Here is a 288,358-nt window from a genome sequence, read left to right as displayed (position 1 = left end):
TCTCTGGAAAACAGTGGAGGTTTCTCAAAAAATTAAGAATAGCATTTCCTTACGACCCAGCAATAGCACTACTAGGAATCTCTCCAAAGGCTGATTCGAAGGGGCACATGAACCACAATGTTCATAGTAGTGATATTGACAATAGCCAAATTATAGAAAGAGCCCAAATGTCCATCAACTGATGAATTGATAAAGATGTGGGGGGTGTGTGTGTGTGTGTGTGTGTGTGTGTGTGTGTCTACACATACACATACATACACAATGGAATACTACTTGGCGATGAAATAGAATGAAATCTCACCAGTTGCAACAACATGGATGGAACTGGAGGGTATTATGCTGAGTGAAATAAGTCAGAGAAAGACAGATATCATACGTTTTCACCCCTATGCGGAATTTGAGAAACTTAACAGAAGGGAAGGGGAAAAAATAGTTTCAAAGAGAGAGAGAGGGAGGCAAACCATAAGAGACTCTTAAATACAAAGAACAAACCGAGGGTTGATGGGGGTAGGGAGTCAGGAAGGGCGGGGAAAATGGGTAACAGGCATTGAGGAGGGCACTTGTTGGGATGAGCACTGGGTGTTGTATGGAAGCAATGAATCACTTTGGGAATCTACTCCCAAAGCCAAAAGTGCACTGCATACACATATGTTAGCTAACTTGACAATAAATTATATATATATATATATATATAGGGACAGTCCTGAAAGCCCAAGGTGAATGAATGAATGAATGAATGTGAAAACACATTAAAAAAAATGAGCTATCAAGGTCACTGGATATGTTTGATGACCACTTTGCTGACTTCTTGGCATCCTTCTTTGTGCCTGTCCCCCTACCATAATGGACATAAAGAGAAATTTTGAAGCCCATGCTTTTTTTTACTCCACCCTGGAGACTATTCAATGTGGGCAAATCTTGCCTCTGCGGTTCTATGCCAGGAGTCTATTGCAGGTGAAGTGGTGCTTATAAGGGGCCCTAGGGCTGATCTGAGAACCTGAGCTCTGGCTTTGCCTCCTGGTGTATCCTGAGGAAGTTATACACCCCTCCAATGGCACAGTTGTCTCATTGTTAAAGAGACACATTGAGATGACCCAGTGGCTCCCAGCTGGGAGCAGTATACTGCCCCTAGGTAGTGTTTTATGAAGCTGTAGCAGTGGGGTTTTTTTTTCATCCTGAAGTGCAGTTATTCCCAAGCAGTTATATATCGGAAGATATACTATTACATGTTAATTTTGAATTATACCTACTTCAAAGTATAGTTAGGGCATTGTATAGCTGTTTAGAATTAGGTTGGTTATGCAATCTATTATTTTAATTCAGGAGAGTAAAAGAATGTTCTCAAAATATGTGGGGTTTTTTCGTGTTTATTTGTTTTGGCAGAGAGAGAGAGAGAGAGCAAGCAGGGGAGGAGCAGGTAGAGGGGGAGAGAGAGAATTCCAAGCAGGCTCCACGTTGTCAGCACGGAGCCCTATGCAGGGCTCGATCTCATGAACGATGAGATCATGACCTGAGCTGAAATCAAGAGTTGGATGCTAACCCAAGTGAGCCACCCAGGCGTCCCTCAAAATATGTGTGCTAAAATCGGGAGTTTTGGGGACTTAGCGACTGGTGACTTTGCAGGGAAAACACGAACTGCACAGCTTACTACTCCCTTTGTTGCAAGGTCTCCTCAGGGTGGCCCCGTGGTCCCATCTACTGCAAATTCTCAGACCAGACACACCAATGTGTGAAAGCAAATGAGCACTTGCCTCCCAAACGGAGGACAGATGCACCTCCCAAACTGAGGAAAGACACTGAGAATAAACGCCAATGCTGCCCCAGGGAAGCTGTGACTCTGGCGGTGGCCCTAGTCTTTGTGTTGCCTCTGGTAACAGATTTGCCAGGACTCAAAAGCCACGACACAGGAGAAGGAGGGAGAGGGTGACAGCAGGACAGCTTGGCCAGCTGATGGTGAAATCCCACCTGATATCACGACAGCCCCTTCTCCGGTCTAGATCTCCATCCACATTCTCCTTAGCTCTGAACTTCAATTACCATGGGAACATTCATCACTTCTTCATATTTTCTACATTCAGACCCCTGGCTTGTTCTCTGGATACAGTAAAAGTTCTTGCCTTCCTCTGATCTATTCTTCATTCACGGTCAGAGTGTTCTTTCTTGATGGCAAATCTCATTTCATCACTTTCTCAAAGCCTTTTCAATGCGCGCCATAGCTGGAGTGAAGTCGGGTTTTACTAAGATAGCAGACCCTGCCTAACTCCAGAATTGATCTCCTGGTGTCGGATGTGAAGCCAAGCAGAGCTCAAAGTCTGTAGTTACTTGTGGCCTGGAATACACTCAACATGGTTTTCTGTAAGAAAAGGAGGATGTGTTCATCTAGCTGGCTATGATTCCTCTGGCCGTGACATATCCTATGAACCCATCCTATGGGTTCATATCCTATGAACCCTGTGGTTTCACACCCCTCTCTGACAAGCCAGACAAATCGGAGATTTGTATTCCTTTTTGGCTCCCAGAGGGTGCTAATAAACCGTGAAATCACCCGAGGGAAGGACGCTGAGAACAAACACCAAAACAAAAACAAAGCATCTTACGGATCTGCCCCACATAGATTACCTGCCATACACAAAGATGATCCGTACTCTTAGACTTCTCTGAAGCAGTGGTATTGAAAATCGCTCGAAAATGTGGGCTTGCAGCTGGGGCTGGGGCTTTGCTTGTCAGGAGACACCCCCATTATCACGGTACTGAATCCCTATGATTTGTTTTGTGCTGTGTGTCAGCAGGATTCTTAGGCTATGGGGATTGCTTCATAAAGTCTTGTTGGCTATTGACTGATCATGAAGTAAATACAGTGTCCCATATAAGAAGAGGTTCTTCCTCAAAACGACCCCCCAATTGGTGATATGTCGGAAACCGCTTAATATATGCCATTTATCACATATCCAATACTCAGTTGTAAAAAATAGACCAGGTGGTATAAAGCTCTTATCCTTCAGAAATCCCAAATATAGAGTCAAATGTGTTATCTTGTCTTTGTCTGCCTGGAATCTTTTCATCTGGGGACCTTCTTTTCCCCATTCTCGTGGTAGAGCTGTCTAACAAATGACCCCATGAGCAGTCTCTTTCCACACAGGGTTAGTCAGTTCCAAGACCCAGTTAGTTCTTTCCTAGAACTAGATCCATTGCTCCTTTTAATTTAGCAGCGTATGTAAGAAGTCTGCCTGAGAATAAAGTCAACCTGGAGGAAACCAAAGGAGAGTAGGAGAAAGAGAAAGAGAAAGGGTGCCAGTATTTGACCTTCAGATTCTGGCCTTACCTGAAGCCCATGGCCTTTTTTTTATTTTACTTAAGCTGGTTTTATTTGAGCTTCTATCAGGTGCAGTCAAAAGTAAATATTAACTGATGACTATGGATGAAATACTAGCAATTATGGAGAAATAACATTTGCTTTAAACCACTCTTGTTTCCACTCTCTATTCCGCTGTGATATGAAAAGTTCTTACCAAAGAATAGGCATGGACTGAAGCATTCAAATGTATTGATTAATCCTTACTATGTATTATCTGATACTATTTCCTGATACAGAGGTTTACTGAACTGCACAATTGTACACAACTAGGCATTTTTCAGAACTGCAATTCCTTCTTGCTCTTCACCATTGTGCAAATGTGCCTTCCTGAGTGCCATCCACACACCGACCTCGTTCTAGAAGGTCAACAGTTAGCGCTCGGTGGCAAGAATTTTCCAACTATTCTAAACCCGCGCTCCACAAATGCATTCCTATAGGGGAGTGTGCTCCCCAGAGTTCATTGTATCTGGGTTAAAGTTCTGACTTTGTCTTTTAGTCATCATGGAACCCATGTCTCATTTTCTTTTTCTCAAAACACATGCCATGAGACTAAGCCATAGGACTAGCACCTTCCTCAGAGTGTTTTTGTAAGGTCCAAATGAGCTAATATACATAAAGCATAGTGCACACAGTGGGGGACACCTCACAAGTGCTCAGCAAATGCCACTATCAAGACTAAGGCCACCCATTTTGGTGGCAGAGCCCATCTCTTTGGTGCTGTCTACACCATCGCTCATGTTTTGGATAGTGTTAGTAGTTACTCTGTACCAGCATAAACTTACTCCTTCCTGAAGCCTCCTAGGCCATCTTTTCTCATCTCAGGCAGACATCACAAAAACTTCAGTCATGGTACTTGCTAGAATAATGCCCCAGAAGCCTGCCTGCACATCCCTCATGCCCATCCGTCTCTCCTCAGAGCTGCTAAAACAAGGGGTTCGCCCCTGGAGAACTCCTCTCAGTGTGTATTATCTGAGATTCTGTTTCCCTTTTGCCCATCACCTCGCACAGTCTCACTTAAATTCCAACCATCTGATTAGAAACACGCCAGGAGAGGTCACAGAAACCAGATTCTTTCAGGGAACTAGATCTTAATAGGGTTTCCCAATCCTCAGTTAGTTGCTCACAACCACTGTTAAGGTAGGTCAGACCCAACCTGATCAGTCCCTTCAAGTGTAGACCTTGGAAACGGGACAGGGCCATTTTTCTAAGGTCACATAAGGCTCTAAAGTGCCCTCGCCTGTGTTTTAAGTGCAGGACACGAAAACAGGAGCAAAACCAGAAAAATTTAGCCGGAATACACTGACACGACTTTGGCTGGATCCGTCACAGCCTGGCAGGTGCACAAGGAAGGGACATCAGGCACCAGCCTTCGTCTTCTAGAGCTATAGCCAACCCTGCTATGTTCATAGATCTCTCTCCCACTGCTTCCTACGTGGGTTATTTATGGTTCAGAGATTCTTCGCTCACTTAATTATCCTGTTTAATGCATCTTTGCAAAGACATTAAAAGAGTGCTTCTGACAACTGAGGGTCTGCCTGCTTCCACAGTTGTAACACCTCTGCAGGGGCGCTGTGCACACCTGTCCCACACACCCCAGTGGCTTTCGGGATGATGGCCTGCTTCTGCTGGGGTCAACCAGTCTCCAATTCCCAGGACCATGCTCTGCGCTGGGGTTCAGCCCACTAGGTCCCATCATGAACGTTATTTATTCTTTTTCCAATTCATGTTAATGCCTCTAGAGTTTGAACACTAACTTGTGTTAAATCTGTGAAGAACTCAAACTAGGACCGCCTCGCTGGCTTAGTGGGTGGAGCAGACAACTAGATCGGGGGGGGGGGGGGGGCAGAGGTGGGGGGAATGAGTTTGAGCCCCACATTTGCCTTAGAGCTTACTTATAATAAATAAATAAAATTTAAAAAACAGCCTCAGACTAAAAACAAAGAATCCGTGCTTCAAAAACCCACTAATTTTATTGCATGAAATATTATATTATTAAACTCATATAATTATATTTATGTAATAAAAGTACAAATGATGTGACGTATAAGAATTAAAATATAAAATAATCATTCTACTATTAAATATTTTATTATGTTACAGACGGTACTTTTTCAAAAAATAATTTTCCAAAACGTAGTGTCACTAAGTAGAAATATTTAGTGATATTTCTAAAAATGTTCTAAAATTCTTACATCCTCCCCTTTCTATTAACTTGTGTAATGAATAGCAATATCATTGACATATTTAAGACCTTTTTAAAGAATTTCCTCTGTACATCCAAATGCTTTTAGTGTAATCCGCCTATGGACCTGGATGCCATTGACATTGGTAACGAATTGTGTTAGATTATCATGCTGACTTAAGGTATTTACATATAAAGTAGACATTAAAAGATTTATGGAAGTGGGTTAATGAGTAAACAGGTGAACTAATGGCCAGCTAAATGGATAAACAAATCAATGAATATGGCGACATCTCAACAGCAGCCTACACTATGTGTTAGTCGCTGTGTTAATGACTTATAGGGATATTATCTCAATCGCTCCTCTCATGAACCTTATGCAGTAAGAAAATTTAATTGTGTCTCATTTTACAAATAAAAGAACAGAGCCCAGTTCATTTAAGTTACTTGTGAAATGTCACTTAGCTGGAAAGTGGACATTGCCCACAATATTTAGCTGACTTCAGAATTCTCGTTTTTTCCTGCCACTGTAGTGTTTTTCCCAATGTTTAATGGAGACATATGTCCCCCCTTTCCCCACTTCTGCACCAACAGAGAGTGACTGCACGTCCCTGGAGGCACCAAGAGAATGGTGCGAAGCAGCCAGTGTCAAGGTCAGTTCCCTTCAAAGCCTTATATTTTACTTGAAAATCCACATAAATTTGCTTTGTATTCCAAAATGTAGATGTAGTTGATTACTATCAACAGAATAGGGTCTTGCTCTTGCTGTTGTTATTTTCCTCCAGATGATCTAATGGAACTCATTTTATTAAATGAGGGCCACATTTATATGGTGGCCACATTTACTTGGTGGTTTTAGATCTCCCACTCACACCAGCCAGATGCAACTCCAGGTTGAGAAGCGTGTGGTGCACTTGATGGGTATTTTTGATAGGGGTCAAGGAACATGGGAGCATTTCCTGGGGATGACTGGCCCCGATGGAGCTCCACACTCAGGGACTCTGTATATTTGAGACAATAGCCCAAGAGTGCTGAGATCCCTAAAAAGATGAAAACATCACAAGAATGGAAGATGAAAATGAAATAGGAGATGAGTGTGAAGTGTGGGGTAAAAAAGGTTTTTTGTGTGCATGTACTTGTTTTTCTGGTGGTGAGGGGTGAGTTTGGGGTGAGTGTGGGTGTCACTCTCCTCCTCCCAATGCCTGATGGGTCCTTCCATGTGGACGAGCTCCATTAGTGTGACCTTCCCACCTCTCTCCTTCACCAGGGGAGGAAAACTCTTACTGATGAGTTCAAGAGAGGAAATGGACATACATAGGTCTGGCACTGCCTTTCCCTTTGCTTTCCAGAGCTGCTATGCCCACGAAACATGGGTTACGGTCTGTCCTATCTACCGTTAAGTGCTACAGTGACAGTCTGCCTGCATGGGGATACCTATGATGGTCCAGTCCTGCTGTAAGTGGTGGGTATATTTGTGTAATTCTGGGGTTCAATTCAACAAAGCTTATTTGCCTCCAGACATACACTACATTCTCCATTGTCAGCGTTATTGGAAATTATGATAGCATGTTGGGGGTGCCTGGATGGCTCAGTCGATTGGGCCTCCAACTTCAGCTCAGGTCAGGGTCTCAGGGTCCATGAGTTTGAGCCCCTCATTGGGCTCTGTGCTAACAGCTCAGAGCCTGAAGCCTGCTTCTGATTCTGTGTCTCCCTCTCTCTGCCCCTTGCCTGTTCTCCCACCCCACCCCCTTCTCTCTCTCTCAAAAATAAATAAACATTAAAATTTTTTTTTTAGAAAAAGATACCTTTGGTCTTCCATCAACTTGATTTCCCAGCTGGTTCAGAACTCAGATAAGAGGGAGAGGTACTATTCATTGGGCACCTCTCAAGCTCCGGCATTTTTACGCAGGGCCAGAAACGTTGAGAATGAAAAAAAAAATGGAATCTTTGGATCAAAAGAGCTCAGAGAGATGTGAGTGAACTCAAGGCACATGGCTTTGGTCCCTGAACTTCAGTAGGTATTATATGAGCAGGATATTTAGACTTTGCAGCTTGAGAGACTCATAGTGGCCATATGAGGTTGGGTGCAGGCTGAGTTTGCAAGTGACCTTTTGTTCTTCAGATCTGGTGGGTGGGTTTAAGTTAGGTTGTGTGTCACTTGAAATTCTCACTATGGCAGGTCGCTACAGCTGGGTGTTGGCTCTGTTCGCAGATAAGTGGATGTCACTATGCAGTTAGCACTATGCACATTAGGCCTAAAACAAGTACCTTGCAGGTCTTACCTGGTTTGAGAAAATTCAAACACTTTAGCAGAGGCTCAGGTGACAGGGATCAAGCCAGACCCTGACTAGGAAAATGTCCTTTGCAGGGAATAGGCTACTGCTTGATTTATAAATATAGGCAAGCCTTTTCTTACAGTCTTCTTAAGACAGTACAGCTGGGGCAAAGATCCTTATAGGAAAGAGTACCTTTCCATATACGGGCCTTTCAGGCATCAGTGAATAGAAAAATACATGCCTTTTTCAAACGGCAAGCCCACCAAAGTTTCCATGATCTCTGAAGCATTAGTGAAAATCAAGCTCAAACTTTTAGTTCTGGAGCTAGGAATCCAGTGCAGGATCATTTGCCCCAAATTCTATTATGCTGTTAGAGCCAAGGGGGCCGGGGGGAAACATGGCAAGACCGATCTTGGATTTGTGTGCCTTCTCCACAAGTTTGGGAGTTGGGAAACACTCTATATCAAAGGCAGAATCTAAGTAAAAAAATAAGGTGTCAATTCCAGCAAAGAGCATCTATGTTAGAGATTGGAGATCCCCCCCCCCCCCACCGCAACCAGCAGATTAAACCATTACCATTTCATCTGGATTATTCTGAAGGAAGTAGGGAAAGAACAGAAAGAAATCAAATCTCAAAAGCACATCCCTCTACCACACAAGAGGTATAGAGATGGAACAGCAGCAGGACGGGGGGAGCATGTGACCACTTGGCTTTGAGTTTCAGAAGCAGTGAGGAGCAATTTGAGTTCAGAAATCAGGAAACAGTGCTTCCCAGGTGAAACACGTGTGAAGTTGAGGGAGCCCTAATCTGGGAGGGAGGTTTCACAGGCCTATTCTACATCATAGCGAGAGGACTGAGGAGGCCCACCATATGCATTGAATCGCATCTCTTCTAAAACTCCAAATTTGAAATTCTAACCCACAGTATCTCAGAATGGGACAGAACTTGGAGACAGGGCTGTTACAGAGGTAATCAAAGTAAAATGAGGTCATTAGGATGGGCCCTAATCCAATGTGACCTTATAGAAAGGGGAAATTCGGAGACAGGCATCAGGGAGAACACCCATGTGAACATGAAGACAGACATCTACAAGCCAAGAAGAGAGGCCTGGAACAGATCTACTGTGCAAGCACCCGGTTTGTGGTACTTTGTAAATAACAACCCTGGCAAATAACACATCACTCACAAGCATATGTGGCCATTAGGCTGCTGCATCGAGCCACATTCCAGACGGCGTCTGAGAGCTGAGAAATAAAAATCAAGAGATTTTGGATAAAGAAAAAAAATTCAATTCAACCTTGAGATTAGAGCTTCCGCCATTACAAGTTTGTGAGCTTTGCAAGAAGGTAGCAGTTTCCAGTGCAGCCCTGGGAATACGTTTGTGTAAAGAGATTTACTACTAGATACAGTACGTGCAGAGAATACCTCAGTTTACTTCCTGCCAAGAAAGTTCTCTCAAGTCAGCCCAAGTTCGCAGGTCACGAAGCCTGGATGGTCACTGGCGTAGATGATCGACCACTGTGGAAAAGCTAAAAAACCAAGGTTTTCTCCTTCTGCCCTCATTTTGGACTTCAGTTATGATTATGATTATGATTCTTTACTTTATCTGCAAGGTAATTTAAGGTTTCCATAGCAAATTAACAACAGAAAAGGATTTATATAACAGTTTGAAGCATCTAATACTGCCGTTTTAATATTGAAATACACTTATAATACAAGCTTTTGGACAATCATTGATAGGGTAATTTGCAGGTGTCCCAACATAGTTTGGCATCGGAAATATAATAGGCAATGAAATTTTAGCCTCGGCTAACAAATAGCCATGGGATTTGGTTTGCATAATGCACTATTCTGACCCATTGTTCACAATGGGTTTGGGGGGCAGGGGGAAGCTACCACTCTCGCCACAGGACCTGGAAGAGTAGCCAGGGGCAGGGATTGCCATTGGGAAGTAGATTCACCCATCAGTCTTACTTTTCAGGCCACACAACACCCGAGTTAGCCAATCTCTCTCCATTACTCAGAAGACCCTATTTAAGAAACCCAAAACGAATTCCATCAAGAAGAGGCTGTCTTAAAGTGACTCTATTACTGAGAGACAATTAGATTAGACATGCTTCTCTGATCCTTTCCATAAAGCAATGGTAACGCTCTTCCCAGGGAGCAAAATTGCCTCTGTCACCCTCCTACATGTGCAGCAGCTGCTTAAATTTGAAGCCGGTTTTTAAAGAAGAGTTATAGGAAAGTGCGAATTGCCTGCGATCGATAAAAGGGGAGCTGAGCCACATCTCTGGAATTGCTGGGCCCAAATTGAAGCACACCTCAAGAAACGTACGAAAGCATCTTTTAATGCCAAGTCGAGTGTCCTCACTACTCATTGAACCTATTTTCTTCCGGCTACAAGCGTTCATCTCAAGCAGATAGGCTGAGGTCAGCTGGAGCTCTGCCTCCTGAATCTGAAAAGTTCTGTTTGCACCACTGGCTGACAAAGGAGGGTGACAATCCACCTGAAGTGAGAAATGACTTAGAACTGTCCCTGGATCCCTATTTGGACAGTATTGCTCAGCTGAGCCGTCAGGGGACCCATATAAAATGCTCATGGAAAGCTGTCCCTCCCTGCGTTGGCCTGTCCTCCATGGAAGTGGCCAAAGCTTAATAGATGAGCATTTCCACGTGTCACACCCAGTGCAGGTCGGAACAGGACCTGCAACTCAGAAACACATCAAGTTTGGGTGCTTTAGTGTCTGAGCTTTGGGCGAGGGGGAACACGTACATCAAGAAACATGAAATAACACCAAGAGGCCATCCACGTCCAGAATGGCCAATCTCAACCCCATCCTTAGCAGTGAAAGCACATATTTGGGAACAAACATGGGGAGGAAAAATGACGTTTCAAAAATGAGTCGGCGAAAAGGTGCAAGTGTGAATAATTCAATTAGGGCGATATAACAGAAAATAAATGAGGCAAGTAAATACACATTTGCCAGAAATTGGGAGGGTCATGCCAAGCTGATTCTGCAGCTGTGGTTCCAGCACCAGCTAATCACCTGCGAAGAAACAAAATAGTGATTTCACGAACTCTGAATCCTGATCTGAATTCTCTTCCAAGCCTTTTTACCATCTCGTCGAGAGAAAGGTACTTAGGAAATGAAAGGTCGAACAAATTGCCCTTTTCAACTTGATTTATTTATTTTTTATTTTTGAGAGAGTGAGAGAGAGAGAGAGAGAGAGCCCACACGCACAAGTTGGGGAGGGGCAGAGGGAGAGAGGAAGAGAATCTTAAGCGAGGCCCACGCTCAACCCGGAGTCCGACACAGGGCTCAATCCCACAACTGTGAGACCATGACCTGAGTCAAGATCCAGAGTCAGATGCTCGACTGACTGAGCCACCCAGGTGCCGCCTTTTCTGTTATTGCCCTTTTTTCAACTTTAAATGAGAAAAATCGTGAAACAAAATCTAGTGTAGATGATGGTAGTGGGGAAACATACATCGTCATCTATAGGTTTCTTTTTTACTTACCGTTATATCATTAGTATTTTTTAGCATCGTCTTCCTAGCCATTAGCTTTCAATGCCAGCAAAGCATTCCCTTAATAGACATTCCTTAGCCACCCCCCCCCCCATCATATGGAATAGTCACCTTTTCTTTCCTTATTGCCTTCCCAGAAATATTAATACTGATAAAATTAATAACGGCAAACACGTATATACAGATTGGTATGTAAGATGTACTGTTCTAAGCCCTTTACATAGATCAACTCATTTAACTGATGGGAAGGGATCTTGTGAAATGGGGCTTTTTATCTCCACTTTACAGATGGAGAAAGTGGGACACAAAGAATTCACTTAGCTCCTGGCACAAAACAGGGTTTCTAACCCAGACACTCTGGCCTCTGAGTCTATGTTTTGGATCATTACTCTGTACTGACCATATGTGGACATAAACTTTTGTCTCCCTTCCCTAGGATTGCTTTTATTGAGATATATTTTCTGAGAAGCACAACAAGTAGACCAGAAAATATGAAAATTTCAAAAACATGCCCAGCATATAATTTCTGAATTGGTTCCTCAACTGTTACAAATACTGTGCCGATCATTTGCTCCTAAATCTGCATGTCGTGAAGCCATGTATTTAGTTTATAAAGACTCAGGACTATCCTTTGTTTGTTTGTTTGTTTGTTTGTTTGTTTGTTTTTGAGAGAGACAGAGACTAAGACAGAGACAGAGACAGAGTGTGAACAGGGGAGGGGCAGAGAGAGAGGGAGACACAGAATCCGAAGCAGGCTCCAGTCTCTGAGCTGTCAGCACAGAGCCTGCTGCGGGGCTCAAACTCACCGACCCTGAGACCCTGACCTGAGCTGAAGTTGGAGCCCCAACCGACTGAGTCACCCAGGTGCCCCAAGATTCAAGACTGTCCTATCTTTACCACATTCTACTTTGATCAATAGAACACGACTCCCCACGTTTTCTATTAAATATTTTTCTAATAGTTAACTCTATTTTGTTCAGCTTTAATGCTATTAGCTTAAATTCGTTTTGAGGGGTTTTTTTTTTTTTTTTTGGTTGTTATTTTGTGTGTGGGGCTTATCTTTTCTTATTTTATATTTTGCATTCTTTTACTTTAAGCTGCCAGTGTCTTTTTGTTTTTGATGTATCTCAAGCAGATAATTGTTGAATTGATTTTAAAAGTCCAATGAATTCACATTTTTTCTCCGCCACTGTACCTCTGATATCATTCAGGATAGTCTATACGTATTATAATTAAAATAGATCTACAAATTGATTAATTTTCTTCTAATCATCACTTTGGGTACCTGACTCTTATTTCCTTCTTAAAATTAATTTGAAACTTTTTCAGATTTTCTAGGTTGTGGAATAGTTTAATAGCATAAGATGAATCAACTCCCTGAATATCTTAAAGAACTCAAAGTAAAACCTTCTGGGCCTGGAATAACTGGAGGGGAGAAAACAGAATTTTGCAAATTCTTCTTGAGGGGCACCTGGGTGGCTCAGTCGGTTTAAGCGTCTGACTTTGGCTCAGGTCAAGATCTTGCGGTCCATGAGTTCGAGCCCCATGTCGGGCTCTGGGCTGACAGCTGGGAGCCTGCTTCAAATTCTGTGTCTCCCTCTCTCTCTACGCCTCCCCTGCTCAGGCTCTCTCCCTCTCTCACAAATAAACATTTAAAAAAATTCTTCTTTAGGTGATTTTACAAATTTGTATTTGCAATGAATTGCCTATTTAGATGCAATTTAAACACATATTAACATAAATTTTAGATAGTTTTCTTTTACAATGAAATAAAGCCCTATATTTGTGGTTCTGTCACCTTCCAAATTTGTAATGCAAAGTGTCTATGGTTATTCATTCTCTCTCTCAGATGTAAGTCCATTTCATTGGATTTTTCAGAACACCAGGACTAAAAATATTTCGTACATTTCAATATTTCTTGTCTTTTACTTATTTACGTACTTCATTAATTTTGGCATTGAACTTAGTGCATGGGGATGTTTCTGCTGTTTTCCTTGGCATCTTGAAGTGAAAATTTTCTTTCTCTACCTTCATTCATCTTCATTCTTTTTGGTTAAATAATAAAAATTTTAATCACATTCCACGAACTTTGATATGTAACACAGTTTATTTATTGATGTTTTAAAACAGTTTAATGTGGTGCTTTAAAATATGCTTGCAAACATTGGGGCACTCCCTTCAAAAGGTAGAACCCAAGTTACCTTCTCTTAGGTGTAGGCTGTTCTCAGTGAGCCACTCAGAATGAATAGAATAAGGTGGAAGGGACAGGGAGGAGCTTCTGAGACAGGTCTGAAAGGTGTTAAGATAGGTCCTTTCTCTCTGGGATCACTCCCTCTAGGAGAAACCAGCTGCCCTGCCCCCTGTGAAGGGGTCCATGAGGCAAGGAACTGAGGCCCTCTGCCAACAGCCACATGAGCGCGCCATCTTAGAAGTGGATCTTCCAGTCCCGGTCAAGCCTCAGATGACAAGTCAGCAACCTTGACTCCCGTCTTGCCTGCAGCCTCATGAGAAACCCTGAAGCAGGACCACCGTGCTAAGCTGCTTTTGAATTCTGACCCATAGAAACCATAAAGTAATAAATGTTTATTGTTTTAAGTCTCCCACGTTTTGTATTCTACACTAGTAGATACATCAAAACTCACAGTTTTTAAAAATTCCTTCTTTGACCCTAGATTTGAGTTTCTTTGATCTGACAGCATTGGAATGTTTCTCATTGTAATTCATTTCTCAGGCCTTTTGATCAGAAAGTGGACCTTATACAATTTCACACACTTAGGATATATTAAGGTTTTTTATGCCTTAATACATGAGCAAACTTTGTGAGTATTCTATGGATGCTGAAAAAGTGGTACGGCATAATGTTTATTGTTTTTAATCTGATAGAGCGTATTATTCAGATCTTGCATAAACTCACTTGTGTTGTATTTGCCTCGTTTTCAACAACAGAGTATCATGATAAAATCTCTCATGCTTGTGATGCATTAGTCCATTCCATCTTGATTTTGAACAAATTTTTATATAAATATGCCAACGGGCACTTTTGTGGAAAAGTTTCTAGGAGTCATATACTTATTGTACATTGAATTATTTAATATTATCAGGGGATCTTTTGTACAAGTAGAGAAATGTTCCCATTGATCTTTATTATATTTATTGAGTTCCTAATATCACTACTGTAGTACTCTACTTTCTGCATTTTCCCAAAACAACTTTCTTCATTTTTCACATCTAACCTTTCAGTCTTCTAGAAATGTCTTTTTTGTAGGCAGCATTTAATTACTACACTTTGATCTGACAGCTTTTGATTTTAAATTGGGGGGATTTAATCAATTCGTTTCTGGTTTAATCATTTGGTTCTAAGCTTTCTTCTTTTCCTTTAATTGTTCACTGATATCTTTTTTTTCCTAGCTTTTAACATGTGAATTTTTTGTTTCTGTTTTTGTTGTTGGTTTTTTGGCCGAAATTAATAAGTGCTTTTGAAGGTCTACATGCTATAATAATTCGAATAGCTCCCTTTAAGTTTTTCAGAAGCACTGTTTAACCTACATTTATCTAAATATCAAAGACCAAAATGAAATGCTTATTTTTGGTCCTCTTGATATGAGATGAATAGTTTAGTACACTTTTACTCTCCTTCATCTATTAATCTATTTGAAGTTTTAGATCAAGAATATTAAATTTGTTTCATGACATGGAACCAGACTTTGCCAGGAGATAAAGTTTTAAAAGTTGTTCTTAACCTACATTTTTCTTCCTTAAAATGAGTATTGTGTGTTCCTATAGTCTAACTTTCAGTCTCATTTTTTTGAGAGTTGCTCCTTTGTTGCTCCCATATCATCAGGGATATGCTAAGAGAAGTTAGGAAAATCTGCTCTGGAGATCGCTAGTGAGACTGTGTGTCCCATTTCAAACTAGATATCTACATAAGACTACTTTTGACCTCCTCTACTTTCCTAAAACTCCTTTTCCCATCACATCCCACTCATTCTTAGCACAGAAATTCATCTCTTTTTTTCCTCAGAGAAAAGAGAAATCATCAGGCAGGAACGCCAGCTATTTTCAGTGACCACATTGAGCTTTTGGTTTGCTTATGGTTCCTTCTTATTCTACCCTTGTAACAAAGTTAAGGTTTGTTTACATTTACCTTCTGTAACACAAATTAAAAAGGGAATTCCTACTAACATATGCTACATAACAAAATAAATTTTAGTATCTATTCCCAAACAAAATAACTTCAGTACATTTGGTGCTTCTGACTTAGGTCTATATGATCCTATCATCTTTAAAATGAAAAATAAATATTTGCTTACATATTAGATAACGTTAAAAAATCGCTTTTCGGGGGGAGGGTGTGATTATGCTATTACAGTTATGTTTGCCTTAAAAGTCCTTACCTTTTTAGATATGCATGGTAAAATAATGAAGAAAAGTATATGGTCTTGGATTTGCATCTATACAATCTGGTGTTGGAGAATGGATGTGGGAAAAGTGGGTTGGAACACAGAAGAAACACAAGTGGACAAGAATTGATAATTATTGAAGATGAGTGACGGCTATATAAGAGTCCGTTATGCCATTTTCTCTTCTTTGAATATTCAAAATATTCTCCATAATAATAGGTTAAAATAATCATTTGCCAACATTTTAAACTATCAAATGCTTCTACAATTACATGAACACGAACACGAAACCGACTTTAACAATCACTGCTTGTCTCTTCCTGCTACAATTTCTCTTTCTCTAAGTATCCCGTAATTTGGTGAACAAGTTTACCTTTTTCAAAATTCCTTTCCAAGAATTACTGTGGGTAGTATGTTTTCAGAGAAGCTGAATATGAGCTATTTACAAAAGCCAAGGTGCAAAAGTGTTGTTCTTTTCCTCATTTGGCCTGGAGAGTTTGGAACCCAGCAAAATTTTATGCTGGCATCTGGCTTCCTGCGACAAAGCACTTGTGACATGATATACATCTCCTTTGATTTAGAAGTTATAGGAACCAGCTCTGATAATGGTTGACATTGTTTTCCTGTGATGTCGCTAAGACTTTCTTCTGCTGATCCACAAATCCTGACACTTGAGTTGATGGGACCGACACAGAGTGAGACAGATTTGTAAGAAGCAGGACCACCAGGGGCGCCTGGGTGGCGCAGTCGGTTAAGCGTCCGACTTCAGCCAGGTCACGATCTCCCGGTCCGTGAGTTCGAGCCCCGCGTCAGGCTCTGGGCTGATGGCTCGGAGCCTGGAGCCTGCTTCCGATTCTGTGTCTCCCTCTCCATCTGCCCCTCCCCCGTTCATGCTCTGTCTCTCTCTGTCCCAAAAATAAATTAAAAACGTTGAAAATAAATAAATAAATAAATAAATAGATAAATAAATAAATAAAAAGAAGCAGGACCACCAAACTACAGTTCTTCACCTCATTCTATAAAAATCCTAGAAATTGTAGGATTTTCTTTTTTTTTTCTCACTGTCTTACATTAGTGTTGATTGTCTAAAAAAAAGTTACGGAAGTTACAGGTGTATGTGTGTGTGTGTGTGTGTATTGCTGTTGCTGCCATTGTGAATTTAATAAGAAAACTAGTGTTGGGCCCAATGCATCCTTACATCCATTAATCCATTCATTTATTCAAACAAGTTTATTGTAGCTCACTCTAAGCAATGTGTTCAGCTTAGGGATACCCTCCATTTCTGCCTTTATGGAATTTCTGTCTCAGTACTGGTGGTTCCTTTGGGGGAGGACAAAAGAATAAACACCTGGACTGAGGTCAAGAAGAAATTAGGGTCTATCCCTCACATATCCAGAGAAGGAAATCCAGTCCCTTTCCTCCCCAGGGCTCCCCGCTTGGAGTGACAAAATGGCTTAGACCAATCACTTTTGAAACAAATTCAGGGGCCACATATGGATCTTAGGAGGCTGCATGATCCAGTTAGTGCTTTGAGTATCCTTCCTGGGAGACAATCTATCCATAGATTTCTTTGGAGTCTCAAAATTACCTGTGATATTAAAAGGATTAAGACTGCCTGACCAGCCTGTTTGTAGTGCATAGCTAAAGACGAATGGTGATTTATCAACTCCTCTTATCCACACTCCATGGGGAAATTCTGGGAGATTGCTGATGCATTTGGGCAGCAGAATACAAGGAGATCCATTTAGAATGATGGATGGTTTGGTAAGACGAGGATTTACAATCAGTCCTTCTTTTACATGGCTCATTTTCTTCTGAGGTTTACAGTTAATTATTAGAATGATTGATACTCATAGAATGAGATTATGCTTATTTTTAAAAAGCAAGCGAGTTATTTTGTTTAAAAATCTCAATAGTTTGGGTTTGGTGCAATTTCCTGGAGGATAATGGTTTAGGGTTTTTTCTCTTCTTCTGTTAAATACGGAACATTTATTTGGGTATTTATTGATCTTAGTGTCTTCAGCTATAATGCTTTGACATTATACAAAGTATTCTTAATAACGTAGTAGAGATAAAAAAAAATCTTTAAAAATTAAAATGTAATGTCCTGTGTCCAAAACTTTTAATGTCCACAAATGTGTTTTTAAAGTAAACATTAAATGCAAGTTTGGCACCATAAATTTTGTGAAATCTCAATACCACAAAATATGTAAACTATATTATGCAGATATGAAAAAAAAGCATATACATAATATTTTGCACCATTCACAGCTTTATTATATGAAATATCACATATAGAATATGCACATATTGACTTAGAAATCCTAGTTTTGAGCCCCCAAAGTACCTTTGAAATACCATTATATTATTGCAAATAAAAGTCACAGTATATAATTGAAAATTTTTTTTGAAACTACCATCTGCCTTGTGTTGGGCAGTAACTTAAAGCATAAAATAAATATTCAGAAGTCCATACAATATAAATAAATTGCATAAATAAATAAATGAAGGAGAAGAGATAACTATCCCCTGCAGAAGAATTTCAAATAAATTATTTAGATATTCTTCCATCAAGGAAGGGACCATAACTACTTACTCAAGTGTGGGATCTGCATAGTATCTTCCTTCCAAAGAAGACTGAGAAAAGAGGAAAAATAAAAGAATGATTTTACAATGGAGCGATCTAACCACACCCTCCCCCAACCCCTAACCAAACCCAAAACCTCAGGGCAATTATAAGGAAAAACATCAGATAAATCCCAGTGGAGACAAAATACCTGACCTGTACTCCTCAAGATGATAAAACTCATAGAAAGCAAGGAAATCTGAGCAACTGTCACAGCCAAGAGAAGCCTAAGGAGATATAATGACTAAATGCATGTAATGTGGTATCCCGATGCCATCCCAGAACCAAAAAAGGACATCAGGTAGAAACTAAGGAAATCTAAATAAACTATGGATAAGTTAATAGTAATGCATCAATATTGGTTCATTAATTGTGACAAATGTACCATACTAATTTAAGATGTTAATAATAGGGGAAACTGGGCGTAGGGTACACGGCACATTCTCAATTTTTCTACAAACCCAACACTCTCCTAAAAAATAAAACTTATTTTTAAAATGTCATCTGCCTAAATATTTTGGATGAAAGAATGTAAATTTTGGACCATGTACAAAACAAAGACATCCTATTAGCTTTTTTCTGCAGAGTCAACAGGACTTTTAATTTGTCAGTAGCATTACCTCCCTTCTAAATCTCTTCCCAAATATCAAACCATTATTCACCAAGTAATATTAACTTTTATAAGATAAAGCATTTTTATAAGTATATAAGCACTTCATCCTCCATATACATAGTTTTCTAAAGTTCTTCAAAGCAGAGTCTAGATGACAATTCCATAACTGTGCTTACCAACCCCACGGTGGCTTTCAGTCACTGCCAATCCAGCCAGCTCTGTTGCTGGACCCACTGCTGGACCCTCCATTCCCGAACCCCAACACGGCTGGAAGTTTATGCCAATGATTCAACAGGTGTGTGCACAAAGTCATGAAACTGGGATACGGCCTGAGCAACAACCAAAAACCCCACACAATGAATAATCTTGGCTTGGATTTGAATTATAGCATTTCCAAATAGGTTTCTCCAGAAAGAACAAAGCAAGTAGAGAATTCAGATTGTTAAAAGTCAAAAGAAGCCTTGGGAAAAGATAGAAATCACAGCTGAATACTATCGCTAGAATTTCCAGGTAGAAGCTTTACTGTTTTCACTTAGAGGACTATTTTTAAGAACATCATTTTATGCTTAACTGAGACATGGTTGAAGAGAAAGGGTAATGCTGTTGTTCCTGGAAGGCAGCCTCATGGTAGGATAAATCACTGCTATTTTGGGATGCTTAAAGATTTACATGAGTTCTTTCAAACCTAACTCAAAAGCCTTCATAATCGATGACCAGATCTCATGGAAAAGGATAGCTTTTGATAATCTTTCTATTCATTTTCCTGGAGATAGCAAATCATTTTAAGGAAATACAGAGGTCATTCTCATAAGAGTTTATAAGACCAGCATCCACTATTGACTATTAATAACTTACTTCCGGTCACTTGTTAATGTAGTTGTAGGGTGTTGGTGTCTAATCTGAGTTCCTCCATTCGCAAAAGTTGTGAAAGATATGCTCATAAACATGATCGATTTGGCCTCTTGACACCATATATTCTAGTCACTCAAAAGAGTCATCTCACGTGCAATTTATTTTTCAAAAGCAACCTTACATGTGCAAGTTATTTCCTATTGAAAGAAGAATCTACCTCTCTAGCACACTGATTCATGAAGCTGAAATAAAATCTTGTTTTCACACAATTAGGGAGTGAGGGTTACAGGAGTCTATCTGGATATGAACTACTCTGTTCCCCCAACTTGCTTGAGTGAGTTTCATTCCAATTTTCTTTCCATTAACCACAAAGAGAGGTGGGGAAGGGAGAGAAAGAAGGGATCAAGTGGTAAAGAGAGAACAGGAAGAAAGAGGGAGGGGGGTAAACATAAGAGAGTGAAGAGGAAAGAGGGTGGGGTATGGCAAGAAGAGGGAAGCCTAGAATATGGAAGGCAAGAAGGGTGGGAGAAATCATTGTGCAATGATTAAAGTATGAACTTTTTTGCAGAGTTATTCAAACCAAAAACAAATGTCCTTGCTCATAGGATTGATCTATTTCAGCATTAGAAATCAACATAGTATCATTTACTCACATGGCATGAATTCATTTTAAAAAATGATCTTGCAATGTTCTTGATTCAGATTTCAGACTCAAATATTTCAGATTTCAAATACTCTACCAGAGTCTAACCACGTACTTAATTTTGATTTGGAAATATATGGCCACCATATGTACAACACTTTCAGGGAGGATGTGGGAAGAGAATCCTTGCCTTAAAAAAATAGCTTTATAATTTAGACAACCTGATTAAGCAACAGATGATAAAATGTCAAATAAAGGTTCATTAGAGATTACATGAAATCTTTTAACTCCCCTTTCTCTAAAATTTCCACCCGTGAATGTGGTTATGAAACCCTGTCCTTAAACAAATTTAAAAATTCAATTAAGGTAAATGATGAGAACATCTGAGAGTTTTCAGATAAAAAGTTCTAGAGAATCAAATTCTACGGTCTTCATATTACTAAAGATCAGGGGAGGACTTTCACTTTCACAAAATCATCATTGCTTTTTTGCTTTATGCCCTTTTGGCTTTCAAAAGGTTTCATAGGAATTTTCTGTTTTCAGCAGGGAAAACCTGTATACCCCTGCCTTTTAAATTCAATGCAGGGCACTTGGGTGGCTCAGTTGGGTCTGATTCAGGTCATGATCTCAGGATTCATGAGTTTGAGCCCCACATTGGGCTCTTTGCTGACAGCACAGAGCCTACTTGGGATTCTCTCTCTCCCTCTCTCTCTTTGCCCCACCCCTGCTCACACACTCTTTCTCTCTCAAAACTAAATAAATAAACTTAAAAAATATATGCCAATGTATTTTCCTAGAAGTAACAATTTATTGGCTACTCTTGCCAAAATTTCAAAGGCCTGACTGAAAACCTTTAGTAATGGGCAATGTAGCTACTCTCCAAGGGTATTTGCATTTTACTAGTCATCCAAAGAAAGCTAAACATATTCAGCCCAATTCTGTGCCATATTAGGCAGACTTTCTTCTGAAACAAGTTTGCTCACAGAATGGCACCATCACAATAAAAAGAAAATGAAGAGATCTTGCTCCAATGGGAAACTTCTTGGAAAGAATTTCCTCGTGGGCATTATGTGTGCTATCAAAGCCCAGACTTGCTTTCCCCTTCCTGCCAAACCTTTTCACCTGTGAGTGACACCAATTACAGAGTAGAGAGGAAGGAAAGCTGAGGCTTACACCTCACTCCATATTACAATGGAGTCAATGAAACAAGAGACTTGGTTCTGAGCTGTGGTTGGAGGCATCACCTTACAAACTCTACTCCTGCGTCACAGGTGGAACAGGACCAGAAGCAGCTCATCTTTGGAACTAAATGTAAAAATGGCTTAACCATCACAAAGGATCTCAGGGATGAAAATATAGTGATTTTTCTCCTCCCCACCTCATAATTCTTCTCAAAATCTCATGACCTTGATATTCTTTCTGTTGTCAACCCATGCATCAGAGCAAGGCTGTATGTGTGCACAAACAGACCCTCACCAACCCTCCACCAGGCAACTTCTAATTCTCCAGTCTCCCTAGAAAGTCTTTAATTTTTCTGCTCGAGAATGAGCAGCTATAGCAGTGAAGAAAGGAGGTGATTTGATGGACCACAGGCCAGGTTAGAGTTATAAGTAAAAGCGTCAAATCAAAATGGAAAGCTTTTCAAATAAACACTGTAGGTAAGTTTCATCAGTGCCTTTTAATCTTTTCATTGCTGGAGTACTTTCAAGTTCCTTCATTTTTAATAATATGAGCACATTTGTAAGTGACTTTTGTAGTCTAAAACTTTCAGAAAGTGCACACACACACACACACACACACACACACTACACACACACATTTAACCATTTGGGCATTGGAGCATATCTCATTGATTAGCTGATAGAAAGCTGAGTGTGAATCTCTCTGCTCATTTGCAGTAATTATCTTTGTTCTAATTAATGATTTCCTGCCCTATCCTGTTTCTACTCTCATTCATTTTATCTCTTTTAAACTTTTTGTTGTGTTTCTAGTTTTTGCTTTAATTTTACTTGTGTTTTTTTATTTTTTTAATTTATTTTTGATGTTTGTGTTTTTTTGTTTTTTTTTTTTGAGAGAGAGAGAGAGAGACAGACAGAGAGTGAGCCGGGGAATGGCAGAAAGAGAGGGAGACACAGAATCTGAAGCAGGTTCTAGGTTCTTAACTGTCAGCACAGAGCCCAATGAGGGGCTTGAACTCACGAACTGAGAGATCATGACCTGAGCCGAAGTTGGGCATTTAACCAACTGAGCCACCCAGGGTCCCTGTAATTTTATTTGTGACTTTAGATTTCAGCCACTTCAAATCCTTTTAGAAATAGGAATGTTATTCATATGTACCTGGGTGCCTAAGCAAACTGTTGCAAACAGAAAAGAACAAGAATGTATCTTGTTTTAAATAACCCCTCATGCGGGCAGGTGTGGTCTCTCTTTTCATAATTTATTCTAGTATTTAGTAACCCACCGTGAACTAGAAATTCTCTCTTACCTTGCTGTACTGTAATAAAGTCAAACTTGTGTAAAAGGAATCATCTTTTACTTATTTTTTAATATAATTTATTGTCAAACTGGTTTCCATACAACACCCAGTGCTCATGCCAACAAGTGCTCTCCTCCATACCCATCACCCACTTTCCCCTTTCCCCCACCCCGATCAACCCTCAGTTTGTTCTCAGTATCCAAGAGTCTCATGGTTTGCCTCCCACCCTCTCTGTAACATTTTTTCCCCCTTCCCTTCCCCCATGGTCTTCTGTTAAGTTTCTCAAGATCCATCTTTTAAATGCACTGGGGACAGACTCAACAAGGTTAAAGGAGGAGCTAGAGAATGTTTAAATACTGATCATAACACCCTACAAAAACAGATTCATAGTTTCAAATATTTGCATAGAGAGTTAACGGAAAGTTAACAGCTAAAAGGTGGCTGTACTACTCAGGAGTTTTCAGTTATAAGCAACAGCAATTGATTCCATCCAAATGTGGTGCAGCATTAGATTCCCCAGGATCTATTTCTACTTTAACAATACTACTGTAACAATAGATGCTTTCACTTCCCTATATTATATTAAGGCACAAAGCAGCCCAGCTAATGACTCTATTCTCTTGTATCCTCCCGTGGAGCTAAGAGTGGTCATGTGACTAAGCTCACAAAAATCAAATGCAAGAAGAAATGATCTCTGCAACTTCTACATCCTTCCTCTAAGAGGAAATTGCTTGTCCTCCACTTCTCTCTTTCCCCTTCCACGGGGTGGAATGTAGGCACGGTGCCGGTGATCCAGCTTCAGGAAAAAACACCAGAACAACACCCTAGAGATATAAGCATCGTGATAGAAGGAATCTGATTCCCTGCAAGAAGCTGGGGAGAAAAGTTGCCTGACAGTGCTGAATTCCATTCATCTCAACTCTTACCTGACAAAAAAAATAATACTATATTTGTGAGATTCTTTGCTCTAATAGCTTAGTTTGGATTGTATTCAATACACTAATTGAATCAGCTGCTGGATTTTTTGGAATTCTATTGGGTCGCTCACAAAATGATTAGTAATGCTCAAAACCAGGCTTTGAAAATAGTCAGTGACCAGGGAATAAAGGACGACAACCACAGGCTGTTGATGTTATTTCCCTCCATGAATGCTTAAGTCTGCAACAGCCAACCACAAACCCTCTCTCTCTTATCCTCAGTTTCTAAATCATTCTTCTAGGGTTCGAAGTTTAGAAGCTGGGCAGACACAAATGGCACATGTCCTCTACAATCTATCCTTGAACATGGAAGAGTCCTAAACAACCTTTTCCTCATTCTTAGGCTTTAAAAAAAAAGGAAGAGGATTTCCCACTAAAATCAAGCTATCACTCATGCAGCTGAAAATATACTCACTTTCCTCCCAAGGAGATGATAATGAAGCTTCATGATCCCTTGCATCCTGCTTAAAGAACAGCAGTGCCTTCTTTTTCGAAGGGGGTGTCCATTCCCCTTCCACTGGAGAGGCAACTCCATGATGATATCATGCACTATGAACAAAATAGTAGCATTGTCCAAGGTAAATTCAGTATTAAATGGAAGAAAGAAGGAGTCAAAATAAAAGGGAAATTACTTAAATGTACAAATATAAACTTGACACAGTAAGGAAGGAAATACAGATTGATGCTTCAGTTCTCATACCTGCAATTACCATAAGGCCACAGTTGGCTATAAACACTTCCTTCCTCCGGTACCATATTCCATTCCATATTTCATTCCATATTCCCTTTGCCATAAAGCACATTTCTGCTGGTCAGGATGTTTACTTGGGACAAAGCTGGATGGTTACACAACCCCAAGAAAAGGTACTCATTCATAGTGTTATCTCTGGAAACTGCTCTTTATCAGGACAGAAAAAAAGAAATGAAATCAATAGCTGTCTGCCAGGTCCCAAGGGCTCTAGCGATTTGTTCTAATAAGGAGACATATGCAGCAGCAGCTTTAATTGGTGTCTCCCCTGATTAAGCTTAACAATCACTAATGAGCTCTGCAAGCCCAGTCCTCCTTCCCCACTGGTCAAGCTGGAAAGTTAAATGGACACATCACTGTATTAACCACCCATGAAGCTTTCAAGTCTTACACCAGGAGGCTTTCCTAAGCGTCTGTCCCACAAGACTATTTTTTTTCATTGAACATATTTTTTTCTTTTATTTTTTCTATAATTTTAAACTTACATAAAAACTGCAAGCATAGCATAAAAATCCTCTGATGCCTTTCGCCCGGAGTCACTTGGTCCTTTCTTCTCTCTCCTTTCCTTCTCCATTATCCCTGTCCCTTCTTCTTTCTCCTTTTTCTTGTTACCTCTCATTGTTTTTCTTAATCATTTAATAGCATATGACTCACATGAGACTCCTTTACCTCCAAATACTATAGTGTACATGTTCTTAAAACATAGAGTTCTCTTAAATATCCAGTTGTACAGTAATACCCTTGACAGTAAAAACAACGACGGCAAAAATCAGTAGAACAGATTAGTTATTTCATCAACTGTCCCTTAATTTCTGTTTGCTTGGTGGTTCCTTACAGTGAGATTCAAGTTATGCCTTGTTGGAGAGTGCAATAGAAATGAGGCTGCTTAGTGCATAATCTCAGGAGCACATGCTGTTGATTAATCCAGTTACTGGGTATGTTAATTTTGACCATGTGGTCATCATATATGATCTATCCTGGAGAATGTTCTATGTGCATTTGGGGAAAATGTGTATTCTGCTGTTTTGGGCTGGAATGTTTTACAAACATCTATTAAGTCTGTCTTGTTTAACGTACAGTTTAAGTGGTGACCACTGGTTTGGTTGGTTTCTACTGTAAGAAGAGCTTTCCCTTCTCTATCATTTGTCTATTTAACTTTTGCATATTTAAGAATCTCTGTATTTTGTGAAAGCAGTAACTTTTATATTCAGACCATCTTAATGTCCTCACTCTATACTTTCCTTTTTAAGCTTTGCTACTTTGTCAGTTCTAATGGTATCCTAAATTCCCACCTATTGCTTATAAAAGAAATTGATGATTTCATTAAAATTTCCTCTTTCTTTTACCTTTGTCCTCCCATCTTTTAGCTGCCCTATTTCAGTTTTGTTAGAACGTACAACATGGAACATACAGCACCGAGTATATAACAGTATTGTTCTTCCTTTGTTCTCTGCACTAACTTCAACAATCAGTTACTCAAAATCTACCATTTTGCTGAAGTTTTCAAAAATCACTTCTCTTTTTTAATGTGTGGTATCAGTTGTCATGTCTCCTCTTCTGTTTCTAATTTTATTTATTTGGATCTTCTCTTTTATTCTTGGTAAGTCTAGCCAAAAGCTTGTCTATTTTATTTATTTATGTTTTCAGAAAACAGCTCTTAGTTTCATTGATCTTTTCTATTGTCTTTCTATTCTCTAGTTCACTTGTTTCTGCTCTGATCTTTGTTATTTTCTTCTTTCTACTAACTTTGGGCTTCTTTTGTTCTTCTTTTTCTAGTTCTTTGAGGTGTAAAGTTAGGTTGTTTATTTGTGCTCTTTCTTTTGTCTTAATGTAGGCATCTATCCCTAATGAACTTCCTTTTCTTTTGCTACTTAGTAATGGTATATTGTATTTCCATTTGTATTTGAATAAAGATATTTTCTTTCTTTTTTGGTTTCTTCTTTGACCCATTGGTTATTCGGTAACATGTTGTTTAATCTCCATTTATTTGAGAATTTTCTGGTTCTTATAATAGATTCCTAGTTTCATATCATTGTGGTCAGAAAGATGCTTGCTATGATTTAAATCTTAAATTTATTGAGTCTTAGTTAAAGCCTAATACACGATCTATCCTGGATAGTGTTCCATGTGCTCTCGAGGAGAATGCACATTCTGTTGCTGTTGGATAGAATGTTCTGTAAATGTCTATTAGTCCATCTCTTCTAATGTGTAGCTTAAGCTCAATGTTTCTTTATTTATTTTCCATCTAGATGATCTAGATGAAAGTGTTGAAAGTGTATACTGAAGTCTTCTACTATCATTGTAATGCTATTTCTCTCTTCAGGTCTGTTAATATTTGCTTTATATATTTAAGTGCTCTTATGTTGGGTGCATAAATATTTACAAATGTTTTATCCTCTTGTTATACTGACCTCTTTATCATGTTATGACATTCTTGGTCTCTTATTTTAGTCATTGACTTGGAGTCTATTTTGTCTGATATAATTATAGCTATCCCCACTTTTTTATTTGTTTGTTTGGTTCCATTTGTATAGAATATCTTTTCCCATCCCTTCATTTTCAGCTTGTGTGTCTCTTTTAATCCATTGCAAGTGTGTGTGTTTTCCCCCCATCATTGAAGATACTTATATTAGCTTCTTTAAAATTCTTGTCTGCTAATTATAAAATTTTCATCATCTCAGGTTTGGTCTCCATTGATTTTTGGGTTTTTCTTGAGAATGGGTTCTCTTCCCCTACTTCTTCATATGTCAGAAAATTTTGGCTTGAATTCTAAACATTATTGTTATGTTGAGAAGATTCTGGATTCAGTTATTTTTGTTGTTGTTGATGAGCCTTGGATTTTAGGTTTTGTTGTTTTTGCTTGTCTCTTTTTAGCGGGTATTTAACTTGGTTGGACTTGAACTGCAAATGCATTCCTGGGAATTAGCTCCAATCTCAGATAATAGCTTTTGTTTTTGGCTAAGTTGTCTTGAGACTGCTCCAACCATTCAGGGTTCATAAATTATCCAGATATGGGACAGACATAAGTTAAACACTTTTTCTCTGGCTCTTTCTCATTGGGAAATATTGTTGCCTTGCCAGTGATTGTTTGTGTCAGTCTAAGTCCTCTGGTTTCTCTGGCCAAAAAGACTTCAGTTTTTCCACCAGTGCTCCTAAAAACTGCACCTTCCCTGGGCTAACAAACAAACATACAGAACTCATGCTCTGTAACTCTTGCTTCCAAGCACGGACTCCGTAGAATCTGTCTGCTTCTATTCTCCCTCCAATAGCTAACTTTTGTATTTTTTAAGATGTAGAGTTGTCTACAAACAAGTTTGTCTTGTTGGAGTTCCTTAGTCATTACTGAAAGTGGAAATAACAAATTATACTTTAAAATATGATTTCTATTCCATTGTTGTCATTTTAAACACTTCTTCAGAACTCCAATTATACATGTGTTATTTATTCTTTGCATGTCTATTTCAACCATTTTCTTTCTGACCCTTTTTACTGTTTTCCTTATCTAAATTTTATTATTCTCTATTTTTCTATTTTTCTTTTTTCTTTTTATTTTTTTAATGTTTATTTATTTTTGAGAGAGAGAGAGAGAGCACGAGTGGGGGAGAGGTAGAAAGAGAGGGAGACACAGAATCCAAAGCAGGCTCCAGATTCTGAGCTATCAGCACAGAGCCCGATGTAGGGCTCAAACCCACAAACTGTGAGATATGACCTGAGCCGATGTTGGACTCTTAACCGACTGAGCCAGGTGCCCCTGTTTTTCTATTTTTCTTAAATGCCTCTTATTTGTTTTCTATTTTATTTATTCTTTCTTAGGCGAATTTTAATTTAATCATCATTCTTGATATATTTTGTCTTGATTAAATTTTCTTTTTCAGTTCAATAAACTCTTGTTTCTTTGGAAGAATGTTCATTACTTCAGTTGTTTGGGGGTTGATTTTGTATTTATTTTTTAATATCTTATAGGTAGGTAGATAGGTGGGTAGGTAGGTAGACTGTTTATGCCTCTCTGAATTCTACAGATAAGGCTAGCGTTTGGGTGGTTTATGAGATTCCAGGTTCAAAAACATATCTTTAGTTATTGTAACAATGATTACTGATTTGGAGAAGGGGCATAGGTGAGAGAAAAGATATGAGAGAGGTTTTGTGTCTCTTTTTATTTTGTATTTTTTAATCTTGAAAGAGACTGAAGTTTTTCCTCTTGCTTATTTTTCCTTTTTCTGCTCAGTTTCCAAAAGGCACCCCTACATTCCCTCTAACCCTCTTTTTCCCTTGAAACATGGCTTTCTCAACACGGACTCCAGAGGTTCTGAAGGCACTTTAACATTTTCCCTGTAGACAGTGCTCTGTGTTCTTTTGCATCGTCGTGGATTTTCTTCTTGGCATTGTTTTTCACATTTTTAGGCTTGCCACAAATTCCTCTATAGTCTTTCAATGCCATTTTCCAGAAATGTCTAAATTGTGCGGCAGGAAAAGTGGGAGACATCTTGCTAGGATTTGGTGTGTATTTTTCTACTGACAAGTAATTTTAAGTTTAGATGTTCTCTGTTTTCTAGTTATGCTGTGGATATGGGCTCTGTGTAGGGTTTTTGTGTTTTGTTTTGCTTATTTGTTTCAGAAATTAAGAATGAGGGATCCATGTGACCTACATTGCTTTCACCACTCAGGATTTTTTTTAATTTTCTATATTGGTAAGAAATGAGAGACTTTGTTACAAATAGAGTACTTACTCTGTGGGTCTGCAAATTAGTGTGAGAATTCTCATTGTTGCTAAATATTTGTATGTCTACATTTAGCAAATAGGGAAATCGTTTTAGGATGAGCTCAGAGGTAGACTTACTGTGAGGCAGCTTCAGGTCAAATTTCCATTTATTCCTTGTCCCCTAAATGCCAAATATTACTAAAGTTTCTCTCTGGTTCTCTCTGAGACTGTAATAAATGACTCCCAAACCTCTGAATATTATCTTGTTAAATGGCTGCAAGTCTCTTTAAGGAATACTGAGTGAAGATTCATTTTACAGGCACATGATGCTATTGTGAAATTCTTCTTTACGGGTCCCTAGGCATCCACTTCACTGAGGCTTTGGATCTGTGAACGACTCATCTCTGGGAATTTCATAAGGAGCTGTGACGCTTGAGAAGATCTCAGATTTTTTTTTTGTATTTTGTTTAAGTTATACTAATCGAATAGCTGTTTTATGTGCTATCCTGAATATTAGCGTCTGGTACTCCATAATCAGAAGGTCATGATCCAACTCACTCTGGGTCAAGACATTTAGTTCACCACCATGTTTCTAAGGTGTGAGTGCCTTTCCACTGGGCTTCTACTCATCTGATGCTATATGTTGCTGTCTTACAGTCTAATTGCTCTCACAGCATTGAAATCAGAAAGCCCATTTCAACGGCATTGTCTTCCACCAGCATTATCAACTTCCAGAGTACCGCAAGAATATTTCCAGAAATGTAAGTGCTTCCCTCACAAATGATTTTTTAAGGCCTCAGGAAGGGGCCTTCTCTGCTTGTCTATGGACTGTAGATAGAAGGTGAATGGATTACACAAAATAATTCCACCACAGCACGTCTCCTTCTTTGTTACACAGAAGAATTTATGGTATCTCAAATTACACATAAAATGACTTCCACTGCTCTGGCATATTGAATCCAGAATCTCTTGTGCCTTCCAGATTTTAAAATAAATTAGTCTGATCTATTTTTATATTCTTCCCTATTTGTTCTAGCATCCTTGGAATCCATTCCCACACATACTGCTCAGATTTTTTTTTCTGATACGAATTAACAAAGAGCTGTGTCTGAGACTTCTTCAGACCCGTGAGGCATGCAGCAATCTGACCTTATCCTTAGGTCTGGACAAAATGAGAGGTGAGAGGAAAGGACGTGGAGAAAATTGAGGTCCTTTGCAAAATAGGCAAGGGAGACATGGAGTCTTGAAGCCAAGCTAGAATAGTCTCTTTAGATGAAAAAGAAAAAGAAAATAGCTTGTTTCTGATATCAAGGCAGGCCCAGCAGACTTGAGAAGCCCGGGGAGCTTTGCTTCTTATCCAAACACTGCCATATGAGTAACCACTGCAATTCTCAGAAGCCTATTTTGTCTCAGTCAGTGCCTTAAGATATTTGGAAACATTGCATATTTAACCAACGTTGTAATTTGACAAAGCACAGAATTCTTCCATATTTGCTTTTCAGCTCACCACCTCAGCACTGAAGGTATAAAATGTTTCAAACAGCTTCCTTTAACCGTCATACAAAGTTCTTGGTTTTCGGTTCGCGCCCCAAGAATAGAATTATTTGAGTTTATTACTCAGTTTTAAATTATTCAGATACTATTAGCTGTGAACACCCTGCCCTGTGTTCTTGGAATGACATATGTCCTTTATTCTGTTCTATTCTATAGTCGTGGTCATGAAGTGGTCTTCAATGGCTACCTCATTACAGGTCCCAACAGACAAAGATCTAACAAATCACGTTGGAGCTAAATGTCACAGGCTGCCAGATCCCTATCCTTCAATATCCTGGAAGACACTAGATTTCTATTGCCTTCAGCTCTATGCAGGCTGGACAACAGTCTGACATTCTCTCAAACTCAATGGAGAAACACAGTTCACTCCCTTAATAATCTCTGCATGATGTATCAAAGTTCTTTGTTATAAAAAAAAATGGAAATAAGTACTGATTTAAGCAGAAAAGCCTTTTGTTGGAAGGGTGTTGAGGAACCCACATGTTCTTTAATGGCCTGAGCTCTTCACCCTTCTCTGCATGCACAGCCTTGGCCTTTACAGTGTCACTTCCTGTGACTTTGCAGTGTCTTCCATGAGAGAAAGTAGAAATTTTTGCTCTCCACTGCTCCTGGGCTTGCTTTGGCCAATAAGATGTTAGAAGATACTTGATAAGATGTTAGAAGACATTTGCAGTGTGCTTGCTCAGTTGTACCTTCTTGCCTTTTACCATCAGAAAGATACGCTCATAGTTGCTGGTCCATTGAAAATGAGGAAAATGGGGAGCACACCTGGATTTGATCATAGCTCGGAGCCAAGCCCAGCTAAATTCAGCATAGAGTGGCCAATCCCCTATCAAACTGCATTCATAGGCGTTTGAAACAAATAGAAACAAATATTCACATTCGAATGCCACTGAGCTTTCCCCCAGTGAAGAGCTGTCATGCAAAATTATTGTGCAGATAGCCCATAGATACATCACAGATTCATTCAAATGACTAATGAGCCAAGAGCCAAAGGAAGATAGAAATGGCCAAGACTCTACCACAGAAATAGGATTTATTTAGGATTCTACTGTAGGTGTCATTGCCACTGGAGACTGGCTACTGTCCCATCATATTCCACACCCCTCAGACACACACTGAGAATTCCCTATAGCTTCATTCCTATCACAGCCACAGGAAGTAATCTCTAGTCACCGCTATTCTCATTCACCACTACTCCATATTCAAAACCCAGCCTGGAGCGTTTCATCAGCCAGCCAATGTCACACACGTCCACTCCAACACCAAGAAGTTGGGAGAAGGATAATCTGCCTCTCTGTGGCTTGGAACAATCTGTGATTCTGCCAAATATAAAAGGAATTTAAATCCTGGGTAGCCAAAAATAAATAAATAAAAATAAAAATAAGACAAATGTCCGCCACATGTCCTTTTGCCTGAAGGGAAATGGAAATGCCATGGATCCCATAGTCCTGCTGTCAAGCCCAACCACGTCTAAACACAAATGTAACAATAACTAAGATATATTAACTAGGTGTTCGCCAACACTATGCTAAAAACATGATCCACACTTTTATTAGCATGATCTACATTTTCATTATGGATCAAAATTCCCCTCTATAGAAATGTGAAAACAATGAGGTTTAAGAAGTTTAGCTAACTTTCTGAAATTCACACAGCTCGCCAATGTGGTAAATGCAAGAGATAAACCAGGCTGGCTGGTGAACTACATAGAATCCTTACTCTTAAATAATGGGGTGCACTATTTCTCAAGTATTAAGGAATCATTTCCAGAAAATAATGAGGTCTCCCTTTTTGTTTTTTTTTTTTTAACTAAGAGAATTGGTAACTTCATGAGTATCATCAATATCCCACCCTAGGTCTTAAGCCCATAGCTAATTACTAGTTTTTAAATTTCCTTCATGCTATATTTTAAGCCACGTTCTTTTTTCTCTGCCTGCAGAGGAAATGGGAAATAGCTGGTCTTTCCCAAGTATCTGAAAACCTATTATTAAGCTTTCTATGTGCTTCTCTCATCGAGATTCTCATAGTTGTTTTTTTTCCCCCTGTCTTTAAATGGAGTATGCTGGGTTTTTTTCTTTATTTTTATTTGCTTTAATTAATTTTGAGGGGCTAGGTCGCCAAAGATTTTCTAGAGAGAGAAATGATTCCCCATTTTCTCTAAGCCCTTACTACTCCTGGAAATTTCTTGAGATTGGCATTGTGTGTGTGTGTGTGTGTGTATACACATATGCATGTCTGTGGCATACCCCATTGTTACTATGACTGTTATTAATGGAATCTCGAAGGAGACTGAACATTAGTTCAAATGTTTTCTCTACTGGCGCCCCGACAACCTACAAACAAGGGTGTCATATAGGAAGGAGGACAGAGGAAAGAGCCTAGTGGACCAGATCCATGTGGTAAAAGTGACCGTTAACTGGCTGTGTTTCACTTGCAACGCACTCAATTTGTTAGAACAGTTCCTCCATTGTTTACGTGACGAGATAAAAAGGAAATAATATTGCATCCAGCTCAAAACCTGATGTGAAATGGGTGCTCAGTGGTAGCAACTGTCAGCAATATTGCCGTTGTTTCGATATCATTGTCGTGGTCGTTATTGTCACGACAGTGAAAATAGCTGTGGATCTTCGCATCCTATTCATTGGAATCCACTTCTCAGAATATCTTTTTCCTGAACAGTCACCAATAATAAGAGGAATCGTTTAACTAACGACCACTTTTTTCAAGTACTTAAGATTTTCCGGAAGAAGAGCAGTAGGATTTATTCCTGATTTTTAAATTTATTGTCTTGTGAAATCATCCTCAGAGATGCTGTAGGAACTAGAGAGAGAGATTTATGTAAGCATTATTTGAGTTATCTCTGCTGTAGCTCTTATGGTACCACCAGATAACCCAGTTGGTGATAATCACTAGTAACACCCCCACCATGATTAGTGAAAGCCAGGTTTGGGGCTAGAACATTTCTCCTCATGTTCTCCCTACTTGCCTCGCCCCCCCTAGTGCTCCCGGACTTTAAAGTGGGAACTCCACTTTGAAAGATCCCTTGTAATGTAACCACTGAACTATGGCCCCGATGAGCCCGAAACGAGTTCACAACACTCGGGTTAGAACATTTGAGGGGAAATCAGGGAGAAAATGGCCGGAACCATTTTCACACATATTATTTTCATTTTCTTTAGCACCTGAGGCATAAAAAATAGGGTGGCTTCAGGACTCCAAGTCAAGGTGTTTCCAACAACTCTGTAAATTATCTTTCAGACAACCCATCACATGAAATAATGGAATTACTGAGTAAATAAGGAGCCAGATGACTCAAAGTGTTTTACAGTTGAGGGAACATCATGTCATGTCATGGCAGTATGGAAAGTCATCTTTATGTAAGGTTGGGATTTCTCTCTTTAAGGCATCACCTTACACTTTGCCAAGTCTCAAAGAGGCAGGGAATTAGTGCTGTCAGTTTGAAGAACTGGGAAATGGTTTTCCTCTGGATTTCATCACCCCCTCATCAGCTGCATAAGCAGGAAATGAGATAATTTGTATTTATGGAGACAGACAGGATTCTATGTCATAGGCAGGGGGAGAAATTACTATGTCCTTGTTACAGGAATAAAGGTACTAGACAGTAATAAAGGTACTAGCTTTCCTTGAGCCTTCTTAGAGGTAAGTAGGATATAGATCTTTAATATTATAAGAAACAAGGTATATTAGGGACCATAGCTAAGTGACAAGTCACTAAGTAATACTAACATGTTTGGGTGGGACTGGGATGGGGACAAAAGGATAATTCTGTTATTGAATCAAAGAGCTAATTAGCTAAAGAGCTTCAAAAAGGGTGTCAGTGGTTCATGCTTAGGACTAACAGTAACCAAAGAGAGAATTATAAATAAAAGAAGTTCTTTTGTCCTGATACTCTTTTCACTTGCACCCAGCCTACTACTATATATCTTCTAGTTTTAGTTTTTATATAAAGTGTCGTACAGTAGAAAAGATGCTGTAATCCCATTTGTTTGTTTTCTTCTGTAATATAAGTAACAGGGCTGAATCTGTGCACCAAACAAAATAAAGTTATTTTCCTCCAACACACATTCCATTAGACATCTGGAAAACATTTGAAGCCACACTTCATGATCCGCAGATGAAAGAATCGATATGATGAGAAATGATGGTGTTCCTCCAAGGAATGAAAAGATTTGAAAATGAGTTTTTATCTTCTATCCTAGATGCATTTTCCAGTCCCCACTGAAGGCCAGCAAAATGGGCTCAGGAATCCACACGTAAATGAGCTGGGCTTGTGCCTTAGCAGTCAAACGATCACACTTTACCAGATACCTCAAGAGTGTCCTTGGTGCTCACTCACTTCACTCACAGAATTTTACCCCAGTTCTTTGTTATTACCTTTTCAGAAGGCAATTTTGATAACTTTGATCACCAGCTGTAATTACAGGCCCAGCTGTTAGTGACCTAACAGCCCATTCTACTATAACCAGGTGTATAGGTCAAGTGTTCCATTACACACACGGAGCAAGAGGGGGCTGGGGTGGGACTGTCCATGCCTGACCATCATTGGACTATTTCTTGCACACTCACCGATGGAGGGTTCTAAACTCTCAGCTATCCATGGATAGAATTACATTAATTTGGGTGGCAAAATACATACATATGTATTTTGCTAACTTCTTTTTGAAATGTAGCAGTTCCTTCAAATTTATTTTTATCCTTAAAATATTGTGATAGAAATTTCAGAAGATGAAGTACGGTATTCTACCCCATTTTATTTTTATTCTCTTCTATATTCTCTCCTCTTTTCTCTTCATTTTTAAGTCATATAGTTTCAGCCAAACCGAGGGAACCCAGCCAATTATGAATTCAGTTCTCTCTTGCATTCTCCGAGACAATTCAAATTCCAAAGTTTCAGAGTCATGTTCATTTGAAAGGACTTGCAGTGTAAGGTCTCTTGTTGATTAGCTCAAATAAGAACATTATACTCTGGAATGGTCTTTGACTAAACTCTATCCAAATATTGATCTGCACGTGGTTATACATAGGATATACTGGAATGCATTGTAGAGGCTTGCATTACCAATATGTTAACAATGTGGCTGAACTATTTGGTTCAAAAGAACTAGAAGAACAGAATACCTGTTAGTTGGATGGTTACGTTGTACAAGAATCTGTAGCAAAAACCGGGATCATGGGTTACAGAGGGGCATATTTTAAAGATACTGCACAAAACGAACTAAATGTACTAAGAATCATTCTGAGAACAGGTCAATAGGATTCACCAGGCTCCCAAAGGAGTCTGTGGAACAAAAAAGATTAAGAATTCCTGCTCTAAGTTATAGACAATGATTTGTCCTATGTTTTCTTTGGGGAGCTAATGAAAGGGCTGGGGAGGCCAAGGACGTACCTGGAGCAGGGCCAGCATCATGGGCATGTGACCGGTACATTCTCACAGGACCCATGCTCAAAGGGGATCTTTGCTTGGGATTTATACTCTGGAGGCACCATGGGAAATAACTAATAATTTTACCTTTGAATTTTTGTAAATAGAGTCCGTTGAGAGAATAGAGAATGCACCAAGGGAATGGAATTTTGGCTCAGGCTCAGCCCATTTTCTACCATCTCTTTGTGTTCCTGCCTCCCTCAGACAGCTTCTTTTCCAACCATCCTTCCAACCTTGTCCTGATTTTTGAACAAGGGGTACCACATTTTAAAATAAATGTTTTATTTTAGAATAGTTTTATATTTGAAAAAAAAATGTGAAGGTGGTACAAATAGGTTTAACATACCCAACATCTGATAAATGAGTAGTGAAATTGGGATTCGAACCCAAATATATGGGACCCCAAGGCTCACAGTTATGTAAGTTTATGGGACCATCATAGTTTTTCCTGGCCAGGGGCATTAAGGGAATATGGTGTCGACTCTCTACTTTCCATTGACGTTCCCATGACTCAGCTTCCTCTTCCACCTAATATCACTTACTACGACTCTCTTCTTTCACTCCTGCCTTTGGAGGTTTCTTTGGTTTTGCTTTCCATAGTCACCTTCATGGCAGCATAAGATTCTAAAATATTAGTGGCCAAGTCTCAAAAAATGTGATTAGCAGATATTGGATCCAAAGGTGAGGGTTGAATTCCCTAATTCCATTCTTTGGAAATTCAGAAATCTCCAGTATCCCCTCAGAGAAGAAATGTGGCAAGTACATCAAAGCAGGAACAGAGAATGTTCTAGTTCTGGGTAAACCATTACAGAGAAATGATCCAGAAGGTTCATGCCAACATCTAACTCTCTCAATCAAACTGGTTTTATCTGGCAGAAAAGTCTCCTTTTTCAGCTCTCCTAAGTGTTGACACTGTCATTTATTTTATGACCCATAGCAATAGCATTGGCCATCAGTCTAATATTTGTGCCTAATTGACATATGTTTCAATTAAAACATCAAACTGAAGGCACCTGGATGGCTCTGTCAGTTGAGCATCTATCTGACTCTTGATTTGGGCTCAGGTCATGATCTCAAGGTTTGTGGGTTTGAGCCCCACGTCAGGCTCTGTGCTGACAGTGTGGAAGCCTGCTTGGGATTCTCTCTCTTTCTCCTTCTCTCTCTGCCCCTCCCCTGCCTATTCTCTCTCTCTCTCTCTCTCTCTCTCTCTCTCTCTCTCAAAATAAATAAATTTGAGAAAAATCAATCCCAGGGGCACCTGGGTGGCTCAGTTGGTTAAGCCTCCGACTCTTGATCTCAGCTCAGGTCATGATCTCAGGGTTTGTGCGTTCAAGCCCTGTGTCGGGCTCTGTGCTGACAGTGTAGAACCTGCCTGGGGTTTCGTCTCTTCCTCTCTCTGCACCTTCCCTTCTTGTTCTCTATCTCTCAAAAACAAATAAACAAACAAACTTAAAAAAATCAAATCCGGATTCATCCTACTTGACAACCTCTCCTGAGTTCCCACCAATGATTAGGAGTGAGAAACATGAGCAAAGCTATCCATAGATGCCTACCAGCCTTGCCTGGCACCCAACTCACACTTGAAGGACCCATACCCACCCCCCCGGACACTCTGTGTCACTACCACATGTAGAGAACAGTGATTGAGACACCTGTGTGTCTCCATCGGTTGAGTGTCTGACTTCTGCTCAGGTCATGATCTTGTGGTTAGTGAGTTCAAGCTCCCAATTGGGCTCATTGCTGTCAGCCCATCAGTGCAGAGCCCTCTTCAAATCCTCTGTCCCCCTCTCTGTGCCCCTCTCCTGCTTGTGTTCTCCAAAAAAAATAAACATAAAAAAAAGAAAATAATAAACAATATGATTGAAGCTCAGCTTGCCACCCATTCTGCATCCAGTATTGAAAAATACACATTATCCATGTTCTAGCTCTAGATAGGTTGACAGGAAGGTAAAAAACAAACAAACAAACAAAAAAAAACAACCCCAAGCACGGCAGTGAAAAGTGTTCTGCTATGTTAACTATTCATTTTTCACCTGTTTCTGTGGTTGAGTAAGCCTGACCTCTTTCATGATTAGAAAAATAGCCAGGAGAGCTCAAGATGTGAATTTGAGCATTTTTTCTTGTGGGTTTGCTTTGAAGTTTTTCTAGGATTTCATTATCCACCAGGGCTCTGAGGTATCTCCTGTTTCTTGAAGTTACACTGAATCTGGAATCCATTACATGTTCTTTTTTTTGTTGTTATTTGGTGGAAAATCATTTAATAACTTAGTATCAGGTAGTATTCAAAATTAAAACCATGTTTGCTAAGTCTGATATACCATAAAAGGAGAGGTGTATAATCAAGCAAAGCCATTCCAGTTAAACACCCTTCTTAAAATCATCCTCTTTTTTCGCCTTTTAAATGTTTCCAAATAATTTCTCTTCCATCCTTTCTACATATCTTTCTGAGAGAGACGTGGCTGAGGTCAGATGAATGATGTGATTTCTGGGAAAGAAAAGGATACATACGATGTGGAACTCACACTTGGTAACCTTACAGTGAGGGCCAAGGGAAGTTTTCAAAAATGAGTTTTTTGGAAGGAACTATTTTCTTTGCTTTGTTGTTTCCATACATGCGGCTAGACCCACAGCACAAAGACGTGAGCTGCAATAATCTCAGTTCATACATTACCCTTAGTTTGGTGAGAGGACTGTATCGTGACACAGACATCATTTAGTAACAAGAGAAAATCTTTATGTTACTCTTCAACAATGGTTTCTGTCCTTTCAACAATGCAAACACGTATTCAGAACTCAGAACTATTCCATGAGTTGTGTTGACATAGAGTTTGCTTATCTTCAGACAGACGCCTAGTCTTATGTGTGGAGGAAAAGTTTATTTGTCTCAAATTTTCCTCTTGAAAATGTCCAAAACGTGGCAAGAAAAAAATGAGAGAACGAATGTCAAGGTGAAATTCAAAATCCATCGTTGGTGAAACTAGAAAAAATTGGCAATTCTGAGGGGGGCGCCTGGACGGTTGAGTCGTTTGAGTGTCTGACTTTTGATTTTGGCTCAGGTTATGATCCCAGAATTGTGAGATTGAGCCCCATGCTCAGCATAGAGCCTGCTTGAGATTCTCTCTCTCTCTCTCTCTCTCTGAAAAAAAAATAAAACATAAGAAATAAAAATTAATAATAATAAACCCATTGAACTTTCAATGAAATACAATCATATTTTCCAAATCAAAAAATAATTAAATAATTAAAATCAAATACTAAAATATTAAAATATTAATTATTAAAAATAATTAATTAGTGAGCAGAGTGTCACTGTTTTCTATTTTTAAGATCTTCCGATGTCTGGCTCAATAAGAAAAAAAACTAGATTCTAACATCTGTTTTCCCATTTTATCTGTTGAGATATGCTGTTTTAGTTGATATATATAAAGAAAATCTAGTCTTACACAATACACCGTTGGAAAAGGAGCTGTGTTTTACTATAAGCCTTTTCAAATAATTGTGGATATTCTTCTTTAATACTAAAACACTTTGAAACATTATAGTTTCTAAAAGGACAGTTGTAGTGTGGAATATGAGACCATAACAATGAACTTTTCTTATTTTATTACATTAAAATCCATTGATCTAACTTGCACTTTGAATGAATCTTCTACCCTTGCATAATTTTGCAACATCACGCATTAGTCATTTGGCTCACTGAGTAATGCAGATCTTTCAAATGTTGACACATTTTATTGTGCAATATTGAGAAATCATATTGTTAACATCACTACTCAACTCATCAGAAAAGTCATAAGGGTTGGAAGGATCTCAAACTCAGAATGGCAAATGAAGTTTTTCCAAAATTCTAATTTTTGCTCAAAAGTTTGATTTTTTTCATTGGCAACAAATATTGCCACTTATCGTCCTTGATGTGACAGGCTCGCTCGATTCATTTTTGAGACAATATCTGCCAAATGCTCAATTCTGAATAAGCTTAGGTTTTCTGTCATTTCTTCTTTCATGTAAAGACGGCATTCCATGGGGGTGCCTAGGTGGCTCAGTTAAGCGTCCAACTTCTGGTCGGATGGTGAGCTCATGGTTTGTGAGTTCTAGCCCCACGTTGGGCTCTGTGCTGATGGCTTGGAGCCTGGAGCCTGCTTCAGGTTCTGTGTCTCCCTCGCTCTCTGCCCCTCCTCCACTCTCTTTCTTTCTCTCTCTTTCTTCTCTCTCTCAAAAATAAATAAATTAATTAATTAATTTTAAAAGGGAAAACTTAAAAAAAAATTCTTGCTGAAAACCAAAACTAAGAGTTTTTTTAAACTGTTATTTCATGGATGTAAAGACTACAATGACCAAGAGTACATTCTGGTGTTACTGCCTTGATTCATGCTAAGGCACGAGCTGTTTCAGCCACCCTTGCTTTTGCCCAGTTGGCAAAAATGTCAAAACCATGAAAAAGCAAATAAGGTTTTAGCATTGTGATCAAGAAAGGTTTGACCTGGCAAACTTCCCAGAAAAGTTTTCAGAGACAACCACGATTTTGCAAACACTTTGAGAAACACGAAGACACCTTACACTCCTTATAAAGTTAAAAATGAACTGGCACAGTATACTTATGGAGACAGTGCAGGAGGAAAAAAAAGGGATATGGACTGAATGTGTGCCCCCACCCTAAATCCACATTTTGAGGCATTTATCCCCGATGTGATGGTATTTGAAGATGGGACCTTTGGGAGGGAATTAGGTGTAGATGAGGTCATGATGGTGGAGCCTTCATGGTAGGATTAGTACCTTGTAAGAAGAGACACCAGTGGGCGCACGCATGCACCCTCTCTCTCTCTCTCTCTCTCTCTCTCTCATTGTCTCTAATATGAGAAAATGGTTATCTGTAAGCCTGTAAGGGAGCTCTCACCAGAACCTCACCATGACAGCACACTGATCTCAGACTTCCAGCCTCTAGACCAATGAGAAAATAGATTTCTGCTGGATAAGCCCTCCAGTCTATCATATCTTGTTATGGCAGCTTGAGCTGACTAAAACGAAAAGGAACAGAAAAATGGCAGATGAACGTAGATTCACCAGAATCATGTTGCCAAGCAGCAGATCAAAACTGTAACTAAACACGTTGTCATAAACTTAAAAAAGAAAAACTTAAGCTATTGCCTCTATGAAACAAGATCTCAAAGCTGAGATTTAAAAGTTTAGGGAAAATGTAGGAAGACCAAAAAAAGATGAAGCAAACTCAAGAAAAAGTGCAAAATAACAAGACTAATCCTAGAAAGAAGTCCTTTCTAGAGTAACATTAAGAAGAATACAATAAACCATGGAGAACACAGAACTGAGAAAAAAACAAGCAAACAAAATTAAAATGGATACAGAGCTTTAAAAGTTTAATTGATGTCTCCAAAGAAGAAAACCATTGTGATGAAAGAGAAAAATAATTTTAAGATACATTTAAAGAAAAATTTCCCAAAATAAATGAAAATACATCTCTACAGATTGAAGGCATATGCTATGCCCCAGTGAACACTGAAACAGAAAGTCGACACTGAATCTAAGGGCAGTAAGGACAAATTATTTATCTTTGCTATAAAGAAACATTTAGGCATCCAAGAACATGTCAAGTCACCGTAAGAGAGGAAATCTGGTTGACCATGTAGCATCTTGTCATCATGCCTAGAAGATAATCGGTACACGAAGCCAGTTGAGTACTCTCTACAAAATACTCAAGGCAAGAAAGCATTCAAGTTTGATACCAAGACATACTGCCATTCAGGAGTAAAGCTAACACAAGTTCTGGACATGTAAGAACTCAAAGAGTGAAATTCTCATTAGTTCTTTAAATTATTTTTCTTGATTAAAAAAAACAGGCAAGTAATATATTGGAAGGGGGAAATGATAGGAAAGGGATTCAAGGTGAGCTTTAAATAGACTGAACAAGAGTACTTTGCCAAAGACAAATTATGGGTCTAGAACAATCTTTACAGATAATAAGCCTCAACAATACAGAATTGAAATAATTAGACAAAAGCCAAAAAAAGAAGCTGGAGAGAAGGACGTGAAGGTTATATGAATACACTGCCTTCCAATTATTTTACAGCTTGTGGCCAAAAAAGAGTATTTCAAACCAATAAATCAAGGAATAGAAATAAAAGTATATATTTAAAGATATGAAAGCAAACACAGAAAAATAATATATTCAACTAAAATTGAGTGGTGAAGGGGAGGGGAGGGAGAGGAGAAAAAACCAAATATTGACAAATTTCATCATTATTAAAACTAAGGAATAAATAAATTATGTGTAACAGAATAGAGGGTTAGATGTACTAGATAATATTGCAATTAATAAGGCAACCAATAGAATAAAAATCTCAACGCAAATAACCTCACCACAAAAAATATGCCAAAACCAAAGAAATCAAACGAGTCGATCTACTGTATATCAGACAGCATTTTAAATCGGTAGGAAAGACCTGGATTTTTTAGAGTTGCAGGTCAACTAGTAGGTCATACAGAAAAAAATTAAAATAGATCCCTACCTCGGTCTTACCCCAAAATGAAATCAAATACAAGGAAGTTTCATGTATGAAAAATAATAGTACTAAAAACAAAGAGCATGGGGAATTTTTTTCTTATTGGTTTGGCTCAGGATGACCCTTCCGGGAAAAAGCCAGGGGTATTAATATACTGGCCTCCCCCTCTCCCACCCTCCCATCTCCAGCCAGTGTTGCCTGTTAGCTGAAACCAGATGGTGCCAGAGGGCAAAGGAGCCAGAAGGCTGTAATACTTCACTACAGAGAAGGCCGGGGAGCAGATCAGGAGAGGAAGTAGTCACTAACAAATGTGCCAAGAATACACAACGAGGAAAGGGTAGTCTCTTCAATAAACAGTGGTGGTTAAACTCTATATCCATAAACAAATGGATGAAATGAAACCCAGCTCTTACACCCTACAGAAAAATCAACTCAGAGCAGATTAAAGACTTAAATGTAAGAACTGAAAATGTAAAACTCCTAGAAGAAAACAGAGGAAAAGCTTCATAATATTGGTCTTGGCAATGATTTCGTGGATACGAAACTCAAAGCACAGGCAACAAAAACAAAAATAAACAAGTAGGCGTGCATCAAGCTAACACACTTCCATGAGGCAAAGGAAACAATCGACAGTGTGAAAAGGCAACTTACGGGATGGGAAAAAAATTTGCACACTCCCTATCCAAAAAGGGGTTAGTCTCCAAAATGCATGAGAAACTCCCACCACTTAATGGAGGTCTTAAAAATAGTTTCCCTAAATCTTATCTCAGATGAATGGAGGTTTCCAAGTGATCCTTTTTTTTTTTTTAATTTACCAATAACACACTTGATCCAAATCTTAAACCCACATTTAGTACAATGTTCAAAAGATTTTTGGTATTGACTCATCCATCAATTTTCCTTTCTGTTATTCACGTATTTTGTATGTGGTATAGGGTGTATATCTGTGAAACACTTCAAAGCTTTCTGGAAAAGGAGTAATACATAAACAAATTTCAAAAATGAATTTCACTTTGTACAGACAGTTGTCTCTACATCAAGTCAGCCAGGAACTCTGGGTTCAAATTGTAGCCCTGCCACGTGGGGTCAGTGATACCTTGGATCTGACATGTTACTTTTATGAGTTCTCCATCTGTAAACAGAAGTAAATAAATGATAGTGTTTCCCATAAAAACACAGTGAAAATTAAATTAGTTGCTATATGTAACATGTAACACAGGGCTGTATCTAGCATATTGTAAGTGCTATACAAATGCTACTCAGTATTAACGTTGAACTTCCATATCATGCTGTGCAGTAACATGGCTTACGTTTAGAAATGAGGCCCAAGGAGTCACACAGTCTGGGAAGAGCAGAGGGTTGGTGTAGAACAACAAACGATCTGCAATTCAAGGTACATTAGACATTCTCGAGTGTGGCCCATTATTTTACATGTGTGATCAAAGCCCGAGATCTCCAAGGCTTAAGTGACTTGCCCAGGTCACCTTTACTCTAGGTGGCAGGGCACATGAGTGGGGGGCCCCAGGCGTATAAGTAACAGACTTGCCATCATAAGAAACAGGAGTCTAGCCTAATGGAAAGAAAGCTGGATTCCAGACCTAACCCTGTTACGTGCCTAGGAGTCATGGGCAAGTCCCTGAACTTGTCTAGGTCCCCATCTGGGAATCAGAAAGTGTCAAATCATCTTCCAAGGCCTTTTATGGTTCTCACAACTTGTGATTCTAGTCATTACAGTTCTCTTTGGGCTCCTGCCTATAACTAAACTGGAAACATTTGCAATGTGGTGGAAACAGAGCTTCAAAAGTCAGAACAGAAGATTTAACGTTTCCTACATCCAGGCTCTGACCCTTCTCTGTACTCCGGCCCAATTCTTCCCATGAAGAAATCTCTTTGAAGTCATTCTGACTCTGTTGATTAAGGAATCAGTTCTTCTAATCTGCCAGACTTTGATCCCCACAGAACCCAGATAGCTTCAAACAGATGCAACCTCTGATCCACAGTCAACAGACCATGCTCGAAAGCGGCCAGCAAAGCATGCTGCCCCCCAGCCAAGCCACTGCTGTGTAGTGAAATAAACAGTGGACCTCAGGAAAGTGACCCAAGGCCACGGTCCTCACTACTCTAAAGCCAAGTCATTAATTCATTCAGAAACTATGGGTCCCTTTTAAGTGGCAGGCATTGTGGTGGGTACTTAGGGAACTTACGATCTAGTGGAGAATAGCCATTATTCACAGAGTCACAACAAGGAAAGCACAATTACAACTAGGAGAAGTGCTAGGAAGAAAACACTCATGGTGCTATGGAGTAGAGTGCAGTGCCAGACTTCTAGTCATTCCTTTAAAGGTAAAGAAGTATTGCCTGAACCACAGGGGATGGGTTTAGGACTAGAGGACCCAGGTCTGGAAGTTGGCATTGCTCTAGGCAGAGGGAACAGCATATGCAAAGGCCGCTGGTATGAGTACATGAGGAGCTAGAAAGTGTCCAGCACGTTGAGGCATAGAACACAACAGGACTCTGAGTTTAGCTCATCATGGGTTTATTTAAGAAATCATTTTCTCGGTTATGTTGACACTCATGCTTCCTTCTACCCCTCTTTCTGCATGTTTCACAGCACATGGAAATAGCTTCCTGGTCTTGGTTCAGTCTCTCTTTCTTTGAAATGAATGAAAGAGTTACCAGAAAATTTAACTAAAGGCCATCCATAATGGTCTTTTCCAAATGTTCTTGCATTTCCTTCTAAAAAACGACTTTGAGGATGCAGTCACCAACACCATTAACCCAGAATAACACAATCATACTGACATGCATTTCCACAAATTGTTGTTTTTTTTTTTGGTCCAGATGGCATATTTTCCAGTAGAAATGACTTTGTGCATTACCTGCTGTTCATGAGTATCTCATACCATATTGTGTCTTCTGGGAAGAATTTTCACCAGGGAAACCAATATTGTGTTTATATTTCTCTTTCCAAAAATTAAAGAACTAAAGAGCAACAGAAGTAATTCTTAAGTGAATCATATATATATATATATATATATATATATATATGGAAGACATTACATGTTCATTAGCAAACATGAGGAAAATCTTGGAAGGAACAATCACTTTAATCACATCAGCATGAGAAAGTTGCTCTTGACATGATGATATATCGAGATGACTACTTCCTTTCTTCTCTATTATAAACATGTTTTCTTACATTATGAAATGAAGTTACAGGAGGAACGCCACTAAATAAAGCTAGCGCTGTGATATCTCTCCTGGAAATAAAAATCTGCTTGTGAATAACAACATCCTCTTTTGAAATTAGGAAATCGAAGATAAAATAATGAAGAGGAGATAACACTAAAGAACAGGAATGTGTGCTCAGGCTTATTTGTACAAAAATGCTGATGGCGGATAGACATGATAGTTCTTGAAAATTATAGGGTCTTAAACACTGAACAATAATTACGATACAATGGCCTCCGTTTTTAGTAAAGTTATGAAAATTAGTGTTAGAACATTCAAGGTTCATTGGAATAAATGGTATGTTTGATTAAATGAAGTGCATGAAATAACACATTTATAATCATAAGAGAGTTGAGAAACAAAGACCCAATTGTTACGATCCAACTATGCTCAGGACAATTTCAGTAATTTTTTTTTTCTTTCTGTATATTCTACTCATTTGGGTCGTCGCCCTAGATGCTTGAGTCCTTGGTTCACAATGGATTCTGTATTTCCACTGTCGAACTTCCTGGGTAAGAAATGAAACATTTTAAGGAAGAATAAAAAGAATGGTGTATAGGAGACACTTAGAACGTTAATAATTTAGACATCATCTCTGCCATGTTCTAGAAGGTACTCTTTATGCTAAGAAAAAGAGGAGCATCTCAAGACTCAGCATCACTTAGTGTAAAGTGGGAGAAATCATTTCATCTAAGTCTCAATATTTTCATCTGAAAAAAATTTTAATGTGGTATTAAAATAGGTAAAAGATGCCCAAGACATTGGTAAATCTTTTTTCTCAATCTTCTGACCCTGCAAAACAAAAGCTTTGACGTGGGCTCCAAGGTATGATTTATTTTATCAAAAAGTGAGGTTCTGGCCTCATAAGGGTGGTTTGAGAGAGTGCCAGGCTGCGGGGAAACATCTCTGTCACTTATCTGAAGGAAGCATGCCCTGGGCCAAGGCCTTTGAATCACCTGTAAGGCTGGATAAGACATGCAGACTTAGGAGTCAGACTGCCTCCCCAGGGTGGTGACATTTAGCAAATACCTCTCTGAACTTCACTTTCCTCCTCCTTATTCTAGGCAGATTAAGAGTTCCCTCTGCATATGCATTTCATGAAGCACACAATTAGAAAATGACAGTAAAAATCTTAAATCCTGCTACATGGTAAGCACTTAATAAATGTTCATTTCCATTTTTATCTCATTTAAATCTCACATGATGCGAGCTCAAGGTTTGGATTCCTGATGTGCATGGAAGGAAAGGAGGACTGAAATTTATTTTCCATTGGATGCCAGAGAAGGGATCCAAAAGAACCGCCTAAATCATCCAGGGGAAGTTAAGCATTTTAGTTTTGTGAAAACCAGCCCCTCTGGGGACAAACCGTCCCCAGAGCTCACTGGCAGCTAGCTCAAGCGTTGAAAGCAAGGCCATGAAAAGTCACTAAAGGTTGGCGTATCCACAGCTGCACAGACAGACGCACTAGGTTCTCAAGACCGAGCTGGACCTAAGAATGAGGTACTCTGATCTGTTGGACAATCTGGGGGCCCAACCTGGGAGACCCAAAAGCCAGGTGGTTGGGGTGTTACAAGGGCAGAGTGACTTGGGAACATCCCTGGAGCATGTAGGTAAATCACAGGCTTTGGGATTAGAGGGTCCTGAGGTTAAGTCCTAGCTTTGCTTTTTAAGCAAAGCTTCAGCCAACTTCCTTAAGCTTTTCCAAAATCAACTCTTCATCTGTAATGAGGGGATAATAATTCTGACCACATAGGGTTCTGTGAAGATTAAATGAGATTATGTATTTAAAAGTGTCTTGTACCTCATATATGCTCAAAAGAATTAGTTCCTATTATTTTGGTCCTTTCAACGCTTTCTTCTCTCTTTACTATCCTTAGCTCATGTCTTTGGTGGAGTCCATGGAGTAGCCAATAGGCAGTGTTAAGCAGAAACGAAATAACTTGTTAAAAAGGCAACTCTAATCATAACGTAACAAAGTCTGACCTTTAAAAGGAAGAACTGAACAATCAGTGTGGACAACAAGTTTGGGTAATAAATTATCCCAGCTAGAGAGTTCTTTGGTTGCTGGCCAAATTCTGGTGTGGGCTTATCTTAACAAAGCAACACTGAAGCTGCTTTTTAAATTCTGGGGGAAAGATGTGCTTCCACAACGAGGTGGAGGGATCTGCTTCTTCTGTGCGCCATGGTGCACACACTTACAACACAAAGCGAGACACAACCGCAGGACCTGGAACTGTAGATGCAGAAAAACACCACGGCCCCTGTGTTCCAGGCAAATCTCAAATTCTGGCCTTCAAAGCTTCTTCTTTTTTGATGTGGGGACTTTAGTTGGATCATGTTGAGATGCCTGGAAAACACCAATTCCCAGTGAAAAGCACAAGGGGCTCCATGGGGGAATTGCGGGCGTTGGCTTAGACCAAGGTTGGCCCAGCCGGGAAAACTTGGCCTAAGGCTCGCCTAATGTTGTCACATACAGGAAGAGCCATCCTGCCTGCTTCCAACTTCCTCATTTTTTTTAGTTCTCAAGCTGTTTTCCCTCACAACCTCATTTCCCTCGGCAGACAACCCAAGCCAGTGATTACCAGACACCGACATAATAATGGAAGATGGGAAAGGGCTGAGTTCAGAGGTTTCCCTCTCCTTGAAAGGCATATGTATTTAAGAACCACGTTAACTTTATTTCACAAAGAAATTCAAAGCATTGAAATGAAAATATACTTCCAAGAACCGTCTGCTTTGTCCTTGATAATCCTACCACAATCCCGGCTGGCCAAGAGAAACCAAACTCAAGTCCGGACAAGAAGGGCTCCCCACAGGGACGAGAGCAGAAAAAGTGCTGAATTTCAGTGACGCTGTGCTCTGCACCTCCGAGCCATGAGCTCTGAAGTGCCACTCAGTATTCCTACGTGCCTTGTTGTTATGGGTTGAATTGTGTCCTCCACCCAAATTCATAGGTTGAAGCCTCAATCCCTAGTATCTGAGAATGTGACCTTATTTGGAAATAGAGTCATTGCAGGTATAATTAGTTAAAATGAAATCCGAATCCAGTATAACCGGTGTCCTTCTAAAAGGGGGAAACTTGGAGACAGACAGACAGATGCACACACACACACACACACACACACACACACACAGGATCATGTGAACATAAAGACAGACAGCAAGGTGGTGGTACGGAAGCCAAGGAAAGCCAAGGAGGCTCAGAAAACCACCAGAAGGCATGGACCAGATCTCTGCCCAAAGCCTCAGAAAGAACCAGCCCGGCCAACACCCTGAACTTGGCCTTCTAGCTTCCAAAACTGTGAGGTTACAGTTGTTTAATCCAGCCAGTATGTGACAGCAACCCTAGAAAACTAACACACCTACACACCTGATGAAGTTGTAATCAGGTTCACTATTTTATTCATTAAACAATGTGTCCGAGCCCCTCCGATGTCTCTGTCACCGAGATGGACTCTATGGGTGCACAGAGGATGGGGCCACGGTGCCCACGCTCTGGCACTGGGCAGTCACCTACAACAGCACTAGTTAGACGTAGCTATTGAGCACTCCGTGGGCTGTAGCCTGTAAAATATATGCCAGACATCGAAGACGTTGCAAGCATGCGAAATATCTCATTAATGCATAGTAGCTATGTGTTGAAATGATAATAGTTTAGATATTTGGCTTAAAGTGCATTATTAAAATTAATTTCTCCTCCTTCTTTTACATTTTTTTTAATTTGGCCACTAGAAATTCTTAAATGACACATGCGGCCGGCAGTATAGATCTAGGGGACGGCATTGCTCTGGGAGCCCTTAGGTCAGCGGTGAGGAAGACATAGAAGAAAAGGGTGTCAAGGCCACCGTGGTTTTCACAAGTCTGCGGGAGCCTGGAAGAAGGAGCCCCAGCAACAGAGAGGAGAAAATCTGACCTAGGAGCAGACATGCCAAAGCCCAGAGTCTGGCCTTTGAGGGGAATTGCAAAGAATGCTGTAGGCTCTCCAACAGGTCCCTGTGGAGGAGTGAGAACAACCCTCCCCCCCGCCTCCCAAATACTGGCATTGACTGAACACTTGCCAGATGCCAGATCCAGGCTAAGTGCCTCATGCATATTCACTCACTTACTTTTCATTGCAGCTCTAGGAGTCATACACCTGTTACTCTTTACAGGTGAGGAAACTGAGGCCTGAGATGTTAAGTTCTTTGCCCAGGGCAACGTGGAGAAGGGTTCAGACCAGAGCCTGAAACAGCAGGTGAAAGCTTGAGAAGGAGCTGGTCTCTCACACCAACATATAAAATAAAGTTAAGGAAGGAGGGCAGGTGGGGAGGGAAGACACTGACCCGTTTCTCTTACAGACAATGAGGAGGCCATGGAAAGTTTGTAAGTAAAAGTCTGGCACAATCAGATCTGAACTTTAGACAATAGGAGTTGTGGGCATGAAGAACAGTGGAGCTGGCGGTTCTGTGTTCCATTAAGGAGCTGTTCTCGGGGCACCTGGGTGGCTCAGTCGGTTAAGCTGCCGACTTCGGCTCAGGTCATGATCTCACGGTTCGTGGGTTCAAGCCCCGTGTCGGGCTCTGTGCTGACAGCTCAGAGCCTGGAGCCCGCTTCGGATTCTGTGTCTCCCTCTCTCTCTGCCCTCCCCCATTCACACTCTGTCTCTGTCTTTCTCTCTCTCTCTCTCTCAAAAATAAATGAACATAAAAAAATTTTTTTTGAAAAAAAAGCTACTCTCTTTCCTTGATGGCTTTTGAGTGCCCCCAGGAGGCACTTTGCAGACAAAGGACGAATGTCACATGTCCAAAAGTGACCAGAGGGCACAGAGCTGGTCTGACTGAAACGAAATCCTGGCAGAGGCAGGACTCCTTTCCCTCCTCTCCAGGATCCACTCTTCTCCGACATCTGCTCACTCCTGCCACACACCTGTGGTCACGGCAAAGGCCTGGGTCAGGGGCTGGATGGAAATAGAAAAATTAATAAGACCTCCGCCTCAGAGGTCCGTCTCAGGGAACGAGAGAGGTGCCAAGTTTTATCTCTGGGTTCTGAGGCTTTCTGGCATCCCTAGAGTCACCCAGAATGAATTTTCTCTTCCATTTTCTGAGGTTAATGTGTAGGCTGGATGCTTCACTCCTTTCCTTCAAGAGTAATAGAGAAGAAATGACCCTAATGGAACAATGATTTTGATTCTTTAAAATACATGTACAATAGCACTGCGTGAGGACTCAAAGCTCACAACTGTTGCAATTCTGAGCCCAAAAGTTAGGCAACCATAAATAAGATGGCCCTTCTGTACAATGCGATCTCAAGAGCTATCGATGGTTCCTAGAGCGTCACTGGTGCTCCCCGCGTACCCTCTTTTGGTTTGTGAAACACGGGGTATAGTGAAGAGAGTCCAGAGTTTGGTATTTCGTGTGTCTGCAAAAAATACATGGAGAACAAAGATACGGGTGTCCCTCAGGACAGCCATGTTAAGATGGTATTTATTTGTGAAACAAGTGTCTATCTACCCTGGTAGAAAAATTATCTACCTTCTGGGAGGATGATGGATTGCAAAATGATGCCTCTTTCTCTGGACTGATCCCCACTCCCCACCCCGCCCCCCCAGGCCAAAGTACACACTCTGCAAGAATAGCACGGGCGGGGTCCAGTAGGGCCCGCTTGGTCTCTCTATCACGTCCCCTTGGGCAGGGCACAGTCTCCAGTCTGTGCGCGGAGACCCTCCGAACCTCATACTCCATTCATATGGAGCCAACCTATGGATGGAGCTATCAGATTGCTTGGTAGTGGGACCCTGCAAATCATAACCACACTCAGGGATCTGAAAAGCAAAACGTTAAACTTTAAATACAAACCAGACCATGAGACATAATTGATCATAACTGACTGACTCCACGATCTTGCGTTACTGAGCTTTTTACGGCGATCCACGATAATTTAGTGTCTTAATAACGCAAGGGGGGAGACAAACGAATAGCGAAGAGAAAAATGATGAAAGCCAAGACCATCAGAAAATAATTTCTATTTCCATTATTTTAATAGCAACGTTTCTGCGAGAAACAGGAAGAGTTTAGTTTTTTGAGAGAGTTACGGTTAAGAAGACCAAAGAGTTATACTAACTGAAAGCAAAGATGTATAAAAATGATGGGTAGAAGAGGGATTTTATTACTTCCAAGGGCTCTGAATCCTAGAATTGCATTAACCATTTGTTGCTCAGTGGAGAAACCCACTTTAGTAAATAAAGAATAATGGCTTGAAAGAGGCGCATCGAAACCTCAATTTCAGTGGTACCAGTTTCTACTTATGCTGAAATTACACTATGTCTGGTAAATTGTTACTGTGATATGTGGAAGCAGTTTTTCCCAGGCGGCCGAACACTTCCAATAATGGCGTTCTTCATCCTATTTATTTTGCTTATTAAAAATAAGCATAAAACTTGAGCATTTCAGGGCCCAAACCACCAACTCCTAATTAGTTTTATCTAAATTAATGAGGTTTTACTGTACTAATTTCTAAAAGTGCAGTCCTAGATTCTAGGAAAAGCTGTTGCTATTGAAATGGAGAAAGGCAAGAAAATAATTGGGCAAAAGACTGAATTAAAGGTCTAATTCCATCCTCAGCCCTCCAATTAAAATCTTCTTCTGCCCATAATAGCATCAGCATGAAGATGATCCAATTATGAACATAACAACATTTATCATCAGATTTTGTTGCCTGTGTAGAATAGGATTCAGTATCTGTGATGAATTTTGGTCTTGGTTGATCCCAAATTTACATTAAAAAGGGACCATGGAATGGAGTCAGTTCTTGGCTCTTTCTTGCAAGTGGGTGTTTCCTTAAATGGTGCTCTGAAGCTTTGTCCCCAGAGGACAAAGAACGTTCTGGAATGGCAACCACCACCCCATGATGACGGGATTGAAATCAGCAGGTCTCATGTAGCATCATGATTTTACAAATCTCATAATATTTTTAAATGGCCCAACCTTGGTCCAGTATGTATTTTTCGATAAAAGAATGAGACATTTTTTATTAATAGTTGTTAAGTGACTTTATGGACATGAAAATATTGATGATTATCGGTAATTTTATGAAGGGCTTAAAAATGTGTCATACTTCAGTAATTCCATTTTCAGATCACCTTAGTAGCTTCTTAGAGTAGCCTCTAAGCTACTGAAAACTTAGTAGGAACTTAAAAAACGTTTTTAAATGGAAGCCATGGATTTCCTAAGCAAAAACTATTCAGGTTATTTTTGAATAACCAATTCTGGGTACCTAAGCAAAACCCAAAATAATCTTACTAAGTCATTCCAAAAGAAACATTCTCCCCAAATCTCTTTGCAAATGTCAGCCTCGCTCAAGTGTACAAGACTATGTCTTAGATTCACTAAAAAAATATATCGCAGTTTATTTGTAAATGTCCAAAATAAGATGGTTTAGATTTTTCTTCCTCTTAGCAATTTGCTCTTACCCATTCAGTTGTTTTTCTTTCTAAGCTTGAACTTATGCACCATACTCGGTTCTCTTCTGGTAACTATTATCAGCTGGTACCTCCTCAAAAGAAGCAAGAGTTCTCAAGCTGAACAATTGCATCCCATAAAATTACTCTAAAAGCCAAATCTTGGCGTCTAAAAGGAAAGTTTCTCGAAGATACATAAGAATTGGGCAATTAAGGGAACCTTCTCCTTCACCACAGTTCAGTCTAGGAGATGAGAAGCTATATCACACTTTTTTAGAATGCCTAAGAAATAGTAAACTATGGAGAATTAAATTGTCATCATGTCCCTTCTGACTGAAAAATAATAGTAAATAAGAACAATCTAGGATAATCTGAAGTGTTTGACAATATGGTCAAATTCTACATCAGCGCATCGTGAACTAAACCATGATCTCAGATTCAGAGCTTGTATTCTCTTTCTGCTAAAATCAGAGGATGTCTGGAGTGGTGTTGTGTAAATAATTAAATATCAAAGTTGAAAAGGATGGAGGGGAAGAGGGGGGAAAAAAGTGGAAAAAGGCAAGAGAGAAGGCAAAGAAAAAATGTTTCCTGAAGTATAAATTTGGGGAAAACTCAGTTACACTCATATGCTTCCTACTGTTGGAAAAATAAAAATGCCCTCCCCTAACACCCGCCCTCTTTGTTTTCAGCAACGGAAGTAAACAGACACAAATGCATGACAAGAATTCTGTAACCTGCGGCTGGAGATAAAAGGTGAACAAAACGGACAAAATCCCCATCTTAATGACACTTACACCCCAGAGGCTTGAACGGATACTTTATATAATCATACAAATAAATATAGAATTGAAAACGCATTGAACGAACAGCAAATACGTGTTGTTTTAGAATCCTGCCGCAGAAGGATTTGACTCAGAGTTTTAATGTGTCCGGAGAAAAACAAAATAAACCAGGCATCTTGGTTCTGTAGGGGTGGAGAGGGTATTTTGTCCATTGACCACAGCCAATAAAATACTTAAGTAAAATCTCACATTATGCTATTTGTGCTCAGATAAAACTTCCTGGGCCTTTGTTTGCTTTTAAAACTTTTTCTATTGCTATCAAAAGTACTTGGAAATGAATAGCAAAGGATGTTTATTTATAGTGGCTTAGAATACCAGTTTAAAACAGGCTAGAGGATTTAAGGAGAATGGAAATAAAAAATTCAAAAGCGATGGACCTTGCCTAAACAGAGCAACAGCCCTGGCCTAGAAGTCAGAGAGTTCGAAGTCTCCATCAAATCCACCCTAGCTGTGTCGCCTTGGCTGACTTATGCAACCTCTCTGAACCTCAGTTTCCTCATCTCTAAAGTTAAAGAGATAAGGAACCCCCTACTGGATCCTTCTGAGGGGCATAGGACTTACCATACGTGAAAGTGCTTTGTGACCACTAGTATAGAAAGTATAGTATAGAAAGGGAGAAACCAAAGCCATAAAGAAAAAAAAAAAACGCACGTCTGAATCACCCCTCTGGGGCGAATGAATCCTGGCTGTCCCCAAAGACCTCATTAGCTATTTGAAAGATGTCGTTGTGTATTTATCTTGAAATTGCTTACTCATCATCTCAAGCAAAAGCTCATGGCAACATTATCAGAGCCAATTACTTAGCCTGTCACACTCAGTACCCTGGAAAAAGATCAGCAAACGCCTTCTGCAATAAATACCCATATGTGCACTTGGGATTTAACTTCCGTGAGACGGAAATGGCACTGTTCTGAAATATATGCTGGCTGCGTTCTTTCTTCCTTCCTTTCTTCCCCCCGCCCCCCCCCCCCATCTTAGAAGCACCTTCAAGGACAAGGTAGCGAAACTGAAATTCAGAAAAGGTCAATGAGGGAAAATGCCATTTGAGTCAGAGATGGGTGGTGATTCTTACTCGAGTGCACCTCTTCAGCAGGCTCTCATATTTTCACTTCGGAAGGCTTTATGTTGGTTCCTGATCCCATGAAGGGCATTGTTCAACACACACAGTGGCTCCACGGGCCACCTGCCTTGCGAGATTAATGGGGTCGTTCTGAGAAATCATGGCCTGCAGGAAGCATTTGTAACCAGTGCCGTGCGAGGGAATCGCTCCGTATTTACCTTCCAGGATTCCGGCACGGAGTCCCCAAAGCTATACACGAGGTTTTATAAATAGCAATCACTTGCAGGACGTTCTAGAAGCCTCTCCTCTGAAATAAGTCCACCACGCTGAATAACTACTTGCCATGATACCGTCTCAGCGAAGGGGCAGTAATTCAATATAAGTTGAGCATTAGACAATCAAACAAGATTTGTTCAACACCATCAAGGAATGGGTTCTTTAGGACCAAGGCTGCATGTTTCTTAGAGAGGATTCCTGATTTACTCGACGTGGCCTATTTCGTCCTTGGGGTTTTCATTACTTAAAAAAGGAAAGACGTACAGAGTATGAAAGTCCTCAGCTTTATTAATGCAAACATATTTTTTATTAAAGAATGAACGCATTTATGCTAAAGAATAGTTTACATGTGCTGGAGAGCAGCAAGCAATATCTCCAAGAGGCAAGTTCTTCTCAATACGACTCCATGCTTATTCTACATGCCTTAAAACTGAACCCACACACCGGGGCACACGTACACACACACAAACGCGTACACGGACACGCAGATACACAGACCAAAACACCGACCCCATTACTCTCTGGATTCAATGAGCTCTCATTTAAGGCCTCTGTAAGGTCCCCCAGTGTCCCCTAACATTAACTACCAGGATGAAAAAACAGACTTTAATCAAGGAGCAGCATTACCTGGAACACTAGCCATCTGCTCCCGGCTTTAAATGTATGCATTTTAACCAACGCTTTTCAATTTCATTCAGTGTTGACTTTGTGTTTATGATATTTAAAGAGCCCCGGAACTGAGAAACCTCAGGCTCTCTCGGTGAGAATCTCTCATTAGAAACAGTGAACAGACTGGAAACTCTGACTCTAAGGTCTCACCAATTTGAAGATGACAAGGTCAGATTTCCTTTTAGATGAAGACGGACACAGTTTGTCTAGACAAGCCAGTTGTACACAACACATTCTCTATTCGAGTACAACATTGAGTGAAGGCGGCAAGGCTTCCTTGGCGACGCCCGATCAGATCTGAGGCTGGCCAGGAAGGATTCCTCAGGCAGGACCATTAACTAAACAAGTTACTGTAAATCAGACCTGAAAAAAGGACAGCCCGCGTGGAGTTTTTGCCCACTTGCTGATAACTCGTTCCCTTTTTCCAAAGTTTCTGTGGTCGTGGTGGTTGTTTTTAAACTCCCACTTTGCTCGACTGGTTATTTCAGATGCTTGGTTATTTTCTTCCCTTTTTGTGTCCTGCAGTGTATGCTGAGAATCCATCCCTTAGGGACGTAGGCTGGGTTGGAAGGGGAAAGAGGGTGGATGAGGAGGGATAAGGAAGGCAGCTATTAGCAGTTGTGAGTATTCCAAGAAAATAGATGAAGTGAATACAATAAGAGGGTACTACTTGATATATTTATGTAAATAAAAGCATTATCTTTAACTGAATCAACTACCAGCTACCAGGTTGTTAGTTGTAAAGCTAAATAAAGGCTGTGCTGATTCGCTTACTGAGGAGAGAATCTGAACCATGCCAGGGAGAGGGGCTCTCAGGATGAGCCTGGAGTGTTCCCTTGGCTCTGCGGCCTCTGTGCCTGCATCTGTACCCCCCACCCCACCCCCACCCACTACTAGGGATCCTCCAGGGGCACCGAACATTCTGGCTGGGGTCCATAAGGCAAACTGGAATGGCTCGTCAAATAACAGCCGCAGTGTATTTGCCTGAGAGTGGTGACAACCGGCATGGAGAGCTCCTACAGGGAGGCATTGGGAAATGAGGGGTGGGGGGAGGAAGAGAGTCTAGAACTTTCCTCCCCGTCTGCACGCCCACCCTCCCCACAGTCACAGCAGCAGCAGATTTCAATGTAACGTAATTACTTTAATAATACATTTCTTTAGATTTAGAATTGCTCTTCTGAATTTAAAAAAGCTTGGTCAGCCAATAGCGTGGCAGTCTTTACTTCCCAAATTTGAATCGTTGCTTATTCATCTATCATCTTGAATTCCTCGACCAGTGCTGCCTTGCCGAAGCATGCTAAGTCCATTCAGCCGTCGTCGGATTCCAACTCCTGGGAAACTTCTTCCGATGAGCTGTTCCTATGGATCCGACCGTCGCTCTTCATACTGTGGAAAGTCTTCTTGAAGGCCTCCATCATGGCGTGGGCCAGCTTCTTGGCCTCGAGCTTGCTCTCGCACTCGACAGCATGGCAGTCCATTTGGTAGGACAGGTCGTCATTGATCTCCCTGTAAACCCAGGCGAAGATGTTGGGGCTCACGTTGTGGTCGGCGGTGCAGTAGGCAATGCGCGCCACCTGGAAGGTATCCATGTGGACCGTGGCTTCACCTTTGTGGTCGAGGTGATGGAGCCACACTTGAAATGGTCGGATTTCCAGGAGGGCGTTGGCGGGAAAGACATCTTCTCGGGCTAGCGTGTGTTTCTTCCAGAGCTCGATGACTGGCTTTTCTGTGCAGCCTGACAGGAACTGCATGCCGGTGGTGGGGACTTTACCCAGGTAGGTAACCTGCAGAGGGAAGAGAGGAAGAGAAAGGGAAAGGTCAATATTGGGCTCTTCCTTCCAGTTGTTCACCCAGATGTTCTCAAGACAGTCACGCTGTCACTCGAAGCAGGTGGAGAGACACTTTCCCGGCTCCCTAAAATGAAAAACCAAAAACAAACCCAAAAATGAAACAAAACAAAACAAAACCAAACGCAAGATACCCTGTCACGGTAATTTTTACCTTTTCTCCCTAACAAGTTGACCATCTGGCAAAGGTACTGAAAACTCCTTAAATAGAGTTGGATTTTTAAAAACCTAATTTCTAGAGTCCCACTCTCCCTCTCCCTACCCCTTTTTAAAATTCAAATTACAATAACAGTATGATCTTTCACATAATTTGGCATTTCTTTAAAACTTGGTATTTGAAGTTTATTTTCAACCGACTTGAATGCTGGCTTATCGAAGAGCTAGACTGGCAGGACAAAAAGAAAGACAAAGAATTCCAAGTGATTCAAATGGTGTCTTAAAAAAAAACCTGTTTATCATCATACCAAGAAGGGATTTTCATGCTATTTTTTTTCCATTCATCAAAATGCATGGAACTGGTACCATCGGACCACTAGCATTATGGAAATGCATCAAACTGAAGAAATCGTTTCAAGAAATCACACAAATCATATATAATTGGGCTCAAAATTAGTGACACAGATATAAATACTATCAATTTGAGGAAGAAAAGATCAGAAAAAGGTCCATGGAAATGATGAGAAAGGAGATTGGGCTACCGTGATTCCAACCAATGTGTGTGTTTAGAGGGGAGATAAAAGCCACATTCAAAATGGCAGAAAACAGATTAAGTACTATCGCATCTTTTTTTATGCTTTACCTCTTTAAAAAGAGTCAACTGGACAGTCCCTTTAAAAAGTAACTTTGTGGAGAGGAACAGTTCTGCACATTCTAGGCTTACTTATCAGCAACCTACTATGCACACTGTCAAAGGACCTGGGGGGATGGTGTAGGGGGAGGGAGACATCGGAGAGGTCCACAATCCATAGGAAGGAGGTCACTGGAGATTTGCTCACAGCACAATCTTTGAAGCTGGCAAAGTCAAGATTTACATCCTAGTTCCGCAGCTCACAAGGTGGGTGGTTCTGGACAGACCGCTAACCCTCTACTATAATGTAAGGCAGACCGTGAAAAGGGCAGGCGGGGGATACGGCAAAGTACCCTGAGGATTTAGAGGAGGGAGTGAGGGTGCCCTGCTAATGGGAGGCCTCAGGGAAGAGTCACTGGATTTCAAGATGTGGGGTCTCAAAAGCCAGGTGGGAACAGCTCACCAAGGCAGGGAGAGAAGAAGGGGGCAGAAAGGAAAGGGCTGGAGTGGGGAAAGCCCTCCTCCCCACAACTTGGGCAAATAGGCCACTATTTGCATTAAGACAGCCCTGGGAGACAGGAAGTCCCTGAGCACTGGATGAACTTTGGAAGATGGCCCCGCATGCAGTCTAGGGAGCAGGGACATCCCTGCTCTCGTGGCATGCCATCGAAGGTCTACGGTCCCAGGAGTGCCTGGATTTGACCGAGGTTTGAACTCGGAAGACTTGCTTGATGCCAGGAAGAAGAACAGATGGGAAGGGCTGAGCAGCAGCAGAGCCAAGAGGCAAGAGCTTCTGGAAAGGAGAGAGCAGAGGGAGCGGGAAAGGACCGGGGGGAGCCCCATAGGGATGACATTGCAGAGACGGAATGACAACAGTTGGGGGCAGACAGACAAGGAAATGTCTCCACTCCCCAAGGACAGCAACTGGTTGAAAAGCTCCCGTCACTCTGGATTGGAGAGAATGTACAATAAAGGGCTCTTGATTTATATCCTTGCGGAAAATGTGCTTTCTGTATGTGGTACTTTATGATACCTTTATTCTTTTTTAACAGCTTTATTACTTTTTTATTGAGGTGAAATTCACATCACATAAAATTAACCATTTTAAAGTGTGTGATTCAGTGGCGGTTGGTAGTCAAAATAGCTGTACAACGATCAGCTCTGTCTGGTTCCAAAATATTTTCACCATCCCCGAGGGTGACGTGGTGCCCATTAAGCCGTCACTCTCTGTCGTCCCCTCTCCCCAGCCCCTGACAACCACCAATCTGCTTTCTGTCTGGATGGATTTACTATTCTGGATTTTCATAGAGCTGGAATCACATAACATGTGACCTTTTGGGTCTGGCTTCTTTCAGTTAGCACAATGTTTTCAAGGTTTATCTAAGTTGTACCCTGTATCAATACCCCCTTCCTTTCTATGACGTCTTTACTTTCCAGAGTTTCAAAGAAAATCGGGACAACTATTTCAGTGCTTGAAGTAAAAGTGCATTCTTTCTTACTATCCACTGACACTAAAAAATAACTATGTTTATATTTGATAGAAATATCCGTCAGAGGGAGAAAATCTCCTTCAATGTGCTCTAAGCTCACACACACACACACACACACACACACATTTTTTTTTAAGTTATCCAGTCCGGGGGCACCTGGGTGGCTCAGACGGTGGATGTCCAACTCTTGATTTCGGTTCAGGTTGTGATCCCAGGGTCATGGAATGGACCCCCACGTCCAGCTCCACACAGAGCGTGGAGCCTGCCTAAGATTCTCTCTTTCTTTCCCTTTATCCCTCTCCCCCACTCACTCTCGTTCTCTCCCTCTCCCAAAAAATAAATAAAAATAAATATTAAAAAAAATTATCCAGTCAGTGCCTTCATTTGTGATTTAATTAAGGGATGAGTTTAAAGAAACTTATTAGAACCTGTAGATAATTCGCTCCAATAGAAAGCAATTTCATAGTAGTAAATATGTGTAACTAAGTGCATTCCTCTCTTACAAATGCTTATTACTTGAAAACTGAAGATTTTAAGGGAAATAAAATTTTATTTTGAAAGGGCGCTTGAGAGAAGAATGGGGAGGATATTAGTAGCTCAAAGAATTTAATAATAATGAAAGCTACTTAATAATATGTAGACATTCATAGAAACAATTTTAAAACCCCAAGGTAGAACATAGGACATCGATGTAACTTCTTGGTATTAAACTTACGTGAAAGTAATCTTCATTTTGTGGTCCATTTGTGTCACCGAGGGAGCACACTAAACATCAAGCGAAAAGTTCCAAATCGCCCTTTATATATGTACATACATGTGTATGTGTATATATACATATATCACGGCCAAATCAAGCCATACACTGAATAAGTAATAGCTCATATCTGTGCCACACTTTATACAAAAGGCACTTTGTGTTTGCCAGCTTCACTGGCAACCTCTTGGATCAGGACGGAATATTATTATCACCTGCCCATTTTCAAACATAATAACCTTAGGGCAGGTGGAGGCGAACTGGGACACATACTCTAGGCTGCAAAGTGTTGGCCTTTCAGGAACATTCTGATGATTCATGAGGAAGATGGCACGGACAAGACACCCTGAAAGGATACCTGTTGAATTCCTGAACCACTCTGCTATTCGGTGAGAGCCGTTTCCGCTCAACTTCACTTTTCAGCCATTTATTCTTTTCCCCCATATTTTGACTGTAAGAGAAATTTTGGATTTCTTTATATATATTTTTGAAATGTTGGATTTATATGAGCACCCTAGGTACAGGGGGCACCCCCAAAGAATGTACAGTATTCTTTTGTGTGGTGCTTTTATAGATGACAATCTTTTCCATGCCATTATGGGCCTAGGCATTTCTTCAAAATTTTATTCTTGCTTTATAATTGCAGAAAGGCTCAGAAGACTTCTAAACTACCCAGAAAAATGGAGCACAAATAACAAAATTTTATACATATATGTATATATATATAATTTACATATCATACATTTAATATATATAATATCTGTTCATAATATCTGTTTTCTAAAACTCCTAGGCAAAATGGAGGACAAATAACATAATAATGTACATATGTATAATTTACATATCATATATTTAAGTATATATAATATCTGTTCATAATATAGATCTGTTTTTTAAAACTCCCAGGCAAAATAGAGCACAAATAACAAAATTATATATACATATATATCATATATGTAATATATATATATCATATATCATATATATGATATGGTATACATATCATATATATGATATATATAATCTCTCTCTATAAACTGTACATATGATATACATATGATATGATATATATATAGCTATATATATCATATATTATATGATATAAGCTATATAAGCTATATATATCATATATCATATGTATATCATATATCATGTACTATAAATTGGTGCTCCATTTTGCCTGGGAATTTTAGAAAACAGATCTGTTCAGAATACATATGTTTTCTAAAATACCCAGGCAGGGGCGCCTGGGTGGCGCAGTCGGTTAAGCGTCCGACTTCAGCCAGGTCACGATCTCGCGGTCCGTGAGTTCGAGCCCCGCGTCAGGCTCTGGGCTGATGGCTCGGAGCCTGGAGCCTGTTTCCGATTCTGTGTCTCCCTCTCTCTCTGCCCCTCCCCCATTCATGCTCTGTCTCTCTCTGTCCCAAAAATAAAATAAAAAAAAAAAAAAACGTTGAAAAAAATAAAATACCCAGGCAAAATGGGGCACAAATAAAATTTTATACATATATATGTGTATATATATATATATATATATATATATATATATATATAACTTATATATCATATATTTAATATATACAATACCTGTTCGCAATATATGTCTATTTTCTAAAAGTCAAGAAGATATAATCTGCTTAAAATGAAATTGAAGACAACAAAATGTTTAATCTCAAGAACTGCAGACTTTTGGCATCTTTGCAAGAGAGGCATAAATGTGTTCTACCAGTACTAATCCTGAATATTCCATTAGCTTCATCTTGCAAAGTATTAGTGAGCCTGCAGAGACAGGAGAGCTAAAAGTGACTTATGGGATGACTCCTCTCCACTGCGGTACTGACAAGGGCCTACAAGCACACCAGGTGCCCACTGGCCCTTCCACAACTCACACCCGCTCTCAGCTGGGATCTGCCGTGGAGAGTCCAGAGGCTGCAGCGGACAGACAGGCCCTTTGGACAAGCACAGAATCGGCAAACCTGCACCTGAGACGCCAGAAGATGGCCGACTGTCTAGACAAGCAGCTGTAGTCCTGCGGTACCAGGGTCGGCTCACCTCAGGCCTTGGGAGGCCTTTGGGCCGAGTCTCCTCTTCAGTTAAATGAGCTGACCCCGCCCCAACCCGCCTAAACAGCCCCAGTAATGAACTGCTCTCTGGTTCCTGCAGGATCTCGTCAGCCCAAAACATGAGCTAGAGAGTGTCACCTGGTGTCACTGGGTGAGCCTTGAGAGGTCCATGAAGCCTCTGTTTTGCTACCTTTGTGGAGGTGATAATGTCCGAAATCCCATGAGCTGACATATGTACAAAGAAATGATGTTAAGTTGACATTTCTTAAAGAGACATAGAAAAAGAAGTATCTGAACGGAGTTCCGCTAAAAATGGAATGTAAAACGGTGAAATGATGCACCAAGATAGCTTCCCCTCAGAATGACCCTTTTAAGTCAGCCCCGGTATCTTCCATAATGGCCCGTGTTCTGGAATCCTGATTTAGTGCACTTTCCCCTCAGAAGTCAACTATTTACTACCTGCCTGCACATTTGCTAATCCCCTCCTAAGTTCTCCAGAGTCTGGCATTAACGCATATTGTTGACTATAAGTCCTTGAAAAAAAATAAAAAATAAAAACCACAAACCTTTCAGGGTTTAAAAAAAAAAAAACCAAAACACCAAACAGTGAGTTTCTCTCTTTAATTTTTCATATATAGTTTAATAGAAATATACCCATGGCTCTGTTTTCAAGGGAAAACAAAGCAAAAGCTGGAATGAAATCAATTGTCTCAAAACATCAAAGCTGTGCGTTCAGCCACGTCCTCTTTGGACTTGAGGCCACAGGGTATACGTGTGTCAATAAACAGAGACTCCAAAATACAGGGTTCTATCCTTGTATCGTTCTAAGTCAACACCATTGTAGGGATTTACTCTCTTTATAGAGAAATCGCTTCTTGCCACAACCTTCCTTGTGTGGGGGACTTTCTTTCACACCCCTCTGTGGGCACTCCTTCCCTAGGAGTGAAAACACAGGACTTAATGTGCGAGGCTGCTTCAGGAGGTCCGGCCGCCGACAGCTGCACACCAATGTCAGGTTTGGTTAAGGGGAATCCTGTTATCCTGCCCATCTATGAAAGAGGTGAATGTTTTCTAGATGAATAAGTCCCTTTTGAGCCTCATCCTAGAGGGCTGCAATCTTCCAGAGCCACAGAGTAGACGAGAAACGTCGAGTCACTGAATTGCTCATTAAATGTCCAAAATAGTAGACAGACTTTTTTTTTTAAGTTGTCACCTCCCAGGGTGACAAAGGGAGTTGGAAGATGACAGGAAGAGTCGTTAGGGGGAGTATCAACCAGTTGGAAATATGCAGTAAATACCAACATCTTTTCTATGGTTGCCGAAACAGGCATTGGGCAAGAAACTCATTAAGAATGAATCATTCAGAGAGAAATAAACAAGCAGAGCAAAAAATGAAAGTTTTTCCCCATGTGTCATTCAATGGCATAAACTGGTGCCCCAGACACAGACGTTTGCAATGTGTGAATGGGCTTTGCTCAATCCCAAATGAAAAAATTATTTGAGAATACACACGGCGTGTGAAAATACATAGAGGCCACAGTGCTAAGGGACCCGCCAGAGTGTCTGCAGCATTACCAGTGTCAGTCAGCAGAGACTAGTGTCCTCAGAAGCTCTCCTTCCCACCCATGACTTTTCCAACAGCCCAGCCAGCTCTCCATTCATGAATCATCACTCTTTCCTCATCTGTGGCAAAATAAACCCTGGGTGCCTGACATGCCTCCCTGTGGCCAAGCATGCATCGTTCTAGTCCCTCCTCTTGGTGGCCAGTCAATATTTCATTCTGGTCTGAAAATCCCTTGTTTAGAACCCTGACCTGTCTCATCCTAGACTGGACGGTGGGATTGATAGGCTAATGACAGAGACCCTCAATGAAGATGTGGGCTGGAATGGATGATCATGGAAGAATCCAAGCACCTGGTTTCCTGGGGATCTTCGACCTTCCAAGCTGGACAAACCCAACTTCGGGACTACACGAGCCCAGCTTTGGTTCAGTCTGCTATGAAGTTTCTCTGGGAAGCCAAATCCAGATCAAAGCTCCTCCAGAGGCCTTTCCTGGGATATAAAAATCCTTGCTGTTCTTTCATTGTCTGTAGGGGACTTCCTGTCTCAGCTGATATAAAATAACATGATATGAACTCAAGACGGAAGATGCGGGACTGGGAATCCTAATAGCCTTTGGGTTATAAGGCAGAAGATAAGAAAAAGAAGAGGCAACCGTGAGCCGACAGCAGAGACAAACTTCTCTCTTCTGACATTAATTCCTATTTCACTTTGCAGAGAAAGGGGACAGAACACAGAGATTCACATGCCTAACTTGAATCGTCTCCTTCCTTGCTGGCCACAGAAAAGCAAACACCCAGTAGACACTCTGAAGAGTGGATCCACATGCCAATTATCTAACAATCCCCAACACAAAGACAGACATAATGCTAATTATGACCTCGAACTTGTATTACATTCTGTATGCCACGAAGAAGGTATAAAAGAATAAATGCTGTTCACAGTGTAACCTATGAAGTCATGGTGAGAAAAAATACAGTGATAAACTTTGGGCTTAAAAATTGAATTTCTTAATTGCACACTTACTTGGTAAGTATTTATTGAACACCTATGAGGAACAGGTATATTAGTGAACAGAATCAATAAAACTCCCTGCCCTCTTGATGCTCACATTCCCAATCACAAATGAAGGTTACAGGACTCAACATTATACGGGCAAGGCTGGCCTGAGTGAGCACACACGCATGCCCCTGTGAGCATTTCTGACGAATCTGGAAAACTTCTCTTGCATTCAAAAAGGTCTTCCCTCTCATAGAACACAGTGGGGATGAAAAAAAAAAAAATCCTAGAGTTAGTTCCTCAGATCAAGCTGTGGCCCATGAAAGTTTATTAGTCTTTATGCTCATTGTGGTTTGGGTTCCTGAGATGTCGCTGTGGTAGGAAAGCAGGCAGGAGAGGAGCTGTGGAGGAACATCAAGGCAGAGGGAAAGGTGTATAGGAGCTAGAAGACCAAGGCAGACTTTGCCTCCCAAACAAAATGGCCTGGCAATTAGAATGCCATTGGTGACTTTGCATTTGTCCTCGTGCATTTGTCCTGTCTCTTCACTCTCAGGATACTCCAGGCACATCACACCCATTTGCCTTCGTTGAAATCTTGGAGTAAAATGATGAGTTGTTTTAGGCTACCCGGCATCGAGTCTACTTTTGACTGCTTCTTTCTTTATTTTGGAGACTCAAATAGCAAGTGTGTCCAGTGTTTAAACTCACAGTGTTGATAATTATATTGCAATAAATTCAAGGTATATCATCAACATTCTCAGCTTTTGGTGCTAAATGGAGCTCTTCATACCTACCTAACATCACCCCTTTGTTGCAGAGACTACGATCGTGATACTTGCCCGAAATCACGCAGGTGGTCCCTGTGTGAACGAGCAAGATGTGGGACAAAAGTTCTTCTACTCTAAGGACAAGATTCTTCCCACTACCCCAGTCTTCCCTGTAGAGGATCTAAACCCTTTTATTTTCCACTCATATTGTCATCTACCTTCTCTCTGGCCATTTCTTCAAGGGTCCACATGGAGACCCGGTCAGGGACAGGGAAAGGTGACAGACACTCTGTCAGGGCTTCTTGAACATTCTAAAAGGAATTTAGAATCAGTGAAACTGTCCTTAATCTGAGATGCATTTACATAGCTCAGGGATTTAAGCCATGATGCTAGCATTAATAATTGAAAGAAGGAGACAAGAATGCATACTTGATATTCAGATATCATATTCCTAACGAATTTTGAAACGGTGCTTTACGAAGCAAACAATCCCTGTCTCAAAGAATAATTGCAAAGAGCAAATATCAAGCGTGCAATGTTGGCCCCAAACCCGCTCCGGTGGGTGGCATACCAGCAAGCCAGACAATATATGAGCCACACGCAGGGTGAGCAGGACTTTACATAGCCCTCAACAAAGGCACGAGAGCCTCAAAAGGCCAGGCTGCAAGGCCTGAGCTCAACTCCCAACAGAGCTAGGAATCCCTTCTGGTTGCCCTCCAGGGTCCTACTCCTCTGCCCTTCCGACTTCTACGGGCCATCCCTAAGAAGCCCAGATGATTCTTGATCGAGAGCAGGATTTTCTTCTCCAAAATGGGTCTTGGGTACCACTCTGGGGCCTATTTATAAGGTAGACCTCTTCAGGAGTAGACCCAGCTGTCCCTTGGCTAGACAGGAAGGAGGAAGAATTTTTACCATTTCCCTTAAGGCTATGTTTTGAAGTCTCTGCCTTGTATCTATTTAGTCAGGCTTAGTCAGCTGAGCCAGAGGCAAAATGTGAGCCAGGCTGCCTAAGGTAAGCCTGTCTCAAACAACACATTTTTGTTCACCATCCCAAAGGGGACGGTGATGACCCAGAAAGCCTCACAGACTTACTCTTTATTTTTTTCTTAATGGTAGCAGCCATGCTGGCAGTAGAAAGTAGATTTTCCAAAGCGCATACCCTCTGGTACATATTCCTTTGTTTAGTGGTATTTATTTGTCTTGGTAACTTTCCTAAGGTCATAAATATGAAGAATACTGTTTTATTGTTTAGCAATTCTTTCCAAGTATTTGCATGGGTTATGTTGACCGAATCTATAAAAATATTAAGAGAAGTTTTATGGGAGATAGGTTTTCCTTGTATTATGTAAATGGACATCGTGGGGGGAAAAAGCAATTTTACTAAGACCCAATATCAGAAAATAATTAAGTACAATTTTTGCATGCTACTCAAGAGATGAACATTGCTTCAGCTGTTAAATACAGCTTCTGTCTCACAGTTAGGTGTGTAAGTGATAGATTTGTTTTTATTATTCATATTATAACTTAGTTCCAATGGCGTAGAGTGATTTGAGATGCTGTGCCCCGTCTTGTGCTTATCAAGCAATCCCAATGTGCAATTTGTCCTGTCAATTGGCTCTTGGATGTGTGAAGTTGGAAATATTGTCATTGTCACTGTCAAAGACAGAGGCGATTTATCTGGAAGGCACTGAAGTGTGCCCCTGAAGACAAAGTCACTTAATAAAAGTGACACCACATTGAAACATACATCCCCGCCTCGGGCCCCTTCTGGTGAGCTGGCCCAAGGATGGTCAAACCAGGTGCTGTTCTACTCAGTGGCACAAGAGCAATTTATTTCATGACAAGTCTGATATCTCCCCTTCTGCTTTCTAATCAGCGGCGTATCCTGGAGAGGGACAGACATTCAGCAGAGCTCTCCAGGCCCCGCAATGTTCACAATGAGAAAATTCTCTAAATGACAAATCAATATCAAGCACACTGCTTGAGAGTTATCCTGACAAATGGATTCAAGGGACAAACACGGTGGCAGGTGAAAAATGTCACCGATTTTAGTCCTTGTAGCACTTTATCAATTCATTTTCCATACTGCACAATTCATTAGAAATGGACCAGAGAAGGCATTAAACATTCAGAAGAAAAATCATCTGGAGACAACATTTGGCTGGAAGGAATAAAATAAGCACACTGATCTACTGGCTATGAGTCTAGAGCTCTTAATCAAAGGCCAGTGAAGGTTTGAAACAAGAGGGGTATACCGAGGCTAACTAAACCTGGAATACTAGGTATTCCAGACAGACGGACACTTACGCTCAAACAAAAACCGCTACATGAATGTTCACAGCTTTATCGCTAACGGCCAAAAAATGGAATCAGTCCAGATGTCTTTCAACAGGCAAATGGTTACATAGACGGTGGCACAGCTGTACCACGGAATGACCACTGGCACCTATAACGACCCAGATGGATCCCAAGGGAGTTCTTCTGGGTGAAAATAAACAACCCCCCAAAGTAACATACTGTATGATTCCATCTGTATATCATTTTAGAGATGGGGAACAGACCGGTGGTCGCCAGGGTTTAGGGTGGGGTGAGAGTGGAAGAAAGGAGGGTGTGGTTATAAAAGGGCAACGCAGGATGAGGAACATGTTTGGTACCTTCACTGTGGGGCTGGAAACATGCCCACACACATGCAAAAGTTGTATGCAACTAAATACACACACAGGCATCATGAGTAAAGGCAAAACTTGGAAAAGCTGAATAAGATAGGTGGGTCGTATGACTACGGTATTACACTACAGTTTTGGAAAGTGTTATCATAGGAGAAAAGTGGGTAAAGTTTTGGGGACCTCTCCAGATTATTTCTTAACAACTGCATGTGAATCAATGATCCCAATAAAAATATCAATTAAAAAAGTCATCTCATCCATCTTATTAAGAGTTGTTTTTCTAACAAAGCTATCTTTATTTATCAAAATCTGTAATACACTTATGCTATTCTGATCAATGCATACGCATATGAATTTAAGGATAACTCAAGCCAGAAGGTATTTAAATTTAAAGGCATATGGTCAAAGAAAACAATTTTTGAAAGTTTCCATTATTTACATATTTTTCTGTATGGAAGAAATAGGACAGGATGGGAGATAAATGATTAAACCACAGTTCTAAAATCCATGCTCTCCCTTTATGGAGGAAAGGGAGAGTGACCCCAGAAGAGAAAGAAATGGCCCGGTTTAATGTCCTTGTCAACTTGTTAATGACAGACTTTGTGCCATGTGCAAGGCAGGCAGGTCCTTATCTATGGAAAGCCTAATGCAGGTTTACCTGTTTCCCTAGAATTGTTCCTGGGGAAACGAACATAAAATCTGTAGATATACAGCACCCGACTTCTGGGAAAACGTCTGTTAAGCTATGCAAGTAAAAATGGAAATGGTTCAAGGTTTAAAAGGATCTCCTTGCATAAATACCATAAGCACATGCAGTATTAGATATCTTCTGTGTTGTCTGGGTTACACCGTTCATGCTGCAGCAAGAAAGGACTAAAAGAGCCTCACTGACAGTCCCAGATCTCACCTCGTGTTGCTTGTGTGTTGTGTGTGCTGATCGTTTCCTTGAAATTATTAGTAAAGTTTCTGATCTGAACATGCAATTCTCTGTGTAATCTCATAGGGTGATCAACAGCCTTTCAAGCAGACACTGACACTACTTTAGGATGACATTTGGTGGGGTTGTGGGGCTGCAGGAGGGGCTAGAAGGACTATGGGAGCCCAGAAAGGAAAAGAAAGGCTGTAGAATTTATGATTGTTATGGAAAAGCTATTGTAAGTAATGGTGCTGTGAACACGGGGGGATGAAGATCTTTGTCAGGTAGTCTTTTCATTTCTTTAGGTATTTTCCCAGAGGGGCAATTGCCAGATTGCGTGGTAGTTCTATTTTTAATTTTTGGAGGATCCCCCATTTTGTTTTCCACACTGTGGCTGTACCAAGGTACACTCCTTCCAACAGCACACAAGGGTTTTCTTCACATCCAAGCCAACACTTGTCATCTCTTATCTTCTTGATGATGGCTGCTGTAGTCGGCATAAGCTGAGATCTCACTGTCGTTTTCACTGACGTTCCCCTAACGACTAGTGATGGTGGGCATCTTTTCATACGCCTGTTGGCCTTTTGTATATCTTCTTTGGGGAAATGTCTATTTGAGACCTTTGCCCATTTTTTAATTGAGTGTTCATTTTATTTTACTGTTGAGTTATATGACTCGTTCTACATTTTGGATATTAACCCTTTATATGGTTATGCAAATGATATATGCTTTGACACTTTTTTTCCCATTTTATAGATTGCCTTTTGATGGTTTCTTCTGCTGTGCAGAAGCTTTTTGGTTTGACACAGTCCCACTTGCTTATGTTTTTTTAAGTTTATTTATTTTGGGGGGGGAGGGGCAGAGAGAGAGGGGAGAGACTCTCAAGCAGGCTCCATACTCAGCACAGAGCCTGATGCGGGGCTCAATCCTGCAAACCATGAGGCAGTGACCTGAGCTAAAATCAATAGTCAGACACTTAACCGACTGAGCCGCCCAGGCACCCCACTTTCTTATTTTGTATTTTGTTGCTTGTCTTTTAGGTGTCATGTCCAACACATCATTACCAAGACCCAAGAGCCAAGACATGGAAACAACCTAAGTGCCCACTGATGGATGAATGGATAAAGAAACTGTGAGATAGATCTATCTATCTATCTATCAATCAATCGATCGATAGATAATTAAGCCATAAAAAGTTGAGGAAATCTCACCATTTGCAACATGAATGAGCCTTGAAGGCATTATGCTAAGTAAAGTCAGGCAGAGAAAGACAAATACTGCATGATCTCACTTGTATGTGGCATCTAAAAACAAAACAAAAACAAAAACAAACAAACAAAAAAACCCACACCAAACCCACAGACACAAAAATCAGACTTGTGGTTATGAGAGGTAGAGCTGGGAGGGAGGGGAATTTGAAGGATGGTGGTCAAAAAGTATGAACTTCCAGTTATAAGATAAATAAGTACCTAGCATGTAACGTACAACATGACTGTAACTAACACTGTTATAGGAAGGTTGTTAAGGGTAACTCCTAGGGGTGCCTGGGTGGCTCCATTGGTTAAGCATTTGACTCTTGACTTCAGCTCAGGTCATGATCTCAGTTTGTGAGTTCAAGCCCCACGTCAGGCTCTGTGCTGACAGCTTAGGGCCTGGAGCCTGCTTCAGATTCTGTGTCTCCCTTTGGAAAAGTGTCTATTCATGTCTCCTGCCCATTTCTTCACTGGATTATTCGTTTTTTGGGTGTGGAGTTTGGTGAGTTCTTTATAGATTTTGGATACTAGCCCTTTATACTAGGATGGGACTAGAGGGTATTATGCTGAGTGAAATAAGTCAGTCAGAGAAAGACAGATACCATATGTTTTTACTTGTAGGTGGATCTTGGGAAACTTAACAGAAGACCATGCGGGAGGGGAATGGGGGGAAAGTTACAGACAGGGAGGAAGGCAAACCATAAGAGACTCCTGGACACTGAGAACAAACTGAGGGTTGATGGAGGGTGGGGGAGAGGGGAAAGTGGGTGACGGGCAATAAGGAGGGCACCTGTTGGGATGAGCACTGGGTGTCGTATGGAAACCAATTGGACGATAAATTATATTAAAAAAAATATTATGTGTCTCCCTCTCTGTCTGCCCCTCCCCTGCTCACTCTCTGTCTCTCAAAACTAAATACACATTAGAATTAAAAAAAACAATAAATAAACAAACATTTTAGAAAAGAGTAAATCCTACAAGTTCTCATCACAAGGAGACGTTGCTTTTTTTTCTGTTGATTTTTACCGTATCTATGTGAGACAATGAGTGTTCGCTGTATTTATTGTAGTAAACACAATACATGTAAACCATCACGACACATGCCTTCAACTTATACAACGATGTGTAAGTTCTTCAATAAAACTTTAAAAACATAGTGGCTGGCATAGGAGCGCACTAGCCTAAGTCGAAAATGATATTTTTGAAAGAGATGCTAGTTTGGTACAGAGGTTACACTAACTACACTTAACGGAGCCATGTCGCAATTTTATTTAAATTTATCGTATTTTAAATGTGATAGAAACCGTGTCTCTGCAACTGTTTAAATGTACAATGGAAATATTCACTGCATACTTAAAGATGTACGGTCAAGGAAAATAGTGATATAGTTTGTAGAAAACTGAGTGAAACCCCTAGACGATGTCTTACTTGACTGATTCTTACTTAAAAGATCTCCTCATAATTAGCGATAATGCTAACTAAAACTACTCTGAGATGGCCTCCTCACTTGCCAGACTGGTAAAAATAAAAGGTATGGCACACACCATGTTGGCAAGGCTATGGAGAGACGGATACTCTCTTGCACTGCCGACTGGGGTGCAAACTGATAGAACCTTTTTGGAAGGGAATTGGTAATATGTCAACACACACACACACACACACACGATGAATGAATACATTTGCACCTGGCTCAGTGCTAATTTAAATGGAAAATAAAAAGATTTTTATGAGCATATAAAGCTGACTAAACAATCTTGAAGATTACATTTAGTTTTTAGATACATACTGCCAAGGACCTTTTCAATCAAAATCACCCCTCATGCTGATTGGATCAACCTAGTTTGGTGTGACAAATACTACTCTAATTGTCCTGGTGCACCTGTGTGTGTGTGTGTGTGTGTGTGTGTGTAACACCTTTGACAAGCATATATATATATATATATATATATATATATATATATATATATATGAAATAACACCTTTGACGATCAAAATCTGTAAGCACTCAAAAGCTTTATTGTATTTACCTTCTGTTTCTAAGTAGAACGCAATGCATGATGTGAGAGTAATTTTTAATTACTAGCGCCATTATCTGTTTCTATTGTTAGTTAAAAGTCACCTTGGAACCATAACTTTCCTGCTATTTAACTACTGAGCTCCACTCAGGAAATATTGTGACTACCTGATAATATTCCTACTATTCACCTCTATAGTAGAATTCTCCTCCTACATTTCTTCATAAGAAAGAAGGGTGATACCAAATATTTAGAAATACAGGAGCAAGGATTTTGAGAGGCTTACATTGTAGCTTCGAAGAGTGTCTGGTTAACGTCATTGTTAATGAGGGTATGCTTAAGAGAAGAAAAGAAAAAAGACATTTCTCTTTCGGTGTTGGGAAAATAAGAATAAAGAACGAAGTGGGCTGACAGGAATCTTTTAGATGAATGACCACTTTAACAAGTGCAATTATTTTGAGTAAGAGTGTGCTTGCGTGGGAGCAAAGGTTTCAAATCTTGATGGATTAAGGAAAAGCAAGAAACTCTTCTGTTATTTTTCAAGAGGCACCTGTTTAGCAGTCAGAAGAGTCTTCTTTTCGGCCACAGCAGTCATACTAGCAGTGCAAAACGGACGATCACTGCCCAGCAGACAGACTCTCAATTGCTTCCCTCTGGTTGGCTCGGCAGAAGCAAAGAGCCATGGAGACCGTCAGCCCAGGTAAGCAGAAAACTCAACAAGATAACTCAAGGAGACCTGCAAACGGCACCAGAAGAGAAGTCTGTGTGGCCAGCGAGGGAGGAACAAGAAACGCGTCTAGTCTATATCCTCGGGGATGGGTCTGAATGTCAAGGCTCCAGAAACCTGGTACACATCAAGCAACGATACAGACACCGTGACTTCCAGATCTAATCCAGGAAAACAGATGTCTTCTTTTAGAAGAAGTGTATTTTCGTTGCTTTAGGAAATGCCTCTCTATAAAGGGGAAGAGGTTCCCTGTAAAGGCACTGTACTTCCCATATGGGTCTTTGCAAATGGACTGTTTTGAGCTCTCTCAGCGTCCTTTGGAGGAGCTGCTGTCTATTTCCACGTTCTCACTTTCTTTGCATCACCAGCCTCACAGGGACGCTGAGATGCTCGGTGTGGTAAGATCCACAAGGGTCGAAAGTCAACACAGGGACCTGTAGGAGCACAGGGTCCTGTCACTGACGCAGCTGGTGTTGGTTCAGCTCATCCCTCCTCGTTCACCAGGAAGGGAGTCCGACAGTTAATTTTCTGTGTCATCACAGAAAACTCTGGGGAGTTCAGAGCAGAGAGCAACTGCCCTCAGGAGGCCTTGCTCCCTCCACGGATGGTCTCACTCTGCCCAAGTCCCAGGACTCTCTCTTTATGCTTCCTGCAAGTTCCCTCCATTTTGCCTTGTGTATAAATACCTGAGAATTTGGGGGCACCTGGGTGGCTCGATGGGTTGAGCGTCCAACTCTGGCTCAGGTCATGGTCTCCTGGTTCGTGAGTTCAAGCCCCACACTGGGCTCCACACTGTTGATGCAGAGCCTGCCTGGGATTATCTGTCTCCCTCTCTCTCTCTGTCTGTCTGCACTTTCCCCACTTGTTCTCTCTCTCCTCTAAATAAATAAATAAACAAACAAACAAACTTTAAAAAAATATCTGGGAATTCACAGTAGGAGCCCATGTAAGAATGTAGGCTCCCAGAATACAGGTATGAATGTCATATTAACAGCATATGGCACACTGCTTGAGCCCAATAGTAAATGAATTAAAAACATCAGTTAACTCTCCTTAACTTTCAACTTTTTTAACAATTTTTTAATGTTTATTTATCTTCAAGAGAGAGATACTGGGCACAAGGGGGGCAGACACAGAATCTAAAGGAGGTTCCAGGCCCTGAGCTGTCAGTGTAGAGCCCGACGCGGGGCTCGCACCCATGAACCATAAGATCATGACCTTAGCCAAAGTGGGACACTTAACTGACTGAGCCACCCAGGCGACCCCTTAACTATCAACTTTTTAATGGCATAACAACATACTCTGCGTTATCATTTTCAAACTCTAAAAATTCAGGCTAGTTTCATGTGAGGGGTTTACTTCCTTTCTGATGTTGGTCTATTTGTATTGGTGAATTAATGATAATATAATAATAACAATAATAATAATAATACCTCAATTAATAAAAGGGATGACTGGTATCCTGAGAAAATAAAGATATCAAGGAAACCTGAAATACAGCCCACCTGATATTTAAAGATGTTTTATAATTAATTTTCCTCACTGATTGGTTCAGAGGAACAGGAAGAGACTGGTGGTAGTTTTAGTTTGTTGAGGGTTCTCCCTCTTTATTCAAGGTTTCTCTACTGTCAGGCCTCTGTTACCTCAGTTGGCGGTGATGTCTTATTTTATTTTATTTTATTTTATTTTATTTTATTTTATTTTACTTTGTTTTGTTTTGTTTTATTTTGTTTGGTCAGTGCTTTTCACAAAACTTGCAGACACTCTCAGAAGGTAACAAGTGGGCACCAACATTCCCGGATGGGCTATACAAGGAAACAAACAGGTGTGGACCCGAGTTTGGGGTGGAAGTGAGATGATAAGAAAACCTTCTTTCTCTGGCCCCAGCTATGACGAGGAGTTTCCGGAACCTGGAAGGCGGCTCCCGTTAAACAGTTCATGTCTCATGCCCAAGCCCACATACCTGCCCGGCCTGCTCTCCACTCTCCTTCCATGGGTTGGCTCCTCTCGGCCATCTCCCATAGCCTTCTCTGTCTGTCACAGTCTCTGCATCTCAGGTCAAGGGCGGCAGATCTTTGCACTGTTTCTGAACGTTCCTTGAATTTGTGCAATCACAGAACTGGCAGGTCAGGCTCCTGCTATGACAGGAAGACCTCCACTGCCAGCCTCAAGCACTGATAGCCCAAATCTAACTTGACATCGCCTACCTCTGTCCACACTCATTCTGCTCTGCCGGGTGGCAATTCAATCCAGGGTTGAAGGGGAAAATGGCCCTTGGGGCTTCTCACTGATCCCACCAAAGAGCCCACCCACCCTACCAGGAGCCACGACGCAGCAGGGCCATAATTCCTCCCACCGAATAAACAGATACAGTTCAAAAAAATAAACAAGCAGGGAGGGAGGCCAGCATTTTCACAGTCAAACCTTAGTTCTACTACAGACATGCACACTCCCCCAACTTCCTAAAATCCCTTCCCGGGAAAGCCTGTCGTGTGCGAATGCTAAGAGAAGAGTCAGCATCTCTAAATTAGAAATGTGTGATGTGTGTGTGTGCACGCATGTGTGCACACCCAGGTGAGCGAGGGACACTATGAAAATGCACTCTGTGGTACAAGAAGACGTGCCCCAGGTCTTCTTTTTGTACAGGCCTGGAAAAATCTTATGGGAAACAAATCCTAATTTTTCTTCTTAATTTTCTTTCAGTAAAAATACAAAATAAAAACATAATTTAAAATTATACGATCACTAACCTAATTAAACTCACCAGTACCCCCCAGTAATCCTCCAAAAGCAGAAGACAAGTGAGATTTTTATTCTTCTAAATAAAAGCCTAGATTCAAAGAATGACTCAGGACACAGTCACCTCCCCAAAATATTTGATCCCTCGTTAGGTTTTGGTCTGGGCAAAAAAGGTTTCATTTGATGATTCCATCTTGCTTTCAAGATGGATAGGAAATTCCACCAAGCCAAGCCTTCTATATACAGTCCAGGGTCTATTCACTATTGACCTTAGATGAGACTCAAATCTCCCAATAAAAAAACAAACTCAGCTTCTATTACCCAAATTAATGTGGCAAGACCTCCTATTATCTTGACTGCTGTAAAAGAGCTCCCAATAAAAAACCGGCTAGTTATTCTTGGGTGTCCAAGAAAATTCCTCTGTGGCCCCATAAAGCTTACAATCACCATCGGCCTCTAGAACCGTGGAGGGTTTGAATCTACCTGGAGAAAGAGCTTCTTGCTCACTTGGAGGCTACATAACTACATTTTGTGCTCAGAGTGGTCCAGTTGTCTTGAGTCAATCCCACTCTTCTGGCAAAAGGAATTGAAACCCAGGCCAAAGACCTGGACTGCGAGAAGACATCACACCAGCCTTCTCCACTTCCTTCCTGGCCAACATGCCCAAAGCAAACTTCACCAAACTCCACTTCCAAATTGGAAGCCTTCAGACACCGGGGGAAGGGCAGGCAGGGAAGTGATTTTTGTGCTAATCAATTCTGAGCCCCGTTTCAGCCAGGTATGGATGACTTATGGACTCTACAATAAGATAAAAGCAAAACAAAGCGTAATCCTGTTCATTTGAAGCCAATACTGCACTCAGTAATAATCTGATTAGGAAAAAAAAAAAGAATAAAAACAAAATGCAATTTTTTAAAAATGGTAATATTCAGTTTTATGTCACCAGGACATTACATTTTAAAAATACTTAATATTTCTAATTAGTTTTTTTATGGGTCTCTTGAAACATACGAAAATAATAATCGTGCTTAACATTGATGGAGTGATAACTCTCAGGCACTGTTTTATGCATCCGATATATGAATTGACTAATTCTCACATAATCTTGGGAGATAAGTATGGTTATGATTCCCATTTTAGATGGGAAGGACTGAGGCACAGAGGGGTTAAGTCCCTTATCAGAGGTTATGCAGGCAGTTTCCATTCAAAGCCCAGTTCTTAAGTACCTCTCTTCGTATAACTCCTTTGAGTCAAAATGGAATTTGTATTCAGACACTCTCTCTTTGCTCAAGGGCTTGAACCAAAGAGTTTGAATGGCCTTAAGACTGCTTTACTTCTTGGTGCAGGATTGCAACTACCATGGAACCACCACAAGAGAAAAACAAACCACTAGATTCTGCACACTAAGCCTGGGGAGGCAACAGAATCATCATTTCCCTTTATGATATATACTGTTACTTTTTAAAAACATTTTGCTTTTTAGGGTGAGCCCTAAAGTGGCAGATGGCTTCTCGAGACATCCTGTCCGTGGTACCAGGAGCTACCATTTTAAGACAGCCTCTTCCTGAGTGTGGATAAATGACTTGAAGCCACACGCCATAGCATCCAGCAATTTTCCATCATTCCACGAACCCTCCTAACTGGCCTCACTTAAGAGCTCTTTTGGGAATAGCACCATCAACAAAATTCAGCCCTCTTTACTACCGAGGTTTGTTCTACCCACATCCTCTGGGTAGATCCTCAATGTGGGCCCGACTCTAAAAATATTTTAACAAAGTCTGTACACAAAGTGGGAGGGTCCTATGAAGGGGACGGTTCTCTCTGTTGCAAAGGAGAGTTAATACTTCTGGGCTGGGCTTTGTTTATCCTCTCAAAATACTTTTCCTGGGTAGGAAAGAGGGAACAAAGCAAAACTTGCAACTTCAAGGCGCTGGCTAGAGAAGCAGGGGCCTTCTAAAGATTTGTCCTGAAGGCTTCACTCCCGGGAGTTAGCCAGGACAAGAAGGGGCTGAAATCTCACAGCAACAAGGAAGCAGTAGCTATGATGGGGCAGACATCAAAGGGAAAATCAGAAGCAGTGGCCAGTGATGTATATTAAAATGATAATGTATGCTACGCTATTTTTTATAAATGTAAGATTTTACTTTATGCTTTATTTTTAGAATTTTATACATGAAATATATTTAATATGGACTTTCACAGATTTTATTTTGTAAATTCTTTACAATTTCTAAAGTAACAGTATCTAGGGTGTTGTGCAAAATTTATATTGCATTATAGGGTACTGTCATTTTGCTGGAGTTAGGCAATCACCACATGACCCAAGAAATTAAAGGCAAACTTGATTGTACATTAGCATTTTTCCAAGAAAGGAGTCACCATTTTAATCAGAAAAGGGATTAGCAATGCAAAAGAAGAAAAGACACATTGCCTATATTAAATTCCTAGAATTATGGCAGCGAGGAATATGAATGTTTTTTAAATTTTTGATGAATATTTTAAAATTGCCTTTCAGAAACATGTTGCCAATTTTTATTCCCGATAGCTATGTACAAGGCTCTTTCTACACAGACACTTTTCAACAAGGGTCTTTAGCATCTTTGCCAAAGACTAAATTTTTTGAAGCTAATTTATTGATGATCTTTGTCTCTTCCTTGGTAAATGACCTGTTCCGTTTCTCTGCCCCTTTTTGTTTCAACAGAGGACTGTTTATCTTCTTTCCAGTATGTGTATCTCACTTCGTTTTATATCTCACTCCTTTGGTCAGTATCCAGAACAACAGTAGACAATACTGGTGATAATGGGAATCCTAGCCCATAGCCTGAACTTATTCGGAATGCAGGACAATTCCAGAACATCAGAAACATACTCACGAGCAGACGTAAGTAGCCAAATGCATTTCAACAACTTCTCTTACTTAGTGATTATCAGTAGCTCAGATAATTGATAACCAAGAGCTAATAAGATAATACAAGACACATATTCTAATTTCTTTCCCAAGTTTAACAGCTCAGAAATCCTGACATTACTTTTAGAAACTTGCTGACTGTATTTGTGATGTTTTAAGTTCAATCAGAGGGGGGAAATTAGACAAAATTATCCACAAATAACACACATAACTGAGAAAAATTTGCTGCATTACCTAGACACATGGAACAGGTTTTTCCCAAAAGCACCTAAGTCACTATCAACTTAGTTTATCACAATCTTAGGGAAAAGTTACACAGTGAGATATACATATTCACATCTCCACGTGTACATTCACGTGTAATTAACCTTGCACAGTCAAAATTCTATGAATATTGATCACGGAAGAGGAGAACTGTGGAAGAATGCCAAAATAATAAATCACTTGGCTAGAGAACTTTCCAAAATGACAGCTCCTGTTTCTTTGGGTTATTTTTTTGTGAATCTCAAAAGAAGGGCATTCCCTGAAGCAAGGCGGGAGACTATGAGAACACACAGCCATACAAAAGGCACTGCAGTCCTATCAGTGAAATCCCCCATTAGAGCATGCGACCATCAGTTTCACATCTCCCGCACATATTACAATGCAAAATGAGGGCCATGACTGATGAAAACCTTGGAGATTGCTCTAGCTGTCAAAATGTATGGCCTCTCCAGCAGAGTTCTAAAATTGTATCCATTCGAAGCTGGGAAATCAAGGGCCCAGGCAGCAAATCCATTATTCTGAGGTGAGCCAGACTACGCCTGGAGAGTTTTTTAGGCTATGCAGAATAGACTCGTCGGTCCTTAATATTCGCGTACTGAAGAGTCCACCTTTCCAAATATTTATGTAAATATACCCTCAGTTCATAGCATGGTAACTGCCAAATAATGTGGATTTGGAAAAATCCCATGAAGCCGTGGCCACTCCACATTATGTGTGTATACACAATACTCGTATAAGACTCTTCTAGAGAAACATCAGTCTGCCTTAGCCGTGTAGCCATTCAGTGTCCCGTCTCAAACAAGCGGGGAAACTGGGCATAAATTACTGCAGGATCTCTAATGAACAGGCCATGATACCACAATTTCCAGCTTGGTGGTGTTCTCAAGGTCCTAATTTAAGGCCAAAAAAAAAAAAAAAAATCACATGCTTAATGCCAATCAATGTTCTCCACGTGATAAAACTTTGAAGCATCTCCTAACATCTTCTATGAAGAAAGTAACGAATTGTTACCCATAGATTAGACACCTTTCAGGCCTGCAATGCACACAACATGAGAGAAGCTTCAACAGAAATTTGACGGGGGGCCAACTGAAAAAAGTGGTCTGACTCTAGTGCCCCGGGTGTCTAATTTCCTTGTAGGACTCCCTACTCCCTCCCAACTATGGCCACAAATCCTGGGCTCATAGAAACTCTGCTTCCACTTAATGACTATTTCATGCACAAACCTCTAATCCTCTCCTTTGTCCTAGTGCATGGCGAAAACAACCCCAAAGTGTCCGCAGACTTAGAAAAAGGAAAGAAACAACAAATAAAACAAGAAGGAAATTTTAATCCATTTAGACAGATAAATATGCAACAACAACAACAACAACAACAAAAACACAACAGCTTTAGGATCCTGAGATTATCGAAGTCCTTATCATTAACTGAATGGTGGATTTTTTCAGATTTAATTTTAGAGAGACAGAGAGGGAGAGATGGAGAGAGAGAGAGAGAGACTGACCATGGAGGTGGGGGGGGGGGGCGGCACAGAGGGAGAAAGAGAGAGAGAATCCTAAGCAGACTCCATGCCCGGCAGAGTCAGACACGGGGCTTGATTCCACAGCCGTGAGATCACATCCTGAGCCGAAACCAAGAGTTGGACACTCAACTGACCGAGTCCCAGGAGCCCCTGAATGATGGATTTTATACCGAGTAGTTGGGCTAATTAGCTGATGCCTGGTCTTGGACAAATGACCGAATCTTGGTTTCCTCATTCACAAAATGAGGATTCATTCAACAAATATTTGAGGGTCTCCGCTCTGTCAGAGAAAACAGCAGTGGAGGGAAAAAAGGCAACTGCGGCTAACTGCCCATTATCCAATACAAGTAGCGACACCTACAGTATCAGTTTTTATGGGGGGGGGGGGAGAAAGAAGGGGATGTGAATAAGTGTCCAGCACATTGTAAAGTCTCCCAATAAAACGCAGTGGGGCGGGAGTGTTGCCTTTATGATTTGTTGCAAACTGATATGGGCTCAGCTTGCTGGTCCAGCTTGGATTCTTCGGTTTCCAAATCCTTTCTAATGTTTGTTTATTTTTGAGAGAGAGAGAGAGATTGAGAGAGACAGAGCACGAGAAGGGAAGGGGCAGAGAGAGAAGGAGACACAGAATCTGAAGCAGGCTCCGGGCTTTAAGCTGTCAGCACACAGCCCGACACGGGGCTCGAACTCACAAGAACTGTGAGATCATGACTGGTGCCACCCGCGACTGATCAGCCACCCAGGAGCGCCTCCAAATCCTTTATTCCTGCATCTGGTAGGTAACACTCTCCTCCTTTAAGATCAGACTAAATCCTTCCCATTTTGTCTACAGACAGACGGAGACTAAATACTCTCTTCAGAAAAGCTCTATCCGCCTAGGGACAGGTCAGGTGCACCCTCTTGTCTCCAGCTCACCGGAAGGACAGAGAAATATAAAAGACCTCTGAGTCCCACAGAGACCTGAAGTCTTCCCGGCTCAGACCCACTACAGGTCACGTCTGCAGGACTCCGGTTCATTCCCGCCCCCACTTCCAGGAGCAAAGAATCGTTTTGCTAAGCAGTTGAACAATATTATGATGCCAAAATATTCCAAATTGGGGACAAACATAACTTATATATATTAGTAGCCGTGGATCCAAAGATTACAACTGCCCAGAAGAGCATCCACGCAGAAAGTCATCTTCCCGAGGTTATTGGAAAAAAATCACCCAGAAAAATATATACGTGGAAGAGGGGCGCAGGTAGGAGTGCTCCTGTCAGAGAAGTATTAGACTTCTTTATCAAGCTGGCCACAGGGAGAAACTGTCCTGGTAAATTTTCTATTTTGAAGACAGTCTATCTGCACTAACGCGGTTAGTAATAAGTTTCCGTAATAAGTTTCTACGCCTCTGGAGAGCCGATTGACCATTTCTACTTGCTCCCAAGGGCCTTCTTTTTTTTAAAAAAAATTTTTTTTTAACGTTTATTTATTTTTGAGACAGAGAGAGACAGAGTATGAACGGGGGAGGGGCAGAGAGAGAGGGAGACACAGAATCGGAAGCAGGCTCCAGGCTCTGAGCCGTCAGCCCAGAGCCCGACGCGGGGCTCGAACCCACGGACCGTGAGATCGTGACCTGAGCTGAAGTCGGATGCTCAACCGACCGAGCCACCCAGGTGCCCCAAGGGCCTTCTTACCTAACTGCTGGGATCTGGCTCAGAGACCCTGTTTTTCAACAAATGGGATCGATAAAGCGCTTGCTGTTTTGAAGGCAGATTTCTGTGCGGGGTCATTCTCTCCCCCAGAAGCCCTCACACATGAAATAAATTTCCTTGGTTATCCGTTGTCTCATTTGGCCTGTGGGAAGTGCTCCTTTCAAACAAGAAGAAAAACACTGAACTGAAAACTGCCTGAAGGCTACCTGGCATCTCAGTGAGATGAGGGACAAGGCATCTGACAATAATTTCAGGTACCATTCAGTGTGAATATGGATGGTAGACTAAGAAACAAAAAATCAGCAGGATTTTACTCTGTGGTATTTGCAAGTTTTCTGTGTAAATAGGAAGTGTACTCAATAAAGGGCTCCAACATTAAAACACATCTTTGTCTCAAGAAACTATTTTATTCTTTAATGTGTGCCAAATGTAATTTTTGCGAAAGCTACATTTCAATAAGTAAATGATTTGAAGTGACGTTTTAGTTAGCTATGATTAAGAACAAAAGCCTATGCCACAAAAATCTAACAGAACACTAGTAAATGTTATAATATAACCATTTCTAGGTAGAAGACAGATTTCTATCAATTAAAACGTCTCTGGGGCATATAAATGTATATAAACATGTAATGCACACTTGTCCTATTTTGGTTCAAACTGCATTAACGTCCCTTCTTGATGACATTACTTACAAAACTGTGATTGTTTGAAATTTTTTTAATGTTTATTTATTTTTTAAAGAAAGAGACAGGGCACAACTGGGGGAGGGGCAGGGAGGGAGGGAGACACAGAATCCGAAGCAGGCTCCAGGCTCCGAGCTGTCAGCACAGAGCCTGACGTGGGGCTCAAACTCGTGAACCACGAGATCATGACCTGAGCCGAAGTCAGTAACCCTACCGACTGAGCCACCCAGGTGGGATTTTTATCTGAGTTTTTAAACTCTTAGGGGAAACAGTTTCATTGAACACCACCAAAATCAGATTTTCAAAAACTGTAAACTCTGAAGCTATAAATATGTTACAGTGATTAGAGAATGAAAAACAAGCATTTGTTCGTTCAAAACAAATATTTTTTTGAGCGTCAAAAATATGCCAGATGCTCAGGCATGCTGCAGGCATGCGGAGACACAAGTGAATAAAACAGACAACAATCTCTGCCTTCATGAACGAGGAGAAAATCGGATCTTCTTATCTGCTGTAGCCCATTCTAGAACTGGTAGCCACGGCCATTCTGCCAGGGCCACAGCAGCCTGGAAAGCAGGTCTCCCCCTGTGAACCTAGACAATAAAGCCTCAGGTACACCCTCGCATCATGCACAGAGTTCAAACTCACTTCACTGTGTACCAATCGAAGCTAACTTTTCACCTTCCAAATTGGATGACTGCTTTTGGACGTAATATAAAATGTAATTCCGTGGTTTATCGTTACCTTGAGCAATTACTCTGAAGGGGCTTAACGATGAAACATCAAGTCTGCTCCCAAGAAATCTATTCTTTCTAAGGTTCAACTAGTAGTGGCAATCCAAGCGATCAATCAAAGCAGACCCATGACCAAAGCTTTGGAATATCCTGGGGAAGGTGTTTTGTTTTGTTTTGTTTTGTTTTGTTAGGGTTAAGACTCAGAAAAAGTCTGTTGAATCTTGGAACAACTTCAAGAAATGAAAATTTTCTCCATTTCCCCCCATGTATTCAATTCTTGTTTTAGTCATACAAATGGATAATAACCAAGGACAGGATAATTAGAGATTGGTAAGTATAGAATGGGTAGTTTTATATGCTCATAGTGGTGTTAGGCAGGGTGAGATATAACCAAAACAAAGAAGAGTTTTCCATCAAGCTGGATTCAACAAACATGAAGTGTTCCCCCCAAAATAGAAAACAGCAGATAACTATGTGGTGGGTAGTTTGGCAAGATCCATATACCCAACAGGATGTCATAAGAGGCAAGGTTCAACAAAGTTGAGATGCACTTGCCTTGAACAAGGGAGTGAATACGTTAAAAAGGAGAGATTCCTCATAAGGCTTGGCTGAGGAATTAATCATGTGCACATGTGGAGGGAAGAAGGTGGTCTGACTAAAGTAGGGTTCATGTTTGGAGAGAGCTGGCATGTGATGCCAGAGATGTAAGAGATTACAAAGAACCTGATGACTGGCGAGGGTTCAGACTAGACACAATCAGTGACAGGAAAGATGAATCAGATGATAAAAGCAGTGTTTTTTTAGAGTAATCTCTACTCCCAATGTGGAACTCAAGCTCATGATCCTGAGATCAAGAGTTGACCCTGAGATCAAGAGTCGACCCTGAGATCAAGAGTTGACCCCAAGGTAAAGAGTCATATGCCCTACTGACTGAGCCAGCCAGGTGTCCAATACAACAGTATTTATGGAAGTTTAATCTGGTGGAGGTGGCCAAAGTCAACCACAATGTGACTTGCCACTCACAGAGGAAAATGTCATACCTCAATGGAAAACTATGCATTTACCGTCTACCCTAGGGGCCAGTCCTCTGAATTATCGGATTCTGGCTCTGTGGGAGTACTGTACAACTCTGTAAGTTATATGACAGCAATGCAGAATGATTCTTGTGTAAACACTGTGCAAATTCTGTCCTGTCCAGAAGCTTTCTGAGTGACGTCCCGTCCCCCAAATCAACCCCTTCAAACAGGGGATAACAATTTTCCTTCCATGTGTACATTCATTTCAATATTCCTGATATTATCAATGAGCCTACCCTTCAGATTCTCTTTTGAACTGGCTGTAACATCTGCCTGCTTTCCTCATTGATTGATGAGTAAAATAAAATCCAAACACATGTTCATTTTATGTCTGCATGGAAGTCAGGATTTTGCCTTACATGGAAATACCTTCTGAAGGATAAAGTCATAGCGCAGACCTGGGTTTTTGACAGAGAGGTCAGGGCCAATACAACTGGGGAGAAGGGAAGAAACCAGACTCCTTAAAGAAAATGTTGGGGTGCCTCAGTGGCTCAGTCGGTTAAGCATCCCACTTCAGCTCAGGTCATGATCTCACGGTTCGTGAGTTCGAGCCCCGCGTCGGGCTCTGTGCTGACAGCTCGGAGCCTGGAGCCTGCTTCGGATTCTGTGTCTCCCCTCTCTCTGCCCCTCCCCCGCTCACGTTCTGTTTCTCTCTCAAAAATAAATACACATTAAAAGAAATAATAATAATAAAATAAAATGTTGGGCAAGACATGGTGACTGAAAGAGTACCCTGAATAATTCCCAACTTATCATCATGGACTTCCACACTTCTCATTCATCATGGGTGCTCAGATTCACAAAATTGACAGACCTTCAATATACTTTGAGCAAGGTGCCTGATTCGAGGAGAGAGGCAGAACAGTTCAAGCAACTTAGCTTCCTGACAATGGTTCCTTTTGCAATTCTTCCCAGCTCCTCCCGCAGAGAACCTCCTAAGATGGAAGTCAAACACTTGTCTCTACCTGTGACGTAGCTCTCTGTGTTCCAACCTTCCCTAAGGAGGAAGAGGGTAAGTAAAACAAGGGTAATTTAACATGTTTAAAAGGCTTCCCTTGTGTTCCACTAGCCACACCTTAAAAGAGGGAATTTAAAAATGAGCAGAGGAGAGAATCTTGTCAGGAAAAAGATAATAGGGAGAGCTACCTTCGGTGTATCCCCACTGAATTAATCTATATGCAGATAATTAGAAATTGACCATAACTATGGCTTCTTCTAATCACAGAATCAAATGAAGAGAAACCCAAATATTTGTGTCTTTTTACGCTATCTGCCTACATAGGCATTTTTGGTTCCATACACAAAATACCTCATGTGAAAAATGGAAGACAACCTCATGCTCATATTTAAACAAACTTACCAATATATCAACCAATTTTGTTACATTTAGAACAAAATTTTGAACCAATTTTGTTCTAAAACCCAGGATAGGGCCTGAGAATACAGCTACAGATGTTGGATTTGAACCTTTACAGACACACAGCCTGTTTTCCACAATGGTCATTCATTTTTAACACTGAGTTTGCAAAACATTTCCACACAGAGCATTGTACTCAACTCTCATCTTATGAACCAAAGCTATTTCATACACGAACAAGTTGAGGCTGAGAGGTCAGATGGCTTGCCAAGGTGGACACTAGCTGTTAACAACTGAGACTAAAATCCTAAAAAAATCCCAAATTCCAGTGAACTCTTAATTAACCAGAAAGAACAGGTTATTCATATATTGTACACAGTCTGGTTATTTTGAGTGGTAAAGCTCATACTATTCCTTATTTTCAAATGAAATCTCTATGGCTGCTGTCAAGAATCCTTTTCAAAGCTCCTGGATCCAGAATAGCTACAGAATGTTATGGAAGTTCCAAACGCCACAGAGGAAAGCTCCCTGAGGGACGCTGACTGATTCATGGCTCCAACCAATGGCCAAACTGGTCTGCTATGTATGTCCATGGTATTGCCACAAAACCTGCCACTGAGTCTCAGGGTAATTTGTTATGCAACAATATGGTGGCCACAGAAATCATACACACTCTCCCTTTTGTTAGGCACCCACTCACCTGTCTTTGAGCTCCCATCATACCTCTCTGGGAGGAAGGAGTAATTTGGATGATTACATGGTCTCTCTAGGAAATTGGACTCTGAAATGCTAAAGGGAGCACATTAATAAGGTCTCAGCACAATATAAATAAATCCCTTTAAAAAATAATAATCTATCTCCAACAACAGCTCAGAATCAAATCAATTCTTTTCACCTGATTTGCTTTTTTTCTTCCCCTTCCCTATACAGCCAACAAGCAATCTGATAGTCAAAAAGATGTTCGCACGCTTCTTGTTAAGAATCAGTTTCTGAGGTAATAAATTGCATTGCCAGCATGATTAAAACAAATTCACATCAGTGTCCCTAGCGGTCCATCCTCGAATATACCCTAATATTAGAGACCCATATTTCCTCAATCCCCATGCCCTGAAGTAAAGAAAAGAGGGGTAGAATCACCTTCTCCTGCTCTCTGTAGCAGAAGAGGACCTTTTCCTTCCCTTATAGGAAGAAAATATAAAGTTGTCTACTCTGTCAAAAGATTGCTGACTTCACTTGACACGGTATTTTTCCAAGTATTTTTTTTCCAAATGGAAAGTAATATATACAATTGTAACATAACAGAAAGAGATTATTATTTTTGCTGACCTCAAGATGTGCTGAATGCCGCTATGGCAACACAGAAACAGACAAACAAAAACCAGAAAAACACAAAAGTTAATTAAAAAAACCACTCATTTTTCGTATTTGGTTCTGCCTAGGGCTCCTTCCTCCTACAAAACAAGCCATCGCTTTTTTTTTTTTTTTTTTTTTTTTGCTTTATATAAATAAAGGTGAATACTGGAAACAGAATAAAATCTGAGTAAGAAAATGCTCTACACCAAGATAGCTAAGACTATCTATGAAAACAATCAGAGATTCATAAGTAAAATACCTGAATTTTATATTAGAAATACCACCAATGCGTCTAGTTTGGGATGATACTGCAGATTCTGTTAGTTGAGAGAACTGGTCAACCTTAAGAACTGTCGTTGGGCCTTGGTTTCAATTTTCCAGAGACAGGTTGAGAAGACATTTGAGGATTCACACATAGAGTAGTGCTCTTCTCAAAATGGCCATCGCATAGAGAATGGGCACAGCCTTTTCTACCCACATGCATTAAGAGTTGGAAAGGAGCAGAAGGTATTTAAAATCAGTATTCAATATGCATCAGAAATGGGACAATGATATTTTGCTGACCTAAATGTTTGCAAAAGAATTAAAAAGCAATTAGATATGCAAAAGCCTTTCTTCCTCCGAGGCAGGATACAATTAGCAAGGTCAATTATGCTTACTTGAATGGTGATGTGATGTGTCCCCTTGATGAAAAGCAGCCAGAGTAAATACAAGTCCCCTGGGCTTGTAGGGGCCGCTCTCTGCATGAACGCCTGAACACTAGAAAACTATGTCCCAATCCTAGTCCTCATTATATCATCAAGGGATGAATGCACGATAGCCTATTGTTAAAAGTCTCCTTAGGAAACCAATACGAACACAGCCAGAATCCTTACCCATCACCTTTAGAGTGTTGTATTTCTTCAGCGGAAAATACCACATTCGGAAAAGGAGAAAAAAGAGATGAGTTCACGGCAGAAACTCTCCAATGGTCTTCTTTTGTTACTTTGTTTTGGTTTTTGGTGGTAGCTGTTTGTGTTTCCAGCAGAGAAGGCATCAAGTTGTCTCATCACTGATTATAATTCCGAGAGCGTTAGCGTAGAGGAAAAGGGTTCTCTTCCGGTTAAATGAATGTTCAAATTTATGACCTGATGATACTGTGAAGATGCCCATATGACAGATACTCCTCCTGACATATATCCTGGAAGTCTGTCGGTGGTTCTCTTGAGTGCACATTTTAGAATTAAACTCTGGCAGCTACCCACCTTCATTCAACCTTAGTGTCACTGAACTTTCAAAGACTTGGTAAGAATGTCAGTCAATAGATGTGCCTTTAATCACGTTCATTAAATTAATTAAATTGAGAGTAAGTTTAAAAAAAACAAGAGCTCCTTGAAGGCAGAGACTGAATCTGTTTTTCCTACCATTGATCGTATCACGTCCTTAAGACACGTTTGTCAACCATGAAATGTGCCTACAGAGAAAAAAGCTCCATTACCACTGCTTCAAAAATCCACGAAAAGCGTTGGAGCTAAAAAAACAAGAAGCGTGATGATACTTCAAAAGGAGACACGTGTGAAATTACCTGTAAGGGTGAGAACACTAATGTCTTTCTTCAGTGTCAATATACTTTTTTGAATGCAAATCTGGCATTATTTCAGGAATCGTGAGCTCAAAATAAGCAAAACAAAGCTAACTTAGAAGCAGGAGTTCCTCTCCCTGAAGCTAAATTGTGCTTTTTCTCTGGACAGGATACAAAGAGAGAAATGGGTGAGAAATGAGGAAATAGATCAGGAACAAAATGGAAGTGACGAAAATCGTGTGTGTTTGGCTTCGTCGATTAAAGCGGTATCGCTAGTTTTTAAAGTAAAATGAAGACACTAAGGCCAGATTGGTAAATTACGTGGCACACAGTGACTTGAACTCATGTAATAAATACTGGAACATCTTGACTAACATGAAATACCAGTATTTCTTAGCTCTCATCCATGACAGTATATGAAGCTAACATTGATTGAATACTCACTGTGTGCCAGGCACTAGGGCAGGCGTCTGCACCTGTGCTCCGACATGCAAATTTCAGGACCATTATTTAACAGCAGAGAAAACGGAGTCTCAGAAAAATCAGTTGATGTGTCTACTCCCGTGGATTAAGGGAGTTTTCCAGGGCCGGACTCCAAGCATGTTCTGAATCCAATTTCAGGGCGCTTGCCAACTATGCTAAAGGACTTAAGAACTGAACAACAAATCGAATTAAATGGTCCCAGCTAACAAATTTACTGTGTAAGTGCCATGATGCCTTCGCTTCACATGGGGCTTCTAGCAACTACAATTTGATAGACCAACTGCAAGATCTGTCGAGTGACATTTTCATCTCACCGGGTAACATGGCCCCAAGATGAAATTCCCTTCATCCAACAGATTTTTACTGAGCGACTATCACGTGGCATTTTCCTAGGCTCTAGGGAGGTAACACGATGCAGAGTCGCTATTTTCATGGAGCATACAGTCGAGAGGATGATAACGAGACACAAACACACACTCAAAATCAGCGTGTTGGGCAAACACTGGTGCCATGGGGCTCAGAGGAGGGCTCCAAATGCAAGGTCAGGGAAACAGGGAGGCACCTGAGGAAATGAAAGGGACAAGAGGTCGTGCTGAGGCTGAGAAAGAAGTCAGTGTGTGAGCCACATGAAGAAGTTCGCACTCTGGCCTGAACTCCATGGTGCAGCCATTCGTGAGTTTCAAGCAGGGCAACGGTATTCACAGATGCTTTTATTTGAGAAGGATCCTTCTGACTGGGTGTGTGGGTTGGGGATTCACAGCAGGCAGGCAGGCAAAGGGAGACGTAACCAGAGTAGTTAGAGCAGAAGAGAGGAGTTGTATGAACGCCAGAGGCGCAGTAGGACAAGTTAGCGGACGGAAAATCAGGGTGACTCAAGACTGACTAGATGTTGGTGGTCATGGGGGTGATGACATCGGGTGAGGTGTCCTCTAGGTCACTTACCGAGGTGGGCGGGGTGAGGGCCACTCACAGAAGAAAGAACAATTTGGAAAAGGAAATGATTTAAGGTTTGGATAAGCTGACTTTGTGTATCCATTGGGTAGTCTGGAGGACAGGGGGATGCTCTAGGCTGCATAGAAATTATCTTGGTTTTCAAGAAAACTTTTTTTTAAATATTTATTTATTTATTTATTTATTTATTTATTTATTGAATGAGGGAGAAGGCAGAGAAGGACAGAGCGAGAATCCCAAGCAGGCGTCCGATGTGGGGCTCGAACTCACAAACTATGAGGTCATAACCTGAGTCAAGGTCGACAGTCGAACACTTCACCAACTGGGCCACCCAGGCGCCCCTCAAGAAACCTTTTTGAGTGGCAGTAAGCATTGAATGTTCTTTCAACTTTCTCAAAACATGTCTAATTGTCTCGGGAATCTGTAAATTCTCCAATTTTTGACAAAGAACAGTTGCGACGTCAGAGAAAGGGGGGAAAAAAGCTTTCTGGTGTTTTTGAAGAGCCACACTCTAACGGTCCACTGCTATAATGGCTTAAAATTATTTAAACCGTGGTCATTCTATGAAGGGACACTTTGAAAAGTTACAGGCCACGATCATACTACAATCTTCTACACTCAACCTTTTACCTCTTGGACTAAAAATGTAATTAAAGAGAAATAAAACCTACTCTGCTCAGATGCTGATTCCAAAGAGAGCCCTTATAATAATGCAGACCTTATGAAGCCAGCATAATGGAAAATGTGCAGGAGTCATGGAATGGTGTGGCAACTCCATGCAGTGAGCAGACGGTGGCTTTAAACGCTGAAATGTAATGAGCCCAGGGTAGACTTTTAGGTGAGCCAGGCTCCAGAGAGCCTAACCAGATGCCAGTCACTGGCCCTAAACTGATAGTTTTCTTTTTACCTGAACAGCCTGCACAGATGAACAGCGCATTCTCAAGATGCTTGGGAAGAATGACCTTGACTGAGTAGTAAGTACCTGGTCTTTCAGAAACATTGCTTTCAATTTAAACCACTCATCTGAGTACTTTAAAGGGAACCTTCTCTCACTGCCAACAAGATTCCAGGATTCTAGAGCTGCCTTCTCCTTTGGCGGGTAGTTAAGTTCTAGCCTAGTCTTTAGGTGAGCTAGAAAAAATAATCCTTCCTCCAAAACAGGGTAGATATGACAGAACATGAGAAAGAGTGGTGGCGATCGTTTTTCCCACTTTTGTGATCGATGAGATCTTGCAAAACAGATTCTGTAAAGAGTAGAAATGGTTGGCTTTGTTGTGTTTTGGAAGTATTTGCTGTCGTAAGGAATATTAACTCCGTTTGTGTTACAATTTCTTAAATCCCTCCTCACTTTACACCGCCATCCAAGTAAAACCCGAACACACACACATGCAATGCACACACAGACACACACATGCAGAGCAATTTTTAAAATAAAAGAATTGAAACCATACGGAGTCTTTCCCAAGGTTTACTGAGGTCACAGTTTCCTCTTGAGAAAAGATGTTTTTCACTGTACGTCTTTTTATAAAGTTATAAATGGGCCTTTTGTGATTTTTAAAAAAACAGCAAAAGTTAGAAAAATCAGAGAACTGTGTAAGCTATCAACCTGGGTGATAAATTCAGAAGACTGCAGCTACCAGGTTGACCACCTCATAGTTTGTTCCAACACGTTTCCAAGGGCTCTGCTCCAATGGTCACGTGTATTCACCAGTGGCTGATGAAAGTAATTTGTATGCTTGACAGTAAGCTATTAATGTGAGCACAGACTCCAACTAAAATATTTTATGAATCCACAAACAGTGTAATTTGCGCTTTTTTATGTAATCCAAGGATGCTCAAACAGCCTTACTAACTCTAACTCCGCTGCAGCTGAAGGGATACAGGCACGTAGAACTGTTTTAAGACACACACACACACACACACACACACATGCACACACACACACACACACACACACACACGGGGGGAAAAAAAAGAAAGAAAGAAAAGAAAACCAGAACTAGATTGTCAAAATGAGCACACTGGGAACTGGTATACAGCAGAATCCAAGATTCTACGCATTCATTCATGTATCAAATGACTAACCTATGCCAGGCTCTACCTAGGTGTTGAAAACCCACAAATCAAACAGTCCCTGCCTTCAAAGACCTCGTGGTCTATCAGGAAGACAGGTAAATTTCAATTCAATTTACTAAGTGTTAGGTGACAGAGGGGAAGTGTTTCTGTGGGACCAGAGAGGTCGAAGAAACCCACTCAAAAAGGGTAACACCTGAGCCGAAATCTGAAAAACAACAGGCACTAGCCAGGGACTTAAAACAGTCATATCTTGGAAAGCATTCTTGTTTTTGTATATAAAAACACGTATCTAAACTACTGGCAAAATAACATCGGACCTCGTATCCTGGCTGACGCGAGAGGCATCGCGGCTGCTTCAGGATGCTGAGTCCTTTCTATAAGGTGCGATGCCACTTGGGCTCTGTTTGAAGTTGCTCAGAATTTTCTGTCCCTGATCCTCTGGCCCTTTAAAGACAGACATTTGAAAAAGAGCAAGTTTCTATTTTGGGGCTATATGACATGTAGCTGACGACTCCTTTTTGAATTAAACTCTAATCCCTCCTCCGTGAAGTCATCCAATGGTTCAAGTTTCATCGTAGCAAGCCAGTGGGAAAATCACTATATGAGGACAGTGCTCTGTCCTGTGCACAGTCATACTCTGTGCTGTGCCTGACCCACCCACAGTCAGCCCAGGAACACCCACACCCCACCTGTCCACAGGTTTTCTTCTAACTCCATAGCAACTGGTTATAACTGAATTCTTAAATATCTACCACAATTTCCTTTAAATAATTCTGTCTTTACTTTTTTCTCTCTAGTTAAAAGTCCTTAGAGGAATGACGGGCTTATACAAGACCTTCAAGAGCTTTAATCAGCCATGGCGGGTTGTGGATGAGGAGGGAAGGAAAATCAACCTTAGACTTGGGGGTTCTTCATTTGCGAAACTGAGCCTGCCGACTTCCTGCGGTTGGAGCATGCACAATCCCGTCTGCTCCCACCGCCATGCCCCAGGTCCTCAATGTCCCTCGTGTGGAGGACAGCAATAGTTCCTAGCTGTCACGGGTCTCCCTGCCTCCTTCCGATCCACCCCCCATCTCAAATCATTCCTCCATGAAGTCACCAGTGAGAGAGATCTGACCTGCCACCTGCCTACAGGATGAAGTCCAATCTCCCTGGCCTAGCAAACAGGACCTTCCCTACCCCATCCGTAACCCTCACCCATTTCCTCTCCACACTGTGGCTTGACTCTGGAAGTTCTGTGATGCCCCTCACCCCTGACCTCCATCTCCATGCATACACGGTACTGCACCCGAGCTTCTGGGCGTTTGCTCATACAGTCCCCACGTGACGCAACAGGCTGTCTCTATCCATCTTTTTGAAGTAACGGTCAGTCCCAAAACTTTCCCTGAAGCCCCCCATGGGACTCAGTGCCCTGGGCCCATGTAACATCCCTGGCTAAATACTCCCACTGCACGGAGCCCATTCTACGGACAGTCTCTGTCTAGACGTATTTCTCCCACATTTCACCGGGAGCTCTTGGATATCAAGGTCTGGGCCCCGACAACCGTGAAGGCTCTCGCTGCGATGACCACCATGTCACGTGTGTTTGCAGAGACAAGCCAAGGGCTTCCCGGCCTTGAGACGGGGAGCAGCACTGGGGGTGGGAGGGTGAGGGGGCTGCCAGGGAAGACCTGACGGTGACCTAGGAAGGCACAGCGTGTCAGTAAATCATGTCCACGGTGTCAGGAGCCAGATGGCTGTAGGGCTTGTCTTGTCTTTAATGCTTGGCGTGTGAAGTCGGTCTCCACCTCCCCACTCCATTCATCACGGTGGCATGCAGCAAAACCCAAAATATCTCACAAAGTTACACCGTCCAACTGTAATGATGTCAGCAACTCGTCTTTGACTCCAGACGATTTCCTCTGGAAGGCAAGCACCCTTTACAAAACTTGGTAAGTAATGAAATCAGGGTGTTGAGTTTTCTTTCCACTCTGTTACTTTTGTCAACTGTAAGTACTTAGATCAAGTTTGTTGGTCCTCTTTCCTTTACGGAGAAACTGAGTAATGGAGCTTTCTGACTCCTTTGAGGTCAAAAGCGTGTCTGGGTCTGAGCCTGGGCTGGTCCCCATGACACCGCGCCCTGGAGGGGCGACAACAGTTCTGTTTCATGGACACAGGGGATTTGCTCTAACGGAGGGATTGTGGGAAGAGGGCCAGCTGTGACCATGGGGGCTTCAGAAGCACTGTCCGTTTCTGCCTCACAACAACCCTGCAGGTGAGAATTAGTGTCTCCATTTTGTAGATGAAGAGAAAGACCCACACAGGAGGGCCTGTTGCCTTCACTAAAGTAAAGGCTGGGATTTCAACCAAGGACTGACTACCTGGCTCCAAAGTGCATCTTCTATGGCGTGGGCAGTCCTGCACCAGCACCTCCCTCTCAGAATGTCTAGAAACTCTGCCTGGAACTCCCTGCCTTCTGTCCTTTTCTTCTTCAGTGTGGCACATCTTTCCCACACTAACTGTCCAGTCTTAAAATGTCTTTTAAATTTTATTCCCTAAATAACCATAATCAAATGTTTTACCTTTTTTTAAGTTCATTTATTTTTTTGAGAGAGAGCGTGAGAGTGCACCGACAGAGGAACAACAGAGAGAGAGAGAGAGAGAGAGAGAGAGAGAGAGAGAGAGAGAGAGTATCCCAATAAGGCCCCTCTCTCAGCACAGAGCCCGATGTGGGGCTTGAACTCACACACTGGGAGATCATGACCTGAGCCAAAATCAAGAGTTGGATGCTCAACTGACTGAACCACCCAGGTGCCCCTATTTTTCCTTTCTTTGATGAGAATGGTTGAGACGAGAAGAGGTGAGAAGTAGGGTCAAGCAGGGAAACTGCATAATCTTCTCCCATGTTCCATCTTCTTGAAAACAAACGATTTTCAGGTAGGTTTATAAAAAAATGCAGCTGAATACATTTCAAAGACCTTTCTCTCCGGGGACAGTAAGCTTAGGGTTTCAAGATCTCAACCTCAGACAGAAAGGCAGAGTGGCAGCAGGCATGGTTGACATGATGTCAATGGCAGCAAATGAGTCACAGTTCTAGAACTTACTCTCATGAAACTCCAGACAATGGAGAAAGTAGACCTGCCTTACTATAAGGACCAGAGTTGATAAGCACAGAGCAGATGGGACAGCATGGTACCTGGTGGCTATTGCTCTGAGGTACAATCTATGCATTTTAGATATAGTTTGATAGTTATTTAACAACTTAGCCAACATTTATGAGAAATGCCCGTGTGTAAAGGTCTGTTAGTGCAGTGGGTGATGCAGAATTCAATAAGATGTTGGCTTCGTATTCTCAGGGCTCACCATCCAGATGGCAAATCATACGTACATACAAATAGGTGTCATCCTGGGGCACCTGAGTGGCTCAGTCAGTTAAGCATCTGACTTTGACTCAGGTCATGATGTCACGGTTCGTGAGTTCAAGCCCCGAGTCGGGCTCTGTGCTGACGGCTCAGAGTTTGGAGCCTGCTTTGGGTTCTGTGTCTTCCTCTCTCTCTACCCCTACTCTGCTCACACTCTGTCTCTCTCAAAAGTAAAATATTATTAAAAACATTGACAAAAATTTAAAAAAAAAACAAAAAAACAAATAGGTGTCATCCTAACAGCCTATAACACAAAATACCATGGAAGTTCCAAACGCTAAAACATCATTACTGCTTTATCAGGCAAATGACATATTCCTCTAAGTATGTAATTTGTTTGAGACTTCTGCTCTATTATTCCCACTGATTTTTCTGAGAGCATTTCGCCCATAGGCACAAATCAATAATTTGACAAGGGAAGTCAAGGGGAAAATAATAGCACTCATATCTAAATATTTGCATATTATTTCACTTCAAGAAACATTTGCCGGTTGCCTGCTAAGCACAGGACCAGTGTTTGCTTGGGAGGAAGGAGCCAGATAAGTCAGAGCCTGCCCCTAGTGCATGAGGATCTCCTCAAGGCTATAATATGTATAGAGCTTTGGATATGTGCTATCATCGTTTTTTTTCCTTAATATGTGAGGACTGAAAAGAGGAAATGCAAGATGATTTTCTCAACAAGATGCTTTATAAAAATTGTATGCTAGGTTTATATGAGAGAGAAGGCAACACAGCAGAGAGGTGCTAAACGCACACTGCCTCGATTAAAATCCTAGCTCGGCCACTCACGAGTTACGTGACATTGAAACTGTTATTTAATCTTTCTGTGCCTCAATTTTGTTGCTGAAAATAGGATAATATGGATCACATGGCTGTTATGGGATTAAATGAAATAATTAATCCATGTAAAGGCTTAATATGGTACCTAACAGAAAGTAAGAACTTTATTATACTAGTATTTCCTTCTGACAATATTTTTCTTAAGTTTATTTTGAGAGAGAAAGAATGTGAGCAGGGGGAGAGCAGAGAGAGAGAGAGAGAGGATCCCAAGCAGGCTCGAGCTATCAGCCTGGAGCTCCATACAAGGCACGATATACCACAAACAGTGAGATCATGACCTGAGCCAAAATTAAGAGTCAGACGCTCAACCGACTGAGCCCCCCAGGCGTCCCATCCCTCTGACAATACTTAGAACATGTAAATAACATATAAAGTGCAGGTAAGAAGCCCTGAGAGCAAACCTATCCAGTATGTCTGTGGCCACTCCACAGGGGCTCTAGCTAAAATTTGGTTTGAATACTGGTGACCTCCCCTCTCCACCACATAAGCCAAGAAGGTAGCAAAAGGCTTTCTAGGGAGGGGAGTATAGGCTTCAAAAGAGATCCAACAATGGTTTCAGAGAGCAAGGAAAGGAGACTGGCTTGAGGTTTTTATAATGGTCAGGGGCCGGGATGGGGTGAGGATCTCAAGTGTGGGTGCCTCCTGGAGCCAAAGGAGGGGGCATCTGGGTTTTTTTTATCAGCTTCCCTAGATGCAAGCTCGTGACTTAAATGCTGCCAGCAGTCAGGGGCTCAGTCGGTTAAGCATCCAACTTCAACTCGGGTCACGATCTCACGGTTCATGAGTTCCAGGCCCACGTCGGGCTCTGTGCTGACAGCTCACAGCCTGGAACCTGCTTCTGATTCTGTGTCTCCCTCTCTCCCTGCCCCTCCCCTGTTCACTCTCTCTCTCTCTCTCTCTTTCTCTCTCTCTCTTTCTCAAAAATAAATAAATATTAAAAAAATTTTTTTAAATGCTGTCAACAGTCAAATATTAAAAACTGGAGTCAGACCCCTCATTACAAGTGCATACACAACTTCCCAAACAATTTATATACGGCTCAGGGAGAGGATTTTGTCACACTGGTACACATTTCACAAGTTGCAATGTTCATAAATACACATCTCCATTTAGACATATATTCCACGAAGGGAAGAAAAGATGTGCATTAGTGTTCATTTCCTTTGGTTCATTAAAAAAAAAAAAAGAAATATTACCCAAAGTAAGGAAGAATAGAAAATTACACTCTTCAAATGCATCTTCACTGTATTTTTTTTTTTAAAGCTAAAAAGCAAACTTGGATCAAGAGGCACCTCTGAGTTGAAGAGTTTCATCGGGTGGGCTTCCAGGCGGACTGTCTCTGAACCGACCCCGAGAAAAGCTACAATTTCCACCTGCAGCGGTCCAGTGTTTCACCTTATGATCCTGGAAGCTACGAGACACGTAAGTGAATATATCACACTGGCTACGAGTGAAGCTATTTCTCACCGAGGTTTGATGGTTGCCTTTGCTTTTGTTTTGCAGTTATTGTTGAATATTTTCTGAGTTCTCGATAAGCACCAGACCCTCTGTTAAGGATTCCACATTCGCTGTGTTAGTTAATAACAACCCTATGAGGTAGATACTATTATTATCCCATTTTACAGATGGGGAAAAACTGAGAACAGATGGAGACCAGCTGGCCCTTCCTTAACAGCTTCTATATATAACCGGTGATGCTTTGTCTTGTTTTTCAAACATCTTTTTGCCATACGTGGAATCACAGACACGCCAAATTCTATTTGATGTGATTAACAACCCCCCCCCAGGAGGAAATTATAACTCTGACTTTGAAATAATATAGCTAGAAAAGAAGAGGCTATTGACATAGAGCCACAGGAAGAGAAAACTCTTCAGCATCACCTAGTTTATAACTATTGACAACTTTTTGAAACTATTGACATCTATGGGGTGAAAGATGCTATTGTGAAGAATACATAATGGCCCACTCTAAGAAGTCCCTGTTTTATTTCTAAACATCATTTTTCAATGAATGAAAACATCTTCCACCCAGTCCCTACAGAAAGTAACTTAATTTCTATAACACCCATAACATTGAAAATGTTCATTTCATATTTTCAATTTTGGCTCATTCTTTAACAGTTTTTTAAATTTATTTATTTTGAGAGAGAGCGAGAGAGAGAGAGCGCACACACGCACACACACGCACACGCACACACACACAGAGGAATGGGGGAGGGGCAGAGAGAAAAGGAGAGAGAATCCTAAGCAGGCTCCCTGCTGTCAGTGTGAAGCCGGATGTGGGACTCGATCCCATGAACAGTGAGATCACGACCTGAGCCAAAATCAAGAGCCGGACATCTAACCAACTGGACTACCCAGGTGCCCCTGTTCTATACCATTAAAAAAAAATTTTTTTTAATGTTTATTTTTGAAAGTGGGGAGGGAGAGGCAGAGAGAGAGAGAAGGAGAGAAACAATCCCAGGCAGGCTCCATGCTGTCAGGGCAGAGCCCGACTCAGGGCTCAAAGCCATGAACCGTGAGATTATGACCTGAGCTGAAATCAAGAGTGAGACACTTAACTGACTGAGCCCCCCAGGCACCCCCCAGTTTTGTACACTCATGGGATCACATACAAATCGACACAAATAATGATTATGTTCTCTTGTCACCTGAATTTACATTTGCAAAGGCATAATATGACTGAATGCATCCATCTAGCACTAAGCATGTCCAAAAATCAAATACGGCAACTCATTATTTCCTTATGAACCAGACATTTTTATATGGTTTTGAAAAGTTCACACAATAATAGGCTATCAGAAAATAATATATAATTGCAAATGGGGTTTTAAAAAAGTCTTACAAGTTTAGCTATTATAGTTTTAGTGTCTAGATGTCTACTGGCTTTACATGAAACTATAAATGCTCAAATCTAGTAATAGACTTTCAAGTTCATGAGCATTTTAGCTGCGGCATTCTTTTAAAGTTGCCACATTAAAAACTTTTATGGATTTGGCAGTTTTGTTTCTGCCATTTTCAAGCCAATGTACTCCCCAAACTTGATGTAGGTCCTGCATATACCGTGAACACCGAGACAGGACTTCAATCAGTTCCCAGGATGATAACTGGGTGCAAAAAGATCTCGGGGGGAAATAAGGAGCTTCTCTAAGGTATCAGAGTGCTTGCAAAATTGGAATCCAAGCTTCAAAGATCTTCCTATCACCCCACTGCCACAATACGGATAGCACCGCTCAGGAAGGCGCTTAAACTAAATTGCAGAGCCTGAAAAGGGGTTATCTTCACAAATTGGGTAATTGCTGCCATCTTTAAGCTGGCATTTGACCAAATAACTACAGGCAGCTTAAAAGACAATTTACTGCGAAAACTAAGCTTTATCCCAAACTGGGAGGATTAGGTTGTGGTTCCATGCATTGCCCTGCTCTGTATTGCTGGTGATTGGAGGAAACTTGTCTTCTCACAAGATCAATGCTCTCCTGTCTCTAATGGAGCCAGTGCCACCCCCTTCTGGTAGGCAGAGGACTTGCCTTGCCCTACCTTATAAATATTCAGTAGGAAGTCTAGCCATCGCCAAGTACAAGAGAACTGAAATCACCTTTTAAAGAAATCAACAAACACTGTTACGGGTCCAAACAAACCTCTACTGGGTTTCCGCAAAATTGATGTCAACATAACTTGCTCCGAGTTGGTGGGTAAATTTCTATCATTTAAGGCAATTTTGGAGGAAGCCAGCATGCTTGGGTTCTTAAACAGTTTGGCTATTAGAAATGAAGCTGAAAGAAAATAAGTTTCTATCAAACAACCTTATTTTGCTATTTTAGGGGCTGGAAAAATGACCCAGGGGAACCAGTGCATAGTAGTCCATATAAACAATACCATTTGCACAAGATTAAGAAAGTACACATTCTCTTTCATGGGGCTCTGTTATCTCCCTGCAGCATCCAAATTAAATGTGCCGTTGTTAAGATGTCTCCAAAATAGAAATCATTAAAGCATAAATCAATGGCTACAGACAGATAATCTACGATTTACGTTGAGGTCTCACAGGGCTTGTAAATGGCAAATTTGAGAGTAAAGCCTGTTTATGGAAACAGTACAAGAAGCTTCATAAATGCTACTGCCTGTTCAGTTAATGATATTGAAGATACTTGATTTCTATCAACAGCTTCTCGCTCTTCTAGACTTTCTGGGACACGGACTCATCGCCGAAAATCCAGAGCAAAGTGCAACTCAAAAGATGACTTGGAAGAAAAAGAACAAAAGAAAGTTGGAAGAGTAGCAATTGAATGAATTTAAAATGGAGACAAGTAGAAATGCAGAAAAGAGAGGAAGGAGGGAAAGGAGAGAGAATGAGAAGGAAGAAACATAAAATGAACAGATACGGAGGCTTTATACAATATATTTTTTAAAAGTTTATTTGAGAGAGAAAGAGCGCATGCTCAGGAGAGGGGGAGGGGCAGAGAGAGAGGGGAGAGAGAGAATCCCAGGCAGGTTCTGTTCCGCCAGCATGAAGCCTACACTCGGGGCTCGATGCCACAAACCATGAGATCATGACCTGAGTCGAAACCAAGAGTAGGACGCTTACTCGACTGAGCCACCCAGGTGCCCGTACAATATTTTTTAAGTACAGTATTGTTTAGTAATAAAACTGGTACACATTTGCACAAAGAACTAGTGAATTTAGGAGGTAACAATTTTCTGCTTTCAATACAACGTCATGATTCTTCATAATTCTTCAGTGAAGGGTGCCTAGACAGGTCCCAAGGATCAGAAGGCATTTAACCTATTTTTAATTAATTAGAGTAGAAGTGACTTGATTAGCCCAATCTAATACATGTACAGGATATCGAATAGCTTTTAAGAAATGCAATTGTGATGATAAACTATGTAAATGAATTATGAGGAAAAAAACAACGAACAACTGTGTTTTCTATAACCGATCAACAGTCTATAAATAGCTGGTAACATATACAGAGATTTTAAGGTGATTTGAGCTCGCTGTTGAGGACATCTAAGAAAAAACAGGCACGAAACTTCGTTGAACTACTGTTTGTTATCTTAAAACGTTTTCTGTCCGTGTACAAAAAGTGCAGAATCTGTAATTTGTAATTACATAATATACACATGCTAGGAGATTTTATCCTTAGTATTCTAGTAAAGCAGGCTCTATGATGTGTAGTTTCTTTCCTGTTTTTCACAAACATCTGTCATGGCTACCACGTGTCCATGAACATTGATGGGTTGCTTTTAAGGGAAAAGATACTCATAATTTAAAAATGAACTCTGAGGTATAAACACAATGCAACCCTAAAAGCGTGAATCACATCTGTAATCAAGACAACCGCATGTAACTAAGAAATGTACATTTGCAACTCTAGGAAAATACATTCATGAATTCCTCAAGGAGCTATTCCTGAATGCCTGCTCCACACGGGGTACCAAACCAAGTGCCCCCTGTTACCCAAAGAGCTGTAGATGTTGCCCCCTCGAAGGTCTAGGGTTAGAGCAGACCTCTAACATGGAAGTTACCATGTAACGTGGAGGGACACCTGGGTGGCTCAGTCAGTTAAGCATCCGGCTTTGGTTCAGGTCATGATCTCGTGGTTCATGGGTTCGAGCCCACATCAGGCTGTGTGCTGACAGCTCAGAGCCTGGAGACTGTTTCAGATTCTGTGTCTCCCTCTCTCTGCCCCTCCTCTACTCACACTGTGTCTCACTGTCAAAAATAAACATGAAAGAAAGAAAGAAAGAAAGAAAGATGACCTAACATGGAGACAACAGAGAGAGTGGTACATACTCAGGCCAGTACAAACACCATTTAATTAATTATTATTAATTAATAATAATATTGTTATTATTATAACAATAATATGAAATGCGCCATGATGGAGTCCAAGTTTCTCCAAGGAGGTAAAATTTGAAAAATCTATCTTATTGGCTAATTGCCAGGTTAAATGCACATTGATATCACATCAAAATGAGTTGTTATTCTCATTCCCCGATTTTTTTTAACAGAGAAAAATATGGCAGAAAATAATAAGGAGGATTAGGGGAAATGCTGAGGTAAGTAAGGGTAGTATAAATAAAAAAGCTTTCATAGCACCAGCTAAACAAAGTAAGTAATGTTAAGTTTCCAAGGCAGAATTGTTTACAGTATCGAGTGCTTGTGGGAACACCAGTTAAAAATATAAAGAGAGAAAATAAATTGAAAATTACAAAAAGGAGTTTATGTAAAGGACCTACTTCTGCTTTTTTTCTTCAACTCACTGTAAATCAGAAACCAAAGCAAATTTATAAATCAAAGCCCAGGATGAGCATGAGCCCTGAGTGAGGGGCAACGGAGGACTGGCTCTGGAATTCTTACGTTAGCTCCAGAAAAGCCTCTGGGATATTTCTTGTTTGTCATGACTGCCGTAAAGTTTGTTTTACTCAAAAGAGTTATTCATGATCTCTATTTTCCCTATTTACTTTTATTTTATTTTTTAAAGGTTTCTTTTTATTTTTGATAAAGAGCGTGAGCGGGGAAGGGGCAGAGAGGGAGGGGGACAGAGGATCCAACGCGGGCTCCATGCTGACAGCACAGAGCCCAACACGGGGTTTGAACTCATGGACCGTGAGATCATGACGTGAGCTGGAGTTGGATCCTCAACTGACTGAGCCACCCAGGCATCCCTCTATTTTCCCTATTTAGCAAGATTCTTCAAGTAGGTGAGGGTGAGTTTTAATATGTGTGTGTGTGTGTGTGTGTGTGTGTGTGTGTGTGTGTGTATACATAGAATGTTTTTTTTTCCAACCTGCCAAGAATATATCCTCTGAGGAGCAAAAGACTTGAGAACTCTAAAAAGGTCTCACGAAAGTACTTCCTTTGAAGCCCTTTCCTTCTGCTAATATAGTATCAGCCGTTTTATCTTCTCTGGTTCCATCTTGGTTTTATAACTTGTTCCCAAGTTCCTCCATGCAGGTGCAGGTACGTACTCAGTGCCTATGACACTCAGGGCATCTGAGAGAAAGTGGAGTACAGGTGTCTCCTGTCCTCCCTGTAAGTTCAAGAGATTTCCAGCATCTCGGTTTGTTCCACTTGAAGAGCTAAAGAGCAGCAATGGAAAGAAACAAGAGGAGACAAGAGGAGGCAATTTTTCTGTGTTCTCTCAAGAACCAATACAACCAGAAGTTGAAAGAACAGAGCCCTGGACCATGTGATTGCAATCCATCAAGTAATTATCATGCCCCAAGTGGACCGTGGGGGAAGAAAAGAGGATCTGTATGGGCTACTCCAGAGCAGGGCGGTGTGGCTGCAGCCACAGGAGGCAGAGAGGAAGGAGACACATGGACAAGGAGCGGTCAGCGTGGACACCGTGAGGCGGGGTCCAGAGGGAGGCCTGCCTAGGATTCTGCTGGCCGGAGGGAGTGGGGGAGCTGAGACCCGCAGCGGCGCAGCCAGCAACAGGGGAAGGCAAGGCAGGACCAGCCACCGGCGGCGCCCACTCTCGCCCCCACCCCCTCCAGTCCGCCACCCTCCGCGGGCATGTTGCTGGGCCACCGAGGTGCACAGATGCATCCGGCCGGCTGCCTGGCCAGCAAGCACAGTCAAGCAAATTGTCATCTTCCCGTGGCTCGTGTGAAAGAATAAGGCATGGTAACATACGAATTTCATCAGGTTACTTCCTGAAAAGCCTGCCATGGCCACTCGATGTCTACTGGGCAAAGCTCAAGGCACTGGAGGCTTCTTGTAATCTGGCTTCAGCCTCCTCTTGCAGCCTTATTTGTACACCTGGCTCTCCGGTTCTAACAAATTCAGCACCTTACCTTAATGGCAGCACACCCTTACACACCTCTATGCTTGCACGCACCTGTGTTCTTGTCCCAGAATGGCTTTTCCATTCTGCATTCAACCTCGATGACCCACTCTGTGAACGCCCCTCATCCTAAGACATGGGCCAAACATCTCCTCCAAGTTGCCTACCCAGCATCCCCCTCACCCACCAGGCACAATAAGGCTCTTTGACCTCTGAGCTCACGCCTGACACATGCCTCAGTTAGAGGTCTTATCCATGAACTAATCCAGAACTAATCCATGTCTTTCTCTGGGAACTCAGGATCTTCTCAAGGCCAGACATCACATCCTGTTCACCTCTCATCTTTCAGCCATTTAGCAGAGTGCGGGAACACAGTAGGGACTCAAGAAATACTTATTAAATAATCTGTTCGAATCAGTTTCGCCAATGCTTTCTGAGTACTTATCACATGGCCGACTGATACAAACTCCCAAGTTATTAAGGGAGGAAAGACACGGTTACTGTGCTTCAGAAGCTTTGATTCTCACAGGGAGGAACAAATAATTACAATGCAACATCAGAGAGCACAGTGCAAAGATATATAACAGATTCAGAAGTGGTACACGAGAGAAATTACTGAGCTATATAACCTGACGACTGTAGAGATTTTATTTTTTATTTTATTTATTTTTTGAGAGACAGAGAGAGACAGAGTGTAAGCAGGGGAGGGGCCGAGGGAGAGGGAGTCACCGAATCCGAAGCAGGTTCCAGGCTCTGAGCTGTCAGCACAGAGCCTGACGCGGGGCTCGAACTCACCAACTTCGAGATCATGGCCTGAGCGGAAGTCGGACGCTTAACCGACTGAGCCACCCAGGTGCCATCATCATAGAAGTGTTAATTTAGGCAACAGTGAGAAATAAAGTTGGCCAGGAGGTTTCGAGATGATTTAGCAGCCAACAGAGAGCCACTGAGGAGCTTGGGAGAGCACCAGCATCCTGATGCAAATGGTGTTTTAGGAAGGACCACTCGGTAGCAGCAGGAAGAAATCACTGGAGTACGGAGAAGGTGCAGTAGGAGATCCCCCAAGCTTCCTCGCCCTGAATTACAAAACACGACTTCTATGGATGAAGCCACCTCAGTTCCTGCCATTAAAGTCGTTCGCCTCATCAAGCAAAGGCAATGAGCGTCTACTGCGTAAAGTGAAATGCTGAACGGCCAAAAGATGGTGGGTGGTGCACGCGGAACATGGTGCATGTCGAAACGGACCAGGCCATGCAGCTAAAGGCAGAGGAGTCTGCAACGAGCTCGGGAAAAATACCGTGGGGTTCTCAAAGCCAGGAGAGTTCCGTGAGACCACAGTGCCCCAAGACACACTTTTAGGCTAGTGCTCATCTAGCAGTGATCTAAGAGCCTCTTGGCCAAAATGGGGACCGGGATGCTGAACGGGAGGAATGACGTCGTGCAGAGGAGTGCACAACGTTAGATGTTAAAAACGGGGAAAGCTTCCCCACAGTGAATCTGGTGTTAATCCCCCTACCCCCAGTGGTAAGCAGAATTCCAATTCCAAGACGGACCCTGACTTCACTCCCCACTGCTGTGCCAGCGATAATGCTACTTTATGGGGCAGAAGGGATTTTGCGGGCGCCATTGAGGTTACTTCCTAGTTCACCTTAAGAAAGAGAAATTATCCAGGCGGGTTTAATCACATGAGCCCTTTGACAGAGAATGTTCTCCCACCATGGCAAAGGGGCAGGTCAGAGACACCTGCAGCATGGAAAGGATTCCAGTGACTCTGCTGGCTTCAAGACAGATGCGGCTTTGTGAGAGGGCATGTAGGTGACCTCTAGGAGCAGAGAGTGAGTGACCCCTGGCTCACGGCCAGGGAGGAACAAGGACCTCAGTCCTACACCTGCAAGGAATTGAACTTTGCCAGCAACTTGAATGATCCTGAAGCGGGATCCTTTTCCAAGTCTCTCACATGAGAATATAGGTCTGCCAACATCTTGATTTCAAGTCTGTAAACCCTAAGCAGGGGGCCCGGCCAGAACTTCCGGCCTACAGAACGGTGAAATAATTAATGGGTCTTGTTTCAAGCTACAAAGTTGGCAGCCATCTATTAAAGCAGCAATAGAAAATAAGCAGACCCTCCAAAAGTTCTTATGAAATTGGTACATATAAATTGATATTCATGAAGGTCTTGAAGACTGAATATTTCATCCTAATGCGATTTCATAAAGCAAGTAAATGGTACAGGCAATAAAAACCATGAAGTAAGATAAGGAAAGAGCAGTGAGAATGGCAAATTTGGGATAGGCACGCTGGAGGAAATGTGGCCCCACAGGCACAATCTCTAATCTGCTATTCAGAAAACCCATTCCTTTCCGTAGTCCAATTTAATATCTTGTTTTCTGATAACATGGGTCCCGTCCATTCAGTCACTCACTCACCCACTATGCATCTGAGTGGTTATGGTTACTTCATACCAAGTGATGGAGTGACCACCACACCCACACCAAGAGTGCAAGGTCAGGGAAGACCACTTGGCTACCCCACGATCCATCACTGCCCATGCTAGGTGAAGAAAAAGGAGTACATTTGCTAATGTACTAGCAAATAGCACATTAAATTAGTTAAGGGAGAGGGGTCTTGGAGTCGCCTCCCAAAAGCTGAATCAATGTTGGCATAAACACTGGCATGAAAGCAGACAACTTGATGCAAAGTTAAAATGAAGGATGACATTTAAAATGTAAGCGAGAAGCATGATACCAATACTTGATTCAGAACCATCTCTTTGGTTAAGCAGTCAAAATATGTGGGAATTTTCTTACCCCTTGGTAACTGTCAGAAATGATTTTGCCATGAGAAGATCTCTGGTCCAATGGAAGTGAACTTGACCCAGGGAAGCTCCTGGGACTGAAAGGTTTTATCTGTTCAGAGCTAATGTGTTTATTTCAACTACAATCTCTGCCTATAAAGCCAAGCAAGCAGTCTAAGGTAATTCAAGTTGTTACCAACCTCCATCCTGTGCGTTAACTCAAAAAAGCCAGCACCACATGGGACCTGCCAGGGGGCAACCGTCATGACAGAAAGATGTGAAAGCTTGGCTGAATCTTGAAAAAGTAGCCAAGGCATTCCACGGCTGCCAGATTTTTACATTCTTCATGTTACTTTAGCCAGGCAGTGAAGTTCAGTAACCTACCACATGCTGCCTATATAATAGGAAACATTTACTTCAGTGAATGATTATAAACAGAAGGCTCTTGAAACAGCTCGCTGCCAATCAGACCCTTTAAATATTTACATTCTTCTGGTTGACACGGACCCAGTATTTACTACTGTGGTACCTCCATACAAGCTCCAAACTAGATCTACATCCAGTGAAGGTGTCTGGCTTCCCTGGTCACGCCATTGGCTAGTCTGGGGAGAAGAGGGCACAAGGTCAAGACCCGAATGCTTGCCTGCTACTGACCACCTCCTGGGTTATTTACCGCCATTATTATTTATTCCATGCCCACACGGCCATCATTGCAAAAGAAGTGAAAAGACTCTCTTAGCATACCCGCCTGGGACATCTTCACTTGTTCATCATGCCAATATGCCAATGAGTGGGGGTGGCGGGGGGGGGGGGGGGCGGGGGAGGAACTCTTCTCTTTCCAACTGGTAATGGTGTTGACAATTCTCCATTTTGCCTCCAGGTTAACCGAAAATGATGGAGCTGGCAATAATGATCTGATTCACCTGGTAGGTTTAGGGACAAATTCATCCTGGTCCGCCATGATAAATGATTGCTTTTCCTTGCTCCAAATATAATTATGTTCCTGATTCAGAACAAATGTGGAGACTCAGACCCTGAAGCAAGGCTAACGCAACAAGTTCTCAACCACCAGCACATCTGACTCACAGCCATTAAAAAAAAGGACTCACCGAACTCAGAGCAGAGATGGCAAACCTTTGAGGAACAAAGAGCAAGATGGGGACTTGGTGGCAAGCTCTGACCTGACACTGAATGTTAGATGACACGGGAACATTAACTCTCGCGTCGCCTGAGACAAACACACATTCTCCAGGGCGTTAAAGCTGCATAAGTCACAGCTAGTGAGCTGCTCATTTCTCTCTTCAGATACAGCCCAAGAAAAATATTGCTTTATTTTCCTTAGTAGTTCAAAGGAGATGGTTTGTGCCAGTAGGAAATTAAGTCACCTTTTTTTAAAAAAAAAAATGTTTTCTTCTTCCACTTTCCTCTTTCTTTATTGTTTCTGGGTTCTGAATCTCTCTCTATCTTTTTTTTCAACTTTTTTTTTTTTTTAATTTATTTTTGGGACAGAGAGAGACAGAGCATGAACGGGGGAGGGGCAGAGAGAGAGGGAGACACAGAATCAGAAACAGGCTCCAGGCTCCGAGCCATCAGCCCAGAGCCTGACGCGGGGCTCGAACTCACGGACCGCGAGATCGTGACCTGGCTGAAGTCGGACGCTTAACCGACTGCGCCACCCAGGCGCCCCTGAAACTCTCTCTCTTTAAACAACTTCAGACAAATCTCCCTAACGAGTAAAATCAAATTAAAAAATGTACCATGCTTTTCTGTAAATAAACCATGATAATTGCATCCACTTTAATGCTATTAGTTGAGTGGTACAGATAGCTTTAAAAAAGATCACAGTAAACCCACTGCATACACAACTCTCCCATCCTTGCACTATATATCCTTGTGAAAAACAAAGAGTGAGTCCTGTCTTCATGGAAACATGGGATTGTTTCCATCACACGATTTTGATGTGACTTCCTCGGTCCTTCAGGAAGTTCATGAAAGATCTCATGGATTGATTCTAGATTTCTCTGACCTCCGTGAGAGCATGAATCTTTAAAGTCAGTAAAGTGATCGCATTCATTCTTGCATTCCATGCCTTGTACTTTTAAGAGGTGTTTACCAAGGTGTGTGAGATTGAATTGAACAGAGCACTAACAATCACACGACACTCAGGTTCTGAAACATTTTAGAAGCTTCAGGATCATTTGATTGCCTATTGTGGAAACATCAGCCAAATGGTGGTTACAAGATACCCATGAAGAAACATTGCTTAAAAACACGTATTTGTGATACCTCAGTAACACCTGAAACCTGTGACATACAAGGAACAGCAAATTTCACCAATCGAGCGTGCTCCTTTGTCCTTCAGTTAGTCGATTAGATACATGGCTGATCCACACGATTTATTTCAATTCCAGTTGATCTGCATTATATTCAACCATATTAATCCTTATGATACTGTAAACTGGGCAAACTTGAAATTACTGAGAGCATGAGGAGGCCTTCAAAAAATAGCTTCTCAAAATTCAATTTCGGGGAAAATTGTCTTTGATTTCCAAAATGGTGACTTTCAGATCAACAACATTAAAAATAAGAGCCAATGTTTTACAGACTATAGTCCACATACTTTTTGAGCTGCTTATTTACATTCAAATTCAGAACCCATTCAAAATACAGTACACCTGGAAAAACCAATACATTTTATTTTTAAAAGATAATTTGTGGGGCACCTGGGTGGCTCAGTCAGTTAAGTATCCGACTTCAGCTCAGGTCACGATCTCACTGTTTGTGAGTTCTGGTCCCGCGTTGGGCTTTGTGCAGACAGCCCAGAGCCTGGAGCCTGCTTCGGATTCTGTGTCTCCCTCTCTCTCTACCCCTCCCCCATGCTCTCTCTCTCTCAAAAATAAACATTAAAATAATTTTTAAAAAGATAATTTGTTTGGGATGATTTCTTCTTTGCATTTTCTATAAGCTTAAGTTTCTGCCATTTTTAAAGGTTTTGTAAAAGGAAAACAAAGAGAGAGAATTTAAATGACAAAATTGCTAACGCAGCAGAAGCATAGAGTTCACCTCTGCAAAAAACTTAGCTGAGAGGCCTTACTGAGTGAGACTTCTGTCTCTGTACTCATAGGTAATAAGTACAAATGATCGACTAGCCAAAGAGGCCACTTAAAGACTCCTGGTGGGGGTAGCGAGACAAAGATAGTGATTTATACATAATATTTGTAAAGACTACTCTTTTAAACAGAAGAACTATCTTTCATTGTTGCATATTTCATATCTGCAGAGCATCTGTGTGCACATGATATTCTCTCCATCACAGCACCATTACACACGTATGCACGAGGGAGTGCACGTTCTCTCTCTCTCTCTCGATCTCTCTCTCTCTCTCTCTCTCTCTCTCTCTCTCACACACACACACACACACACACACACACATACTGAGAAGGCAGCCAATGACTACCATGCAATTTCCAGCCACAAACTGCTGTCAGAATTAATATTACATCTGAGCCTTTCAAATAAGTGGAAGTAATAGCAGATGAAGTCGAGAAGACAGCTGAGATGTTTAAGGTTTCATGATCTGAGACATACACGTCTTACTCAGGGTTGATCAAATTCAACAGATGACGGCCTATCAGATTACATTAGGTGTTCTCCCCCTTCGGGAACAGTCAAAGATCATGATATGATTATCACACCAGATATCTGTTACTAAAAAAAAAAAAAAATCTATCACGACCTAGAGGATGGATGAATTCTTCAAATCAGGTGCAGTGGAACCCTGCACAATTTTAAGTCACTGTTCAGGACATGACACTAAATAAAAGAAACCAGACATAAAAGAGTATTTGCTGTGAGATTCCATTTATATGGAGTTCAAAACTGGCATAACTGACCTGTGCTGTTAAAAAACAAAATACTGCCCACACTCCAGAGAGAGTGACTGATAATTAGAAGGGGCACAGAGTGGGTCCTGCAAAGGTTGTGAGGGTCTGTTTCTTGATTCCAGTGCTGGATGCGTGAGTGTTCATTTTGTGGAAATCTACCCGACTGTACTTTCTATGCTTTTCAGTAGGAATGTTATCCATCAATAAAAATTTGCTCAAAAGCACTGGCTGTTGAGTAACCAAGTCTGCTGTCTCTCAAGTTTCTCTTTCTCCTTAAAACACATACACACCCAAACGCACATATGCACCATCTGTATATTCTCTTTGAGCAGAAACTAAAGAAAGTGAATGCAAAAGGGTTTCGTCCTTTACACCCTGATTCTCAATTTGTCACGACCTTAAATATTTACCAAGGAGATACATTGAAAAGCCAAGTTTTCACCCCTTACTTAAATTTTTTAAATGTCATTAACAGTAACTGCAGCCACAAAAGACAAACTCAGAGAAGCCAGAAAAATTGCCATGGCCTCACAGCCCAGAAGACTATGCAGATTTGGATCTCAGATGTTTCTGACCTCAAAGGTGTCTGCTTCACAGCATTTTTCTTGACAGCTCGCTGGCAGTACAGAATGGCAGTCAATGCCTATGCCAATGTCCTGTCCTGGGCACAAATCCTGGGGAAGAAGCTGCCGGGGCCCTCTCCATCCAAGAGGCCTCTGACAAAAGCCAAGCACAGGAACTAGCCCTTCTCACTGAACTCCTCTCACTAGTAGCTTCTTGCAAACAAATCTGGGAGTTTCTAAACATCATATACTCTGCAGGTTACAAAGATTCTTTTTTTTTTTAAGTTTATTTATTTTGAGAGAGGGAGAGAACACAAGCAGGGGAGGAGCAGAGACAGAGAGAGAGAGAGAGAGAGAGAGAACCCCAATTAAGCTCTGCACTGCCAGCGCAGAGCCTGACTCGGGGCTCAAACCCACAAACTGTGAGATCATGACCTGAGCTGAAACCAAAAGTGGGATGCTTAACCGACTGAGCCACCCAGGCGCTCTAAGGTTACAAAGATTCTTAATGGGACAGGTGGGTGCCTATGATGGGAAAAGTATCTGGAGAAGGCTGGCAATTTCTTTTTTCTCCTGTACATGTCTTCATTTTGAAAGCATTTCTTGGGCAACTATCACATGCCAGGCCCTGAGGTCGCTATGATGAAGGAGGCAACACTCTAACCATAGGGCATTCCAGTAACGGGGAGACAGGAATGTAAAGAAATAAGACAGCAGAGTACTCGTGATGAAATAAAGGTGTGCACAGAATACATCCTCCTCTCAGACACAGGAGCCCCTGAACGGTAAGAAATTGTCTCTTGTTCTCAACTTCCCGTCATTACAGACGGGACCACAGAAATGAGCCCTTTAAATACATAAAGTTGTCAGTGGCTAAATACAGAGGAATTTTACTGTAGTTTTTTAAAATCATACCAAGCCCTGAACTCCAGTTGAATCCCACTGTCATAAACTACAAAAGAAACAAAAAATCAAGGGCGACAAATATGCTGGAGCCCCCTGCGTCCACCCTCCTGAGTCATTGCCAAAAGCCGGTTCGCTGTTTCCCGTGAACACTGCCTGAGACTGTTTTTGTCTTTGTAGGAATTCGTCTTCATCTGGGTCCTTGTCTGTTTATATTTATAAGCTGTGCCTAGCTTATAATATTAGAGGCACCAAAATAAATCCTTCTGCCTTTGGGATCAAAGTATTGTTGGCGATGGTGACTTCCAGACTTCTCTCCGGAGATTCTTAATCTTGACTCTCGAAAGTCTGTTTAATATCTCAACTCTAGCTTCAAACTGGCATATACTAGACAATAGTAAAAAGAGCTTCGGTTTTCATACTATCATATATTCAAAAGTAAAACAAACAAAGGGGAGTGAGAAGACATATCATGGCTGTTCATTCTTTTTTATTCCATCAAGAGCCATCGCTGGTCATCAGTGGTTTTCTCTTGCTGCTTGCCTTCAGCTATTACTTGACTGAGACCAGTACAGCTTTACAAATTTAATAATGTCTGCAAGCACTGACTTATTTATCAGCTTTGAAAGACACTGGTTAAAATACATTTTGGTATCTCCTGTTCCTCAGAATTATATTTAGTTCTCAATTATTACAGCCCTACAGGTTTAGTCTCTACTAAGATTTCACTTGTGTCAGTCTTCAATAGACTGGACTCCTTTAGAAAGAAAAGGTAATAATCAAGCCACTGGAATTACCTTCATCCTTAGACTCTGGCATTTTCCCTCGAGTGAGCAATTCTTATTGTCACACTAATTAAGTCAAAACATAAAGGCTTTCCCACTGCTTTTCACAAGGGAGTGTTTCTTGCAGATTTTATTTTATGAAATCTGTAAAATGCTACAAGGCATATTAATTAATAGCTAAACATATATGGAATAATAATTAATTACCAAATATGATACCCTTAATACTTGAAATACTAAAGAACCAATTTTCAGTAATTTATCTAGAAAAGGAGCTTTTATTTCTAAAGAAAGGCAGCAGAGATTTGAGACCGCGGTGGTGAGTTGGATTTTAGCAACTGGAAAATGTCAGTTATCAGTAACTAAAAGGTATATTTCTGTATGGACTGCAGTAAAGCATTCCATGGTGGATAAAAGGGAACAGATGGTAGAAATAAAGGGAAATAAATGAGAGAAGGGGAGACTGAAATTGAGATTGATTGTGGCCTGTGGTTCACTAAGTAAGTCAAAGACCCATTTGGCCAAAACAGTTTTGCACCCCAAATATGTAACATACGTGAGCAGTTCCCATTGCTATTTCCTGGTCAAAGGGTATTATTTAATTTATCCTAGTTAAATCTGATCTTAACTGTCATTACCGTGCAAAGTTCAAACTCATTCCAGAGCCTTCGGTTCAACCTTCTCTAAAATAAAGACAATGACTCCAAACAATTTTCTCACGTGGTCCTGAGTCAGAACACCTGAATGTTACCCTACTGGTAATGTATTCCTTGTTGTTATTTTATGTCTAATCAAATAAGTTAATCCACTTGGAAATGAAATAACAAGATCTATATGAAACATTCACGTAAGACAAACCTGGAATCTGCAGAACATCAGACTAATGTAATATATCTGAACCAACTTTTATTGAGTATTTGGGTGCATACGAGGCACTGAGACGGGCATTGATGAGAATGAGTTCCTACCACTCACTAGTCTCTCAGGACATGCGGAAGGGAAGTGGAGACCTTTGTCCTGCTGCATCGGCTGTGTGTCCTTGCCAGGCCATGAGAGGCAGGTGGTTGTCAAGGGGCAACAGTTGCAGCGTTAGTGGCTTGTAGCTTTCGGCTTCCTGATCCCAGAGAGTTCCTGAATCAATAGTACAAGTGGCCTGCTGAGTTCTACTCTTCCAGCCCTTTCAGTGGTTGGCACATACCTAATTCCCGGTATTAAATCCCCTCCTGCTTAAAATCCTTAGTGCTTTTTCTACAATTAATCCCAACTGATGCACAAGGGTCATACTGCAATCAACTAGGGATGAGACGGAAGCTAGGCAAGAAACGAGAGAAGAGTTCATGATGGGTCATCATCATTCATTCGCTCCCACATGCATGCATTCCATGATGCATCCACACAGGGACTTGATGAGTATGTACTACATGGCTGGCACTGTGTCACTGTGAAACAGCCTTGACCTTTAAGGAACCAAGGTGATGACAGGAGAAAAAGAGAACGGAGAGGGAGCAATCCCCAGTATGGGTGTTAAACCCTCCATTAAGACTCCTCTGTTGTATGCTTGATTTGAAGGCCCTGATAACTGGTTGGCATTCCTTCATCTCTATATTTTATCAATCTCTCTGGTAACTGCTACAGTTTCTCCCATGTTAGCTTAAAGCCCTGTGTAGGACTTTCCAAAGAGATATGTCTCCTCTACAATGAGTCTCCATAAATAAATCCTTATGCTACATATCTTAAAATAAAAAAACAAGCATACTCCCATTTGAACACAATTAACATGATATTATTACCCATTAGGGATAAGATATATTCTTTTACTCTAGAAAATGAGAGTTAAAGCATTAAAAAAAAACAAAAACAAAACACAGACATCAAAATCCACATAAATGATTACAGGCAAAAAGGGCACACAATTCTCTTAAACAGCAAGGTACTCGGGCTGACACAAGTAAGTGAAAGAGAATCTATTCAAAGAAAGAATCATAAAAACTCCCTCTGGTAAAAAAAAAAAAAAAAAAAAAAGATTGGATGAGTTATTACATTGTCAGGAAATATCAACAAACCCTCCAAAATTTATCAGACAGTTAACATTAATCAGACTTGAACATAAGTCTTGGTATTCACAGCGAGTGGCAATGGTAACACTTTGGCTGGAATCCATTTGGAGTTCTCATCGGAACCCTCGAGTAACAAGTGTCTGCTGCTCAGAAATTATCCTTATCCTGCTGACTTGTCCTGTCCTTCAGGAGCCTGTTACTCTTGAAACAAATACTGAAAACGCAGAACACCCCACTGCACGTGCAGCTAAACAGTATGCAGCCTTGAAAGCTCCATGCGTATCCAACCTCTTCTTGAAGCAACTGCCAACTGTCTGGGGGTACACTGATCTCTTGTCACTATCAATGCCCACTGCATTCGCAGATAGAGCCAATGAGTTTACCAACAGGTTGTTTTCTACTTGTGTAAAGGATGGGTTTATAACCCTCAAACTCACGTTTTAATGTTAACCTTTTTTTAAGCTTCTTTATTTTGAGAGAGAGAGTGAGCGGGGGTGGGGAAGAGAGAGATGGAGAGAGAGAATCCCCAGCAGGCTCCGTGCTGTCGGCAGGGAGCCTGACACGGGGCTCGAACTCACGAACCGTGAGATCGTGACCCGATCTGAAATCAAGAGTCAGACGCTTAACCGACTGAGCCACCCGGGTGCCCCAATATTTGACCTTTTATTTAGCAAGGCTGACAAAAACATTAAATTAACTGAAATATGTGACATTCAGTAAATATTAGTTCCTCGCCAGGTATGAAACCCTGGGCATATCTTTGGTCCAGTTAATGACCACGCTTGCTAACAGCAGGAGCTCTTATTCTTCAAGTCTTATCTTTACATCCCACCACATTCTGGGCATTCGCTGCTGCATGCAAGAACCACCTGTTTCACTAATCATGTAGAGACATTCTTATCTGCTCCGTAAGATTGTTATGAGTATAAACTAAAAATGGTACAAGAGCAAAGAGCCCGGTATAGAGGAAACACTGAATAAATGTGAGTCGCTATTAGGCTTTATTTATGTCATTATTTGTTGGTACTAGGGAAGAAAAGTCACCTATATAGTTACTTCTTTCTTTGTTTCTTTGTTTTTTTTGTGGTGTGGTGTGGTGTGTGTGTGTGTGTGTGTGTGTGTGTGTGTGTGTGGTTTTTTGATAGTAGGCTCTAAGCCCAACATGGGGCTTGAATTCACAACCCTGAGATCAAGAGTGATATGCTCTCTACCAACATAGTCAGCCAGGTGCCCCTAAATTTACTTCTTGCTCTAAGTAGCTTTTTCAAGAGCTAGTGTCTTTTGAAGATGATTTTAGTCAGGTCACCATTTTCAACGGATCAGGTGCTGGGTTACACACATTACGTCATATGTATCATCTGACCAAACACCCAGGACAATCTGATGATAGCTCATCCTATGGCTAAAGTCAGTAACGGTCAAGTGATTAAAGAACAACCCAAAGGCACATAGCTAGTGAGTCACAAAGTTGTGATCCCCTCCCCTTTCCCACCTCAAGCTACATTTCCTATGTCCTTCCCTAATCCCTAACCCATACAAATACAGGGAGACCTGGTTTCTTCACTTAGAGACACCTAAATAGCAAACACAAAGATTAAGGAATTAAGATTTGGTATATTACCTCTATCTTAAGTTTGTGCATCTCACAGCCAAGGTGAGAGAAAAATGCTTGACACAAAGTTTTCAATTATCTAATGGTAGAAACTGAAGCGTCGCTAAGGTTTACACGTTGTGGTAGGTAATCCCCCTTCAAATTATAGTATTTAGGGGAAATTGACCTTTTCTCTATTTGGGGACAAAGGTTATATGTCTCCGTTTTTTTAATTCTATGAATCTGGAGTGATTTCTGATTAACAAGTTACTTTTAAATCGCTTTCTGCGCATGTTCCTTCAGAAATCCAATTACGATTCCATTATTGGCGGGGAGTGAATTAGAAAGTGAAGAGATGCTGGGATAAAATTAACATATCAATGGATTTCTTTGCATTGATAAGCAAATTTCTCTTCATATCAGAAACTGTTCATACAAAGAAGCTCATTAGAAACATTAGAAGCTGTCAGTACATCACATACTGCATACCCATGCCTCACCCAACATCTGCCCAATTCCAAACAGACTCACCAATCCTTTACTGAAGGCTACAGAATGCAAAATGCTTCTTCTAGGCGTACTTATAAAAAGTGTTTGATTTATAGCCATAAAGTTACCACTCACCCTTAAATGTGCGATTATTACGGGAATTGTTTTTGTTGATCTATTAGGTTCCACTGTATTTGATTTCCAAGTTTTAAGGTTGAGAAGAATAAGGCATGTTTGTATCAGTTCAGTGTGAGAGAAAGTAAATTATAATAGCTTCCTCTTCTATGTGACTTTTAATACACAGGTACCTGTCGGCATGTCAGATGATGTTGGGGAATACTCATATAAGCAATACGGAAATGTCTAAAGGGCAAAGTCTATCATTTGGTCCATAAGCAATACTGTCTGTAAGCAAAATAACCATATTTATATTAGAGTTACTCTTACAATTTAAGAAAGTTCTTTTTTATTACTTGTTTATTTTGAGAGGGAGCATGCACAAATGGCAGAGGGGCAGAGAGGGAGGAGGAGACAGAAAATCCCAAGCAGGCTCGGCACAGTCAGCACTGACAGCCCCAACGAGGGGCTCGAACCCACAAACTGCAAGATCATGACCTGAGCCAAAGTCAGACACTTAACTGACTGAGCCACCGAGGCACCCCACTCTTACAAGTTTAAGACATACATTTAGAGGCTGGATCTAGGGAAATGTCACGCTTTTCTTTTACTTTAGAAAACCTATGATTAATTTGAATTAGGAAGAGAAATCACAATGCTGGCATTTGCTAACATATTCCTTTATATTCTCATTTTATTGAGTAAGGAGCATGGCACTTTTTGATCTGTGTCAGCATTAGTCTAAATAATTTGTTTTGGAAGCAATATCCCTGCTAAATGGAGTGAAGATAATTTGTCATCTTCACTCAAAAGGCTCTTTACTCAGCAATTTCCCCTTTATATATCATCAATAAAAACATCTCCATTTCACCCACTTAAGGTCCATGGCATGGGTAATTTCACTAAAAGTTGACCTCATGACATAAAGAAGATAGCCCTATGATAACACATCTGACTCACGACTGCATTATAGTTCTTGACTTAAGCTTGAGAATTCTTATCTTTCCCACCTAGTGGTTCAGCTGGACGATAATGATGTGAGGCCGTCTAAAGAGGATCAGACGGATGCTATCAAAAACACTGAAGTCCTAAGTGCTCAAAGCTCTCAGAAACTGAAGTCTGGGTTATATCTCCACGGGAGGAAAACATCAGGCGTATGTTTCATCAGAAAAGAAAATAACTTCAGAACTCTGTCTCTTAACCCCTCACTAAGGATCCCTGTAACGTGCCCTGATACTAATAACCCCACAATTGAGTCTCCAGAAGAGGGTCTTGCTTGCAAGAAGGCATTCAGATGTGTCATGAAAAATAAACAAGTCAAGAGTGGAGAGCAAAGTAAGAACGTATGAAACACACCATAAATCTCCAGCACTGGGAGCTCAGCTGTGAAAATAGCCTGTTAAAATCACCCTATGTTTGATTAAAATATAAAACATTTCTACAAAAACAGTCACATTTGAAGTCCACCATTGCTACAAGATAAAATGAACCTCCAAGGAACTTTCAAGAAAGAAATACAGGAAGTGTTTATGAAAACAGAGTTCTGTTGACCTTGTGTGTGAAATCTCACTTTGCATTGGTATACAAGAGCCTGACTTAAAACCTCAGTTTCAGGAAGTTTGATTTGGTGGGAGAACACCACGGAAGGAACAAAGGCCCCATCTTATACATTGTCCCGTACAATGTCCCATATAATGAACATTGTCCCGAGTTCTCCGTCACAAACGGGAACACTGAGCATTAAATGCATTGAAGAGGGTCAGACTAGATATAAATCTGGTTCTACAACATTTTGACTGAAAATCTTAACACATTAACTTGGGATATTATTGCTAACACAGTTGTCTCAGGTGGCTTTTGCAGATACGAGAGAATATATATGCCTTTAATTAGAAGTCACCAAGTTTTGGGGCGCCTGAGTGGCTCAGTTAACTAGGCGGCCAACTTTGGCTCAGGTCATGATCTCACGGTCTGTGGGTTCAAGGCCTACATCGGGTTCTGTGCTGACATCTCAGAGTCTGGAGCCTGCTTCAGGTCCTGTGTCTCTCTCTCTCTCTCTCTGCCCATCCCCCACTGGTGTGCGCGCGCTCTCTCTCTCAAATGAATAAACATTAAAAAAAAAGAAGTCACAAAGTTTCTTTCTTTCCCAGTTACCTCCAACTAAAGCATGAGACTCAGAACCTACAGTTTTTTTTAATGTGAACCCTACAGCTCTTCTGCCTAAAGAATTCATTTAGTTGACAATATCAAATACCAGTCTTCAGAAAAATGGCACAGCATCTTAAAGAGGGAAGCATAATAAGGAATGGCTTCCAACTAATCGTTATAGCAACTTAGTTAATATCAAGTCATTCTGTAGAAGCATGTTCTAACCACCATTTTCCTCATAAACATTTATAAATTCTCCTTTCTTTTCCTAACCTACAAGCCTGAGGCTTTTCTCTTTATCCTTTCTGAAGAGTGAAGGGATGGGTCTTACACTGACATTATAACGGGCTGATTCTACAGAAAAGAGAAGCAATGGGAAGTCCTCAGGAAAACTGCTTTCAATAAAGCAAAAACATTGCTGCAAGTTACGTGGAGCATAAGATTTATCTGGATCCTTCTGAAATAAGAGCCAGGAATCCTGTGAGGTCAAGCTCTTGTCAGACTGCCAGGATTTCTTGGGTTTCTTACCACAGGCATGAGCTTTGGGTCCAACAAGTCTTGCTCAGTGCAAAACCGTCCTTCAGGGGCCCGTGGAAGCATAAGCCTGTGTTGTCTGACATCCAAGGAGCACTCCTGTTGGAGGCCAAGGCTCGTACCAGTCTCAGAACCCAACAGCTAGCAATGGCTGTGTTCTGGGCAAAACGTGAGGATTCTAATCTCTGCTTAGTCCTTCCAGAGTGAGCCATCTTGGACAATTACATTTTCACCTGGCCCATCTCCTCACTTGTGAAATGAGAGACAGGTAAGCATTCCTTCTAAATTTGTTTCACCAACCACTGCCTCTGTAAAAAGCAAAAGATAAAAGGAGGGGAAAGGTATATCATGGCTAAGTAAGTTTGGAAAATGGTGTAAAGGGGAACCATTTTTTTTTTTATGACAGGACGTTCAGAGCCTTTAAACAGAGTTTAGTTGTCCAATGCACTCGTATCTAAACCATGTTAAAATATTCTTAAGTAGTTTCCACTTGCCAAAGTGGTAAGTACCCACTATGTGCCCCAATTTTCTACTTCTCTCGGGAGAAACATCTTCCTTTTGGCTAAAACATAGAGCAAATGCTCCTTCCTGAGGTTGGTGGAGAAGAAATTAGAATATGGGGTGCCTGGGTGGCTCAGTCAGTGAAGCGTCTGACTTCGGCTCAGGTCGTGATCTCACGGTCCGTGAGTTCGAGCCCCGCGTCGGACTCTGTGCTAACAGCTCAGAGCCTGGAACCTGCTTGGATTCTGTGTCTCCCTCTCTCTCTGCCCCTCCCCTGCTCATGCTCTGTCTCTCTGTCTCTCAAAAATAAATATTAAAAAAAATTAAGAAATTAGGATAATAATACATCTCAAGTAAAATTTAATATGCAAGAATGAAGTTCCTGTCTCCATTTACCCATTGTCTGGTCCCCACAGCCCACCTGCTCTTCCCCTTTCTGCGATCAGGCTCACTTGGCCTTTCCAAAGCTCTACTCCCAATTTGGTCTGAGACCAGGGCTCTGCAGCTCTGTGCACCACAGGTTTCCTATTCAAAGCAAGTTAAGAGTTAACAGACTATTTTCTCTGGCAGCCTGGGGCAATTTGCTCTCACCGTGTTCATGCTTTTTTCCAGTTTTCTTTATTCCTTTTCCTGGCTGAATCTCCATCATCGTTTTTCGGCTTTCTGCTCCACTGCATTTCTCTGATGCTAAAGCAAGGCTGAGGACTTTCTTTCGCTCTGCCAGAGCAAACAGCTAGAGGACCAGGTCCTGCCCAGTGCACCGTGGCCACACTGGGGAAGCTGGCTGATGCCTAGGAACTTTCAGGAACCAGAACGATCTCTCCATAATGTTTGCATCATTCAACCATGGACACAGTTTAATTGTGTTGAGTTAATGTTTATTTATTTTTGAGAGAGAGAGAGAGGCAGAGGGAGAGGGGAACAGAGGACCCACAACAGGCTCTGTGCTGACAGCAGAGAGCCGACGTGGGGCTCAAACTTGCGAACCGGGAGATCATGACCTGAGCCAAAGTCAGATGCTCAACCGACTGAGCCACCTAGGTGCCCCAACCACTGACACAGGTGAAGGGATCAATCTCCCTCCTACCCAACAGGCTCCCCAAATCTTGCACTACATCATCAGTAAGTTAGACACCAGTCGAAAAATTCTTAGAATATGGGTCTACAATAGAAGAAAAAAAAAATAATTTTAATTCAAAGAGACATAATGGTCTGTGGCGGGGGAGGGGGAGGGAAAACAAAGGACTGACTCCTGCTTTACTCTCCATGGCCACATCTTAGGCAGCAGATTTGGCTTTTACTAGCCACTTTACGTGGGCAGATTTGCACCCATTGGCTTCTGACAAAGACAGTTCTGAGGCAGGAAATTCAATACCAGAAGGCAGGCGCCAATAGCTTATTGCAGGATTCCACGAACGTTGAACTGAGTATGTGTAAGAAAAGATACGTAAGAAATTCAGAGAAGGGGGAGAGTTCACATGGTTAGAAATCTGGAGTAAGCACATTAACGTAAAATTTCAATCCCATTTTAGAACAGCATCCTGACTGAACGTGACTGTCCAACCGTGAGTTAAAATTCATCCCGAGAAGAGATGACGCAAAGAGGGACACCATTCCACCAGAGCTTGAAATCCGGGGTTCCTTTCTAGAAGAGCTGCCTCTTAGTCATTGCCTAAAAGGATCAAACTGAAAGTGTAAAATGATTGGGAGAAACACTTCACTGATCTCATTCACATTTGAAAGTGTATAGGGGCGCCTGGGTGGCTCAGTCGGTTGAGCGTCCGACTTCAGCTCAGGTCACGATCTGGCGGTCCGTGAGTTCGAGCCCCGCGTCGGGCTCTGGGCTGATGGCTCAGAGCCTGGAGCCTGCTTCCGACTCTGTGTCTCCCTCTCTCTCTGCCCCTCCCCCGTTCATGCTTTGTCTCTCTCTGTCTCAAAAATAAGTAAACGTTAAAAAAAATTAAAAAAAAAATTTATGAAAGTGTATAATCATCCCCTCTCGTCTTCACAGAAGTTTTTCTTCCTGTATTGCAAAACTAGAACACCACATTCGTACTTGAACGTTCATCTCCACACTCCATTTTAATAGAGTTACAACGGTTGACAAGGTCATATATGTTAACAGTTTCATGAAATGCTAGTTCACAATTTAAAATAGGTTCTTTTCATCACATCAAACAACATTTTGAGTAAAGGGAACCAGAAAACCAAAAAGGAAATGAGGACTCCCTCGTGATCCACTGCTTTTTTTTTTTCCCAGAAGATAAAAACAAGGCTTCTCGGGTAATAAATCAATCAATCAATAAATAAAGCATCCTTCTTACTTCTGGCACAGGCAACATTTTTATAGTATGTGAAAACATTCAGGCACACACTGGATTTCCTCTTCTTTCATTAACGGCTGTAGAATTCAGAGAAATCACTCTCTATGCCCGCTCATAAAGAAGAAGATCTATGATCCTGTGACTGTCCAAGATGGTTTAGTCCTCTAAAAGCCCTGGAACTCAGATGAAGTCCACTCCGGGCCTGCTGTGGGGACGGACAGCTAGTAAAATCGGGTGCAGTGTTAGGGGCCCCTGTGCAAGGGACGATCGGCAACAAAAGGTTCTAAGTCGAAACCCCTTCCCTGCACTTAGCGGCTCTTGGCAAGCCCGATGCCCAATGAAGTCTAGCATCACAGAACAAGGTCTGGCAGCTGTGCAGACATTTATTCCATCAAACAGACCCACTGCACTGTGCGTACGTCTCAGAATATACAGTTAATCTGTTTCTACTGAATAAATCCTCAAGTGGGCTGTTATCCAAGAGATAGCCCATGTTCTGCACAACCCAAGCAGTTGGTGAAACTGATTAACAAGGGCTTCCTCCCCACACAGATGGAGGGGATGGAAAGGGATCTCCAACCTGGTGTGAACACAGGACCCTGGATATGGAGTAAATATATATAATCAGGAGCACCTGAGCGGCTCAGTCAGTTGGGCATCCGCCATCGGCTCAAGTCATGATCTCACGGTTCGTGAGTTCGAGCCCCGCGTCGGGCTTTGTGCTGACAGCTCAGAGCCTGCAGCTGGCTTCAGATTTGGTGTCTCCCTCTGTCTGCCCCTGCTTGCACTGTCTCTCACATTGTCTCAAAAATAAAAATAAACATTAAAAATATATGTATATAGCTGATATATATATGGTATGTACATATGATATATATGTATATATCAATACGTATATATGATATACATATTGATACATATTGATATATACGGCATATATCTCAGTAAATGTCAGGACAGGGCAGCAAATATAAATAAAGTTTCTGAAAGGGCTTTTACGCTCCTCTGTAAGCAAAAGTGGAAAACAATTTGGCCTCCGCCCAGAGGATGCAAAAGCCAGCTTAGGTGTGTGCAGACACTAAGCCACACAGGACACAGCCATTCCCCGGGGAATCAATGACAACAGTTCAGTAAGTACTACAGCTAGGATTATTAGCTCTAACTATGGCCCAAACGCTAGGTATTACCTTATTTAGAACCACATTGACTCCATGAGGGCAGTCCTATCATCGCGTCCATTTTGTAGTTCGAGGACCAGAGGCACAGAGAAGCTAGAGCTTGCCCAAAGTCACAAAGACAGTAACTTATGAAGGCAAGAAACCCCAGGCCCTCGGATGCAAGAGGCTGTGCTCTCCATCACCAGCTTCAAATGCCTCCTCTTAGTCTCCAACTGGTGCTTTTAGACCATGAGCAGAGGGCTGTGTGGAGCCTATGGGAGGCAGAATAACGGCCCCTCAAACATGTCCACATCTCACCTTCTGGAAACTTTACTTCCATTGGCTAACTTCCCTCTACCATGAAATGTAACATTTTCACAGATTCTGGATTTGCAGGGTGCTAATCCATCAGCCTTAAAATATGAAAATGACCGGGGCGCCTGGGTGGCTCAGCCGGTTAAGCATCGACTTCAGCTCAGGTCATGATTTCACGGTTTGTGAGTTCGAGCCCGGCATCGGGCTCTGTGCTGACAGCTCAGAGTCTGGAGCCTGATTCTAATTCCGTGTCTCCCTCTCTGCCCCTCCCCCAGTTGTGCTCTGTGTGTCTCTGCCTCTTGCTCTCAAAAATAAATAAAAACGTTAAAAATATATAGGAGGATTACCCTGCATTATTCAGGTGGGCCCGACGTAATCATCAGGATCCTTGATGGTGGAAGAGGAGGACAGAGAGAGAGTGTCAGAGCGATACCCGGTGACAGACGTGGTCGGCCATCACTGGCTTTGAAGACAGGGGGAGGGGACACGTGTCAAGGGATGCAGGCGGCCTCACAAAGACGGAAGAGGCAAGGCAATGGGTTCTCCCCTAGATCTTCCAGAACGAAACACAGCCAGGCTGACACCTTGATTTCAGCTCACTGAGGACCATTCCCGACCTCGGCCTACAGGACTGTACCGTGATAAATGTGTCCTTTTAAGCCATCGAATTCGTGGCAATTTGTGACAACAGCAATAGGAAACGAGCGCAGAGCCTGGCCGGAGACTCGGTAATTAGGGTCTGGAAGCAAAAAGATGATGGAAGAATGACACGGGCCTGCAGGTGAGGAGGAGGGTGAGACTGGGCAGAGACGGCTCCTCCCCAAACTAGTTCAAAGCTTGTGCGTGTTCCTCTGGGAAGGGCAAGGAAAGGTGGATGTGAAGGGCTCCTCGGCATTACTTCGGGTGCCGACTGTAATTAGGCGGGGAGAGGTCTGTGTTCCCTTCATGGGCTGCGGGCTCAGTCATGCTCATCAAATCTCTCTGCCATCTCAATACAATCCACAGGAAAAGAACCCCCTCGGTAAGGCTGTATATAGCATCTGTCCTGGGAGGCCTCCCCCTGACAATTAGAGTCAAAACCGCTGCTCAGAGTGGGCAAGACCAGGCCCAGAGCATGCTGGGAGGAGCCAGGCCAGCAAAACGGATTTCGACTTGCCACGCAGCACGGAAGACAGGACGGCTTCCGTACAACCTTCACAAAGGATCGCAGAAAACGTCATCTCTCAGGGGCTGGAGCCCCAGAGTCCCTCTCAGTTTCGGAAAAGATTTTCACCAGTCTCTCAGGACCGAGGACCCGGATGAGGAGGGTGCTACCCCAGTGTTCACACGTCAGGGTGGACAGGCAGGTAGAATAAACCTTGTCCATCAGACGTCAAGTGTCCACAGAGCATAACCTCTTTAAGACTAAGATTCTTCCCTTTAACCACAAAATGAGGCAGGCACACATGCTCCAGAGATGATAAATTTCTATTTTTATTTTTAAACTTGTGTATTTACTTTGAGAAGGGGGAAAGGGGGGAGACAGCATGAGTTGGGGAGGGGCAGAGAGAGAGGGAGACACAGAATCCCAAGCAGGCTCCAGCCTCTGAGCTGTCAGCACAGGGACTTGAACTCACAAACCGTGAGATCTGGACCTGGGCTGACGTCAGACGCTTAAAGGACAGAGCCACCCAGGTGCCCCTGGTTCAGCCTTCTTATGGATGACCTTTCAACCAAATTGCCTCCTAATGGCCCCTGCACAAATTGCTGTGGGACAGCTACCAATTAGCCAGACAAAGCTACGTTGTAAATGTCAATGTTTTTGAGAAGTGTTTGATATGCGCGGCATATGCAACAATACAACTAAAAATAGACTAAGAATTGACTTCCTGGTAGAAAACGGAGAGGGTTGTGAAGCTGTGATTAGCCAACCGTATGTTTTATTTTATTTTTAAAAATATATGGGACTCAAATTAGTCTGGATTCATATAGCAATTATTGACCGTGTCACTCGTTAGGAATTAATTATACACTATCTTAAGGCATCTCCCCTGTTGCTCTGAACCCACAGTAAATTGTTCATTATCATAGTGAGCCTCCCAGTTACATAAACACGATAAGGGAGGTGCTTGCTCCGAAATGCCCTGCTGAGAGTCTCAGGCTCTCATCTTTCTTTATTGCTTCTAGATGGGGAACCTGGGAGAAGTGACCCACTCTCCTAGTTGACCCATCAAATGGGCATAATATTAGAGCTTAACTCACAGGGATGGGACGAAATGAAATCGCCCACGTGAAGCATTTCTTACCCACCTGACTAGGGAGGTCATTCACAAATGCTATCTGTACATATTGATGAGGTTTTTTGGGCTGACAATGGGGTTCATGGGGTCCGGAGCCGACGGCCAAGAAAAAATTCTTGAAGACGTCTTTGGGGCCAAAAGGTGATTTTCTTGTACCACGGGGACAGGACCCGTGGGCAGGAAGAGCTGCCCAGGGACCGTGAGGAGAGACTGGTAATGAACTATGGGGCTGGAGGAGGTCAAGTCCAGGGGAAGTTTCCAGTGAGATTTTCATATGCTACAGATGACTCACAGGATACTGGAGGCCTAGCTATTGTCAAGCTAAGGCTGTTTTCCCTCAAGCAAAGCATTAACATTAAGACAGTAAAGAGTTCCTGGAGAAACCTTGTACTCTGCAGGCCTCAAAGATTTGTCAGTGGGCTGCAGGTTACAAGGAAATGTAGTTCTTTCTGCCATTTCCTTCTGCCTTTGTTTCCCACATCGCTATGGAGGGGTGATGGAGACCTGGGTCCCATAGGACTAGGATCTCTATCAGTCAACCATTTGTTTACCCCTTTCCTTCGTTCTTGGGCAGTCAGGAGCGCCCAAGGAATACCACACAAATCCCCCCTGGGGCGGGGGCGGAGGTGTTGGTGGCCTGTCAGCCTGCCTTAGGCTCCCGCATCACATGTTACCGCTTCTTGGCTTTAAGCAGATCCCTACCTCTCTGGGTCTGAATTACTTCACCTAGAAAAACAGGGAGGCACAGATGAAACTGTCTGCCATCACAGAACCATGCGTACCGCTCTGACAGAGTCCCCAAACAGTCCACAGAAGTCGTGGTAAGCCTGTCAGGTGATCACCATGCCCCCATGAGACGCTTGGTACACCCATGGGTGCATTCGTAGAATAAGTCAGGTGGTTTTGCTCTTTTTTTTTTTTTTAATCGGCCAGTGGACTTTTGAGAAACCTCTTCGTGCAAGAAAGCCCACAATGTTTGTTGCAACATGTTACTGCTTAATTTACCTCGATTTGAGAATAAGAGGAAAGAATTTCCGTTAGCCAGGGAGATGGGGGCACTTCCTTTAGCCCCGAATCCTGTCTGATGGGGGCCCAGCTCCCTCAAGAAGCACCAGCTAGAAAGGCAGGGCCGCCCTCCCGAGGGCAGATTCAATCAGCAACACTGGGTGTGCTTCCAGCGGAAGGCAGTTAAAAGTTGAATAACCAATTCAGCCACGCTAAACCCAATCTCTCCCCTCAGGACAGAGGAAATAGTCCATTTGAACATGGATTAGGCCAAATCTCTTGGGATCTCGTGTGTGCAAAGGAAAAAAAGAGTTCCTCTGTAAATGCGTGGGAGAGTAGGGCCAAGGAGTGCGGGCTCTGGGGACGTGTGTGCTCACCAGCTGATGTGATCGTTCAAGTGCCACCAGTGACTTAGCCTAACTACCACGGGTACGGCCGGTTCCCGAGTCATCAGGAACCACACGTGGCACAGGGCCCAGCAGAACGCCTGTAGCGGAGTCTAGACCCAAGCTAAGTGCGTGTGTCCATTATTTCTATCAGTCCTCACAAAAGCCCAGCCTCGTACATGGCATCCAGTCACGGACCAGCAAACGAAGCCCCAGAGAATGCTAATAAGCAGATGGGCCTGGCACTTGCCTCTACTGAGTGTTACTTCCAAAATCATGCTCTGTCCGTTATCCATCCAGCTTGGCACAAAGGCAGTGCTCAGGAAAAATCAGTTTCAGAGGCAAAAAAAAAAAAAAAAAAGCACCTCCTTTCAAGAAAAGGACGGGCAGTGGTGAGAATCAGGGACAAGACCACACAGGTCCTTAGCAGACCTTCTGGGAGAAGGGTCCACTGGGAAGGACCGCATTTTGACATAAATATGAATACCCAGAAGCTCTTCCCTTCCTGCGGCATTTTATATTTCGCAATACATTTCATTATCAGGATCCGTTTCATTCTTAGCAGTAACATTGTGAAATGGTTCCAGCCAGTAGCATCATCTATTTCATGGAAAGGGGTAGTAAGGAGCTTTGCCTAGGACACTGGGCTGACTCCTGGTCTGTACACGAGAACCAGCTGGGAGTTCTGCAAATACGCCCAGACGGGGCTGGACCCCAGACCAAGTGAATCTGAATCACCACGGGTGGCAGCCAGAGATCAGGAAAGTACTGTCCCACATTCGTAATTCTGATCACATGTTGAAATGAAAATATTTGGAATATATTGGGTTCAATAAAATGTATTCCTGAAATTATTTTCACCTGTTTCTTCTCACTTTTTAATGAGGCTCTTCAAGAGTCTAAAATTGCCAGTGTGGTTCATTTTATATTTCTACAGAATGGGGCTGCCTCAGGGCAAGTCTCTGCTTACCATTTCACATGCAATTTCTTATTTAACCATTCTATCCTCCCTATAACATCGAGACGCGAAAAGTCCCATTTGATGGATGAGATAACTGAGCAATGAGGATAGAAGTACTTTGCCCAAAGCCACAGAGCCTGGATTTTCTCTAGGCAGACAGAGTCTGGTCTCCCCTCAAACACCATACTGTATACTGCATTATCTCTTTTTCCACAATGGAGTTCGTGTAGGTGGAGACATAGGGAAGTACCTAAAGAAATAAATGGCCGTCCATTATTTTACTAAAGGATCTACTACCTACACATAAATCCCTAGGTTAAGACCAAATAATTTGAAAACCCAAAGTAGCACATTTTCTTTGGTGGTGGGATATTTCCATAGCAGTGGGTCTGGCACAAGATACACCTTCTCATCTTTAAAAGCAGACATTTAAAATCATTTTTATTCTGGTTTAGCTCTCATTCTCTACCCATGAAATAATTGCATATTCCTTTCTGCGGACACAATTGCAGTCTTGGAAACCTATCTATGCACTGATATTGATTTCTGGAAAGTTTGGTTTCAGCCAATTCCAGATCCTGAGATGAAACCTAAAACAAAACAGCTAAATCGCATGGGATGGCCACAGCCAATATGTTAGGATACACTGAACCATCCTAGAAGCACTAAGCACTTTGCACTCCATGAATTTTCCGGTAGCTGCTTGTTAACTCATTTGTTACCTAGCCATCTCTTTGAAAGAGAAGACCAAATTCCCTACCTATCTAATGGCAAACAGCCATTTCTTTACATCTTCAAGAGATTTTACAGAAATGATACAATTAAGACTTAACTTTACTTGAGGCACCTGGGTGGCTCAGTTGGTGAAACGTCTGGCTCTTGATTTAGGCTCAGGTCATGATCTCATGGTTTGTAAGTCTGAGCCCTGTGTCCGGGCTCTGTGCTGACAGAGTGGAGCCTGCTTGGGATCTCTCTCCCCCCTCTCTCTGTCCCTCCCCTGCTTGGGCGCTTGCTCTCTCTCTCTCAAAATAAATAAACATTAAAAAGAAAAAAGAATTACTTTTACATCCACCATCTTGCCCTGCTGTAAAACTAGCTAGCCAAGCAGATGCTTAGTGGAACACGAAACTTATACTATACGAGGAGAATGCGTCACACTTTGTGCAACCAGCTCGAAACTGAAAAGGTGTCTATACGGAATTTTTGATCTATCGATGGATCTTTTCTGCCTTAGAAAGACCTTACCTTCTCATCAATCAGCATTGGCTTCTAAATTCTTTGTATCTGAGTAATTAATGAACTGTTGCTCAAGACTTACAGACACTAACAATCCATATTCTTGAAAAGTCCCTTAGTATTTTCTGAAATGAGAGAGAGTAAAAAAAAAAAACCTGAATAAGTCAGCTGGGTGGACAACTAGGTAGGTTGGTCAGCTGGTGGTCAGAAAGGGAGGAAAAAGAGGTATGAAGAGATTGGTACAGGGGCAGAGAAACAGAAAAAAAGAGAAAAAGAGGAAGAAACGAAGACCGATTATATATAAGAAAATGTCTTGTAAATGAAGAATCTGTAATATCAATAACAGGTATCTCATAGTTGCAAAGAGAAAACAAAAGCTTTAACACGTCTACACGCAGGTTCTGCCACATAGAAAAATCTAGTACCTGTCCACTCTTGTTTCTCCATTTATCATTAGGATAACTTGGAGGGCTGGAAAGATGATATCAACAACTTCCTAACCCCCTTCCCCCAATACACGGGTACAAAGTGCTTCTGTCTACTCTGCACAGAATAGGGGGTTTGCAACAACCTTGACGTCTTGAATTCACAGTGGACTCAAGGAACCAGGGTGCAGTGGATTGAACAGCCCCCATCCCCAAATGTGCGCAAGTCCCAACCCCGAATACCTGTGAATGTGACCTTACTTGGAAAGCGGGTCTTGGCAGATGTTACTAAGGATCTGGGACCAGTGTCCTTAGATGTGAGAGGGAAATCAGAAACACAGAGATGCAAGTCTGGGGAGGGGGGTGGGGGGGGACTCGGGGGAAGCAATGTGAGGATGAAGGCAGAGATCGGGGTGACGCAGCCACAAGCCAAGGAATTCCAGAAGCCACCAGATGCCGAAAAAAGGAAATGATTCTCTCTTGAAGTCTTCGGAGGGAGCATGGCCATGTAGCTGTACTGACGCCTTAATCTCAACTTCTGGCTTCCAGAACAGTAAGAGAATAAACGGATTGTTTAAAGCCTCCCAGTGTGTGGGAGTTGTTGGTAGCCCTGGGGAACTAAGGCACAGGGGTTTTCTGGAACCAGTGAGAAAGACTGCCTGATCTCCGGATACCAGGATATCCTACTCCTGGTAATGAATAGTGTGTAGAACGAATAATGAATAGATAATGAATCAGTGTGAGGAATGCCATGAGATGACCAACTATTCTCAATGAAATTTTATCAAAGAGAATAATGACATGTGCCCCCTTTCGCTCTAAATCTGCCCACCAGGAAAAAGAGCCGAAAGTGGACAGGATGCCACACATCTTGTTTATGCAACATGAGCGTGCCTGGACCCCAACACGTCCCACATAAGCCTAGACACACAACAGTGTGAGCTTTGCTCAAGTTTCCTATAACCAAGTCATCTGCGGTGCTCGTTCACTGGAGTATTTTGAAACAGAAGGAAACGCCTTTGCTTTAAAAGTCTCACCGGATAAAAATACAGACACAGCATCTGAATGCTACTGCCTCCCTACTCTACATGTGGTCGGTGGACGGGGAATGAAGACATCTCCTGGAGCTTCTTAGAAATGCACGATCACAGGCCTCCCACCAGATGTACTGAGCCAGAATCTGCATTCTTAACAAGGGCCCCAGGTGTTTGGTTGGCAAATTAAAATCCCAGACGGTCTCCTCCAGAGTATTTATTCCACGACTTTGTCAATGGCTATGAAATTATGTCATCTTAAAACAAGAATGAATGACCAGAAACTCATGAAACACACACACACACACACACACACACACACACAAATGCTTTACCCTTCTCAGCTCTTTTGATTTTGGCAAGAACTGTACACGGTCTTGAAATGAAAGAAAGAAAGAAAGAAAGAAAGAAAGAAAGAAAGAAAGAAAGAAAGAAAGAAAGAAAGAAAGAAAGAGATGAAAAGGAATATTTTATGTGTTTCACTATATTTATTGAATGCGGTATTTTTTAACTGGGATTACAGAAGAAAAAGACCCAGAAACCCAAGGGATCAGAAGCAACATGTTTTTAAGTGTTTAAATTATAGCTGTGGCTTTGATCTGCTATTAATTCAGTTTATTAGAAGAGCCTAATGATCCCGTCATAGCTTGATTTTGATGATCACTGTCTGCAGCACCACTGTGGGCACACTGCAATGACAGGTGACAACAAAGAATCGGTGGAACACACAGTGATCCCACCCTGCCCACGGGAAGGAGACTGGGACATGGTCTATTTCTGCATGGGGAGGCAAGTGCCCTAATAGAGAGAGGCCTGCTGTAACAGAGGTGGGGCCAGGGAACAGCTCCTGGAGGAAATGGTGTCCGTGTAGAGTCTTAAGGAATAGGTCCGAGGTGTGGCGCCTGGGTGGCTCAGTCGGTTAAGCATCCAACTTTGGCTCAGGTCATGATCTCACGGTTCACGAGTTCGAGCCCCACATCGGGCTCTGTGCTGACAGCTCTGAGCCTGGCACCTGCTTCGGATTCTGTCTCTCTTCTCTCTCTCTCTCTCTCTCAAATAAATAAACATTTAAAAAAAAAGAGTAAGTGAGAGGGGTCTTGGAAAAGAAGGTAGAGAAAGGCAGTCTAGGGGTTGGGAATAGCATAAGCAAAGGTACGGAGGCATGAAAAAATTGGGATTCTGACAACTGTGGAGCACAGAGTAAGAGTCAGAGAGTGATGGAAATAAAGCTGGGGCAGCAGGTAGAGGCCAGTCCATGGGGAAAGCCATTCTGTCCATGCCAAGGAGCCCAGACATTGTTGTCTAAGTGATGGAAATCAAAAGCCAAAAATCTCTTTCTGGAGCATCTCACAAACAGGATCAATAAGAGAGTAATGAAACTGTAAGAATTCTTAACCTAATGTTAGCAAAAATTGGGACACTTCTACAAAGGACACTTCCATAAATTAGATTTTATGATGACAAAGGATAAAACATAGGAAATGTTTAGGTCAGATCACATAGTTAATTCAGTGCAATGATAATAATAATAATAATAATAATAATAATAATGTCAGTGTTATAAAATGTTACAAGAGAAAGCTCACTAATACCAAGACTTATAGGGATTTTATAAGGATAAAAACAAACAGTGGGTTTTGGGGTCCTGGGTGGCTCAGTCAGTTAAGTGTCTGACTTAGGCTCAGGTCATGATCTCACAGTTAGTTGAGTTGGATCCCCACATCGGGCTCTGTGCTGACAGCTCAGAGCCTGGGGCCTGCTTCATATTCTGTGTCTTCCTCTCTCTCTCCCCCCCTCCCCTGCTTACACTCTGTCTCTCTTTCTCTAAAGCAAATAAACAATTTTTAAAAACTGACAGTGGATTTTAATCTTTAAACACATTTCCAGCTTTAAAAAAATCATCTTGAAAATCATCATGATAATCTGGCAGCTGAATCACCCATTTGGAGGAGATTCTTTGAACCTTTTTTTGTTTTTCAATGTTTACTCATTTTTGAGAGAGGGAGAGAAAGCACAAGCAAGGGAGGGGCAGAGAGAGAGAGGGACAGAGGATCTGAAGTGGGCTCCATGCTGACAGCCCAATATGGGGCTCGAACTCGCGAACTGCAAGATCATGACTCGAGCCAAGGAAGTCAGATGCTTAACCGACTGAGCCACCCAGGCGCCCCTGAACCTCGTTTAAGATAAGGCAATAGAGGTCTTTGGAGCCTGTGGAAACTCAGTTTCTTCAGGCTGCAGAAAACCTACAGCTCTAAAACAGTCTGCATTTGTGTGCTCATGGCAAGGAGTCAGAAAAACAACATGGAATTTTCCAGGCAATTAGGGAAGTAGAAAAGCCTGTGTGTCAGCCACACACCAGTTGGCACGTTAATATATGGAAGGCTGTGGCACTGAGTCCCGTGTGGGCCAGTCAACAGACACAAACGGCATCATTATCCCCCGACAGCTGCCGTGCGCATGCGGGCTCCCCACCACAGAAGGCGTCGGGCAAGAGACGACGGATGATTTAGGTCCTCTGTCAGTATCCCCCCGAAAATCACCGCTGGGGGTGAGTTAGTGAGGGTGGGCCAGTGGTATAATCTTTATGAGCAGAAAACTGAAGTGTGATCTATTTTTGTTATCATAGTCTGACATAATCATATTTTATATCTTTCGTTAGTGCACGGGCATCCAAAGGACACAGATGGGGCACCTGGAATCTACTACAGCACGGAGAGGCTTGGCGTCCTGGGCGGGTTCAGGGATGGGAAAAGCAGACCCAACGGATCCGTGTCTGGTGAGCAAACAGCAGGTGCACACGCTGTCCCGCCAGGGCTGGGGTGCATCAGGGAAGCAGACTCAAGTCAGTGCGGCTGTCCGATGTCATAAACCAATTGGTTCTCCTTTTGACACCCCCGCTGTGTCAGGTTTTGCACCTCATCACGCAAGACATGTTAATGAGGGCTCCCATCAGTCGCCTCGTAACTGGAGGGGTCTCTCCACCTGCTCGTGCTTCCTGGAAGGATCTGTGGGAATGCCCGCCTCATGCCTACATTGCTCCTCTGCAACACAACCTCAGGTCTGTCCCTTTCGTCCCAGCGCCTTCCTGGCCCCGGGGTGTGGGGGGGGGAGGGGGGCGGGGAGGGTGGCGGTGGGGATCAGAACTCAGCCGGGCTGGAGATCCTGGAACCAGAGCTGGGTGTGGGAGTGAGTATAGCCCACCCACTGCTGGGAAAGAGGAGCTGCCAGGAACCAGGCCCGGGAGAGGTTAGGACAAGGACGGGATCTCCATCTGACAGGAAGGGTCTGCACTGAGGGAGGAGGCAGGAGAGGTTCCCTGACGCAATGGCGGGCAAGCCAAAGAGCGGTTCTGGGAGCACCGTGGCAGGGAGGACACGGTCACAGGGCAGAGCCAGGTAGGACCAGTTCTACTCACTGGAAAAAGCCATGAAGACCTGAAATCAAAATGTCACAATATCTTTTTTTTTTAATGTTTATTTACTTATTTTGAGAGAGAGAAAGAGAGAGAGAGCAGGGGGAGGGGCAGAGAACGGGGGAGAGAGAATCTCAAGCAGGCTCCTTAATAAATAAAATCCTTAAATAAACTCTAGCCTATCACACTTTAGGAATGGTCTAGGGGAAAGAAGTAATATGATCAGGACAGTGAGGACGGGTGGTCAGTGCCATGGCCTCCTTCCCCCCCTCCCTCCCCTCTGACCTCCTCCCTGCCTGGCCCCCCTGGGACTCACCTGGACAGTCAAGAGGGACCCAAGACAGCAAGGGAAGATGGGAGAGCAGCGGACCATCCCGTCCAGATACTGACACGGAAGGGATTCAGGTGGAGAAGAAAGTTTCCAAGGAAAGTTCTGAGACATCTTCTGTGAAATCTCCATTACAAAACTGACATCGAACCAGACTGGAATTTTTATTGTCTCAGAAATTAAATCGTAAGAAGATACAGTGACAGAGTAGTATTTTTTGACCCAGAAATCGTCAAAGTTGTATGTTTATTTGAAATGTGCCTTTTAAAAAAAAACAAAAAAGGGTAGAAGAAAAGATACGGGGTTAAAGGCAAAGGAACCCAAGCAGGGCCATGTTTGACCTCCCACGTCCCAATTTAAGTAACACAAAATGAATTATTTTTCTTATCTTTTCTCTTGGACACATTGAATATCCCATGTGGACAAAACAACGGAAACAATATTCCAAAATGAGACAGAGGCTTACACATTTTAATGGCCTTTTTAAATCCTTTTAAGCCTTTTAATAAAGAACATATTGACTGAGAGGTAAAGTAGATTTAAAACTATCCTGTCCAAGGGCCGCAGTGAGCCTCAACTCCTGATTATATGATAAATTAAAGGACATCAAAATAAGAATGAAAGTAATTTGAAATAACTTGGAAATGATCTTTCAAAAATTGTCTCAAAATGTCAGAGACAAAATTCTAACGAGCGTAGCAAGAAAAGAGAAAAGCTGGCCAAAGCCTTCAAAGAGGAATATCATGTTCCAATTTCTATGATTGAGGGAAGAGATTAGTGTCTAAAGGTCCTAAAATCTTTAGAGCTCTCTGACAGTAAATTGCACATTATTTCAGCTATTGGAGGGTGTACAATAACTAATTTGAAAATGCTCAGAGCTCTTCATCTAGGATTCCAATACTAAGTCTATTTCATCCATACAAAGTCCCCAGCCTACACTGGTCCACAGATAATTTTTTAAAAAACAAATCTAAACAAAATCTCACCCTAGGAAGGTGGGAAAGAACAACAGAAAGCTTTGGGTCTATTAGAAATGTTCTTTGTATCTCTTCCGACAAGAAAATGGTTCTGACGATTTTTTTTTCTCCCATTCATGTCAGGGTTCACAACTCAAACCACTGAACCTCCCTATCAATACACTCAGCTGCATGAATGCGCTTCCCACGTAGAAATGTTTCTCTTAAATACAAGGGGTAAAAGGGTTTCTAACGTGGTTTTAAAAAGAATGAGACATCCTATCTATCTCTGAAAGTCTCATATCTGGAGGGGAGTAATGGAACCCTAAAATCACCTCACAGATGCCACTGCTTGGCAAGAGACCCCCTCCCCAAAATCAGTTGATTCTGCCTGATAACATGAACCATATTTCACTTTCTCTGTAGTGATTCCGTCTCCGTAACAAAAAAATCAACAGTGTATGCCAATACCTGAATTCCCAACAGAACCTAATTAAAGGGTCTTTTACATAGGATAGCTTCCTAGCAAGCCTCAAAGATGACTTAAGCTATAGAAATTTGATTTCGTGCACTTTGGCAGAAAAAATCTGCAACGTTGCATGGAATCCTTAAATGACAGCAATGGAGTCACCATTTGCATGAATTAAGCAGTTCTGCCTACTTCCTATCCATATATATGAAGTGTTGTAGCTGCCAAAGGTAACCTGTTGATCTAAAATTCTAGAATCTTAAAAACATAAGAGATTCTTAAATATGAAGAACAAACAGAGGGTTACTGGAGGGGCTATGGGAGGAGGAATGGGCTAAATGGGTAAGGGCATTATGGAATCTACTCCTGAAATCATTGTTGCACTATGTGCTAACTAACTTGGATGTAAATTTAAAAAATATATTAAATAAAATGGTTAAAAAAATAAAATTCCTGGGGCGCCTGGGTGGCTCAGTCGGTTGGGCGTCCGACTTCGGCTCAGGTCATGATCTCACAGTCCGTGGGTTCGAGCCCCGCGTCGGGCTCTGTGCTGATGGCTCAGAGCCTGGAGCCTGTTTCAGATTCTGTGTCTCCCTCTTTCTCTGACCCTCCCCTGTTCATGCTCTCTCTGTCTCAAAAATAAATAAATGTTTAAAAAAAAATAAAAAAATAAAAAATAAATAAAATAAAATTCCAGAATCTTAAATTAGGCAACGCCCATTCTTAACTCCATGGCAAAGAAAGAATAAACATATTTTATTCAAAGCTAGAATGGATCTTAGATGGTATCTAGTTCAATGTCATAATTCTATACAGGAGGAATCTGGGAGAGGATCCAGAAATGAAAAGTAATTTGCCTAAAACTTTTAGTTACTGTGATGGTCAATTTTACCCTCCAACTTGGCTGGGCTATGGTAGCCAGATATTTGGTCAAACGCTTTTCTGGAGGTTTCTATGAAGGTATTTTTTTTAGATGAGATCAACGTTTAAATCAGTAGACTTTGAAGAAAGCAATTACCTTCCATAATGTGGGTGGGCCCTGTCCAATCAGTTGAAGGCCTGTAGAGGAAAGGGCTGACCTCTCCTGAGCAGGAAGAAATTTTGTCAGCAGACTGTCTTTGGACTCAAACTGCAACATCACCTTTTTCCCAAGTCTTCAGTCTACCAACCCACCCTGACGATTTTGGACTTGCCGACCTCCATGAATCATGTCAGCCAACTCATTTAAATAAATTTCTCTGTCTTCTTTAGAGGATGTTAATACAGTTCCAAAATTGAAATTAGAACCCAGATCTTTTTTTCCCTCTCTAGGGATGCTTCTGAGAGGCACAGCCATCTTTTTTTACCACTCGTTTTCTTGTACCATGTCTCTGTACTGCATCTGGACCACTGCAATAGTATCTTTTTTCTTTTTTAAAAGAAATTTAATGTTTATTTTTCAGAAAGAGAGAGAAAGAGCAGGGGAGGGGCAGAGACAGACAGAGAGAGAGAGAGAGAGAGAGGGAGACACAGAATCCAAAGCAGGCTCCAGGCTCTGAGCTGTCAGCACAGAGCGCAACTCAGGACTCGAACCAACGAACTACAAGATCATGACCTGAGCCAAAGTCAGATGTTTAACCAACTGAGCCCCCCAGGTGCCCCAACAGTATCTTTTTTCAGTCCTGCCCTCTCCAAACCTGCTCTAAGCTTGCCACGGATGATCTCCCAGAATGCATAAATTACCTACCAAGCAACTGCTTGAAATTCTTCAACAGCCCCTTACCTTGGCTTGCATGTCCTTCATAATCTGGGTCCTCCTCACCTTGCCACCCCCCTCCATTCTATTAGAGGCAACTTCATGCTGCCCGTGCTGAATAACACCTTCCCCTGGGTCCTTCCTCTTCACCTTGGCTAGTCACTGTGACTCAGTTCACATAATTATATCCTCTGAATACTCTCCTATACTATTTCATCTTTCTCCTCTGAGTTGCTAAAACATCTTATAACCGAAATTTATAATTATTTGGATGCACTCATCTTCCCCTATTAAACTATAAGCTCCTTCAAATCAGGACTTGTGTCTCATGAATCTCTAGAAATGGGCCCAATGCATTTACTATAAATTTTTGATGGATGTATTAAAAGTGAGCATCCTGACCCTTAGCCATGTTACAGTTAATTTAACTGGAAAGGTAAATATTTTTATGTCCTTCTGTATTATTTTTCACATATGATTATTGAGAGATAAAAAGCTAAGAGTTTGGATTTGCAGCCATCTGAATTGTTTGGAAGAAAAACAGGGTATCTGGAATTTATTTCCAACTGAGGATCCAGTTTCTTATTTTATGCCGCTCTTTGATGTGAAGAACTCAACCAATCAACCAAATCAGGCTGCTACAATCTTTATTCAGCTGTGTGCTACTTAAGAATTAAAGGAGGTTCTATAAACTCAAGCAACGATTTGAGCATCTTCAAAAAATTTACTGGAAACTACGCATTTCAAAGCAAAATTTAAAGACAGGAAATACGTGAATCCTTCCAGTGGTACTGGTTCCTAATCTGTGTTTTAAAAACCTTTCCCCTAAATCTTGTTCTTTAGACTCTTCCCTGTTCAGAGCCAGGACTCAAACGACTATCAGGAAACCATGAGAACATCGGTTCACAATAATGACACAAGAGAATATGCCCCACATCCTCCAGTAATACTCAAAGGGCTATGGTCAAGGTGTTCCACTTAATCCAGAAGTGCATTTATAAAAAGTTACTACTACATGGATTTTCTACTGGCCCCACGTCTAGTGATGAGTCACCTGAGTGCAGTTTTTCATCACCTCCTGTTTTCATTTTGCCCTCTCAGTGGCTTCTAAGTGAAATTCAAAAAAAAAATAAATAATAAATAATAATAATAACAGATCATCTTAATCATTAGACATTTTCAGCAGGGGGAATTCTATTTATCTTTGTAATGAGCCATAAAGTTATTAGAGGAAAATCAGATCTGGAGACTTCACATTTCAGAGTTTAACCCAGAGGATAACCCAACTGGGTGATCCATTATCCCAATCCCACAGCCTCCCTGTGCCCCCAGAACTATCACACACTTATCCCTGTGCCTTCTTCCACGACATCACATTCTCCTGGCTTTTCAACCGCCACGCCGGTTACTTGTCCTCAGCTCCCTCTGTGACTTTCTTCTCCTCCTGATACATAAATATGGCCTCCAACTGGGCCGCCCTCCATTCTAACTCTTGCCAGAGATCATCTCCTATAATGTATACCTTAACAGACCAAGCAGCTATTTCTTGGTGGCATCTCCTCGGCCCTCTTCTCTCATCTGCCTTTTCTTTCTGATGACCTCATCCTCCCACGTGGTTGTATACGCCAACTGTGAGTGGACAGTTCCCAACTGCCACCCATTTCTCTATCCTGAGCCCTGGGTCAATACCGCCACCATTGACATCTCTATGTTAATGGGCCTAACTTAGTAGGTCCAAAAGATGACTTCTTGTATTACTGTCAAAAAAAAAAAATACGTTCTTTTTCTAGTCATCCATTCCTCAGTAAATGAAGGCATGCCACACCACCAGTCTCCCACGCCCCAATCCAAGGAGCTATCACCAAAATCTTCCCTTCCCTGGGGCTTCACCTCCATTCAAGCCCACCTTCTCAAAACAGTTCAGATCCCTCACGCCTCCCTCCGCGACCACCTCCTCAGTCAACACTAACATTACTGCTCACCTGGATTACTATGAACATCTAACAGATCTCTTATGCAGCCCTGGCTTTCCCCACCGTTCCTTTCTCTGCAGCCAGAGTGTTATCACTCCTGTATGCTCAGAGCTTTTAAATAATTCCCCACTGCTCTACACAGAGGTCGAAATCACCAAGGCTCTTGCAAGACCAAGGCCAAGACCAAAGATCACCAATGGCTCTTACCTGCTTATCCCCATCGTCTCTTTCCATTTGCTTTCTCACGTCAACCTGTGTCTCAGATATGCCAAGACACTCACTGCCTCAGGATCCTTGCTTGCACTCTTGTCTCTGCCTAGCCTCTTCCCGCCGTCCCTGCCACCACCTCTCACGCTGCTACTCGCGTTTCTAGCCTTAGCTAATGGACACCTCCTCAGACTTCCTGAACCCCTGTGCTCACTCAGTTCAGCTGCCCTATTTCAGGGGCTCATGGTGGCCTCTGCTTTTTTTTTTTTTTTTTTGGAAGCATTTACCCTCATCATTGCCATAATCGTTACTAAGCAGTTAATGATGTACTGCCTGCCTGTCTCTCTCAATAGATTCGAAGTTCCATGAGACTGCATCACTTCTTAGTTTCTTTCCCCCCCCGTATCTTCAGCGACTAAAACAGATCCCAGCACTCAAAAGCGCTTGATGAGTAAAATCGATACATTGACGAGTGCGCTGGAAAGGAATGCGATTTGTTCAATTCTTTTTCTGCTTCCTTCTGCATTCAGACCATCCACCTCTTCTTGTCCTCCCAATATAGTCACAGAGGAATAAAAGAAACAGGACAGTGGTGGCTTATCCGGAAGGTGTCCCGTACTCAGGACTGGTGGTAGTCGACAACATTATTTTAGAGGAGCACTAGAATAGGACTCTCCATTTCCCCAGGCTTCATAAAAGATTCTTTGTTTCTACTTATTTGCATGTCTGTGTGTCAGAAGAATGTCAACAGGATGTCGCTAGTATCATAAGAGGGCAGAAAAAAGTCTAGTTCTGTCACTAGCCAGCTCTGAGACTAGGGGTCAATCATTCAATAGCTCTACATCCCAGTCTTTCTTCTATGAAGGGAAAGGCAATCCTACTGAGCTCATATTTTGAGAAGCTATAATGGCAATGCTTTGCAGGAGCAAAAGAAAGAGGAAAGAGAAACCACTGCCCACCCCGCATAAACGAGAAAGCAATCAGAAGGCACGTATGGGTTTGTTGGGCTATTCAAACCATGTTAACATTGTCACTTCTTTGGGGGGAAAGCATGACACATAAAAAGATTTAAAGTCAAATATATCAAGAAAGTAAAATATCTTAATCCTGTGGAGAAGGCAAGATCTCTGTCGATGAAATGTTGTCTTCTTGAGTCAGTAAAGAAAAGAAAAAAAGAAAAAAGAAAAAAAGATCTTGACCAGTGTAAACAGGACAAGAAATGTGGTATATCTCAGCAGCAAAAGAGTTCTGAACACAGGTATTTGGCCCATTTTATGAAACTACACTTAACTCCAACTCCACAAAATCCAACTGGGATTTCTCAAGTTACTTTCTAACTTATCACTCACAGTTGGTTTTCTTTACCTGACCCACCCTTTTTGTTCCAGAGGGAATGTCATTTGTGGCATTTCAGCAACTAAGGTACAACTCTGAACAGAACCTTGGGGAACTCATGTAGTCACTTTCTAAAAAAAATAAAATAAAATAAAACTACCATAAATACAAACTCAGTGACAGTGGTGATATTATTTGCATGACGTCTTCCATAACAAAGCACTTTTACACATGTTACCTCATTTAATTCTCAGTATCCTATAAAGCAAGTATGATTTTCTCCATTTTACAATCAAGGAACTAGAACTTAAATCAATTACTTCACCTAAAATCATACTGTCAGTACATGTTTGGCCATGATCCCCACTAAAGTCTAGGTACTTTCTGTTGTACCATTCATCCCTACAAAGAGTAATACCCTAAAACAGCACCCTAAAGTCGTCATGGTTAGTGGGTGGAAATATTTCAAATGCTTTACTTCGTGTTTTATATTCCTTATTTAACGCCATCACCGAGGGAAGCTGTTCTTGCCTCCAAAGAGTATGATGGAACTTCTCCTTTGGTTTAGCAAAATATCTCGAGGGGCCACTTGGGAAGAAGGCGAAGTAGCAAAGGGACAGCATATAAAAGAAAAGGCAATGACCTCGAACTACTCAAAATGGGAATAATGAACCAGCCACCTCTGCCTGCACGCACAAATGCCTGAAGACAGTGCCACACGGGAGAGGGGGTCTCAGCCACCTATTTTCGAATCTCAAAGGAGCAAGGCTCCCCAGGCGACATTTGGGTTGTAATTATAACACAGTACAATGTAGGTTATAAGTTAGTAAGTATATGCAAGTTAGTAAGTAACATAAAATTACGTGTAATGTAGTTATTAATATGTACCTTAGTAAGTCATGGAAGTATAACGTAAGTTAGTAAGTTTAGAAGGGCTAAACATTCCAGTGTTTTAGTGTTTTTCTCCACCTTCTAAACTCTGAGAACTGCGAATGACAACCTCTGAGGCACAGTCTTCATTCTGTCACTCGTTTTTGTTGTGACCAAGGGAAAGTCCCTTTGCCACTTGGACACTCAGTCTCCTCTTCGGGACAGAATTGAACGAGAAGAGCCTTCCAACCTTGTACCTTCTGTCTCTTTTTGTGTGCATGATACCATGGTGTCTGGAAGCTGGATAATGGAGAGAAACGAGCTTACTCCTTTGCTGTCTGCTCTGCGGGGCTCTCTTCTCTCTTCTCTCAAACTGTATTTTGGAGAGAGGAGGGGAGGAAGTGTATCTATTTATTTGTTCAATAAATATTTACTGAGTACCTCCAAGAAGCCAGACACTGATCTACGTGCTAGGGACAGAGCAGCAAACGAGATTAACAGAGTCCTGCCTAAGAAGGATTACATTCCGTGGAGGAGATAAACAATAAAGAAATAACTACGACAGAAAACAGGAAGTGATTGTGGCTGTAGAGGAAAACAATGGAAGGCAAAGGGATGGGGAGTAAAAAGGACCCTGTGGTTTTGGACAGGCTGACCAGGGCAGGAGTCCAAAAAAGCCCCCAGCAGAGAAGATACGTCTGTGAGGGTAGAGAATGAGCTGTACAAACACCTAGGTTGTTATTTCCAATAAAATGCAATTTTCATAAACATCCTCCAGAGAATCGGTATTTACTTTCCTTATAGTTTACGGTAAATCCTCATCGAGATAAGGAAGAATTTCTGTAGCTGAAAAGTTAATGGAAAAATGTACATAATTTACAACAATCCAGGCCTCTTTTGCATAAAGTAGCAGAGAGATTGTTTCTACACAGTTATTAATTAATGCAAAAAAATCTACTGCGTGCCTACAACGTTGAAGTAAATGTAGTCCGCCCGAGATTAGGCTGAATGGCTCCAACGGACATGTCCGTGTGCGGCTGTGCTGGCAGAAAGTCCAGTGGCACCGCACAGAAGCAACAATGGCCCACAGCAATGACTGAAGGGTTTTCCATTGGGATCCCACGTAGGCAGTTACTCTTCCCTCTAAAAGGGCCTTGCAACTCCTTTCCCCAAGGCCACCATGCCTGGGCATTCTGATTCACTATGGGAGTGTGTGCGGCCCTACAGTAAATCGAAGATTACAGAAAGTTCTAGATAGTTCCAGCATCACACAGCCAGACCATTCATTGATCAAGCTGGTCCAGCAGCTTTGTAGAGCACACCGAAGGAAAGCACATCTACCATCGTCACTAATGGGTATCAGATTTGAGGGCCTACATACTATTCTGAGCAAGTTCATCAGCAAATAGTATTAACTTTTAGCCAGCCTTCTGTTCTGAAGCAAGAAACGAGACATCTCCGTATAGATGCTGTGGGCTGGAATCAGGGAGAGGTGCTGAGAAGGGGGTCACCGGAACAGTTAAAAGCTATTACTAGTTCCTTGGTAAGGTGACTCGGAACCGGAAGTTGGAACCCACTGTATAGCATCATAAACTACCGAGCCAGGAAACCTGCCAGGCAGGGTCACATTTCAGTACTGGAATGGATGAAATGTACCTCACTTTAAAAAAAGAAGACAGAAGGAGAGAGAGAAAGAAAGAAAGAAAGAAAGAAAGAAAGAAAGAAAGAAAGAAAGAAAAAGAAAGGAAGGAAGGAAGGAAGGAAGGAAGGAAGGAAGGAAGGAAGGAAGGAAGGAAGGAAAGGAGAGAAAGAGGGGAAGAGAGGAAGAAGGGAAGAGAGGAAGAAAGAGAACAGCTTTATTAGGATGCAATTCACATAACCTACAGTTCACTCATTTAAAATGTACAATTCAACGGTTTTTAGTCTATTCACAGGATTGTGCAACCATCACCACAATCTAATTTTAGAATGTTTCCATTGCTCTACAAAGAGACCCTGTACTCATTAGCAGTCACTCCCACAACCCACCCACCCTTCCCAGTCTCAGGCAAACACTAATCTCCTCTCTGTCTCTATAAATTTGTCCATTAGGGACACTTCATGTAAACAGAAGCATATCATACATGGTCTTTTGTAACTGGCTTCTTTCACTTAGCATCACGTTTTTAAGGTTCATCCGTGTTGTAGCTAGCATGTTATCACTGTTTCATTTCTTTGTCTTGCCAAATAATTTTTTCCACTTTATGGATATATTACATTGTGTTTATCCATTCAACAGCTGGTTATTTGGGTTGTCTGAATTTTTTGCTGTCATGAATAATGCTACTCTTAATATTTGTATATGAGTTTTTGTGGGGACATATGTTTTCACTTATTTGGGGGTTCTTTCTCTTGGGCATATATTCCTAGGAGAATAATAGCTGGGTTATATGATAACTCTAGCTTAACTTTGTAAGGAACTACCAAGAGCATTTTCCAAGGTGGCTGGGCCATTTTACATTCCCACCAACAGTACATGAGACCCTCACCTTCCCCAGTCCTCACCAACACCTGTTATTAATGTCTCTTTTATTCTAGAATCCTAGTGGGTGTGAACTGGTATCTTATGGTAGTTTTGATTTGCATTTCCCTAATGTTAAAAGACTCTGAGCATCTTTTCATGTACATATTGACCATGTGCACATTTTCTTGGGAGAAACGCCTATTTAAATCATTTGCCCATTTTTAAAATTGGGTATTTGTTTTATTACTGAGTTACTAGATTTCTTTATACATTCTGGATACAAATCTTTTATCAGCTTTATGGTTTGCAAATATTTTCTCCAAGATAAATGGACAAAGTAGACCAATGCCAGGTAATGAACTTCCCTTAGGGGGAGCTGCCTTGGGAGGTCAGATTTCTGTCAGGCTCTGCTACATGCTAAATAAAACACAGCAAGAATTGATGGTAACATGAGATGCTTTCTCAGTATGTGTTTGATAAATTAAAACCTGGGGCAAAGACAAAGTCAAATGAAATGTTTGCTCTTCGGTAATCATGCTGAGTTATTTATTTATTTATTTATTGTTTTCTTCTTGAACTAATGAGGAGTTTCAAAAGTCTGGAGTTTTGTTTTTGGTGGGGGCTACATTAGACATTCACCTCATCACAATCAATCCATCTGTCCTGATCTCCCACAACCTGGGATGGCTCCATTTTATTCCTGTACTGTTCCTTTTAACTTCTCCCAGGCATTTTACTTATTTAGAACAAAGGAAATTTTTAAAAAGCATTGCAATAAAAGAAGGAAAAGTTTTTTTAAAATGATATGAGATTATCTTAATGCTGTAAACAGGGGAAAATAAGAAAGCACCGAGGTTGTATCTTTGGAGAGAAATTCTGATAGCACCACCTGTAATTAATTCTCTATAATCACTATAATGTTTAAAGTATTTTTCTTGGGGCACCTGGCCAGCTCAGTTGGTAGAACATGTGACTCTTGGTGTCGGGGTTGTGGGTTTGAGCCCCACATTGGGTGTAGCGATTACTTAAAATTTTTTAAAAATCTTTAAAAAATCAAAATTAAAAAAATCTTGTTCTCAGGCTTCATATTTGCCTTGAGTCTATGCAACAGACGTTGAAAATGCAATTCAGTACGTCTCACATCTGTGACCATAATTCTCACTGATATTTGACCTGCTGTTTACCAAGAAAGGAAAATTAAGAATAAAATCAAAATTAAGTCTGAACTATACATATTTTTTTAAATGAGCTGACAAGACTAAATACTCTCAGCTCAGAGATTATGTTGTGCCCGTTTCTGACTGAGTCTAGGGTGGAACAGTAGTCCCCTGAAACAAAATGCCTTTCTACTACCTGTTGGCTAAATATTCCTGCATCGGGAGGAGATCTCTTTGGGTATCTTCTGTTCTACGTTACATTTCTGAATTTTTCTGTAATGAGACTTCATTTTCCCTTGGGGGCTACTTTTATCATTGGGCTTAGGGTTAAACGTCTATGTCCAACTGTGTCATGAGTGTATGTCTGTCGGGGTAGGACCATGACGCAAATATTTCCACCATTTACTGATACCCAGTTTCCATTTCCGGTATTCAGAAAAGTCACCCTTCCCTGTGTTTCTAAAGTTAGCTTTGGCTCTAAGTCTTGCTCTTGCCGATAGAATTAAGCAACAGTGCTGTGTGTCTCTTTTCTTCTGAAGCATTGTAGAGCCTGTCTATGGTTCTCCGCACTCTGTTCCCTGTTCCTGTGACCTGTGAAATTTCATAGGAAGGCGCCTCCATCAGCCTGGGTCTCAGAGTAAAGACGCCATAAATCAGAGCCCTCCACCAGTGGGTATATGGGGTCCGTAAGAAATAAACCTGCATTGGTTTTGGTTACTGACAGGGAATGTCTGTTACTGCGACATTCCACTCTGCTAAAGGGAGAAAAAAAAAATAATAGTTGCTTTCATTTTTGGTCCAATTCTTCCTCAACGCATCTGAAAATTCTCTATTAATTATTCAGGCAACTGACAATCCGAATCGAACTTGATCTGACCATGCAGCAGAACCCTGCCTGTTGGAACGTGAAGAAAAAAAAAAAAAAGAATGAAAAAAATGTTTAGAATAGAGGCTCTACTATACTGAAGTGTGTAAGCAGCCCTCCCCTTTCCTGGCCCCTCCCACGCCCTAAAAACATGCACTGGAGACTTTAATCCATGAAAATAAAAGAGCTGAAAACCACCCCATTTTAAATATGGGACATCGAGTGTTTACCATACTTGATATGTATACTTCATGCATATCTCTCCATTGTGGCCTGTGGGAGGCTGGTCTTCACGCAAAGAGTTGCTGTACCATTAAAGGCTTTCTCCACCGAAGTATATTGAGCATACTGAACACAATCTGAACCTTCCGCTTCTCAGCAAGAAAGCTCCTGCTAGGCTCTGAAATGGCTACGGACGGCACATTCTTTGGGTGTTATTAAGGGAGCAATAGAGGATAATCCACCTCTAATGTGTTTACCAGGTCAATTTTCTACATAGTTACCAAGCCTAATTTCTCCTTACAGCCATCCCACAAAGATCTTAAAATGTGACTACATCACGAGTTTGAAAGACTCTCAAAAAGAGCCACACCACCTGCCAGATGCAATGGCAAATGTCTCTCAAAGAAAAAAAAAAAAAAGCACAGAAAAACAAGAAGTTTTCATAAAAAGATGTTCCTGCCCAAATTTTCTATGAAATAATGATGATGCATCCCCAAAGGAGGTAGGATTTTGGAGAGAGAAAAATAAAAGAGAATCGCATTTGGAGCCAAAGCACTGAGTTTTTCCCATTGTGCTACATGAAAAAAAATGGGTCTGGAGGCAATTTAACAAGTTTAAATTACAACTTGGAAAGTAATAAGCTTTGGCTCCTGAGATGCGCAAGCAACTGGGAATGGTTTGGCAAAAAAAAAAAAAAACTCGTATTCCACATTTCTCGGTTAAATCCCAGACTCACATGCAACCCTTAGCATCGAGGGGATAATATGTGAATTTATGAATCTTCATGCAGGTTTAAGAACCTGAAATTACTAAAATGACTGCCTGAGATATAAATAAGCCTCTGCCTATCATGTAAAATACTGATAAAGGGAATTTAATGAATCCTTTGATTTTAAAACATGATTCAGAAGAGAGCATGTGTAAATATAAACACCAGCATATTCAGAAGCATCAATGTTGTACCTCTGCATATTTAGTGGAGGTGAATTTTTCTATGTAGTCCCAGATGGATGGCCACAGGCCAAGGGTCCCCCTCATGTTTGCACTTCTTTATTTCATTTTGTTATTAGTCAGAGTGGGTGAGAAAGTTCTTTAATAACCAACATTTTAGTGACCTAACAAAATAAAGGTTTATTTTTGCTGATGCAACCCTCCAAGGCTCAGCTTCGTCAACACAGCTGGTCAAGAACCAAGGCTCTCTTGGCTTGTGGATCCACCCTCTTCTCGAAACTCGGAAACTTCTCCATGTGAACGGCAGAAGGAGAAGCAGATTCAAAGATCATTTTCACATTTCATGGGCCAAGCTTAGACAAAGAATATGTCACATCTGCCCACCTTTTGGCGGTCAGAACTCAGCTACGTGGGACACCTACCTGCTGGGGAGACTGGGAACTATAATCTAGCCATGTGTCGAGAAGAGAAAGAGAAAAGATTTGGTGACTTCTTTGTTTCCTTGCTTGGTGAGACACAACCTCTCCATTTTCTCTTCTATAGAACGGGCACAGAAATTGTACCTATTTATTATAACTCCTGCTCCATTTTCTTTTTCCTGGGGACCCAAACTGATCATACTCAGAACGGACTTGAATTTTAAGAGACTTATGAATGAGCAAGATGTCTAGTTTATTACTGTCGGAGGCTAGAGCTTACCAGTAACCAACTAAGATAACCCTCTCATGTGTCCCCCAAATTTCATATGTTGAAATCCCCAATGTATCGGTATGTGGAGGTGAGACTATTGGGGAGTAATTAGATCGTGAGGTTAGAGCCCTAACAAATGGGATTAGTGCTCTCATAAGAGGCCAGGGAGCTAGCTAGCTCCTTCCACCAAGTGAGGACATAGTGAGAAGACAGCCATCTGCAACCAGAGAGCTCTCAATTGGCCAATATATCAAACTGGCCAGCACACCTTGATCTTGGATTTCTCAGCCTCCCAAACTATAAGAATAAATTTCTATTGTCGATAAGTTTATGATATTTTGTTACAGCGGTCGAAGCTAACTAAGACAACCCCTTTCTTAAGTCAAAGTGTCTAAAATGCAAACCAAGCCATCGGAAGGTGACGTTCTGAGCAGGAGGTAAGAGAAAAAGGACACGGGCTAGTCTGAAGGTGTGTCTTCTTCCAGATCAGGTGACCAGGGTTTCTCAACCTAGACATGACTGACGGCGTGCACAGCTCTTTGCTGTAGGGCTATTCCATGCACTGGGGGATGTTTAGCAACATCTCTGGCCTCCACCCACTAGACGCCATTAATACCTCCCCAGTTGTGAAGGCCAAAAATATCTCCAGACATTGTCAAATGTCCCCTGGAGGACTCACTCACACCCCTCATCTTTGAGAACCACTGTTTTAGATCACTAAAAAATGTAACGAGCTAACCCAATCCACTCTGTGACCGGAAAACTCTTAGGACAATATCTGTCTATCTGTCTTTCTGTTTCTATCTACCTCTGTTTCTGGAACAGTCTGGGAAACCGCTGCCATGTACCTGTTCTTGTGTCCTTCTTTGCGTAGCCTCCATGGGGCTCATCTACCTCTAAGGACACAGGCTTCCTTCAGATACGCTGGTGCTGGTGATGAGGTTACACATCCAGCCTGTGCAGTGAGAGCTGTCAGGGGCTCCACCTGTGTCTCCCATTCCCTAGGACGTCTATGTCACACATTTGTTAGGGGGTAAATGACTAAGCAAGTTCCCTACAAAAGGTAAACGGATTGAAACATTCACACCAGAGTCCCCGAGACTGCACATGCTCTCAATCGAACTGCTAAAGGTGTTTCCAAGAAGGCAGTAAAGACCCCTGACATTTGTGAGGTCATCACAGGGCGTTTATTCAAAGCATAATCCCGCTTAGGCAAATGCATTCCCTTTAAATTTCCTCTAAAAATTCAAGCAGAAATACATTTTAAAATCTTGGCTCAAATAGCTGCACTGAATTTTCTCCTGTAGACTAGCTGTTGCATTTCAGCAATTAGGGAAGGGGCTCTCTGATGTTGGTGTAACTGTACAAAGTTCCAAGTATTTCAAGTTTAAATGTGCAAAGAGATTTATTTATCACTTCCATGGCTGAAAGGAGAATCTTTGATAAGGGAAAAAAAAAAAACTGTTCCAAGCCAAAGAATCCTTTTATTTGAATATAGTGGACTTATTTCATGAAGACAATCCTTGGAAAAACCAAGCTATTTAATGAACAGTACATCAACACTGCGTTAAGTACTGTGGGCTTCTCTTCTTTTCAATTTACTTTTAAATCAAAAACTAAAAATCATCATCATCATCATCATCATCATCATCATCATCACCATCTTGCCTGAAGTATCTACTATTGCCCAGGTCATTTATATTCATTATCTCCAGTGCTCACAAATACCCTATAAATACATATTTACCTATTTTTGTTTTTAAATGAGGCCTAGAGAAGGTGGATGATTTACCCAGGAATGCAAACTTGGTAAGGGCAGAGATGGGACTTGAACCCAAATCCCCAGGACTCCAAAGCCCACCATGTGTGGGTTATTTCTGCCAAGCCATGAGGGCTCCAAAGGAACATAATTTATTGAAAATTCTGTATTGGCAATTTCCAGCACTTGTACATACCAAAACCTCAATGTCACTATTGTAGTAGACAGTCTCATTTTCATTTCATTGCCAGGCAGTTCTCCTCAACCGGAGAATGTATCAGGTTCTACGTAAGTATATTAAATCCAACCCAGCTATTTAGAAAGTATTTATCCATTCCTATCTTGGACTAGCAGCTTAGGCAAACAGTTCTATGAAGAAGCATATTTCTAACCACAATCTGATGTGTCTATATTCCCCAAGTGAGTCATGGCCTCTTCCCCAAGAGTCTGAGCAGAAGGAACAGAAGAAAAGGCCACGCTTCTCTTTCTCATTTCACCCTGTGTGGTGACCACACAAGCTTAATAAGGGAAGTGGCTCCTCTGAAGAGCAGCACCCACGGCTGGGCTGTGGTGTTCACTCTAATTACAATGAAAGTCTGTCCTCTGCCCAGTGGGCTCAAGTAACCATGGCAACCTACCGGCTACATCGCTCCCACAAATTACAGCACAGAAGCTACGACTGGCTCCACCCAGAAACTGAACTGGTCGCACAAATAAGGAAATATTTCTCAAGGACACTTTGCTCTTCAGTAGCCACTGGCAACTTTGCATCTTCTCAGCTGTATCACCAAAATAAATGTCAGTTCACTTTTCCCAACTGGTGTTAAAAGTTGTCAAGCGTGATACCCTTGAACTTTCATTATAACGGAACTGGGAATCGAAGTTCTGAATAACTACGTCATGAAGGGCCGGGTAGGAGTCATTTCAATGGCTCTAGAGCCCTCAGCCCATCTGGAATCCTGTACACATGCACGTGCCCTCACGTTTCTGTGGCAGGCAGAACTTTCCCCACTGAGGGTGTGAACCCCAGCAACGCCCCAATGCCCGTGTGATGTTGACAGCAAGAAAAGGAAACTGCCCTTTCGGAAAGTTCCTGTTTACTTTCCTTAAAGAAAAAAAATATACATGCAAGTCTTTAAAAATATCATCTTTGGGGCGCCTGGGTGGCTCAGTTGGTTAAGCATCCAACTTCGGCTCGGGTCATGATCTCACAGTCCATGAGTTCGAGCCCCACGTCAGGCTCTGGGCTGACCGCTCAGAGCCTGGAGCCTGCTTCGGATTCTGTGTCTCCCTCTCTCTCTCTGCCCCTCCCCTGCTCATGCTCTGTCTCTCTCTGTCTCAAAAATAAATAAAAAAAACATTAAAAAAGATTTAAAAATAAATAAAAAAATAAAAATAAAAAAATAAAAATACCATCTTTAAGAAATATCACATGAGCAGTAGTAGAAAGTCAGTGGTTGAATGGAAATGAGGGTAGTGGCGATTTTAATAGTCACTGTGGAATGAATGCGAGCAAGATAAGTAGGGAACTAGTAGCTTCCTTAGGTGAGTTCATGGGTCTATCTGAAGTTGGCGACTAGGGACACCAAACTTCCCAATCCTTTCTGTCCACCTCTCCCACTGGGTTCCTGGAAGGCTTAATCCAGTTTGTGTCACTGGCATCTAGCTCTGCTTCTGGCATGAAGTAGATACTCATAAATGTGAGTGTTACTCAAGTGGAAACAGCAACATCATCGTGCCTGATGTTCTGGTTTGCTGGGGCCACCATAATGAGGTCAGTGGCTTAGCAAACTAAGTGGCTTAAACAACAGAAGTTTATTGTCTCACGGTTCGGGAGGCCAGAAGTCCAAAGTCAAGGTGTCCACAGGGCCGTGCTAGGGAAGGATATGTTCCAGGTCTCTCTCCTAGCTTCTGGAATTTCCTTGGCTCCGAGGCAGCAAAACTCCCCCAGAGTCACAAGGCACTTTCACTGGGTGCGTGTCTATGCCCAGTTGTCCCCAGTTTATAAGGACACCAGTTATATTTGATTAAAGGCTCTCCCTACTCCAACTTCATCTTAACTAATGACTCTTACAACAACCCTATATCCAAATAAGGTCACGTTCTGAGGTACTGGGGGATAGGACTTCAACATAGTAATTTTGGTGGGATGCAGTTCAACCCATACCACATGAGCATAAGAAAACTTTAAGTAAACACTAGACTATTCTACACACACACACACACACACACACACACACAAATCATTCAGAGTAAAGAATCCCCATTCCCACACAAAAATTACCACGACAGCCAGGCTTTAGGAATGATTTATTTCCTATGAGACGATAGCTCAAGCAAACTGTCCATTCTACCAAAAGCTACCACAAAATACTCATGTGCGACTTGAATTTCACTAACTAATCCTGTTTAGCAATTAAAAGCCAACGTCTCAGGGGTGAAAAGAGTCCTGAGTAAGTCACACAGGTCAATAGAGCAAACTTCAGTTCTTAAAGAGGCTCAACGTTTTCTAAAAGAGGCAACAAGGTTCAGGAAAAGGAAGTCCTCTTAAGGTTCTGGCTCCTCTGTGCTCATGTGAGAGGCAGTCACCATACCGGAGAAATCAAGTAAACAGTCAACATTATAAAAGTCCTTTCGAACCCACAAGTCAGTATAAGTAAATAAACACGAGAAATCCAGCTTTTGCTGTCATTATTGGTGTAAGCTTTCTATCATAATGATTGTTACCATTGTTACTCGACAACTGTCACAAATCTTTATGTTATTACCGGCATAGACTGCTAAAACTTCGAACCAAAATGCTAGAAACCGTTAGTTTGTCTCTGATACGCACCGTTTTTAATTTTGCATGAATGAGTTTGAGATTCAGGTTGCAAATTAATCCAAGCTCATTATGTAATTAAATGTTTGATTAGGAGCAAGAATTAACATATCACACAGAGGCATATAATTTTGTGAGACAAACTATTTAATCCCGATGACGAGATTCACCATGGCAATTATCTGACCCATCCAATTCAATATGTAATTCGAAATGGTTTTATGTGTTATCGAAAAATGTAGTTATTAAATAGATATATCAAAATGTTATGCACTGCAACGTGCACTTTAAGAAATACGTGGGCAAAAGTTGAGCGCAATCAAAGCGGGCGTTTAAAAATATAGAAAAGCGAGAAAAGATAAGGCTGGAATCCTAAGGGAAGGATGAAATGTTGACAATTTTGTCACGGCAAACGCTAGGTACTTTAGGTTTTGTTTTGTTTTTTTAACTTGGTGACATTTGGAAATGGTGTATGGAATGCGTTTTTAATCTTTCTGGTTATCTCGGTAAAATGAAACTGGCTGGCAGCATTGAAACGGAAGATTGATTTGTTTTACCCGCCAGATGCAATCTCTGTGAATCAATCTGAGGTCTACAAGTGCAGTTCGGTTTGCTACTTCAGGAGCTGGACGGCATGCAATTGTTCACAGCTGTTTCTAATTACACCTTGATCCAATAATAACTAAAAATTGTTTAACACTGCGGCAGCAACTATTTAAGAAAATGTGCGAGATCAATAATGGAAAGTAACACTTTCAGGCATAAACCTGCATAAATTAGAACCTGGGGAAAACCCAAACACAATTCAGTAGGTGGCACTCTTCACTCAGCCAGAATTCTCTTCATTATGCATGACTGGATTACTCTCTCTATGGCAACTACCTCTATTCATTTATCCGTGGAATTCTGTGTCCTAAGTCAGTATCACCATACTAACCTCAAACATATTGCCTGGCTTCATCTCTTTGAGATACATAGCCCAGATTAAACACACACACACACACACACACACACACACACACACACACACAATCTGTTGACAACAGGTGTAAGAATAGAAAAACAGCTTGATTTCTTCTCAAGTCCTTAGATAGTCAGGTCAGGGTAGTGTTATTTGAAGGTAAATTCATTCTTTACACCCATTAAAAACAACCCAAGTGATTTGACCTCTTCCATTAGTATTCTCCAATGAGCTAATTAAAAATATTTAAATAAGCCAATGGGCAGGTTTCTCACCTCGGCACTGTTGACTCTAGGGCTGGAAAATTCATTGGTGAAGGGATGTGGCAGGGGAGGGCATCCTATATGCTGTAGGCTGCTTAGCAGCATCCCTAGCCTCTACCCTCTAGATGCCAGTAGCACCTCCCGGTTGTGACAGCCAAAAATGTCTCCAGACATTGTTAAGTGTTTCTGAGGACAAAATCATCTCATTTGAGAGCCATCAGTCAGTCCTTTACACTGAAGACAGATTCCTGGCTTCATGGCCAAGGACTGATCTATTCTACTAGCATACTTTCAATAACAATGCTCATCACCCTTTTTATCTGATTCCAAAAGTTGATGCATGGGCACTGTTGAAAATTTCGAAGCTATAAAAAGCACGAAGAGGAAAACTAAAAGCCACCAGTAATCGTCCCATCCTATCATAATGATCGTTACCATTTTAAGTGTATCATCTTATTTTTTTCTGCATAAAGATGCACATAGGATGTGGGTAATACTTATTTCATTCATTAAAACCTGAGGACCCTATAGCAATTCTATTTTTGTAAAGAGGTCTTTTATCTCTAAATATATACTCTGTCATTAAATACTCAATTAAGCATGATTTTTTTTTTTGTGGCTACAGGGTATTCTTTCCAAGAGATCTATCATCATTCTTTTTAACCAAGCTCTTCTATTGGGCTTTTTTATGTGATCCCAAAGGTTAATGTCAATTACGTTGACTATGTTCACTTGGGATGAATCCCTACAAATCGAAATTTTGAGGACTTAGCTATTTTAGTTCTGCCTGTGCTCAGAGTGAGCAAAAGAAGGAATGATGAAACGAAGAAGGAAAAAGGGCAGAGGGAGGGGAATACAGAATGGAAGGAAGGGAGAGAGAAGGTAACAAATGAGAAGGGATAAGGTGAGGGGGTGGCGTAGGCACAAGAGGGGGAACCATGGAGGGATGGAGGGGAGGTCTACGAGAGGGGAAGCGGTTGCAGTAGAAGCTGATTTGGAAATGAACTCAGCTGGCATCCTTCCCGCTTTCATTCTCATCCAGTCTTCAGGTGGTTGGTGTGGTTCACCCTCCTACAAAAATGATACCACTCCTGTGCTCCATGCAGAGAGCACACACTTGGAATTACTTTTCCTCAATCAATTCTTCCTGTGACTAGCATACGGTGGTGAAATGGCTACATGAACTACGTGAGAAACCTTGAAATTATGGTAAGTATACGAAGCCAGACACGAAAGGTCACATACTGTATGATTCCATTTGTATAAATAGCCATAAGAAGCAAATTCACAGAGACAGTAAGCAGATTAGTGGTTGCAGGGGCTGGGGGCATAGGAAACGGAGACCGAATTCTCAATTGGTGTGAGATTTCCTTTTGGAGTAATGAAAATGTTCTAGAAGTAGAGAGCGGTGATGGTTGCACAACATTATGAACGTGCTAAATGCCACTGGACGATACACTTTGAAATGGTTAAAATGGTCAATTCTAGGATGTGGTTTTAAAAAGTTATGAATGAAACCAGTTATAAAGGAATTTCTTCTAAAATGAAAAGCATTTGAGTTTAGTGCAGGGGATTTAAAAAGTAAATAAAAATAAAGAAGTGACAGCTATCTTATAGAGTACCCACTACCTATCACTGTCTTATCATGACCACCTTGACAAAGTAGCATTAGTCCCATTTTGTAGATGATGTAAAAGAGACTCAGAAGGGTAAGTTGCTCAAGGACAGGCAGCTACTGAAAGGCAGAATTAGAATTTGCTTCTGAACCCAAAAGACTGTGCTCAGGAAAGAAAACTAGGCTAACTAGATGGATAAAATCCTTGACCGTGGCCTTACACGCACATTTGCCTCGTGAGTTAACTAGACACAGATCATCCACATAGTCATTTAGGAAAGAAGAAAAGTCCCTGCACCAGCTGCCTGATTGAAATTTTCCGTCTCAAAGGAGGCACTTTTGCTCAGCAGGAAAAGAAACAGGATAAAAACACAGCACACGACTCCAAATCCCTCATCTACAACCAGCCCATGAGCACAGGAACATCTTAATCTCCCACTTTTGCCAAACAAGACATGATCAACCAAATTAACTAGCTAGGTCATTAGGGTTGGGAGCGAACATCATGAAAAAAACAGAAAGTTTTATGCATATACGACGGGCTTCAGAAATCACTTTTTTCTCTCTTTTTCCAGCTCTATAGGTATATAGTTGACATATAACATTATGTAAATTCAAGGTATACATGTGATGACTTAAGTACATCTATAAACTGTAAACGTCTATCACAATAGGTTAGTCAACACATCCTTCACCTAACATGATCACCATTTTTGTTGTTACGGTGAGAACATTTAAGATCAACTATCGTAAGAACTTTCAAGAATACAGTATTGTCCTTTTTAAATTTTTTTCATGTTTATTTTTGAGAGAAAGGGAGACAGAGGTCGGGGCAGAGAAAGAGCTCCCTCTTTCGGAGACACAGAAGCCGAAGCAGGCTCTAGGCTCCGAGCTGTCAGCACAGAGCCTGACGCGGGGCTTGAACTCACAGACCGCGAGATCATGACCTGAGCTGAAGTCAGATGCTTAGCCGACTGAGCCACCCAGGCGCCCTTGCAATACACCATTGTTAGTTATAGTCGCCGTGCTGTAAGTTAGGTCCCTGAAACTTATTTACCTTATAATTAAATTCTTTTACCCTTTGGTGATGCCTCCCCATTTCTTCCACCCTCTAGCCCCACAGAATGATCAATCTGCATTCTGTTTCTAGGAGTCCATTTTTGTTTTTAGATTCCACATATAAATGGGATCATAAAGTATTTGTCTTTTTCTGCATGACTTATTTGCCTAATGCCCTCAAGGTGCATCCACGTTGTCACAAATGGCAAGACTTCCTCCCTCTTTATGGCCGAATAATATTCCATGAATATATATACCAAATTTTCCTTGTCCATTCACCTATTAATGGACACATGTGTTGTTTCCATGTCTTAGCTATTATGAATAATGCCTCAGTGAACATGAGAGTGCTGACATCTCTTCCCAACAATAAAGAAATAATTTTCTCATGATGTTCATGGCCAGATGGCAAACAGACAGAGACGGTTAATAACACTAAAGCATCCCAAGTCAAGAAGGAAACTCGGAGTGGCAAAAAAACGACCTGAAGCCAAGATGGTCATGTTTTAAAGATGGTGAAGAACAATCACGTGAAATGCAAAACTCAGATTATCAGACTGTGAGCAACAAGTTCAACTTATGCTTGTTGATTAATGAATGAAATGAGGTCTGAAAAAGCGGTCAGCAGATGTGGTAGGTGGTTTCTCAGATGGTCCCCGGCAATGCTCGCCTCCTAATATTCATGCCCTTATATAATCCTCTGCCCTTGAGTGTGTGCGGGACCTTTCAACTGGCTTCTAAGGTGCCACTTCCGAGTTTAAGTTACAAAAAGACTCTGTCTCCCATCTTGCTTATCATGTCTTGCTCTCTCGTTTGCTTGTCCTGATAGAGTGAGCTGTTCCACGAAGAGGCTCTTCTTGCCACGAAGAGGCTCTTGTGGCAAAGAATTGAGGAGATCTTGGGGTGCCTGGGTGGCTCAGTCGGTTGGGCATCCGACTCCGGCTCAGGTCATGATTTCACAGTTCATGGGTTCGAGCCCCGCGTCGGGCTCTGTACTGACCGCTCAGAGCCTAGAGCCTGCTTCCGATTCTGTGTCTCCCTCTCTCTCTCTGGCCCTTCCCTGCTCATGTTCTGTCTCACTCTCTCTCTCAAAAATAAATAAACATTTTTTAGAAATTAAAAAAAAAAGAATTGAGGAGATCATTGGCAGACAGCAAAGCAACTCGTTCCAAGCACCTGCAAGGAACTGAATCCTGCCGCCACCACCGCCTGAGTGAGCTTGCACATGGAACTTCTCTCAGCTGAGCCTTCGGATGAGGCTGCAGCCCCAGCCAACAGCCTGACGGCAACCACAGGAGAGACCCTGAAACCGAGAGGTGGCCAGCTAAGCTGCACTTAGATTGCTACACCACAAAAACTGTGAGATAATAAATGCCGGTTGCTTTAGTTTTGAGGTAATTTTTATACAGCGACAGATAACTAGTATAAAATAGTTTTCTGATATTTCACTAGTTAATAAAGACAATCATTTCAGAAATTTAACAGTCCTTGCTCTTGGACTTGGCCATATATTAATTCTCCCAAATTTCCTATATACAAAAATAGCTTCTTCTGCCTCTTTATGTGAATGAAGGATAATGGGTTATTTACTTTCCATTAAAAAATCAATTAAGGATTGGCATTTTCTCTCCTTGATTTAAATCTATTGGCCGGCTATCCTGAACTTCATAATTGATGTAAATTGACTGCAGAAATTATAAGCACTGTTTGACCCCCTGAGAAAGTTCAGACAAATATTCCCTCAAAATTCTCTGCCCTATCTTAACCAAAAACTATCCCCTGCAGTAGTGGAGAACAGCAGTGATAGAAAACGTTAAGGAGCATGTTCATATATCCTATTTCAGAATGTATCACATACGTTTATGTTTCTCTTGTAGCAATGAGCCATACTAAAGTCTATGCCGCAGAAAAATTCAACTCCCTCAAGGCAAGGTATTTCGTCCTACTAAAGCTTTACTTTGCTCATAACAGTGAGGGGAAAAGACAAAGGGAAGATGATGGATTTTTTTTACACTTAAGAGCTTTAATATATTAAGTTCATGATCTTTTTTTCTTTAATCAGGAACTTTTGCATATGTCATCAGTTTCAAGTAAAATAAACTGCACAAGGCAATGCCCTTTCTGATTCCTCATAAATAGCTGCTCTATTTTATACATTTGCAGAAGTCCAGGAACAAAAGAGCAGACAGAACAGAAAGATTTCAGTCAAATAAACGCTATGTGTATTCATATCGGTAAGTAGCCTGTAACATATGTGCTTTAATGAAAAGAACTGGGGGCCCTGAGTACAGAAATACAAAGCATCACCATTTATTGTCTTATCATTCTATACCATAAAATACATTTAAGTTAATTTCTAACAGTAAAGATGACATTCATCTCTTACCAGAGGACTGTATTAAATCAAGGACACTAAATTCAGTCTGAGGTTTCCAAGTAGATGTTAATGGTTTAAATACAATCATTCCTGGCTGAAGGCAGAGAACTGAACAAAGGCTTGAACTCAATACACTGTAAGTTACATCAGTCTTCAAGTGTCGAAAGACAAAAATAAAGTAAGTAGCCAAGAGGACAAGCAGACATTTCTAGGCAGGAATGAAGAGAATAGGTAGACTTCTGTCAAAATGCATCTGCTTCAATTATGCAGGTAATTGAAGCTCCATAAACCAGCACTGAGTTATGCCTTCTGTAAATGAAGCACTTTGCTGAGCTAACTTATAAATAGAGGCACATCAAGGCCATTACAAGCGGCACTGACTGGATGGGCTCCCCACTTTTCTCTTTGAGAGACCGGAATAAAGCAAGGGGGAGACTTTGCCGGAACACGGGTAAATGCACCTGTTATTCTCATTCTAGAGCAGACAAAGCTTTTCCTTTGTGCAGATGTCTAGAGGGCCAAATGCAAACAAAGGGGCATGGATCTCCCTAACATGATTCTCCACAGAAAGCACTGGACCTCGGCTAGAAGTGGGAAACCATGTGCCTGGAGCAAGGCAGACAGGTTCTCAGGACCCTAGAGGAAAACCGGCAGCAAATGGTCTGTTGCCTCCATGGTCAAATCAGAGCTGAAACAAGTCTCTGCCCTCTTTTTCTGGAGCCTTGGAAGGAGGGATGTTCACATCAGCAGGTGCAAAGCCTAGCACAACTGATACGCAAGCTGTCTTCTAAAACACCACCACGCTTAAAAAACTGTTACTAAACTACTTCTAGCTTTATCGAAGTATAATTGACAAATAAAAATTGTATATATTTAAGGTGTAAAATCTGATGCTTTCATGTACCCACGCATTATAAAATGCACACCACAGCGATGCGAATTAACATAAGCATCACTTCACATATGTTGTCTCCTGTGTGTGTGGTGAGAACACTTAAGATCTACCCTCTGAGCAAATTTCAAGTATATAACATTGTTAGCTATAATCACCATGCTGCACATTAGCTCCCCAAGACTTACTCATTCTGAGCAACTGAAACTTTGTATTCTTTGACCCACATCTCCCCATTTTCACCGCCCACCCCCAGCCGCTGGCGGCCACCATTTGACTCTCTGTTTCAACGAGTTTGACTAGGTTAGATTCCACAGGTGAGTTCATACGATATTTGTCTTTTCGTGACTGGCTTGCTTCACTTAGCATAATGTCCTCCGGGTCCATCCGTGCTGTCACGAGTTTCTCGGGATTTCTCATACAGTGTTTCTCCCCTATCTGTCCATCACCAAAACTGGACTGAAATCCCCAATCTTAGAATGGGTTCCAAGGGCCTCTTGCAGGGTTCCCCTGCATGTTCTTTCCGCATTCCTTACAATACCCATTTGAGGGGCCCCTGGGTGGCTCAGTCAGTGAATCAGCCAACTCTTGATTTTGGCTCAGGTCACGATCTCACAGTTCATGGGAATGAGCCCTGTGTCGGGCTCCACATGACATGGAACCTGCTTGGGGTACTCTCTCTCTCTCTCTCCTCCTCCTCTGCTCCTCTCCCCCGCTCATGCTCTTGTGCCCTCTCTATCTCTCTCTCAAAGTAAACACAATACGATACAATACAATACAATACCCATTTGACTGTTGGATGACCACTGAACCAAAACTAGAGCGGAAACAGGACACTCTGTGGCCTACGGTGTTCTACATCATCACCTCGCTGTGGATGACCGTAGAAGTTGATGTCCTTCTTGGAAATAGATGGGTACTATTTGCGATAGATATTCTGCAGTGTCCATTTCTCCCGTCCACAGTCACAGCATGTCTGATCTCCCGGGTGGTTCTGGGCAGCTTGTCACAGGAAACACACCCAGGCTAGTGTGCTCCTGCCTGGGCCAAAGTGATCCGTGGGGCGTGTGCAGGTGACTCGATCTTATCTAAGCAGAGAACCTGTGTTTAGCGGTAGGAACAGAAGCCGAAAGTGGGGAGAAAAGGGGTAAGCAGGGATAATGGGAAAGGGGTTAGAGAGGAAAAGGATAGAAGGAAAGAGTAACACCGAGAGAAAAAAGGAGAAGGGCAAGGAAAAGAAGGGGGAAGGAAAAATACAGTTTCCCTCCCTTGGAATACATGCATTCTTTTTTTCCATGTTTGTTTATTTTGAGAGAGAGAAAAAGTGCAAGAGGTAGAGAGAGAGGGAGGGAGAGAAGCCCAAGCAGGCTCCATGTTTGTTTATTTTGAGAGAGAGAAAAGGTGCGAGGGTAGAGAGAGAGGGAGGGAGAAAAGCCCAAGCAGGCTCCATGCCATCAGGGCAGAGCCCAACGCGGGGCTCGATCTCACAAACTGTCAGATCATGACCTGAGCCGAAACCAAGAGTCAGATGCATAACCGACTGAGCCATCCAGGTGCCCCAGAATACACGCCTTCTTAATCTTGCTTCAACATCATTGCCAAGGCACTCAGCCTATCTTTAGTCACACTTAAAAGAAGGAAGAAAAGGATACAGTGTCCCAAATGCCACCTTCTTCACAGTGATGGCATAATCATCAGGTAACGAGTCAAATGCTGGAGGCTGAAGACAAATCACTAAAGATTAATGAGCTAGGTAAAGAACTATTTATCCCGCAAATAGAATGAAATAAATTTCATTCTTTTCATAGAATCTGCAATTTTCCATATTTCAGATAGTGTTGATCTGAGGGTCTTTCTCTTCCAGGCAGCTGTGCCATGAAGTACTGAACAAGAAACCAAACAAAGAAGAAGAAACTCCTAATTCTAAAAACCCTCAACACTGAGAAAGTCTCTTCTACTTGCCACAAAGAAATCTTGATCTATAGATGTGGAGTTTGCCCCAGCTAAGGAACCATCTCTGCTATGATAACTGGCTGCTGGTTGTCACCAAATCTCAGAGTCTGGCCAAAGTTAGATGAGCTGCATCTCATTTTGATGTCTTTAACATCCATGCAAGCGATTAAGAATTCTTTCCTTACCCCTCCCAGGATACAGGAAGGAAGACTGGTCCACAGATAAAGAAAGCTAAATGGTAATTCTGCTTTTCCATCCATTTGTTAAGAGCATCACTCAGTCGGACAGGTCTAGGCTTCCTTACCTACCACATGGAATCCAAGAGAGGAATGTGGTCTGGACCTAAATATCTGACACCAGCTTATCGCTTTCTCCACCTAGAACAATATCAGATGTCAGTGAACGATCTTGGCATTTTCTTCCACAAAGCCAGGAAGCAGCCTCAATGTCTGCAGCTCAGTAGACAAGGTCCTCCGTCTCCAAAGTAAGCTATGTCCGTGCCAGTAGGTACACAATAGAATGCCCCAGGCTGAAGATACAATAGCTCAGAACTTCTATTTACAGCTATTTTTGTCTTCAAAAAGAAGAAATAAATGCAGCATTAATATGTAGACTGACACCAGAACCAGCTGGTCCACATGTCGGATGTGGAGCTCAACGTCTCCTATGGATGAGAATTCTATGGTAAAAGGAGCTGATGCGGGCATCTCATGTGATTGCTCAGGTCATTATATATCACACTTGCCCATCTCGGTGGATTGATAGATCATATGATCTGGTTTTAACAAAACCCAGCTGAGATTCCCACAAATAAATGGCAGATTTAAGATAAATGAATGCACAAACAAGCAAACAAGAAAATGGCAGAGCCAGTACCCTCCCCTCCTCCCTTCCTTCCTCTTGGCAAGTGATCTTTTCTATCTTATTCTGGGGTGAAATGGATGATTTCACTTGGTCTAATAAGAGCAGCCAAAAATCCTGACATCATCAAAGTCACCCGAAATTTGGTTTTACATCCACTATTACTAAAAAAGAGCCTTGCCTAAACTAATGGTAATCATCCCAATTAAGATAGACCTATATCATGTATTTCAGATTTAACCCATTCTTCTAAAATTTCCATTCAAAATCTTTTTTAAAATATACCTAATGTGTGGAGTAACCAGTACATAGATTTAACCTATATATTCATAAATTTACAGTGATCATTAGTGAATGTTCATTTCGTTTAAATGGACGTGTTTCATTTTTAAAAGAAAAATGCGTAAAGTCCCTAGCAACGGACTTTAGTGACCGTGAATGAATAAACTAATCTTGTCTTTGTTGTTATGGTCTCAGTCTCTAAATTCCCTTCCTTTGACTCTTTTTCTCAGTGACTTGGGCATACATATGGCAGAATGAGTTATCTCCCTCCCTGCTCTCTCTTTTCGGAGACGTGACTCTCACTAAGGAGAAATGAAATCAAGATTCTGTTGGCGTAAGAAATACGAATAAACTGGATTTTTGCTATAGAAAAGAGTCGATTTTTGTCATAAAGACAGTCTTATAGAAGATTTATATGCAGGGTCCTGAAGCCCCCTACAGCTCCCTGCTCCCAAGCCAAATCCTCCTGAAGGGCCAAGAGCCTTGGGAGATGGGGCTGCAAGGAAGGGACAAGGAGTAAAAGCGCTTTAGGAAACGTCTGGAATCAGCATGAGAAGGAAGGGACAGAGGAGAGAGGTTTTTAGACACACGCAAGATGGGCTCCTCATTAACTGGTGGGCTAACCAAGCAAAAAAGTAAACACATGTTCTATACCATCCCATGACGAGACTAACAGTCACAATGTCTTTGTGATAATGGACAATGCTTTTCCTGCCCTAACAAATCTTATGGTCCAGCCAGGTAGTGACATGCAAGAATTCCAGCACTGCTCATAAGTGTCAAAAAACCAAGTTTTAAAGAGAATTCATCAATCCATCAATGTGGGGAAAAAACTAATTTCAGTAGGATCTTCAGCTCACAGGGTAGCTTTGCTGTTTCCCAGGATGATAAACTTCATTTATCCCCATTATTTCCTGAGCAAATTATTTTCTAATTCCTGGATTTGGTCTATGAAGATGCCTGGTGACTCATAAACGTCAATCTGACTAATGTCTCATTTAGAGATCTCAGTGTGCACAGGAGCCCTGACATCATTTCTCTTGCCAAGAAATGAATGTATAATATTTTCAGTAAAAACAAAGAAATGAACAGCCAGCACACCAAGGAACACATGTGCACCTGTTGTCACAGTGGTTTTTATCATTAACTTGCTAGGTAGTCAGGGGTTGAAATACTCAGAGATGTAAGAAGAAATAACTGTACGTATTTAAGAGAGCAGTTTATGATCTTTTTATGATCTGGGTTATTTCTTAGCACGTTTACATCAATACCTCCTTTGCTACAATGTTGTCTATAGTTTATTGACCCTTCCACTCAAACCAAGGGGAAGCTACATTTGAATCACAACTGTAACTTATTTCTATAGCTCTGCTCTTGTGAGAAGCTCAAAGTACTTTATAAATATTTCTTTAAACTTGAAAGTTAGTTAAGGGTCACTGTTTCCATGTTAGATAAAGATATAAAACAAGAAAAGTTCAAACAGCCAAAATTAGCAGTTTAGAGGGGGCTGAACAGTTGACAGGATAAAGGTGACGAGTTGACCTTAAACACCCATGTCTTCTCCAGGGGTGCCTGGGTGGCTCAGGGGGTTAAGTGACCAACTTCAGCTCAGGTCATGATCTCGCGGTCCAGGAGTTCGAGCCCCGTGTCAGGCTCTGTGCTGACAACTCAGAGCCTGGAGCCTGCTTCGGATTCTGTGTCTGTGTCTCCCTCTCTCTCTGACCCTCCCTTGCTCATGCTCTCTCTCTCTCTCTGTCTCTCTCAAAAGTGAATAAACATTAAAAAAATTTTAAATTATCAAAACATAAAGAGCAAGAAATGCAATAAAACCATGGTGCCTTGACCGACTCTTCGCTCATCACAGATATTAACTAAAATTTCAGAAGTAACTATGTTAGGAAAATGGAAGAAGGCAAGTGGGTAGAGCTCTTACGGATCTCAATCTGTATCTACTCAACTAGCCAAAAGGGATTACTGAAAATGGTAAAAGTATAGTGTCTGAACTATGAAGGTAAACATAAAAAGGAACTGCCAAAATCATTACAGTTGGAGCAGGACTGGGGCACGAGAGGGACAAAGGGGACAGGTAAACATCTTAGGTTTCATTTTTCATTACTATTTGATGGGTTATTTTTAGCTCTACAGGGATTGCTTTGATACAATTTTAAAGCTTCAGGCAAGAAAAAAAAATCACTTGCAAAGAAAGTCTAGGTTTATATGAGATTATATCCAGTCTATACGAACGCTTCCTTATTTAATGCACATTTTCCATTTCACAAACAATAAATTAAACCAGCCTTTTAGGAGCAGAGGGACTGACGCTGTAACATGTGAGTTCCTCTAGTGTGAAAAAGAAATAAAACACTGAAAAAAAATGACATAACAAAAAATAAGTAGAAAAAAATATATGTATACATACTTGGAAATGTCTTTTTAAGCATTAACTTCTTACGTTTAAGCATCATATTTGCATCAACCAGATTTTAGCTTAAAGCTATCTTGACCTTGTAACCATCTTGAATAAGTTGTACAGTCTCTGCTGGAAAACCATAAAGTATATTATTAATTAATAATTAATAATTATTAATTATTAATATACTTTAATAATGAAGTATATTATATATTAATAAAGTATATTGGTTTTCTGCATGGTGTTTCTATAGGTTGCCTGACAAATGAAGTCGACCACAGAGAAACTGTATTTTATCCACAGAATTAATCCAGGAAAACATGTAAAATAATTAACATCGCCTCCACATAAATAACAAATCCTCCTAAATTCAGATAATGATTAAATTTTCAGGAGTAAACCAACAAATTGTTTCAAAGACAAACTATCTAAACAGGAATTCATGAGGGGAAAATAACTTCATAACAAGATACTTCCCTCCGACACACACATTATGCTCAGGATATTTCCGCATCATTTTCAAAATTATCCTTAAAGCTTTACTGAGAAAGGTGGGGGGGGGGGTGTGAAACATTATTCACATTCCCTGTGGTAGAACTGTGGATCTTTCTTACAAATAGTCTAATATTCCCAGTACCCTGGACCTACAAACTACAAATGGTCAGGACTTTGTATAAGAAACTCATGATTCCACTCAAAATTTGAAGATCTCTCTTCCGTTTCAAAAATTTTGATAAAGGAAACAAGATAAAGAAATTTGGCTCAAAATAGGGGCAAGACACTTCTGCAGACTGATCCCCCCTCATTTTTCTATTTCTTTAAAGTAGTTTTCTGAATTCCATTGAGAGTATTTACTTGGGCACAAGAAATAAGATAACCTGAACAACTGATTAACTAGAGGCATTGCATTTCTTTTTGCTTAGAAATTTTTACATTTCTAGAATTCCTCATTTACAAAGAAACAAGCTACAGCAGGCTGAGTAAGACCACTCAAAAAATATTTGGTCCTATTCCCTGGAGCCTGACACGTTACCTTCTAAGGGAAAAAGGGTCTTTGCTGACTTGATTAAGCTAAAAGTCTTGAGCTAAGGAGATTATCCTGGACTATCAGCTGGGTACCAAATCCAACCACAAGTGTCCTTACAAAAGAAAGGCCAAGGGAGGTTGGATACAGACAGAGGAGGAGGCAGCAAGTGTGGCCACGTAGGCAGAAGATGGCGTGGTCTGGCCACAGGCCAAGAAATGCCTGCAGCCACCCAAAACTGGAAGAGGGAAGGAACCAGTTTTCTTCTCCAGCCTCCAGAGGAAGCTCCTTGACACCTCGATTTCTGCCCACTGATACCAATTTTGGACTTCTGGCCCCCAAATCTGCGAGAAAATAAATTTCTCGTTATTTTAAGCACTAAGGTCGTCGCTAAGCAGCCTCAGGAGACCAGCATATCATCCATGCGAGGGCATCTGAGTCGGCTGACAATCACTGTGCTGAACACACCAGATAAGCCTGACGCTGGACAAGTCACAGGTTAGGTGGGAAAATGTCACCCTCCCGGAAGCTACAGATATTCCGATTTGGTCAAAAAGAAGAAACAAACGTCTAAGTTGGGGTGACTTAGAAGAAGCTGTTTTCCAAAATGCTCCATTTAAAATGGAGTTTCTTCCATGCAGCTCTCGCTGCAAACTTTCACCCAAAGAAACATTTCTCCTTAAAAGTTATTTTTAACAACTAATTACAAACGTAATATTTGTTGGAAAGTTAGAAAATTGCAAAATGCAAAAAAAAAAAAAAAAAAGAAAATCGAAAGTTTTACCCATAATCCTACTATCCAGGGATCACTTCTGTTCATATTTAAGTAGAAGCCCTCTATTAGGAATGTCTGCAGATAATTATTTTACTTTTATTTTATTTTACAAAAATAAAATCCTATTAACATTTTGCAACCAGCTATTTAATTTGCTTAACACATTATGACCATTTTCCACATCAGTATAATTTCTACAACAGAATTTTTAATGACTGGGTGTTCTCCATAGCGTTGTGAAGCAAAAATATTAAAATATCTCTTTCAGACGCTTTGATTGTTTTCCCATTTTTCACTAATGAATCTTTGCTGCTCTCCCAAGAGTTTTTAAAGGCAAGAAGTAAAGTAGGCAGTGACATTTGGAGATGCAGGAAGATACAGTCTTTGACACTGGCCCAAAGGTAAAGCTTTAAAACCAAATTGGGTTCCCTGGAGTAAAATGGTCATTTTTCAGCCACAGTCCTCACCGTGTGGGGCACCAGGAAATAGTTTCAAGGTGTCAAAGATGCCCAGGGGCGAACAGCAGTACTGTACCCATCGGGGGAAAGAGTAGCCCCATAAAGAAGTCTACAATCCTACTCAACACGCAGGATGATAATCTACGCCCTAAATGCTTTTATCAGAGGAAGTGACGCTATCCCCAACATGAAAAGATTTTAATCACCAGAAAACAAAAGTGAGCTCATGAAGGGTGAAGAAATTTGCTGAAGCCACCACAGCTGTCAGTGGGAAGACCAAACACAGCCAAAAAGTTGACAACTACAAATAAAACATCCTTCCCCGCCAGGTACCACAGGTATAGCGTAAGTAGTGCGCATTTCAAATATAACACAGAGACCAATTCTAAAACAATACGCGGGAGCTTCAGCTGTCCCCAGAGTTATATCCATTTTCTCCCCTCAACACTTCTGAGACCGGAACAGGGTGGTCAACAGAGTAGGCACTTGTGTGTAGGATTAAATGGGAGGAGTAAGACTGAGGACAGTTTCCATGCCTGGTGGGCAGGAACTTCCTCTGGTTTCCATAATGTTCCTTTTCCAGTCATTCTTCTTGCTCTCTCTGGTCCTCAAATATTAGAGCGGACACATGGCTACATGTGTAAGCGTGTGAGTGGGTGTGCCTGTCTCGCTCCTTTCTCTTCCCATGGCCCCATTTTCCTTGAGGGACCAGACATCTATGAAATTCCAACTCCATGTAACGAGGTGCCCTTTGGGTGTCGCCCAGGGGTGGCCTCACAGATATTTCGAATTTCACAAGCTTGAACTCACGACTTCTGAAAACTTGCTTCTCTTTCTCTACCTTGAATAATGGATTGCCAAATTAGAAACTTAGAATGAAAGCCAGAAGGAGGGGGGCAGCCTCAAGATTTCTCCACTGAACAAGAACACCGCCACCCCCCACCCCACCCCCCGACCAGTAAGACAAAAAAGCCCCTCAGTGCAGAAGGCCAAACCACATGCTAGCTGATGGTCATTCATGACTGCCTGCACAGGGGCCCTGGGGAGTAGCCTAGTCTCAAACTGAGGCTCATCTTGTCTGGGCAAGAACATCCCCATATATATTCAAGGGGATGCTGTAATAAGGAAGGAAAGGAACTCCTTGCCCTGTAACCTGAGGACACTCTGCATTTTCTTTCACAACCATTGCTCTTCCTACGGAATGTATTTTGTCTGCCCCCGGGTCATTCAGCCTTTTTTTAAAAAAAAAGAGCCTTTTTTACCGTGGACTGTGGGATCAGCCTCTCACCAGTTGCAGTCGACCCAACCCCTAAATGCGCATTAACCAGATCCTGGGTCAGCTGTTTTCTGCTTGGCCAGAAAGCCGTGTAAGGCGTTCCCTATAATCTCCTTAACCAGGACATAGCTATTTGATTTCCCACAGCGGACACTTCTGTTGCCTCTCTAGTATCTCTTTCCCTCTTCCCTCCTGTTGGAATTTGCAGATTCCAAAGCAAATAAATTTCAATGATGTAAGTCAATTCCAGTTAGGTTTTCTGTTATTTCAACCCAAAGTACCCCGAACCACTGTTTATCTTTGTGTCCCTATTAACATCTGAAACATTCTGAGAGTGCCGCAATATATTCTTATAGGTGGAGAAAGAAATGAATGAAGAAAATTAGGAAGGAAGGGAGGGAGGGAACAAGGGAAGGAGAGAAAGAGAAGGTCAGAAGATGTAGAGGTCAACACAGTCAAAATTGCAGAAAAATAAAAGCTAGTCTCTTGAACAACAGATGTTAGCTCATATCAACGTTTACCTTTCCACATTTGGGGAGACAAGCTAGAGTAAATATGCTTTCATTTGTCTACAGGAAAGTCTGGGAAAGAATAAAGAGAAAATAGATTGGAATTAGATACCATTCACTCTGAATCTAGAGGTTCACATCTTGCCTTACACCAAGAGACTTAAATAACCAATAAAGACTACCTGCCTGAGTCTTACTTCATATGTTACTATTCTTTTACTTGTATTCCGTATTGATAGCGAAATCAGAAATGTATTTTGCAAGAACGTCTGCACAGTTTGCAGAATGGGACTCGTGCAATGCCCCAAGTCGCCTACACCAAAAAAGCCTGCAGAATGCATTCAGTGAGGCTGATGACACGGTATAATCAGTGTTTCTCCCGCCTATGGATGAATAAAATCATGGGTCTTTGGCTAACATGAAAAAAAAAATGAGAAAACGTGACTAGTTCTATTTAAATGCTTATTTTTAATTAAATACATAACTGATCAAACAAGCACAAAAATACATACGATACAGGTGAGGCTAATTTTTCAATAGATTTACATTCAAATCAGGAGCTCTTCTCATGAGTAGGATTGCTGGAAATCAGTCTTTTCTAAGACTGGCCACCTCACACATATGCAAAATGGTAGGATTTGAGGAGTGCCTGAAAAGCCTTCAGCTCAGAAACCTCTCTTCACCGTCCCATGCAACTGGAAAGCAACCACATCCTTCTTGAGGGCTAGGTGACTCTTACTGTTACTTCTTAAATGCACGAGCCTCAAAAAGGGTCACATAAAAAGCAATATGGTATGTGAATCCTGAGCTCCTTCTGGGGAATGACATTGTTGGATGGCTTCTGCCCTCACAGATGGGAACAGGACAGTGAGGGTCTTAGATGGGGCTTCACGGGATGCTTAGCCAGGTGCCTCTCTCTGGAGATGAGATTTGGGAGCTAGAGCGTTCTGTGGGAGAGCAGGCCCAGGTGAGGCGCCGGGGGGTGGGGGTGAGGCTTTAGTGACCGTGAGGGCACAGAGGCAGCTGTATGCCTACCAAGCTGCAGAATGGAGACAAGGGCACTCTTGGCATGAGCGATGAAAGAACGAGGTGGGGGAGGGGGGAGTGGGAAGAAATATCTTGAGCTCGATTAGCCCAATTCACCACCACCTCCCAAAGCCTGTCTGGTGGCCCAGAGGAACATCCCTCCTGGAGCTCCATCTCAGGACCCTGGCTCCACCCAGCTTTACCGAGCGGGTGCAGAGGAAAGACAGCCAGGCAAACCAGAACAAAGGCAGGCTGGCTCAGATCCAAACAAGAGAGCTGTCACTGCGGATTTTCCCGCCTTTCCTTCCTGCCTCTTTCCCCTCTTGTCCTCCCCAGGTGCATGTTTCCCACGCTACGTTCCTTCTCCAACTCACCGGAGTCCCTACACTCAAATCAACCACCCTTCCCAAACCTTATAGAAGGTTTTAAATAAAAGATAAATGTCATCAGATGTGCGAGAGCCCCAATTATGGCTCAGCATATTTGTTTCGGCATGGGTACTGTTTTGCTTTCAAACTATAAACACCGTAAAGCTGGGGACTATTTCTGTGGAAGGGGTTTGCAGTTCAGTGTTCACATGGGCATCCAGGAACTCGATGGGCATTTAGTGTTTTATTTCATATATGTGTTTTACAAGGGATGTGACTTTCATCATAGTCTCTCTCTCTCTCTCTCTCTCTCTCTCTCTCTCTCTCTCTCCGTCTCTCTTGGAAAACCAAATTTGAGGACGTGAAAAGAAAGCAGGGGTAAATTATATGGTACTTTCAGTACACGTTCCCCACGCTTTCTGGGTTTTGTGAGCAAAGACAAAATTCTAATCCACTTAAACACACGGTCAATTTGAGTCTTGGACCTTTAGATAAGAGAATGCCTGAAAGACACTGACCTTGGTTCTGGTCTCTCAAAGATGCGGTAAGTGAGGCTTACAGAAGCAAAATGAGCTTCTAAAATCACATGACACAACTGGCCAAAAGAGCTACCTTAGGACAGACGTGGGAGCCACTCAACGGTCATTGCGAGGGAGTGGAATCTAGAGCGGAGGTGCACAGGCTGTGGAGCCAGACGGATGAAGTTCAAACGCAGGCTTTGCCAGTTACTCCCTGGATGCTCTGGTATAGGAAAGAACTTCTCTCTGCCTCAACTAGCTCACCTGTGAAATGGGGCCACAGATGGCACTTAAACCACTGGGTCATCACGAGGACCAAATGGGTAGTTTATACCATGAAAAGTGCATAGGAGAGTGCTTAATGTGTTAATAAACTTCAGCTCTTTATTCGCATTATTTCTGTATAATTAGTATTTTCTTACTAACTATGATCATCACCGTCATTATCTCATTTCCTGAAGGCTTTGAGAACCCGGCCAAGTAGGCCCAGAAGGGAGTCAATCCAAAACAGAACAGCGCCCCCTGTAGGACGAGGCCACATACACAGGCGCTGCCCTTCACCCACACATGTGCAGCCCAGTTCTTTCTTGGACGCCGGCCTCCTGGTCAGCTGTGGCAACCCCATTCCGACCACACAGTGGCCAGCTAGCTCCGTCCTCCATATCCCACCTCACCTCCCCCTCCCCGGGTGTGACTCCACTTCTGTCACTCGCGTGGCTCCCCTCACACATCAGGTCCTCAAGCCCCACGCTTCTCCCGGGCACCACAGCCTTGTAACCTGCACGGTCTCTTTGTTTTTAATTTTTTTAAGTTTACTATTTATCTTGAGAGAGACAGCACAAGTGGAGGGAAGGGTGGAGAGAGAGGGAGACGGCGAATCCCAAGCAGGCTCCACGCCGTCAGCACGCAGCCCGACTCGGGGCTCGAACCCACAAACCCGTGAGATCGTGACCTGACTTGAAACCAAGACTCAGACGCTTAACCCACTGAGCCGCCCGGGCGCCCCTGCACAGTCACAGTCTATTTTTAAGTGCAGGTTTCTTTTTTGCCCGCTTAGCTGAGCACCTGCATCAAAATCTCTGGAAAGAAGGTCCAGACACCTGCCGTCTAGGGGTTTCTGATACACGAGTTTCAGCAGCACTGGGATTCACTGATTTCAGGCACTCGTCTCTTCCTTCTACTTGGCTACGAACTACATTACCCACCCTTGCCCACTTGGACGCCTTTCTCCACAATTCCACGTCCACAGTACGGTAGGTTTTTCAAGGACGATTAATCAAATAAACGTTTGCTAACAAGTCAGAGAGCCAGCTAGGATTCTGTTGCGCGAGGCCGGAGAAGCCAGGTATGACAGACCATTGCTGCTGCTGCGGAATCAGATACAGCAGCTGATACTCTGAAAAGCCCCAGCAAGAGTAAGGGCAGGCCAGTCCTAATGGTATGCAGGGGGGGTGTGCAGTTAAATAACTCCACTCCAAAAAAAAAAAAAAAAAGGCAGCCGTAGAGGAAAACACACAAAGACCCAGCTGCCCACAACATGAATAGCCTGGCAGGGCAATCCCATCAGGACCCACGGAGAATACAGATCAGAGGGAAAGGGGGAGTCTGAGTGGGCCAGTGCCTCGATGGTGCTAAACCATCATCCATCTTCAGCCCCTTGGCCTTTGCTTCCTCCTGGCTCTCTCCCTCCCCAAATCCACCGTTATGCAAGCACAACTTGAGAGCTGTTTAAGCAAAAAGAGCTGGCCCTGTGTGAATATGGAGGGTCCCGTCCGCCGGCCCTGCAGCTGGGCCTGAATGACATTGTGCTCATTATTCGTGGCAGGCGTGAGCCTGAGAGAGAGAGAGAGAGAGAGAGAGAGAGAGAGAGAGAGCGCTCCTTCTGCAGCTGGCATTTTGTGAGCTAAGTTACTCGTCAGAATCCAAGAGGAAACACTGCATTTTGTTCCTGTGGATGCCTGGGGGCGGGGGCGGGGGGAGGTCGGGGCATTCTAAACAGAAATTTCAAAGCTCAAAAGTGTAACTTTGTCATTGTCTTTGAACAAAAGAATATGACTCGGAACACAAACAGGATATTATCATTGCCGATTAAAGAACTGTCAACCCCAGTGTGTTCAAGTTAAGATGTAAATGTATAAAGTGCCTTGTAGAACACAATTTGAACAATGACACATGGGGGGGGGGGGTCTTCCTTCAAATAGAATCCTAAAGCTAGAGCTGGCCCAGATTATGATTATCTGCACCTGGAATCTCATCTTCAAGATTTCTAGGGATGGAGAGTTCAGAAACTTTCTACAGCCCGGTGGTCTGTGTTTTTCACCTTGAAGGCCAAGGTCTCCCCAGTGTCCAGGTGAAATCACGGATGATCTCCCTTTGTCTACCCAGCCCCACTGACTGATGCCAAGCCCACCTCATTCTCTCGGGTGTGTTCTTCTGAATTCCTTCTATTTTTTTCCAACATCCTTTTAGAAGTAAAATAAGCGAACACAGACCTAAGGCAATACACGGAAAAAAAAAAATTACTCCATGCATCTCGAACCCTATGCTCCCTTTCAGGAAAATGATAGTTTTTACTCTCCTAGCAAATATATATCTCCCTAGCAAATCTCTCTCTCTCTCTCTCCCTTTCTCTCTGTCTCTCTCTCTCTCTCTCTCTCTCTCTCTCACACACACACACACACACACACACACACCTCTTTCATATCTTGATTGGATTGCTAGGCCTTTTACTCTATAACTGCATCCCCCTCCCATTTAAACATACTCTGCAGACTTTAGCAAAGGCACCTCCCCTCCTTGTACTTGTCCTTACTGACTGCATCTTGCTTCTGAGGGACACTTTTCCCCAACAGGCACAGAATTCAAAATGACTCTGGGAACCCTCTAAAGGATGTATAACACAATTTGATCTCATATCACTTTCAAATTTAACGAGTACTTCCCTAATGCCTTTGTATCATCCATTTATCCAAAGTGCTGCATACATGGGGACCTAAGACCAGTTCCGTAGACCCACGGACTCCTGTCAAATCACGGCCTCTGGCAACTGCTCTTTGGAAGCTGAAAGTTCACCTTAGCAGAGTTACCATTTACAATCACTTTTGGGGGGCACATGGGTGGCGCAGTCGATTAAGTGGCTGACTCCTGATTTTGGCTCAGGGCACGGTCTCACGGTTCATGCGTTCAAACCCCGCATCAGGCTCTGCACTCACAGCACGAGAGCCTGCTTTGCATCCTCTGTCTCCCTCTCTCTGCCCCTCCCCGACTCACTCACACACTCTCTCTCAGATCTCTCTCTCTCTCTCTCTCTCTCTCTCTCGAAAATAAACACGTTTAAAAAATTTTTTAATAAAAAATAAATAAATAAATAATAAAATCACTTTTTTTTTTTTAACAGAGTCCTATAACCCGCTGGCCTAAATCTCTCTGACGGATCCGCACAATAATTAGAACAGAGTCTAGACCCCTTGCCTTGATGACACCACACCACACAACACAACTTTCACAACTCCCCGGTCCCGCTGCCCGTTCTTTTCCGGTACAAAGGACACCAACACCATGGCCACCTATGAGAATCCGTACTCCCCCTCCCTTCTGCCTGAAAGACTCTTCCGCAAGTTCCTTCAGACTGGCTGTCTCAACCACCAGTGCTCACCTACCTGTATTTTCTCTTCCCTCCCCCGCAACTGGCAGTTAAACCCCACAAAGATGCTGGCGGGAGTGCTCCACTGACCCCAGTGCTGGGCCGAGGGTAAAGCCCCCAATGGATATTTGTGAAATAAATGACCATGTGTGGGGTTCTGTGTACACAGCCATGACTCAAGATTTCCGTAGCCTCCAATCTGACCACAGCTATGCAAGACCTGGGGAGACGATGGAATATTCTGGCAAGAAAGCTAGATGGATCTTGACTTCCCTAACCTGGAAACGCAATGAGGAGAGGAGTATGTCTGTAAGGTTATAAAAGAAACCCACATGCGAACGCACATGCTTGTTTTATTTTCTTTTCACTACTCAAAACAAAGTTCTACCCCTTATTTAATTTTTACTCCTCCAAACATATTGCTGATGACGAAATGTGCACGAACATATTTTCTTTGTTACCTCTGAACTGATTGCTGTATTCATCAATTCATGCACAAAAGAATATCAAGTGAGAAAGAACCCAAAAACTTACCAAAATTATACATTTCATTTCTAGGGTTTTTTTTTTATACTGTCAGCAGTATCGTTTACATAAATGAAAAATGTTTTTTAATGGATTCTGAGACATGAATATTAGTATAAATTCAGAGTGCCCAAGCCAAGCAAAAATGCAACATTTTTTCTCCCAAAGGAGAACGATACTGTTGTGAAATCTCTTTTTTATTCCGCAAGATGTGGTTTATTCAGAGTGCAAATACAAGGGAAGGAAGGATCACGAAGGACAGAACTTTTCCCGTGTACATGGGTTCAGATGGTACAACAAATGTGGGCAGAATACTATTCTACTCATACATACTAAAACTTGTGTCTTTCGTGCGTACCTGAAAACAAGGAAGAGAGCCAGATCGCTAAAAATAAAGCAAGAGACGGATTCATACAACCATCGCTCAGTGAGCTTTTATTAGCTGTTCTACCTTTTCATTCCTTTAAAAAGTGACCGTGGGGGAGGGGCGCCTGGGTGGCTCAGTGGGTTAAGCTTCCGACGCTTGATTTCAGCTCAGGTCACGGGCTCATGGTTTGTGGGTTTGAGCTCTGTGTTCGGATTCTCTTTTGCTCCTTCACTCTCTGCCCTTCCCCCACTCACTCTCTCTGTCTCATGATAAATAAACATAAGTAAATAAATGAATAGTTACCACTGGTAAACAAGTGTCTTAAGGCTACACACCCTTTTGTCTCTCCCGCTGGCTGCGGGCCACATGCCACATACCTTGCAGCCACTGTGAGTCCTGGTCTTCATCAGGGGTGTAGTGGTGCACAGCTCAATGGCCTCAGGCTCGTGGAAGATGACTGCTGGGAGGGGGTCCTTCTTCAGTGTCAGGACATTCAATTTAGACTTCAGCATGGTCTGAAAGTGCTGACGAGCAAAAGGAACAAGCAAACAAATAAATAAAGAAGCCAACTCTAGTGGAATTTTTTGGAGCAGTATGTGGTGCAACGATACATCAGACCCAGTAGCAAAATCTTTTTTATTAACTCTGTTTTACTAGGGAAGGTCAAGAGACACTCAGTCACATGAAGGGGGAAAACTGTCAGGATGCCCCTAAGTTGACACCGTGGGAGACAGGCAACCCCCCACACAGAGACCACGGGAACATGGGGTAGCGGTAGAATCACCAACACCTTGCTCTGGGAAGTTCTTCCAAGGTGATATGTAGAGAGAGACTCCTAGAGATTTAAGGCATGTTGATTTCAGCCAAATAAGTGAAGATGTTCAGAAAAGAAGATGATCGGCGCTATTTGGGGGGACAGTCTAGAGCTAATGAAAAAGGAGAAGAACCAATGAAAAGAACACAATAATCCTGCTCTCTGCCTTCCCCCATTCTGCCATGCCCTGGCTGTAGAACTTTAGGAAAGCCACCACTTTTCAATAGACCATTTCTCTTCCTGAGTCTAGTAAATATCTATTCTGCATGCAGTTCCTGTCGGCACCCGTTTTGAAATATAACCAGAATGCAGCGACATTTAATAACTGCTATGTATACACCCAGTCCAGGCCCCATCTTTGTTTGGTCTACCATAGCATCTGGTCCTACCACTCCCAACCTTGACCCAGTGCAGGGTATTACCACAGCACAGCCAGGGGGGCCTTCTCAGCTCAGATCACAGCTTGTCACCCCTCTGGTAGGACTATCTCAAGCCTTCCCTTCTCACAAAAATATTCCAAGTCCTTGCCTTGGCCTTGAAACCCACGCACAATTCAGGGACCTCTGCCTCTCTAACCTTACCTCCCACTCCTCACCCTCCCTCTCACTTGGATCCAACCACAGTGGCGTCTTTATTCTTCTGAGGATAAGGCAAAGACACACGTGCCTTGGGATGTCTGAACATGATCCCCCTGCTCTAGGATCTGAATCCCTTGCTTCTGTATCTTCTTGAGGACCTTGATCAAATGTCACCTTATGAGACAGGCCTTCTTTATCAATATTATCTAAAATAGCAGGTGCGTGTGCCCCCCCCCCCACACACACAGATGGCTTCGTGGGCCTGCAACCTGCACCATCACAACAGGATCCCCATGCTTAGGAGAACACCATGCTTGGTTTAATGCTCTTGGGTGAATGTCATGGTCTTGAAATCCTTCATAAATTTATCTTTGAGCCTGTGTTTTGTAAGCTGAGTCCAATGAAACAGTAGAGTACATGCATGAGTAGAAGAGATACACACAATAGGTGCATCCCCTGATGCCTAGGAATTCAACAAGATGCCAAGCGAGTACCAGGCAAGCATATTAAGTCCATGGTTCCGTAAGCAGTGCACTGGCAGCCCCAGGAGGCCATGCTTTGGAGGGAGAACTTGATTCAAATGCAGAAGTAAGTCAGTTGTATTTTAACAAACATGAATGATCAAGGAACTCTAGCGTATCCCTTCTATTTGTAGGACTTTCCTGTAACAGACAACTGAAAATGACACTGAAAATGACCACAGAGAAGGAAAGGGACAGGGAGGACAGCCACAGCTCCTCCTCCCTTCGGTCCCTCCTCACTAATCTGCAAGCTAAAGGTAAAGTGTCAGGAGAATGTGCGTTTTTAGAAATGGAACAGGGGCACCTGGGTGGCTCAGTCGGGTAAGCAACCGACTCTCGATTTCAGCTCAGGTCGTGCTCTCGCGGTTTGTGGGCAAGAGCTCCACGTCAGGCTCTGCACTGACAGCACGGCACCTGCTTGAGATTCTTTCTCTCTCTGCTCCTCCCTCGCTCGTGTGTGCGCACTTTCTCTCTCTCTCAAAACAAACAACTAGTTAATTAATTAATAAAAAGAAATGAAACAGGGGCAGTGGGTGGCTCAGTCAGTTGAGGGTCTGACTCTTGATTTCAGCTCAGGTCACGATCCCAGGGTCGTGGGATTGAGCCCCATGCTGGGCTCTGCAATGCGCATGGAGCCTTCGTGGGATTCTCTCGCTCTCTCTCTCTCTCTCTCTCTCTGTCTCTCTCTCTCTCTCTCCCCTCTTCCCATCCCCCACTCATGGGTATGCACTCTCAATAAATAAATAAATAAATAAATAAATAAATAAATAAATACAGGTGAGTTAGTTTTGTAGCATATTTCCACTGTTCCGGTAAGAACAAAATTCAGATGCACATAGGAACCAGGAAGTGCAAACTCCGTGTCATTTCAACGCTTCTGCTCCTATCCTTGCATTTAAAGTGGGCATTGCACAATACAACGATGAGTGGTAGATTTGTGTTAATAATCTCAATGTGGAATCTCTTTTTAGTTAGAACAGCATTAAACAACAAAAGCAACCCGCCGATCAAACAGAAGAAAACACCATGACTGTGCCAGAGACAGATGCACGAAGAAAAGTAAAAAGTTTTATGTTTCAGTGCCTTTAGCGGCACTTTTCTCTACTTTTTGAATATAGGACTGCATGTTCATTTTGCCCCGGGCCTCACAGATTATGTAACCAATTCCACATGTACCTACTCATCGCCGTCCATCCCCTTCCTCCCCTTTATTATTCTCATCAATACTTGTCACCATGAAAACATTACGTATTTTGTTTCTCTTATTTTCTGTCCTCTTCCATTAGAACATAAATGCCATAGGAGCAGAAACTGTTTTAGTCAATGAAGTATCCCAAGAGCCTAAAGCAGTTCCATGGGGCCACACCGAATCTACTAGAACTCCCGACGGCCACGCTGATGGTCATTTTTATGTGTCAGCTTGCCCAGGCTACTATGCTATGATCTAACCAAGCACCGTGAAGATATTTTGTAGGTGTGATTAAAGCCCATAATCATTTGAATTGCAGACATAGCCTGGCTAATCTGGGTGGACTTCATTCAATCAATTGAAACGACAGGTGAGGTGAGGCTTCCCTGAGGGGGAAGAATTTCTACTTGTGGACGGCGGCTTCAGCCCATGCCCAAGAGCTCCGGCCTACCCTTCCTGACAGCCTGCCACAGGGGGCTCAGCCCGGCCTCGCCAGCCTCCACAACTGCATAAGCCGGTTCCTCGAATAAGTCCTGAGGCATTTCTCCTACTAGTCCTCTTTCTGATTTAACCCTGACTAACACAGCCACCTTTCAGGATACAAAGTCGCCAGCCTGATACTTGGTCAAATGGGAGGGAGATCTGCTGTCCTATTTCTCAGTGAATAGTGATTTGTATTTTTTTATTTTTTTAATGTTTATTTTTGAGAGAGAGAGAAAGAGAGAGACAGAATCCGAAGCAGGCTCCAGGCTCTGAGCTGTCAGCACAGAGCCCGACTCGGGGCTGGAACCCACAAACTGTGAGATCATGACCTGAGCTGAAGTCGGCCACTTCACCGACTGAGCCTCCCAGGCGCCCCTGATTTGTATTTTTTAAGACCGTAAGGGCAGGGGCGCCTGGGTGGCTCATTCCGATAAGCATCCGACTCTTGATTTCCTCTCAGGTCATGATCTTGCGGTTCAGGGGTTCGAGCCTCTGCACTGACAGCATGGGGCCTGCTTGGGATTCTCTCTCCCCTTGTCTCTCTCTCTCTCTGCTCCTTCCTTATCCGGGGGCATGCACACTCTCTCTTTCTCAAAATAAATAAATAAATAAATAAATAAACTTAAAAAGAAAAAAGAAACACAAGGGCAAGTTTTCAAATTAATCTGGAAGTTTCTGCCTTTGTTCTTAATTGATTCCAGCCCGACATCTGGTGTTACAAAGACGGTCTGGGAGGAGCACCACAGATACGTGACAGGGAGAGGAAAAGCTGGTCGCCTTTGTGAGACAGCAACTGGGGCCATACGACGAAGAGGGTAAAGAGAAGAGTAGCTCAGAAGAGGAGCTAATGAGCAAGGGAGGACACTGTCCTCGCCCGCCATCTTGCTGGGGGCTCCGTGAGCAGTACATGAAACCACAGCTCACCTGAGCCTGACTTTTGCCACACAACAAGTTCCTAAAGATGGCACCAGAGGTGACTCCACTCCCACGAAGTCCGGACAACCACACTGCCCAGAATCTCTGAGATTGTCTGCCCGTCCCCACTGGGGGACCAAACGCCACGGCTACTGGTTTGGCCGTTGAGCGCAGCGAGAGTCTGGAAGCTGCGGGCCGGACGCAGGCAGCCAGAGAGCCAAGGAAGAGAAAGAAACCATTTTTAAAACCCCGAATCGGGGACAGGAAGATAACGGAGTGCAAATGCCAACTTCCACACGGGCTGTGTAACCTGAACCACCTATCTCTTCAAAGCCTTGGTGGCCCTCCCCCAGCTCGCCGATCCGCCGTGCACCCTGTCCCTGAATACCTCCCCTCGAGCAGACACTGAGGCAGGCACAGCTGGAACAGAAATGAAATGTTAGTCTCTGCTTGAACGGGTTTCTCACAGAGAGCTGGACGCTGTTCAATCAAATGACAACTGCAAACCTGTGTGAGTTCATCGACTAGCTGCAGAGAGAGAGGCTAAGGCAGTATCTGAAGGTGAAATAGAGACAATTATTCCTTTTCTGGAAAAAATGCATTTTGTTTTCTTTAATGGCTTTGTCCTTTTTGCCCACAATGAAAGGATAAGGCTAAAGAGGGAAATACGATGTGAATTATCTGATGAGTCATTGGGTCTGCAAGAATACATCTTTTTATAGAAGGTTCATGTAACCGTGAGTTGCTCTTGAAAATCTAGGAACGAACGGTCCAAGTGTGACGGTAGAGCTGTTTCTGCTAAGAACACTCTTCTGCCCCCCTTTGAGGAAATGTCTCCACTGCTGTAGCTGCTTTGTGGAGCGGGGCCGTCCCTGCCCCCGACCCTGGGAAAGAATATGCGACACAGGCTGACCGCCTGAGTACCGCGTGTCCCTGGCCAAAGGCGTTGGTTCAGAGGAAACTCAAGATTGGCGGGACAGACTCTTCCAGGAGACTGACTGACTCACAGGGTTGCTAGGCCAAGGCGATGTGAGTAGGAAGCTACCGCTGACCTCCTCACCCGCCAAGGTCAGCCCGAGAATAAGACCACCCGGAGACCAAGAGGGACGAGCCATGGAGAGTCACAGACGTGACCTTGCCTAGCCCTGGCTCCCGCTGCCTCTGACTCGGCTCCATCCATGGACTTACTGAGAACGAGAACCAGGACCTTCTCTCTTACGCTTAAGCGAGCTTGCGTGAGGTGTCTGTTCGGAAAGAGTCTCACCGATACAGATTACTTTCTGATGAAAAAAAATCACCCGAGACAATAAAACGGAGCCACTAACAAAACGTTAAAAGGACTTCATAAATGTTAAAACTACAGAACAGAACAGCAACATTAGCTTTTAAGGAAACATAGAGGATCTTGCACTTTGTTATTTGAATAGGTGGGGCCTTAATGATAAAGCATCGATAATAATTTAAAGGAGGTGTTACGGTCCCCAGCTTATTCGTGTGTACAATAAAGCTCTGTGGGTTACTGCCGAAACGGGATGAATTCCAAGTCTCAAGAGAGAGCCCAAGAGTATCCCTGCAATGACACCCATTCAGGTGGCCAGCTCTCTCGCTGGGTGGTAAAGACAGCTCCATCAGAAGGGCAAGGCCTCGTACTTCCTGGGCCTCGGTGTTCTCATCTGTCACGTCTAAAGGGCTACGTTACGCCATGTCAAAAACGGCATCGCTTGTTCTCTGCACGGATAGACAAGTGCAGTAAAGACAGTGCAACTTACCACGATCCAGGAGCCTTCGAAAAAAGGCAACAGAAGAGGAATCGAAGAGAGGAGCTTGGAAAAGCCATTGCTCCCAAATGAAAGATACACAGAGTTCCATAAAGCAAATGTGTTATTCATTCTTACAGAAGGGAAGTGAGCGGGGTTGTAGAAAATTAGGGCACTGCCCCGGACAAATTAGACAAAGCTCGGCTTTCTGCACTCGGTGCTTTATGCGCAATCCTAAAATAGAGCCTCTAAATCAAGCCCCATTATGCGGAGGGGGTAATCGCCATGCCCTGTATAATTTTACAGTTGGCGCCTGCTACTCCTATTCAGGCATTAATCTCTGACAGTTTAGCTGGCAAGTATTTACATATTTTACCAATTCAAATCGGGTGTATCTCACCTTTGTATTGACTCCGTATCCAAAATATAAAGCATCTTTTGAAGGCAAATCCTGCTTCCTCTCTTTCTGGGATAACGGAACACTATCCTCACTCAAATGAAAGAAAAGGCATTAAGGTTTTAATCCCTGGTTCATCCTTGCATTGTGAAGGCTGGCAAAAATGGTCAGTTTTAACTTGCAAATGACTGATTCAGTAATGCCCTCATCAAGCTTCAGAAATATTGCAAATGTTCTCCTTAAGAGAACCACAAGGAACAAGGGGGCCAATCAAAGAAACGGAAAACTTCAGTACCCCAAACAAATGTTAATTTGTGCCAGCGTGCAAAAATCAGTGACGCTTTTACATGCTGCACATAACCACACTTCATTTTATTCCTGGGGGGTATGTAAGAATTAATCAAACTTAGTCGTAGTTTCCTTACATTTTATACCTCTTACTTTTTAAAAACGTATATTCAAGCCCCAAATACTGGAAAAGGAGCCAGTGCGATACTCCATTCTGACCTTAAATAAGATCTCACTTATCATTTTCAATGTAAACTCTTACATGTCTGCTTTTAACTATCCATTCAAAAAGACAAAACAAAACAAAACAAAAGCAAGAAAACTCTTCTCCTCTTAAACAAACAGCAAATGGTTTGTTATACGATTAAGAGGAAACAGGTGAACGAATAAAAAGAAAATTTTACTTAAATTCAATTTTCATTTAAAATACATTTCAATGCAAAAGATTTTGATTTTCATTTCTGTCCTTTTTTAAAAGTAAAACAGGGTTGGATAATCTCCCCCAAATCTAGCAAAGCATATACAGAATCGCCTTCTGTCATTCAAGGATTAATTTTTGTTTAATGCAAAGAAAGACCTATAGCACTATGGCATTCCCCTTCTTGCTGCAAAGTGTCCCTAGTAATTGCCTTATTGAAAAAAGTTCCAACTGAATTTCAAAGGCGTACCTCCAGACACTCCTAAATTTAAAAGGTTGTCTGTATCTGTTAAAAGTGATAGCTATTATTAAACTAACTGAAAATACTCATGTTCGCACACCCATATTTATTCATGCAGTTTTAATTATGGAAGCATTTCTTTTGAACATCACAGATTCTCTCAAGAGATTATGTGGGAGAGGCACCGAAATAACTCTATGCCCACAGAGCACGCAGAAAGCCCCCAAGGCTTACGAAGAGCTCACTGGGGAGGAGGAAGATTTTAGCACAAACACACAAGAACGAAGGTCAGAAAAGGTGAAGCCTAAGTATGCTACCGTAAGCATCTAACAGCGTATGTGACATGGTTTAATATCATCGGAAGGCGATAAGCTAAAGGTATACTATACGAAAGCAATGACTAAAATAACAAACCAAAGAGTTACATGCATTGACAGGAGAGATAAAACAGAATCATAAAAAAGGGGGCAGAAAGAGAGGACAAAGTTAATAACAAAAAACCCAGCTGAGACAAGGAGAAAATAAATCCTAAAATGATAGATTTAACATCTATAAAATTCATACCACTAGTAAAAAAGAAGGCAGATATAGTGAGCGTTGAGGAAGACGGCCTGATTCTATGTGGCCTACAAGAAATTCACTCAAAATATGAAGAGGCACATACAACTGGTAGGCCACAAGGCACAGACAAAAACTGCAAATACAGTCAGAGATTTCAATCCCACTCTCTCCAAAATTGATATACTACACAGACAGAAAAGCAGCAAGGATCTATAAAGTTTGAATAACGCCACCAACAACGCGACATGATTGACATTTCTAGACCACTCCACCCAAAAACAACAGGATTCAAGGATACATAAAACACTTACCAAAACAGACCAAATTCTGGGCCATAATTGTTTTTTAAAACACCCCAGTAAATTTAGGAATCATATTCTACAAAGAAAAATCAACAGAAAATTCTCTGTAAAATTTTCAAATACATGGAAACGAACACAGTTCCAAATAACCCATAGATCGAAGACTACATCAAAAGGCAATACAGAAAGTACTTTGAGCTGAATGGAAATGAAAACGTAACATATCAAAAATTCTGAGATGCCACTAAAACATACATAAGGGGAATTTTATAGCACAAAATGCCACTATTAGAAAAGAAGAAAATTCTCTATTCAATAAATTCAGCTTCAGCCTTAAAAAAAAAAAAAAATGAAAGAATAAATAGAGTAAATGAAACCCCAAGCAGAAGATACCAAATAATAGGGGCGCCTGGGTGGCTCAGTTGGTTAAGCAACGGACTTTGGCTCAGGTCACGATCGCGCGGTCCGTGAGTTCGAGCCCCACGTCAGGCTCTGTGCTGAGGGCTCAGAGCCTGGAGCCTGCTTCAGATTCTGTGTCTCCCTCTCTCTCGGCCCCTCCCCTGCTCATGCTCTGTGTCTCTCTGTCTCTCAATAATAAATACACGTTGAAAAAATTTAAAAAAAAAAAGAAGATACCAAATAATAAAGATCAGAGGAGAAATCAATGAAATATAATGCAGAAAACCTATAATCAATACAACTGAAAAAGCCTATCCACAAGTTCACTCATTCTTCCTTTGTCTTTGCTGAGTCTGCCGATGAGCTCATTAAAGGTAGTCTTCAGCTCTGTTACTGTTGTTGTTTTCCTTCCTATTCATGTTTTCCTTAGCACTTTCGTTTGCTTCTTTCTTTGCTGAAACTCCCCATATGTTCATGCTTGTTCTCCACTTTCCCCCCGCCCCCACCGGAGCCTTTAAATATTCATCAGTTATTTTAAATTCCGTATCGGAGTCATCTCTTAGCCTGGTTCTGTTCATGGCTTTGTCTCCTCACAATGGATTGTTCTCCTACTGACTTTCTGTGTGTCTCCTACTTTCCTGTTGAGTTCTGGACATCATGCGTGGTAATGTCGGAGGGCCACAGCTTTTATACCTGAACCTGACCGTATCCCTTCTGCTCGGGCACTTAGTGTGGTGTGCCAAGTCTTACTTGGAATTGGTCTGGCTTCTGGTTTTATTGCTACACCACAGATTTCAATCCTCTCGAATTACCTTGTCTTTAGGTTGGGGGTCTGCTTTGCTGGGAGGTGCCTGTCAACATTCCAGCTCCACCCTCAGCCTGCAGGCTTCTCTGTACCCCTGGGACTCATAGAGCCTCTCTGTCCTCATTCTTTCCCTGGCCCCAGAGGCTAACTGCAATCGCCTGATACCAGGTGCTTTCTAGCCTGGGAATGTGTTGAGGGAAGAGCAGGGAAGGGTTCTTCCTCCTTGTTCTACCTCAGTCTTAGGCAGGTCCTGGATCCTACGGTCTTGGGAGTCAGGCTTGCTCAGTGATCTTGTCTCTGCCCCCCGCTGTCAAGAGACCCGTACTTGTCTGGATCCAGGGCGGTTCCCTGCCTCTCCTCCAGATGCAGAAAATTCTTTTTCTTTTCCTCTCCACAAGTTACAAGGGGTCTTCACCTATGCCCTTGGAGCACGGGATGTTTCACCCTCCCCCAGCTGTGAAGTCTTGTGTTCCTTAGAAAAGTCCAGGTGCCTGGCCTTGTGCATGATAGCCACACCCCTCCCCTAGGCCTGAACCATCAAAGAGGCTTGCTCTGGCCTCAGGCCTGGCTGTCAGTCATCGTCCTGAGTCTCACTGGTAGTCTATTTAGAAAGGTCTATGAATTAATGTGAATTCTCCTTGGGTAGAGAGTAACCATGGGCTCTTCACTTTTACGCTAGCCCACAACTGACCTTTACAAATTTGCTAGTGATGTTACCTGAATTTTTCTTACCCTCTTGCCTTACAAGCCATCATCCATTCTCCATTCAAAGTGAGCCATAACTCATGTGGCCTCTTTTTCTGGAGGGCGTGTTTCCTATACATTTCAGGCCAGTTGGGTGTACTATGCCCCTGGCTCTTTGATGGGTTCAAGGGAAGGTTTGATTTTGTAAATAATCTGGATTTTTCTTGTTCATAGGATGGAAAGCGATGCTATTGCAGCTGTCTTTATGGTAGGCAGAAGCCAGAGTCAAATTTATATCTTTAATCAACCAAAGCTAAGTGCACTAAAGAATGCTCTGTATTTGGATGATCGCATAAAAGGTTATGATGTACATGTTAGCATTATCCATAATTTCCAAAGGTCCTTTCCCCCAAATCCTGTTTCTTTCCAGCTCAGATATTTATGTCTCCATGGATGCTGACTGTTATCTGGTTGTGACTGTTATCAGCTTCTTCCCTCCCTTCTCAGACTCCCTTCTCTCCCTCATCTTAAATTTTTGCCTCATGCTCCCTCACAAATAAATGTGGAAACACAAACCCTGAACTCTCTGTAGGAGAAATTACTACCCAGAAATGCAGAATATTAATAGGAGCAACCTTCATGACAACCCACACCAACTCCCTCATGTCACAGATGAAGAAACTGAAGCCCAGAAAAGTGAAGCAACTTGTCCAAAGTGCCCCTGAGCGACAGACTTCAAAGACAGCCGGGCCCAGAAGCCCAGCCACATAACGACTGGTTCAGTCCTCGCTCAGCGTGCTGTCCCTAATCGCTTCGACACCTGTCTAGAGTTAATAAGGTTGCTGCTATATCATCTTTTAAAACTGCATAATAGACTTCATTTTGGAATCAATAGCATAAGGCATGGAATGAAATGAAAGGTTTTAGAATCGGAAAATCTTAGGGTCAATCATGAGTCTAAATCGATGACTCATCATAAAATAGGACCAATAATTGATATAAATGTGTGTGTGTGAGAAAGAGAGAGAGGGAAAGAGAGAGAGCTAGACCCAACCTTGCATCAAGTGCCAAAGGCACTTGACAAGAATTATCTCATTTACCTTCCAACAACATTCTGATAAAAACAGGGCAGATTCACTCTAAAGCACTCTGATGCCAAGGCCCCGATTCTCTAACATATCCTGCAACATTTCCCCCGACAATGTACATTAAATACCGAGTACAGTAACTGGTACATGCACGCACACACACACACGCACACACACACACACACACACACACACACACACACACAAATTATCTTTATTCTTTTCCCTATTTTCTGCCATTTATGTTTAGACAGCCACTTTAAAATATCTGGAAGCACACATACAAAAATATTCACAGCAGTCACTTCCAGGTTCTTGAATTGCATGTAATTTTTTTTCTCTTCTTCCCTTTCCTCTCCTTCCTTTTGCCAATTTGTATTTTCTGCCATGCAAAATGCCAACTGCTATTAATTTTCTGGGAAGTTTAACATAAGTTATTGGCAATCAAATCGTAGATGAGGCATAGATCAAGTGGACGTCTGGCCACGTCCTTCTTTGAGGCACACACGTGCATGGGTGCAGCACAAAGCAGCCTCTAAAAACCAGACCAAAGCAAGCGCACAGCTAGAAACACCCTGAGTACTTGTCTTCCTCCAAAGCAATAAATGAGAGCATATAGCAGAGAATGAAAACAAAACAGCATCAACATATTTTGAAGAGAATGAAAAGCAACAATGTAAGATTTGGAAACCACACCACATGTTAGGAGTTTAAGATTCCAAAGATTGTTTCTCCTATTTCCCCAAGGGACTTCATTCAGTCCCTGAGTACAGCCCCAGGGACACCTTTATGTTCCAGTTTGAAATGCTTGCTTTATGGTGTCGGTGAATACCCTGCTCATCAGGACCCAGCAGATACGCGTTATGAACACACATAGATTGACATGCATGCTCATTTGTTTTTATTTTCACTAGACAAAATTCCTCTGCAGGACTAGATTTCGGCTGATGCAGGATTGAGCATTATCTTGGCAGGTTGGAAAGAAACTAAAAATAATTTTGTCCCCAGGCTTCAAGTGGTCAGGATGGGGCCATGCCAGAGACTGGGCAAGCCAGAGTTTGCTTTGATCAGGGCTCAGTGGAGAGCAACTACGCTGTAGTCATCCATAGAGGGCAGAGAATTCCTTTGCTATACATGATATCTTTAGAAGAGTTGTTTTACAAAAGAACTAAAAAGTTGCCCATATCAAGGGAGACAACAACTCTTATATTCTGTTGCTTTTCCCCACAATTATGATCACACCTATGAAGGCTTTCCTGAAACTCCCTACCTCCCAGCTCAGAACTAACCTTCCTGCCCGCTTTCTGCCTGAACTGAGCTTTGTATAATAATCAGGATTTTCATGCCACCTGGGGCACTTGAATTACTGTTTACTTGTCTCTTTATAGCCCTTGTCCCTAGCTAAGTGCTTGACACAGAGTAGCTACTAAATAAATGCTTAATGCATAAACAAATCATTAAGTGGGGAAAAACATCATTCCTTCAAACTACACACACGCCTGAGTCACACTGTTCTCATCTCAGCTCGTCGCCTTCCATTCCTTGATTCCATACCACTTCCTGCTACCATCAGCCACATGACTGCTCTCTGAAAATCGCCTTGGCAATGAGCTCTAATCCGGGTCCACAACTAGACAAACATCCAACCTCACTAGGGGGAAGCTGAGAACTCTCAGCCACAAGAACCATGACTAATGGCCTCACTTGAGTCCCCTAAAGTCATGCAAATCCATTAAATTTCCTTGGAAAGGAAGGGATCTATGCCTGCAGCCCCACAAGGAGTAACATGTAAGAGAGGTAGGCCATCTCCTAGGCCCATCTCACCACACCACAACAGCAGAAAAGGCCTCATTCTGACCCAATTCTGGCACAGATGGCAAACCATTTCAATGAGGTTAATGACTCCCTTTTGAGTAACAGCCAAAAGGGCCAAACATCTGAAGAAGAGCCTCTCTCATCTCCCAAATAACTTAAGAATAGAATGTCCTTTGTGCGGCACCTGGGTGGCTCAGTCGGTTGAGCGACCAACTTCAGCTCAGGTCATGATCTCACGGCTTGTGAGTTCGAGCCCCACGTCGGGCTCTGCTCTGACAGCTCAGAGCCTGGGGCCTGCTTCGGATTTTGTGTCTTCCTCTCTCTCTGCCCCTCCCCCACTCATGCTCTGTCTCTCTCTGTCTCAGAAATAAACATTTAAAAAATATTAAAAAAAAAAAAAAAGAATGTCCTTCGTACACCAGGGGAATCCATAGGCAAATGTGAACTATTCATCAGTGTAGCATACATAGGAAAGCAAGCAAAGAGTAGGAAGAAGAAAGAGAGGCGGGGACAACCATTTGGGAAAGCCTTTGTCCAAAAAGAGAGAAAAGAAAAAGACAAGAAAAGATACTGCTTCCCTAGAGTTGCCATAACAAAGTATGAAAACCTGGTGACTCGAAACAATGGAGACCTGTTGTCTAATAGGTCTGGAATCTAGAAGTCCAAAATCAAGGGGCCAGCAGGACCACGCTCTCTGATGGCTCTAGAGTAAAGGCCTTCCTCGCCTTTTCTACCTTTTAGTCCTGATGGGAATCTGTAGCACTCTATGGCATTCCTTGGCTGGTAGATGGATGTACCACTCCAGGGACATGGCTGCCTCCTCTCTGTACCTTCACATCGTCTTCTCCCTGTGTGTGTCTGTTTCTGAGTCCAAATTTCTAAGGACACCATATTGGATTAGGTCCCATGCTAATGACCTCATTTTAACTTGACTACCTCTGCAGAGACTATTTCTAAATAAGGTCACATCCCGAAGCACTGAGGGGTAGGACTTCATCATGTCTTTTGGGGGTGGGGGAGTGGGTGCATAATTCAGCCCATGACAAAACGGACAGGTACACACCATGTGGATTCTCCAAGATCACAAGCTTATCCGAGTACAGCCACTTCTCGGGACAGTCAATCTTTGTTTTCACAGCACCTGAACCCAAGATAATGTTAAATTTCTCAGGACAAGACCTGAGTCTTGTGGACAAGGCCTGGGCTGGGCCTGAGTTCAGTGGACCTGAATCTGACTCACAGCTGCTTGGTCACAAAAATGCCAATGGGTCAATAAGCCGCAGGCCAACACCAGGAACATGCCTATGCTGTAGTCAGTCTGTTGGTCTTCTAAGAGTTTCTGAAGTCAAATCTCACCTGACACATGTCAGCTTCCATTACCAGCTTGCATCTTACCTGCTCTGACCTCCTTTGAATTGGAACATAATAAAGAACACATCTCTTTAAATCCTAGTGCTGGTTTATTCAGCCATTGATTCATTAATTCTCTTATTTACTGAGTCAGGGACTCTGCTGAGTACACCTTATTGATTAAGACAAGCATGCTTCCTGCCTTCATGGGGCTGAACTTCAACCAAGGAAACTGACAATGAGAAAGTAAGAGTTCCCCATTTCAAACAAAAACCATCCTCCCCTTTCCTCTGACTAGCTTAGTCATTAAGTGCTAAGGAAGCTTACAGCTTATGTTATTGGTGCTCTGCCCTTAGCCCTCAGGTCCTCCCACTTTTGGCTTCCTCCATCAGTGGAAGTTACCACCTACTTCTCTCTGCTTGGGTTTTTTTTCCAAAGCCACGGAAGAAGCTTTTTGCAGTGGCTCAAGACCCCCAGAGTCTCCAATTAACAAATGATGGAGCGTTAAGAGTATAAATACCCCAGCTCCTCAGCCCCACAGGTGGTTTAATTCTGTGCTGGGATGCTTTTCTGTTTGGGTTTAATGTTGGTTCTGGCTTTCTAAACTTCTGAGAATTTCCCCACAATATTGAGTACCGGTCACCCACGGTAGCTGACATGATAATATTCCCTTCGTTGGCATCCCCTCCTTCCCTGCTCCCCACCAGCGTTTCCTTCACTTTCCAAAAGGCTACTTGGAGTTTAAATCCTTACTTCAGAGTCTGTTTGTGGAAAAACCCAAACCAAGATAAAACCTAATGCCCCTTAGGCCATTTCAATTCAATTCACTAAGTATCAGTTACAGGCATACTATAGGTACATGATAGTACGTATCTAAGAAGCTCACAGGTATGAGAAAAAGAGGCATCATACAGGCAGTTAAATACACTGCAGACATACAAATAAAATGTCTCTAAGTGTATAAAAAGGGAACGATTAACTCTGCTGGGATTGGATCGGGCTTGACTCTATGGAAGAGAAGATAACACATCTGGGCTGGAAGTAAAACAGCGTTTCTCAAAGTTTTTTACATTATCTCTCCCCATAAGGCTGCTTCTTAGACTTTTTTTTCCTAATTGCCTCCCCACCCCCATGAAATTTTAATACCACAGATATACTGTGTATCTGTTTATGTTCTGTGGTATAGATATTCCCATTGTAATATCTATGATTCCTCTCCTTCCAAGAACCAATTTTTACCTCCTTTGAAAATGTATGAGAAAAGGTGTGTGGTGGGGGGAGGGAGTGGATAAGACAGGTAAAGAAATACCTTGAGAGATGTCAAAAGCTATGAAAGTGAATGGCTTATAGAGGCAAAGGTAGGTGGTCTAATTTGGTCTGTGGTAAGTTAAAGATGGCTGCAAACTCTTTGACACCCCTCACCTCAAAAGAAGAGGTCGACACCCTTCCCATTAGCCTTTAAAAGACTGGAAGCTTCTAGATGTTGTTCTGACGACACTTAATCTTGGAATCCAGCTGCTATGCTGTGAGGAAGCTCCAACAGCCCCAAGGAGAGGTGCATGTGGAGAACAGGACACCCTCCTCAGCTCCTGGCTGAAAACCAACACCAATTTGCCAGCCATATGTATAAGCCATCTAGAAGTGGCTTCTTTAGCCTCAGTTGAGCTGCCTCACCTGACCCCACAGAGTCCTGACCAAGTTGCAGATTCGTGAGCAAAGTAGATGGCTGTTACTGTTTTCTACAGCTAACGTTTGAGGTGATTTCTTACACAGCAATAAATAACCACAACATCATGCTTACAGACATCATTTAAGGCTCCCAAATCTCATGGCAAAGTCATTACAAGTTCAACCACACCACAGTCTTAACCAGGCTTTACTCACTGCTGACTATGTTGCATACAAAGAAACTCAAGCAAACATTGCGTGAACAAAAAGTTTTTGAGTGAGTGATTCATTAATAGCATCACACGCCATACTTTCCTTGTCAAGTACATTTTTTATTACTTTAAGCTGTTCTTGTTTATCAGTCAATTAGCTTGTCAATAAAAACTATCAGAACTCTCTGAACAGCATTACTGTATTTCCAAGAAACAAGAAGACACTCAATAAACACTTCCAAATATTAAAGAAAAAAACTAGCCAGCCCTAACGAGTACTTTAGGACAGAATCAAGTGGAAAGTATTTTCAAATGCATATGGCTGGCACACTGTTCCCACTCCTGTCCTGAAGGACAACATAATGAAGAACAAGGGAGAGAGTGAAGTAAGTGATTCTAATATAATCCCACCCCCAAGCCACACCCATCCCTCTCTGAGGACCACTGGTTTCAACAAATGTTCTTTTGATTGAAAGCAAATATGACCATTTCTGACCGCTGCTTCCACTTACCACCTTCAGTCCAATTTGACCTGAACACCCAATACGATGATTCAGAGTTACTTGAAAAGATATTTTTACAGTACTAACATGAATAATAGTGATATTACAATTGCATGACACAGAAGACACACATTTCATTCATTTCCTCTCTCAGGAAACAGATCCAGATGGACTTTGCTATATTTGCAGTCACAAAGGTAAGTTTGGGAAAGCTGGGTGCAGATTCTCCCGTAAAATCGTCTACTGATGCCAAACGGGACTTTCTGCAATTGCTTAAGACAGATTTCACTATCCCCATGCCTACCACCCTCTATTATCTACCTCACGTACAACACAGGATCCCTGTGCTTATTCCAAAAAGTGACATCCGTCAAATCTACAAATTCAAAACAGATGCATATTTAGCATGTAAATTTAGAACAACTTTATATTTCCTTAGTTGCATTCAACACGCTCATAAAATCTGAATTTTTGCAGTTTCAGCCAAAGGTCCTACAACCTTTATGTTTTTTTCCCCTCAACGATAATTAGCAAATTAAATTACAAACAAGAAGGATAAAGAGACTTGACTTTCCACCAGCAAGCAGGCTTGGTAAACAAACTCAGGTCTAATCCAAGCGTACATTAATTGGTTGCATTTGGCTCAGGGCTTCCCCGCCTTGCCTCAGCTCACAGTCACATAGCCAGGAGAGTTGGCCCCGGGGGCATATGATTTTTAGTTCCTGGATTCAGCACACATTCCCAACACAGCTTGCAATATATGTTGTTTCTATTAGGTAACCAGGCCCCTAAATTCAAAAGCCTGTATCCCAGCAAGTTTCAAGAAGTCTAGTGGACACGGAGAGTGCTAATGAGACTTAATAACATGAGAGCTTTCCCTATAACATACAGATGAGCCACGCCTAACTTCAACAATGCTTGACGGGCATCTTCATCTTCAATGTCATCTCTTGCCATTAATGTTTTTTCAACTCTATCACTAAAAAGAGAAGATGCATGAATTTAGGAGTTTACTTAACCTCCCCAAGCTGGAGTTTGCTCATCTGCAGAGGAAGACAGTTATAGAACCTACACTTCATAGAGCTTCGTAAGGATTACCGGAGTAAAATAGGCAGGGCAGCCAGCACAGGTTCCGACAAGGGGCAAGAGTTGTGGATGTTAGCCATTGTTGTAATGAGAAACATGACTACACAATTAATGACACACATTACTAGGATTGTTATTTTTTTTCTTCCTTTGGTTTTGTTTTTTTGTTTTTCTCATTCTCTCAATTCTTCATCATGTGACTTTTCTTCCCTTTCTTACCACACTGATGTCAATATTTATTATTTTCATCTCTCTGAAACACCAAATGACCTGTCTCCACTAGTGACCTCTGCATTGATGGATGAATTATGAAGACTGCTGTTTTTGACTTCTGATAAGAAAAGGATTCACATGAAAAGATATCAAAATGGCCAAGTCAAAATGCCCCAAACTGGGCTACTTGTCTTCTCCAGGGTCTCTCCCCAGGAATGGTCTCCTCTCTCGAGGGTGCCCATCTCAGCCTCAGCATCAATGCAAAGGTCAAAGTCAGAGACCAGGGCTGTGTTTCTACTTTTCCCACTTTCTTTTTCCTTTCTTATTTTTTTCTTTTAACCTTTCCCTCTTTCTTAAACTGCATATCCACTGAATCAAAATATGCAGCCAATTCTTTTTATCAAATCTTTCGCTACTATGCTTCTATATTATCAGAAGCTAAGAGAAAGAAGTAGAATTTCCTCAGGGTGCCTGGGTGGCTCAGCAGGTTAAGGTCTGACTCTTGATTTCAGTTCAGGTCATGATCTCATGGCTTGTGACTTCAAGCCCAGAATTGGGCTCTGTGCTGACACCGTGGTGGAGGCTGCTTGGGAATCTCTGTCTCCCTCTTTCTCTGCCCCTCTCCTGTTCTCTCCCTCTCTCTATCTCTCAAAAGTAAGTAAATAAACATTTTTTTATAGAACTCCCTCTACTTGAGGTAATCATGATTCCCCTGCTCAGGGTTTTCTATCCTCAGGATAATACCACAGCAGAACCATAACATCAAAGAGGGGAAGCCATTCCGTGGCTGAGCACAATGGCCATCTCTTGAGTCACACTCTTCTGGCAGTCATTAGTCCTTGGTAGCCCAAACCCATGAGCTGACTATCTCAAGGTATTTCTTGTTTGTTTGTTTCAAGTTTTTATTTAAATTCAGTTAGTTAACATGTAGTGTAATATTAGTTTCAGGGGTAGAATTTAGTGATTCCTCACTTACATATAACACCCAGTCTCATCACAAGTGCCCTCCTTAATCCATCACCCATTTAACCCATCCTCCTATCCACTTCTCCTCCAGCAACCCTCAGTTTGTTCTCTATAGTGAAGAGTCTGTTTTATATAGAGCCAACCTATGTGCTTGGGACTAGGGTGCCATCCTGTCTGCTTTTGACTTTGGCCCGGTGCACATACATGGCTCCACCTCTCTTTCACATCTTTTTCCGACCCTCCAGAGCACAAGATATGGTTCATCCTCTGAATTTTTGCCACTCTTTTTCCCTGCCCTGATCATCTGTTTTGTTTCTTAAATTCCATGTATGAGCAAAACCATATGGTATTTGTCTTTCTCTGACTGATTTATTTTGCTTAGCATAATACACTCTAGCTCCATCCATGTCATTACAAATAGCAAAATTTCATTCTTTTTGATGGCTGAGTAATATTCCATTGTGTGTGTGTATGTGTGTGTGTGTGTATTTATGTATATAAACATATACATACATGTATACCACAACTTCTCTATCCATTCATCAACCTATGGACATATGGGCCCTTTCCATAATTTGGCTATTGTTGCTAATGTTACTATAAATGTCAGGTGTATGTGTCCCTTCGAATCAGTATTTTTGTATCCTGTGTGTAAATATCTAGTAGTGCAATTTCTGGATTGTAGGGTAGTTCTATTTTTAACTTTTTGAGGAACCTCCAAATTGTTTTCCAGAGTGGCTGCACCATTTTGCATTCCCACCAACAGTGTAAGAGGGTTCCCCTTTCTCCACATCCTCACCAACATCTTTTGTTTCTTGTGTTGTTAATTTTAGTCATTCTGACAGGTGTGAGGTGATATCACATTGTATTTTTGATTTATATTTCCTTGATGAGGAGTGATCCCAAAAGAAAAAACAAGAAAAGGTCATGGCCAGGAACCAATCAAAACAGATATAAATAATATCTGATCCAGAACTGAAAAACAACAATCCTAGTAAAGCTACCAGCTGGGCTTGAGAAATGCATACAAGATACCAAGGAGTCCCTTACCATAGAGATAAAAGACATAAAAACTAGTCAGGCCAAAACACAAAAAATACTATAACCAAGATGCAAAACCAAATGCATGTAATGACCACAAGGATGAAAGAAGCAAAGGAATGAATAAGTGATACAGAAGATAAAATTTGGGGAAACAATGAAACTGAAAAGAAGAGGGAAGGAAAAATACTGGATTATGAATATAGACTTAGGGAACACAGAGACTCAAGGTATCTTGATTCAACAGTGGCTTTAAAAAGCTTTAGCTCATTTTCTTCAATTAGTTTTCTTAAATAAAAAAAAAAAAATACTGGGGCGCCTGGGTGGCTCAGTCGGTTAAGCATCCGACTTTGGCTCAGGTCATGATCTCATAGTTTGTGGGTTCGAGCCCTGGGTCAGGCTCTGTGCTGACAGATCAGAGCCTGGAGGCTGCTTTTGGATTCTGTGTCTGCCTCTCTCTCTGACCCTCCCCCGCTGTGCTCTGTCTCTCTCAATAATAAATAGACATTAAAATTATTCTAAAAAATACAGGTAATAATTTTTTCATTGTTGATTGTTCTATACTCTCATCTTTAATTGTTATTGAGTACCCATCTTTCTCATTTACTCAAGCCCTCCTTGAAATCATGCCCTAAACTACATGGTTGATTTTCTATAATTGGCCAAGATAAAAGTATCCTGTTCATTTATTGTGTATATTTATTAATTATATTCAATTAAATATTTTTCATTATTAACAAAAGCATTTTGAATTACCCAAACCAAAATTAATCTTTACTATTTCCATTTCAAATATATAGAGCCAACCTATGTGCTTGGGACTAGGGTGTCTAAAAATTCAGAGGATGAACCGTATCTTGTGCTCTGGAGGGTCGGAAAAAGATGTGAAAGTGAGGTGGAGCCATGTATGTGCACCGGGCCAAAGTCAAAAGCAGACAGGATGGGCAGGACACGTGTATCGACCATGTAAAGAGTGAAGCCAGCTTGGGTTCGACTTGACTTTATAGAGACTAAAGCCCCAACACAAAGCTATACCCTTTATGTAAAGGTCAGATGTGAAAACTCTGTCCAAAGAAATTGTGTGTAAGCCCTTCAACCACTGGCTATTTATACACTCTCCCTTCTGGTTTTCATGTGTTTGGAAGGAGAGGATGAAAATCTACCCTCCTTGGTCCCGAGGCCGTTAGCAACCTTGCCACCCCTGAGCCCTATTCTGCCTCTTCTTAGCCTAAGGCAGGTTCCCTACCCTACTCACTCAAGGAAGGTTTACAAATCCTGGGTTTCCCACAAAATGAGGCAAAAGGGATGGGAACTGGCCAAAGAATGGCTGATCCTTTGAAAAGGACCCTCGAAAGGACTGGGGACCCTCTTGGCTTCTCTCAGCTACCACCAGCCCTTCAGAAATGGAACAAATTCACGTCCATCTCTTCTAAGACATTAGCAGAAGTCTGTGCTCCTCAAGCTTATGCCCCACTAAGAAAATACTTCTAATTCAAAGCTAGAAAGTGAAACTGTTAAGATGGGTGATGAATAGGAAACACCAAAGAGAGAGAAGGTGGGGTAGACAAACGACTCAAAAGGAAGTTTTAAGTAAAGAAACACCCTTAAGTTTTTGTACCATTTATACACAGGTGATGGCATCCCTTTTAAAAATAAGGAACCATTCTCATTATTAACCTATTAGAAATTGTATTTTCCCTTTAACGCAACATTATTATAAAACTCAATCATGCAAGATTCCCAGATTTTTTGTTAACCCTCCTAAAAGCAAAGGTCACTAGATACAAAGTAAATGCCAGATTTTATCTGGCTGCATGAGAACACAGTCGGCTGAGCTGATTTAAGCAAAGGCAGCTGTGTGTAGGTCATTTGTTTGTCCTGGACTTAGCCCTGGATAGAGCGGCACAAAGCCACAAAAGAGGCTGGACTCTTCTTGGCCACGCGGACCTTTGCTCAGAAACAGCCCCATCTGTCTGGACTCACCTTGTCTCTTTTCTTCTCGACAAAGCCCCAACAAGACATGCCCCCGCCCCCCACCCCCAGCACAACCCAAATCTGCACCTAACACAAGAGCCAGGTCCAAAGGACTGGATAAATCTGTGGTTCCAATAAATGCCGATAATTCCATCCATATGTACTCTGTAGTTGTGTTCCAAATCTGAAGTCTCCTTTCTTTTTTAAATCTCTGCTTTATCACCTTTTGTGAAAAGTTCAAATGACCTAATTTTATCTAGCATCCCATAAAATTGTGATTGACATTTAGAATAACACACCTTAGGCAACGCACAGAACAGAGGTGCCTCTTGACTCATCCAAGATTAAATTACGTTCAATAAAATTTCAAGTGTTGTAAATATTGTAGCTTATTGGCAATGAGTAATCCATCCAAAGTACATAATCTGTGTGCATAGAAAAGGCATTAGACAAATAATTATTGCTTAATAACTAGCACTAATACTATGTTTGCAGTGTGATAGAATTAAGTTTGGGGGGGGGGAGGATGGTCTTCAAAATGTCAATATAAGCAAAAAGATTTAAACAGCACCTGTTTTCAAAGTGTAGCCTCCAAACTTGCAGCATCCATGTCACCTGGGAACTCAATGGAATTGTAGGCGGTCGTACTACCCCATCCCCAGATCTGTTGAATCGGAAACTCTGCGATGAAACCAAACCAGGTCATCTGCCTTCTGGCAGTCCCTCCAGGTGATTCTGACTCACGCTAATATTTAAGAGTCACAGGACCAAAGGGAAGCCTCAGGTACAAGAAGTCCTCTGATCAGGGCCTTGAAGGTCAGGTAAGATAACAGGATGTTCATACACAAGACCAAGGACAAGAAGGGGTAAAATGCCGCCGAAAGAAGCAAACCTTATATTTGGGAACCAGCAGGTAATCCAGTCTGGCTGAAATACGTGGTACAAAAAGGTGAACACAGAAGACGATGCTGGAAAAAATAGATATGGGTCAGGTCAGAGAAGACTATACTGTATTCTGCAGGCCATTAGAAGTCAGTGAGAATTTGGGGGAAGGGTCTGACAAGATCAAGCTACCCATCAGCAAATATCTTTGGACATCAGATTTGCTGCCACATTATAAATAATAAAAGACGACAGTGAAGGCAGGAACTCACACTGATGCTTTATCCCCAAATACTCTTACAAGGAAAGCATCTCCACTGATAATCAAAGGATTCCAATTCATAATTATAAGATCCTCGGCAACTTACATTTATAAGTCATGAACCCCTGCACTGCAATCAAACAGCTCAGAAATGAAATTCCGCTTTATTTCTCTTTGTAAACATCACCAGAGATTGCTCACTTAAATGATGAAGACAAGAAAAGAGAGGAAGCACCACTGGTGTAGACGGATTACTTTTTTGGTGTGAAAATTAATAACCATCCGAATTTGCCTGGGGCAAGGGGATTGAATGCCACAGTTAAAAGTAATGCAGAAGGCTCTTAATAGTGAACAATAGTGGAGTGATCTTCGGACATGTATTGAAAATCTTCACTTCTCAGAGGCAACTATCCACAGCTCCATCTTAAACATCCAACTCTCTGGCTCTGATCGCTGCTTTTTCCAGCTCACTCCTACGAGTACCTGGGACTCCCACCATCTTCGAATCGGACCGGGACCTCAATCCATTCATCCACCACCTGTTCCCCGTGACCCACCCACCCCTCTCATGACCTCAGCCTTCCCGACCCAGCTCAATATCCCAGGTCAATCCTCATTAACAATTTCCTATCATTCACCTGCAATGCTCACTTCAACAGACCGTCTCGGAAAACCAACTTTCCGCTCAAGTCAGGGCTGCACGCACAGCCTGCGTGCATATGGCTAGAAAAACCCACAAGACCCAGCTGGCTGGTTTCCCATGAAGTTCATGACCATAAACCCCAAGCAGGCACTTCAGGTTGCTCAGCATTCTCTGTGCACTTCATTCATTATTTACTCTCACGCTGTCTTACATGACTATACTTTCTCTGTCTTCCCCACCCTCGTCCTCAGCTGAGGGCCTTGCTTCCTGTTATGGGCTGAACTGTGCTCTCCCCCCAAAAAGAACGTCTGGAACCTGTGGATGTAACCTCATTTGTAAACAGGGCGTTTGCAGATGTAATTAAGTGAAAGTGAGGTTACGCTGCATAGGGTGGGCCTTACCCCAATGACTGGTGTCCTTCTAAGAAGAGGGAAATTTAGACTCACATGGGAGTGTGCCCTGTGACAACAGGGGTGATGTTTGGAGTGATACCTCTGTAAGTCAAGAAATGTCATGGATATTGCCAGCAGTCACCAGAAGCTAGAGATGGGAAGAGGCATGAAATAGATTCTCCCTCAGAACCACCAAGAAAATCCAACCCCGCTGATAACCTGGATTTCGGGCGTCTGGCCTCCAAAACTGTGTGGGAACAAGTTATTATTTTAAGCCACTCGTAGTTGTTAATTTTATGTGTCAACTTGGCTGGGCTGTGAGGTGCCCAGATATTTGGTCAAACATTACTCTGTGTTTCTGTGAGGGTGTTTCTAGGTGAGGTTAACATTTAAATCAGTATACCAAGTAAAACAGATTGTTTTCTCCAATGTGCGTGAGCCTTGGCCAATCAGTTGAAGACTTTTTCTTTTTTAAGTTTATTTTTATTTATTTTGAGAGAGCTGGAGAGCAAGCAGGGGAGGGACAGAATTGTAAGCAGGCTCCGCTCTATCAGTGCAGAGCCTGATGTGGGGCTCGAACTCATGAACTGTGAGATCATGAACTGAGCCAAAATCAAGAGTCTTAACCATCCGAGCCACTCAGGTACCGGGAAGACTTTAACAGAACAAAAAACCCTCTCTCGGGTGAGAGAGAATTCCTCCTGTCTGACTCTCTCAAGCTGAACCACTGATCTTGTCTTGTCTTTGGACCCTAACCAAAATATCAGCTCTTCTTGGGTCTTGAGCCTGCCCGCTTTCAGACTAGAACTTATACCATCAGCTTTCCTGGTTCTCAGACCTTCAGACCCAGACTGGAACTGCACCATCAGCTTTTCTGGGTCTCCAGCTTGCCAACTGCATCTCTTGGGACTTCTCGGCCTCCCTTAACTGCATGAAACGATTCCTTATGACAAATAAATACATATTTACCACTTGGTTTGTGGTACCTCATTACAGCAGCACCAGGAAATGACAGACTTCCAGTTCCTCTGAGGGAGTGGATGCCCACAAAGGAGAAGTCCTCTAAGTGCACACACCCCAGGACTGTCCGGGGAGACCCTGTCTTGCCTCGTGTTTCTCCAGACGCCAGCCTGTGCCCCTAGGCATTGATGATCCATCCACTTGTACACCTATCCCATGGCCTCCTGCCTGCGCAGGGACATCGGTTTGGCGATTCTCCACCCTCATGGTTTTTATGCCCCCCCCCAACAAAGGCTCACGTCCATAAGCATGAAGACATGAAAAACCCTCTCTTGACTGAGCCCAGCCCCGTTATTTTCTCATTTCTCTCGTCTCTTCCACAGCTAAACCGAGCTTCCTAAATTTCTTGACCCCAGTTCCGCTCCGTTTGTTCTTATCCAGCGTCTGCCCCATCCCTCCACTGAAGTGGCTCAAAAAATATTTGCCGAATGGCAAACTAGTACTGTTCCTATTCCTCCTTGCTCCTACTGGCTTTTCAAACCATCATTACCTCATCAGTCCCGACGCACGTCACAAATTACAAGTCACCAAATACACACGATCACGGCCACACGAGCATGTGACTGAGCGTAGTTATTCATTCCCTACAGGCTTCTTCATCTTTGAAACAGAGACATCAAGGGGCGCCTCAGTGGTTCGGTCGGTTTCAGTGTCTGACTCTTGATCTTGGCTCAGGTCACGATCTCATGACTCGTGAGTTTGAGCCCCACATCGGGTGCTTCACTGACAGTGCGAAGCCTGCTTGGGATTCTCTCTCTCTCTCTCTCTCTCTCTCTCTCTCTCTCTGCCCCTCCCCTGTTCTCTCTCTCTCAAATAACAAATAAACTATAAATATTAAATAAATTTTTAAAAAAAAATTTTTTTTAACATTTATTTATTTTATTTTTGAGACAGAGAGAGACAGAGCATGAACGGGGGATGGGCAGAGAGAGAGGGAGACACAGAATCGGAAGCAGGCTCCAGGCTCTGGGCCGTCAGCCCAGAGCCTGATGCGGGGCTCGAACACACGGACCACAAGATCGTGACCTGAGCTGAAGTCGGACGCTCAACCGACTGAGCCACCCAATATTAAATAAATTTTTAAAAAGACACAGAGGCGTGAGGAGTTGACTCTGAACCCTTCCTGCTTTAACTTTCTGTGAACAGCTTCCATTCATTCCCTGGTGTTTGCTAAGGTCAACCAGCGCCCCCACCGAGAAAGAAGACATTTGCAAGACTGGAGAATTGGAGGGGAAGGACAAGGAAGGGGGAAGGGAGAAAAGAAGGGGAAGGATTCAGGAAGGAAAGAGGGGAGAGGACAGGAGGAAATAAAGAAAGGAAGGAGGGGCAGGGAGGCAGCACCACTCAGGACACTGTTTTGCCACAGAAATGTTGGTTTTCACATCCTCACCCTGCAACAAGAGATGATTTTATGAAACAATCGTGCCTTAAATCTCCCTGGTCTTTCGTAAGCATGCTTTTGAATATTTACATCAAGTCTCTTCCTCTTCTTCAAGAAGAGATTTCCCTCAATGACAACTACAGGTAAGTGCCCCTCAGAACAAAGAGAACACATCCGAGGTGTACCTGAACAGCAGGAAGTCCCTCCTTATCTATTAACCTGCACCTCCTTTCGCTTTATACCACGCAGCTGGTGTGGCTGTGTAGGCTGCCCTCGCACAAGGACACCCTCAGCCAATGGCAGGTGGAGCCTCCGAAGTTCTGCTCACCAAGCGCGTGCCCACGGAGGGGCCCTCGGCCCTAAGTCACGGCAATGCCACCTGTGGACCACCCGGGGCCACACGGAGTGAGGACGTACCGTCATTCCATCATGCGAGTGGCAGGTAAACACCGAGCTGCCGCTCAGGACCAGGCACGGTGCTTGGGACTACCCACCAAAGTAAGAAGCCTCAAGTACTTACGATGGGACTGTTGATGCGGCCGCACGGGAGCAGGGGTGGGGGAGCCAAGGGAGGGGCACAAAGTTAGCTGGGGGGCTGAGCTAATAAGTGTTTCCCAAAGTGGGAGTGAGACCCTTGGGGCACATGAGATGATTTTTCAGGGCACTCTGTGGTTTCCATCTCCCCATGAGAAAGTCACTCCCACTTCGATTCACTTTCAAATCGTATCAAGGAGACAGTCTCAGTTTGGTGGCAGTATTTCCTAAACAGCTTTCTTACATATACATCTTTCTTGCATATAAAAAAATGTATTTTAGGGGCGCCTGGGTGGCTCTGTTGGTTGAGTGTCTGACTTCGGCTCAGGTCATGATCTCACGGTTCGTGAGTTCGAGCCCCGTGTCGGGCTCTGTGCTGACAGCTCCTTCGGATTCTGTGTCTCCCTCTCTCTCTGCCCCTCCCCGACTCATGCACACTCTCCCTCTCTCTCTCTCTCTCTCTCTCTCTCCAAAAAATAAATATTATAAATTTTCTGTTTTAGCCCAAAGAGTACTGGCTCCAAGCGCAGAGCCTTCAGAAGATAATAATATCCCGTGAATAATTTTTTCCCACTTCGTTTTGATCATTTCCTTCTATTTATGGCAGTGATGTGGGTTTTCCAGGTAAGGCAATGACATAAACATTCCTTTTTAAATAAATGTACCTAACAAGATGTATTGACTTCATGATACTAGGAAGCAAATACTTCAGTTAGCATCCAGGTAGGAAAAAATGGCAGAGGTGGGGGCGCCTGGGTGACCCAAAAGGTTGAACATCTCTGCTCAGGTCATGATCTCACAGTTCCTAAGTTCAAGCCCCACATTGGGCTGTGCGCTGATGGCACAGAACCTTCTTGGGATTCTCTCTCTCCTTCTCTCTGCCCCTCCCCACTTGTGCGTGCTCTCCCTCTCTCTCTCTCTGTCTCTCAAAATAAATTTTAAAAAACATAAAAAAAAATGGTGTAGGCGGCACAAGGTATCAAAGTGCCGTTGGTTGTATTAGACGGATAACGAGAGCTTGGCCACACTGGCTACGCCACAGGCTGCGGCGGGGGAGGGAGGGCACGTCCACGTCTGCCGGCCTGCGGGCCACCCCAGGACTGGGCACACTGCCAGACGTTGAACAGATACCACTGAGTTCTGTTAGGACGAATTAAGGAAACAGAGATGCTCACTCATTGACCAACCACGGGGAAGATGAGCAGGTACAGACACGATATGATCCTCGAGTTCCTATCTGCAGATTGTGAGGGACAACTTGGGGGTTCGTTTGCCTACTGACGATCTGGAGGAAGAGAGCGCGAGAACCTCTTTCTTCCAGCCATCTGCAACTCAGAGCTGACTGATGATGGCACTGCATCGAACAGACACTTTGCTTCCCGACATCCTCCTTAATTTCCTAGGCATACTGGCTCTTCCCGTTTTACTGTTGTTGTTTTGGTTTCTGTTCTATCTCACTCAAGGATTAATTGTGGACTGGGTTCTTTCCAAGCCTCTCACTTCCCAAGGTGGTTCACTGGAGCGGGCAATCCCAAGGGGGGGCTGTATGGCCCCTATGGGGGCAAAAAATGGGTTTGGGTGGCTGGAAAAAAAAAAAGCCTTGCTCTTTTTATGTATAAAGGACAGAGGCAACTACGTACATAAATAATCATACAGTATACAAAAGTTCACTGAGGAAGGTGTTATTAGGGGAAAATGTCTTCAATGGCCGTTAGTGAAGCAATAATGAAAACACAGTTGGCCTCGTAATTCTTTGTTGTGGGGAGTGGCTGGATGTTGAGCAGCATCTGTTATCCCCAGTTGCATCTCAGTCTCTGCATCTCAGTTATCCCCAGTTGCATCGTTGTCAAATAACCTCCCGGGAGGAGGGCAAAACCATCCCCTTTAGCAACAACTGGGCTAGACAAGTGAAGGTAGCCAGCCACTTAGCCACATGGCCCAGTGGTCTGCAAAGAGAGTGCTTCCGAGGATGCAAACATACTCGGTCACAAGAAAGGACGGAAATCCTTATGTAACCGGATTCCTCTCCCAGGGCCCATTTGGCACAGTGCAGTGACCAGCTCCATACATAAAGGAAGTCCCACTGAGACGCACGAAATGACACATCCGTCAGTGCCTCAAAGAGATCTTCGCCATGAGTAAATGTGCGTTCCACAGCCAATCTGTACCCTGCAACTAACACCTAACAGGCTTAGGGATATTTTTCAATCCGCTCAGCAAGTTCATTCATGAGCTTATATTTAGACACTCATAATACTTCACCCAAAATTAATAAGTTCAGAGCACCAGGGAATGGCACGCAATATGTGAATCAGCGCTCTTAAATTGGATTAGGATTTTTAGAAGAATTGGTAAGTCAAATGTAAGTAAAATAAATCTTGCCAACCAAAAAGCAGGCTTATGAGAGAGAGTGAGGTGTATCATCAGAAACAGGAATTTAGATGGATTCAAAATCCAGTTCTATCGTCTACTAGCCACAGAGCTTTGGAAAACCAAATCAGTCTCAAAAATTTTAATATTAAATGCTTTAAAATTCAAACCAGAAATAACATACGTGCTGTGCTCATAGCATAGGTGCTAGCACCTAGTATAGAATGCCTGACAAGTTAGAGTCACCCAGCCTTTGTTAGTGGTTTTCCTGGTTTCTTCCTTTCCTCCCTCCCTCCCTCCCTTCCTTCCTTCCATGAGGATGAACACACACTATATAAATAAGAGTATAAAGACAAAGGAAAAATTATTAGAAGACAACAGGGGATATTTAAAAAATACAAAAGTGTAGGGGGAATTTATTGTTTACTAATAATTAACATGTCGAAATAGTTCTTTCCATATACAAGATCGTTCACTAGCTAGTCTTGGAGGGAGAACCTTTTCTACCCTCTCCGCCAGCCATTTCTATGGACAGTGGGTCAGCTGCTTTAGTCCGTTTCTGGTTTGTAAGTTGTGTCTGACACTTTCTAGTATGACTTCCTTACAACACACCCAAAGAACAAAAGGAGGACCTTTTGACATTTCTAGCTCTTCCTTGTGTCCCAACACATTAATAACATTGGAATCAAGGGCACTGAACACAATGTAGTCTCTTTACATGACTGATTTTGTATGACTTTATAACTATGAAATGTAGTTTGGTACAATAAAAAAGAAATTATTCTTGAACTATCATAAATAGGAAACTCTGATTCACAAGAAACAATTTGAAGAATCTTAGAAACAGCATAGGTAAGACTAGAGGCTAAAAGGAGTATTGCATAGAGCAACAGGCAGCTCCCTGATTTATCTAAGCCTGTTTTTCCATCTGTATGCTGGTATTAATCATAATAACACCTATAATGTACAGGGTTGGTGTAGGAATTAAATTAGATCATGCATTAAAACACTTTGTTCCGTGCCTGTCACAATTGCATCAATAAGTGTTTGACTTTATTGTATTGAGTTATATTGAGATGTATTATTCTTGTTGTTATTACTATCATTTAGGTCAATTCTCTTTTTTATATCTCTCCATTTTATATCTTAAAAAAATAAAGTTTAGAGGGATCAGGTAATTTGCTCACAGCCCCACAGATCATTAGGAAATAATACGGGAACTTAGACCCATATCTCCCAGCTCCTAATTCCATGCTGCCTCTTGGATATGCTATTGATTCATCATACTCAACCTGCATGGAAGAGATCAGTGTACATATTCTATTCTGGTTATCTCTTACTGCATAACAAATTATCCCAAAATTTAGTGGCTGAAAACAACATCTTTTTTTTTTTTTACTAAACCTCACAATTTTGTTGATTGGAAATTTGATCAAAGTTGAGCTGGGTGATTCTTTTGTTCTACTCATACTGGCTGAGATGGCTCAGTGCTATTCGGCTGGTGAACTGAACAGGCTGGTCCAAGTGGCTTCATTCATATTCCAGGTGCCCTCGCAGGGATGGGTGGAAAAGCTGGGTCCAAGTTGGCTAGAACACTTGCACGTGGTTTCCCCAGGATGGGCTCAGGGTAGTCAGACTCTCTTACCTGGTGGCTCAGCGCTCACAGAGAGCATGTTCAGAAAGGCCTGGGCAAAAGCTGTTGTTCCTGTTAACACCTCTCCTGACCCAGCCTCAGGAGTCTCAGAAAGTTACTTCCACCATATCCTGTTGGTCAAGTCATAAAGCCAAGCCAGATTCAAGGGGAGTGGAATTAGACTCTATCTACCAACAAATGTGCCGCCATTGTTAGCCTATCACACAGACCACAAATAAACCCAAATGATACTATCACTACTCTTGCAGGTCAGGTCTCTGGAGAACTACAGAAAAGGGCTGGTTTTTGTTATTTGTGATGTCGTGTGTGTGTGTGTGTGTGTGTGTGTGTGAAGAATTTAATTACCGTGCCATAAATAGAATGCACTTAATAAAATTATATTGTAGCCTTATTGGAAAATGACCTTTCAGAGTTGCTGTTCCAGAAATAAAAACAAGTAGAATTAATGTCAAGTACAATTTGCCCCCAGCCAAATTAAACACTGATTTCACAAAATGAAAGAGAAGCCATATGCTACCTTCAAAATGGCTTCCCAAGAGGGCCCAGCAATATTGTGAGGGAGTATTGAAATTGTGGAATGGAAAGATGGAAAGACACTGTCAAAGAGGACTTATTACCTCCATGCATAACAAGAATAATCTCCAGTCCCTTGCCACCGAGCTATGGTCCAGAAAACCTAATGAAAATTCTAGGAGGGAATTAAATTTAATTTGTTGTTCTGGGCTTGGAGCAGACCCACAGCCATTCCAAGGGAATACTGAGCCTTCTGAGTTTTCAAAAAATAATTTCAAAATGGCTATTTAATCTCAAGGTCAGAAGAGGAAAAAAATGACACATACACACAAAAACTAACTAATTGGTTTAAAGCAACAGAAGACCTAAGATTTATTACTACCTCAATCTTTATGAATTTCGGTATTTCTCTTATAAAAAGAAGTAACAACACAGAGCCTTTGAAAAATACCCCAGAACAAGAGAAAGAAGATACAATTCTAAAAGCTTAAATAAAGAGGCAAGTTTTCATAGATTGTTTATATAGGAATTTGAAGAAACTTTTAGAAAGCCATTTTTGCAAGTTCAATAGCATGTAAGATGACATCACCTGTAAGAAACAGAATTTAAAAGCTAAGGAGAATGTGAGAATTGAAATAACATCTGGAAAACAAGCGTATTTCCTATTCAAATTTAGGATTCAGGTTTGCATTTAATTCTTGGAATGTACACTTACTAAAATTTTGGCTCTTTAGTCACATTAGCACAATTACTAATTTGCTTTATTTTATAATGTATATGGAATATATATAATAAAATATTATATGTATCCTACTACATATCTGTTGGTATATGTGAGTGTGAGTTATAAACATACAGGATAAAGTAAAGGAGTAATGGGAAAAATGTTGTATAGTATTAGAATAAAACAATGATTAGGTGTACATGTATTATGAATACATACATATACCTATACCCTTTGCATACATACACGTATACATTATACAGGAGTACAGAGAAACATACACACTCAGCTCAGAATAAAAATGTCAATTTCATTACTATAAAAAGATCAGTAAAGCAAATTGCTACTAAAGCCATTTTAAGATATCTTTGCAGATTTTTTTCTTTGTTTTTAGGTTAAATCTCACTAATAAATGTCAGTCAGATGAATTATTTTCTATAAGATTAAATCACCAACTTGATACAGAGTTTCCTCTACTGCTCAAATATTTCTTTCAATCTTTACAGATTAAACATTTTATGTTGCTTTACTTTTATCTCTTAACTATGTAAAATATTTGCAAAATTTTTCTATATTTATAAAATTTTGGCTTCTATCTCCAGCCCCTCTACCCTGTCCCTCCTTCTTCCATAATAACCCTATATTTTTAGTTCTTTACTTTATCATGTTACACACTACTGCATGTACATACTACACATGCATACATATATATTCATATTTCTCCATTCCTTCCTTAAAAATTAAGATACGATAAACAGTCTTCCCCATTTTACTTGTTTTTTATCTTAGCAGTATGTCCTAGAGATTATTCTTAATTTCTTTTCACAGCTGCATATTCCTCAGAGCAAGTCTATTTGATACTTTATTAAACTGGTCCCTTCCTTATGGATTTTGAGATATTCTTAGGCTTTTGCTAATTCAGTGTTGCAACGAATAGCCCTGGGATTATGTCTTTTTATATTTACAGCCAGAGTATACCAAGTTTTGATTTAAAAAAATACAATAAATAATCCATCCAAGAAGCCATTTATATGGAATGCAAGTATTTAGAATATATTTCACCATATTTCCTTCTTTCCTTATAAATGTACTGAAAAACGCAAATGAAGAGAAGTATCAAAATTAAGAATCCAATAATAGGAAAGGTGTAATATAGGAGGACTGATCACTAAAACATTTAAACATCAAGGTGAATCTAAAGAATTATTAATATATAAGTATGATAAATCTACTGAAGATAAAACTCAAAACTATTTCTTGAAAGTAAAGATGTATAATGCAAAAAACAATAATAACCAGGGTATAAAACCCTTAGTTTGTATTTTCAGACTGAAAAGGAAAGAAGAAAATGCAAGTTTGCTGAATTCCATTTTACACTTAAAGGGAGTAAAAATCAAAGTAACAATTTCATGGTTAACTTTACTAAGAAAATAAATATAGGTTAAGCTTTTCAAAAACAATCTTCAAAGATAATTAAGAATCTATACTTTCAAAGATAAAAAATTATCTATACTTTCTAAATCATTGGAGAAAACAAGATTAAACATAATTAAAATGTGCAGTATAAGGAAGCATGTAAAAAACAAAGCTCAAAAGAAGATGATGAAAATGGTTACTCACAGCAGGTGTAACAGTAAATATAAATGGGTCAAATTATCTTGTTAAAGTTTCTCAGACTGGGTTACATACAACTCAATATCAAACTGCTTATAGAACTGCCTTCAGGGGGGCACCTGAGTGGCTCAGTTGGTCAAGCATCCAACTCTTGACTTCAGCTCAAGTCATTATCTCATGGTTCATGAGTTCCAGCCTTGCGTTGGGTCCTGTGATGACAGTGCGGAGCCTGTTGAGGATTCTTTCTCTCCCTCTGCCCTTTTGCACTACTCTCTTTCTCAAAATATATAAATAAACTTAAAAAACAAAACCAAAAAAACTGTCTTCAGAGACAATGCAGAACAGACTTCAAGGTCAGATAGACCTGGGTTAAAACCCCAGCCTCACTCATTATTAATTATTCAATCCTATTCAAATTATGTGTATGTTTTGCATTTCACTTCCTTTAATGATACAGTGAGATATCTACCTTCCAATGTTTTAGTAAGGATTATAAAAAATGTACATTATGTGCTTTGCTGAGAGCTGATATAGATCTCTCACTAAATTTTTACTATTAGAACATTATAGTAAGTAACATTGATATACTATTATACAAGTGAGTTAAAAACAAAAGGATGGCAAATAGACAAAAAAGTAAGACAATATCAACCTTTGGATACAGACATTTATTATAGCATATTGACAAAGAGTACACTGTTCACTTAAACTGCAATGATCATGTGTCTTTATGTGCCAAATAAGACACAATCAAAATATGTAACACAAAATACTCAAATTTCAAAAGAAAAATGACAGAAAATACTATGAGACACTAACAAACCACTTTTAGAAACTGAAGAAAGGCATGCATAGAATGTGAATTATATAAATCATAATGTTGATTTAATTGATATAAATGAAAATTGGTAACCCTCATTGGTACATGGAAAGCTGCAAAAAGAAAAAATATATAACAAAATTACTAAAGAAAAGAAAAGGCTTTTGGGACACTATTTTTGTGCGTGTTTGTTTTAAAGCACTCTGGAAATTACACCCACTATCCAGTGAAAAGTCATTAGGCATTAATATACTAATTTGGCTCCAACAAACTCAAAAATTAAGAGATACATTGCAAGAATGTGGGACCACTTAAGAACAGTAATTAGGGGTTATGCTCTAACGACCTTCTGTAATTGTATACTATAAATCATATAATTCTTTAATGGCACCAATAAAACAAAAATTACCACCATAAGTGTCAAATACAAAGTAAGTAAAATTATAGAAACAATGCACACTTAGTGTTAAACATATTGTGTTAGATGATAAACAATTACAACCCAGTACCATAGCAAGATTAAAATTTCTTACCATAACTGAGGACAACTAACACAATTCACCTTGCTTTTATTTCTGAGATTCACAGACTAGGAGATGAGGGCATCAATGCCTTACCTAAACTGTACGTTTTCTTTGCAATTCTTCAGATGATGGAAGGTTGCAATTTATTGAATCATTGTTTTTCCTTTCATGTGTTACAAGCATTTCATATGCATTTCATTCTTTTACTAAAACCAAAAGACAACCCTGAAAAACTCAATCCATTCGAAATCCAGTATTCTGGTTCCAAATCCAAGGTTATAAAGGAGTGATACCACAACAACTGAAATGAAATTTTTCTGAATTCGTGATGCAAATCCAATGAATTACAAACAAAAATCCTGATAGCTTTCAGGTTTAAAGTAACAGGAAGGAATAAAAACTGGCCTGTTAAGAAAGTGTTGTCAACTTTTCAAACAAGTATTTCTTGGAAAAAAATGCAAAAAAATCATCCACAAATTTATTATCCTTCCCGTTGTACTAGGAAGATACAAAATAAAACACATGGGGTTTTTACATGAAGCTTTCATTATTTATTAGGGACTTTTGTATGCAGCATAAATAGCTTTCAAACATTCACAAAGTGTAAAACAATAATATGTTCTCAACAGCTGTCCTCAGCAGCAGTTGATGTGGTAATAAATCATTTCAAGGTCTAGTACAGGAGTAGCCAGCAAAGGAGCTCTGTTCACAGACCACCTCTCTGCCCACATTCTCTCCAGGGTAAGGTCATTCTGCTCTGTTACTCTATTTTTCAGTAACTCTCAAACACATATGCCTAGACAAGACTTCTCACCTGTGATCTGAATTAATACACACACACACACACACACACACACACACACACACACATACACACACTTGGCTTCTCGGTATCTTTAACTTGAATCTGAACCAGTATGTCAAAATTAATATGGCCAAACAGAACACACAGATCTTTGTCTAAAAACATGCCATCTTCTTTCTTGAGTCCTTCCGATCTCAACAAATGGTACCGCCATCCATGTATTTGTTTAAACTAAAATCCTAGGAAACACTCTTGATTTCTCTGTGAAGAGTCCACTCCCGATCTATTGATAAGTCTATTGAATCTCTATTCAAAATAGGTCCCAAATCCACCCACTGCTCACCACCTCCCCTGTTATAGAACAACATCTCTCTTCTAGAGTTGGTGCAACAGTCTCATAATTGGCCTTCCTGCCTCTACTTGTGTTTGCTACAACCCGTCCTCTAAAATACCAGTCAGATAATCCTTTTTCTGAAATAACAGATCATAGGCCAACCCTCCACTAAAACCCTCCATCAGCTCCCCATCACTCATGGCATAAAATCCCAAACTCCCTACCGTTGCTGACAAGGTCTAACCCCTGACTACTTTTCCAACCTCTTCTTCCTCTTCGACCCTGTTCCCTGTCAATGTTCTAGACACTGTGACCAAGCTTGTTCCCAAACTAAAGCCCCGGTAGGTGCCGTCCCTTCTGCCTACAATGTACCTCCCCTAAATATTCATGAGACAACTGCCTTTTTTATTATTCAAGTTCAAGGAGCACCTTCTCAGAGAGGCCTTACTTCTCCTCCTGAGCTAAGTAAGTATCACATTACCTCACTGTATCTTCTACACAGTGCTAGCACTACCTGATATTAGCTTACATTATATTATTATCTCATATCATATAACATTCTCAATTGTTGATGATACATTTATTTATTATATGTCTTCCAACATGGGAAACATCAACGCTGAAGAGCAAGAACTCTCTTGTTCTCCATCAGGATTGTATTGGTGCTGTTGTTCTGGTATCTAGAACAGTACCTGGCTCATAGCAGGTTTCTAATAAATATGCATTTTTGTGGTTGGCTACAACAAAATAACAACATTAGATTTTTCAGATAAGAAGGACACAGAAAAAAAAGTAAAAACTAAGACTGATTAGAGTATGCTTCCTTAAGCAGGCAGGTTTGGGACTTATGAAATCTGCAAATGAATTCTATAACTGAATTTTTAAAAAGCTGCTTAATGTTCCAAAGAATATATCTCTTTAAAATAAATGTGAAATTTCTAATTAAAAATAAATAAATATAAAAATATAAAAATATTTCTCCATCAAAGCCAATCAATTCTAATAGTATTACAATAATATTTCAGTATTCTACAAGTCAGAACTCGTCTATGTGATCAAACACATATTATATATCAAAGGAACTTGGGTGCCTAGGTGGCTCAGCTGGTTGAGCGTCCAACTCTGGATTTCTGTTCAGGTCATGATCTCTCAGGTTGTGAGTTCAAGACCAGAACTACACTCTGCACTGACAGCACGGAGACTGCTTGGGATTCTCTCTCTCTTTCTCTCCCTCTCTCTCTCTCTCTCTTTCTCTCTCTCTGTCTCTCTGTCTCTCTGTCTCTCTGCCTCTCCCCACCTCTCAAAATAAATAAGCATTTTTTAAAAATTTTTGAGACAGACAGATAGACAGACAGAGCATGAGCAGGGGAGGGGCAGAGAGAGAGGGAGACACAGATGAGCGGAAGCAGGCTCCAGGCTCTGAGCTGTCAGCACAGAGCCCGACCCAGGGCTAAAACTCACAAACAGTGAAATCATGACCTGAGCTGAAGTCAGATGCTTAACCCACTGAGCCACCCAGGCGCCCAATAAATAAACAGTTTTTTAAAAAAGAAACAATTTCAAGATCAAATAAAATGTTCCCAATATGCCACACACACACAATACACGTAATCTTTTTAAATGTTTATTAAGAGAGAGAGAGAGAGAGAGAGAGAGAGCAGAGGAGGGGCAAAGAGAGAGGGAGAGAGAGAATCCCAAGCAGGCACTACACTGTCAGTGCAGAACCCGATGCAGGGCTCGAACCCACCAACCGTGACATTATGACCCCCTACATACACACACACACACACACACACACACACACACACGTAATTTTAAGGTAACTGTGCTGTTATTGACACTTGTAGGAGGTCAACTTGAAACTCAGTTTTGCTTCTCCTCATTCTGGCAGGAGGCACAGTGTCCACCACTAGGGAGAAGTTGGAGAAGGGAATTCGGTTCATTTGTGAAGCTATTTAGCTAAGTGGCCACTCTGTTGCTTCACTCCCCCAACTCATCCTGGGACCAGCAGGCAGGGAGGCCATGGCCATCTGTGAAGTGATTATAATTCCTTCCTAGGTAAGTGCACCTGCCTGCACCTCCCTTATTTACAGACTCAAATAATCAAATATGAATCTGTACCAAGAGTTATTTTGGAGAAGTGTATCCCAAGGTTTTATTTTTGTTTCCTTTTTACCAAAAAGACACTGAGAGAATAAGTGATGCCTGAATTAGCATCACTATGCACCCCATACCACAGAGACACTGTAAAGGAACGCTCTCCTTCCAAGGCCTTCTGAGTTCACTGTTGAGAACCTGACCCAAATCTCTATGCATTGGAACATTGGAGCATTTCTGCGAATGACTGTGTCTGCCTCCCCCACTATACCAGCAGCTCCTCTGGGGAAATTAAAAGGGCTTTTTAACCCAGTCTTACCAGTAACTAAGCACAGTGCTAGGCACATGGCAGGCACTCACGGCATGCTTGCTGGGCGAATATAAATAACTCAGAAACAGACCCTCTGACAAGGCTCAGCATCCAAGAAGGATACAAGGCCTCTGCTAGGTCTCTTGCCTCCAAACTTCCCATGTTTATCAGCTGCCACTGCCGTTGCCTCTGACAGCAGCCTGAGCGCCAGTGTCCACTCTGCTATGTGTCCGTCTCCATATTCTTGTACTAATATATAGTTTTGTTTCATAACTAAATTTTACCTCTACCATCAGAATGACATGACGTTCACCAAATCATCTAACAACCGCTTAAGCTTCTTCCCAGCCATTAGAAACCCAGAGAACTATTCATATTGTCATGGAATTATGTCAAATGACGTATATCAACCCAGATGAGCAGGTCACAAAACAGTGTACTGCCAGTTTCCTGCATGTGTGTGCCTATGTATGCACGCAGAGAAAAAAATGGAATGCAGAATACACACCAGAGCATGAAGCGGAGTCTTAATGAGTTTGGCTTTTCTTTTCCTACCTTTCTACGTCATGAAGTCTCTTACTATGAAAGTGCCACTGTTTGCAAAACAAAACAAAGCAAAAGACTCAGACTATTTCAATTATTTGGACAAAGACGCATCTTGAACGGGTAGAACTATCTGGTTCGCCAAGAAGAACACACAGATCTGATTTTGAGTTCTACTCCACACGTTAGCCAACACCCTGCACAGAGGGACACTGAACAAATATTTGGTAACTAAAGGCAGTAACCATTTCCCTATGTCGAGCACCCCCTGAGGCGTCCTCGTTGGCAGACCGCAGCCTGACCTAAGTCTCTGCACTCTGCGTTATCATTTCCAAAAGATCTCTGGCCCACAAGAGACAAGAAAGTTAAGAAAGACATTTTTCTAAACCTGTGTGAAAACACCTTTAAATCATTTTCTTTTTCTTTCTTTTTTTATTGTGATAAAATACACACAGCATAAAGCTCACCATCTTAGGCATTTTTAAGTCTTTTTTTTTTTTTGAAGTTTATTTTTACTTCTTTATGTTTTGAGAGAGAGACAGAGAGCAAGTGGGGGAGGGAGAGGGAGACAGAATCCCAAGCAGGCTCCGCACTGTCAGCCCCGAGCCCCATGCGGGGCTTGAACTCACGAACCGCGAGATCATGACCTGAGAAAAAGTCAAGAGTTGGATGCTTAGCTGACTGAGCCACCCAAGCGCTCCAACATCCCAACCATTTTTAACTATACAGGTCAGCGGCATGAGGTACGTTTGCCCTCCCACACCAGAACTCTTTCTATCCTGCAAAAATGAAACCGTCCCCATCAAACAATAGCGTCCCATTTTTCCCTCCCTCCAAGCTCTGGCAACCACCATTCTACTTTCTGTCTCTGTGATTTTGGCTTTTCTGCTCCCTTAGACGAGTGGGATCGCACGGCATTTGTCTTTTTTGTGACTCACTGACTTCACTTAGCACAATGCGTGTCCTCAAGGTCAATGCTGACTGCAGCATGTGTTGGAACTTCCTCCCTTTCAAAGGCTGACTTACGTTCCATATGTATCTGCCATATTTTCTTTAGCCACCCATCCAACAGCGGACCGGAGTCGCTTCCACGTCTCAGCTACTGTGAATGATGCTACGGCAAAAACGGGCACACGAGTATCGCTTCGAGCCCCCGTTTTCGGTTATTTTGGGTATATACCCAGAAATGGAATTGCTGGATAATACGGCGGTCCTATTTTTAACTTTCTGAGGAGCTGCCGTACCGCTCTCCGCAGAGACCGTATCATTTCACGTTCCCACCAGGACAGGCGAGCGTTCCGTTTTCTCCACATCTTCGCCAACACTTGTTGCTTTCTGGGTTTTCTTTTTGACAGGAGCCATCACACTGGGTGCACGGTGCCAGGTATCTCCTTGCATTCTGACCTGCATCTTCTTAATGACACATCACATTCATTTTTGCTTCAATGGCATTTTTTTTTCCGACGCTGGAGATGAAAAATCTTCCCTGTCTTAACCAGCCGAAGCCACATTACTGCAGCTCCCACGGTATTTTTAGGCCTGTGCTTCCTCCCTGCCACCTGCCATTATGTGAAGAGACACGGAAGTGAGGCTGGCACTTAAATTATTTGTCTCTTCGCTCACAGAGAGGACCCTGACAATTCCGGGGAACAACTGTCAAATATTTCTTAAAGAGAAAAGCACACCTAATCCCCAAAGAAAAACTACCTATTAGTTTGACTGTCTAGGAGCACAGAAAACATATCTGAAGATTTTGAGGTTCTTACCACTACTCTGCAAAAAGTCCTCATTACCAGGATGTTTTCAAGAATCGACAAGGCTATGAATCCAGGGCAGGCATCGATTCGGCTTTATTCACTTCTCTCTTTGAACCTCAAAGCGGCATTGTTCTCGGAATCTGAGTCAATTACTTTGAGGACGTGATTATTTCATCTATACTAGCACTGTGCCTGCTTTGAGTTATTAAAGCCTCCTTACCACTCTACTTCTATGAAAATGAATGGCAGGTGAGGAGTCTGGCAGAAATGCAAAACTTCCAGGGATACTGGGTTGGGATAGCTAATTGTCCGAAAGGGTTTCAGGTTGCCTGTTCTACTGTAAGAACATAAAATGTCTGCAATCCCCCCACATCTGGCTCAGGTAAGGTGTAAGTGACGTACTTCTGCGTTTATAACATAAATTCAAACCTTCTGTAAATGTCGCCTGGTCCTCAACTATTATTACCTTTAAGTGCTATTGAAAAATGACATCGAACATAGAACCGTATTCCAAAAGTAGTACATTTTTAGTCCGAAAGTAAAAATGGTTTATTCCAATTACAATAGGACTTCATCACACTGCCTGTGAATTCAATCCATTTACCTCCCGAGCTCAAAAAGTGATAGATGTATGGTTACAGTTAATGTCCGCCACTCCAGGCACAAGAACAGTGGCTCATAAACTCTTTTGGATTTCAGACCCTTTTAAGAGCTTAAACAGAACTGTGGATCCTGTCCCTAGAAAAATAAGCAGAATACAAATTTAGAAAAAATTCCAGAGGTTTGTGGTCTTTCCTCTATACAGCCCATGTACAGAACCCATTCTGCATCAGAATCACTGGGGGGGCTGGTTACAACAGGAGATTGCTGAGTAGGGGAAAGCTATCTCCATTGTTTTAAGTTTATGTATTTATTTAGAGAGAGTGAGAGCACACACGCACACAGGAAGGGCAGAAAGAGAGAGGGAGAGAGAGAGAATCCCAGGTAGTCTCCACACTGTCAACGCAGAGCCTCACACGGGGCTTGAACTCATAAACCGTGAGAAGAAAGAGAGCACCTTGGAAGAACAAGGAAGATCAGTTTCCTGACTTCAGAATCGTCTTTACTACACAACCTGACGTGATAAAAAACATAACACATCCATCCACGCCAGTATGATTAAACCTGCCCTGAGTTAATCATTTGATATGCGGACAAATGATCCTTTGGAAGATCATGAACCCCTTGAAGAATGAGACAAAACTCCAGGAGCAAGAGATCTACACAAGATTTTTACATCGTGTCAAAGAGTTCTCTGATTCCTGGAAGGCCATCTGTGCCCATCTTTTGTTTTTTCAACAGCATTCGGCAAGTTTGACCACCTACCTAGAACGTCATGACAGGAACAGAGAAAGGGGAGAGGGACACGAGAGGCGAGGTCACACGGGCTTTGATCCTGTAATACTGCACAGTGGAAAGAACATATTACCTGGACACAAACGGTTCTGATTTGAGGCTCGACTCCATGGTTTTATAGCCACAAAACTGCCAGGACTACTGTAAGAACCAAGGGAATTAATCCTTATGAATGCTCTCTGATGAATACAGATGTCACTTTTATTAAGAAACTATTATACTCCTTTTTTCTGATTATATAGGAGTCTAGATATCAATAGCCTTTAGGTCATATTTGTGGTATGAAACTAGTCAGATTATAATTAAAACTTTACAGGGGTGCCTGGATGGCTCAGGTGGCTGAACATCTGACTTTGGCTCAGGTCACGATCTCTCTCATGGGTTCAAGCCCCAGGTCGGGCTCTGTGCCGACGGCTCAGAGCCTGGAGCCTCCTTCGGATTCTGTGTCTCCCTCTCTCTCTGTCCCTCCCCTGCTCACACTCTGTCTCTCTCAAAATTAATAAACATTTTTTAAAATTTTTAAATAATTAAAACTTTATACAGAGTTACTTTGCTATTTAAGGTTTAAGACTCTTTGAATGCAAGTCAAGAAAAATTTGACTACTTCAAAGCAAAAAAAGAAAGAAAGAAAGAAAGAAAAAAAGAAAGAAAGAAAGAAAGAAAGAAATGAATCTTTTTTTACATGAATAGAATAACATTTAACTTTAAACTTCTTCTTAAGAGAAGGCCGAAACCATCATCCATAAAAGAGGGAATGTTTAAACAGTAGCTAGAATACACATCATTAAATTGCATCATAAACATTTACATGGAAAGTTACACACGCACACACACACACACACACACACACACACATTATATATGCAAACATATACACACATACATATATTTTCAACTATCTATGGGTGTGTATATGAATCATTATATAATCTTGATTTATTTTTCACTTCCTGGACCCTACACAGCAATAACTAACTTTTCCCTATCAGTTAAAATCTCCCATACATCCATGTCCTCCATAGATTAACGTGGACTTCAAGAAGGTTTGATTATGTGTTACCATAATCTGGCGGGGGCGGGATCTCTCAATGAGAGATCTAACTAAATCATTATTTTCGCACAGTCTTCACAAAACCGAATCAGAGTCAATCCTAAAAGATACTTTTCTCTACATTATACCGGGAAAATTGAGAGCTACAAGATCTGCGACGGGGAGCAGTGGATTTTGTGAGGTGAACGCCACCATTTCAAATTCCGAAGTCAATTCACAGTAGCGATTTAAGAGGTGCAAAAGGCCTGGCAAGAGTGTTTATTTCCTCCAAGGATCCTCTGCAAGCAAACTGTCCATTCAGCAATTCTGCAGGCTACTGTTTCACCATGCGACAAGCCCACTTATTCATAAACAAATCATTAACATTCTTGACATAAATCCATAGTGGACCATTAATCCCAGCTATGATAATGTTTTAGTACATTTGCTCTGCCCATCGTGAATGGGAGTGTTGTTTCTCAGAACCCATCCCCGACAAATAAGAGACAAATTATGCCCCGTGAGAAAACTTGGGAGAATGAACGGCTTACACACCAATTACTGTCTCATTATCAGGCTGATGCCGAAATAGATCCTGTGTGCTTTGGGCAAAATTTAGATTTTTCTTGCTCAGACCGAAAAAAAAAAAAAAAAAATACCAGTATACACAAAACCACTTGCCAAGGTGGTTTCTGTTACTCCGATTCATCGGCAAGCCACACTCCAGGGCTCTGCCTCATAAAAGCAAATTAAAAATCACTGCTTAAGGAAACAATTATTGCTGGTAAGTTATTGCTTGTCTAATTACAAAAAAAACACCCCAAATCCTAACAACCACGATGACTACCAATTAACGTGGCTTTTTTCTATGTTCATTGCATTCTGCCTAAGAGTTATCGGGAAAGGGGTATGAGTAACAGAGAAACTATTTTCAGGGCACGAGAAACGTATTCAAGTTTAGTTGATTCCATGACCTGACTCTTCAATTCAGTTTATAAATTCTCTCGGCAGAACTTCAACAATAAACATCTTCGTGACCAGGAAGCACTGGACACACGCTCGAACGTGACAAGTGCTCTGCTGTATGTTTTTATGATCCAAGGCAAACGGATCCGTTCTAGCTCCTTCACCCTGACATCAGAAGGTAAGCAAACGTATATGCTAATTCTACAAAAGCGACCAAATCAAACACTGTATTTTCTAGGGACCCCTAGTTCTACCTACGAACACTCTGCTGGGCGAAACCCCAAGCCTGTGCTCTGCCAGCCATCACTTCACACGTTAGCACCGGCAGGGGACAAGACCAAGAGCCTGTTTATTTCTCCAGAAGGTGCCTGGCTTCCAACATAAGGGTAATGCGGTGTTTCTCAAACTTGGTGTGTATAGTTACCACCTGGGGATGGGACAACAGGGAGGTGGTGGAACCTCATAGTCTGCATGTCTAAGAAGCTCCCGGTGACTCTGATACTCCTTGGCACCTACTTTGAGAAGCGAGGTGGGTGATGACCACATTGTGGTGATGGCTTGGTAGATCAAAACTTGCATCTCATTAGGCATGAAATGGCAACTCTGTTTCATTTCGCTTTCCCTATTACTAATATGATAATTTAAATCAACAGATATGAAATTTAAAGCCGTAGTTTTACATGACTCTTAGTGCCGAGTAGGATTTACAGTGCAGAAGTCTAGAGATTGCACAGGATCGGTATGGGGGGAGGGGGGGGCTCCCCTACCAATGATTTGGATTTGAGTCTCACTCTACTCTTCTATTTAACAAGATCATAGGGCCAAAACGGGGCGCCGGACTTGCCTTGGCAGAGCAGTTTCATACAACAGATCTGAGATGGAATCTTAGAATCTGTATTAATTAAATACTTCCCTAGTGGCCCTGATCTACAGTGAGGACTGGAAATCACTGCCGTCACCTTTAGAGCCTCAGATATCTTGAGTATGGGAGCAAAGCCCTGCCACCCGCCACTGGGGCTTTTGCGACAGGGCTTAGGACACAGCAAACTCCCCGCATACAAGCCGGTCATTGCTGCCCTCACATACAGGCTCAGAGGATTAACTCACAGTGACTCCCTCAGCCGTGGGCACCGCTTCCCCTAATGTGTCCACTTCATCACTCTGGCCACATCTGGATCTACAGCAACTGTAGGCTTCGGGCCCTCATGTTTTCTCTTTTAATCACCACCACAGCGGGCCTGTGATGGAGGCGGCTTCAGTGAGCCTACCTGTAAGATCTGCCCGGTGACCCCCGGACTCCGGCTTCCTCTAACACTTCTCTGCAAAGGAGAAGAAAAAGCGTCCCATCACCACCCAATCCCTCGGCGCACCTCCAGTGCAGGCCTCGCAAATCCCCACAAACAGGCCGATCGATCAGAAGGAAAGCGTCTCTCTCCGCTCACCGCTGTCTTGTCTCTTACCGCTACCCATCGGTCTATATAATCAATCCTCGCAACAACTGTCACAAAAAGAAGCATACATCCCTACACTCTGGCTTCAGAGAATAAAGATCCCATTTCCAATTACAAATCTTAGAACAGAAAAGGGCTTCTAGAACATGCTTCTGCAGAACGCAGCCAGGTGTTAACGCAGAGATCCAGAGGTTGGTTTCGCAAGCAAAGAATGCATTCCTTTCACACTTTCCTTTGTTTCTCTCCCTCCTTCCTTCCCCTTCTCTCTCTCTCTCTCTTTTTTCCTTCCCTCTTCCCAATGGCATTTGCAATTCTATATGCTCACTGAAGCCTTTCCTAACCAACCAGAATATGACTTCTTAGACCTACCTCCCTTATCGATGCGTGTCTCCTCTGGTATAATGAAAGGGAGAGAAAGAGAGAAGAGAGAGCGATCAGTGAATCAGTGCACTGGTCACCAATCCTAGAGCCATGCAGGAATTAGAGAAGCAGGCCTAGTAGAAGACTGTAGGTGGGAGCTGAGGCCTGGCCATCTCGAGTGTGGCCAGAACCATGGCAAACAAAAGATCCCCTGGCCTCTGTCCAGGGAGAGCCTCAGCACAACTCTCGACAAGAACGGCAAGCAAGAACATCAAATAAACACTGCCAGGAAGTCCAATTCTCCAAGAGAAGCCAGAAGGGCAGACATTTACATGGAATCTCCTGATCTCCTGGTGCTATGATTTCAAAAATTCTACAAGCACTGTGCTGGCCAAAGGAAATATGGCAGCAAGGCCAACGTGTCTTGCTGACCAACCACTTGCAAACTTGACCTGGAGAGTCTCTGTGGCAGGGATGTTGGCTGGCCCCCTGAATCTGTTTCCCCTCCTTCCCAGGCACTCAGCTGGGCTGCATTTCTCCCCCTCCCCTGGAATTAGGTATGAGCTGAGGACTGAGTTGTAGCCAACAGAATGTGAACAAAAAGGACATGTGCTTCCAGGGAGAAAAGACTTTAAAGAAGCAGCTGTTCTTACTCGTGCTATCTCTCCACTTAATACGAACAGCAATAAGCCCACAGGAGCAGTGGAACCAGACCCACCAAGAAGCCTGGGTCCCCGAATCACCACATGGAAGAAAGCTACCAACTGTTCAGAAACACAGCGTTGGATGGTGACTTGGGAAAACACACGTATAGTGTTTCACATTTTTCATATTTTAGGGTATTAGTTATTGCAACCTAGCCGGACTCGTGTTTTTTCTGTTTATTTTGAGAGAGAAAGTGTGTGCGCAAGCAGGTGAGGGGCAGAGAGAGACAGAGAGAGAAAGGATCCCAAGCAAGCTCTGCACCATCGGCTCAGAGCCTGATGCAGGGATTGAACTCCCGAACTGGGAGATCATGATCTGAGCTGAAATCCAGAGTCAGATGTTTAACTGAGCCACCCAGGCAACCCCTAGGCTGGTTCATTTAATATGGTCTCCAGGATCTCTCAGCTTTGGCTCTGAAAAATAGTAGCCCTTCACCATCATTGAGATGTCCTTACTACAAATGTGAGTGGATTGCTTTCATTTTTCTCTCCCAGACATGTTTATCTTCCACTCTGATTATACTGGGTCCTCCATTCCTATTCAGATAAGTTTAGTTTTTATTAATCAATTGTTTAAAGGCAGAAATTAGATTGTCCAGAGCCCTCAGATCAGATTCAGAACCAGGATTATCACAACATTTCTATTAAGGAAATGTCACTACAAAGGAAAATGCAAAAACATTTTGAAAATTCTTCTCACATAATCAATTAAAAAAAAAAAAAACAACTACAAAATATCTCCCAAGAATAAGGTGATTAGTTTTTATAGAGGCCCTTTCCCTAAATGTTTGTTTAATTCCTTTTCCTTCTACCCAAGATGAGCTCTCAGAAAGTTTCATATAAGCAAAGGAAAACAATGAACTTAAAAAAAAAAAAGTTAACATATGGAAAGACATGAGAAGATTGGCATTCTAGATTCGATTCTTTCCACAAAAGGGAATTTTGCCACAAAAACCCAAAGGGTGGGAGAACTCAGAAGAGTTCAAGGCACTTTTCCCAACACCTTTGGCTACATAAGTAAAAATAAAATTCAAAGAACATAGCTTGTCGTCTGACAATTTTAGTTCTTTATCTGCAGATAGTTTGATGGAAAGCAAGAAAAGGAGCTGACGGGCGCCTTGGTGGCTTAGTCAGTTAAGCGTCTGACTTCGGCTCAGGTCGTAATCTCACAGTTCGTGAGTTCGAGCCCCACGTCAGACTCTGTGCTGAGAGCTCGGAGACTGAAGCCTGCTTCGGATTCTGTGTCTCCCTCTCTCTGCCCCTTCCCTGTTCTTGATCTCTCAGACTCTCTCTCTCTCTCTCTCTCTCTCTCTCTCCCTCTCAAAAATAAATAAACATTAAAAAGAATAAAAAGGAAAAACAGAGAAGCGGCTTAACACGACGTGCCAGTATGGCACTAGAAGCCAGCAGTGACCACGGCAGATCAGAAAATAAGATCCAGCCCATCCAGACAGGCTCCTGTGCGTGCAACAGTCCCATCCAGGCAGGGCACCTAAAACCTTGGCAAAAACAGTTTAAAGAGGGTTAATAACTTTTTCCATTCACTTTCAGCCAATAGGATTTAATTAAGTATACTTTAATTAAAATTTAATCATGCTTTTTTTGTGGCCGTAGACAGCCTCCGCTAAAAATTTCATGAACGAGTATTTTCCAAAACCCTTTTCCAAATAAAGCTGCCTTACAATGAAGAAATATTTATTATGGTGATACCATATTCTTTCCTCAAAAAATGGGAAGTGATGGGGGAGGGGGGTGCAGAGAAATGATTATATAAAAGACTTTATACAACAAAATGTGAGAAGCTGGCTTGGGGGAAAATATTCTCCCTAAATCAGGGGGTTGAGCAAAGGAGCATTTGTCACATTGAAAATTACAGTAACTCTTCACTTGTGCAAGTGTCAAGAAGTAGGGTGTTTTGAGTCAGCTAGCGGCCATATTCCCAGGTCCTTCACTCATTTATTTGCTTGATACATTTATAGGCAGAAACTATTATGAGGACAGTGGTCTAAATACCAAGCTGATGACTCCAAGTGCTAAATCTTTAGTTGACTATGACAAAGGAAAAATAGTTGCGCATTTGGGATTTTCTTAGTTGTGTGAGCAAAATGTAGCTGTTTTATTGAGCACGTTTTCTATCGGTACGAACATAAATTGTATCACTGGGCTTAAATGCAGAAACGCTTTCATGGGCCACTGAGAAATGTAGGATTCCCTACGGACATGTGGCTTTCCCTAAGCCAAATAGTACCACGCTGTATCTCCGATATGCATTTGCAAGCTCTTTGCGTCCGTCCGTCCGCAGAACATGATGCCCGGGCATGATGGTAACTTTTCTTACCTGCTTCTGGACAGACCCTGGTTGTGTTCTGGATGGGCGACGTTGTCGGAGAAGTACCTTTCCAAGAAAGGAAGCTCCGTAATGCAACAATATTCATGCCATCCAACAGCAACACACAGTAAAATGTTAGGCACTATCACCAAATTTCCATGAATCAGCATTTTAAGAAAGTTAGAGCTCCATCAATTTGAGGTTGCATACAATCCTGCAAACAACCGAAGATTTCTCTAACGAATAAGAAACTTAGTGGGTCTCAAGGCCACTCTTTAAAAATCAATTTTAATTTTACAGTTTCTCAAATACAGAAAGCGTCAGACTGGCTCACGGCGTAACAACCCCAGACAACCCAGATCACACACTACATCTGTGTTTTAAAGTCAGACCCCTGGAGTGTCTGGGTGACTCAGTCGTTTGAGCGGCCGACATCAGCTCAGGTCATGATCTCACCGTTTGTGGGTTCGAGCCCCACGCTGGGCTTTGTGCTGACAGCTCAGAGCCTGGAGCCTTCTTCAGATTCTGTGTCTCCCTCTCTCTCTGCCCCTCCCCCACTTGCTGTCTGTCGGTCTCTCTCTCTCTCTCTCTCAAAAATAAGTAAACATTAAAAAAATGTTTTTAAGTCAGACCCTTATTATGGCCTCTTTTTCTTAGAATTTGCATTTTCTGTGGAAAAACAAATAGAAACGAAGAAGAAATACCTGGCTAAGAGTTCTACCTGTTTGTGTGTTTGTTTTTCCTAAAACAGTGTGCTTCCTAAGCCATGTTTAAGTAGATTTGTCCTCAGTGCCTTTGAATCAGGTGTCCAAAAGTTTCTTCTAGAGAAATTTAGAATTCCCTTTCAAAGAACAACTTTTTGAAGTTCACACAGACATGAAGCAGTAAAGTCAGCACAGGGAGATGTTCTATAGCTGTCACATGTCATGTGATTTCTTTTTCCCTCCTCTGTCAAAAGAAACACAAGCCCAGGTTCTGTTATGGCAGAGGAAACTCCTCTGGAAAGTCACTAAGAATTGGAGACAAGTCCTCAGCAGCTCTCAGGAGCTCGTGATGTTCTACCTAGAGCTGGAGAGGGGGCTAAGCTTGGAAAAATGTCTTTCTGATGTGCTATTTTAAGTCTATTTCCAGGCAAACAGATCCTTGTACAAATGTTAACGGGAATCGGCCACAAAGACAGACTGGAGGGTTTCTTTTTCAAGGGTTGGACCTCATGGTCATTGCTGCTGTCTGAAGGTTTATCAATTTTTTAATTTTTTTTCAATGTTTATTCTTTTTGGGGAGAGAGAGAGAGACAGAACGTGAGCAGGGGAGGGGCAGAGAGAGAGGGAGACAGAGAATCTGAAGCAGGCTCCAGGCTCTGAGCTGTCAGCACAGAGCCCAATGCAGGGCTCGAACCCAGGAACCATGAGATCGTGACCTGAGCCGAAGTCACCAACTGAGCCACCCAGGCGCCCCTGAAGGTTTATACAGCATGGTTGAGGGTGCATGTATTCAGGCACAAACTACAAGCGGCATTTTATCGGCTTTTGCCACCTACTTTTCACATCAACCCTACCAGACAGGTAAATATCCCCAGGTTACATATGAAAAAACCGAGGTTTAGCTATTTATTCCAAAGCACAGCAAGGCAAGTGGGAGAGACAGAATCAGAAGGCAGGATGGCTGAGCCCCAGATTACTGTCATTCCCTATTCCTCTTCCCAGCTGAGCCGCCCTCGAGTACACACTCTTACCTCACCCGTGACCCTGAGCTCCTTTTCCAAACTCACTCTCAAAACTAATCTCCTTTGTAACCAACAAGGCAAATTAATGACAGCAGGGGAAGGGATGAGCATATAGTCTGGTTCATGAAATAAAACAAAGTTAACCAGCAATAGAGGGAGAAAGAAAAAGAAACATGAGTTAAGAAGCAGGTCAGACCTGGGCTCCATCCAATCCAGCCTCTGTGACTTACCCATTTTGTAATTGGGCGAGAAAATTAACCGCTCTAAGCCTCCACCCTTCATAGTGGGAATGCCCAACTTCCAGGGTGTCTGAGAGAAGAGGGCCCTCCTCCCATCCCCAACACGTGACCCAATCACAGCCCGGGTTCAACTCTCGGGCTCTCTGGTCATTGAGCATCATGTCTCTCAAGGGACACCCTGTCCACACCATCAACAGTCTTGAAAGCTGGCTTTTTTCAACTAGAAAAATTAAACTCAGAGGATCTGAGCCAAACCCAAAGGCAAAACTTAGAATTCAGAAAGGTAGAGAAAGTGTGGATTCAGGGAGGAACGATTTCCACCCCTTACGCCCCGGGGCCCACTTGCAAGAGTAACAAACTGCTGACAATTTTCCTCCAAACGTCCTCGTTGGTCAACACCCTGTCAACTGACATCATCCATTCTGTGGGCAACCCCTCTCCTAAAATTCTACAAGTAATATGTCCGTGTGTATTTCCAGGATAGACATTATACCTTCCTCCTATTTTCAGATACTTCACACTACTAGGTATAGAATGTGTGTGATTTTTGTCAATGGGAAAAAAACCAAAAACATAAATCATGTAATACACTGCAGTCATCAAGCTGGCCAAAGACCCTTGATTAAAAAACCAGCCAGAATTAATGGACTACCAAACCCTATCAACTCTACACATTCTTAAGGCATGTACGACTTAATAAAGAGTATGCCAGAAATACAGGTAGTAAATCATTAAATTTTGAACTGGAAAAGGCGTTCCATTTTACCTTGACCAACTGTCTTAAATTAAAAGAAAACTGAAACATTGAGGTGAGGTAGGTGTGCCTATAAACGTAAAACGAAAGAATGATATCTGATGTGATTCGGCTTAAGTTCTGGACTCCCTTCTAAGTGTTTTTATACGTAGTACGACTTTTCATTCCTACAACCCAGTGCAGCTGGTATTATTAATAACCCCATTTTACAGATGCGGAACAGAAGTTGAAGGAGGCTAAAAAAATCTGCCCAAAGGCATATCTCTAGCAAGTAACAGAGCCAAGACATAAATAAATCCAAGCCATCTGACTTGGGAATCCGCTTTCTTGACCACTACTCTTGACTCAGAACCTGGAGCATGGATTCCCCCACCAGGAATAACCTTGTTGTTCTCAAATGCTGACCATTCCTCTTGTCAAGCGTCTAGTGAGCTGTCTGGGCAAGTCGATCAAAATGTAATTACTTCCTAAGAAGTATATTTGAAGGCAATTGAAGCTGTGGTTGATTAAAAACAAATCTACAAGCATTTAGGATTTTAAAAAGTAGAATTCTAGAATCAGATACGGGTAGGATGAAGACATTATCAGAGAATGGGAAAGAATGGAGGTTTTTTATTAAATAGTTTTCCTATCACTAAAGATCCACATGCTTGGGGTAAAAAAGGAAATTGAATTCACACAGAAGGGCATATGGTGAAATACAGAAGACCCTCCCCATTCTCTGAATTTCAATGTCAAGTCCCAGAGTCAATCACTATCAGCAGGGTTTCTGTTGTTGTTTGGTTTGCGTTTGTGGTTTCACTTTTGCATCTCGTTCTAGAAATTCTCAATGTGGTTAGAAGCCTGAAGAGACTTTTGTTTCCTTTTTTTCCACAAATGTGACCATACCTAATTACTATCTTACAGTTTCCTTTTTTTCTTACGATATATTGAACATTTTCCCCTAAGAGCAACCCACAGTACATCTTATCTCCCACTCCTCTCCCCTCCCCCGCTCCAAGAATATTCCAACACCAAGATGGCCAGCATCTAAATAATCACAGGACCCGAAGAAAAGGTGGGTAAACTGAGGAAGATGCTAAGAGTCGAATAATCAGCATATTAAAGCCTTAGGTTTGGATCTTTCAAAAAACATGCAAGTAAGCTATCAAATGCTTAAAAAGTACGTAACTGACACTCGCTGCTATTGACTCCTTAGTTTTTGCAAAGTATTTAGTAAATACTCTTCCACTATGGAGGGACAATAAACCAGAAACAAGATCCAGAAATAAAATCAAAAGCGTAGCAGGCCACTTTCCAAAATGAGGAAACCTATACACAAACAGAAGTAACTGACCCAAAGCCACAAATGCTGTTATTACTGTCATCATCCCTTTGATTTTCAAAGTCCTTTCCTGAAAAGGCACCTCTAAGTTGCCATTTTTTTACAAGATTTTTTTTAAATAAACAACTTTATTTTTACGTAGATTTTTTACTGAGCTACAATTTACATAGCGTGAAATGTACAGAGCTCAAGTACAAATAGATTCAAGTTTTAAATAGATAATACCACTGGACAACCAGAGTTCAGAAGTCCAGATTCCAGTCTCCCGGCCACAAGTGTCCCTTGCTTTCGTTAGCTTCTCTACTGGCACAGCCTCCTGGGGACAGAGCCCCTTCCTACCCAGGGTCTACAGGAAAACCCATCAGAGCTCTGGGATAACTCCAGAAAACTCTATGTCAGATAGTAAAGCAAAGCATGGAACACTCCATCAAAATGAACGTCTGCACGAGGTAAGCTCCAAATTTAATTTCTTTTATGCTGATGAGGTTTACGGGTCTCTGAAAATATGAAGCTCAGCTGTTTGGGATTAGCTTCTGTTTGTTTTGCTTTAATTAATGATAGTGCCTTTCTGGAGAGAAAATAGCACTGAGAAGAAATACAGTCAGAAATGAACTATTCAAAGCCTCTCCTTCGGCCCTGGCTCTGAAGTGAACAAGATTCCTTAATCTCACTCCAAGTCAGAGAATGGGGGAAGGAGGCAAGGAGTAGCCGCACCTGAAAACAGAGAGGATTTGGAGAAAAGATGAAACTCCGCCCAAGGGCCAAGACAGTCAGGGCCATATATGGTTGACAGCTGCGGAGAGGAGCCGGGATCGCTGGCTTCAAATGACACGGAGACACCCAGCATCCACTACCAAGTCGTATTTCCCAAGATCCTCGCTGCTAAATTGCATTAATTCAGACATAACTCATTCAGACTTTGCAATAACTCCCTGTCACTATCCGTCTCCTTATCCTAGTGTCCCCAGGTACTTCTAAACACAGTCCCGGCTCTGTCTTTACAGCTTCGTTCTGCAATTCCACTAATGGACCCTCCAGTCACCCCAAAATACTAAGAAGTCCTTCACTCCTCCAAGCCTTTTTGCTGTTTCCTCTACCTAGAAGGCCCTTAAGAGTGAACCCAGATGTCACTCCCTCTGGGAATATTCTCCAAACTCCACTGAAGACTATTATCGGCTGTCTCCACCCCTGTGCACCCCAAAGCATTTGTATATACCTCTACAATAGCCTTTTATTTTCGGTACCTAATTATTATTCTCTCTTCCACTAAAGTGCTAATTCCTTCTCGGTTGCCAAAAGGGGACAAGAGACAGGGCCCTGGAACACAGCAGGTGCTTGAAAAACAAATAGTAACACAAAAGCCATGACATAGACTGGCGTGGATTGTCTCATGAAATGCTCATACCTGAAATGAACTTCCTCGGAGATTTGCTTCCTGAACAAAAAAAAAAAAAAAAAAAAAAAAAAAAAAAAAAAAAGTTAAAAAAAAAATCACGACAACAAAAGATACATAAAAAAGAAAAATCAATGACAATATCCTCCTGTCCCATTTCCTCTTATTCTCATTCATCTCGTGTCCATACGCTGTCAAGCTGTACAAGCTGTAATCACAGGGTACCTCTTGCTGCACATGCTTTGGAAGTCAATAATGGAACCAAGAAGCAGCTGAGGCGGTAACCGAACAAGGCAGGGAAGAGACCAGATCAGGGTTAGCAACAACGTGGAGGGCTACAGTGTTGACCAAAGGTAGGCTGGTGCAGAACAGGTCTCAGAGCATGGAGGGGCAGACAGCCTGGATGTCCAGGGTCTGGGACAGAGTAGACGGGCCCGCTACGGAAGGGGGTTCCATAAACAGAGGCCAGGTTTGGAGCCCTGGGATTCAGGGGACAGGCGGGGAGTGGACAGATGGCTGTGGTGTAAAGACACAAGCCAGACTGAGAAGTGGAGAAGAAGGAGCTACAGGAACGGAAAGACGCAGGGATGCAAACCACTAAGCCCAAATTGTACCCGATAGATGGATTTGCTCGACAGAATCCCTCTACGGATCTTCAATAGAGCCGGATTAACGTCTCTTGGTCCACACTCTGTTCTTTGCAGTCTTCCTAAAGTCTCCCTCACCTGAATTCTCATTTCAAATGTCAGGATGTGTTAAACTGAAATCTCTTAAAGTCAGTTGTCTCCTCTCATCACATAAATGTGATCACAGACGCAATTATTAATCTCAGTCCAAGCTTCAAAGAGCATTAGGGAATGTGTTATTCAAGATTCGGATGAAAAAAAAGAGAGAGAGAAAGAGAATCATCAGATGGGACCAAAGAGATCATCTCATTCAGGGTTCTTCTTATAGACAAGGAAATGGAGGGGAGAGACCTGCCTAAGGTCATGTGGCTAATAAGCAGTGGGCCACAACTGCTAATACCGAACAAAAATGTGGGTCAGGCACTGCACAAATCACTCCATGTATGTGATCAGCTTTAAACCCCACAATGTCTTGAAACCTCTTTAACAGGAAAAAGGAGGCCCAGAAATATCGGGCGACCTGTACAGAACTCACAAGTGGCCAGTGGCCAAATGACAGAGCCCCAGACAGAGAGGCATCTTTGCTTCACACGCGTTGTATTTGATTCTAACAAAAGGCTGTACAACCAATGAGGAAAACGAGTCAGGGAGAGCCGGAAGTTGGCCCCAAGCCCACAGGATTTGGACACCCAACGGCCCATAGTCTCCAGTGAACTGACAGGCAGTGAGGCTGGGGAACCCAACGGTGGGGAGGGGGATGGGGGGACTCCAGCCGCCAGCAGGCGGCAGCAGTCAGACCCAGGCTGGCAAACTAGGGTTCCATATGTCCAGTAGATGACTTCAGTCTTTCCTGAGACCAAGGGTCTGTTAGCACCCTGTGTCTTTAGACTCAGAGCTTTCACATATCCAACAGGACACCACTTCCCCATTAATGCAAATTAATGAGGTGTTGTTACAGGTTTTTTTAGTTGCCTTGGTGTAAAATTAAAACTAAATAAATAAAACAGTAATCGGAAAAGTCAAATAAGGAAGCCATTTAGTCTAAAACTGTCAGTGTTTACACTAGGGCTTTACTTCCTTCAGTTTTACGGTGCCACTTTGGCTTGACTTTTTCTTTTTTTTTAACTAAAAATTAAAAAGAAAAACAACTTATTTTTCCCCAAATTTCACCAGATTGCTTGAACCCAAAAATATTTTCAAAAATATTCCCAAACTCTCTATCCCACCACATTGGCAGTTCAGCATAGACTTGCTCCCTTGCGTTGCTACTTAACAGCATTATGTATACACAGCTGGTAGCTTCACACGGATTTAACCTCCCTTAAAGAACAGATATTTTCGCTTACACATTTTTTAGTAGAGTGACCAACTTGTCCTGGTTGGCCCAGGATTTCCTAACCGAGGCACTGAGCACTCTGCATCTTGAGAATGCCCCAAGTCCCGGGTAAACAGGGAGAGTTGGACGCTCTATCTTTGAGCTTCTTAGAGTCTTGAGCAATTTAGAGTCATCCTCTCCCTTGAGTTTCTCGCCCCCACAGTTATCTGGAATTATCCCTCCTCACTCCACTGGAACCTGACCTGTCCAAGATCCAATGATCCAACCACAGGCCTCCCACGGGACTTCCACCTTCTCAACTCGCAGCCCTGTTCAGCTTTCCTGTCCACTCCCTCCCTCTTAAGACCCGTTCCTCATTCCTTTTCCACACTTGCCTCCAACTGCTCCAACAATTGCTCTTCACAACCGTCCCTACCCTTGGACTTTCCCAGGGTTCTGCTCTCAGCTGACCCATTTTCTCCTGAGACCAATGTTCCCTGGGCAACCGCCATCCTTCCAACTTCAGCTATGTCCATAAGCCAACACACCCAACCTCCACCACCAACGATTCCCTCCCTCCCAAGGATAAGACAATTCCAACTGTCTGTGGAAGGCACTATGGGATGACTCATAACAACCATATTGCCGACATATTCAAAACGGAGCCCTCTCTGCCCATCCGTCTAATGGCGCCCTGTCTAGGCTCAGAGAGCAGCATCCCTTCCTCCCATCTCTCTCCCACATTCCTACACCCAAGCCCTTGGCACATGCTGGTGATTCGCCTCCCACATTTCTCTGGGGCTGCTCCCTCCGCCACCGCCATCCCCTCCCTGCCAGACCCCATGGAGGCTCTCATTACCCCAAGGCCAGTATCGCCCTGAGTGCCTCCCCCCTGTTCTGAAGCTCTCTGTGCTATCAGAGCTCCCCAAACGTAAATATGGTCAGGACATCGGCAATGCCTTCCCAGTGCTTCAAAGGACCGAGTTCAAACTCTTTTAAGATGGTATCTGAAACTTCTCCCAACTTGGCTGCAATGTACCTATTCCCAGCCTGATCTTGGATCGGTTCTCTTCACACACTCAGAACTCCACGAGCCAGTGCCACAAACACCCACGGGTACACAGGCTGAGATGAGCCGCTCGTCTCCCCATCATGTCATGTCCGTTCTTTTTATCTTTCTGCAGTGTTGGCTCGCAAGTGCTAATCTGTATGTGGACTTTTCTGCAGTTAAAGGCACGGCATAAACATAAATTTTCACTCCTTTTTCAATGAACATCATTAGTATCCTTACATTATTACTGTATAGCTTCATAATCAAGCTGATGGTTATACAAACACATAATTTACTGAATCATTTCCCTGTTGTGGGACCTTTAGGCGGCTTCCAATTTTTTACTATCATAAACATTACTGCAATGACTTTTTTTTTCTTACACATGGCTTTCGTTGTCTTTTGAATAATTGCCTCAGGATAAATTCCCAGGAGGGGGATTGCTGGGTCAAGGGTGTGGAAATTTTATGATTCGTTATAATTGTTGCCAAATTGCTTTTCCAAAGAGGCTGCACAAATTCCAAAGCTGCCACACCAAGGACTGCTAATTTCCCTAGCTTTGGTCTTAAAAAACAAACAAGAAAACCATTATGCATTGGAAACATGTAAAATACCATCTCATTATTATTTTAATTTGCATTTCTTTTATTATTAATAAGCTTAATTTTTCAAATGTGTTTACTAAGCATATTCTAATGTTTACGCATATTCCATGCCTGTTGGTCTACGTGGTGTTTCTTAGACATCAGTTACGATACTCGCCATAAAATTTAACCCTTTGACTGTCCTATTTCATGCAAACATGGTCCTGGTTTGCTTTGCTGTTTGCTTCTAGCTACGCTGTTGTTCATTTTGGGGCACTCTAAGGGGACCTCCAGAAAAGACAGTGCTAATGTCTTACGTGGGAGTGTTCCCATGGTCCGGATGAAGACAATCCTGAGACACCCGATGGTTAACCACACTGAATCTGGAGTCAGAACAATGAGGCCTAAGCTATACATGCCAGGGGCCCGGGCCACGCACGGCAGGTTTCTGGGCCTCAGTTCTCAGGTTTCTGGGCCTCAGTTCTCTCATCTGTGAAACAAGGAGTAACATTTTTAAAGCCCCTCCACGGAGTCTGCCATTCAGTAAGCCTAACACCCGGTAACATTAGCCGCGTAGATCACACTATCTCCTGCTCTCCCTCCATAAATTATGCATTCCTATCAAACCCTGGACCTAGCTGGAATTAATTTTGGTTTTTGATGTATCCTATGAATTTTAAACCAACTTCCTTTTAGAAATTGATAGACATGTATTTAAATATTATTTTCCTTCCTCTTGTGTCTGAGTCACATGTTATTTATCCATTTGTTTTATGACAGACCATCACTGTGGGCTTTTCAATATGGACAAAATAAAATAGTGACCCACGAGGCAAAATAGGGACTGATATTCAAGCAGAATATCTATATAACATGTTTGTTTGGGTTTGGTTTTTTTACTCAATTTAATTAAGCTGTCAGGTAGCCAGCATTTTCTAATTAACAATAGAGTCTATTGGCCTCACTAATGGATTCAGAAATTTAAAAACCCTATATTCAAATGTCAGCTCTGAGTTACTGTTTTGTAGCATGTCATTTGGCCTGAACCTTTGCTATTTTTCATTAGTAAAATGAGAATAATAATACCTAACCTTTTAAACTCCCAAGACTATTATCAGGGTCAACTATAATAATGTCTGGAAATGTAAGGCAGGGACACTCTTCCCATTATTATGATTACAATGGTTACCATAAGGTTTGGTTTCCATATTTTCTCGATTTCGATTACATCTCCGTAGCCCCTCTCACAGCACAGAAGTTAAGAGCTGGGAGGTCAGAGTCTGACAATAGTTCATGCTCATGACTTGGTCACTGACCAAGTGTTAGATTCAGGGAAATTTGCATGACCTGCCCGAGCTCAGTCTTCTGAGTGAAATGGAGACCATCACGAGGATGGAGTTGGCTCATGTGTGTGCATGTGCTTGTCAGCCTGTATACACACAGCAGCACTGGAAAACTTCCATAACGTGTTGGTTATTCTTACTGACCCTCAAGAGCTATTCTCTACCCTCCATGCATTGCAGGAAGGAAACAAGAGGCCACTGGACTATTATCTATTTTCTTACCTTCTTCCAGGCCCAGGATGCTCTCCGCGGATTTTCTCAACCACCTCTGGACACCACTCTCCCGGCAGCCTCTGGGCTCCACTGCCCTTTTCAGGACTGAAGGCATCCCACTGACGCTAGTTTCTGGTGCTTCATTATCTCCTATGCATCCCCTTAACTCTGTCCTATTCACGCTTCAATAGACAGTTTGTGCTTTAAAAATTTTTTTAATGTTTATTTACGTTTAAGAGAGAGAGAGAGAGAGAGAATGCACAAGATGGGGAGGGATGGGGAGGGGGGCAGAGACACAGATTTCAAAGCAGGCTCCAGGCTCTGAGCTGTCAGCACAAAGCCCGATGTGGGGCTCAAACCCACAAACTGTAAGATCGTGACCTGAGCCGAAGTCGGACGCTTAACCGACCGAGCCACCCAGGCGCCCCTACAGTTTTGTTCTTAAAGTCACCTCAGTTAATCCTCTGAGCATGCCATCTGTTTTCAGCCCGGAGTTTTCAAACTCTTCACAGCCCTTCAAGGACTATAAGTCTGACACTTGGGTGGCAGGGTCCACATCCCACCTAGGTCTGTGGCCCAGTCAAAAGGAAAGCACTGCTCATACCTTCTAGAATTAGTTTAACAGTTGCTTTTAAGAATTTCCACATGGGAACATTTCCTCACTTGTGTTCTCAAGCCCACAGAAAGCAAAGGATACATTGTTGCTGAACCTTAAAGTAACATGAACATTCTGATTTGGAGGAGACCCTGAACTTGCTGCTGTCACATCTGCTGACAAAACTCAGCACTGATGATACTTCCCCCTTCCAAATGACCCCACCCAAGACTATAGACCCCGGGAGCCAGGGATGGTTCCCATTGGCATATTTGAGGTCTCTGTACTCTTCCAGCTTGGACAAGTTCATCCCACCGGAGCTTCGGCCAGAGAGCACTGCCAGAACGTTCACCAACACCCACATGTACGAGGAAATCAGAACCGGGAGGACTCCTAACACTAAAAACTCCCCCGTCTCCTCTGATATTTCTTTCTCATGAAACTTGCCCGGAATAAAATTAAATCCAAAATAAATTCATACATTTCAGAAGTTGGGGCCATTTGGGGCTAGGAGGGGAAGGAAACATTTACAGTTCATACGACAGCATATAACAGGAGCTACCCTGTTGGAATGACCCTCTTTAAGGATGATTTTGTTCCACAGTAACTGCAATAGTGCTGATGTAGACAAAACCAGAGTGTCTCCGGCTTTATTATTTTTTTTAATTTGCAGTGGCATCATGTTTTCTTAACCATAAAAGAATCTTGAGAGTAGAAATTTTCTTTCAAAGAAATCTGTGCTTGGTCAGAGAAACTGACCTTTGGGCTGACTTAATGAAGCACAACTCAATACATAACTACAAAAGAAAGACCTACACGCGAGGAAATAACCATTTTTATAAAATCACACTTAACCAACAAAAGGGCCTCATCTTTCAAATGTCAACACTGCTCCTCAAAATTATTGCCATAGGTTTCACGCTCAAATCTGTGTTGTCCAGCATGGTTGACACATTGCCCCGCCACACGAGACGATTTACATTTGAATTCGTTAAAACCAAACACGTTTGATAAAAATCAGTGCCTCAGTCACAGCAAGCCACGTGGCAAGGACTCAAGGGCCACATGTGGCCAGCAACCACAGTACTGGACAACACAGACGAGTGAACACTTTCATCATCGCAGAAAGTTCTCCGGGACAGCATTGGGTCAAAGCGCTTCATCCGATGAACTGTGCACATCTACGTTTTCACTGATGGCAGCTCAGGAGCAACAATTACAATATACGGATGCTGAGGACCCTGTTCCGTTCCTTCTCACCTGAGCCTTCCTCTCCAGAGGCCGGAAATGGTAGACGGCCTTAGTGGGCTTGTGACACAATGCCACGCAGTGAGATGCGAGCAGAGCTCCACTGGGGACTCCAGGGGAAACCTTGCATTTTCCTCACAAAGGTAGCTCACCTTGTGCCTTCCCCATATTTGGCCATAAGTTGGTGACGTGGGGGTACAGCCCCCACCTCTCAACCAAAAGGCACACATATGAGGATGAGAGTCTGCAGACCAAATCCAATAGGCTAGACAGATGGAAAGAAAGAACCCGCATTTCTGATGACGTAGTTAAGGAACTAATCAAACCAATACCAACAACGACTCGTGGCTACACTTGTCACGTGAACAGCTGTATCCCTCCTGTTGAGCCACTGTTAGAAGCATTTCCATTAGAAGCAGTCATAGTCCTCTTGCCCTCGTTACGTATAAGGGCAGGGCCCTGCGAATCAGGTATTCCAAGATCTAAGATCACCCAAATCCTTGGAATCATTAAGTCCACAACAGTCCAACTGTTAGTAACAATTTATATTTATGCTTACCTACATTCCATTGCTCATATATATTGAAGCAAATAACATAATCACGAAAAGATTTTATTAAATTTTACACTTACTATTTAAGATGTGCATACACATGGCAAATACAAGTATAGATCTAATGGCAAAACACTGAGGAGTCTCAACAAATGTCTGAGTGGGGCTACTATCTTGGTAAGCTTTCTGCTTTAACGAGCACATACTCCCTTTGTGTGTGTGTGTGTGTGTGTGTGTGTGTGTGTGTGTGTGTATGCAATTTATAAACATCCAGGAAACATATATGGATAGAGATTTTCACACTCTTTCACATTTAAACAAAAAGGTATCTATCAAAACCATGTCGGTAGTCATTTTTCTAAAATGATCTTAATGATTAATGGTTAAGATCCCTTTATACCCAGGAATACGATCTGTCGGTGCCTGAAATTTTACCATGAGAGATATCTTAGGCTTATGCAAAACAGGAGTTTTGAAGCTTGTTAAAAATAGAATTCTTGAGGACAGAACATATCCCTTATTGGTCCTTCACATTATTTGGTGTGAGAAATACACCTTATCTCAGAGAAACACCAGCACTCTGGAGGCTAATGGCCTGGAGGCTCATCAAAGTGGAATAGTGGAGAAATGGTCGGCTGACTTCTCTTTTTAGCCTAGTCTCAAAGTCATCTAGGATAGCCTAAGGCCATCACTAATATTCTGTGTTTAGTACAAGTTGTGACTCACAAGGGAAGCTGAAGAATGATTTGTGAATGAATGAACGAATGAATGATCAGCAATAAAGCCCACCCTTTGCCCCCCTACCCCCCCCAACACAAGCTCTCCAACAGTTCCACTTCACCTTGCAATGCTGCCTACGAGCTAACCTTGAGGCTATATGGCCTCCTAGACTCCACACTGCATAGCTGTACATCACATTTATCTTTACCCCAACTTGCAAGGTGATTGGATGTCCTTGTGTCGTCCCATTCAAAGGGAATGTTTAAAAACAATGTTACAATCAGTTTATGGTGATAAATAGTTACATACTTTTCTTCGTATGAAAACATTCCACCAGTCAACTCAAATCCACAGACTTGCAGGAGGGCACCTCTTTTTTATTACCTGACTTCTTCCATATGTCGCTCTTCTTTGGGGTGGAGCTTTAGTTCACCTTCAAAATTTCAGACGTGAACCCTCTTTGCTTCATGTAGCCTACATATATGACACACTGATCCTACAAAAAGCGCATCTGAACTTGGCTCCAGGCAGATGTCTTACTCAATAATTTCACCCAGGTGATCTATAAAGTTTTATTTAGCTCCTCTATTTACACATATGGTACATATTAAGGCTTTTATAAAGACACAAGGCATGCTGGGAGAAGGCTCTGCTAGGACTTTACGAAGGGAAACAATCGCCTCAGTACATCGAAGCATTTGATACGTTTTTAACATTTTAATTCAGTGCTTATACACCTCTCTGAGTAATTGCAATGTCCAACCGTGGCCTAGAAAGGGGTGCCAATCTAAAAGAGAATATCATTCCTAATACAGGTCAAGGAGTTTTACATCTATCTGCAGAAAAGAAAGGTGTTCGGAATTGTAATCTGATACCAAAAGCAGATACCATATTGCACTTCAGTATCAGAAAGAGAAAAGAAGGGGGTGGGAAGGAAGGAAGGAAGGAAGGAAGGAAGGAAGGAAGGAAGGAGAGAGGGAAGGAGGGAAGGAAGGAAGGAAGGAAGGAAGGAAGGAAGGAAGGAAGGAGAGAGGGAAGGAGGGAAGGAAGGAAGGAAGGAAGGAAGGAGGGAAGGAAGGAAGGAAGGAAGGAAGGGGGGAAGGAAGGGAGATAGACTAAAATAATAAACCTTGATCAGTGAAGCAGAGACCGCAGCGGTTTTCAAGTGCTGAAATTCTTTAGTAAGCCCTGCATTTTGCAGTATGAACCGTTCTTGGCCCTTACTGCACACTCAGATTAAACATCACTCAGATGCAAAGCTTGTTTATCTCTTTTACAATTGGAAGTTTCTGTGTGAATAATTTCTGTAAGCCCCTTTGGTGTAAAGCCCCCTTAGTCATCTGCTTTGTCAGCCATAGGACTTCAACACGTGTTTCACAAGCTTGGACCCTAATTGGATTTAAATCAATAAGAGGAATTTATTGCTGCCCTTGGGGCTTTGCAATATCTGCTTGTGAGGCCTGGTGTGAGTTATTGGGGATGAAAAAGTTCATTTGTTCACTTTCTGTATCAAATTGCAGTCTACTTTTCAAAATCTAGCACATGATAATTTCCAAAGGGATACATTTTGCACACACAAACACCTAAACTCTAGAAACATAAATAAATATATATGTATACCTTCCTGTGCATATATACATATGTATAATATACTATCATTTCTCTTGATTTGTTTCTCTGTGTTTCAATGAGTACTTAGCAGTTTTAAAAAGTACTAAAAAGTGTCCTCCATACCTTCCCATTAAATAATCATGCAAATCACTAAACTCCTCTTATCTTGTTAAGACGGGCTCCCGGGCAACAGGGGACCACAACCATGTGAGGCACTGAGTTCTCACCCCAAACAGTGTTCCAGCACAAACCCAACTACTGGGGCACCCGGGTGGCTCTGTCGGTTAAGCGTCCGACTTCGGCTCAGGTCATGATCTCGCAGTTTGTGAGTTTGAGCCCCACGTCGGGCTCTGTGCTGACAGCTCAGAGCCTGGAGCCTGCTTGGGATTCTCTCTGTCCCTCTCTCTTTGCCCCTCCTCTGCTCTCTCTCTCTCAAAAATAAATAAAAATTAAAAGAAAGAAAGAAAGAAAGAAAGAAAGAAAGAAAGAAAGAAAGAAAGAAAAACCCAACTACCAAGTGTCAGGAACAATGTAGAACATCCACATCCACATCACCTGCTGACAGTGGGCCACAGGACCAGGGAAACTGCAGCAGACTCTCGATCCACGGAGAGCCAATGAGGCCAAACCAGACCACGTAGTTCAAAGTGAAGCACACAGCCCCTAACCCAGTAAATTCAGACTCAAGCTACCTTTTTGGTCTACGGAAAATTCTCCTCTAAGCCCCACACTTGGCCTTCTCTGTAATTCGCACATTTGGATGCTCCCCTCCTCCTGGGGATATAACATCACATGAATATATCACATCGGCCTTTGGGACAAAACAACGCCTACCAATTTCTTAACACCTACCACGTCCCAAGTGTTCAACCTGTATTCTCTCTAACCCTTCAAGCCAAGTACTTGCCCAAGGTCACTCAGTTGATCAAGTAACAGAGCCAGAAATAAACCCAAACGTCCACGGCTCCAAAGCAAGCGGTATCGGCTTCCAAACTTGGTCAGGTCTCCCTCATACATGTGTGTGGTCGTTAAGACGTATGCCGCCACGGAGGCGTCTCAACATTCCAGACGTGGGACAGCCTTTCTACATAAACCCCCCCGGCCCACGACTCCTCTTTAACATCCTCAGCTGGGGTCACGGCAATGGAAGTCAGGGGTCGTGTCTCCTAATCCTAACCCCCCCCCCATTCCAACCTCGCCATCCACACGCCACCGAAACATATCAACGCGCACGCATGTAATCCATACATAGGCGTGTGTATGTATCTAATCACACGTGTAAGTAAAAAAAGTGCTGGGAAACGTAGGTGAAGTGTGACTGACATGTGAACTAAAGCAGCGGAGAAGCAGTCTGAACTGAGACCGAGGGTAGGTGTATTAAACCTGGCTTTCGATAGCATCACACGGCCCCTAAAACAAAGGTGTGCTCTGTTTATCGATAGAGCGGAGCTACAAGTGTTTCAGATGGGAAGGGCCGAGAATCCCGTACGGGCAGGAAGGGCAAAAAGAGAAGACACTAGATTTCTTCACAAACCACAGTCCTTCAGTTAAACCTATGAATTAAGATCTTTGTTGCAAAACAAACAAAAAAAAAAAAAAAAAAAAAAAAAAAACCCAAAATGGTCAAAACTGCCTCTCAGTTTTCCATGACATAATGAAAATTATTCTAATCAGATGGCTTGCTCAAAGCCGGAATGACAGATTTTAGAAGCGCAGGGAGAGCATGAGGGTGAGAACAGCTTCTGCAATAACGGGAATGTTCAGAGGGTGTCAGGCCGGCTGGCAGGCTGTCACAAGGGTTTTTGAACCACTTACTAATTCTAGATGTACATGAGGAAGGCAGGTGTAGAAGTGTCAGCGATGGGGACCAAGACGAGAAAAAGGATTAACAGAAATGGAAGGTCTGGGCGCCTGGGTGGCTCAGTCGGGTAAGCATTCAGCTCTTAATTTCGGCTCAGATAACGATCTCATGGTTCGTGAGCTCGAGCCCCACATCAGGATCCATGCAGACAGTTCAAAGCCTGCTTGGGGTTCTGTCTCTCCCCCTCTCTCTCTGGCCCTCTCCAACTCGCACATGAGTGTGCACTCTCTCTCTCTCAAAATAAACAAACTTTTTAAAAATGGAAGGTCTTAAAGTCCTGGTGATCAAAAGTACCCAATATGCTAGATTTTTGATGACCACTGTATAATGAGGAAACCTCTACTCAAGCATATGCCTCATTTATTTTTATAGAATCACTTTTAGTTAGTCATTCAGCAAACATGTATTGAGTATTAACTATGGCACCTTGTGTTGGGAGATCCAGGAAAACGTCTTTATTCACACCCAGAAAATAATGTACGGTGCCTGATAAATAAGTTGAACACGATATGTCAAAGATTATGAGCGCTCTAGGGAGAAATAGGCACACCAGCCAGAGTTTCCAGAGCTTCATGGAAAAAGATGTGACTTGAATTTAACTTTGTAAGATGAGGAGGAATTTGAGACATTGAGGAAAGACAAGTAATCGAAACAGAGAATAGAGCAAGAATGTAAAACCTGGGGGAACCCAGAAAGAAACACAGCAGGGAGACTGACTAGACATCAGATACAGGATCCAAGGTTGGACAGATGAACTCTAACTTCTAAATTTGGAAGCTGGACTTTGGACTTGTAAGAGGGACAAAGGAGACCCACGCTAGCCCTTGGGCAAAACAGAGATGGTTAAAAACAGAAAGATTCACCCTGCAGCACAACACAAGGGGAATCAGAAACCATATTTGTCATTTAATGCCTTCCCTTCTACCACATCTCTCTGACTCCAGCCAGAGAAAGTCCTCTGCTTTTAAGAACCTCCTTTGGTTCAGTTGGCCTGTCTAGATGGTCCGGGAAAATCCTCCTATTTTAAGGTTCATAATCTTAATTATATCTGCAAAATCCTTTTGCAATGCAATGTAGTACAATAGGCAGAATATCCCCCCCAACAAAGATGTCCGCATCCTCACCCCCAGAACCTGTGGCTATAGTATATTACAACGTAAGCAGGAGTTAAGGTTGTTACCCAGCTGACCTTAAAGTAGAGAAATTATCCTACATTATCCAGGTGGGCTCAATGTCATTCCAAGGGTCTTTTATTCTTTTATTTATTTTGTTAATGTTTATTTATTTTTGAGAGAGAGACAGAGTGCAAGTGGGGGAGAAGCAGAGAGAGAGGGAGACACAGAAGCAGAAGCAGGCTCCAGGCTCTGAGCTGTCAGGACAGAGCCCGACGCGGGGCTCGAACCCATAAGCCTTGAGATCATGACCTGAGCCGAAGTCGGAAGATCAACCGACTGAGCCACCCAGGCGCCCCAGCAAGCATCTTTTAAATATGAAGGAAAGAGGAAGAAGAGTCAGCATCAGTGATGGTGTGTGAGAAAAAAGAAAGACCGGTCCAGCTTTGAAGGCAGAAAGGAGCCATGAGCCAAAGAATGTGGGAAATCTCTAGAAGTTGGAGAAATCAAGGAAAACAGGCTCCCTTGAGCCTGGGAAGGAGGTCGTCCCTAGCAACACTTTAATTTGAACCTAGTGTGACCCATTTTGGACTTCTGATCTCCAGAACAGGAAGACAATAACTCTGTGTTGTTTCAAGCCACTAAATGTGAGCTGTTTTATTACAGCACTGAGGAAACTAACATATAACAAACACGTTCAAGTTTGGGGTTATCACGGTGTGGGCACTTTTGCAGGACATTCAGCCTACTTTAGGTGCATGCTCACCTCTTACTGAATCGCAAACCAGGATCAGGTAAGCAAGCGTGGAAATTTCTGATGGCCACGTTATTGTCAAACAAGGACCTACTTTGAAAAGCCATTATTATGACAACATATTGGGTATTTTAAGTGCCTAGCACAGTGTCTGACACCTAACAACCTTTAATAAATATTAACTGTTATTTTTACAGAAGAGATTGCAAGCCTAGCTTTCCGCACACGCCATGCTTTCTTCTAGGTGCTGAAATGCCAATTATGATTCTCCTCCCCCCACCCCACACTTTCCTCCTCCCTCCCCCTAAGCATTCTCTGCTCCTACAGGTCCGTCCTCTACCCCCAAGGCTTCATCATCAACAGGCTGACGCCAATGGCCAGAGGAGCCTTTGGAAGCAGTGAGTGTCTCCACTGGAGAAAAGGACTGAATTCAGGAGGAGAAATAAATCAAAACCACCGCTACCTTACTGGAAGCAGCAGGCAGAGCAGAGGAACTTCCCAGAGGTTGTGGTTCTGAAAGTGACACGCAGGGTGGCAAAACGGCAGGCAGCCCTAAAGTCCGCTGATCCGCTGACGGGGCCCTCAGAAGGCAGAAGCTTAGGAGGAAAAGTGGTGGGAGAGCCAACAGCAGTCAAATGGGTATTTTCTAAGATGTTTATAATTTTTTTTTTCATTTGAAATCTAAAATGTATTTGTACTGATTTTTCCTGACTTTTCAACACTTCTTTTTTTTTTTTTAATGTTGGCATGAATCCATGAAATAGACACGGGAACGCTGGCATTGTCATTTTCCTCCACTGTTACAACAGCTGACCAGTATTGTCATCGTTCTCAAGCAAGTGGATAAGGTCATGACAGTGACGCGGTCATCCCATGAGGTCCTTCAGATGGACGGGCCAAAGGGATGAGAGATTAAAATCATCCAAGAAAAGTGGCTAAGAGCCATTGCGTTTTGAAGTGAGGAAGCCCAGACCAGGAGGGTCTCTGTGAAAAGAGAGGCACTGTGATGGCTTCCAGGCATCTGGAGGGCAAGAGAACAAGGGTCTCATGGTTGGTTTCAAATAAGAAGTGGTCTGTGGCAAAGTCTGTTCTTCAATGGGGTAGAAAACCAAAGCCTGTGTTTAGAGGAAAAGATCTGAATATCACGTTGGAACAAGACTCCATGAAAGCTGGTGATAGCCCATCACCCCACAGATGACCTGAACAGAACTACAAATGATTTAGTCTATGAACAAATTCGTAACGTACGTCAGCTTTTAAGAAAACCATGTACATGTAGATAGTCACCGAAGGGGTCCGTTCAGGTATACATTTCTAAGAATGAGTCCCTCTTTTAAGAACACCGGTCTCCCTAACATAAATTCAACCCAAAGAAAAGCAAGTAACAAAAGGAAGAAGAGGGAGAAGCAGGAGACATCTCATGAAGGTAGGTCCAAAAACTTCTACAGGATTCAGACGGGCAAGGAGACGCCATTTCCAGATGGAGTGGTCAGTTGGGAGCTTCACGGAGATGGTTCTCTCCCAAGCCCTGCTGTGTCCGGGAGCACAACCACTGCTTCTCCCCTTATAAAGGAAGAGCCTCCTTTATCTGAGAAGGTCACCTTTTCCTACTGGCAGTGCAACTTCAGGAAAGACCCTCCTAAAAGGTAAAGGAAGAGGGAGAAGCTCGATGCGGATGGCCAGACCAAATGCGTAAACCTTGCTTATTGGTAGGACCTGGAGGCTATAGTCAGGTCACTTCCACATCCTAGGAAAATTCAAGAAGCAACGTTCTCCCTAAAAAGATTTGGGGTAGAGGGGCATCTTGAGCAAAGATGGGGAAGAAGGAAAGCACACGTCCCTCTTCGAGTAGAAGGAACAGGCCAGCAGGCTGAAATGCAGGAAGAACCGTCCCGGAAGACAGATAAATCAGCAGCCCAAAACAAATCAGTTCCCCGTTTGTTGTTACACATAAAGTTTTACTGGAACCCAACCATGCCCATTTGTTTATGTATCGTCTACGGCTGCTTTCACACTACATCAGAATAGAGTCACAGCGGAGTATGTTCTACAAAGCCTAAAATATGGCCCTGCCCTTGGCAAACACACACACAAACTGCTGACCCCTGATACAGATCACGATCTACCTGATTTTGAAATACTTTAAAATCTCACCCTAATAGTAAGATCTCAAAACAAACAGAAGAACTTGGTGGCAAGTCATGTATAAAAAAATCATCCAGTGTGGGAACTAAGGAATCCCTTTACATCCAGAGAACAATAATAGAAGCCAGTTCCCAAGTTTTACTCATTCTGTGAATACATTAAAGGATTTAGGAGAAAATAGGCTGTCACCAACATTTGTCAGCTTTGCGGAATGAGTAGTCAACCGATAATAAGAGCACGGCAGTTCTGAACTACTTGGTGGAAAAGGAAAAAAGGCATACGCAAGTTATAGGACTTGCCGATGTCATTCATTTAAGAGTGTCCCCTAAAAATACTGCCATAGCAAACTGCCCTAACAAACACTATTCTCTAGATGGCACAGTTTTGATTGGAGATGCAGAAATGATTTGCAAGGGCCCACTTTGTGCAAAAGAAGAAAAAATACCAATCTTTGAATCTCAGACAAATGCAAAGCTATTCATTTGTTTCTACCTGTACCTGGTAGCAAAGTGAAAAAGAGAAATGGACGTTAAGTGCAGGGGGAGAGAAAGAAGGAGAAACGTTTATCACTTTCAGCAGGTATTTTGCTTCAAATTACAGGCTACCCTAACATAAATAAGAGTTTGGAGTATACGTGACATTTCTTAAGTGTCTACACTTTACGCCCTTCACCCCACCCCATCCCCGAAACACACACAAAAGCTTTTCTGAATCCTTAGGAATGTCTGATAAACTCTCAATTACTGAAGCAAACCATGGAAAGGAGGTTTATGGAATTATTCACACTGGAGTTAATTTATACTGACATTGGAATTAATTTATTCTGACTTACACATAATAAAATTAATCATTCCAATTTTAATTAATGCCCTTCTTTTAGACTCCTCTACTAAATGGAAGCTACATGGTGGGGGGGGGGGGGGGAGCTAGAGTCAAATTAATTAGTAAGTCGGAAGGTTCATTTAAGTTTTTGCTTTCATGTTAAAAAATGACGATATTAAATTTCAATCTGGAGAGCCCCTTTCTCTCCGTTTAATATGGTTTGTCTTACTTCTTTAAAAGACTCCATTTCCTTGTTGGTCAAGAAGACAAATCTATCTTGGAGGTAAAATAAATCCCTCAATTACCAGGAATGGAATCTGAAAGGCTGCCTCTAATCATCCAATAAAGATTTTTTAAAAGGGGGAAACATGACTCAGTGGGATAAGGACTTCATTCAAGCATTAATTGCTTTCAAAATCATCCAGCGTGATACCATATTAACTGTTTAAAATGCCAAACCACATCATTGCTCAGTTGATCTTGGAAAGCTTCAAAAACCACAAACTAGAGCCCAAAGATAAAAGGTCAGTGAATTGGTTACTTCCAGAATGAGATCAACTTTTGAAAGAAAACAGGCTATAAAATTCTGTTTGCTACCTTCTCTCCACTTGATCAAAGTAGCTCTGGATATGAATTCGGGAGAGTGGGCAAATCACAAATGAGGAAGACATAAGCTTATCTGTAACGAAATGAAGTCTGGCTCCACTTCTTGGGCGTATGAATAGGTCTCTAGCCTCGCAGGGGATTTATGGGCAGGGACAGGAGGAGAGAGGCATTGCCCAAAGTCTCAGATAGCATTACCAAGTGGGTCATGACCTGGTGCTAGTCTGACCAGCGTCAGAATCCTGGCTGTCCTACTGAACATCTTGGCCTTGGCCAACTTCTTCCCTAAACCTGCTTCTTTGCTGTAAAACAGCAATCACCTCAGTACTGACTTCAGGCATATTATAATAATTAGTGGAGACGGGGCATGATGCAAAGGGCTTGGCCCCCCAAAAAAAAATGTACTGTAAATATTAGCTTCTCTTCTTGTCTTTATTATTACTACTATTTCTTGTTATTTGTTATCATTTAAAATATTTCATTTGGTTTGAAAGGAACTCATCCAACACCCCGTCACCACCACCACCAAGAACTCTTAGGTACTGCTTTGTTTTTGCTGTTGAATAACCATTAGGAAAACTATTCAAAAGTGTTCCCTTAACGTGGAGCAGCGGTTCTCAAACTTAAGAAGACTCAGAATCACTTCTGGAAATACTAAACTTCAGGAACGGGATTTGATAAGGCATGGATTGCTTGTGAAAATATGGATTGCTGGTCCCCACATCCAGGGTTCCAGATTCAGTACATCAGAGGGCAAGGCCAATACCTTATTCTTCTACCAAGTTTCTAAGTGCTTGATTGCTGGGGATCACCAATTAGAGACCCATTGCTCTAGAAGTTTATTCTTTAGTTAGGAAGCTTTGATTTAGAGGGACAAGAGACTGAGACTCATAAATTCCTGGAGAAACAAGAGAGAGAAAGGGAGACAAATTTGCATCATATCCTTAACAGCTACGAGCAAGAAGACAGGCACAACCCCATCTGTCAACCAATGCTAATACAATGGGAGCTTCTGTGTAATCCCTATGGAGGGTTCAAAGTCAGCCACAGAAAGGGGATGTGCTGGACTCCTAGAACCCAACTGAGAAATAGGAGAGGAGGAGGATAAGGAACAAATTCAAAACAAGCCTTGTGAATGATGATCTCATAACCTCCATTTGCAAATATACTCGAAGAGGTCACGTTGCTCAGTTGCAATGAAACTTAAGTTGCTTAATCCTTCAAAGAATTATTTCAACAAGTTTTAACTTCTTTTGAACTAGATGGCTTAAGTCATTTATAATGTAGTTCTGGACTCCCTATAAACGAGTTGTGGTTTTTGTAGCATTAATTTACAATACTTCACGTTTAAACCACCTGTAAGAGGGGCGACTGGGTGGCTCGGTCGGTTGGGCTCCAACTTCGGCTCAGGATATGATCTCACGGTCTGTGAGTTTGAGCCCCACATTGGGCTCTGTGCTGACAGCTCAGAGACTGGAGCCTGCTTCGGATTGTGTGTCTCCATCTCTCTCTTTGCCCCTCCCCTGCTCGCGCTCTCAAAAATAAATTAAAAAAAAATTTTTTAATTTAAGCTACACACGAGAGCACAGGTAGGCACTCATAAGACAGAAGACACAAAAGGTAATAACTGCATTGAAATCTACCTCAACCTATATTCCTGGCACTGTTATACTCCTAAAATACGCACTGAGAACTCCAGGTTGGAGTTCTATTTTCAACCAGCCTTAAATGATCTAAAAGAGGCAACACTGAACAATTCAGCCCTGCTGGAAGATATTTCACCCAGCAACGACCCAAAGCCACTCAACCTAAAAATATGTTATTAGAAGGAAGAAAATGCAAGGGAGGTGAAACTTCACGTTTTCATTATTACAGATACAGATACACGGGCCAATTATTTCCCCAAAACACTACATCCTGGAGACATCCCGAGCATAAAAATGAGCAGTAAGTAATATCAAAATCCATTCCTGAAGTTTAGTATTTCCAGAAGTGTTTTACAAATAAAACTAATCCCAAGACCTCCTGTGAAGAAATGGCTTATGGTATTAAAAAAAAAAAAAGGGGGGGGCGCCTGGGTGGCTCAGTCGGTTGAGCGGCCGACTTCAGCTCAGGTCACAATCTCGCGGTCTGTGAGTTCGAGCCCCGCATCGGGCTGTGTGCTGACAGCTCGGAGCCTGGAGCCTGTTTCCAGTTCTGTGTCTCCCTCTCTCTGACCCTCCCCTGTTCATGCTCTGTCTCTCTCTGTCTCAAAAATAAATAAACATTAAAAAAAAAAATTAAAAAAAAAAAAAGCTTGGAAACTGGTGGCTGTGATATCTTTTTCATAGAACTTCTCAATTTACTAAGAAGTTGTAAAGTACAGACCTGTCTCACTTCGTTTGATTCAGAGGTTCACAAACTATTGGTAAGCAGAAAATCCTATCTTTGTGTTCATGGTACATCTCCCCCAGAAACAAAGTTCCAGGTGACAGATTACTCTTGTCTTTCATCACTTAACAGAAGTCATTGCAAGGGCGCATGAGTGGCTCAGTCAACTGACTGACTTTTGATTTCGGCTCAGGTCATGATCTCATGGTTCTTCGGATGGAGCCCTGCATGGGGCTCTGTGCTGATTGTGCAGAGCCTGCTTGGGATTCTCTCTCTCCCTCTCCCTCTGTTCCTCCCCCACAATAAGTAAATAAACATAAAGAAATAAATAAGTAAATAAAAATAAATAAATAAATAAATAAATAAATAAATAAATAAATGTAAAACAAAATGTTTTTTAAAAAAATAGGGCGCCTGGGTGGCTCAGTCAGTTGAGCGGCTGACTTCGGCTCAGGTCATGATCTCACAGTTCGTGGGTTCGAGCCCCAAGTCGGGCTCTGTGCTGACCGCTTGCTCAGAGCCCAGAGCCTGCTTCAGATTCTGTGTCTCCTCCTCTCTCTGCCCCTCCCCCGCTCATAATTTCTCACTGTTTCTCAAAAATAAATAAATGTAAAAAATAAATAAAAAAAGAAAGAAGTCATTGCCATTATCTCCTTCTCTCCATTATTTCTTTTTTTTTTAAGTTTATTCATTTTGAGAGAGAGAAAGAGAGAGAACCAACAAAGGAGGGGCAGAGAGGTGGGGGGGGACAGAGGATCCGAAGCCGGCTCTGTGCGGACAGCAGACGGCCCCATGCGGGGCTCAGACTCACAAACCGTGAGATCATGACCTGAGCCGAAGTCAGACGCTTAACCGACTGAGCCACCTGGGCGCCCCTTATCTCCATTATTTCTGATAAGAAGTCAGTAATCTTTCACCTCACAGTTCCTTTGTATGTAAATGGTTTCTTTTTCTCTAGCCGTTTTCGTGATCATTCTCATTATTTTGATTTTCAGCATTTTGACTACCATTTGCTTAAGTGTAGTTTTCTTTGGGTTTCTCCTACCTGGGATTTGCTAAGCTTCTCGGAACTGTAAATTGATATTTTTCAGTTAATTGGGCACATTTTTAAACAGGACTTACTGAATCTTTGTCTGCCCCCGTCTCTTTCTTGCCTCCTCGGGACTGTCATCGCACGTGCACCCTGCACTGCTTGCCGCGTCCCACAAACTGCTGAGGTTCAGCTAAGCTTTTTTAGTCTTTCCTTGTTTTCTTCTGCATTCTTCAAATGGGTTGATATTTACTGATCTGTTTTCCAGGTCACTGCCCCTTTCTTCTTCCTTCTTCAATCTGTCGTTAAGTCCATTTAGCAAAACTTGACATCGTCGTTATTTCACTTTTTAGTTCAAGAGTTTCCATTTGGTTCTTGGGTATGGTTTTCATTTCTCTACTGAGATTCTCTATTGTTCACTCCTTATAACAAAAACGTTAACTCTTTAAACATATTTAGAGTAGCTGCTTTAAAGTCTTTTCTTACTATTCCAACTTTTGTGTTCTCAGGAGGTCTGTTTTTATGGACTCCTTCTTCTCTTGGCTATATATTTCGTCTTCCTGCCAGCTTCTTTTCTTTTACACTGACATGCTAGACACATTTTAGGACTCTAGATTCTGCTGTCATTCTATAGTAACAGGAATGTGGGGGTTTTTTTGCTTTAAAAAGCTTTTAAGTTACTGGCTCATCACCTTGAACATGTCGACGCTTGGTTTTTACTCTTTAGGAGGACGGGTCTACCCCTTAGTCAAAGAAAAAAATTATCTTATCCAGAAATAAAGCCTACAAAATATTGTTTAGCTAGCCACAGAAAATGTGAGTTTGGCACAAATAAAACAGAAGGCAAATCGTTCTTTATGTGAGCACAGGTTTTTAAGGTGTGCAGTTCTTCCATTATAATTCTGAAAGATTCTCAAACTGTATGTATCCTGAAGAGTTCCTAAGCTCATAAGTAGTACGAAATTCACGGCCTGCCCATATGGGCAGAAAAGTCTTAATAACTGGCCTACATGTCTAAATAAAAACCAAAATACCTTACAATGTATCTGCTGCAGTTAAAATAGAATCTTTTCGGGGCGCCTGGGTGGCTCAGTCGGTTGAGCGTCCGACTTCGGCTCAGGTCACGATCTCGCGGTTCGTGGGTTCGAGCCCTGCATCGGGCTCTGGGCTGATGGCTCAGAGCCTGGAGCCTGCTTCCGATTCTGTGTCTCCCTCTCTCTCTGCCCCTCCCCCGTTCATGCTCTGTCTCTCTCTGTCTCAAAAATAAATAAACATTAAAAAAAAAAATTAAAAAAAAAAAATAGAATCTTTTCCTATTTTTTCAGGAATTTTTCCCTAACGGTTATCACTTCTCAAGAGCCAAATGTGAGACTACGCTTGCATACAATACAGACCCGATTTGATTCCATCCTTAGATGGCAAACTCTTAACCTCTCTCAGCATCTGTTTCCTTGCCTGTGAAATATCTGTAGCAACAGGTACGTCCCAAGCACAATAGCAGGTACAGTGTTCTTGTTCGGTAAATAGTTATTTTAAAAAGCAGAGAGGCCTGCCTTTAGATCACGAGGTGGAAAAAATTTTAATCCAACAACGAAAATATAGTTTTCCTGTTCTGCCTAATTAGAGGCCAGCCAAAATCAAAACTCGTACCACTTGCCGCGACTCACGTACTCCACACAACAGCTACTGCTTAGCTGCCACTCACACCCCTGCGGCCGCCTTACCCCCAAGTCACTGATTTAAATGCTATCTCCATCCCCTTTTCTCTGTACCAGTTCCAACAGCCTCCTCTTTTCCCTGCCTTTAATTCCTCTTTTATGTCACTGCCAGATTCGTGTTCCTAAAACCAATACATCTGAGTCATTTGCCTCCGATAAGCTGGCCGGGGCTTCCCAGCGTCTCAACGATGGAGACCATGCCCACAAATGGCCCACATGAGACCCCTCCTTCCCGATCGTGCCTCAGTTGCATTTTAGTTTTCACATTCCTTCACCCCAGTCCATTCCCGACACTCCAGTCTCACGTGGTGTGCTCACTCTTGTCCGGACAGGCCTGAGTTCCCAACTCTGCACATGTTCTTGCCTATGCCTTCCTAGTTCTCAATGCCAATGCCTATCCATCCTTAAATAGCTTACGTCCCCGACTCTGTGAAGGGCTCCCACCCAGTACAGGGTTCACAACTGCCCCCCCCGCTAGATTACAGTACCAGTCCACTACACTATAATTACATGTTTCTATGTCTATTACATTCTTAAGACTATGAGCTCCCAGAAGACAAAGACAATGCCCAGCATAGTATCTGGCCCACAATAGATGCTCAATAAACATTTATTGAATTAATAAATGAATATCACCTTTACATTTCTGTGGCTTACATTCTACAGATATGCAGGATTTGGATACTGAAGCCCAGAAATGAAAAACAGGAATAGAACAAAACACTGGCCTCACTGCAAATCCTCCTTCCCAGGGACAACAACCAAACAAGGAGACTTGATATTCATCATAATTACAGTCACCTTGATCTGCACCCCTCCAATCCCAAGAAAAATGAAAGCCTTTTCTTTTCATAAGATCAAGGTCACATCTATGCTGGTCAAAGCCCAGTTTCTCTCTCAACTTTTCCTAGACCCTGCATTGGAGTTACGATGCTTTCTTTTCAGATCCTATAAAGTAAAAAAATATATATTAATTTGGTTTTGTCACGCAAAGATTACTATTGGATACTTTAATCACAAAGCTCACATTTGGCATTGGGTCTTGGCAGAAAGCCCCACGTGTATTTTCTCTGGGACTAAATTACTCATTTCTAATACAAACATAAGAATAAAGCAAAAACCAGCATCGTGTAAACAAAATATGTTGCTTTCTAGTTCTCAATAGAAAATTAGTGCAACTTCATGTAGTCACCAGATCAGTGAATCTTGGCGTTTTCACGTAAGGCAGAGAAACCACGGTTCCTTGTCAGGCATTCGTCACAATCCAAAAGAACCTCATACTCAGTAGCCTTTTCCCAATCACACTTTTTTTTTTTTCAATCAAACTTTTAAGCACCATTTTTTTCCCCAATACAGAACCAGCTCTTCCTGATTCTTCCAGCACTGGAACCAAGTCTGTCTATTGTGCATCCCCTCAAAACTAAGCGTGACTGTTTTCTCCAACGTCTGTAACCCTCTTTCCCAAAATTCTGACTCTGCTGACTACCTCTTTAAAAAAAAAAAAAAAAAAAAGACTCAATCTTTGAAAATCCTTTCATTTTTCCTCATTTTAACTTAATCAAAATTATGTAGCCTCTCCTAAGAAGACCGATTATCTTCTCTTCCATTTTATCTGTACTTAATTGCCCAAATAATGCATTTGCTACAAATGCAAAATATCTCTTTCCATCCCTGTAATCTCAACACACTGTGAAATCAGAAAAAAGTAATTCTCTGCTCTTTTCACACTAAAACTACATCCTCTTTCCTTCTCAACTTTCTCTTAAGAGCCTCATTTGCCAGTCTTTGCTCTCTAAATTCCCATCAGAGGTTTCCTACAAAATCCTCCCCAATGTGTGTTTTGTTTCTGGCAATGTTAGGTATGACATCTGCCCCATCTGCTTGGTAGCTCTGAGGGGACACCCTACAGACAGACTTGATTCCAGGGTTGGTCTGGTCACTTTGGTGCTTACAGAAGTAGGGAAACCATCCTGGAGAACTTCAAAACTCCGTGACCATGGATGGAGCTAGAATGGATTATGCTAAGGGAAATAAGTCAATCAAAAAAAGACAAATACCGTATGATTTCATACATACGTGGAATTTAAGAGCCAAAACAGGTAAACATATGGGAAGGCGGGGAGGGAAAGAAGAGAGGGAAACAAAGCACGAGAGACTCTTACCGACACAGAGCAAACTGAGGGTGATAGAAGGAAGTGGGTAGGGGATGCAAATGGGTGTTGGGTATTAAAAAGGGCACTTGTGATGAGCACTGGGTGCTGTGTCTAAGTGGTGAGTCACTGAATTCTACTCCTGAAACCAATATTGGTTATGTTAACTAACTAAATATGTTAACTAACTAATATTTAAATTAAAAAAAAAAAAACGGCTGACCAAAAGCTTCAGGTAATATAAATGGAACGTTACTTGTTTTTCAATTGTCTAAGATCAAAAGCCCACACACATATCTGCCATGTAACAAACTCTATCTCTGCCAGTAGGCATGTTTTCCTTTATACTTAAAAGAGCTGTCCAAACTAATTCTGGCATTTGTACCTCCTCCTTGACAACACTCTGAAAAGCCTACCTGTGGCTTGAAAGTCTTCTGCACTGACTAGGTCTCTTGTGCTGCTTTCCTCTGGATTCAGTCTGGAACACGCAACTTCATAAAGCCCCTCCCTTGAAAAAACGCCTCTCTACCCAAGCAAGGCCACGATGAAAATGATGCTTCTCCTTAACACCCCAAGCTTCCTGGTAAATGCCACAGGTATCTATATACGCTCATGGACAAGGAAGAAAGGCAACTTGTTTTGTTTTGCCTTAATTTCCTCTCACAATTTTTCACGAGCAGTAGTAATTCTGAAGGTATGGAAATGCCACTCATTTAAATCAGAGTATATTTTCGCAGATCATAAAAATATTCAGACAAATCCTTAACAAGTACCTAGAGCAGAAACTACAGTGTTCCCTACCAGGAAAATCAGCATTGGAGGTCGGGGGGCGGGGGCGCAATTCCACTCCTTTAATTAACTGACTGATAAATAAGGCATTAAGGCTCAGAAGTTTGTGTGACTTGCCTCAGGTCATAGTGAGATGACCTACCCCAGCTGAAACTTGACCTACCGGAGCTGAAACTTACAGGAAACTCACATGAAAACTTCCTTATTCCCGGTCTCACCCCCAGGCTCACTTGGGCCCAGGGAATTGTTTTTAAGTTCATTTATTTATTTTGAGAGAGAAAAGAGGGCAGGAGGGGCAGAGAGGGAGGGGAGGAGCACAGTGAAAGAGTGGAAGGGGCAGAGAGAAAGGGAGAGAGAGAGAGAGAGAGAGAGAGAGAGAGAATGAATCCCAAGCAGGCTCCACACTGTCAGCACAGAGCCAGCCCGGGGCTCGAACTCACAAATTGTGAGATCACGACCCCAGCTGAAACCAAGAGCCAGACACCCAACCGACTGGGCCACCAGGTGCCCCAGGGAGCAGGGAATATTTGTTATTCTTCTCACGCATCCATCCGTCTACATTTTGGTTCCAGTGTGCTTGGTTGTTGATTTCCTCTGATGTTTCGTTTGGTTTGTTTTGCAGACCAAACTGTGGCGGGGACTTCACCTGATGACCCTGGGCAAATAAGTCATTCCTCCTCTTTTCTCTAGGAATACCATTAAACTTTACATCCAGTGGCCATCACTGATTCCTGTCTAGGCTTGCTGGAACTTACAGAGCCGGAAGCTCTCACCCATGGCAATTCCAAATACAATCCTTTACATTCAAGTGATGATCAATTATCTCTCAGGTTCACATTAGCCAGAGCATCAGCAGTTAATACAGCCCACCAGAAGTAAATCACGCTTCAAACTACAGGGCCTCCAGGTCACGAAATAACATCACCACGGGAGCTATGCAAGCTAATACACTCTTCACTCATGCGACATTCGAAACAGAAGTACTCTGAAGGAAATAACTGAACATCATACAGTATCCCTACAGGGTCCGTTTTCAAGTTCCTGAGTTTCGATGCACAGAAACACACGCACACATAATTGAGGCGTTAAGCTCTATTGCTTACATACCAGTCTAACAATAAACAGGCTGGAAGTCAGCTCCTCTACTTATGTTGTGCTGTGGGCACACACACCCATTTATTATCCGTGGGACCGAGTGCACCGCAAACCTTAGTGGCAATAAATAGTTCCAAAGGAAGAACCGTCCGCTCAACAAGTAAAAACATGAGTGGATTCCAAAAGGCACCGAGCTCTGCGACACAAAACTCACCAGGCAGAAGGGGCACTTTTAAAACCTGCTCCCAATCCTTCGGCTGAAGCAAAATGTTTTTGGCAACTGGAAATGGTTAAAATTTCCTATTTTTCTGATTGTGGCAGGTGCTTTGCCTCTGCACATCCGGTCTCCAGCTGGGTCTGTCAGGACAAGGAATCTCAGGAAAGCCGCTTCGCACAATCTTTTCAGGCCAATTTAGCAATTTGCAAGATGCAGAAGGTTTGCCAGGACAGAGGGAAGAGGAGGTGCCCTCGGCATGCGACATCCCCCACACCGCAGGTACTAACCCACCAACTCAAGGACAGAAGCAGAATCCCCATCACAATCGGACAGCTTCCACGCTGGGGAAACAGAAAGAGAAAGAAGAAGAAGAAGAAAAGGAAGAAGAGGAAGAGGAAGAGGAAGAAGAAGGAGAAGAAGAAGAAGAAGAAGAAGAAGAAGAAGAAGAAGAAGAAGAAGAGGAAGAAGAAAAAGAAGAAGAAGAAGAAGAAGAAGAAGAAGAAGAAGAAGAAGAAGAAGGGGAGAAGAAGAGGAGGAGGAGGAGGAGGAGGAGGAGGAGGAGGAGGAGGAGGAGAAGAGGAGGAGGAGGAGGAGAAGAGGAGGAGGAGGAGGAGAAGAGGAGGAGGAGGAGGAGGAGAAGAAGAAGAGGAGGAGGAGGAGGAGAAGAAGAAGAAGAAGAGGAGGAGGAAGAGTTGGAGGAGGAGGAGGAGGAGGAGGAGAAGAAGAAGAAGAAGAGGAAGAAGGAGGAGGAAGAGGAGGAGGAGGAGGAGAAGAAGAAGAAGAGGAGGAGGAGGAGGAAGAAGGAGGAGGAGGAGGAAGAGGAGTTGGAGGAGGAGGAGGAGGAGAAGAAGAAGAAGAAGAAGAAAAAGAAGAAGAAGAAGAAGGAGGAGGAGGAGGAGGAGGAGGAGGAGTTGGAGGAGGAGGAGGAGGAGGAGAAGGAGAAGAAGAAGAAGAAGAAGAAGAAGAAGAAGAAGGAGGAGAAGAAGAAGAGGAGGAGGAGGAGGAAGAAAAGGGCAGAGAATTGCTACAGTCCGTGTGTCTATGTGACAAACTGAATACAAAGCTCCACAGAGGAACAAAAATGCAAGGGTGATGATGTTTTAGAAAGTACAGCGTATCGTGTAGGATGAGCTGTAGTTGCAAATGGAAGGAAAAAAAAAAAGCAACAGCAAAGTGGTTTAGAGAAGACAGACATTTATTTCTCTCTCACATAAATGATGTCTGGGGTAAGTAGCCGGCGGGGGGGAGGTGGCTCCCAGACATCGGGGTCCCAGCCGCCCAAGCTTCTGTGCCCCATCCTCAGCATCCTGTGCTGACGGTCTCCACCTTCCACCTTTACATTCCTATCCCCACCAGAACACAGTAAGGAGAGGCAGAGAAGCGGCACCCTCCCTTTAAGACTTCTGCTCCATCCCACTGGCTACCATTAACTTGTTACATGGCCATAAGTAGCTGCAAGGGAACCTGAAAACCATAACATACATACTTACACTTGGCATTTGCAATTGTGCGAAGATCCATCTTCCACAGCTCAAGAGACTTCAGGCCCTGCAATCCCTGTGTCTGCCAAATGAGTATTTACGAACTGCCGACTTTTGCCCTGAGTACGTGGTGAGCAATGCCCCTGCCCTCACGCTTCAGACAGTTCAGTGACCACCATCCCCAATCTGTTAGAAAAGACATCTGCAGGGGCGCCTGGGGGGCTCAGTCTGTTAAGCGTCCGACTTTGGCTCAGGTCATGATCTCGCAGTTTGTGAGTTTGAGCCCCGCGTCGGGCTCTGTGCTGACAGCTCAGAGCCTGGAGCCTGCTTTGGATTCTGGGTCTCCCTCTCTCTCTCTCTGTCCCTCCCCTGCTCGTGCTCTGTCTCTTTCTCAAAAATAAACTAATTTTTTTTTAATTTAGAAATTACATCTGCAAATATGTATATGTAATGTGTTTTTCTTTAAAGCTTTATTTTGAAATAACTTCAGATTTGCCAAAACATAGCAAGAATAGTTATACCCTTTACCCGATCTACCAACCATCAAACTTAACCACATTTTCGTTACAATATATTCTTGCTCTCGTTCATTTACTGTCCCCCTCCTTCCCTTCTCCTTTCCTCTTCCTCTCCACTCCTGTCTCTCTTTTTCCCCCTCCTCCCTCTCGCCTCCCTTCTTCTCACTCCCACACTCCCCTTCTCTCTCTTCCTTCACCCTCACTTCACCCTTCTTCTCCCTCTCGCTCCCCCCATCTCTCCCTTCCCTTTCTCCTCCCTCCTTCCCTCACACACGTTTGAGACTAAGATATAGACTCCAGATGTCATTCCCCCTTCACACCTAAAATGCTGTTACATATCTCTCAAGAACAAGAATACTCTCTCTTGCATAATGGTAGTAAAAGTATGTCACCAACCATGTCAATGAAGCCCTTTATAGCAATTGTTTTCCTGGTCCAAGATCCAATTCCAGATCATGCACTGCACCTGGCTGTCCTGCCTAGGAACAGTGTCTTGGCCTTTCTTTGTCTTCCTTGGCATCGATATTTTTTTAAGAGCACAAGCCGGTTCTTTTGTACGATACGTGCTCCCAAAACAGGAGCGCTATGCAAGTGGTACTTCCCGGTGCACCGTATCAGGAGGCACCTGATGAGGGTTCACCCTAATTCTGCGTGATGCTAACTCTGATTCTGTGTTGAAGGTGACGCCCGCCGGATTTCTTCACTGAAAAGTTACACTCTTCCCTTTTTCAACTGATAATTTGTGGAGACATACTTCGAGATTATGTGACTATCCTGTTCCAAATCGAACATCCGTCCACTGGTTTTAGTGTGCCCTGATGATTCTCGCCTGGCCCAATCATGATGATGGTTGCAAAATGGTGACTTTCTAATTCCATCATTCTTGCCTTATTTATTAGTTAACATTGTGTAGTAACGAAGAGCTTCCCCCCCCCCTCCAATCTATATGTTTGTATCAGTATAGCTTTGTAGACTCTTATGTTTTACTCAACAGGATATAATCCCCAACAGCTGTTATTTATTTTGAGGGTCAGTGTGTACCATATTTGACCAATGGAAACCAAGCTAGCTTCAGGTTTCCTTTGAAATAATCCCTTTTTCTGAGAATGTCCTTGCTTTACAGCACAACAAATAATGTGTTTAGCAATCCTGGAGGCCTCCAGGCTTCTTGAAAATGCTCAACCAGGGATCATTTTATCATAAGGAACAGCAACCTAAAATTTTCTCCCATCGAAAACTCAACCATTACCAAGAAACATATGTGACTCTAAACAAAATAGATTCTACATTTTATATTTTAATTATTGTTTTTTTATGAATAGCTCTGACTGTTGACATCTCTTGCATTACTGAAAGTAAATATAACAGGTAATATCCCTACAGTAAACAGGCAATAACAAGATAAACATACGATATACTTTGACTTAAATGTCAAGGAGATCCAGGATACATTCAAAAGAACTTAACATAGACATATAGAATTGTGTGCTTCCCATTAATAGCTGCCTCTAAAGATAAATACAACTCTCTCTCTCTGTCTCCCTCACTCCCTCTGAATATAAAAGTCAAACTCCACTCTTAGCATCCTCACTCATTTATAGTGCCATGTACACCATATTACCTCTCACTTTTCCTTCCAAAGAAATTAAGAGATAGCAAATAAATTATAAAATATCATTAGTTCACTGAAGCACTACAGAAATAAAGATATTCACGGGGCTTGCATTGTGTTCCTATCTTTTTTTTTTTGAAAGAGAGAGAGGGCTCAAGTGAGTGAGGGTCAGAGAGAGTAAGAAAATACCGGGAGGTGGGGAGGAGTGAGAGAGAGAGAGAGAGAGAGAGAGACAGGGCTCACCTGAATCGGGGCTCAAGCTCACACGATGCAGGACTTTAGCTCACAAACCTGTTAGATCATGACCTGAGCCGAAGTCAGATGGCTAACGACTGAGTCACCGAGGCACCCTGTGTTCCTATCTTTATATCCCCAGTACTATGCAGGTGCAATGGACATACAAGGAGGAATAAAGACCCAGTTCCCAGCCGCTAGGGCTTAGAGGCTTCTAGAAGACAGAAGTCCATGAGTGATTCTACTAAAAAGAAAAACTAGAATGAGCTAGGCAGTAGGACTGCATCATAAGAACAAACTGTGGACACTTAGAAGAAAGGTATGATTCACTGCACTTGGAGATCAGGAAAGGCAGAAGGGCAGTTTCATCTGCTATGGGAGGAGTATGATCCCCTCGGCAGAGCATGCAAGTGACGAAGGATATGTCAAACCAAGGAAACATTAGCAAAAGCATCGAACATAAAAATACACAGAATGTGGGAAGTGGCCCAGGATGCATTAAAAGATGTAGACAGATGAAGACGGTGTATGACTTTGAACTCAAGCATCAAAGTCACTCCTTAGCATCTGATAAGGACACATCTTTACAAACACTGGCCACAGAAGGGAGGAAAGGAAATCTGCCTAATCACCAACATTTTAGTTCATTTGGCCTCGTGCCATACAAGCTTCTCACATCCAATGTGCAAAAGACTGCAGAAAGGGGGGAACAAAGAACAAGAAGTGTACACTAAATAACGTTTTCCCAAATACGAAATTAGCCAAATAGCATCTGTCCAAACAAACATAAAAATTCTAAACTTCTAAACACTTAGATGCGATTTTCATTGTAATCACAAAGTCTCCGTTTCTCAGTAATCCTGGTAATTTTCAACACATGCCATTGCACAACATGCTTGTATTGAAAGATGGGCTGGAAAACCATCTGAGACCAGGTCAGACCAGCATCAACGGATTGTTCGCGTCAGAGGACTGTGTCAATTTCAACAGGACAGCGCCAGACCAGGGCGGGGGGGGGGGGGGGGAGTGGGGAGTGGGGGGAGCAGGAAGTGTTCTGTGGCAAATAAAGAAACTCACAAAATCTGGGAGACCGGTAGTGCCCGCATCTGCCATTATTGCCAATTCAGCACCTGTGGTAGAGCGGGCGTGGTGCTGCCATTTTTCCCTTTGACCTTGATAACAGAACTCTGACTCAATTTGGCTCAAAGCCCCGCCCAATTAAAATACTCTGTTCTCCCAACCAATACATGGCGACGCATAGTCCTCATCCCTGAAACATGAGCATCTCCCCGGGTAGGACGCGAGGGGAAGCTTTCGAGCTCCTAGTAAAAGGGCACAGATTACAAAGGCTCTCCTCTTTGGCCCTCCACGGTCTTAGGATGGAAGTTTCCTCTGTGATAACAACAATCTACTTCATATTTAACTGACTGAAGCCTTCTTGAGCACGGGAACCACTTCTTTAGACCCACCTTATAATTTAGTTTGGCTCCTCACCCAAAAGCAAAAGCTCCATGACATTTGTTGAAAGTGAAGCTTTTAAGGGGCACCTGGGTGGCTCAGTCGGTTGGGCGTCCGACTCCGGCTCAGGTCGTGATGTCGTAGTCTGTGGGTTCAAGCCCCGCATCGGGCTCTGAACCTGGAGCCTGCTTTGGATTCTGTGTCTCCCTGTCTGACCCTCCCCTGCTTGCGCTCTCTCTCTCTCTCTCTTTCTCCAAAATAATGAACACTTAAAAAAAAAAAAAGGAAAGGAGAGTTTTTAAGAAAGGGACATGGGGGAAGGATGCAGCCTGCAAATCTACCAAAGTCAGTGTACTTTGACCTTCACCCCTGTAATCAGCATTAATCAAATCTATGGCCCCCACTTCTTTCAAGTGCCACAATTCCTTTTAAACCCAAAATGCTGCTGACCCACAAACTGTACTTTGATATTCAGTACTTAAAAATAGGCATAAAGTCCAAAAGTCACAATGAATCAATAATAATTTTAAATAAATATTTCTTTCAATAAAGCACACAAGGCTTGAAAAATATTTGATGTATTTGCAAGGTATACATTTTTGGTCCATAGGAAATGCACATAGGGTTCACAGATACCTTTAAAAAAAATTCCATGACCCTTTCAAGTTCCAAGATCCATACATCAAAAAGTATTAATCCATAGTAAGAGCATTTTATTTGAATCGATTGCATAGTCGATAGACTACCCAGAACCCCAAGGATGTAAGTTGTAACAGAGCCATGACTTTGCCTTCTGCTTTGGCCAACTTTAATCCAGTTTTAAATTTCTGAAGCAGGCTTCTGCTCCTATTTATAATGTGAAGTTTAAAAAAACATGTTAACACTTATGAAATTGTTATGCTACATAAAAATTCCCCTGAGTCTAAGATGCCCATAGAAATGCAAGAGATGAAAAATAATTTGCTCTATCACGCATTTTCTTATTTACCAGCAGGCATTAATAGCTTCAAATCAAAGTTAAATTTCCTATTTAGAGGGGCCAGTGATTGAAATAAAAATGATAAACAGCATCAGCTTCTTAACATAAGGAAAGCAGGCATCTGCTAAGTTCCAAGAGAGACTTTTTAAAGTGCATTTTACAAGCAATCAACAGTTTGTCAATTTCTTCCAGTCCCTGGATCAAAATGAATCCATTTGTCCTCTTCATCTACAACCCAAGAAATGAGTTTTGTGAGCATCTAAGGCAAAGATTATGCCGTCTTAACCATAAGCCAAAACAAAAAGAAAAGTGAGAAGAAAAGAAAGAATTTTTTAAAAGGCCCCAAAAACCAATGGCTTTGAAGCAACTGTCAAATTTGGTTTTGTCCAATGTAGCTGTGACTTCTGGCCTCCAGCCGCTGAAAAGGAAAATGGGAGAAAGGAGAGGGGGCCGTTGCCCCTTGGGAAAGCTGTAAATAAAATGTCTGAGAGGTATAGCAGGTAGCAAAGAGAGTTCAGAGAAATTCAGGAGTGGAATGAACTTCACTCCCATTCACTGAGGAAAGAAGGAGGAGAAAAAGAACGGGGGGAGGGGGTGCAGTGGAGAAAACACAGATATGGCCCCAAATTGCAAAGCAGGTCTACCTTACGTGTAGAGAGCCCTGCAAATTAAGTTTTATTTCCAAAAGACTGCCTCCAAGTTTTCACTGAATGCTCGCCCTGCTCCTAGGTACCCTGCCAGCACAGTCCCCTCCTGTTCAGAGCACACACACATACCGCACGGGCCAGCCTCTGTTCAACGAGAGCATTAAATTATGTTATGAAGAAAAACGCCAGTTCTCTGGGCCAAGGAGTTAAAGAGATCAGCACCGCGTTTGTACTACTTACCATTAACACAACAGAGAGAAAGAAACACCAATTGGTCGGTTTCTTAGACTCTGCACTCTTCATTCTCTAGACCACCTGACTTCCAGAAAAACCACTGAGCTGTATCGCTCAGTCTGTCAACATCCTAAAACATATTGGCTGTACTCTACATGTGAATATTTGAGTATAATTTCAATTTCCCCAAGAGGATTCCCACGGGAGAATACTAATTTGAATTTTCTTTCGTTACACAACACTCTCCCAAATTTGCACTTTCGCAAAGCCATTTTCTACAAAGCATCAAGCTCCTAGAGAAAAGACAAGGGGGTGGGGTGGAGAAGGGGGCGGGAGGATGCCCCAGCTGACTGATGCCAGATGAACCTTCCTGGATTCACAGAGCTTTGTTTTGAAGATTTCCGCCTCGTATTAAATCAAAGTGGCAAAGCAGGTCTTGAAGACGAGTGAACTACATTCTCCACCCAGAAGGTCAAGGCTGCCAACACTGGACGTATTTAACTTTCTGGGCTAGAGAGCCCACACTGTCCTAGAGTGAACTTACGGAGCCATTCACATTTTTAACCAACAACTACAGATATTTCTCGAGAACTAAGACTCAGACAGCCTGGGACTGTGTCTTTTTGGCTATTTTGGCCCAAATGGCTGTATGCATCCCTGATACTATTTCTACCCCAGACCCGGAGACAAGAGGGGATTCATTTTATAACGTGCACCAAAAGTACTTTATTTGTGTTGGATGTAGTAAAAGCATCATTACTTAAAATGATAGGCCACTTCTTCAGGACAGAGATTTGGCAGAAAGGTGAGAGCGGCATCCAAGTTACAAAAACCTGAAGATTTATAGCAGATGCCAACAGCAGGACTACACCGTGATAAACAACGAGGACAAAAATCATTCTCCGGCGATGGGGCCAGAGCATGAAAGCCGCAGGCCAGGGCTGTGGGATAATGAGGATTCTTTTTGTTCAGGAACGTAAGGCTGTGTGCACAAAAAATTCCAGGGGGGAAGATGTCCGCACCCTTTCTTCGTCTCCCAGTGGAGCACGCACACAGTGGACGAGGGAAGTGTTCCCATAAGGAAGGACATGTGCGCGGCCATGACCCTCAGGTCCGCATCCCGGAGACCCTTCCGGCCTGGCTGCCTCGCTTTTCTCTGCCCACGAGCTCTGTTCCACACAACGCGTGTTGTCACACAAAATTTGAAGGCTGAGCATCAGAGGGTTCAAGGAAAATTCTTCCTGTGTAGCAATCAGAGTTTGTGGTTGCAAGCAGGAGACAACAACTCCAGCTCTCATGAGAAGAAAAAAACAAACTATCAGAGTGACATCAAATTGAAAGGAGGAAGGAAGGACCAAGCTCAGAAAGGATGGGGATCAAGAAGCGCCTGGGGCTGGGGCGCCTGGGTGGCTCAGTCGGTTAAGCGTCCGACTTCGGCTCAGGTCATGATCTCGTGGTCCATGGGTTTGAGCCCCGCGTCAGGCTCTGTGCTGACAGCTCAGAGCCTGGAGCCTGTTTCAGATTCTGTGTCTCCCTCTTTCTCTGACCCTCCCCTGTTCATGCGCTCTGTCTCAAAAATAAATAAATGTTAAAAAAATAAAAAAAATAAAAAAAAGAAGAAGAAGAAGCTCCTGGGGTCTATGCAGCAGGACTGCAGGTCTCAGTGCTCAAAATAATCAGTTCTGGTGACTTTCAGCCTTTTGCCACCCTGCTCAGGATCCCAACTTTAGGGAGAAAGTGTCTTATTAACTTAGATACTGGGGGACACGTGGATGCCACAGCTAGAAGGTGACACACTGACAGTCCCCCGCCCACAGGACAGGGAGAAGAATTCCCGAAAATGTGATCAGGGTGCTGTTACCAGAAGATGGGGAATGAAGCTGGGCAGAAAAAACTCACAGATGTCCACTTCAACCGCTACATAAACCGTCTTAGCATCCCTACTAAACTGTTTATTTTTTCGACTTTTAGAGGCAACTTTGTCAAAACCTACAGTTAATATTATCACCCAAGAGTCTGTTGCAAATGTTCCATACAGAGAACCCCACAGTGGGGCACCTGGGTGGCTCAGTCAGTTGAGCATCCAATTCTTGATTTGGGGCTCAGGTCATGATCCTAGAGTTGTAGGATTGAGCCGTGCCTTTCTCTCTCTCTCTCTCCCTCTGCCCTTCTCTCTAGCTTGCTCTCTCGCTCTGTCTCTTTCTCTCCAAAATAAGTAACTTTTTTTAAAAAAGAACCCCATGGTAATCTCTAGGGTCTTCAATTTAGGAAAACACTTGGGGCTCCAGATGAGCTGATGGACATTCTTTTATTAGATAATGAGGGCTAAGTAATTCATCATGTTTCTCTTCTTACTTAGGCTGCCAGGAAGCTCAGAGCTGAAAGTTTCAGGCTAGTTACAGTAGCTATCCTAGGTTTTCAGGTACAACTAAACCCTTCATTATTTGATTGTTATTTGTGGGGTTTTAGTTCAACCTTGTTTGAATGCATGAGCGGTATTTCGAGCTTTTACTGAAAACTACTTCAAAAGCATTTAGATTTCTTTCTTTACGAACCAAAAACTAATCCTTTCAGAACTGCATAAGAATCTAATACATAATTGTATTTGCTGAGGTTTTAGATTGGCCAGGGGTTTTCTGTTCTGCAGCCAGCATCATCTCTTTCCTTTCTTGCTAGTGCAGAGTTAACTTCAGGCAGCAGAAACTATTTCAGATGAATTTCTGGTTTTAAAAGTGGCTGTGGCAAAAAATATTAAATTTGATCAGCTAGAAGGCTGGATAGATAAATAATAACCCTACTCTTGAGTCTGATTATAATGTAGGATAATTTTCAGAATAGTTATCAAGGAACAACAGGGAACTGTCTCAAACCTAACCAGACAGGGGAATGAGTAACTAGACAGAGAAACTGGGACATACACAGCATTTATGCCATCACGAACCAAGGAGATTGGTTGAGCGTGAGAGGTCTAATCCATCAGTTTATAGGTAAAGCCACTTTCTGGTTAATTCCATGTACTTTTGATGCTAAAAGTCATCAGAATCTCCTAATTCTGCAGGAATGGGCAGAGCTAAGGGGAACAGCAGAATATCTGGGAAGGTAAGGAAAATCAGAATATTTGATCTTCCTAAGAGGATCAGAAAACATCTACAGTGTGATTTTGAGTGGTTTGGGGGTGTTTGGGTTTTTTGTTTTTTGGGTTTGGGGGTTTTTTTGTGTGTCTTTTCCTTCTTTTGGTGGCAACAGGAATTCTTAAATATCAAGGTGCTATCACCATGAAAGATGTCTTTCACGTTGGGTTTCCTGAAATAGCATCTGAACGGTTCTTCAGAGGCCAATAACCTGTGAGGAAAATGTTAAAAGCCATTAAGTTAAAAACCATTCTCCTTCCTCTAAATTCCCCCCTTTTTGGAAGCAATCTGTTCCAATGTTTGGCAGTAAAAATGCTCAAAATGAGCCAATACCGTACCAATGAGAAGTTTCCACTTGCCTGACATGGGAAACGCAGGAAACGGTGACCTGGGTTTGGTGAAGAGGCAGAGACGCCTCCCACTTCTGCCTGGACGCCCTTCCCCCCCCCCCCCCCACCATGTTCAAGATCAGCAGATGCCATGGGCAAGGACACTTCCGGTTCCCATGCTTCTCTGTGCCCTGGAGAGAAGGGGCAATGGTGCGTCCCCCCTCCCATCGCGAAGACGCTGGCACCCCGCTCCGGGAAAAGAGGGGAGAAAAACTGACACCTGAAGGTGGGCCCCCTGAGTTGTGCTGGCAGAACAACGGAGGATGCTAAGCAAATAACTGCAGTCACAAAACTTTCTAGCACATTGGCCTTTAAAAGTCAGAAGACCGAGAATCTTTTCCTGGTTCCAAGGACTCTATGAGCTTTGGATTTAGATTTCCCACCAGCCAAACGAAGGAGCAGGGTCCCCAGCCCCAGTGCCCACAGGCCCATTGGCTTACGTGACTTAGTGATGCCTGCTCTTTAAGGCCTGGGACAAGCGAGAAGCCACCTCCCGTCCACGTGGAGCAGCGCTGGCCGCTGGTCACCATATCGGAACACACTGTGGTTTGAACCTCCCACTTTCCAAGAGCATCAGAAAGTCCAGATTTCCTTATAAATTCCTCTAATTTTTCAATCCTGGAAACTAATTTGTAAAGTGTTTATATACACGGAAGGTGCCAAAGGAAACATTTTGGGACGCGACAGCCAAGCCTCAGGCCCCCCGTTTGTCAACTTAAAGGAGATCAAGTTCTTTACGGAAGTGCTCTGGGCTGCGGGATGTTCCTTCAGGAAGGGCTGGCTTCCCTTCCCCCCTCACGTGGAAATTCACGGGCCACTGGCACCTGAAAGGTTAAAAGTCATCCTGCAGCAAACCAGACTCAGTTTCTGTCACCCACTGCTTCCCCCAACTGAACCCTTCGTGGCAAGACTCACTAAATAAACTCTTGCTCCATGGAACACACTTTGAGAAACACCAAAACTCTATTATCCATCTAGCCCTAAAATGCTATGCGGCTATGGAAACCAAAGGAGGGGAAGAAATTCGTATTTACTGACTCCCATTAACGTGCCAGTTACCATGCTAAGCTTGCGTATTCCATACCTCAATGAAGAGTCAAGAGCTAAATGTCATCACTCCCATTTTGAAGTTGAGGATACAGATCAGAGGCCCTGGAAGTAACCTCTAATAAGTGAGGCAGCCAAGATTTTTTTTTAATTTTTTTTTTTTTTTTTTACATTTATTTATTTTTGAGACAGAGAGAGACAGAGCGTGAACGGGGGAGGGTCAGAGAGAGGGAGACCCAGAATCTGAAACAGGCTCCAGGCTCTGAGCTGTCAGCACAGAGCCCGAGGCGGGGCTCGAACTCACAGACGGCAAGATCATGACCTGAGCCGAAGTCGGACGCTTAACCGACTGAGCCACCCAGGTGCCCCAAGGCAGCCAAGATTTATTTCCACGCGTGCCTGATTAAAAACCCCACGGTCTTGGGGCGCCTGAGTGGCCCAGTCAGTCAAGCGTCTGACTCTTGATTTTAGCCCAGGTCACGATCTCGTGGTTTGTGGGATCGAGCCCCGTGTCAGGCTCTGCGTTGACAGGGTGGAGCATGCTCGGGATCTCTCTCTCCTTCTCTCTCTGCCCCTCCCTCGCTCTCACACGAGCACTATCTCTCTTTCTCTCAAACAAATAAAATAAAAAAATAAATAAATAAAAGGTATCGAGGCAAGTGCCTTAAGTTTTCCTCCTTGAAAAGGAAAAAAAATGTTTGTAAACTAGATTAAGATTATTTCTGTGAATGCTTCTCAATAGCATTCTAAAGTTCAGTGGCCATGGGTGAAGTTGCTATGTGCTGTGTAAATTTCTGAGTTGCCATACTCATGAGAAAAAGAATTATTCCATAAGAAATCTCGACCCTACGTCTGCTAGACACATCACATCTGTAAACTGGAAACAAGACCCACCCATGGTTTTGCGTGATGTATTCTGTTTTCTATCGCAAGAGGAGGAATATCAGGAAGGTGGCCCATCCAGTCATGGAGCCACAACCCACAAAAGGTACCCATTCAACAGCACAATCCCGAGTCTACTGGCCACTAGGGTCGGAGCCAGGTGTTGGCACATAGGGCAAAAAAGGCCTCTGAGGACTGAGCCCCTCTGGACAGGCTGGAAAGAAGCAAGAAACACCACCAAGAGCAACAACAAGAAAGGAGCCATCCTGAATGACGGATGGAACACCAAGGCACCAACCTGAACCATCTACCCTTTGGGTGGGATTTCTTCTCTTGTTCAACTATTAGTTACAACTTAGGATCCTTAGGCAAACAGAGATGGATGAAACATGCCATCTCAAGGATTAAATAAAGGAACGTATTTAAAGGAGCGAATGGAACTCTAAGAAAAATACAGTTTGTTATTTACATGCCAGTGAAAAGGATGTGAAGGCTACAGAGCACTGACAGAAGTGAGGACAGAAACCGTGTATTGTTAGTTTCCCCAACACCTAGCACGTGCCTGCCATACAATGACTACTTCCTATACCCTTGTTTGAACACCTTTCTTTTTTTTTTAATTTTTTTTAATGTTTATGTATTTTTGAGAGAGAGACAGAGGGTGAGTGGGGAAGGGGCAGAGAGAGGGGCAGAGAAAGTCTGAAGCAGGCTCCAGGCTCCAAGCTGTCAGCACAGAGCCCAACACGGGGCTCGAACTCACAAACTGTGAGATCATGACCTGAGCCGAAGTCGGAAGCTTAACCAACTGAGCCACCCAGGTGCCCCAGACACCTTCCTATAGGGATAGTCAACATGTAATACACTGCGTAATTTCCAAAGCCTTGACCTATGTAGAAGCCCATGAAACCATCACCATAATCAAGATGTTGAACACATCCATCACTCCCAAACCCTTGTTCAAGCCTCTTCAAAATCTGTCCCCCCATCCGATTCTCAGATCCGCTAATGTGCTTTCCATCACTTTCCATCCCCACCAGGACTAAGCACTCCAGTTCATCCACATCCTCACCAACACAAGGTATGCTTGAAGTCTCTTTACTTTTATTTGTTTTTTAATTTTTTTTTAACGTTTATTTATTTTTGAGACAGAGAGAGACAGAGCATGAACAGGGGAGGGGCAGAGAGAGAGGGAGACACAGAATCGGAAGCAGGCTCCAGGCTCTGAGCCATCAGCCCAGAGCCCGACATGGGGCTCAAACTCCCAGACCATGAGATCGTGACCTGAGCTGAAGTCGGACACTTAACCTACTGAGCCACCCAGGCGCCCCTCTTTACTTTTAGCTATGCTATAGGTATGTAGTGATATCTCACAGTGGTTTCAATTTGCATTTTCTTGATGATTAATGATGTTCAACAGCTTCCTGTGCTTATTTCCTGTCCATATAACTTCTTTGTTCACAACGTTTGCTTTTTTTTTTTTTTTTTAATTGGGGTGTTTATCATCTTATCCACTATCTTGATATCCCGGACACAAGTCCTTTCCCACAGATTTGCAAGTATCTTCTCCCACTCTGTGTCTCATCTAGTCATTCTCTTGTCTTTATTGCTTAAAGAGCAAAAGGTTTTATTTTGATGAAGTCCAATGTAATCAAGTTTTCCTTTTATGGATCACTTTTTTGCTATTGTTCTAAGAAATCTTTGCCCAGTCCAAAGAAACTTCGGGCTGTTCATTACCTTGATTTTAGGAATGTTTATACTGATGCATAAAAAGTCACAAAGATCTACTGCCTTTGTCTGCAAGCTTCCCAGTTTTAAGGCTTTGCATTTAGGCCTGTGATGAATTGTGAGTTTCTATACACCAGATGTATGATGTCAGGATCAAAGTTGGGGGGTTGTACGCAGATATCCAACTGCCCTAGCATCATTTGTTGAAAAGACTATCCTTTCTCCAGCAAACTTTGCACCTTTACCAGGATAGTACACACTTCTGATCCAAAAGCAGAATTCTCAAAAAAGGCCTTCTTTAACAGCCGCTAAAACATAAAATTTGCACACATCCAATGCCTCTGGTCCGGTCTAAAGAAATAGAACCACACGTATGTAAGGATGTGCCCAGAGAGTTAAAACAGTACTGCCTGCACGAGAACAATGAAAGAAGATGGACACGCCCCCGGACAAGCCCTGACAGAGAGAGGACGGAACCACCTGTGGTCCCAACTGCACCACAAATTCTATGCAGATACTTAAAAAGAATGAGTTGGACCTACATGTACAGTAACCCCCCCCCCCCACAACATCCATAGGGAATATGTTCCAAGACCCCAGTGGATGTCGGAAACCGCAGAGAGTACCAAACCCCCTATATGCTATGTTTTTTCCCACGCATACATACCTAGGACAAATTTTAACTTGTAAGTTAGGCACAGTAAGAGATGAACAACAATCACCGATAGTAAAATAGAACAATTATCGCAATATACTGTCACTGAAGTTAAGGGAATGTGGTCTCTCTCTGTCTCTAAAAATACCTTATTATCCTGTACTCATCCTTCTTCTTGTAATAAGGCAAATGATGTCAGCATCATCATGTAACCTTGGGCAACTACTGACCTTCTAATGATCTGTCAGAAGAAGGATCGTGTGTTTCTGGACTGTAGTTGCCAGCCTGCAAGTAATTGAAACCATGGAAAGCAGAACCATGGATGGTTTGTAAAGCAAACAACATTCATGGTTTTATATATATATATATATATGTATATATATATATATATATACATATATATATATACACATATATATGTGTGTGTGTGTATATATATATATGTGTGTATATATATGTATAAATATATACACAAATACATATTATTATTATTATATAAACAAGTATATATATTATTGAAATACATAAAAAGACCTAAATATGCATGTATTTCAATAATATATATAAAACCACAAATATATTTCAATAATATACATATATAAAACCACAAATATATATATATATATTATTGAAATACATGAGAAAGACCTAAATATGCACCTATTCATTTGTATATTTTTGCAAAAACCTGGACAAAGTTGTGGAAAAATCATTACCAGACAGGTTATATGAGTTTCCTTCATGGATAGACTTGGGAACAGAGAAACGGACAAGCTTATTAACTTAACACACTTCCAAGCTGTCTGATTTGTTACCCTGTTACCCTAAGCAGATATCGTTTTGTAATTTTTTAGTCAAACCTAATATAAAACAGTAGCCATGACGTATAGCAGGTATGCGACTCCATTTCACATCTGCACCACCATCTGGAAAAAAATTCTCATTGCTTCCCACCCACCCCCCCCGCCCACCCCCGTGGTTGGTTCAAGCAGGGAGAAATATATCGGTGCACGGAGGATACTCAAAAGAAAATTCGAAAGTAGGTGTTACGGGCTGAATCGTGCCTCTCCAAAGATTCATATGCTGCAATCCTAAGCCCCCACGCCTCAGAATGTGACCTTAGAAACAGGCATTGCAGATGTAACTGGTTAAGATGAGCTGGACCAGAGGAGGGCGGGCCCCTGATCTACCGTGGCTGGCGCCCTTCTGCAAAGCAGAAATTTAGGTACAGGGACACACCCAGGGAGAACGCCAGGTGCAACCTGGGGATCCTGCCAGCAAGCCAAGGGACATCTAAGATTTCCAGAAAACCACCAGAAGCTAGGAGGGAGGCATGGAACAGATTCTCCGCCTCGGAAGAAGCCAAACCTGCCGACCCCTTGATTTTAGACCCCCAGCCTCCAGATGGGTGAGACAACAACAAATTCCTGTTGCTTAGGACGCCCAGCTTGTGGCAGCGCTAGGAAACTAAGGCACTAGGCTACCAAGAATTTCAGGCCCAACGCAGAAGAGCCACCTGTCGGCACCGTGGCCCCCCGGCCCGCAGCTCGGTTCCCAGGGAATATCTACAGAAGACTCAGAGTGTGGACGGCTGTCTCCGCTATCCCACATCATGGGTGGCTTGTACGCAGGGGTGTCACACACACCTGGGAAGTGCCAGCCGGTTCCTGATGGAAAGGCACCCGAGCCCGAGGAAGCTGTGTGTTTATCCTCAGACCCACAATTAACAAAGAAGCTGTGAGGCAGGGACGGGGTCTCCAAGGGACCAGGACAAGGGATCAAGACCAGTGGGACTATTCTCAGGATGACAACGAAGGAGGCTCTTTCTCAGCGGCAGCTCTCCTCTCCCCTCCCTTCCCCATGTGCAGTATTCACTCCTTCCTGAGGAACAGAATGAAAGGGAAAACAGCATTTTACAACTGGAGAGGCTCTAACCCAGGCTCCTTGCCCTTGGCGGGCTTGCAAGTGTCTCTGCTGCCATAGCTGCTGCATCGAAAAGAAGAGCCAGGAGCGCCTGGGCGGCTCAGTCGGTCAAGTGTCTTATTTTTAGTTTCGTCTCAGGTCATGACCTCACAGTTTGTGAGTTCGAGCCCTGCATCGGGCTCTGTGCTGGTGGCATAGAGTCTGTTTGCGGTTCTCTCCCTGCCTCTCTCTCTGTCCCTCCCTTGCTCTCTCTCTCTCTCTCTCTCCCCTCTCTCAATATAAATAAACTTAAGAAAAAAAAAAACTTTTTCTTTAATAAAATAAAATAAAGAGGAGCTAGCCCAGGAAAGCAAGCATGATGACTCCTCATGACGCTCAACTTTTGTCTTAAAAGTGAGCTCCACAATCGAAATAGGTTTTTTTTTTTTTAATAATGTTTACAATTACCAAGTGAAAAGCGAAAACAAACCACCATGTCTAACCGGATGCAAACAATCAACCAGACAATAATCTGAGGCTGCCACGGACGGACTCTAAAGTCAACCCACACTTGCCCCTGTTGGAGACCCTGCAGACACTCTGACGATCTGGATTGTTTTGAGCATAAAACCCCAGCCTTCCCTTGGTCTCCGCCTGCCTGGAAAAGTACCGCTGAGATCCGCCTAAAAGCAACTACTTTTCACATCCCATAATTGTCATGACCAACGTTAACTACCTCTTGAAGCACATTTATTGTATTTTCCAGACGTGCTCCCTTTAGCAACACAGCCCCCGTTTGCCACCTTTCCTAGGATGTTGACCAGAAGCAGACGAGGGAGGAAGAAGCAGTAATTTCGTTGTTTTATAACGTCTGTTTTCATTTTCTTTGAATCCACCGCAAATAAAGTCACACACTCGGTATAAAAAGAGCATGCTATATAGACACATTCATTTCGTCCCAGTTTATGAGAGTCAGGCATCCCTAGACTTTCAGAAATACAGAGAACGTGGTCAAGAGCAACATGGTGTTATCACTGTATTAGTTTATGATGGCTGCTATAACAAATTACTATAGATTGGGGGGCTTAAGACAATAGAAATGTATTCTCTCATGCTTCCGGAGGCTGGAAGTCCCAAATCAAGATGGCGGCAGGGTCACGGTTCCTGCAAAGGTTCTAAGAACACAGTCTTGATTCTTCTAGCTTTTGATGACTGCCAGAATCCTTAGCAATCCTTGGCTTGTGACAGCAGAACTCCATTCTCCGCCCGTCTTCACACAGCTTTCTCTCCTATGCCTCCTCTGTGCCTTCAAATCTCTCCTTGTAAGGACACCAGTCACTGGATATAGGGCTCACCCTGATAAAAAGACTCAACTGGTGTATAAGCTTCAACAAACAGAGGGAGGTGGTGTTTTTCTCGCTATTGGAATCTCCCTTATCAAAATAAGACTTCAGCGGCAACAGCTGAGGGGAGAAGGAGGAGGTCTGGGCCATCAGACATGGGGAAGATGACCTCAACAAAGTGAGGGACCCAAGTGACACGAGCACTAGGTGAGTCAGCTTCATGAGACTCTGGAAGCACCGAAATAGGCCCAAGGTCGCGAAACAAGTCTGTGCCTTATTCCTGAGACCGTCCCTTTCCAGTTCTTGGCCTGAGGGTTTGGACTCAGTGAATACTCTGATGCTGTGTCACTGGTTAGCAGCTACACTGGGATCAAAACTCTTTTTTAACATAAAATGATAGCAACTAATTCCACTGGACTCCAAGGAGGTCTTTGGACAAAGACCTCATCTATTTCTTCCTTCTCTACTTCAACAAAGGCTGCGTTCAGATCTGTGCCCAAGGGGGCCGAGCGAAGCACACTGTGGTGTTACTGAGTGTTGCTGGACTAGTTTTATTTGCTGACCACTAACGACTCCCTGAATTGCCGCTATTTGCTATTTTGGAAAGCCCTGTGGAAGGCAGCCTGATCCCCAGTCGCCTTGGGGCCGTCCGGGATGGACTCTTCCAGGATCCAGTCTACGGGACTAATTCACATAGTAGGATGGAGTCAGTGTAAAGGGAGCGGGGAGGAGAGAGCCAATCTGGAACATCAAACAAAACGCACAAGTTGCCTAACAGCCCCAGATAACCCAGTACAGTCAACAAGAAACAGCCCAATTAGGCAATGGGTAACCAGGGGGCAGAGAGTTTTTTCCAAGGCTGACATTTTGCAAGTCACTTGGGGGACAGTTTGTTGACAAACCCAGAGAAAGACCCAATGATGTAAAGCTAACATTCTGCTCCTGAAAGACCTCAGATTAACAACTCCAATGTTTCCTTAAAAACAATGACGCCCAACGCTTTGTACTCAACTCATCTAAAAGGGGTGAAAAGAATCGCAAAATCTAAAACCAATTTGGTGAGAAACCCGTGCCTCGCTAAGAGCAGCTATCCCTTATTTCCAAGAAAATGCTCCCGAACTCTCCAACCTCCTTCCTCCCTTCCCCCCATTTTTGGTCTAAACGTGGAAGGACTTCAGACAAGATCAGGCTGGGTGACCAGCTCTCAAGGTCTCTAGTGTGGATAAATGCCATGTGTTCCAGTTGAAGAGACTTCTAAATGGCACCTGGGAATCTCGGCTCAAGTACGACATAACAGCTTACTTCCCCCAAGATGAGGGCCACCAAATGAGGGGAGCCCTGGTCAGCCCAGGCAACCGCAAGAGATACGAAAGCAGCCTCTCTGAGTCACTCACCCCACCACTGTTGCCATTCCATTTATTAATAGACAACAGCACCAGCACATCTAAAGCAAACTGCTGGGTGACGCAGTCGGTTAAGCGTCCGACTTCGGCTCGGGTCCTGATCTCGCAGTTCGTGGGTTCGAGCCCCGCTTTGGGCTCTGTGCTGACAGCTCAGAGCCTGGAGCCTGCTTCGGGATTCTGTGTCTCCCTCTCTGGCCCTCCCCAGCTCGCGCTCTTTCTCTCTCTCTCAAAAATAAATACGCATTCACAAAAATAAAATAAAGCATCCTACTTTGTCTTATCCATTCGTACTACAGAAAAGTGGTTAAGAAGCAAGCTCTGAAGCCAAACCACCTGGTTGGAATTCCAGCTCAGCTCGTTTCTAGCCACCCTTCCCTGACCAAATCGTTTAACCTCTTTGGATTTCGGTTTTTTAACTATAAAATGGGGATAAAAGTGGCTATGGAAGGTAAATGAAGTAGATGATTCAAATAAAACCCCCAGCCCCGTGCCACACGCACAACACGTGCTCCCTAAAAACGAGCCATTGCCCGTTCCTTCCTTGCTCTGTGTATCTTTCGTCAATGTGGTCTGCCCGGAAAAGTGTCATATTTGCCAAAGTTTGCTCTCCGCCTGGCGGGCCTGGCCTAACGCTCTCCAGCTGACGTTCTAGACAGTTCTTCCATCACTGAGAAGTGATGAAAAGAGAGAAGTAGAGAAATAAGTCTAGAACAATCTACAGTCCAAGTGAGGGTGAAATCTATCAGATAAGGCAAGGCAGAGAAAGGGCAACATAATCTTACCTCCTAAAATCTGCCAAGTTTTACCTCCAATAAAACTTAAGCTCTATTTACATGAACTTCTCTGCCAGCCCAAAGTTTAACTGGCAACGAAAGAGGGCAGGATCTGGTTTTCTTCTGATCCTTCCTCATTTCACCCTGCTTTAAAGGCGCTAATGCTCAGCCATTGGACAAAATGAGAGTAAAAAGGAAAGTAGTGAGAGGAAGAAAATGATCCAGGCTGAGAAGCCAAGAGTGAGCTTCACGGATAGGAGTTCCGTATTGCCTGGGTCTGCCATGGAGAAATTTCAGTCTCAGGGAAGACAGGCAAATGAGGAAATTGGAACCCTAATGGATCGCCTCACGAGAAGACAGTCGCACAGACTCCACACTTAGAATTTGCCGGAACTTGCTTCTCAAACATTCCTACTATCACATTCCACTCTGTCCTTGTAATAAGTCCACGACAGGCAAGGATCTGTTGGCCTCCTTTGTTTTGAGCTCTGTCTCCAGTCGTCTTTCTCCTGCTCTCCTCCTCTCCTGGCCTGCAGAGAAATGTATCTGGTAGCTCACTGGAGACATATGCTCTGGGAAAACACACCTGCCTGTGGCTAAACGTGTCTGTACTCCTGCCTGCATGAGTCTGTCATTTCTAAGGGATCTGGCCCACCCAACAATTGAGGCAACTCAGAAGCCCATGCAAGTTGTAAAATATCAAGGCCGGAAGTAATGTCATCTCTTTTAAAAAACCAATACCCTAGCCCTAAAAGTCCCCTTTGCTTTTCTGAGAGGAGCCTGTCTCAGATCCGCTCCTTTAAAAACGTAGAACTCTCCCGAGTCCCTCCAAGAAAAAGAGGCCGCTGTGCAGTGGAGAAGGTGAAAAGGGAAGAATTAATATTTATTCATCTTTAAAAGTTGGGGTGGCAATTGAAATCTTCACATTCCTTTTGATCCTATTCTATTTTTAATGGCAGAAACTCCCAGCCAGGGCTCCAGTGGGATGCAACAGAAGTTTTAACATTCAGGGGAGCACATGAACTTGCCGCGCGGTGTGTGTGACTGAATGAGAAATTATCCAGCTCAGCTCAGCCCTGCTCGGGGCAACAGGTCCCTGCGCCCCGTTACTGGATTTGGATCAGTCAGCTACACCCCAAAGCAGAAAATATCGGCATCATTTTGTTTGGCAGAGAAGTGAGTACCGATAGTGATAAGCAAGCCTGGTCAGAGATGTCAGTTCTGACCAAGAAGGCTGGCTGCCACACCCACGTTAGCTAGAAGGTCACGGTCAGGCCAAAGCAAGGTTCTGCCACACCGCCAGGGCCACAGACTCTTGGAGTGGGCATCACCTAGTAGGAACGCATAAAATCAATTTAGAAACAAATGCCATTCTTCCCTCCCCTCGCCTCTTTTGTTTCTAGGTGCTTGTACAATAAATTGGCTCCCTCGTCCTTAGTCCTATTCGGGAGCTCTGGGAATGCTTCCTTTAAGGATTTTCTTCACCCCAGCTCATCTAGATTGCATTCTTGCATTAAAAATTAATGAGGAAAAAAAAATTAATGAGGTCGTACGAGAAGGTTAGGGTTTGTGTGAGAAGGGTGGCGCTTGGGACTTCATTCAGGAGTGGGAGCCCCATCCAGCACAACATCCCTCACCGTCTCCACGGCCATAGAATCAGGGCGAGATAAAGCATCCCGTTCGCTGAGGAATCAGCAACCAAACTTCCTATACGGTGGTGCCTCGAGGGCAGCAAGGGGAAGAAAAAATCCCAGACAGCAAACAGGGACCGTGACCAACATAACCACCAGGAATGTAAATAAAATATTAATACGCACAGCTCACTCACCACCTCACCCTCAACAACTCCCTCCCCCAGAAGCAAAAAGTAAAAACATACAAATTGTGTGTTTTTAAAAAGAGCCGAGCTGCTATTTGGAAAGAAGCCACAAATAGGAAGATTTTTCTCCAGTTGGCTCGCTACTGTAATCACAAGGCTTGAGCTGCACCTTCACAAGCGAACCAGGCTTGTTTACTAATTTAAACTTGGGGAGCATGAAGCTGAGCCTCACTCACGTCGGGAAGTACCTTCCAACAGTGATTTGATCTTAGTCAGGCCTAAGCCATGTTTACCTGGGCTTTCAAAAGCCCAAACCTCGGGCTCTTTCCACAGCACACTTTAAAATGAAATAAACGCAGGCAAGAGCCAACTGTAACAATCCAGGCTCGTGCCAAACACACAGGTGTAAATTTCACACAAGAGCCGGGGAGGGCGTTTCTAGTAAAGGAACGATCGCCATGCGGAATGCAAGCCAGACAGAGCTCTCGCCTGCCCAGGGTCACGTGCTCCGGAGCACAAGGGAGACCTTAAACGAAACAGGACGGCAGAAAGAACTCCAAGAGACGAAATCCACAAACTTCGCAGAGGTACAGAACACCAGGCCAGAAAAGCTGCCTCAAGGAAGTCTGGCCTTATCTCTCTAAGGACTTCTAAAGAGCCACCCTCATCACCTGGACAGGGAGCCCGCCATCCTCCTCGGTCACCCCTTCCTTCAGAAGAGAAGCCATGCCCTGAACTGACAGGGACTTCAAATGGCACAACCGGTAACTGGTGTCACAGCCGAAATACATTTACGTTACCTTTGGTCAATCACTCAGACTCCATGTTGATATTCTCTTAATAAGACAAGGAGGTTAGAGGCCGGTCACCTACAACCTTGTGTCCAAGACTAAAGGTCTCTTCTCTTGTTTCGTCTGTTTGAGACCCTGGGGAACTGGCCTGGTGTCGCAGGTTCTGTTCATGTGAACCCACTCCTCACAAATCCAAAGACCCGGGGAGGCTTGGAAACAGGCTGTGGGGCATCTGCTTCTGCAAAATGCAATGCCCTCTGCAGGTTAATCCTCAGTATGAAAACTCATGGCAAAGGTTAGCCTCCCCCCGCACCTAAGGGACAGTCTGCATTTTGTATTTGGAGCTTTACATTTTCATTGAGAAACCTCCCAAGCCAGCCAGGGTTCCTGGCCTCAACTATACTAAGTGTTCCGACTAGCTCAGCCTCCAAGGGCGCTGTATTTTACCACTTAAACACTCCTTCAAAGTTTACTATGAAACAATGTGGCTCTCAGCCTGCCAAAAGTTTAAGTGCAGGTTTCCGTGGATTTTATCTGGCAGAGTAACCGCCCTCTTTCTTGGCAATATTTGCGAGCAAAAGGCAGTCATCAAACCTTGCAGTCTGGGCAATTCCAGGGTCCCAAGTGTCACCGGATGAGCACCTTTTTGTAAACATCCCTCCTTCTCATTTTGACCCCCTTTCTGTCACCCTGGCTTCAGAATCCAAATTAAAGGCAGTCTGTCATCTCAGTGGACAGCACTGAAAAACTTTTGATGGAATGACCCAGGGCATAACTATTCCTAGCTGAACTTAACTTTCGATTTTCAAATATCTGGGGGAGCTGAAGTTCGGGGGAGATGAAAGGAGAGCACCAACAAACAGGAAAATAAAATAAAATATAAAATAAACGGAAATATAAAATAAAATAAAATAAAATAAAATAAAATAAAATAAAATAAAATAAAATAAATAGCATACCATGGCCAAGTCAAAGCAAGTTTGATATTTCCAAATTACACTGGCAAATGGATGTTTCCACAAATCATTTGTTCTGTCTTTCCCGGAGAGAAAAAAAGACGGGAAAAAAAAAATCTGGATGCCAAAACCCTAACCCCAGATCAGTAAATCGTGCCCGCGGAATGCAATCTAAAATTGCTGGTCACAAAGTGCAAGCTTCCACATATCAACACGCACACAAACACCCGAAGCCAAAAGTTGTAACGCCCGAAGCGATGCGTTGGTCAACGTCCCCCCCTCTGGCCCCCGCCGGGTGCCCGGCGGCGCCGGGCTAAGCTGACAGCATCCTGCTCTTCCACGACCGCTCCGGGCAAATCCCCGCCAAGGGGGCGCAGGCGCCCCCCCTCGGACTCCTCGGGCCCGGGGCACCTCCTCCTCCAGGCTGGCCCCCGGCCGGCCGGCCGGCCGAGCGGGCGCCCCTTACCTGCAGGCGCTCGGTGGCCGGCTGCCACATCTTCCAGCCCGGGGTTTGGCCGAGGAGACGCTGGCGAGACTCTCGATCGCGCCGGGGGCAGGGGGTGGGGGGCGGGGGGCGGGGGGCCAGGGGCCGCGGCCCCGCTTTACATCTGGGGTCGGCGTCCGCGGGGGCGTTCGTCCCGGAGCCGGCCGCCGCCGCGGGGTGGGCGCAGGGGGGCCGCGAGCAGAGGAGGCGGCGCCGCGCTCCGCTGCCGGCAACTTGTGGGCACGGCGGCGCGCCGGCTGTCCTGGCGCAGCTGCGAGAGGACTGCGCAGCTCCGCCCGGGCCCGCGAGCGCACGGCGGCGGCGGCGGCGGCGACCGCTCCCTCCTCCTCCCCCGCCGCCGCCGCCGCCGCCGCCGCCGCCGTCGCCGCCGCCCGGACCTGCGCGCTCTGAGCATGCCCGGGGCCGGCGCCCTCCCGAGAGCCAGCACCCCCGGGGCCGCCAGTTCCCGCAGCCGGAGCGGGGAGGCCAGAGCCGGCCGCCCTGCCCCCCCCCCCCCCCCGCGGGACCCCGGGGTTGGGGGGGGCGGGACGGGGTCTGGGAGAGGGGGACAGACTGGCTGGAGAGGGCAGGGCCCGAAAGGCTCGGGTTCTGCAGGGATCTTTGAAGCGCCTGGGACTCGCCCAGGCGCTTGAGGCGCGACAGACTTTCCATTCATTCTTACCAGTGGAGTTAACTGAGCAGCTATTATGTTCCAGGCTGATGCTGGGCTCTGGGGGGGGGGGGGGGGGGGGGGTGGATCTAGAGGCACAGGATCCAAGACGGGAGAAAGGTGCCTCCTCTCCTGAACTTTCAGTCTAGCTAGGACGCCTGTCCGTGACCAAGAGGATAGGTGAACGGGTACTGGGTCAGGTGGTGAGGCACGGTAGGGAAGAAATAAAACAGGGCTGGCTTATGAGGGAAGAAGGGGAGAGGAGAGCTCTTTTTCGAGTGGGACCCTGGGAATGTCTGGAGTAAGACCCCAAAATGGGCACGGTGAGGGATGGGACGCTGGGCAGAGGACTGGGGTGCCGTATCCAGTGAGGCACGTAGCACAGGGCCCCCATTCTTCATCCCTCCAGAGATGTGCCAGGCGCTGCAGGAGGCTCAGAGAACCCAAAGCCTGGCCGCCATGGGCTCCCAGGCTTCGAGGCCCACATGCTACTGTTTGCATCCTGAAACAACTCCTTTCCCGAACAGGCCAGGCCCTTCCCATCCTCTTGACAACTAGGCAAGATAAGTATTACTATTCCCATCGTATGGATTAAATAAATGAGGCTGGCAGGGTTTAGGTCACCGTCCAAGTGACACAGCCAGTGAGTGGCTTAGAGTGTGCACGCACAGGTGACTTCCAGGCGGGAGTTCTCAATTCGGAGCCCCTTGATGTGCTCTGACCGTGCAATGCCTGGGGAAGAGAGCAACCATCTGGGGCTGGGGGCACGGGGACCTCGGCAGGATGGGGTAGCTGAGCTGAGTCTGGAGGGCTGGTGAAGAGTGTGGGCAGAGAACACGGTGGGAAATGCTGAGGGACAGGAACAGAGAGAGTAAGAGCAGCAAGGTGTTTGCGAGGCCCAGGCCTCCTGAGAGGCGGGGTCTGGGGAGCAGGGAGGCTGGCAGGGGAAGTGTTCTGACAACATACCATGGGGCACTGGGACAGGTGCACAGCCTGAGTCCCGAGCAACCAGGGCACTATGAAAATTAACACCCCATGCCCAGAAGGATCTGTGCTATCTCGTGCATAGGTGGGGTGTGATTTCCAGATATCAGAGCGGTCTGGAATCCAGCCCTCAGCTCATCGGATCCTCCTAGTGCATCTCCCCAGGCTTGGGGAACACAAGATTCATAGAGTCTCCCAGAGGAGAGCCCACAGTAAGGATTTCAGATGCAGGGCTCCCCCCCCACCCCCCGCCAACCCGGTGTTCTTCACCAAGGCTCCAAGCAGCTCCTTCAGGACCCTGCAGTTGTGAGTCGGCATCCCCTACCCTGGCACATCCAAGACCCTTGGTGCCCTGGAAGGCTCTGGCAGAGCCACAGAGATGCTTCTCAGGGGCTGGTCTCTGTCTCCCCAGATGAGCACGGGACCCTCCAGCCCCTGCCGGAAAACCACCAGGCCTTACTCTCTCGGCCACTTCCCACTTGCCTGGGACCTACCAATAAACCCCTTATGCTGAGGTGATCAGCCCTCCATGGGTATGCATCTCTGATGCCTGATCATGTGGTCTGTTTTGAGATGCTATTTTTAGTTTCCCAATAACTCCTCCTGCGCACCTCCCACACCTAGAAAACTCCTGATGAGAATAATAGACCTGCCCAGCCTCCTAGTTCTCTTTTGTCAAATCCCAAAGCAGAAAGAGATGCACTTCATTACGAAAATCTAGAAAATCCAAACGTACATATTAAACCTCTCAGGAAGCTAAAACGGGAATGAATATTCGGTTGCCAGAGACGTCTTCAGACTCAAGCGTTGAAACCCTCCTCAGTTGCAGATGCTTCCGTGGAAAAGTGATTTTGTTTTAAATAGCAGCGGGATGAGATACCGGCCTAAATTCAAATCGCATTAGAGCGTTAAATCCTGTCTTCTCACCTCCGAGTGTAATTAATTGTTATGACTCAGTAATACAGCTTTTTAGTTCAGCGTATGGTGCTATTTAAAGAGAAAAGGCTTCCTCTCTGTAGAGATGGCTCTCAGTCACCAGTTCACTTTGCAAACAGATTTGGTAGAGAATGTGTTTCACCGACATTCCTGTTTCAGTTACCTTTGTGCCACTAACCAGGAGACCGATGCGGGGCGGGGGAGGGTGTGTAGGTGGAGGCTGTTGGAAGGTGGCAGAAGGGATGGCACAATCCCCCACCCCCATCAGTTTGGCTCCCGAGGCTTCCCATTCAGGAGTAACCTGCAACAGAAGGTGAATGAAATAGAGACATCTACTGGCTGGAGCTGGGACGTGCATTCTGATCTCTCCCGGTTCCTTCTGGGAAGACCACAACCTCGCCCTCCTGCTGAGTCTGATCGAGCCGCTTTACAATGCGAACAGATCTGTTCAGGGCAAGGCATCATTCGTGAAATAAGCAAGGTGTTTTGGTGCAACGAGTAGAAATATAAGGTACATAGAAAACAAGGTACACAGAAACGTGCCTCATGTCATGCATAATCCTCCATAATGATCTTAATAAATACTATTTCAAGGAAAATGACCGGAAAAACAAAAAGATTGACTTATAAACATGAGTTTGGGTCCAGAAAAAAAAAAAAATCACAATCATCCCTAGAAGATTTTGTAAGCCGTCTTTAATCTAGTTCATGGTTCTGAGCCCTGAGGTAAGCAACCTAAATATCCACATCAGGAGAAAGGTGAACTAAATTCTGGTCCAGAATATGAAAAATAGATTAAAATATTACACCGCTATTAATAGGGATAATTATACAGCTGTGTTGCAACTGGAAAATAAATGCTTATGGTATAATTATAGATTTTTTTAAAGTAGGTTAGAATGTGCATAATTTGAATACCTGTATAAAATATGTAGCAGTCTCAATAAATGCTGGAAAGAAGCTAGGACAATGGAGAGACCCAGGTTGAATCCCAGCCTTCAAGCGATCTAGGTGATGACTTTCTGCAGGTTATTTGCCTGCTGAACCTCAGATTTTTCATCTGTAAAAAAGGGT

The 288,358-nt window shown here is 42.6% G+C and overlaps 1 protein-coding gene across 3 annotated transcripts; it reads right to left on the bottom strand.

Annotated features, from left to right (window-relative positions):
• Positions 1–56,006: 56,006 nt before the first annotated feature.
• PID1 (phosphotyrosine interaction domain containing 1) lies at positions 56,007–284,817 on the bottom strand. 3 transcript variants are annotated; one of them, XM_019445682.2, is made up of 3 exons: positions 284,677–284,809; positions 178,966–179,112; positions 56,007–58,189 (listed from the first exon to the last, which is right to left on the bottom strand). In XM_019445682.2, the coding sequence occupies exons 1-3, from the start codon at positions 284,704–284,706 to the stop codon at positions 57,713–57,715; spliced, it is 654 nt and encodes a 217-aa protein (XP_019301227.1). In that variant the 5' UTR covers positions 284,707–284,809; the 3' UTR covers positions 56,007–57,712. The 3 variants fall into 3 exon arrangements, with proteins under 3 accessions (XP_019301227.1, XP_019301229.1, XP_019301228.1); XM_019445684.2 differs by lacking the exon at positions 178,966–179,112 and having other exon boundaries at positions 284,677–284,817; XM_019445683.2 differs by lacking the exons at positions 178,966–179,112; positions 284,677–284,809 and adding an exon at positions 136,902–136,973.
• Positions 284,818–288,358: the final 3,541 nt, after the last annotated feature.

Source organism: Panthera pardus, unplaced genomic scaffold (genome assembly GCF_024362965.1).
Source record: "Panthera pardus isolate Hobbes unplaced genomic scaffold, ASM2436296v1 HiC_scaffold_10, whole genome shotgun sequence".
Taxonomy (NCBI): domain Eukaryota; kingdom Metazoa; phylum Chordata; class Mammalia; order Carnivora; family Felidae; genus Panthera; species Panthera pardus.
The sequence above is the reverse complement of the archived record's forward strand: the minus strand, read 5'-3'. Positions and strand labels throughout refer to the sequence as shown.

Bases quoted from the DNA above. Each gene is read 5' to 3' on its own strand.
- PID1 (XM_019445682.2), bottom strand. From the start codon at position 284,706: ATGTGGCAGCCGGCCACCGAGCGCCTGCAG. The intron at 179,113-284,676 runs GTAAGGGGCGCC...TTTGCTCGTCAG, and splicing joins CGGCCACCGAGCGCCTGCAG to CACTTTCAGACCATGCTGAA. The intron at 58,190-178,965 runs GTATGTGGCATG...TTCCCTCTGCAG, and splicing joins GGACTCACAGTGGCTGCAAG to GTTACCTACCTGGGTAAAGT.